Genomic DNA, 278,886 nt, shown 5'->3' on the forward strand with positions numbered 1-278,886 from the left:
ATATAATGTGACTTGTGTGTTTAATAAAATATAGTGCTAGTTATTCTTAGTCTGTCTCTCTTAGGGCGTTTTCTTAATTTCCTATAGGCAATTATTTAAGCCGAGGAATTATTATTTTGCTATATTGTACGTTAGCCATTCCGTCCGTCTATCCGTTCTAGTGATAAATCATACACAACTTCAAAAGTTATTCGGTCATATCCTCGAATCTACAATATTGAAATTTTGCAAAAATGCATAAAATAATTTGGCCATTATTTTCGATAACAGCTCTTAAGCTTTATTTTCGATAAAAGCTCATTGAAATTGTATGACTTTATATGATAACTGTCATACACTTTCAAAAAATATTTAATCATATTAGGGAAATATTCGAGTTACAGTGCAAAAGTTAAGTTCTAAATATGTGAAGAACAAAACCACTGCCATAATAAACTTTAGAAAATGTTTAAGAAAATAAGTGATTTTTAAGCTTGTTATAATATTAATTCCTACACTGATTTGAATTGAGAATGCTAATTATTAAAATTTGAAATTTATTATAGCTTTTTTCTATTGATAGCAAGCTTTTATAATGATATTATGTACTGGCATTATCTTTCTGTTACGGTTTCTATTACTGTATATATTTAATTTACCGTGCTATAAAAGTTGAATAATATTGCAATTAATTTATACAAGTAATCTACACAACATTATCTAAATTAAAGTTTCCAGTTCAGGTGCATACATTCAAATCGTAATGTATGCACGTGTGTTAAATTTTTATATTGCATCTAATCTATTTGAACTTTAACTTACACAATGCCTTCATTCTGCAACATTTAAAAAAAAAATTAATTATATAAAATCTTATCTAAGTTTTAAATTTAAAAAAAAAAATAATTTTCTTTAATTTGTATTGAAAAATTTTGATGAATAGTGTGTGTATATAGTTTTGTTCCAATTTAAAATTGAGGTCAATTAATTAAATTAAAATCCTTTAAAATAACAATAATTTATTGCAAATTCCATATATACCTATATATTTAAATATATTTCTTGTGCATTGTTTTTGTAACTGTATATAACGGTATCCAATGGTATAAAAAATGTATTAAGTATATTTTTGATCGATTGAACCGACCGTTAAACTGATATTTTAATGATTTATCTAAAGGAAATTGTAGTTTATTTCTCGCCTTGATGCGAGTAATTGATGGAATAGCAATTCCAAATAGAAACTAGTATAAAGTAGGGATGCCAACTCTGCCACCTGCTATTCAATGTGGTTCTGAAGGAACTTATTGCGTAAAATAATATCTACTCAAAGGAATACAATAGAGCCTAATGAACCGTCTTGAAACTTTGAAATATGCGGATAACATTGCCCTGTTAGACCACAAATATTCAAATATGCAAACAAAACTAAAGAATAGCAGAGGTAGGGCTCAAAATAAATCTCAATAAAACGAAATGGCTCCGGATAGACAAAATAAATTTATTCCCGTTCAACATCAATTGAACTTTTGATTATCTTGGAAGTGTAATAACCACATCAGTACGGGCATCATCAGTAGATATAACATATTAAAAAAAAAAAAACTAGCAATATTCGATGCTATATAAAATAGACCCTCTTATATGTTTCAGACAAACAGGCTGGAACAGAAAGACATAAAAAATAAATTGTAGGCTCCTGTAAATAGGAGTTTAAGTGTCATCTGCAAAATATACTGGCGCCAATGTATAATCAAATCAAAACTATTGTCCCTAACTAAAGAAGAAAAAATAGCAATAGCTATAAAAAGAAGAAAATGGGGTTGGATTAGGCGTATGTTGAAACGTCCACCTGAAACTATTGCCAGGTTGGCAATTGAGGTGTTGAAAGTCCCAAAATATATATTTTCCTACATGTGGGCCGCAAAAAAAGTCACCTATATGTGGGCAGAAGTCACAAATATGATCCAAATTAAGTGCGATGTCGGAGCTTTGTAGATATCTTAGGCTCCCAGGATTGTAGTAAAGAAAGAAGAAAAATAAGAACGACAAAAATTTTTAACAAAACCCACATATGTAATATTTATTTTATTTCATTTAAACACCATATAAACCTTTTATAGAGTAAGCACTTTGGCTTATTTAGAAGAAAAATTCTTCAACAGTGTACTTTTTTTTTTTTTTTTTTTTTTTTTTAAATATACTTGTTGGTACCAATTTCAACATTGAACGAAATGTGACCAAGAAAAAATAAAAAATGTAGTGAAAAATTTACAACTTTTATTTTATTATTAAAGGTTTTTTTTTTTTTAATTATATTGTAAAAATATTTAAAGATTATCCATAAATTTTCTTTATTTAAAATTTTCTTTTTTTACTTTTAGAAGGATTTCCTATTTATTTATTTAATTTTTTTTTCAACATACACACGTGTTACACAAAAAGTACCAGGATTATTGCTATTTCGAGTAAAAGTGAATTTGCGAACTCTATAAATTTCTTCAGTTTTTTTTTCTTTTATTATATTATTAAAGACATGCAAACATTAAACTTGGAACTTCCTTATTAAACTTATAATGTATTATTATGTATGTTGTATGTTGTGTGTTGTGTGTTTAAATATATTAGAGCTTTAAGAATTTCAAGAAAAAAAACAAAAAATACCACAAATTCCTTTAGAAAAAAGTGAGAAGTTTTTTTGTTTTTTTTTTTTTTTTTTAATTTATTATAAGGTATTGGAATTGTCCTTCAAAAATATGTTATTTGTGTTAAATTTTTTTTTTTTTTTGATTTTTTTAATTATAAATAAAAAATATATGTACAAGTTATTCTTAAAAATATTCATGTACAATGCATATACATACATACGTATTTAAGTATATTTTATTTTTGCAATTTCATTATTTTGAAAAGTAGGTTAAATTGAGGGAAATAAGAAATTATAAAAATTAAAAGGAAATAAGAAAAGACAAAAAATATTTAAGAATATTAAAATATAGAACCTAAAACATGCACCACTGTGTATACTTAAAAAAATTAAAAAGATTCTTTCAACTTTATAATTTAAAATATTTTAAAGAAAAACTATATAATTAACTAATTATGGTAAATTTTAAATTTAATTAATAAAAATTTTTGAAATTTTTTAAAAATAAAATTATTTCGAAATTCTTTTAATTTCGAATAATTTTTTTCTTTATAATTTAGGTACATAAATTATTTTTTTTGAAATTTTGTGCCAGATTCCCTGTTATTAAAACATAAATAAATTGCTTGAATTAATTTCTCTCCAAAGTATAATTTCCCTAATTCGAAAGATAAATTAAATTTGCTTTGATTTAATCATCGTATTGAACACTTGCCCCAGGAGCATATTCTGAGAATCTAATAACTCTTAGTTCTAATATAAATTAAAAGAAATAAAATAAATAATCGTGAAAACTTTAAAAAATGTATAATTGTAGACACAAACATTTTATATGAATTAGTTTGTGTTTACAACTAGTAATATCGAAATTTATACGATAAATATCACTATTACTTAATGATGTGATTCTTGGAATAAGCCGCACTGAATTAAAGAATTGTTACGCTCCACTATTTGATTCTGTAATTGTTTAAAATGAAATTTCGATTTTTAAAATTCTATTTTATTTATATAGTATTATGAAAATTAACAAGAATAAATTTAATTGTATTACAAATATAATTTATTTATCATAATTTTCTTTTTATCACAATTTAAAAAGATACTTTATAAGAAACAATATTATTCCACAACATAAAAAGTTCATCGATTCCTCCTTAAAATTGTACATATAGAATTTATATAAAAAAATCAAGTTTTTCGCACGAATAAAAAAAATGATTTTAAAAAATAAAATATATATGTATGTATATAGAAACAGAGAAAATTTCATTAAAAGAATATAACTTAAATAATATAATAAAAATATGTAAATAAAATTATATCCATCATGATCAAATTTCACATAAAGCAATTCATTTTATTCTTTAATGCTCATTACAATATACACTAACTCCTATATAATGTACATAATATATAAAATAGATTCACGTATATATCTTCTTCTTTTGTATATAACGGTAATAATAAAATTTTGAACAGTTAATATTATGTACAGTTGAACTTGGATTAGAATTATTCGAATTATAGATGGTGAACTTAATCCGAAATTATTTTCCGGATCTCTTAAATTTTTTAAGAGAAAAATTTTTTTAGTAGGTACTCTTTAAATGTGATAACTATAATTTTTTGATCACTATAATTCACTGTTTTAGGCTGAATATTTTAATCAGTGACTTAATCATAAGAGTTATGTCAGAAAATATTAATTCTTTTTTTAATTTTTTAGGTTGAACTTGATGATCTTCTGTGTGTTGAATCGGAAACCAAAACAAATTAAAAGAGAAACTCGAAAAATTCGATAATTTTTACTGGCATAGAAGCACAACAAAAATAAGACTAGAAAATTCGGAGCGACAAGCGGTCACTAATCCAGAACTTCTATAATTGTTTAAATAAATACATTGAGAGCATTGTTCGAACATCAGTGATTCCATGTTAAAGTAACAAATCAAATTGATTTTATTTAATATTGGCAGCTATAATGAAGCACATTCGAAATATAAACACGAAATAAAGGAAATAAAACGTCAAACCAAAAATAATATAAATATTATCCTTTACAAGTGTGTTTTAGTTCCATGTATGTGCAACTGCAAAAATTATTGCGTTGCAAAAGGAAGATTGATGTAAGGAAAGAATTAAAATTACATGTTGGAAGTAAAAAAAACGAGGTACTATGGCCTATATGAGCGGAACAAAAATTGTATTTCCTTTGATACTTCTCTTATTTCCAGGTTCAACTGTATTTTGTTAGTTTCCTATGTAAAGCAATGAAACGTTAGCATATTTTTTAAAACATAGTATCTATGTATGTACATATGTTTTATTTTTCAAAATCAAATAAGAATAAATTGTGCAAAAAAACTATTTTTTTAACAAAAAGGATAAAAGAAGACAATGAAAACAACAACTACAAAATATATTCGTAGATGCCATGTATAATGCCTTCACAATATATAAACCTACATACATGGATACATGCTTTTGACTTGATTTTAATTTTATTCTTTAAATGTAGGTTATAAAAGTAAATTAAATATATATATATACATGTTGGTATAAAGACAGGTGAGCGATTTTATGCATAAACAAAAATTGTACATACCAATTCATAATACAGCTGTACAAAACTATCTATCACCTTATACAATACGCCTCAATGCCTAGTGAACTCTTTTTTATTGATTTATATTTATTTATTTTTTATTTACTTACATTTTTTTTATATAAATGATGAGTTTTGAATTTATATTCAACGATTTTTTATATGTACATCGGTATATGCATTGAATACTGTTATAATGCTTAGTATACAGTTAAGTTTGCAATATAATTTATATTCTTGTTCATACAATCATACCTATTATATTGTATAATATCATGAAAGAGAATAAGTATAAGGAAATATTAAAATAAAATTGTAAATTGGGAACTATTTATTTTAGTTTTTGCTCAACAATCACGCAGATAACTCGTCTTCACGGAAAATTCAAAAGTTTTTTTTGTATTAAGAGCGTGTGATTTTTATTTCTTTAAATTATTTTATTTCTCTTCATTAATTTTCTTATAGAATTTGTGTGTGTGTTTTTGTTTTTTTATGATATTCTCTTTTTTTTTTGTTTTGTTTATTCTCTTCAATATATTTAATGTTGGGGTAGGACATCATTCAAGTAAATTAAAAGACATGAAATTCTTCCATCTAAAATATTAAAAAAACATCAGTCATTAATTTTATTACAATTTTCTGATTTATTGAGAAAGGTTAAATAAATATAAAATTGAGAGCAAAAGAGAATATAGAAAAAAATGAAGTGAAAAAATAATTAATATAAATTTGTAAAAAAAAAAAAAATAATTAATAAATTTTTCATTTTTAAATTAATTTATTTCAAAAACCTTCTAAAGGTTTATTAAAGAAGTTATGGTTGATAAATTGGATCAAACTAAAAAGCCAGCATCACGTAATGGTTCAGCAAGTAATAAAATAAATAAAACAAAAGATGAAATAAATAAAACGTCAACAAATTCAACAACTTCCGCTTCAACTGTAACAATAACGGATAAAACAAATCAAATTGACAATCAATCGATTAGAAATAACAATACTTTAACACCATCACCAAGTCCAATACCATCGCCAAAAGTTCGTAAAACATCAAAATTAAGTTTAAGAACACCAACACCATCTCCAAGTCCACGTTATTGTTTTCATCGTAGATTACCAAAATCAAATGTACAAATTATTGTTGATTCAGATTGTTCAGATGATGATGATGATGAAAGTGAAGAGAATACAGAAAATAAAGAAAATTTTGATAATGATGATGATGATGATAACAACAGCAACAATATAAAAAAGCTATATCCATATAATTTTTTAAAGCCAGATCAAAATAATAATCATAATAATGAAAATAATGATGATAATAATGATATTAATACAATAAAATCAAGAATACCAGAAGTATTACGTTCTCAAGGTTCCGATACATATTGTTCATCAAATCCAGAAAGTAATTGTCCATGTAATACATCTGAAGGTATTGGACAAATATCAAAACAAATACAATATACAAATCGTAAAACATGGATATCAGTTGAACGTATGAATGAATTAAGAAAAAGAGCCCAAGAAGCATTAAAACATCATAAAACATTTACAATACGTGGCTGTTTCTTTTCAATACGTAATGCATTAACATCACGTGGTTGGGTTGAAAAATTAGATGCACATCGTAAACATGTACCAAATGGTATATGTCAAATAACATATGAAGATTTAGCACAAACATTACCAAAACGTAAACCAGGTGAAACACGTCGTCAATATTTAATTAAATGTGAAAGAAATATAATGTCAAGATTTTTAGAACATATGCCAATTGATTTTTTATGGACAGCACGTAAAGAGAAATGTGATTATATTGATCAAGCAAAAAATCCATCAATGATTATTAATAAATTTCAAAGGATACCATTTACATCAAAAGAAGGTTTATGTACATCATTAAAAGATTTTCATTGGTTTTATGAGGAAGGTGTTTCAGAATTATATTTTCCAAGATGTTTTAATGTATGGAGTCCAGAAGAATTATCAGAATTTATTGATAATTTTCGTTTATCAGCATGTATTGCATTTATACGTTGGATTGTTGATAAATATCGTATAAATGGTTTTGATGCAATATTCTCATCAATTGGTAAAATCCCATTTACAGCTATAGATTTTGCAATAAAACGTTGTAGTGAATATTTAGATATATCAAATCATAATGATATTGATAATGATGAAACAGTACGTATATGGGAACATGATTTTGATGCATTTTTAACACAACATTATTTAATAACACAAGAGAATGGCCGTATATTATCAGATCCAAATCGTACTGTTGATATAACAATGAAAACACTTGAAACAATAGTAGGTGGTTTAGAAGAATATTGGCCACAATATAATCTTGATGGTTATTTAAATTTATGGATTGTTAAACCAGCAAATAAATGCCGTGGCCGTGGTATACATATATTTGATAATTTGAAGAAAGTTTTAAATATGGTTAATCCAAATATAGCATCAAAAAGTCGTTATGTTGTACAAAAATATATTGGTAAGGATTTTTGTTTTTTCTTTCTATTCGGTTTTTTGTATACAGATAGGTTCTTACTATCTTTTTTCTTTACATAATTTTCATTTCTGTTAACTTGTATTGAATTTCATTTTACATATATGTATGAAATCTATTTTTGGTATCATTATATACGTATGTAAAAAAAGAATATCTGGATCAAGGTTTCTGTAAATAACAATTTTATTTTATTATTTTTATTTTCTTTCAAGCAAATGGAAGTTTTGTTAAAAGTTTTTGAAAGAAAAATAAAATAGAAAAACCAAATTCAATAAATTTTTATCATAAAATTGTAATGATAGTAAATCACTATGAGCAGGTGTTAAAATAATATTTCTTTAGTTTTTTTTTATTTTTTTTTTAGGTTAGTGTTTTACCTACACTATAGACAAAATGGGTTTTTTAGCAGAAATATCTAATTTACATATATTTGCAATTTATTTGTAAAATAAAATTGGTCAATAACTACCCATAAAATATACACATACAATATGTACTTTAATAAACCTTTAAAAGATTAACAAATTTATCGGAAGAAGGTTATAAAAAGGAAGAATATTTATGAAGTATCAAATATAATAGTTTTATTTAACACGGAAATACATGAAATTTTGGAATATTTATATTTGAAATATTGATTTTATAATCGATTGTTAATAATTTTTTAAGTAGTTTAGCTATGTAAGATTTTAATAATAGAAATATAAGAATTTTAAGAAACGTCTGAAAGCAAGCAAAAATTATATGTTCAGACTTATATAAGATTTGGTTATATGTAGATATTTTTTGATAAGTAAATTAAAATAACATTAAATTGCTAGTAAAGAATATCAAGAATATTTTAAATGAAGGTTTTTTATGTTCCAAATATGATTTACATATATAAAAGAGTTGTATTATATACATATTAAAAATTTAACAGTAGCTGTTTTTTAATTATAAAATTTGTATAAAGTTAAATAATACTGTATTTCTAAATGAGTAAATAATTAACTAATCCAAGTAAATAATTACTATCCAAAGATAGACGAAGACCCTACTAATGATACAGTATCCTTTTAACAAAATTATTTATTTTTAATAATTTTTATCGGGAAACTTGTTAGGTAAAATGTATTAGTTACATAAAAATTAACAAATATTGTTGTAAAATCAAATTGATTAATTCCAATTTGCCTGGTTACTTGTTAGGCAGGGTTATTCTTTAGGTACAAAGTATATTTTATTTAAACCATAATTTTCCCAATCGAATGGTTATTGCCTATTTCTAGAAATCAAATTAAAATTTTAAATTATTAATTTTTTCAAAAATTCTTGCTACTTATATTTTTATTTGCAAATCTTGAAATTCAAGCAAGAATAATTTGATAAAATTTGGCAATGTAAAATTGAAAAGAGAAGAAATTAAATATTTGAATTAAATTAATCAAAAATAACCAAACTAATCTTATAGCAAATTAATTCTAGAATCTAGAATACCATTTTAATGTATAATTATAGAACAAATTAGGGACCTTAAGTAAATGTTGAAACTTCATAATACCTATAAATTAAATTATAGAGAATTTGAATAAGGAATAAACTTGAAAAAAAGGCGAACAAAATTTAAAGAATTTTTATTTGCAATTATTATTAACTAAAATAACATGTGTACATTTAATTGTATTAACACAATAAATTCAAAATTATAATTTTTGCGTGTAATTCCTCTTATTTGTCTATTAAAACCAAAAAATATGTAGATTTTTTTTTAAAGTACATACCATATTATACAAAACTTTTAATATTCAAGTGGTTACCTATGTGCTATTATAAGTTTTTTAGTGTAAGTAAACATATAGATGGTATACTATATGCATGCAAACATGTGTACATTAAATTTTTAACTTCCGTATTTTCTAAAAATAACATTCTTGAAAAGTAAAGTTTTCTTTAATGAAATATGTAAAATTGCAATAAAAAAGCAATAAAACACAATAGAAGAATGAAAATAAAGAAAAAAAAAATAGTACTATAGTTGTAAGAAAAATAAAAGTAAAAAACGATTTGTAAAATTAGAAATCACATGACTTCCTTTAATAAAACGGATAATAGTAAAATAGACTAAATAACAAAAATAAAAATATACATAGTTGACTTTGATAACCGTAAGGTAAAAATGAATGTTTTTCAATTTTGAATGTCCTTTTTTGCGCGTTACAGTTTTTTTTTATATTGTGTGTATTTCATTGCCTTTAATATTCATATATCAATGCCAATTTATAATATTATATCTGCAAGGAAAGGTCAAAAATTTTTCAAATTATTATAATAATAATAAAATTTTGAATAAAAACTGTATTTATGTAGTTAATTTGAAGGCCCAAGAAATTATAATATCAAGGAAAATATATTTAATATTACAAAAATGTATAAAAATAAATTATTTTAGAATAAATTTTTTGAAAAATTCATTATTTAAAGTTCAACTTTAATATGTATAGGTTTAAATTGTTTGAAAAACTAAATAATTAAATTAATATTTAAAAATTTAACGCAATAGAACTTGAATCTGAAATCAGTTCCTGTCGAACTTAACTTTCAAAATAAGTACAATTCTTACTGCGAGGCCGTACTAATTATACCACTTGTTATGCTTGCATAAAATATGAATTTACTATAATTTTACTATTAACTTTACTATACATATAAATCCGAAAATCTAAAATAATTCAAGACTGTTATATTTGTATTTAAATCCGATTTTTATTTAAAGTAAATTTTAGGTCGCTACAATGTAATATTAGAATTTATAACACATAAAGCCTTAAATTATTCACATTGATATTGAAAAATATTAAAATTTAAAATGCCAGAATTTGTTGGTACTTTCACAAAACCCTACTCCTAAAAGACTAGCGAATTTTGGTGCAGTTGTCACCACTTCTAGAAATACTCGCACTTTTAAGTGCATACTCGCCAGTTGTAACTATATACATATTATATATAATTTAACGCTCTTTTCTCTGTATTAAAGTTTCTTTTAATTTAAAGTCACTTTATGAACAAAACGTCACAAATAGTATAACAGTTAAAAAAACTGTTAAATATTATATATTTCAATCTAAATATAAGAATGAAAAAAAAAATAAATGTATAAATAAAATGATGTTAATGTATTGATTTTATTATAATTCGCCAAAAAAAAAACAGATGTAATAAAAATAGAATTATGTTTTTTAATTCAAAAATACCTACACTATATTTTATATATATATATATATATAAGTAGTTAGTTTATGTATTACAAGCAATCATTACAACTAATAAACAACGTGTTTTGTAACTTTAATAATATGTGAAGAGTTAAAATGTACCTATATTTTTATATTTGTATAGGCAATATACATCTGTAGATATTATGACATAGGTATATACAATGTATAAACATATATACATTCAAGTATAACCAATTTAATATTGAAAACGTGCTTTCAATTGTTTGTTTTCATTAATTTTATTCATTTTAAATAATTTTTTGTAAGAACTAGTAAAACCAGGAATAATTTTTTATTTACAAAATTTGTTTTGAATATAGACGAAACTCATTGAAAATTTCCAATGTCGAAATACGCAGAGTGTTATTGAACTTACTGCATAATTTAGCTCTTATAACTAGCTCACAATGGTTGAATTGTATAATGCAGATATAATATATCATCACTAATGTCAAGGCGACTATGTACATATTTTAATTCTTTAGGTATGTTCGGATGCAACTGAATGACCTAACAATAATTTGACTCATTCAGCAATACATATATATGATTCAAATAAGCTTAATTGGCAATGAATCTAGATTTAAATATTTTGATTACATTAGGAATAAAGTAAGAAAACTTAAAACATTAAAATTAAACTAATTAGATATAAGTACTGAGATATAAGATCTTTATATTACTTTACAAATAACTTATTGAACAGAATTATGATTTTAATTTATTACATTTATTTGGTATTATTTTAAATTTAAAATAAAATAATATAGATTCAATAGATTAATTTGTGAACAGTTGATTTCAAATATATATGTATGTATAATCATCTTTGTATTTATTATTTGCAGAAAAACCTCTTATAATACATAATACAAAATTTGATATAAGGCAATGGTTTTTAGTAACTAGTACTCAACCAATGGTTATATGGATGTATAAAGAATGTTATTTACGTTTTAGTTCTCAAGAATATAATTTAACAAATCATCATGAATCAGTTCATTTAACAAATCATGCCATTCAAAAGAAATATAAAAACGGAAAACGTGATAAAAGTAAGTTAATTACAACTACATAAGTATAATATTTAAAACTTTTTAAATGCAATCATTTAAATATTTAATTTTATTTCTCTTTTCTTCATTTAAATTAAGGACTTCCATCGGAAAATATGTGGGATTGTTATTCATTTCAAGCGTACCTTAGACAGGTTCTTAATAATAATATTAAATTTTATAAAAGCAAAAAATACATTAATTTCTTATATCTTATATTCGATAGATTGGAAAACATTTAATGTGGTCTGAACGAATATATCCTGGTATGAAAAAAGCTATTATTGGTACTATGTTGGCGTCACAAGAGAGTATGGATCGTAGAACAAATACATTTGAATTATTTGGTGCTGATTTTATGATATCAGAAGATTTTAATCCATGGTTAATAGAAATTAATTCTAGTCCAGATTTAGGTGCAACAACAAGTGTTACAGCAAGAATGTGTCCAGCATGCTTAGAAGATGTAATCAAAGGTAATATTATTGAATTGGTTTTTAAATTTAGATATCAATATCAATTTTGTTTTTTACAAATTTTAGTTGTAATCGATAGACGTTATGATATTAAAGCTGATACAGGAAATTTTGAATGCATTTATAGGCAAATAATACCACCGACACCAGCATATATGGGTTTAAATTTATCATTAAAAGGAAAACAAATTATTCAGAAAAATTCATATTTAACACGTACTAATCGTGATCGTCCAACAGCTATTTCAACATTATATTCAGCTAGAAAATCAATGCCAAGTATACAAATACTTAGTAGTTTAAATGGAAATAATGAACAGAATAAAAATGAAAAGTCTTCCAATAGTAATTTATTAAATGATATAGACAATAATAGTATTCGTAATAATGATAATGAAAATGATGAAACACTTATTAAAAAAGCCGGTGATATAATATCAAATTCTGTATTGAAAAAATCAAATTTTAATTTTATACGAACTTCAGCAATAAATACATTAACTATGCTTGATTTAAATTCATTTGGAAATGTTGCATATCATACACGTTTATTAACACCATTAACAACACCACAGTCTTCCAGAAGATCATCAACACAACTTTTAATATCACCAAGATGTTCAAATTCTAGTGAAATAAAAAAACGTTCTAATGATTTAAAACAAAATTTATTTGAACCGACACTTAGTAATAAATCAAGAGCTCAAAATCAAAATATATCAAAAGGTAAATTACAATATAAAGCTCCAAAAAGACATTTAAGTTGTGGTCCAAAAATAATACCACATGTACAAAAAAATGATAATGATAATTTATCTGGTTATCAACGTCAAAATAATAATCAAATTGAAAATAATAAAGAAAATTTAAATATAATAAATTCGAATAATGCAGCTATTGATAGTAGTATTGAATGTATTGGTAGTAAATGTAGTATGGAAAATTTAAATTTACCAGAATCAGAAGGAAATTCAGTTGTTACACCATCACCGAGACCAATAACACCAAATAAAAGAAAACAAATATTTGATGTACTATGTAAACCACGTACATCTAGAATAAGAAAAGTTGTTAAATCAAGTATTAAAACTAAATCATCTCCGGTTATTGGTAGTAGTGCTGTAATTTCATATCGTAAAAGTGGAATTTCTAATAGAAAATCTAGTGCAAATAATGATAAATCTTCACCTTCAATAAGAAATAATAAGGGTAAGATTCCTTGAAAAGATATAAATTATAGCTACTTTTTACTACATTCACATTTCATTTACGTTCAAATAATCCATCGCAAACCTATATAATCTTAATATTAATATTAATAAATACATATTAATATTCTTTATTTTTAGGGCTCAACATTAGAACATGGCGAACTAAACAACAATTTAAAGATGAAAATATGATTAAGGGCAAAAGTGCAAGCCCATCTAAATATGTACCACCAATAAGCCCGGTTCGAAAAAAAAATGAAGAAAATTTATACCGAAGGTGTTCAACTTGTAAAAAACCTACTTTATATAAGAATATATCTGCTAAAGTATCATCAGATATAAGTGATAGAATTAACACAAGATGTTAAAATTTTCCAACTTTTTTTCTTCCTTTTTTAATTACCTAAATTATTAATTTTATTTGCCATTAATAGCAATAATTGTATTTAAATTAAATTGTTAAATTTGTTGCGAATTATATAATTAATTCTGTTATATAAAATATTTAATATGTATACATATGTACATGTATTTATAAATATATGTATATATATTGATAAAGAAATTTTTTTATTATTTATTTTCTAAATATTTGAAAACTATTGATATTAGAGTAAAAAATATTCTACAAGAAAAATTTTATTAAAAATGAGTAAATTTTTAATTAATTGTGCATGAAAAATATTAGTGTTTGCTAATGTTAGTTTACTTTTAGTTCGTGTTAATTAATGTTAGTTTAAGTAATTTATTTTTATAACTGGAAAGCACTCTGAACGACAACAAAGCATTAATTTGTTAGGGTAGCAATAAAATTTCGAATTTTATAAACATCGAATTTTAACACATAACTTCACCTTAAATACATTTATCACAGCTTCTTAGCTTCTTGAAATTAATAATGCTGGTCCTTAACGTCACTTTTTCTGAAGTTTCACATTAATTAATTAACTTTTACATTAATTTTTCTTTAACAAATTCATATGGATATGATGAACCTAGTGTAAGAGCAATTTTTTCACTAGAATCCAATATTTTCTTACGAAAATTTGAATTTAATGATTTACTTTCTATTTCATGATCGAAATTCCGAATTTTAAAATTTTTAAATGTTTTATCAACTTTTTTCATATTCATTTCTGGAAATTCAAATACATTTTTAATTTGAGATTTCTTGGTTAAATAATGGTTTATTTCATTTTTATTATTAAATTGTTTTGAATAAATTTCTTTATTTTCATTTTTAATGTTATTCTTCATTTTTTGGATTCTATTATATTTATTTCTTTTTGATTTTTGTAAATTTTGAATTGGTATTTTTCTTGTTTTATTTAAATAGTTTACTATTGTTGAATTTTTATTTGAAATGTTATTATCGTTTGAAATTTTGGAAAAATTTTTATCCAAATAATTCAAATCATTATCATATGATCTAATTTTTAAAATTGATTTCTTTTCTCCAATTACTGATAAATTAATTGGTAAAGGTACTTTTGGTACTTTTATTCTGAAAATTATTTCAAATTCTCCAGTATTTGATTCAGATAAATTTTGATAATCAATTACTACTTTTATTAAATCATCTAATACTTGAGGACATAATTTAGCAGTAACTTTTGTTGATGCTGACATATCTGGATTTGCATTGATTTCAAGTAAAATTGGTATTAAATTTTTATCGAGAATAAAATCACAACCATAAATTTCAAATGAATTTGGTATTAATTCAGTTTCATCTAATGATCCTGATACAATTGAAATTATATTTTTTTTCATAGTTGGATAAATATTTTTATACCATATATCTTCATCAATATTATTTTCATCTTTTAAATATAAAAGAAATTCTTTTAAATGCCACATATTTTGTTTTGGTAGTTTTTGATTACGTGTAGATGAATTTTGGTATTTTTTCTGTACAGAATTATTTGTTATATGAATGGATTCTTTAAAATCATGAATATCATATTCTTGTGAACTAAATTTTAAATAACAATCTTTATACATCCAAATTGATATAAATTGATCAGTAATTGTCATTAGAAAATATTGTCTAATATCAAATTTGGTGTTATAAATGAGTAAAGGTCGTTCTAAGAAAGAAATATAATTGTTACAATTTTAATAAAATAATATAAAATAAAATAAAATTTCTATTTTACCAATGTATTTTTGAACAATAAATTTTCTATTTGGATTCTTATTTACAAATTCAATAATTTCGTTATATGATTTTTCAATTAAAATACCATTTCCTCTACAACTATTAGCTGGTTTCAATATCCATATATTATTATAACCATCAACTTCTAAAGTTGGCCAAAATAATTTTGCTTGATCAATACAATCTTTGCAATCATCCAGTAATTGTTTGTAATCATTTCCATTAGATATATTAAATTTCATTATATTTGCTTGTATTAAATCACAATCTAGAAAAAATCTTTGCCAATTTTTTTCTGGAGGTTGCAAAATTTGATTTGAATTATTTTCATTTTCATCAATATCATAACTTATTTTATGATCAATTTCAGATTTAATTCTTTTTATTGCAAATTTCAGAATATTTGTTGGTATTGTACCATATTCACTAAAGCAAGTCTCAGATGCAAATTCTGTTACAAATAATAACAAAGCTATACAATATGTAGTTTTATAATCATTGAAAAATTCTAGAAAAGAAAACATAAGAGATTCCAATTAAAATTGACTTTAAAATTTCGACCATAATTTTTTCTAAAACAAAAAAGCTATCTTACCATCTTGTTCTTCTTTAGTATTTAAAAGAAAATAACGTGGTACCATTATTTCATCACACATATCAGATGATATATTCCAATATGATAATTGTATGCATCCTATAAGACCAGTTTTTGTTGTAAAATCTAATTCTTTAGATCTGTATATACGATTTCGTATGGGATTAAGAAATGATTTATTTTTTAAATTAATTCTAGGATATTTTGGTTGCCATATAAATTGTGGTGCATGAGAATTTAATAATTTTGAAAGAATAATTTTTTCATATTCATTTCCATTTTCAGCAAGACGTAATATTTGTTCAAATGGTAACATTTGAATTTTTTGCATATAATTTGTTGGGCATTTTTCAATCCAACCACGTTCTTTTAATGATTTTCTTATTCCTGGCATATACGAAAATAATGTAAATATTTTTCTTTGTTGACAAGCATTAATTGCTATATTTTTATATTTTTTATATTTTGGAGAATATTTAAATGCCCCACTTTCGTTTTTAATTAATTTTGTATGAGAAGTAAAGAAATTTGAATTTAATTTATTATTTTCAAGTATTTCTTGGTTATCTTCTATTTTATCATTACAATCCGCTGGTAGTTTTCTATCGTCTAATGTTAATTGCAGATTTCTCAGTTGATTATTGAGATTTTCTAACATATTATCAATTGGACTAAATACTTTTGCTTTAGTAATTTGGTCTTTAACTATATTACTAGATGGAATTGATGAATAATGAAATTTTTTTCCAATTCTCATTTTTTTTTCTTTGATTAAAAATTTGGGCCCCTTAATTTAATTTTAATTTGCACGTATGTATTTAAAATTATTTGAAATTGCCGAAAAATATTAACATTTTATACAGCTACGTAAAATTTTCTAATAATAAAAATTTAAATTTAATTTTTAATTTTTTTCATAAAATTCTGATTTTTAAATTTCTATTATTTTTTTGATTGTCAAATTGTCTGGGATTATTTATGAAAGTTTAAAAAATTAATTTAGAAATTTGTCAAAATTTTATGTTTAGAAACTAAAATTTCAATAAAAATATTGAAGTTTTATAAATTACGAGAAAAATCTGTGGATTACGAACGAAATTTATGGAATTTCAAATGTTTCTTATATTCAGATTTACCAGTATTTTAAAACTTCAATCACCTGAAGTACCAATTTGCATGCTAATCTATAATACCGTATAGGATCTTTAAAAAACGTCCTAGAAACATGGGAACGTATGTCCATTTTTAACTTAAAACTAAAAAAAAACTTTTCGTTTGTTCAGTAGTATATAGCAAAAGATCTTTCGCTAAGTCATTTTCGAAAATGCTTTTCTAGTAATAAATTGAAATTGTCATTATTCTATTTGTTTTTCGTATGAAAATTAAAAAATTTCTTAAAAGTTAAAACATTTTATATTCTTATGTTTTAAACTATTGCAGCTATACAGAATTGAAAATGCATAATTGCTTGAAATTTCTAAAATGTTTTACTTGCAGTTGTAGTTTTCAAAAACGCTGCTGTTCTACGTTTTTAAAAGCAATTACAGTTTAAGCAGTTTATTAAATTTCATTTTAAACAGTTCTTATTAAATATGAACACTGTACTCTAAGCTAGTGTTTTCAGAGGAATCTTGTATCTAACTAATGTGCAATATTTAACAATTCTCAAAGCATTTACTATGTTTGGTAAGTATTTTTTTTTTAATTTAGTTTATAGTTTATTTATTTCAACAATTATTCTAATATGGTTATTACAAATAAAACACAATTTATTTTATTATTTTAATTTTTGAATATTTTAACTTTTTTTTTTTTGTATTTTATTAAGACGTCTATATTTTAACCTATAAAATTATTTAATTATAAATTATATAGTTTCAAAAAGAACCTACTTATTTTTTCAAAAATTTTTAAAACTAATTAATATAATATATATTATTTTTTTGTTTTTAATTAGTTTTGTTAAATTAACTGAAAAAAAAATCAAATATTATTTATTATTAAACATATTTTGTATATATATATATACAAATATAGAACATATTTATATTAAAATTTAATATAAAAAGAAAATATTTATGCATCACAATTATATTATTAAATATATATTTATTATATATATATATATATATATATATATATAGATAAATTAAAAATATAATAAAATTTTCTTATTGTAGAATTAGAATCAATAGTAAAATTGGTGTTTAATTAAAAAAAAAATATTATTGAAAGATTTAAAAAGGAAAATTTTAAATAAAATTTTATAAAATTATTGTTAAATTAAAAATAAAAATTTCGGTATTTAAGAAAGGAAACAAAAAACAAGCACTGGAAGCACTTCTCTACTGATCGTTTAATTAATTAATTTTTCTAGATAGTTTCAATGTTAAAAATATTATCGCTGTAGATTTAAATTTAAAATAAAAAAAAAAAATAGAGAACGATTATAGTTAAAAAATTAATTTTCATTATTTGATTTTTAAAAATTTCTTTTTCTTGTTTTGTGTCTTATAACTTTTTAACTATTTTTAAAATACGATTTAAATAAATATTTTAAAGTTAATATAGATTTTGTAATATTGTTCAATTTAAATCTAGAAAAAAATTGCTTTATCTATTTTACTTTTGCTTTAATTATTTTTGTTTAATTTTTTTTCATTTTTTACTCAATTTATGAAAAATTGTTTTTTATTTTTATTTAATATAAATTTTCTTCGATAGAAGAAAATAAAACACTCATTATTACTATTACTGGTTTTTTTTTTCTGTTTTTTAATTATTTTTTTCATTTTTTTTTTTTTGCATGTTTAATAACTTTGATATCCTGTTAATTTGCAACCACTAAATGAATAAGAGTATTTTAAAGTTTATACTACAATTATTTAAATTGTAAATGAAAATATAATTATTTTTTGAGGTTTAGAGAACTAAATATAGAAGAAAAAATTTATTAAAATTTCATATCAAAATCATTTTCAATTTTAATAGATTTAATTAAATTTCCTAGTTTCTGATATATATGGAATAAATAAGCCAATATACTTATATTAATACCGCATTTTAAAATTTTTTGCTTTACTTATTTTTTACCACAATATTCTCACTTTTAATCATAATCAATTTTTAAAATTAATAGAAATAATGAAATTTTTAATCTTTAGCTATACAGGCATGAGATTATTTAATTAAAAAAATTAATTTTTATTACGATCAAAAATTAAAAGAATATAGAATAAATTTAAAAGTCATAAATCATTTATTAAATAAAATGATTAAAGGTGTTAATCGATAATGTCAAATATCAGTCGACAATAATTGCATCCGACGGTCAACAACCGGCAATCAACAATGTATATCAACTTACGTATATCAACATTCATGAATACAAATTTTGATTTGAATATTTTTAGAAATAGTATTCATTAAATAAAATTAACCTATCCTCCTCAAAATATTCCATTTTGCACAAAAAAAACAAAATCAACAGTTAAAATTTTTTTAAAACAAAGGTGCCAAAAAAAATTAACAATATTACTGACAATAATTGACATTATTAATTACGTAACATTTGTTTTTTTTTTTTTTTGTATTATCGGTCACAATGCAAATATTGCATATATGCTTTTGTTGACTGCAATATCGATTGAGATGCAAAAGAATTTAATGCGTATTTTACATTATCGCTTACACTTTATTTATTTAAATAGTATTTTATGGAGATACGAACGTTAAAAAAGGCATCAAGCGTTACTCTTATTAATTTTATTATTATTATTTTTTTTTTGATTACTTCCTATTCTTTAATATTAGAATAGCATTTTTTATCTTTATATTTTTCATATTTTCCGAATATTGATGTGTGTGTATTGCAGAGAATAGAACAAAAAAAAAAAACACACTCTTCTTCTTAATTATCATACTTAAGTCATCAAAATTATCTCGTATCGATTGAAAAAAATGTTATTTTTAAAATGATTGCAAAATAATTATGAAACCCCAGGCTTTAAAGAAAATGATAATTTCGGTCTGGAATTATTTTTTCCTAATATCATTTTTTGTTCTTCTTTAACACGTTTTTCTTGTTCCTTACGCATTCTTTGTCTTTCTTCATCCATTTTTCTTTGTTCTTCAATAATTGCCAAACGTTCTTCGGCCTAAAAATTAAGAATTGTTTTTTTAAACAAAAAAAAAAAAAAAAAAAAAAAAAAATTTTTTATTAATTTTAGTTTTTTAATATTTTTTAAAAATATAATATGAATATATAAAAAATATATTAAATTTTTGTACTGTTATTAGAATTGTACAGAAAATATGCAAATAGGAAAAAAATTAATTTTCTGTATTTGCAAATTTTTTATATCAATTTTAATAATGATGAGCTTAATTTAATTATTATAACTCGAGTTCATTTTGCAAATTAATTTGCTCTGCTAAGATTGTTTTTAGTAAAAAAAAAAAAAAAATTAAAAATAAGGTAAAAAAAATCACAAAAACAAAAATTTAAAATACCACTAAGAAGTTTTATTTTACGCCATGAAGTAACCAAATTCTAGCACATTTTGGTTTTTTGCCCCCATTCCATCGATAAAATTTTATAAAATTAATTTGATTTTTATTTGTTAATTAACAATAAATTAACATTAATTTTCTTTTTAATGATTTAGTCAAATATTAATAGTATACAGCACTATAAAATTTATATAATGATTAATCACTTCTCTATTTTTATGAATTCTTAAAAACAAAATCCAATAAAAAAATTAAAATATCAACAGCAAATTTTTAGCTTAGTCGTTTTTGTTTTTCTTTTTTGTTTTATTTCTATCCCAAAATACTAAAAAACACACTCTGACATCCAAAATGCAGAAGTGATACTTCATATTCACTACACAAATCAATTTTCATAAGTGTTATACAACTTTTATAAGTGTTATACAACTTTTATAAGAGTTGAATTATGTAGTATAATAGGAACTTGTTGCACTTTTGATATCAGAGACATTCAGCACTATCATGAATTCCACTCGTAAAATACCTACGAATTGCGAGTTTTGATTGAATACAAATTTCACTCGAAGAGATTATTAATCAGTAATGGCACGACAATTTTTCGGAGTGTCTAGTCTATATTATTTCAATAGTCAAATGTTTATTTTCAAACAACCAATATTTATGTCAAACAACTTTTGTACAATAAAGATTTTTTATGTTTTTAGTTTTTGAATATTTTTGAAAAGTAAAAAGGTTTTTAGCAAATATGAAATCTCTCGATTTAGACGACAGTTGACAAAAATGCCAAAATGTATTTTGAATAATTCTTGTGTATTAGTCCTCAAGTTCAATCCATTAATTTTCGCTTAAAGATTTCGTTCAAGTTTTTTGATTTGAATCCGATTTTCAAACAGGTTTGCCGTAGTTCTTACGTTTTTTGTAAGACGAAGCACTCAGCAAAATCCATTTTTTTTTTTTTGATTTGCTGAATGAGTGATTGCTTGAAAATTTTTCAAAGAAAAATACGTCCATCATATGTCCAATTTCGATTTACATCTTCTTGGTAAATAAAGGGATTTTCTTACAGCAATTCTACTAATATTTCGTACTGAACATGACTCGTTCTGCTTTTTGACCTTTCAAATATATTACATGTAAAATGAATACTATAAATCAAAATAAATACTTACAATTTTCTCCTTATATAAAAAATTATGAAAAACTCAAAAACTTAAAAGTTTAAATTGACCATTCTCTTTAAACTGCTTATCACGTGTTATTCTTTCGTATTATTTCTTTTGTAAACTTTTAACATTACGAATATTCGAAGTAGAATTTCAGTAATTCACAATAGATTATATAAAATTCGTATAAATTTCCGAATTTCAGGAATTACGAACGGAATTCATGATAAAGCTAATTATAATAATATATGTTAAAATAAATAATAATAATATTTTATGATAATAAATAATTATTATCAATAAATTACGTCGTTGCAACATTTCAAGTATACGTAGTTACAATATTAAAAAAATGCTTCCAAAAAAAAAGTAATCCACTGGACAAAATTATTGATTTCAACTTACCAGTTTCCTTTGAGCTTCTTCTATTTTTTTATTATTTTCTGCTAATATTGTTTCCAATTCTTCACGTTTTTTCTTTTCCTCTTCCTATAAAAATGGTCCGTGAAATGAAAAAAGGGAAAAAATTGTTAACAAAAATATTATCAAATTGAAAAAATATTAAAAAAGATTTTAAATATCCTAATAGAACAAAAAAAAAAAAAAGTAAATGAATGTATTTTTTCGCAAACTAAAAAAAAAATTTTTTTTTTTTTTAATTTTAGAAAATAATAAATAAAAAATTTTTACATATTTTAATATGTTTTTTTTTTTTTTAAATTATTTTTGACACTACCATAATTTTGCAATTTAAATACACAATATTTTTTTTTAAAATTAAAAGGAAGAAAAAACAATATTAAAACTACAGCAATATTAAAAGTAGAGGGTAACACTTTTTTTTTTATATAAGCCCAAATATACAATTTTTAATATTTTACTGCATTTTATGATATTATGTGTAAGAATGTTTTCTAAATTCAAATTTATAGGTTTATTATGTGTAACGAATTTGCCAAAAACAATTGCCAGCGTTTGTAAATGGTTTGGTATTAATTACGCTTTACGAATTTGTTCAAATACCCAAAAAAAATATTAAATTGTTACAATCTGTTTGCAAATTCGAAAAAAAATACAATCAGGTGAATATACGAATTTATTAAAAGTAGGAAGAATTTTAGTGTTACAATTTAATGTAAAATATATTGCATAAATACTGCCATTGAATAAAAAACATTGTCGAATAAATTCATTCGCCATACGTAACATCAATTGTTCCTAATTTGGCAATTCACAAGAATTCAACAAGTTGGTAATTCCGTCATACATGATAAGACTATTTCAATTTATTATAAATACTGCCATTGAGTGAAAAACATTGTCGAATAAATTCGTTCGCCATACATATCGAGTGCTATGAATTTGACAAGTTGGCAATTACGTCATACATGATAAAACTATTTGAATTTATTTGAATATTTGTGTAAAAAAATTCGAAAAATTAATTTTGTTTCCACTTCCTTTTAGTATTTTTCTTTTTATTAACTTGGTTTTTTTTTTTAAAAAAAGACATACACACACAGAATATTGGTAAAATTCACAATATTTTTTTTTTTTTGCTAAAAAATATGGAAAATAGAATTAAAGAAAAAAAATTATAATAAATATATAAAAAAAAACGAATAAAATATGTATATATAAAAATAAAAATTAAAAGAAAAAATTAAAATATGTAAATTTTTTTATTTAAAAATACAAGAGATAAACGAAAAATTATTTTTTGGTTTTTGCGATTTCAGTCATTTTATAATAACAATAATTTTATTATAATTATTGTATATTGTGCGATTTTAATTTAATTTTTTTAATTAAGATTATTTTTAATTAAAATTTTAATAATACCTCAGAATTAATTTTAAATTTTACATTATTTCTTTAAAATTTAATAATTTTAGTTTGTTTTCGGTGAAAAAATGGTGAATTATAGGAATTAAATAGAATATTTATTTGATTTTACTTTATTTCCTAGTTATATAATTTAATTTCTAAATTAAATTAAAATTATAAAAATTCAATATTGGATTGGTTCTTTTTTTCGATTTTATTTAAAAATTACATAATTTAATTTAATAATATAGGAATTGCAAAATTTTATAGAATTGAAAATAGAGAGAGAAAAAAAAAAACAGATTAAATATTAAAATTATTTTTAATTAGATTTTTTTTTTTTGTAAATTAATTTTTTTACATATAGGAGAGGGAAATTTATTTAATGGATATAAAATAAAGAATAGGCTGAAAATAAATTTTATAAATTATTATTTTGCGAATGCTATATTTTTCTATATGATAATATTTAAAGTTATTATTAAATTAATTATTATTAAATATTAAAAACAAAATTATTTATTTATTTCGGTGTGTGTATGATTATTGTTAATAAATAATATTAATAATTTGCATAATATATTTGTACATATTTATTTATTTTTTTTTAAATGTATTATTGTTTTAATAATAATAATTCATTGTGAATTTTCGCAAATTCACAATTAATTTATTGAAAATATTTAAAGAAAAAAAAATAACAATAAAATAACAATGTTTAATATTATATAATTCAAATACACAATACATAATACATATAAAAATAAATAATAATAAAAAAATAATAAATAATAATAAATATTTAATAAAATATAAAAATATAAAATAAGCTTTAAAATATTATTTTAATTTTGTTTATTCAATTTTTATTTTATCATTATAAAAATTCTTAATTCTAATTTTGCAATCCCTAATTTTTTATGTTTTTATTGCCTTATTTTTATTTTATTAATATTACTAAAGAAAATGGTTAATTTAAAAAAAAAATAAAAATTTAAAAAAATTATTTTATAAAATATTTCTATAATAATAAAAATATATATGAAGCTTCTTTTATTAATAAAATATGAAAATTTTAAATATTTTAATTTAAATAAAAATTTATAACTATATTCTATATTAAAAGCTTATTATTAATTATATTAATATAGCTCAAATATATAATTTTATAGAAAACAAAGAAAAAAAAATAAAAACTCAATTAAATCTTAATATTTTATTTTGATTGTTTTCAAAATTGTGATAATCACTTTTTTAGCTTTTTTTTAAATATTTTACCTATTTTAATGAAAAATAAAAATTAATGAGCCAAAAAAGACAGTTTTGGAATAAAAGCAATTTATTATCTACTATATTAAATAAAATTATTTAATTTTTGATTATAATTTACAAAATATGTGTGTGAGAGCTTATAAAGACTAAAATTGCGTTGTGTCTATTTTGAAATAATAAACGAAATAAAGAATAAAAAAAAAATAATTAATTCTGTTTTCTAATATTATTAAGTGACTATCAAAATTTCAAATTTAATGAACCTTATTAAAATTGTCACCTGTCACTTATTTGACATTTGTCGTTCTCATTGTCACATCGTAACAAAATTTATAGTATTTCAAGTTGCCGAATGACGTGGGTGCAATAAATAATCGAAATACATTTCAAGTGAAATTTAATTGTAACAGAACGACAACTTGAATATAACTGAAACACATTTTTTCACTATTTCACGACAAATGTCACTGCTAAAGAAATCCGGTGTCATCATTAAAAAAAACAAAAACAAATGAATAACGCATAACTGTTTATCATTCTCTTTTAATTTTTATTCACTTTTTTTGTGATAACAATGACAGAGACCACAGACTTCTGATAAGAATGATATTTTATTTTAAAATTAAAATAATCAAAAAAAAAAAAAAATTAATGCTGAGGAAAAACAGAATATAAAAACTATGAAATTATTTAAAAAAAAAAAAAACTATAAATTTTTTTTTTTTTTTTCCAAAAATTTTCCGATAATAATTTTACGTTCATCTCCAGCACTATTTTTATATAATAATATATATATTTATCTTATATAATAAGTAAATATGTTTTTAAAACAAAATATATATATATAATATTATTTTTTTTTTATTTGAATCAAAAAACTATGATAAAGAAAAAAAAAAAATTTAATTTTTTAATTTTATTTAAATTTTTTTTATTTTTTTTTTTTTTTAATTTTCTAAACAAAAGAAAATGAATAATTGAATAATACCTGTAAATCGCCGTTATATATCATGTTTTAATTATATAATAATAATAATTATTATAAATAGATATAAAATATTTATTTTAAATTATTTTTTTGTTTTTGCTTAAATAACTTAAAAATTGTCTGTTTTTCATGTAATAAAATCACGAGATTTCGTTCAAATTTTGCGTTTATATTTTAATCGCCCCAAATATTTCAAATCATTCAATTTTCGATAATTAAAGTATATGAGTTTTATTTTTTTTTATTTATTGAATCCACAACCTCTATCGATTTAATTTTAAATAATGTAATAATGTAAGTGTATTAATAGAAGGCAAGTATTATAGTTGTAGAAGATTTCATGTTTTTCCCAACAATTTCATATTACATACAGAAAAAAAAAACAATTTCCTATTTTGCTTATGTCATTTACAATATATAAAAATATCGGTCAATATTACGAAAAAAAAAATCCATTCCAAAAAAAAAATGGAGTAAAGAATGAAAATTAATAATAAAAATATTTATTTTTTTTGGATTATAAATAAAATTTATGTAAAAACAATTTTAATTTAATTATATTATACCCTAAACTATAATATTTGTATAATACAAGTCTCTCAAATAAATAAACAAAAATTTCAAATTTTAAAAAAATTATTCATTTCGTCATTCTATTCTCTCGGGATTCTCTCATTCTCAAAATTTCAAAGAGAAAACTAAAATTCACAATTGAAATACATTAATGATTAAGAATTAAAAGAAAAAATAAAGTCCAACATCTTTTCAACAATTAATTTGAGAGTAACAATAATTAAAAATTAAAAAATTATATATAATAATAAAAACTTATAAATGATATATCAATTTTTTTTTTTATCATCCAATATTATAAGAAAGACCTAGAAATTTAATATATTATTCATTCCATTTAACACATATTATTATTTTCAAAATGAAGGTATTCATCTATAAAATTAAAAATCTCATCTTATTTAATTCATAAAATTTTTTTTGTTAATTATATTTTGTTTATTTAATTTTAATAAGATTTTTTTTTATTAATTTTAAATAGAGAATACCTTCATATTAATTTAAAGACAAAAAAAAAATAAAAAAATCGCATATTGGAAAACAAAATACCACACAAAAAAAAAAAATAAATGTAAGAAAATACTTTCATTAAAAAGAAAATATTTTAAAATATTAAAATATTTAACAAAAAAAAAATTTTAAAATTTGTTAATTGAATTTTTCAATATATTTTTTATTTAATTTTTTTTTTTTTTGTATTTATATAATTTGCATTCGTGTATAACTTCGAAAAATAAAAAAATATTTCAGTGGACCTCTTCTAGACGCAAGGCAAATAATTTTAAGTTTCACTATCTAATTAATTAAATTTAATCTGTTCTAAATGGAGTTCGGTTATTTTCGGCTATTTGAAATCATTTTGAATTTCACTTTAATTTCGGTAAAAAGTCATTGTTACAAATTGTAGATATTGAAATTATAAAATGTTTATAATAAATATTATAAAAAATTTTTCAATGTCTTTAAAAATATATTTTTTAAAATGTTCTTAATATTTTATCAATAATAAGCAAATATACATACAATATAAATTTTGTTATTTTTTTTTTTTTTAATTAAATAATTAATTTTAAAGCGAGCACAAGCATTACTTTTTTCTTTTTGTTTGTTTATTTAATTACAATCAATAAAATTTCATTAAATAAAATATTCATTTAAATTGTATATTTGTTATATTAAAATATTAAATATAATATTATAAATATCTATATATGTGTAGAAAACAAAAAAAAACTTTTATTAACAATATTATATACAATAAAAAAATTAAAATAAATAAAATATTATTTCTAATATAATAGATTTAGGTGAAAAATTTTATAATATTTGAGGGGGGGGGAGCGGGGGTTCAATAGTTTATTCTTTTCTTAAATAAGCTTGTTTTCTTTAACTAAAATGACTAAATAAATAAATTTGTGAAACGTGTATTTTCAAAATTTTCAAATCTTAATGAATATGAAAAAAATATATTGTATTTAATGATTTTATAAAACTAGAATTTTGAATTATATTTTAAATATTTTTGAGATTTATTAACTAATTTAGGTCCTATAAAAATTTAATTTATTACTTTTTTATTACATAGAAAATAGAAAAGTCTAGCTAAAATATTAAAATTTATTAATTTTTATTTAATTTATGTAAAAAAAAAAAATTAATTAAAGTGATACAAAAAAAAATATGAGAGAAGGGAGTAGGGGAGGGGAACAGGGGGCAATAACAACAAATTTATTTATTTTTTGTTTTTTAAATTAACAAAGCTCCGCCACATTAAATTTTTTTGTTTCTTTTTTATGTTAATATTAAAAATTGAATTAAATTCAATATTAAATTCAATATTCTATAAATTTTGATTTGTTTGTTCACCTTTCATTATTTTCATGATAAATTAATTAATTAAATTATTAATTAAATTATTTTTTACAAATGAGAGCTTCTCGGTACATTAGTGGCCCACTTGCCACATATGACATTTCGAATAAATTGCAATTTATAATGAAATACGAACTTATGTCAAAAATAGAATGAAAATAGGAGTAAATTAAATATTTTGAAAATATAGAACAATTCTTTAAGGCCATTACAGCTCTATCAAAACATAATAACTCATTTTTGTAAAAAAAAAAAATATTGAATAGGCCACTAATATACTGAGCGTCTCAAATATAAGACAGAAAAAAAAAATATTATAATATTATTTATATTTAATAGTTATTATAAATATTCCCCAAAAATACCAAGGAATAAAACAAAAAAAAAAAAAAAATGTAAACCTATCAATAAAAATATTTTTTTATTATTTCAAATTTGAAAACAACCTAACATTAAGGTTTCTTACTTGAAGTCATCAGTTAATTTGAAATTTTAATTGCACCATTTTTGTATATGTATACGCTTCCAACTGGAAACCTAAGGAGTTTTGTTTTATAATCCTTTTTAAAAGCATATTTTGAGTCTGTTTTTTTCTGTTTTTATTTTTTTTAATTATCAGTCTTTTTGTATTCATTTAATATGTTTTTTTTTTACTTTTTCTTTTTTGGATTTTGGAATTTGTGTTTGCTAAATTTATTAATTTTAATTTAAATTTTTTTGTTATTAATTTATTCATTAAATATTATTAATAATTATTATTAAAGTAAGGAAATTTCTAAACAAAAAAAAATTTTTTTTTTTTTTTTGAATATGGCTTGCGATATTTTGCATGCAAAAGATTATATAATATAAATATTTATAATAAAGTATGTATGGCTATTAAATAATAAATTTTAAAGAGAAAAGTAAAATTAAATATTAATATATTTATATATAATTTATATGTATATATCCGAGAATATATATGTATTTAATGTATATAAGTACTCGTATACTATGTAATATAAAAATTAATAATAAAAAATTAAAAAAGAGAAAATAAAAGCATATATATATAGTTATTTACTATAATTATAATAAAAATTAATAAATACATAATAAGGAAAAGAAAATAAATAATATATTGTATAATATATATATTTGTATATAAATAAATAATTATGTATTAATATTATAATTTATATACTTTTAATATGGTTAATAAATACATGAAAATATTTAAAATAATTAATTAATTAATTAATTTAAAAAAAAAAAGGAAAAACTATAAAATTATACATTTACACAATTTATCAGTATGATATCCATATTTATGATATATATATATATATAATGCAATATATATATAATGTACGTATATATAATGTACGTATATATATATATGCATATATATATATATATATACAATGCGACATAATTATTGTTTTTATAATTATATTATAAATAATGTGGGCACATTGTCTTTACATTTCTGGTTTCTATATATTTTTTAATGTCTCTATATTTGGTATATAAAAAAGTGCTTTGAAAAATTTAAGGATAATTTTTTTTTGTTATTTTAAAGGTAAAGAAAAAAAGGTTTACTTTTGGTTTTTATTTTTTACTTTCGCCTTTTTTTTTTCGTTTCTTGCTAAATTTTAAATTTTTTTTAATATTAAAAGCTTTAATATAAATTGTATTGTTCTTTTTTTTTTGTTTTTTTGGAAAACTTTTATTTAAATAAAAAATAAATTAAAAAAATAACAATTAAAAAATTTTTTTTTTACTTTTACTTAAAAAAAAGAATTATTAAAACTATAACAATATCCGTTATTGAGAAAAATATTGTATCTCTGTACAAAAATAAATAAATTAAAAATAAATTATAAAAAAAATTTTCAATAAAAAAAAAAAAGACGGATTTTAAAATATGAATTAATAATAAATTCGGTTAGCAGTACAGTTTTCGTTTGATTTTTTTTTTTTTTTTCATTTGATAAAATAAATATTACAAAACTGCTAAGGAATACAGACATAATTTGGTGGGTGTGTGGGGGGAGGACGTAGGGAGGGATAGGGGACGCAAACATATAAAAAGAAAACCTACCTCACGTCGTCTTTCCTCTTCTCTTATTTGTTCACGTCTTATTTCTAATTCACGCATCATTTCTTGTTCCATTTGTTTTTTAGCTGTTTCAACACGCCTTGTAACTTCTTGTTCAATTTCATCACGTCTTTTTTCTAATTCTTCTTCTACACGTTTTTTAACTAGAAATTCAATTCGTCGTGCTGCTTCTTCTTCAATTATCTAAAAAGAAAATTATTTAATTAATTTTAATTATAAATAATTAATTAATTTTTTTCACTGCAAAATTATTAACTAGTGTACAATCCTATATTATTTATATATCAAGATATTAAAATTAAATTTAAAAAAAATTAATATTAGACTTGTACTCAGATGAATTAAACACCAATCAAATAAAGTCAGATTGATGAATAAACTTGAAATGAAATTTTAATTGTATTTTAAAACTAAGAAAGATATTTGTAAAAGAGACGAAAATTTTATAAAAATAGTGGAATAAATGCTGTAATGGTTCTTCCTTACGGAATTCGAGTTCATTTCAAAGTGTTTCAGATTTTGTATTTTAAATGTCGAAAAATGAAGACGTAGATGAAAATTGTTGATTGATTACAAATTGTAAGCCTTAACAAAGCCGTTGAAATTCAATACTAAATTCTTATAATTTTCATAAAAAACAATATTTTGATAATTTATATTTGTTCTTCTTAATGAATAAGATCATTAATTCTAACTAAAAAGATTATAGATTTTTTATAATTAATATATATTATATTGTCCTTTAATAATTATGGTAAAATATTCAACCACCATAATTTTGTAGTATGGAAAAATTAGGCACGTGTTCAATAACTTCATCTTTGATTATAAATCTAATAATATATGAAATAAATTTATTATGTTAAGGTTTAATATATTTGTTGTGATCCTTCAATTCATTAACAAATTGTTTATAAACCGGCTATTGAAAAGTTCACATCTGGAATTTATCTTTATTGCAACATCGGTGAATTTATGGATAAAATATTTTTAATTGCAAATAAATATACGAATACCAGCAATGAGCATAAGGGAGGCGAAAACATGTTTATCCTTTGGGTTTTATTGTTACACACTAACATAAGATTTGTACATCATGTTTGCTCTTCTGAAATTATCCTATTTTAATTTGTTGCATTATTACCTTTTGTTCAGCTTCCTTCTGTCTCCTCTGACGTTCCATTTCAGCCAATCTTTCAACTTCATCTAATTTTTTACTTCTATGTTTTTTTCTATGCCTGCTATCTATATCACTATTATACAATGAACTATTTGAGGAAGATTCAGACACCGACCTCTTTCTAAAAACATTCAAAATTAAAAACAATCATAAAAATATTTTTTTTTTTTAAGTGTTTTCATAAAAATTTAAATTAAGAAAATACTATTTACCTGGATTTCGAATCACGACTAGCTCTATTATGTGATCTACGTGAGTGTGAATGTTCTCTGTATATAAAAGAAAAAAAAATAAAAATAAAAAGAATAAAAAATCAATAATCAATATTTACGAAGCCTACTTTGGACACTTTTTTTTTTTTTTTTTAGGGGAGAGGTTTCAAGTTTTCAATAAAAATTCCCATTTTAATAATCTACTCTTATATTTTATGTATTTACCGACCTAGTTTTTAAATTTAAATATACTAGAAAAACACATTTTTCAATATTTATTTACCTTGAAATTGAATCTCTTTCTATATCATCGTGCCGCCTGTGCTTTTTATGGTGACGCCTTTTAGAATGCGAACGGCTTCTTGAACGTGATTTACCCATTTCTTTTTTACAATTTTTTCAAATCTTTATTATATAATTTTATATTTTTTTAATAATTCATAAATTTTTAACAACTATAAACATTTAAATAACTATTTAAAATTGCAGCAAATAAAATATGGATTCTTTATCAAGAAAAATTAAAAATTTGTTATAAGTTAGCGTAGCTTTGTTAGCAATAGATGTAAATAAAAAGGTAATAAACAATTGTTGAGCAACATTTATAAACATTTTTAAAATATTAACTAGTGGACACTAGATGTCGCTCACTTTGTAGATCGTTTGTAAGAATTGCGGATTTTTTATGAATTAATAGTTTTATTTCAATTATGTCGGATTGTTTATGAAAAGGAAAACTTTCTTTCCATATTAAAAACTTTTTTTAATATGGTTTTCTCTGCGCTCTGCTCTCCTTATTTGATTTATTTTATACTTCCACTTAACTTATCATTTATTAACGTTAACTAAATTAAATTAAGTCGGAATTTAAATATATATAGGTACAATTTCGTTGACAAAATTTTATTAGTTTTTTAGATATTTCTCAATAGAGGGCCAGTAATAATATTATGTCCGACAGAATTAATTTATTATTCAATAGTTTACAATTACTATAAATAGATGTCACCTGTGTCAAATTTGAATAAAAAAATTTTTAAAATAATATCAAAAATTCAATAGATGTCGCTGTGAACAATTCAAAATATGTAAATTAGATCTATATAATAAAATAGCTTTATATTTTCGCTGTTAATTTATTTTTCGATTTATGAAAAAATTTAATAATTTTAATAATAACTGTTGTTATAATTTATCATATAAAATTTTAAATAAGACGCTTTCCCGAACGTGAACCCGATTTCCAATATTTGTGCTAAATCGAAATTTAATTTTTCATTTAAATTGTCACATTTTCGTTAACACATTATGTACATACATACACACCCATATATAAATGGGTTTAGAAAATAGTCTACTGCATAGTTAGATAGCACGAGTCTATAAAATTTCACAGTTCTCTTAATTAAAATATTGAACGTATTTATACAAAATAAAATCAAAAACACATAAGATCAGGGATAACAACATTTTATTCACTTTTCATTTTTAATGACTTCTTAAGTACAACCCATGTTTTTATTCTAAAATCTCAAAATCGGCGTGTTCTGCTACAGGTATTTTAAAATAAGTAGTATTTCAAGAACAAGTAGTTATAAAATCAACAATGGTTCCACAAAGAAAAGGAAATTATATCCTTTGAAATTTCTCTGCCTACTAATATTGAATAAACGAGTTAGGCTCTGGGATGTGTTTTCATTTTATTTTAGATTCTAACAGACCACCCATTCAAATGTTTTTAATTCTTATAATCTTAATAAATATTGAAAAACTATTACGAGTAGAATAACATAAGAATCGGAGCAATAAAAAATTTATAGCTTTCAGGTATAAATAATATTTGTGTGTGTAAAATTACAAATGATTAGACACCAACGATATTCTAAAAAATTAGATTTTTTTTTTGTTATAAATGTTTTCGAATGATATTCAAATGAGATTTTATTTCTCTTCTGTAAAAGATCATAAAATTTTAAATTTAGAGGATTAAATTGAAGGCAATATACTTACACTTTCTTCTCCTAATAATCAGCTCTATATACTTACTCACATATAGATTTAAATATTCTTATTATTGTGTTTCAGATTTAAGGGTCACGCACGTACTTATACTTAATTATTAATGGATTTGAATAAGAGTAAAATTCATTATCAAAACGTTGTACGTCGATTTTCTCATTACATTTGATTAAAATAAAAGATCCAAGTATACTGCAATATTTTCTCTGAAAACAGAATTTTATCTTGGAAATCTTGAAATTTGAGATTATTCTAATCTATTCTTCTAATCTATACTTCTAATTTATTCGAATTATTAAATGCTCTTTCAAATTCTTGAAAGTGTATTTTTCAAAATTCGGCACTGTACGTTTCGATTTCAGCTGGAAAATTCAAAATATAAATTTCTTCAAAATTTCAATTTTCATAATATTTTTGAAAAACATTACCTTCTTCTTCTTTATTTGTTTTCTTTTGTTTTTTTCGAAATTTGTCACTTATTCGCTTGCCTCTTAATTAAAATGAGAGCTGTATTGGATGCGCGTTCGGAATTTTTTAAACTAAATCAAAACTTTCATTTCCTAATTAAATTCAAAATTAAATTTGGTCATATAAATCAAAAATAATTACTCAATTAAAATAAATTATTAAATTCGGTAGCAATTAAACAACTGAAAATCTTCTAATTCATCTTCATCCATTTATAATTCTTAAATTAAAAAATATTATTAAGAAAAACGAAATAAAAAAAAAAAATTAGAAAAATTAAAATCGAAAACATGCTTGCAATGCTTAAAAATCCAATTACTCTTTTTTTTTTTAACAGTTTGTGTTATAAGAGAATTAAGCCGTAAAGAAAATGTTTAAATTGCGTATTTATACGAGCCGCGTAATCATTGCTGCATCAACGTCGCATGACTGATAGGTTTTATTTATTTTATTTTTTCTCTTTTTTTTTTTCTATATTCTTGTAGTAATCGTCTTTGATGATAAAGTCATAATTACGACACCTGAACATTTTTAAATAGTTGTAATAGTTATGTCTTACTTAAATAAAAATGATCACCTTTTTATGATTACACGTTTATTACAAAATAAAAAGGAGAAAATGAAAGAAAATTAAATAAAATTTTTTAAAGATTGAAATCTTAAAAATAAATAAAAAAAAATAAAAATACTCTCCCCATTTTCATTTCTCCTTTTCCAAACTATAAATATTCTCATAGTCTCACCGCTTACTCACCTCTTTACCTCTTAAATTCTCGTAAAATATATACGACTCACGAGTATAAATTTGAACACATGGTAGAATACGGTTGAAATTGTAATTATGTGTTTCTATTGTTGTTGTTGTCGTTGTGTTGTCATATAACGCAGTTTCAGTGTTGCCAACTCTTTCTTGATCAATTTACTAGGCTTCGTTCAAAAATTCCCATTTTTTTCTATGTAATTTCCCTTTTATTAAATTACTACTTTTATTAAATTGTATAACTTAATTGATAATGATTAATCAAATAGATACTTTCAAATTGTCTTTATCAGTTTAAAGATTTTCTAAATAAATAATAGAGCTTTTTATTTTTGACTCAGTGTCAAAAAAGCATTTTGCCACGAATAAAATTAAAAAAAGAAATTAAATTTAGAGAAAATAAAATTTTAATGGAATTTCCCACGATTTTTGGCCTTTTTCTCTTCAAAACTTCAAAATTCTCTTAAAATGGGAAATTTCCCATGACTTGGCAATACTGCGCAGTTTACTTTTACTATTACTATATACATATATTTTTACTATATACATATATTTACTCATACAATATTATTGTTTTTTTCTCCAATTTTACTCTCCTTATAATTTTCCTCCCATTAATGTAAGTATAACTAAACTGCAACTTTCTCTCTTCTCCCTTAATGTCTTCTTCTTCTTATACATGAAATTTTCATTTTCCTGCCCATTCATTTATTTTTTTGTTTCTATAACCACCTTTTTAGAATTTTAGACGCGCTTTTTTTTTTTTTTAAATGAAAAACTCAAAAAATAATAAAAAAACAAAACTGTCTATCATCATCGTATCGGAGTCAGTCATCATGCTATCAAAAAAAAAAATTTTTTATGCTAGTCATTCTTCGTAACGAGTTCAAAAAAAAAAATATAATTTTGCTGCCAATTTTATATTTCAAAAAAAAAAATTATAATAATATTAAAAATATATAGTGGAAGAAATAAAACATGGAAATTAAAAAAAAAAAAAACAGAGAATTGTGCGGTTTTAAGGTTAAGGGAGTTGATAGTGTTATAAGTAAAAATGTGTGTGAGAGAAGCGTTCATGTTCAATTTGATTCCGTGTAGCATTAAAAATCAAAAATCAAAAATACATATATAAAATTTATAGTTAAACAATAAAAAATCATAGGATTGGGGTTGGAAAAATGAATTTCGAAATGGAGTGCTTCTGATCTTCATTTACCAGTGCGAGAATTTTGCTTACGTCAAATCAAGTTTTGACTACCTATACAACTTTCAAAGAGTTTTGCAAAAACTAATATTTATGGTATATATATAAATTATGCCTCTATATGTTATATTGCATACATATAGGCGCAATGCTCTTATAAAATTTGAAATATTTGACAGCTTAATGTCAAAGGAATTGCCTGCATTTAAGCACAAATAATAGGCTTTTGTAAACGTTCCTTGTAGAATAAAATTCTCATATAGTTTTCAATACAATTTCAGTTCAGATGACATTCCGAATATTGTCAAACTTTCATGACGTCTGTCATATATTGTCTTGTCATACGTCAAAATTTTTGTGATGCAAATATTCATTAATATATTTAAGTAGGAATAAAATGAAATTAAAAACTTCTAAACGATTGAACAAATTAATAACAACAAATGGAAATAAATTGAAAATTTTTTTTAATATTAAAAAAAAAAAATTATTTTTTTTTGTTCGGCTTACTAATTTATGGCACGCTTTTTTTTTTCTTTTTTACGGGTTTTTAACGAAATAACATAGTTTTTTATTTTCTTCCTGAAATAATTAAGGATTTTATCATTTTGGAAATGAATGACTAAGTAGAAGCAAATGAATCAAAAGGGATCCGTGGTGGTTGTATGGGGAATTTAGAAAAGCATGGGGAATATCACAATGTTTTTATGCCGGCCTATTTCTAAACTCACCAATAAACGGTACGATTTGCAGAAAGCTCTATAAACAGTTTAAGTCGAATTTCAGAAAGGATTGCAAGCTCAGCTATTTAAAAACGAATTTTAAAACCAATAGTATTCTCAATATGACAAAGCGCCATAAGACACAGAAAATTTTTGAATGCTCATTTCAAGTGAGCAAATAGTTAACTGACGTTCTATTACATATATTTTTAATAATTATGTATAATATTCCAACAAATTCTCATTAAATCACATTTGTTATACGTTTACGCACCAGGTCCTTCTAATTAGTGATTAATGAAGATGCAAGTAATATTTGGAATAATTTCGTACCCGCATATTTATTATTAAAACTGGCAACTAATAACTGAAAATATAACAATTAATATAAGATTATCAAAATATCTGATTACTATTGTAGAAAATAATATTGGTGATAATTTGATTTTATTGAAAAAAAGGGTTGATTACTAAATTAAATTATCGACCAAATAATTTGGGTTTATTTTTGAAATTATTGTTTTTTTTTTTGTATATTTACGATAAGAATATGCTGACTCGAATCCCTATATAACATAATGAATTGTGCGGCGATGGTGGGAACAATGAAATTAATGTGAGAACTAAAAATCATTAAAATTGGACATTTCTTCTCGCCTCTTTTTTTTAATCCTGTATAATTTTTAATAATATTTATAGGATTGGGGGAAAGATATTATTAAGGTCTACGAAGGTCTACGAAGATATTAAATATTAAGGTCATTTATTTATAATTTGAATTTCGTTAAACTGTTATACATAATATAACAGTTATAATAATTATATTTAATATAACAGTTATAATAATTATATTTAATATAACAGTTATAATAATTATATGTAATATAACAGTTATATATATAATAATTATCATAATATCCAGTGATCTAAAACCAAGTAAGATATGTTGTAGATTTGAGCACTTCAAACACCAATTACTACAAGTAAACTCATATTTTTCATATTTGTATATAATTCACCTAATTCATAATTCTTTTTCTGTTATATTTAATGTGGTTTGCTAAATAATTATTTATATACATTCAATTTATCATATAATGACAAATCAAGGTCATTTATAATACCTTTTTTTTATTTAAATTTCAATCTCATTAATAAAAAAAAGAACAACAATAAAAAAAATTAAGTTGTTATATAATAAATTACCTTATTATTATTGTATAACGGTTTTCAACTCCTTAAAAAGGTAGCAAAAAAATATATGAGTATACATATACAGAATTGAAATATATAAAATACCTACAAATATTTTTTTTTATTAAATAGTTTGTTTAAATTTATAATCTTTATTGTCAAACTAAACAATAGAATTTTTACTCCAATTCAATTATTCACTTTTATACTTTTTGTCATTCATCACAATTGTCACATAATATTCGTATAATATGTTGTATGTATTATATTTTCTATAGATACTGTTGTGATTCATGTTTGTATTTGACAATTATTATTATAATTTGAATAAGTGTTGCCATAATATAACAATTTTTAAAGAAAACTTCAAATTTGAAATGCAGAAACTGTTGGACATTATTGATTGTGAATTCACCAATTCAAACAACTACATTTGCATCAATGGCTCATGTCACATACTTTTCATTTCCCTTTCCAATAAAGCTTGTTAGCCAATAAAGCTTGTTTGACAGCCATAATTATATCAGTTTCGTTTCTATAATTATGTAGGAAGTGTTGCCATTGAGTAAGTTGTTGTTTTACAGTTACAATTTTGTATTTCAATTTTATTAATATTTCAGAAATTTTTTCATATAAACGTGTGAGATATTTTTCTAAATGGCAAATAAAATTTGTGAGAGTTGCAAATATTCTTTAGTTTTTAAAGTTAATTTTTCCGAAAACCAATTTTTTGACATTTCTGTTTTCAATCAATTTTAATACTTTTTCAAATGAAAATTGAACAATGATTTTTATTGATCGCATCCGAAATTTCCAAAAATACCGATATTTATAAATTAAAAATGAATTATAAAGTTGAAAAATTTTTAAATTTTGTGTTGAAATTAAAATTAAAATATTTCAATCACTTCAAAACCTTTATATCAATTTAATATTGTAACAAAAGCAATACAATAAAAAAGAACACACAATTTTTTGTAATACCATTTTTGCACATCAAAAAAAAACAAAAAATTTAAAATTGACAATAATCGCTTTTAGTATTAAAAATTATTATTGTCACCTGTTGTAGGAGCTTCTGATCACCATATTTAGTTGAAGAAAATTGAATTTAAACAAAATAAAAATAATATTAAACAAGAAAAAAACAAAATGAAAATCAAAAATCAATAAAAAATTCAATAAAAATAATAAAACGTAAACAAAAGACATTTTTGTTTTCAATTCTTAGAGGTGGTGGTGTTGTGTTTTTTTTATTGTTTTTCATTTTTCTAAAAAAAATTGAAAAAAATTTTTTTTTTTGATTATTTACACCCTGTCCGTCCGCCCGTGTGTCTGTTTACAAAACTTCTATACCCCTTAAGACTGAAAAGCTACAGTCGTTCAAAATCCTAAAAATGACATTTTTAATCACTAATTGTAACGGTACCACAAACATTTTTATAATTCTCTACAAACGTAGAAAAGTAGTAGCTTGTTTCTTCTAATGCCGTGTAGTATAATTAAATATTATAAAATGATAAAATGGATGCTAAAATTTACCGTTATCTAAATTAGTTCTTTTCAAAATTTTTATATAGTTTTTCTTCTACAACTTTTAGGAGTCTGAAATTTTAGTACTTCCTCTCAAGTTATCATCTCTCAAAATTTGTAGAATTTGAATTTTCGGCACCACATATTGTCGAAACTGCAAGGTTTTCCGAATTTCTATTAATGCAGAAAAATAACGGTAAATGCAATGCCATCCAAAAATATTATTAATCCTTGAATTCGACTATTATCTTAACGGCTCTTAAAATTTTTTGTTGGCATCAGAAAAGTATGTAATCACTTGAAATATTTTGATACATGTATGAACGTAATTTAAACAATTCGTAATTTTATCAATGCAAGGAAAAAGTGCTACTTTACAAACCATTAGTTGTGACCCAACTTCACTTATATTTTTTAACGATTTTTTTTCTTATATTTTATTGTTTTTTTTTTTAGGTGATCAAAATATTTATTATTAGTCTGAGGAAGGCGCACGACCCATTGTTATTAATATGTATTCTTATGGATGGATTGGAGATGAGAAATAAAAGAAGCGATTTTTATTGATAATTTGAGACTGATGATTGTGTTGCAGCAACAAAAAACAACAAAAAAGCAAAACAAAACAGCGTTAGCGTTAAAGTTTAAAAGTGTTTTGTTTGTTGTTTTGTTTGTGTTCATGTAGTTTTTAAAACACAACATTATAAATAAATTCTATATAAAAAAAAATACCATAACCTTATATAATAAAATAATATTTATTTAAAGAAAATAAATTAACAAAAAAAAAATTGATTTAATTGAAAATTCAAAATTTTTCATAAAATATTTGAAATAATCCGCGAACGAATATAAACAACCAGAACAATAAAAAAACATAAACTGATGACAAAAAGCTATAAAAAAATAAAGAAATTTCCTTTGTTATATCATTTTGGGAATTGTTGTTAAGGCACCCCATTAATTTTAAAATCGTAATAAAATTACTAAATTAATTTTTAAATACCCATAGATAAATTTTTTTCTTTCTTTTATTTAATTTTTAATTTGTGATTTTTAGTGGAAATATTTTTAATTTTATTATTTTATGTATATTAATTTTTTTATATTAAATTAAAAAAATAATATATTTTAGGTACACCTACACCTTATAGAAGACAGTGTTATTTATGTAGAGTGTCCCGAATATTGTGTGTGAGGGTGGATATTGTAGGGCGTTGTTATAGGTATTGGCTGTAATAATTTAGAGGCATGAAAGGCAGTTATAGGTTAATTTTAACTCCAGTTCTTTTCACCATAAATAAAATTCAAAATTAACAAAACTTTTATAGGACAGCAAGCTTATATAAGAAGCCAAATTCAATTGCTTTGTGGAAGCGATTTTCAGACAATATTATTAAAATTACAGATTTTTATAAATTTGTATAAAGAAACCTATTAACTAAAGCCCTTGATTTGAATAACATGAATTTGACATTAATTTAATTAATAAATATGAATGTATATGAAAATTTCAGGTGACATATTATGTAAAAATGGGCGAAAGGCGCAAATTTACGTAAGTTGATTTACAATTCGGAAGTGGTTTGATATACTGCGTAACAAAATCACATCGCGAAAATATTTAAGCTGGCAACATTTTCTAAAATTTTTTTTTTTGGTTTTTGAAGTTTCTGACAGTTTTTTCAAAGTAAACATTTGAATAATTACATAAATTCAAATTTAAAATAATCATGCAATTGAATGTATACATTAAAGAGACACTTATTATTTTTTGTAAAAAAATATGGATTGCAGAAAATTTTTAACAGAAAGTGGCTACCAGCATGGCGTTAATTAAGATTTATATATTGGTCTTACAGAAAACCATTTTACTTGTTAAAACAGAAGATTGTAAGGCTATGGAAAAAACCATTACCTCCCATCATAATAAAACTGAAAAGGAACCATACTAAGAGCAGAGAAGCAAAACAAGAAGGAATTTTGAACAATGCGTGAATACCATTATTGTGTATTGAGATAGTGGGCTATCAGAATATTACTGCGTCTTGTCAGTCACTCTCATAAAGAGGCTGAATTATAGTAAAACAGCGCACCGCAAATGTGGTTAAGAGCAAAAGTTTGTAACATTAATTGTGTTTTAATCAATTAATGAACGAAAATATGAACAGATCTTATTCGAAAATTTCAAAATAATTTTTAAATTAAAATTTCATATAATTATATACACATAGGTATGGGACATTATTAATGTGAAATATAAAGATAATTTTTTTTTAGCTCCGATTCGATTTGAAGTTCATAAAAAAAGAAAAGTATTTTTCCCTTATTTACTACCTCTTTTTCCCAATTTTTTTCTCTGATTTTTATTTTTTAATCATTTCAATTACAACATTAAAATAACATTTTTTTTGTCTTCTTACTCAAAAAAATTTTTAATGAACAAAAACAACACACAAAGATGGCATCTATTGGAAAATATAGAGGTGCACACACACATATATTATATATGTATACATGAAGTGAGAAAAACTTTTTCAAATGGAAATGTAATGGAAAAACGATAATAAAAAATTATACAAAAAAAAAAAAACAAGAAACAAGTAAGTAAATAAATGAAAATCAGCTTTTAAATGCTGATAAAGCATAGTGTTGATGAATTTCTATTAGAATCTTCTATTAGAATCAGCCTTATATATTTTTTTGTAGTCCATCATCGCCAGGTATGCAATAATACACAACATTGCTGATGAATTGACAAATAGCAAATGAGGATCCTTTGTTTCTAATCATTACAGCGTGTCATAGTGAAAAAAAAAATAAGAAAAACAAATGTTTTATATTATTTTTTTTGCCTTCTTTGAACTGCGAAAGTGTACAAGGAAAATTACAAAATAAAAGTAGAAAAAATAGCAAGTAAAAATAACAAGAAAAAGAGTAAGATCAAACGGAAAATAACGTTGATGAAATAATAAATAACATGAAAAAAAAGGATAAAACAACTAAGATTGCTTCAAAATGATTGTTTTATTGTAAAATGTAAGCGTTTTTCAATCAGTTCTTTTTTTTCTTATTGTAGCAAACACGTAAACTGGAGTCGCTGGACCATAATTATGAGAGCAGAAAAATTAATTCATACAATGAGTTTGACATTAAATTTTTAATAGAGCGAAATACAATAGCCATCTATCGGGGAGAATTTTCGAAATTATATTTTAACCATACTGATGCAGTTCGAAGTAGATGAGATGTAACTCTTCCAATTAAACGAGCTGATATACAGATTTTCAGACTACAGAGAAACAATTGAGAAATAAGTGGTTGAGAGGAGCATTTATTCCGATATATGAACATTTTTTCCGGTAGGTAAGAGTTTTACGTACAAACGGTTGTCAACTCAAACGGTTTGTTTCACTCAACTCTTAACAAATTTTTATAAATATTAATTAGTATACTTTAAAATTTGTTTTTCTTAAAAGTACAAATTTTGGGTTATACTAGTGTTACAGTAAACAACCGATATCACGATTTACTTTCCGGAATTCATTTACTATCAATGAGTAACAGTTGAAAAACACTGTGTGTACCATACGAAATAGGGGCAAATGACATAAGAATAACATTTTTTTTCTTACTTTCTTTTTTAATAATTTTATAGATTGAACACGGGTGTTAAAACTGTAAATGACGCAAAGTATGATGAAATTTTCCAGTTTTCAATTTCTTATCATTATTTATTTGAAATTTTTTTATTTTACTCTCAAAGGAAAATTTTTTTTTTGTTTTTCATCAAAGATTACATAGAAAAAATAGTGAAAAATTGCAAATGAAAAAAAGCAAAAAAAGTGAAGGAAAAGGATTACAAAAATCAAGGAATTAATTTCAGAATCGAAACAGACAACAAAAATATAAAGAGCAGAAAATTACCGTTAAATGAAGTTTTATGAGAAAATTAAAATTTTTGATTGGAATGGAGTTTATGTAACTAAAAAAAAAATTCATTTCTGTTATCTTGTTGTATAACAGCGCTGTCAAATTAATGAGTAAAAATTGCATTTAATGAAACATTAAATTGGAATACAATTAATAATTCGAACTTCAAAAGAGCGATAACTGCGTTAGTCTTTTTTCTCATTTTTATTTTTTATCATTTTATCATAAATTAAAGGATGAAAGCATATTTTTTTTCTTTATATTTTAGGTGTGGAGAATGAAGAAAATGCAGCTTTCAAATTCATATTTAGGACTTTTAAATTAATTGAGAAAGCGCAAGATGAAGAGTTGGAGATTTTAGAAAGTGGAAACAAAATCATATTGTGGATGTTTTTTATATTGAATATGTTCAGAGGAAATTTGTGCGTTTTGAGCAATATTGGCTGGTTTGATTCTTTAAGCTTGCTATCTTATGTGGATGTTGATCGTAAGGTTGTCGCTGACATAGTGTTTATTCATCAACTTGTGTTCGCTATTATTCTACAGATTATAGACGAAATATGTATGCCGGTCCATGTTGAGTTGTGTTAATTTCAATTCTTTGGTATTTGATCCCGCTTGTTAGCAGGGATACTTTTATTTGCAACTATACGATGCTTTTTGTGTCTTTTGGAAATATGCTTAATGTTTGATTTTAGAAACAGTTGTCTGATATTTTAAATACTGAAAATATTGATGATTGGGCAAGCATTTCACAAAACATTTTGGAACTAAAAATTGGTTGGCTGAATCTTGCAAATTAATACCTTTACATCAAGCATTTAAAATGAACTGCATCGCTAAAAACAATATTGAACGTGTATTTTTGTAATATTCAGGCCGGTATTGACAAAAGATGACTCAAAAAATTTGGATATCCTGAACAGATCAACTAAAATGTAAGTGTTATTTGTAATTTACATGATATTGTGTTTAAAATATAAATGGCAACGATTTATTTAATAACTTTTCATGAAAGTTACATGAAATTTTTAATAAATTCTAAAATTTAAAAAACCATCAACCACGTAAATAAATATAATAAAAATTCTTATTTAATAAATATTTTCCACACAATTAATTTCATATACAAGATTTTTCTAATATATTAAATGTTTTCCATTATATTAAATATTTTTTAAGGGGGATGAAAACTTGTTACATGTTCAAAATATTTTTAAAATTGAAAGTTCTGCTCTATAATATTAGAGTTTTTTAAGATTTTTCTGAAGTTTTGATTGTATTTCTAACATATAGGGTGAATGATTTACATGGAAAAGTAATGACATGTTGATACGGTAAAAAAAAAAAATCCAAAAGACCATTATTAATAAAATGTTTGAAGCGAACCAGGTGGCTTGTATTTTATTTATGTATTTGAAGTTTTTTGAATTTGCTTGTAGCATTTTTGCTTACAATTCTTTATGATTTTTTAAACTACATAGCTTATACGTCTGTACTTATCATATTTAATTTTGACTCCTCAATAAACAGAAGAACATCTTTATTGATTCTAGAATGAATTCCATGAAAATGCATAAAAATTTCTGCTCAGTAATGAATTCTGATTTACTCATTCACAAGATTTGAAATTTAAAAGGAAAATTTAAAATGCATAACCGTTTCAAATGCTTTTTAAAATAAAAATTTTATAATTTTTAAGTTTCCTTGGAAAACGTTTAATATTTTGTTACGTTTAAAATCGAAAAAACGTAATATTTTTAGTTAATGCGGCTCAAAAAGTTGATCTAAAACAGAAAATCTGACTTAAATAACACTTAATATATTCATGGTATGGCACACTCGTACAAATACACAATAATATTCAAAACAATTATAAGACAGAATGGAGGAAACATCCTTAAAAGAGACTGAGGATAAAATCCATTAAGAGAGAATTTCTTAAAAAGGTAATAAGCACGTGCGTGAAATCAAGGTTATGTTTTTTTTTCAATTTATTCCTTAATTTTCATTTTGTGAGTTTTTTTTATTGTAGATTCTTTTGGTTGAATGTTAAATTTTTTGTAACTACCGACATCTTTTTTCTGAAATTGAAAGGCAATTAAGAATTCAAAAATTTTTCATTTTTCGTTCTGTTTTTTTTTTTTTTCAAAAGAAAAATATTCAAACATACCGAGATTTAAATTATATGGACTATAGATTATGAGTATATGATGTCCATTTTAGTGCCCACACATTTTAAATTAAACCGTGTTATAATTTACTTGTATAATATGACGTTTGTATATAGCACACGTCCATAAACAAACATTCATAAGGGTATACGTCGTAGTTTTGCGTATGTTTGTAAATGTTCCGTCCCAAAACATAAATGTAAGTTTTTTGATCTACTAATATGATGTTTAAATGATTATAAAATTTCTTGTAACTGATCGTATATTACACGTATAAATGATCAGCTTCTTCCGTGATTTGACAACTCATAAATGTCAGAAGTACGTTTGGATAATTTCAAATCATCATTTTACGTGTAATTTATTTATTCATTTTTATTTTTTATATTTTTTTTTTTATATTCATTCATAATTTCTTATCTTTAATTTGTGTTCTGTCCCAATATGCATGTATAGATAGAATAAAGTGTGCCCAATCATCTGATTTGATTTTCTTTGGTAAGATTCTATTTTACACTCGTATTGTTGTTTAAAGAGAATTTAAGCCATCTACCAAAGAATAATAAAACTATCGAAAAGTTTTAACTGATTTAATTATAATGTTTTAATATTAATCACCAGTATCGTCTGTATATCATGCTGTCAAACATGTCAACGTTAAAGAAAACTTGAAACAAAAGAAATCAAATTGGTTTTGCGGGGTACAAATTGTTACACAGCTTAGAACCAAGGTCTGAAATTTCTTATTCAACAGCCGAATTTCAACAGCCCACTACATACTTTTTGTCTACTGTACACTCTGTGTTACTTGGTGTTCTAAATAATGCGTCCATATTCATTTTCATATTTGATTTTGTAAACTATATAAAGTAGAGGAAAAGGTATTCATTCGTTTTTCTGAAACCAAGAAGTAATAAATTCTGACATTTAAAATTGATTGACAGTAAAATGTTATTGCGTAGTTTTTTTTATTGTTAATTTTCTTTTCGTTTTTAAAATTTTAATTTTGAGTGAATTTATAATAAAAGGCAAACAAAATAATAAAAAAAAAAACATTATAATTTTAATGAGCGGGTTTCATTTAAAAAATTTCGTGATAATTTATAATTTTTGGCTATCCTTTTTATCATTAATGAACAAATTAAATTTTGAAATAAGTGTAATTGTTATCAAGTTTAAGTTAAAAATAATGTGAATAAGATTATGCGGAATTAAGCTAGAGGTTTATAATTTTATTGGAACTAGGGTACCAGAACGGAATTATGTTAAATTTAAATGGAAGCAGAATGTACTTTTGAACTTATTTCAAGAGCGCACAAGAAATTCAATTAGTTCTATAGAGAACTTATGATTTAATATCGGTTTTCCAATTAAGAAATTGAAGGGACACGAAGTGGAGTTGTCATTACGAAGGTATTTCTTTTATTACGCTTAGGATAGTTAACCGCAGACCTGTTGGTAATGAATAAAAATTCAATAGGTTCGTGTTATTGTGAATTGCCTCACTGAACTGAAAACCCCTTGTAGCCATATTGCGGTAGGAGTGGCTAAAGTTCATGGCGCTTCGTAATTGCTGTGCCTTAAAAATTCGACTTTTCAAAATACATGAAAATTCCTATAGTTCTTGTGAATTAAAATGATTAATATTTTTTCCGAAATAATTTTAAAGAATCTATGTGTAGATATATGTGTAGATATATACATATATGTATGTATGTAAATAAAAATTACTTGAACAAGGATTGAGTAAAATCCTTTTCTATTATAAAAGCTTATTGGATCTTTTAACGGTTTACTGATGCTAATATGCATGCCGTCGATGCATCCAATTGTATTCGGGAATGGTCGGCAACGGATTTTTTCAAATTCCTCAATTAGTTTCCTTTGTGAAGTAGCAGTTCGAGGAAATCTAATTACTTTGCTTTTTAAATTTGCTATCAATGTGACACATTTTATAAAAATTCGATAAGCAGAGCCCTGCGCTACTCCAAATCGGTCACTAATTTCGCGAAATGAATTTCTGTTAGCTAATTTCCAAATTGTCATATATAAACCATATTTTAAGCTGTATTTTTTCGATCGCCCAAGGTAGCAATTTTTAAATGTTGGTTTCAACTTGTTATATAATATCTAAAAAACAATGAGTACAAAAAAAACAATCGCACTTATTTTGGATTATAATTACTCATATGTACTTACTTCAAAAGTGTTTCTAGTCATTCGAAAATGATTATAAAACACATCGTCTGGATATTTATCAATGATAGTTTCAAAATTAATTATTTTTGGAATTTTCCTTTTTGATTCTGTCTTAACTTTTTTATTAATAAAAAGGCAGTATCTCTTTTGCTTTCTTAATGTTATAATTTGTTTAATTTTATTAAAATTGCTGCAACTAATTAAACTGCTGCTACTATTTAAATCAATTGAATTATTTACAACAATATTTGCGAACACATTCATTTTTTTAAAATTAACATTTGCACAGAACTTTAAATTGAAATTTTTAAACAAATGTCAAAGTTGTATTGATATGGTAAAAATTGTATTCCAAAATGTATCAAAAGCTTTAGTAGTTTTTTTTACAATGTAAAGGTATTGAAAGCTCTGAGACGGTACTAATACCGTATTAATACCGTACTTAAATCTTTTTTAAAGCATTATTGAAGTCACGGAACATGTACAACCAAGGCTGTAAGTATATTTTTGTATTATATTTGTAAATACATACATATGTGTGTATCTGAATCTGAGTTGGTATAAAAGTATATTTTATAGATACGGTTTTTTGATTGCCATTCGTACGGATGTCATTATGTTTATGGTTTGATGATCAAAAAGAATGATTTGACATAATTTCCTTAATTAAATTAAGAGTTCACAATTTAATTATATTTATGATGTATTTATACATGTAAGCATATACGCATATGTGTATCAAATAATTGATAATGGATTTTTGGTATAATTTTATGGATATTTATGTGAGTATAGTATGTAGATAGATATATATATATACATATACATATATGTTTTTTTATAGGACACTTGATTTTTGAAAGTTTTTAGAAATTTTATTTATTTAACAATTTCGATTTTAGGTATACCCGTTATTTGAACTGCGTATGGATATGATTGAGAGGTGGATAGCCTTATGAATATGCAGCGCTATTAGTAAATATAATTTGCAAGTAGTTACAAATAAGACCTGTAAATCTAAAGAGAAACGACTACATTAACTTTAACTGCTAAATATTTTTTTTAATTCATGATTTACATTCATTTTTACCTGATAGCTTTCAAAAATGATATTTCCAGTATACCATTTAAGCTTTCGTTGTAAATATGGTACAGTTGCTTATCGCACTAATTCGGCGACCAAGATTTATTTAATTTAAAAACTAATAAAGATTTTGAACAAGAATTTATAGAAAATTTTGATGGTCCAGCGATATTTCAAAAGTAGTTTGTTTAGCCGTACACAGATTTAATGAAAAACCAATGATTATTATTCGATTCATGAGTGCAATTACCCTTTCAATTTAATTTAATTTATACGAAAGAAAACAGTGTAAAATGAAGAAAATTAAGACAATTTTTTTCTTCACAACCATATCTGAATACCGTGCGTTACGAATCAACAGCAAAGAACCTCAAGTATACACATTCATATAACGTAATATGGATGTATAAAACAGATATAATCAATAAATTCTTATAAGATTGAGATATATCAAAATAATTATGCTGTTAAAATTTAACGCTTGTGGGACCCACTTATTTTATTTTTCAGTGTTTTTTTGCTCCTGCATTTCATTTTATCATTGATGGTGTTTATTTAATTTTTTTTTATTTATTATTGTGAATTATTAAAACGCTTTCAATATTTTCATTTTATTTTTCTGTTATCTTCTGTTTTTTTTTTCTGTATTAAATTAAATTTGATTTATATCGATAAATAATCAAATATCTACATTAATACATACAATAATATTTTTAATTCTTATATTTTAGATGGTTAAATTCTAATCATAGTGGACGATTGGTGGTTTTTTTATATAAGATTTATAATATTTTCTATAGTGGCCTAGTAAATGAATAGTATAGTATAAGAAGGTATAGGAGTAAGGTTGCAGGTATACTTACATAACTAGAAAGGTATTTGTGATCATTTATTTTCGCCCGCATATTACACTACACCAAACTCGACTAATATTTTAGAATGTGAACGATAGAAGTTTGTTATATGCGTAGCTTAAACCACACATAATGTAGGTAGGAAAAGTTGATATATGTATGTATATATATATTTGAAAAGGGGGATTTTCTAAATTAATAATATAAAAAAAATATCTTTCAATATCTTTCTTGCTATCTCCTTTGTATATATAATTTAAATAATAATTTAAATTTTATTGCAATTTATAATTTGAGGTGACATTTTAATTAATTGAAATTGCTTAAGAGAGACAGAGTGAGAGGGAGAGTGAAAAAAACTGTTATATTAAGAGAAAATATTGAATGAAATATTTTTGTGCGGAGGTTTTTATAATTCAAATATTTTATATTTGAATTATAAAAAAACCTCTGTGGTTTTAAGAAAATTTATTACTAATTTTTAATAATTTGATCAATAATATTGCTGTTGTGTTTGTATATTGCATCTACATAATGTATTTTTTTACTTATAAATCGTTAAAATTGTGAAATTGGTGTAACATGATTATTAAAGTGTAAAAATTTAGTTTATACAAAACAACCAATAACAGTAAAGAATATTTGTTATTAAAGACAACGAAATGTTCCGGGTAGCATTTAATATCACCGGATTCTATACAACCCCCGCCGTTCTTATGTTAATCGAATTCGCTATTTCATAAAAGAAGCATGATCCCAACAAACTTCGACTCAGTGCAAAAAACAAAAGAATGGATGACTTCCTTCTCCTCTTTCTTCTAATGATAGTCTCTACAGAAATCGCTAGCAATCTTCGCATGATGACTAACTAGATAATGATACTGCACCAATGCCGCTCTGTTGAATCATCATAATTGCGCTAAGTAAATTAAATTTTGCTGTTGCTGGAACACAACGGTTCCTTACCCACCTGTAAAAATATAAAACAAATTAAATTTTTCTTACAGCTTCCTCAAAACGTACCATGTTCTGGAATTCAGACGCAAAGTTGAACTACTTCACTAATATATGTCGATATATTCGAGTGGTGTTACCCAGTGCAGTATATATTTCCGTGCCGATATCTAGTACAGAACATTATTTATTGTGGTTCGTTATACTTGACCCCAGTGGTTTGTTAAACCGGAGGGATTTTAAAGGTGAATTACACGTACGTAGTAGACTTCTCCTTCGTCACTGCCAACCAGATAAAATCAATCAGTTTAAAAGTGAATGCGTTCGACTGAAGGCTTCCTCCAACTACAAGGAAAGTAAGATTTTTTTATATAAAAATATTGTTTTTACATTCTCCATTATAGGTTTTCCATTTTAAATTGTAAGAATGAAATATTGAAATAAGTAATTGATTAAAATAAAAATTTTAATATTTCTACTCAATTGTAATAATAACTCTGTAATTTTGAATAATTTCTAGCAATTTTCAAAATATTTCAAATTTAATCAGTCAAATCGACTCAATGTACCGGAGTATTGCTAAATGTAATAAATTACTAATATATTTTTTTTCTTTAATCTGATAAATAATAAATTATAATTTTGTTTTTTCTTATTTTTCCCCCATTTAATATTGATAGAGTTGACAAATTTCTATTATACAAAAATTTATATATTACATTTTGTTTTTATGTGGATAATATTTTCATATTCATATTGCACATAATATTCGTATATAATACTCGTATACAATATTATAACATACATAATATATAGGAGGTGTGTAAATTTTAATAATATTTTTAATAAAAATATTCATTTTACAATTTATTGATTATAATGTCACGATAGATTATGATGCCAGTTCATAATAATTTCCAATAAATATGTTTAAAAAAAATATAAATGTACTCTAGAGCAGCACCCGGCAAACTATGACCCGCGGGTCACGGAGTGACCCGAAGCATGATTTTACGTTACCCGCTTCGAGTTTTTAAAGTAACTTTCCAAATCTATGTAAGAAAAATAACAAAAAATTGAACGAAATTAAAGAATTTTTTATTTTCCAAACCATTTATTGACAAATTATGATTTTTGAATTTTTAAATTCGTAGTAGCCGTGATAACTTTTATGTTGCTATGCTCAAAACAAAAAAAGAAGAAAATTAAAATACATTGAGTGCTAAGTTTCAATTGCTTTTTTCACATTTCTTTAGTTTGAAAATTTGTGTGATTCAAAAACAAATTATTTTTTTTATTTGTCTGCCTTGAGTAAGTATATAAAACAAATACATAATAGCAAAAATCTTTAACAAATATTAAAATTTTTATTGCAAGTTAATTCTCAGTAAATCATCTTGATATAATATCCACATGCTGGGCATCTCTTCCAACAAAGTTTACATGCCTAAAAAAAGTTGCATTTGCTCTTTTATCTGCATTTGGATCAAGTTATAATTGTGAACAAACATTTTCACAAATGAATAAAAACAGGAGTAATTAAATAAAAACAGGAGTAGTTTGACTACGGAGCATTCTGATGAATGTGTCCGACTTAAGGTATCAACATATGAACCAAACTTGTCCAAATTAACTGCAACAGCACAGCATCATGGAAGTCACTGATTTTGAACTTATAATATTAAATATTGGTTTTGTTATTTTTTGATTTATTTTTATTATATGTGTATTGAATTTATTTCTGTTATGTTTCTATTTATTTTAATATATAATAAATGAATTAACTTTTCGTTTAACTATTCTTTTTAATTGCTTTTTTATAAAATTGCCGCTGACCCGCTATGAGTTTAAAAAAATCTGATTTTTGACCAATTTTACCCACGACCAAAAAAGTTTGCCGACCACTGCTCTAGAGTGTGGATATACGAATGTAAATCTCAAAAATTAAAAAAAAAAATTATGTTGTTTTTCTTATCTTTTCTTCTCTAATTCTTAAGCATAAATCTTTTATTAAAGAAAAAAAATTTTTTTTTTATCCCAAGATTAGCATATCCTATCGGTTTATGGCCGACCATACGTCTAAGTAAAATCGACAAAACTGAGTACCTACACTATTGTTCATTGGCATAACGGTTGGCTTGTGTTTGTAGAAAGTGTGAAATAAAAGTAAATAAAGTGGTAAATTTTTAATAAATATTTTGAATATTTTTTTATTTTCAATTTTGTCTTAAATATTGATTTCCTTATAACAGGTTGTCTATGTGTTGATCGCACAACTAAATATGATTAACCATGTTGATGGATTGCGAATGTCTTCTGATGGCTTTGGTGAAATGATTTCGTAAGTATAGTTGCATTTTTAATCAGAAGTAAAAAAGCTTTAATTAAATTTATTTTTAATTTTAATGTAATTTGTATCAGTTTAAATTTAAACTGCTCTCTCCACTGTGGGGCGCCAGTTAATAAAATTTGTACTGTCTATGAAGATTTTTGAATAATTTACTGTTCTTCTTGAATAAGAAGAACTGCTAACTTTTTATTATAGCTGCCCGACCCACTGTCGGGCGCCAGTTAAAAAATTTATATCAAAACAGTAAAGTTTTCAATACTTTGCGGTCATTTTTTGTCTTGAATAAGTAGAATTACTAATTTTTTATTACAGCTTATTCACAATTACATGAAAAATTAATTAAATTGCGTTTAATAGGATTTTCAATCCTCGAACGGTTTTTAAAGACTTTCATTTCTGTTTTGAACTGACAATGGAAGAATACACTCTGTACATGCACGTTATATTTAGACATATAGGTGTATGATAATAATATGTAACTTATACTCATAACATCTTCTTCTACTACTGAGGTCTAAGTATTATAGTTTGTGAGTTACGATTTATTAATGAATTTGCCTTTTTATTGTTGTGTATTTATTATTGTTTGTTTTTTATTTTTTAACGCATTTCTTTTTCTTCCTCTATATCTGCGTCTATAATCGACTATTTTGGAGGTGGTAAAACATCTCTTTACGTTTTTTTTTTCTTCTATCTACAAGCATGTATGTACCTATGTAGATTTTGGATTGGAATAAAGGTCAATATCTCACCTTTTAAAGATTTATTAGGGGATCATTAGCAGTTATAACTTTAGTGTTATTTTCCTTGTACAATTTCTATTTTAGTTTCTCTATAATATTTTCTGTCTAAAAAAAAAAATTTATTAGATTAACTATATTATTATGCTTATATAGTTAAGAATTTAGTTATTCTTATTATTGAAACCAGGGAAATTGAATGTTTTATAGGAAATAGTAACGAAAAACATATTTTAGAAGATGTCTTTTTAAAGTAAATATATAAAATTAAAAAAAAAAAACTAACAAATAGATAAAACATTTAAAGAAGTTGAAGAGCAAAAGGAGGATGGTATAGAATGAGGAGGTTTTGGTGAATTCGAACATAATAATAAATTGGTAGAGAAAAATTAAGTTGTAGTCAGATTCAGTTATAACACAGGTGTAAAATTACGTGAATTAAAAAAATATTAATTTCTTTTCATATTGTATTTTTTTTTGTCTTGCCTCTTCTTGTTTATATAAAAATGCTTGTGCGGCATATGAACATATCCACGAAAAAATTCGATGATTAAAATTTACGTTTTTTTTTTTTATTTTCTGGTTCAATGTTATTTATTGGATTTTGTTAATTTGAAAGAGAAATTAAATATTTATATTATGCGTCCGAGCATATTTTCGAATGAAATAAAAACAAAATTCGCTGGACTGGTTAGTTATTCAACTATAAATTAGAATATGTGTCATATACACTCTTCAGAACCAAAATATATTACATATAATATGGATGCATGTAAATCTACTATAGTTAAATATTAGTATTGTGAAGCTACACATGGAAGATATCTATAGTTGTTTTCTATACAAATACATATGTATGTAAATTATTTTTATTAATATTATGAAGTTTTGTTTATAAATGATGACCTATAACCATAGGTCAACAATTCAACACAGAAGTGTAGTAATAATGCAAAAAGTTTGATGATAACATAAATGATGGGAAAAAGTTTACTGAAACATAGAGTATACAGACATAGTTTTCACAGAAAACGTATTTCACGTCTTCCATCGCCACAATGTACTTACAAAAAGATAATGTGACACTTACTAACAATCTGTCGACCTATTCAAGAAGCCACGCTTCGTCAACAAGATCGCTGATGTACTAAGATCCGTTCTATTATTAATTAATAGTGTTAATAATACTTGCGCCCTTGTAACCCTTCACATGCGAGTCTTCGTCCAGGATACTTCTGCTAAATTTTTAATGTTCTTATTTATTATTTTGCAAAATTGCCTTAGCGGTAGGCGAATCATTTATTACGTGTTTAACTTCGGCTGATAGTGTTTTGTTGTGTGATTCTTTTTTTGTAATTTTTACGAAAACCATTCTAAATTTTTTTTGTGAAAATTGCGAACAAGCATTTAATTTTGTTTACTTGTAAATTTGGATTAGTGTTGCTTTTAAACTTTTTATGTTTATTTTAATTTTGACATTCAAAATATTGAAAACAAATTAATTTAATTTGATTTATAATTAAATTTAAGTATGACAATTAATTTGTCAAATTTTCATAATATTATGCTTTTTCTTCTCACACATGTTCACTCTCTAAAACATGTTTTCAATAATGTTTTCTCTTTTACCACTACTTTAATGAAATCAATACAAACGCCTAATTATATGTTAAGTCCATAAATTATTACTTTTACAAGGTATATGCATTAATTAATTTTTAATCGTTCTTCAATTCAAAATGTAATAAAAATATTTTTAAATTTAGTTTCAATAGCAACGTTATAGGAATTTTGGAAAACTATCTTTGATTAGTAGTTAGTAATTATTATGAAAATCACTTTGCTATTTAAAAGTTGAAATGGTAATTTTGAAGTAAGTGCCTATGGTTTTGGTAATGTGTTCGTATAGTTCATATACGGGTGTTGCAATCTTTTTACACGATAGCATTAATTTCTGAATGGATAGATTTATTGCAGCCTGTACTCCAAAAATATTTTTGTGTACTTTTTAAAATATTATTTTAGAAAAGATATAGGAATTTATTTTTAAATTCATTTGCACCTTCTTTTAAACACAGAAAAATGCACTCTCATTGGCAATACAAAAATAATCAGCTATTGATTGCACCAATTGAGTACTATGCGGCTACAATGTTAAAAAAATTTTAAAATTTATATTAAAAAATTTTTTAACAATAAAATTGAAAGTAATCCAACACCTAAGCTGTTATATGTAGCCTCAGAATTTACAATATCTTTAAATTAAATTTTTAAACCATCGGGAATTTTTTTTCATCTTAATCATTCCTATATATTAATTAAGCGCAACGAACAACTTAATATATAATTTATATACGCTAACTATAGTTAACTGCAAATAGATTTACTTGTTAAATAATGATTTAATTATAAATCTGTTAAAATGTAGTCAAAATGATATGTAATCAGTGTTGTTTATCCAATAAAAATATCATTATCAGCATCACCATCATCGTTATAAAATCGTCAAGGTCCGCATAATATTCATCATGGCTAAAGTATTACACGTTTTTATATAGGTAGAAAAAGAGGGCTTAACAAATTAACTTTCTTAATTGGGTTTTCAAGTTTCCACCTTGTACATTTCTTGATGCGTAAGTATGTGTTTTTAAAAAATAAATAAATATGTTTTTATTTACAATTTTATATGCTTGTTACGTTGTACTTTATATCGTTAGTAAATATATTTTGTATACATATGTATATATTTTATTTATTTAAAATTATTTATGTACTTGTATATGCATTTGCTAATTGTCATTAAGAAGGTATATTGAATTTGAGAAGACGTTTTGAAGTTGAGAAATGAGATGGTTGTATGGCAGCCGTTGAAAAGTAACTTTGAACTTGTTCTTGGAAGTAAATTTGCAAAATATAATGGCTATGCCGCAGAAGTCACCAGTATTTATCGAGAATATATGGGTAAAATATTTGTTAAATTAAGAAAAATTCGATTCAGGAAATCTTTACAGTTAAATATGCCCTTTCCTTGGATGCTTTTCAGAATATGACGTATAAAACAAATTCAGCCACAACATGTTTTTTAAAATAACAATCACAGTTTCGATCTTACCTAAGCTTTATGAGAGGATAATATTAAAATTCAAATTCTGTACTTGTAAGTAATGGTGAATTTACCTTGCAATATATCTCGATTCACTTTCATCTGGAGTGTGGAGATCTGGTTAGAAAAAGAGAATTTTTGAGTGACTTTGAGTGGGACGAGCTAACCGGAATTGACTCTCACAAGGTGTTTGGATTTATTGGAAAAATAGGTCTCGGGCTTGTACTAATAATGGTTCGAGGTGCATTGCCCTCCCGTTCTTGAAATCTAAAATCTACAATTCTCGAATATCTTAATGTTTGCAAAAAGAACTACACATTTTATTTAGTTAATTTTTTTTTCGTGTTTTTTTTGTCCATAGCAAGTGATGGTGATGTTGATGAACGTGATGATGATGGAAATTTTATGTTATTGATTTTGTGTACCTAAATTTTTGTTTTTTTTACTTATTCTTTTCGTCCATGGGTGTTTTCTCAATAATTTAACAAAATAAATGAAGTTAAGATTTAACGCAGTTCAAAGCAATGATCAATCAAAAATTTATGTATTAGCAGAGCTATATGAGAGAAAAAAATAAAATATCTAATCAAAAATTTTTCAAGTAAAACTAATGCAGTTCAACCTTTATTTTTAAGATTATGTTTTATTTTTTACAAATTTATGATTTAAAACAATTGGAGTTTTCATTTGGTTTATTAGTTTTTCATAAAAAGTAATTAAAAAAAAAAACCAAAAAATTTTTCAACGAAAAATACATTTTTTTTGCTCTGGATAGAATGAAAACTAATTTTAATTTTTTTTAAATTTAATTAGGTATGAGGTTCCTAAAGAATATCGAAGATAATTCAAGTAGCAGATCCTTTAAATAATATTGAAAATTACCGCTTACTACGTACGCAGTTTAAATATTTGTGACCCTTGTTGGTATTTGGAAAGGATTTTCAGAAATAAGTTGAAATTTAAGAATTAATGAAGTTTAAAGTAATTTAATATTTTTTTAAGATCCTCTAATAGTTTGTTTATTTCTAGGTGTTGTTATCCCGAACTACTTGAATTCGTGCACTAAGAACTATTGTTGTTAAGCCATATTACCGTGTTATACATAAAAGTTCAAACTTTCTAACTGTATTAAATAAATACTGCCTTAACTAGGTAAGCGTATAGGATCATCTCAAGGGAAATGAACTAGCGCAAGGCGGAGAGAACGCTTTATAATTGACTCAGTATAATACAAGTGAATCTGTCTAAATGAGATCATATACTTGACTGGCATATTCAATAAATGTATAAATGCTACAATAGAGTTAACGTTAAGGTTTGTCTTAAATGTTAGAAGTAAATATTGTATGCGGATTATTTAACTATTGTGTATTCTGAAAATGATTATAAAATTATTTAATGTTTACTTTAATGGAATATGGATTGAATTTAAAATATATATTAACAAAAGGACCAGATCAAATAAACCTAAGTCTGAAATCTAATTGATATTAAAACAGAAAAGGTTAATAGGTACAAGTAAATAGCCATAATACTAGATAAAGACCTCAGTTTGCATAAAGATACTGCCGCCAAAAAATGTAGAAAAAAAATGAGGTATATAAACAAGGTTCTAATGAGTTGCCAACCGCAGTAAAACGATCTAATTTACTTTAGCATCATAAACAACAACAAACATATAATTAGCAACTCCACTCTATTCCAAGGAACTCAAGTGAATAATTACAATACTAGACAAGCAGATGATTTTAGAACAAGAAGCAGTAATCTCAACATATATAGCGAGTACGTTAAAGAATTTAATAAAATACCATCTTCAGTTAAGTCACAACAAAAATATTGAATCATGAAATTATGAAATACAACTATGTACACACACTTTGCAAACTAACATTCTTTTTGAAAAATAATGAGAATAAATATAACAAAGCTACTATATAACGGTTTAGATAAATGTGAATCACTTACATTGTCTTATAAAGCAGAGAGTAGAATGGTGTGCATAAAATTTTCGTTGTGGGTAATCGTCAGATCTGAAATTGCGACCATTTTTCGCCCAAAAACAAAAAGCAAGCAAATCAAGATTACATTGAAAAAATATTCAATCCGAGCTATAAGTAATAGATAATTCAAATAGTGTACTTTTGATTTAAAATTGATATTAATAATTTTAACGAGTATGAGTACTGGAAATTGTCCTGCAGTTAACTACTATTCCTTAAGAATGAATTTTTTAAATTTTTAATCAGATCAAAAACTAAGTTTTCAAGTATCTAGCTAAAAATATAAGGTAAATAATAATAAATCTATTTAAGATCCTTTCCTAATTCATATTTTTAACAGTTAAAAAAAAATAAACAAATAAATATTTTGGTATATTTCTCAATGGGATCATCTTATAATTACAAAGAAACTGTATGGGGTTATTAATGAGTTCAAAAAATATTCAACATAATTTATATAGAAAAAATTTATTACATTTTAATGTAAATCTTATATGTGCATACATGTACAATATTCGACTTCAGAAAATTTCAAAAATATAGAACAAAATAACAGGTTACCAATGTATAACAAAATATATGCAGTATACTTATTAATGCATAACATAAATAGAATTTCGAAATTCTGATATCTTTATAGCTATTAGGTTGCACTAAAACCTAAAATTCCCCATATAACGCATTAATTTTTATTATAGATGCATATGGGTTTATATTTGTATAGATGTGTATGACATTGGTACATCTTCAAACTATACTGAAAAATTAAAAATTTGGTCATCTTTAATATACACTCGTTAACTTTATCCAAAAAAAAGAATTTTTGTGCTGTTTATGTTTTTTTTGTGGAGAAAACAAGAAAATTATAATAAAATAAATGTTAAGTTAGAAAGTTTCAAAAGGGGCAACAAAATAACATTAAAGATGCCCGATTTTTTTTTTTTTACATTTCATTCACCAATTAACTGCATGTTGAGAGCATAATTTACAACCGTTTGAAATCACATATACTTTTTTCATCTATACATTTTGTTATTTTGGGATTAAAACTTGAAAACAACAAGATTTTTAGAAAAATCTTTTTAAGTTGTATCATATTTAAAACCTATATCTAAATGTTAGTGTTTGTATGCAGTGTTAAATATGAATGTAGTGCGTATGTTTTAGGTACATAAGAGTGTTGTATTTAAAATAAGTTTTAACTAACTTTGTTATCGTAAAATTTTCTCGTGTTATTTTTTTTATTTTTTCACTTTCCATATACTTCTTACATATTTTTATTTTGGGATCTTATAAGCGCTGTGATGGCTTAAGTGGTGCGATCAATGATGATCATCACACTGTGCATCTTGACGATATAACATGTATTTAAAAACAATATTTTAAAAAAAAAATGTTTTTTTTTTGGTTATACTTTTTTAGGGCATCTTTATTGCATTTCTAATGGGCCACAAAATGAGCCTCTGAATAAGCCGCTGTTTGTATGTGCTTATATGTATATATTTGTATGCATATAAATGTAAATATAACACGCGTTCATTATATGCATATATAGATGGGATGCTGTTAAAATTACGATCACACCTTAAATTATCGTACTATGTTTTTCTTTTTAATTTAATAGTTATTAAGTATTATAGATGACAATGACGGTTGTAGAGGAGTGATGTAAAATGATTAATAAAAGTTTTGTAGAAAATTTTGATTAGAATATTAATGCCACTTTGTTAGGGCATTACCGTTGGAGTATATTCATTGGGGCATTGGCATTGGGGTATTGGCATTTGGGTATTGCCACTGGGATATTGCCATTGGGGCAGGCGTTCTGAGGACACTAAATTTTGCGTGTACAATTTTTGGAAACCGTCAAGATTTTGACAGATGTCAAAAATTTTGAGATATGTTGAAATTTTGACATAAATTCAGAGAAATATGTGCACATGCATATACTATTTACAATACAACTCGTTTCTTTCTCATCCGCATTTCCTTTGATACAATATATGTAGTATACTAGCTATATGAACTAGTATGTAAAATGTTTGAGATTTAAAAAGTATAGAACATCAAACGCCGGCACGTATATATTACGGTGTTATGTTTTGTATCTATAAATTTTGTTCTTATGTTTTTGTTTTTGGTATAGTAGAAGAAAATTGTTTTCGGCACGCGAGATATGACACCAAATACTTGTAATATTAAAAAAAATGAAGAACCGAATTTCTTAAAGTTTCTTAAAGATCTCTCTCTCTCTCTCCTTATTTCTTATAATCAGTTCTTAATTTTTTATATGGTTTTGGGATTCACATGCAAACAATTTTTACGTGTTGCCTAAAAGTAAGAATGGGGACAAAACATGTTTTTTTTTTTGGATTGTTTTTATTTTTTTTAAACACCTTTTTTTCTTATGTCGCTCATTTAAATGAATAATAATTTATAAACGGTGATGATAAATGTTCGACATTAAATAATTTTTGAAAAAAAAGTGAGAAACAAATTCAAGGATTTCTCATATACGGTTAATTTTTTTTCTTATAAATGTTTTCCTGTTCTTATTTTTTAATACTTCCTTCCCTGCTGATTGTTTCTTTGGAATTATATTATGTATATACAAGTTATGAAGGCTGTGTTTGTGTATAAGGGAGCGGAACGGAAATCCTAATGATTCTGATTTAAAATAGAATTTTAGGTAAATTTTGATTAATAATTTGTAATATTCTGTTGCTAGTCTTCTTTGTTATAAATGTATAAAATAATAAAGAAATTTTGGAAAGATGAAATAAGGATATAAAATTAGTATAAGACAAGTACTTTATGTATAATACTCATAAAAATTGTACTTAAAAAGTAATTTGCAAAAAAAAAAAAAAAAAAAATGTATTTTTCATCTTCATATTGTAAGCGTGCAAGTGTTTATGGTAGTTTTATCGAGAAAATTTATGCCAATTTTTTAGTATGATTGTGTAGTCGCTTCATTTTTTAATTGAGCATTTTTTGAAACTCTAATGAAACAACAACTTCCTTCGTCTTAAGCTTTCCATCGAGTCTCATACCTCTAATAAATTCGAATATCTTGCGAAAATCAAATGTGTATAGCTCCTGTTCCATAAGGGGGTATGGTACGACAGCTTATTTCTATTGTGGGTCAAGGCTTCAATTTCTACGAAAATGTGAATCTAAATTTTCTTGCAACTTTCACAAAACCTTCAGGCGCAATTCGGCAATGACCCCTATAAAGATGCCCTGACAATTTTCACGTGATTCTTCTCAACCGTAATATGTAATTTCTTGACCCACTTCTAATGTAAATCCCAACACAACCCCCATTTGCCTCTATAGGATTCTCAGCCATTATTATAATTTACTGGTGTCACCGTCCATATTATTACCAACGTTACTATAGTAGGCGCACTATTATTAGTGTTTATATCGAATAGAGTGTGTTAATAGGAGGAGACATAATATCCAAAACATGTAGCTGCACTTTGATCATAATACGCTCGCAATAGCACGTTTGTTTACTAGCCTCATTATCATATAGGAGTAACTGAGAAGAGCAAGCATGCTGATGACCGGTAGATGGCTTAACTTTTTTATTATCTGATAACAGCAATCCCTTTATGAATTCCTCTCATCTTCTCTTACGGAGTAATTTGGAGTAATAATAATTATTACATTTTTGCAATCCCATAATTCGCCTAAAAAAAATAAAATGGCGTATAGAAATAGTTTAGCTGTATAATTTCAAATCAATATTAAAAATATTAAATAATATTTTAAATGTATTAAATTACAATCGTGTATTCATTTTAATATCCTAAAATTATATATAAAATAGTTGTAAATAAATTAAAAGCAAAAACAAATTTATAATGATTGCTCTCATTAATTATAAGAATTGTCAATGAAATCTCTCTCTATTCTATGACATTATGTGATTGTATATTTAATGTCATTACATTATGTAAGTAAATGAATAAATTAAGAAAAGGGCCATTTTGTTCGATTATTATATAATATGTTAGTTGTCTTATAAAAATATTGATATGTCAAAATGGTTGTTTATTTATTTATTTTCTTTTATCTTTCAAATTTAATCATAGATCATCAGTGTTTTTTCATATTAATTTTTCTACTCCTTTTTTATTATACTTAAGGTACTTACATTATAATTTTCCTATGTAATTTTTTTTATGTGTACTGTAGTACAATACGCGCGTAGGTTGTATTTCATTAAAAGATGAATAATAAGAAAAAAAATATAAAAAAAAACAAATTAAATTTATAAATTGTACTTTATTTACCTTTTATTTAAAATAATTTACAATATTTATTATTCATAATATATTGTATATTTTATTACCCAGTAGCTATTTGCAACTGAATTTCATTTGAATCGTCCTTTTTTTTTAAATGCCTATTGAAATTTTCTTGTAAATATTACACATACGAGTACGATATAAAAAAAAACCAAAAAAAAAATAAATAAAATTTTTAAAAGATCAACGTAAAATGCATTTAAGATTTAAAACCATAGTTGAACTGATATTATTTATAAAACATAAAATGGGTCTCATATTTTTTCCTCGATTTTCCTTGTTTTCTTATTTTTCAAATTTAGATGTGAGATTGGAGTAAAATTATTGTATCCATTTATGTTATACAATTAATTTAGGAAATTTTACATTAATAATTTTTGCAAATTACATTTTAGTCAGTCCGGTTATACTAAAATTGTATTGGAGGTTATGATTGCCTGGGGCATATAATAAGGAAGTAACGTTCATTTTCTGAGATTGTTTACGTTTATTCATTCAGTGACAGTAATATTCTGAATGAACAAATAGACGCATTTTGACATATTCAGAAGATTTTGAGAATTCGAAATCAATAATAATTCACATTCCTAAGACGCAACTTTCAGAGAATAACATAGCGTAACGAAAACAGAGTAAACCGAAGATGGTTTGGTTGACACCAGATGAGAGTTGCATTTGCTATGTATGTACTGCACCTTATTTCTCTCGAAATTACATATAACAGGGATGGCAAATAAAACAGGAATGCGTAGAATGCGTAAATTCTCCAAAGGAATGAAAGAGAGAAAACGAAAATCATTTTAATATTTATAGTTCGTTCAATTAATTTTATTTAATATTATTTAAAATACGCTCCGCAATTCAACTACAGAACTGTTTTACGTAATTAATACAACGCACTTTTACCTTTAAATTTTATAACTTTTATGGTAGCATCTTTAATTTTCAAAAAAAAAATTTGCGCTTTCGATTTATAATATTTTTTCTCTCATTTTCTTTTCTATATAATATGCAAGATCTTATAAGGAACACACTATAATATGCATTATATACAATTATGTAGGTGTCTTTCTTGCCACATTTATTTAAAAAAAAAAAGAACGAGTGCAAAGGGCAGCTACTGAGAACAAAATATTTGCAAAATATCGTCGCATGTGGTGTTACTATCGTTCACTATATTACGAGTATATACATTTAAAATACATACGGTATACATGTTATGTTTTTATCATAAAAATTGCCGTAGATTACATCGGTTACCCAATGTTTGATTCAATGTTTTTCAACTTTCGATTATTATTATTGTAACTTTTTTTATATTTTTTATTTTTTGGAAATCTCTGAATGAAATTAAATGATATTTGTATATATGTATGCGAATATGTGTATATTAAGAAAACACATTGTTGTTTTTTTTCATAAAAATTTGCTTCTTTTAACTTAATTTCCCTTCTTCGTCGCTTTTTTCTCTCTTGCACCTTTATATTAGGTTTATGGTACTTTTATAAGGGTGTTATGACCATTGCTTACCGTTAGTAATCAGTTGAAATTAAAAGTATTGAGTAAAAAAAGTAGAGCAAAATCTTTTGAACTTGCCAAATATTATGACTAATTTGACAAAACGCCATTAATGGATAATTCATGGGTAAATCGTGGGTAAATTTTCAACTGCACTTATTACGTGTATCAATCATGTACATTCCGTACAATAAATCAAATGTTAGCACAATATCCTATAATTAACAGAGTAAACTTTTTATATTTTCATAAAACATAAAGGAAACGAAAAAAAGAATAAGAGTAAATAAAAAATTAAAAAAAAAAATCATACTAAAATTAATGTGTTTCATACCGCGAACACTTTGTTGTTGTCATGTAGTTAGCACTTAAAGATTTATTCTAGAAAATTGATCACCTTCGTATAATTTTGCAATAATATCTTTTTACTTGTAAACTTCGATAAATATATATGTATTTATAGGTAGAACATGTTTACTACTTAAAAATCTACCTATATTAGAACCAACAACTAAACAATTAAGAAACCAAATTCAGCAATCATGCTATAAATAAACATACTGGGTGATTTTATTACAGTCATTTGATGTGTGATTTTTCATAGTTTTCCAAATCCCAAATCGGTTCAGTTTGATGCTGGCACCCGAACAGAATCTTCAATTTATTATAACATACTTAATAAACATTATTGTAAAATGAACTGCTCGTCTGAGTATGGAAAATAAATTCGTGGTTTTGACCTACCAATTAGCTGCCGGGGCCACGCAATTTGACGTTTTCACATTATTTTCCTGTGTACAAGAAATCTGGAACGTTTTCTACTGATTTCGGTTTTGAAAAGAAATATTAAATGTGTAATTTTTATTATACTGCACGACTTGTACGCAGCAGTGGCCCGATTTGTAGATTTGCAATTTTTCTGTTTTTTTCCCTTAAATTTAAAAAGGAGAAGTTTACAAAATCACCCGTTTAAATTTAGATCCACATTAAACACAAGTATATAAGTATGAAAATTATTTTTAATGCGTTTAATTGAAAAGGTATCATAAAATTTAAATTCACAAATTGAGATTGTGTAGATTTATGTATGCGTTCGTACTTTAGTGTAAGTACCCATTGCATATATGTAGGCAACTTTTGTTTTTTTTTTATTTTGTGTAACTCAGAGTCGAATAAGAGAAATATTCTTTTATATTATGAATACTTATTAACTGTTATATTCCAAGTGTGTAATATTGTAGTTTACATTGATCATGGCTACCGGACAACAGAATTATTTTTGCAATACTATAAAGAGAGCAGTGTACATGGTATTATTACCAATGATTGGGGTCCCGTTTTTGCTGTTCTTATTTTATTTTTTCGTTTTGAATGTGATTGTTAAAATAATGTTCTTATTTTACAAGAAATCTGACTACCGCAAATAAAATGAAATCAAATTGAAAAAATCTTGATTTCAGTGTTTTTTTTTAAATTTCTTGTAAATATCACAGTTAATGTATGTATGTATATTTTAAAATAAATGATACATATAATTTTGTATAACAGTATTGTATATATTATATAACATTATGATTATATGAAGTGTATATAGAGAGAAGAGATTGTTAATCAAGAGAGATATAGTGATTCCTTTGAAAAGAAAAGACGAAAAAAATTATTAAAAAAAAAAAAAAAATTGTGTAGCTACTAAAGATAAATATTGGCCGTGGGTCAGTCAGTTAATCAAGATAAAAATTATGAAGTATATTTCGATGATAAAGTATGAAAAATGTTTCCATAATTATGTTTGTATCTCCTCTGATTCATGAAATGTTTCTCGTTTTCATTTAAATATTAGTTACGCTGTTGGTTACTTAATATTGAATTGAGGAGCGTATAGTCTTGGTTTATTTTTTTTCACTTTTTGCATAAATGACTCTCATAAATGCGTAGTATAGAGTGCTGTTTCCATCTTTATTCCATTCATTTTTTATATAATTTTTAAGTGCATTAATCAGGTGTTATTTGATGCCATTTTTATTAGTTTATCTGGATGAAGGATAAAAAAAAAATTATAATAAAAAATAAAATTTAACAAGCCCTTGTGATTCAGAAAATGTTGAAAACAGAATTTCTAAGAATTGAAAGTATTCAATTGTTTTTTAAAATCTCCAGTTTTTTTTTTCATATTTAATATTTTTTTTTTGTTATATTAAAATTATTACTTATTTATTACTTCTCATCTTCTTAATTAATTTTATTTTTATTAAAAAATTCATGTTTGATTATAATCTGCATTTACAACTCTACCATAAAAATATGGAAACTATAAAATGATGAGAAATAAGTAACTTTTTTTTCGGGAGTATAAAATTGTTATGTTAAATTACATAATGACTTCAATTAATTATAGATATTTGTAGGGGACGGGTATATGTTTAAGAAATTATTTCGGATGCTTTACCAATTAATTATTTTTCCAACCGATTATTTAAAATTGGTAATAAGATCATTTTGATTGGACGTTACATTTTGCCATCAATTGCCATGGATTCTGAAATTATCAAAATAATTGGAATTTATTTTGATAATTTATGCTCACAACATTCGAAAGATTTTGGATTCGAACCTTAACTGCTAATTAGAAAGAGGAATGTTAAAAAATTTGTGAGCTAATTGCACACGTTCTTTTTGATCATTACTCCTGCATCAGTGATCAGCCATAAGGGGAAAACGCAAATAAGTATTTGGAATGTTATAAGAAATGAAAGTAATTTAAATGTAGTTGCAATAAAAGAAGGGTCGCCGTTCCTACCATCGGGAAGCAACCTATAGACTAATGAGAAGACGTGAAATGATTTTGATATAATAGTATTCTCATTATAATACAATGTCCTTATTTGATGTACTTAATTGATCCTAGCATTTTCCCTATATGCGAGTTCATAGTAAGAAAATCGTGTTCCACCCACATAGAGCCTATAAATGACGGAAGATGACATACAATCTCCTGACTATTTTAAGTAATAAGCAGTTTTCCATCAAAGTACTGAACGGAATATAAAAGTTATTTTCTGAAAAGTCATTTTCACTATTATATTTATTTAAAATGATCTTAGACACAGATTCGGTCTATCTTTTCACGTAAGAAATTATCAAAATTCGAATTCGAATGGAAAGAGAGAACACCAAACAATTCAATCAAATTCATATTAAAATTCGAGCTAAATAAGATGCAAAACATGTACACATACATATGTTTGTATAACTAATAATTATCTGAGTGATTATAAATTGTGGGCAACCTGTTTGATTAAAATTTAACGATAGCAAAACCATGTTGTGGTAGTGGTATTGTGAGTTAGTTTATATTGCTCCAATATTAATTGAACTGTTAGTGTACATGGAAAATGCTTCAACATTTTTATTATGAGTTTTTATTGCTCATGTATGCTTTTCTCATAATTATTTTTTTTTTATCTTATACGCTTCGTATATTATTCTCTTTCTTTTAATTGCGTTTCCTTATGCATATATACTCGCACTTACAATTACGCATACATTTTTTTTTAATTTATAGCACTTTTATTCTTTATTAATTCCAATAAAATCATGCCAATGTAGAAAATGCTATTGACTTTATATATGAGCTAAGTATGCGCTATAAATGAATACAACCATGGCTATAACCAACGATGGTTTTCTTATTTCTCTGTATATAAAAAATTAGAGTGGTTTTTGGATAAAATAATAAGGGGGGTCATGATATTTTTTTTTCCTTCATTTCACATAAAATTACTTATAAACTTCTTTGGATCTCTATATTTCTTCTCAGAGTATACCTACTAAAGTAAATTCTAGTATATATTGTTTAAGTGTTTGTGGATTTATTGGATTTTTTAATATCGCGTTAATATATGTATGTTTGCATGTATGTAGATTTGAATTAATGCGAAAAATATTAAACGTAGTGGAAAAGTGTGTTGCTTTGCTTTGCTTTCTATAATAATTTTGAATTTGAGTGATTTTTTTTCTTTCTACTTGTGTTGGCCAATGCGTCTATCATATGATGATGGTATGAATATGTTTGTTATATGTTGTAGGTATATATTTTTTGTATGTTTATTTGTATATTCAATTGAATGAATTGCTTATAACGCATTCTTGTTTCTGTTTTTTTTTTTCGTTTTCTTATATTTTGGGGCGTATTCAATAGCTTTCATTTTGTTTTTATTTTTAATTTTTTTTTTATTATAAGGCGAGCTATATGTATGTATGATGTTTAGCTATATGTGTATTGAATATCTCGTTGAAAATAATTTTTTGGGGTTTTTTGTTTTCAATTTCTGGCTTTCATTTTCATATTTTCTGTGGGAAAATATATTTAATGCAAAAAGTAGATAATAATAATAATTAAAGGCAAATATTTACTTAGAGAAAATTTAGTATTTCGGTTTGGTTTTTTTTTAAGAAGATGTTATCATATAATTATAACCATTTTACATTTACTCTCAACTCAATCGAATAAGTTCTTGTATTCAGCTTACAATTTTACAAATTTATAAATGTGGAACGGTCATCCTTGGGCTTAGTTAAAAGAAAGCCTTAAATTGAGAATTTTTCAAAATTTTACGTGATTTACTAGTGAACAACAATACTAATTTGTGTTGGCACCAATAAATTATTTTCAACCGAAATGCTAAAGAATAGGTACTATTTCCAATAATAATTCAAGAAACTAATTATTTTCTCTTCCTCTTCTTTTTTAAAGTCTAAGTGTGTTAATGAGTTTAATAAGAGCTGAAGAATATTTCATTACTAGAACATCCGTCAGTGAACCAAATACAACTTTTCAATCAACTTTTCTCTTAAACTACAATTCGGGTAAACAAGCCGATTATGCAGTTTTGTGGAGAATTAAAATCTCTATATCTTAGATTGTAGTTTCGTAATCCTGTTCCAACGCTTAGCGGAAGCACTTTTGTAACGAGAGCATAGAGATTCATTAACTTAATTCAACTAAAAACTTTAGACAATAAGACGACAGCGTACATTCAATTATTGTGAAAGAGAGGGCTAATATGATTATTGCTTTTATGTTGTAAAACAAATATTCAAACTACCTTAAAGTACACAATTTTTAATAAAAATTAAAATCAAAAAAGCTTGTTGAAAAATTAATACAATTTAATCATTTTAATCTAGAATTTTCATCCGTGGAGAATTAACGAATGATTATAACTAAAAAAAGATCAGAAATAAACCCATATGGGACAGAAAAGCAATTATTCTGTGGTGTATAAAGAATAAACATAGCATTATGGAACATTATAATTGTAATAATAATTTTCTTAAAATTAATATTAAAATTAATCTTTTATTATTGTTGTTTTGTTGGTTTTTTTTCTCTTATATTTTTTGTTTCGTAATTAACCACAATCGTAATTTGTTCTTTCTAACATCAATATTTTATTATATCATATAATAAATGAGCATGTATGTACGAATGTGTGTAGAAAATAATTAACTTACAGTTTACAATACTGTTGAATAAGCATTTATAGAATTAAAAGTAATCAAATACAATTTTATTACATCATTTAATAGCTTTTGCATTTTAATTTCCACAAAAAAAAATTGAAAGAAGTATTGTAATACTGTCAAATATAACTGTTATAGTAGATTCCACGCTTCAGTTTCGTGTGTGATTTTGAGTTTTTTTTATATGGACGTATAACTATTCATCTTACTGAATTATACATATTCTCATTGTCTTTCGTCAACCGTAGCTGGTCGTATTTTACCGTAGTCCATTCATATCCCACTTATACTACCGCGGTCCCAAGAAAATATCAGGAAGTTGAACGTGAGCTCATCAACGCTGAGAAAGCTTCATCGAAATTATCTTTATCTCCTAACGGCCAGAGCAGGACAGTCACAAAGAATATGTATGGCAGTCTCTCATCGTCCCGGAAGAATTTATAAAAAAGGGAGTCCGATTTTCCCAGTTTATGCAAGTGATATTTCACCCGACAATACCCAGTGAAGAAACCAGTAGTAGCACAAATCCAATTTCGACCCACATTTGAAGCTAGCCCACATTCCTAGCACATTTGAAGGGAACTTACTCCCCATCCCTCAGTAGCCTTCCATCAAAAATTCAAGTCTACCTCAAGCGCAATGGCAGACATAGACAACTCACAGAAGGGGATGGGCCGAACAAAAATGACCTCAAATGCACATCCGCGCCAACTCATAAGTCTCGTTGCCACTAAGCTCAGTTTGTTTTGATTCCCTAATGAGCTTTACTCTGTTTGGTGATGCCAGTTGCAACATTGCGACCTGATTTGTTTGGAGCACCGACAACGCCGGCTTGCTGTCTGAGAGCTCGTAGATGTATCTCTATTGCATGTATTTCAGCGTAAAACAGCGTTCACAAAGTGAAATAACTCTCTACATATTTTACCATCTATATATACCATTTATAATTCTACATTATTAATTTGTTTCTATCTCGGTCTATCTACATAATTTTGATAAATTTATATAAAATTTTCTTGATGAAGTAATCAACTTTGTTTATAATAATTAATATGATGATGTCTTAATCAAAGATACAAAAAAAAAATGTGCGGGAATGAAAAGTAAAATAAAAAAAAATAATTTATATGATTGAAGTAGATTAAGAAATTCTAAAATAACATGTTATAAGCTCTTTCGCTAACATATTAAATGAGTTCAATATTTGAGGTAAACCAAATTTTGAGGTTTTTTAAAGATATTTCTTAATACAAATACGTTTACCAATAATATGCGAGTACACGTAAATATATAAAATATGTGATAAGTTATAGTGTATATGTATGTACGAGTATATACAGCATTTGACAATCTCTTCATTCTTCTTCCTCGACCATGTCTTATTAAACCATACGAGTATAAAGATTTTGTTATACACAAATATACCACATTAAAATTATTAATGACGATTTGAACGTCATTGGGTCTCTCTCGTGTTTTATAATATTTTTAAAAGCAAATTGTTAAAACAAAAAAAAATTGTTAAAACAAAAAACAAAAAACTTAAATTAACAACCGTATGATAACAATTTTCGACCCAATGTCGGTTACAAATTGAAGCAATTAATTAAAACAAAGAATAAATATTAAAAAAAAAGTATTTAAAGGTGCATATCAAGACGTTTGTGTTTTTTTTCTTCTCTTGTATCTCTTCAAAACCACAAAAATTCAAAAATTTGAATAATTTTGATTTGAAAAATTTTTTTTTTGGTTGACTTGTACCAACCCAGTTGGTTTCTTAGCCAAAAAAAAAACCTATAATATTAATTATATTTCAACATAAAAATCTTGTTAACTGATTGAAATAAATTCTCATTTTTTTTTCTCTTATTTTTTTTTTTTGAAATATTTCACTTAGGCACGGTTTTTCGTAATTTTTAAATCTAATTTCATGTCAATTAATCTCTTCGACGGGCGCATAATATTCAAAAAATTAAGTTATCATCATTATTATTGCATATCTTTTGCTATGTGTTTGATTTTGTAGTTTTTGTAAGTATGTGAATACCTTTAGATATTTTCAAATTTGAATAAGTGAGTGAAAAGAAAGATATTATTAAAATTTGCATAAAATTGCATACTTTTAGGAAATAATTTCATGATTTCCTAAAATTTTTTTTGTTTTGTAAAGTTTGACCTTCCAAGTATTTCCTGATTTTCTTTAACTTTATTGATTCTACCCTAAACTCATTCTGGCTATGCTGTTGGCGGGTCCATGTTTTCCCACAGTTCGGTCCATCCGTTTCGGTCCATCGGATTGGTTTACCTTTGCCTGTTATTATCCAAAGTTCCTCAATGCTTATAGTTTGTGTATGATATGAATATTTTGCATATTATTCTGAGGAATTCATTGAAGAAAACTTTCAGCTACTGTAGGATTTTGTTGCTAGCTAAGTTCCACTGTAGCTCATCAAAATAAATTTTACACAGGACGGGAATATTCTTAGTTTGCTTACCCTGGATAACTGGGTGTTCTTTAATACCGGTTTGTAACCTACTAAATACTTTTCTTGCCTTCTTAAACCTTATCTTCTTCGGCTCTGTCTTCAGGTGCTATTATACTACCATTACAAAGGAAACTGCCGACGTACATTATTTTCTGATAATTGAAATCTGGGCTCGCTGTGTTGTTTATTCTCATTGTAATCTGATCTTGTGGGAGGAGAAAGCAGATTTTATCCGACTAGCAAATGGTAGATGGTTGGTTTGAGTGCAGTTTGATGCAATTCTAATCTGTTTTACGGTTATATGAAAAACTGCAATGGCACTTGCAAACAAATGAATGGCACTTGAAACCACATGAATGGCATTCCCAAAATGTTTGTATGAATGTTATACTAAACTATATGGCTACTTGTCTACTCATAACTGTAGGCATAAATTATTCGCACTCAGTTATATTCGAATTTGCGCATTTTAATAAACTGATTTGCTTAATCTTCTCTTAATCGCAAATTTACATATTAAAAATTTTCAAAAATACTTGAAGATGGGGCCATCGATTTTAAATTATCCGCTTATAATTTTAATTTGAAAAATATTACATAATTTAACACTTAAAACACCTTCTTAATTTTTATTGTTATATGTTCTCTATCCGATTATATTTAAAAACACATTAAATAATATAATCCAATGAAATTATACATAAGGAATTTTAATTTAAAAATTACCAATCTTATAATGTGGTTTATAGTCTTAAAATATAACACTTAAGAGAAAAAATATATCAAATACATTAAAAATAATATTTATAATTTTTGTAACACCACAAGAATCTCATCCATATATAATTTTAATCAATAACTTCAGCAATATTACTCCTAAAAATTGGGTACTTATATACTATAGTAAGAATGTAGAATTTCTTAGAAATGAAGTGGGACATATACAAAATGTTGCACATATCTTTAAAGATAATCCTTAAGTGACATCTATACCAAAATATTCAAACATACATGCATTAAATTAGAATAGATTAACATTTAAAAGAAAAAAAAAAATTATAATGGAAATTCAAGCACCTTTACGGAAGGTAAATTTACATTAAAAAAAATATCATTAATTCTGAATATACAGAGGGGGGGAAAAAAAACTAGAAAAATTTAAAATTTTAATATTTTTATAAAAAAAAACACAAAATTCAATCTCAATCTCAATAGATTTCTTAAAATTTTTTTGTTTTGTTTTTAAAGATCCAATTTATGTAAATTTATACTACAGTCACTATATAGGTACATGCTCGGGTGCCATCAATTCATATACAATATATAGTTATACCTATATAAGTGTTATATTATGTAAATTCTTAATATTAATTCTATATTATATCAAATGCGATCGTCAATAGTTCAAATTCAAGTTTAAAGTTATATACAAGCCATAATTAAGAAGCAGGGACAGAAACAGAAACCAGAACAAGAAAAAATTTAAACTAAAATTGTCGGATAGATGACATTTTTCATATCATTTTGTTTAATCAAAATAATACTTTGGTCTAACAAATTTTTTCTTAATCTTAAGTATAACAACATTTTGAAAAGTCCAGAAAAAAAAAAACAATGTTGACTGGTTTGTAACACTTTGTTGTTGTCTTTGTTTTTTTTTGTAAATTTTTTGTCAAATTTTCAAGATTTTTTTCTTAAATTTTTTAATTTTTTTTTGTAATCAAATCTCATGCGGCGCAATCCATGACACATGGGTTAAAAAGGAGTGCCTGTTGAGGAAACTGAACAACTACATTAAGTTTCGTGTTTTTTTTTTTCTTTAATGGTTGCAATGGGTTTTTTATTCAAATTTCTAATTTTTTTTTCTTTTTAATTTTTAATTTTAATTTAAAACTATATTTCTAACACCCATTTATTTTTTAAGTAGAAATATGTATATTATGTATATCATCTACATATTATTAAAAAAAAAATTTTTTTTTAAGAGTTGATAAATTGCTATTATAATTAAGGTTACCAATATTACTCGCTTTTAATAATGTACGTAATTGTAATTTTGGCTTAAATATGATGTTGCTACAGTATTTTTACTGATATTTTTAAAATATTACCGAAGAGTACAGTGTCCCTTTTTATATAACAGCCAGAAAACGCACTTAAAGATTATCGCAAATTTTCATATCAAGCTTGCAATAGATCTTTAAAACCTAATCGTGTATCTCACTCTTTATTCACTTTCATGTCAGAGTTCTTCTTTTTCTTAATAAATATTTCATTTTTCCAATCTTATAACTAATTTCTCCAATTGAATTTTTGCATTTTTTCTCAAATTATCAATTAGACTTGTCGCCTTTACAAACAAAGTGAGTAAATAATAATTAAATTTGAAATACGGTAAAAATTATTCTCACTCAAACATTATAAATACATATATTGCAGCCACTCATCTTATTCTCACTTGTCGAGTAAAATAACGCGATACATGATTACACCCTCAAATAAAATTTTGCAAAATTCGCTTAAAAACTTTCTCTTTCTCATACAGTTTAGCAATAATTGGCAATCCCAAAATATAATCGTGTTGGATATTATTATTATTATTGTTGTCAATGAAAATGTTATGAATTCCGACAGTAGTGTATTAAGGAAGGATTTGTAACTTGTTAGCTATGTTTTTTTTTTAATTTTTTTTTTTTTACTTTCATAATAAAATTAAATAAATTTTTTGATATCGAAAAAAAGAAATTCAAAATAAAAAAAAAAATCAGGTTAAAAAATCAATTCATAGATCATTTCCAAAATATTTGAAGAGCATATAACAAGAGAAAAAATAAATGAATAATTTTAATATTTTGATAAATTAATAAGAGTTTGTAAAAATTTTTTTGAAGATTTCATTGTGATACAAACTTATTCCTCGCCACTAATGAAGATTTTAATTTAAAACATTGGCAGTTTCATGGGCTTGAAAAGAACCACACTAATCTGGTGAGACTTATCAATAGACCGTAATGAGATAATAATATCAACAAGAATGTGGAGATAGAGTACTTTGAAAGGAACTTGATTACTTGACTGGCGTGCATCTGCATTACTTGGATAATCGAGGATTTGGCCGAAGAAAATTTTTTTTTGGTACTGGGATATACAATACGATATTTGGTAGTTTGAGCCTGTCTTTGGAAAGTATAGGAGACGAATTATGTTAATCATATCGGACAGTCACATTGTTATTGAGACGTTCATGATCGGTTACTTCCGAATTATTGTAGAATCAAAGAAAATCATAATGGAAGTTTACTAAATTAAAAATATTGAATAGTTGCTTTTCGGCAATTTTTGAAAAACCAAATCGAATTTCCGACTATATTGTCGCCATTTTTTTTTTATGGCAATCGTAGTTCCGTTTTATTTCATTTTTCTCAAAATGAAATTTTCAATTAAAAAATTACTCCCATATATCATCAACAAATTAAAATAAAAAATGGAAAATTTAGTTGAGAAACGCAAAAGAAAAAAATCACATAAACTAAGAATTTTTATGAATTGGAAAATTTAAATTTCTACAAAAAATGTAGATTAGCCGATAAATCATTTATTTGATCATTTAATTTTGAAATTATGCACAAATTTTTTTTTTCTTTTTTTTTTAATTTTTTCTAGTACAAAATTAAAAAATTTATAATTTATAATCAAAAAAAAAAACTGAATCTTTTTGTTATTTAAAAAAAATAAATTCGAAAAGTTTCTTATAAAACTGAAATTTATGAGATATTTGAAATTTTTCTATAATACTTTTGTCTCTATTAAACAAGTCAAAAGCCAAAATTCAACGAGAAAAGATAAAATTAATCATGTCAACTCTGTGATACCCGTACGAACTTGTCATCCCATTGGCGAATTTATAATGCCCTTCGAACATACCTTCGCACGAGAATAATAGTTGCCTTGCTACAATTTTAATTAGTGAAAAATTTTTAGTACTTAAATAGTTTCTAAGATGTGGCGAAATAACTATTAAAGATCTATGGCAGTTTCAATGACTTTTATCATGCATAACAGCCTTAATAAAATTTGTGTTTTGTGGATGATTTCAACATTATAGCTTTCATAGTTTCTGTGATATAGCCAAATAATTTTTGAAGTTATAGTGCAGTTAGGCCTAACTATTGCTTCGACCACATAAAATTTCGTTAGAGTAATAACGGAGTTCAGATATTTGCTATTCTAAATCATTTATAAAAATTTGTTCAGTTTAGCTCAATTAGTTTTTGAGTTATCATTAGAACGAAAGAACGGGCGGACAAACGGAGAGTCAAGGTCCAATCGATTTAGAATTCGACGCTGATGAACACCATATACACTTGTGTCTATATTTTTCATGCCATTATTTCTTAGCCTTACAAACAGTAAGGCAAATTTAGTATACCCTTCGAACATACGTTCGTACGGGCATAAAAAAAAATTAATAAATATAAATTAAATATAATTTATATATTGATTTAAAAAAATTATTTAAAAATGAATTATTGAATACTGCGGTGATATCTTGTTTCTTATTTAATGCGAAATGGTTGGTTATAAAATCCAATATTTTATTAATAATATTTCTAATCGTTTAAATTTTTTTTTCGTCCATTGTTTTCAGTGTAGCTTCCAATTTGTCTGTTTTTAAAAAGAGTTAAAATATTTTATTTACACACATTGTCCATTGTTCTTAAGTCTTTTTTTTTTTGTATTTATTCAAAACTGAATTTGTTAATTTTTTTTTCTCTTTTTTTTTTTAAATGAATTATTATAGTATTTTAAATTCTTTTTCTTTTTTTAACTATCATAGTGTAACTTGATACTATTAATATTCGAAAACTTGATTATTAATCTCATTTAAAAAGTGAGGTGAGAAAAATGAAAACAAAAAAAAATATTTGACAATTTTTTATTATTAAAATTCAATAGAATTATGCGATTGGTAAAAAAAAACGACACCAAAAAAATCAATAACCCTCCGCCCACTTAAAAATACGATATTAACTTAGAAAAAAAAAATTTTTATAATTTTAATATTGAACAATTAAAATTATAATAAGTTGCCGTAAAAGAGTGCGTGAGAAATAGAGATTAAGATACCAAATTTGAAGAGAATGAGAAAATATTGTGGGGAGCATGATAGGAAGAGTACATTTTTCTTTTAAGAGAGTGGATGGCAGGAAATATGCATTGCGGTTAATAAGAATGCAATAGTATGGACGTTGGGTACAATATTTTATTTTTTGAAATGGAGTTTTATCCAATTGTGTTATATAAAATAATATTCAACATATACTACGTTCATCTTTTATCTTCTAATCTTTGCAAATGAAATTATTTCAATGGAAATCCAGGTATTGCAAAAAAAAAATAAACGTGTTCAAATGTTAAATGTACTATTTACTGCTACACAATTTAAAATTCAAATACTGAGCATTTACTCTTTCGAACATTGCTGCCACACATGGTTTACTTACTGAGGATCTCCTACAAGCTATATTCTACCCTATAGAGATAACCCATATCTCTATTAACAGATAACTCTCAAGGAATTGCATGTGGGTTCCTCAACACTGAGAAGTTCTTATCCAAACAGTTTGTATGTTTTAGCAGCCAGAATCGAACAGTAACACAAAATGTGTATGGCAGTCCTCTCACTGTCCCGGACTCAACAGAATATATATACGGACAATGTCCATTGAAGAAGTTAGTATGATAGCAAGAACCTGATTTCAATCCATTTCTCTCTCAATGCGGAAAATTACATTTCAATCACATTTATAATCAATGATTTTTGTGAAAAAATTCTCTTATTCAAATAGAAATTGCTTTCTGTACTTACTGTAAAAACGCAAAGAAAAAAAGACAAAAAACAAAAATCGAAAAAAAGAGCAAAAATTTTTCTTCGTCAGTTATAAAATTTTGACGACCTCTTAAACACTCATTTTATGTTAATCTAGACTATCTAATTATATGTTTATCGGAAATTTGATCAGCTATTTGTACGTGAAAGATTTATAATTATATGTGCATTTTAAAATAAAAACCAATTTTTTGTTAACTTGTTGGTTTGTTGTGATTAAGGTTTCGACAAATTTTTTCCAGCTCCGCCTTTTTTTTTTTTGTGAAAAAATCCATCAGTTTTAAATATTTTAAAATTCGTCAACCAAATAAATATTTTTATTGATGATCATCATTAGAGTCTCTCTAAAATATTATTCAATTTTTTTTTTTTGTTTTTTTCTTCTACATTTAAATTACAAACTGACAAACACAGCATACACGATATTTGAAACAAGAATGACAAGCTTTAAGTAATATTAATGGTGACATGTTTATTAGCGTTAACTGATTAAATATTTTAAAACATTTTAAAGCAAAAAGAGTAACGAGAGTGAGAATGGGGGAAAAAATTGTTGAAAAAAAAAATTTAAATATTTTAATAATTTTTTTTTTTTTGAACTCCTGGTAGTAGAAATTTTGTCATCAATTTAAAGTTAATTTAAAAAAAAAATATATTCGAAAAAAAAAATTGTTTTTTTTTTTTTTCATCTCACCAACAAATCTACAACACAATTAATTATTTTTTTGAATGTTGAAAAAAAAAAAACACAGAAAAAAAAATTAATGAAGAAGATGTTGAAATGATCGATGAAATCAAATTTAAAAACAATTATACAAGTTTTGAAATTTCAAATTGTTTTAGTACCAGAGAGAGTATATAACAATTAAATTTTTCGGTTTTCGAATATTGTTAATTGCACAATTCGTAAAACATATTATTGGAACTCTTATGTGCATTTAACAAATTCTTAAAAACATTAATTTTAAAATTTATATGGCAGAAACGCAACATCAAGGTTAAAATTTCGGACACAAAATTCAATGCTTTCTTTGTCAGTAGTGTTTAGACAAGACTGCATATATCAACAAGAAATGCTTATTGAAATATTAGCATTGACACCTATAATTGACTTGATGACTTTAAATATTACCTCAATCTAATACTTATCCAGTGACTGTGTTATAAAATTACAAATTTTAGTAACCGGATAATAACCAATTGTAATAATACCGAAAAATATCGAACGAGTATAAAGTTTTGCAGAAATCTTTGGAGAACGCACGTGAACTAACAATATAACAGTATAACATCTGTTCAAAAAATGGCTTTTACGTGGCTAAGTATAATTTATGTGTGAGCTTAAGTAATTGGGAAAATATTTTATATCTTGTTGCGGCTCTAACACAAAGACGAGCAATAATTCTTTACTCTCTTCCCTATACTCTTTTCATCATGTGCAATTATATTCGATCTTTTTAAAAAATATTCCAAAAAAAATAAAATACCATTCGAATGAATAACTTTCATAATCTAAAATATCTCACTGTTTCTCACATACTCCTATAAGTATGCAATGAAATTCAATTATTATTTAATTACTTTGTGTTTATTGTTACAATTAACAATTATTTTTATTTAATTGCTTTATTTCTAAATAACTAATTATTTCAAAAATATTTATACTTCATACATAAATATTTCACTCTCGCCTTAAACTAAAAGAAAAAAAATCAAAAACAAAACAGTAAAAAAATTTTTAAAAAATTAAACTGTTATTTTATCTTTAAAAATTAATCGTACATATAAAAAAAAAATTCTCTTAAAAGCTATTTTTAAAAAAATATTAAAAATGATTTATGAATTAAAGATGTTAATTAAGTAGAGCCACCGGTATAATATTGAAATTTTTGAATAAATGCAAAAAATACAGAGAAAAACAAAACGTAACAAAAAAAGCAAAAAACAAAAAACTAAACGCTTAAAAAATTAAATGTGACAAAAAAAGCAAAAAATATTGAGGAAAACAAAAAACAAATTAACTGGTGTCATTAATGATTTTTTTTTGTAAGCTAAAAAAGTTATGATGAATCAAAAACGATTTATTAATAAAAAAAAAATAAAGAAAATATAAAAAAATAAAATGTTTTTTTTTTTTTTCAAAAAATAAACAACAATAACAACAACAGCAATAAAAAGAGAAGAAAAGAATAATTGGATGTTAAAAAATCGCTCGCTTCTCTTCTCTTATTTTTTTTGTTTAAATTTTTAATTTTATTTTTTTATTCAATTTCAACACTTAATCAAACATAAAATGTCTTCAAACATAAATAATTTAAATATTATGGCTTTTTTGTTTGTGTTTTTGCTGCTTGTATTATGCATGCGAGAGAAGAAGAGCTTTTGTAAGCTCTCTTGCATGTTATTATCGTTTTATATTATAATTTTAATGTTTCGCTGAGGATTATAGCTATTTATAGGCATGTATGCAGATATGTGTGTGTACATAAATGTTTTCAAGTGATTAAAATTAAAATTTCTTTTTGTTTTCTTTTTTTGTTGCTGCAAATATATAGGGTGAGAAAATTTTCTTTAATATGGTATAAGAATGTTATACTTTTATTATACATTATCTCTTATACCATAAAGACTATTGCACACATAATATAAAACATACTATTAAACACATAATTATTAAAATATTAAAATAACAAAACTGTTAAGTTTCTTTTAAAAAAATATTTTTAAATTTTTTTTTTAATTTTTGTCAACATTTCTTTTTTACAGCTTCTTATATATTAACAATGATTTTATTTGATGTGCTGCTGACAGAAATTTGATTATTATATTATGGATAATGAATTTTTTTGTTGTATGGATTAAAGAAAGCAAAAAAAAAACAAATAAAATACGGACGGCTGGCTACCTGTCTCTATAAATATTTTTATATACACACAATTATAATCAAATTTGATTGTTAAATGTTGAATAATTTAGATCGTTTGCGGAAAAAATAAGAACTATAAAAATTTTTTGTATGCGGTTTTTTTTTTTTAATGATTTTAAAGAAAATTTTAGAATTGAATAGAATTTTTAACACTATAAATTTGTTTTATTATAAAGAAAAATAACATTTTTAATTTAATAATTTAGTTCAAGTATAACAGTTTATTTTATGTTTTAAACTAAATTTGAAATATTCATGATATATGGATTTAAAAGAGTAGAATATATTGTGTACAGTGAATACAGAATTTTAAATAACTGTTAAAGTAAAATAATTTAACAAAATAATAGTATACTATTTAACATATTGCAGAAATACAATATCGTAATGCCTGTTACCATTTACTTGTTGAATAGTATTGCAATAGTCGGCAACACATACAAATGGTTAAAATAATCACTTAAAAGACAGAATGCAATGTTCTGAAATAGAAAAAATTGGGAGTAACGCAAAATCAATTAAATACGGCATGGTACGAGGCAGCTCCCTACGATCAATATTATTTTTAATTTATGTAAACGAAATAACGAATATTAATATAAATGGACAAATATGCTAATGACTCAATTTATAGTGACATAAATTATAGTAATATATAAAATAAGATTAATGCAGACAATTCAGAAATACTTAAGAAAATTGAGGAATATAAACAGGCTATTAATATTTCGAAAACTAAATATCGTCGGCTGAGAAATAAAACAGTGTATAAAAAAAGGTATAGTTTTGAGTAAATCGCGTTTGAAGTTTTTTGCAAAATGAAAATGAAGTTTCGAATCTAAAATCTTCCGGTTGTCATCTTTGACTATCCTGAAAAGTTATGTTAAACATTTTTGGGGAAATAAATAGTTTATTTGCATAAATTTGATTAAATAAATTTTTGTAGATCTTAGAAAATTAGAGGTTTGAAATTTCTTGGTACTTCTTACACTATTTTATTTTTGGTAGAAATTGTATGAAGAAAGTTATACACTGTTTCATTTTAATTTTTTTGTATGGTATACACCATTTCATTTTTATTTATACGTTATTTTATTTTGTAAAAAATTAATATAATTTGAGAAACAAAATTCTAACTCAACGTATAAAAATATAAACAGGTATTTTTATCGATATTAATGTAACATGAAAAGTCGTAAACAAAAATAAGTAATATTAACATAAAAGATAATTCAAATGTACATTATTTCTACTTGAAATTTTGAAACTTAGTTTTAAAAATTAATTATAGCTCTTCAATCTCGTCTTCTGAATAGCTTGGTTCGTTTAATTTAGATAAATTATTTTTAGATTAGACTTTTTCTGCCAAGTTTTGATAAAATGCTACTGAATGTTTCTAACTAAGATTGATTGATCATGTTTTCATATTGCGCACATGAAACGAGTAATTAAATTTTGTATTAAAGATTCTTTTATAAGTATGCTAGCCAACTTTTATGTGTATTTTATAATGCTTAAGTTAATGTGTTGGCAGTTGCAAACTCCGTTGTAACTTTCTTTTGCTTTGAATTCTTTCTTTTTTAATTTTTTTTATTGCTTTTTTACATTTTCACTTGGATTAGTACTTTATAAAATTTTTTCGAGTAGTGTTTCCGCTGATGTAGATGTAATGGTTTCATTATCAAACGTTTAGTCTATAAAACATTCTGTAAGTTTTTCTGGTTCCGCTTCACCCGTTTCAGATGCTGAACTCTTGCTAGGTTCATAATTGTCATCAGAACCAGAAGAAAAGTCTGTAATAGAATTTTCTGGTGACTTCTCGAAAAATGTTACCACTTCTTCATCATTAAAATTTTTATTCCTTTTCTTTTTACGTAACACAACAAAATTATTTTAATTGTTGTGAGTATAAAATTTTGCCTTAAATTAATAATTATTTGCTTCACTTATTAAAAAAGTTATAACTTTAAGTTCTGTACTGATCAACAAAATCCAACAGAATACTTATTTCTTAAAAATATTTGTCTTATACATGAAGATGCATATAGAATTAAACACAATTAAACAAGTACAATGTACATATGTACGTTTGTTTTGTACGCTGTTTTATTGCACTGTTTGCCAGGGAAGACGATTCAAAATTCAAAATTAAAGTAGTGTATAAGACAATATGAAACAGTGTATCAAATTCTTACACCGTTTTACTTCTCAGTTTATTGCAAAAATTTTTTTTATTAAAATTTAAAAAGCGTGTAAAAGTAACATACACTTTTTTATTTGGTATTGAAATTAACAACTGAATGATAAATTTTCTACCAAAATAGTGTAAGAATTCATTACGTTATTTTAAATTTTGTAAAAAATTACGGTTTGGCAATAAAACAAAGTAAACGCATTTTACGCTATTTTGTTATTAATTAGTTTCTAAAAATGCTTTATACAATATTTTCGTTTTTATTTAAAAAGTATGTTAGAATGAAAAGATAGAGAAATATAAAGTAACTCAACTTATAGAATCGACTATGGAGAATCCAATGGTGATAAAATCGGATAACGACGTATAAATGTTATACGCTGTTTTCTTTCTCAGCCGACGATATCTACTATTGAGAACACAACATAAAGAAAATTGCAAATATTTGGATCCTTCTAACTGACAAAGATCTAAGTTGGAACCATCATGTAAATGTAGTTGCTGTAAAGTATAGAAAAGTAACAGGTGTATTTAGAAGGTTATCAAGTCTCTTCCCAAATAAGATAAAAAGATCTATATATTATTACAGTTTATTTCAATCGAATATAACATATAGATTATTGATCTGGGTGTAAGTTCACTGTAAAACTTAAGAAAACTTTAGGCTTTGCATGCCATTGCGTTGTTTTATTGTAATAACAATTTTATATGATCTAGAAGAAAAGACGAACTCTAGTTATCCTTTACAGAGAATATACAGCATAAACACAATTCAACGATATCTTAAAATAGCGCAAGATGATCATATATATAAAGTTCGAAATATTTTGCTAACGACGATTGAAACAGGGCCAAGTAATACTTATATGTGAGTTCAACCAATCACTATCCTGGCTTGCAAGCCCTTCGTTTTAAAAAAAACAATGTGTCAAAATTTTGCTATAATACTCGCCCAAATTTCCTCAAAATACGTGAAAAACAATACGAGAAACTTTTTTAAATAATAATAAGGTATATATAAGAATAAACTGTATTAAAATTGTTAAGGTGACTCCCGACTAATTAATCTACTCTTCTGAGAGAAAAATTCTTACGATTTATTAAACAATTACTGTCTAGAATTATTTTCAATTTAATCCAATATTTCTTTAATACTATGATATAATTCCCTCAGTTTTAACACATACGAGCTATATACAAGTATTTTATTAATAAAATTTATTTAATTTTAACGTAATATTCTTATTTCCAATTTTTATAAATATTGAACAACAAATATTTACATGAATAATTTTTAAATATATCCCCAATAATATATTATAATATTTATTAAATATATATTATAAATCATGTGAAAAAATTCCAATAATTTTTAAGCTTAACATTGATAAAGAATTAAACTTAAAAATCTAGTTAATGAAAGCATCCATAAATTTTGCATAAATTGTTATAATAATTTCATTTTCAATATTCTTGTTAATTTTTCATAAATATATAAAGGAACTTGTTACAGAATTAAAATAACTTTTTAATATTCAAGGTATTCTAGAATAAAATAATATTATTTTTTAAGCTACTTATTTCTAATCATTTATTACCATATTGCTTTTAAATATTTGTAATGTTTTGAATATGGCATCACATATAGCCTATGTCTATAGGGTTAAAACGCAAAATTTTGCCATAACTTACACGTTATTAGATATGTATATTGGAGCAAATAGGTTTTATTTTTTTTATGCTAATAAACTCATACTTGTTCTTAATTAAAATTTATATAATAATTCGCAATATAAATAATATAAAAAATATTATTTTTTAATCTACATATTTTTAAAAAATTTACAAATATAGTAAACTTAACTACCTATTTAACTCATTTATTTTGTTTTTATTATTATTAATTTAAAATGATAATGTTAACAAAACACTTTTCTCCTAATTAATAAAAGAAAACCACAAAGTAAAAAAACTTACCCATAACCATAATTTTATTTTAATTATTTTATAAATATTGATAATTAATTGTATATTTAAAAAATCAAAAAAACATTTCATATATAATATTTATTAAAACAAATCAAATAAGAATTTATTTCAATATCATATTTTTATTTATAATGAGTCTGTTAGTAGGGAATGTTAAGTTTAGTAGGTAAATAGGGAATGCTGGCTATGATTGGTTGTCCAGATTTAATGCTATTGGTGGGTGTTCTCACTGAACACTGCCTCTCGATGGTCCATCTAAAAAGGATGGTTCCTGTGGATGTGTAAAAAGGATGGCAAATTCCTTCCCCTGCTCTGCTCGCAGGGGAAGGAATTTGCCGTTTGTGTTTGAAAGAGGACGAAACGATGGAACACTTATTGTGTGCATGCGAGGCGGTTGCTCGGGGGGGGTGGGGGTGGGGGCTTTGTAACCCCGGAGATTATCTCGCGGCTTATGAAGAAGTACGAATTATAAAATGTGTAAGAATAACTATAAGACTAAATAATATCTATAAAAGATTCAAAAGAGGCAGCGTTAACAAAAAATCTGAGAGAAGTAGAAATAACGAAGTAATTTACGTCTCGTGTCGTATACATATTACGATCAGAAGTAATGCGAATAACGTTTTCAGCTTGATTTCACTTTTTGTTTTTCAACTTTGTGATTTGACGAATAAACTTCTAGGTATCAAAATTGTCACAGAGAATTCTGTTGCGATTAAATGCACTAAATACAATAACGGAGCACATGATCAAAATTGAATTTTTTTGACTGAGTCAAAAATTGACACACCCAATCTCTATAAATTCTATTACTTTAATATTTTATTATTTAATCGTCTCACTCTAAAATTTAAAACGACACTTCTAATTTTGTTATTTTTTATAAACTCTTTTATTATTTCATATATTATTATTAATATTATTATGATCTTATATCCTAGTCTAAAATTTATGGTTTTAATGACTTTTATAATTAATAAATTAAAACATATTTAAATAATATGATGATAGACAGTTTTGAAATTAAAACAATATGGAAAAAAATATTTATATATTTTATTAACAAATTTTTCTTTTTTTGGAATAGCATGTGTTTGCATGTACAAACACTATATACATTAACGTTATACTCGTACCCATATATCATACATAGTTTCCAAATATACACGTCATATATATTTTAGCTAATTTAAAATTAATATTATATATAGGTAAAACATGTTAAGTGAGAAAAATATTCATTATTTATTTATTTATTAATATGTTATCATAATTATTTATCGTATATATTAATCTGAATTCCTAATATTACAAGTTTCTAATTTTGAAAAAAAAAATCGAAAATATAGCAACAACTTAAATAACATCACTTTAATAATAATAAGAGAAAATAAAAAAACAGAAAATATATTAAATTAATTTATGCATATATAATTAATAAAAACATAGATTTAAAATAAATAAAATAAAAAACACAAAAAAAATTGAAAGAAATTCACCTTATTTTTATGAAAAAACCACAAAAAAAAAAAACAAAAAAATATTTTCTCTAAAATAAATTTTCAATGTCATTTCGTTTTAATATCGATCGCATATCAATCGATATTATCGAATGCTGATATCGATGACTCACAAAATGTTTTTTTCTTTTTTTTCGAATATTCATGTTTTAATTTATTTTTGTATCAACATTGAGTATCAAAAATATAATGACACACGAATCGATAAATTTATTATAAGAATCGATATTTGTTAGAGTTAAGAGTTTATAGCAAAAAATGTGGTCGCAAATTTACGTTTGTCATAAATGAAATTCCATCAAACATTGTTGGTCTATCTACAAAAGTTTGACAGTGCGATAAAGAAATTTCAAAAAATAATTTTTTGCATAATATTTAAAAGTTATATCCCCCAATTTTTTGATGCTGTATGAATATAAAATAGTAAATGGCAAGTTAAAAATTTGTTTTTCGAATTCTTATTTACCGTTATACAGCAATTGAGATCACAACAACTTTTTGTCCCTACTAAAATGTTGTTTTTCGGAAATTAGCAAACATTTTTACAGTGATTATAATTACTTAATAATCATAAGAACTAAATAAGAATGTATGAATAATAATGTAAATAAGAATTAAAATAAGTGGCCAACTAATTATATTCCGTACTTTAAGAAAATTTGCATATTTATAGGCGAGCAAAAAAAAAATTATTTTTACAAATTTGAAATGCTGATGAAAAGTGATTTGAAATAATGATGATAATTTTTGTTACTTGCTGTACACACATATTTTTATTTTTAATTATAACGTATTGGTTTGATTATATAAAAATATTTACTCAGGAATTTCGTAGGTTTTGCGTTTAAATCTTTCGTGTTTTTTGTTTTTGTTTTTGAATGATCTAGTATATACATTACGATTTTTCTTAATTTTTAATTTCTAATACTCTCATATAGAATTAGTTAATGTATATGATTTTTTTTTTCCTTATACATCTACTTTAAAATAGAAACGATTTGGGAACCACATGCTGTGCGACAAGAGTGACATTTGCATATTAATTTATATATAAAGAAAAAAAATATTTTTTTTATTTCCTATTTTATAATTAGCCGTAAAATTAAAAACAAAAAAAAAAAGATAATATTTTATATCGTATAGGTATATGAAGAAAAATTATATTAAGACAATATACCACATAAAAATATTACAATGAATTGATGAAGATGCGCGATGAAGTGAAGATATGAGAGCGATAAAAAAACAAAACATACATCGTACAAAAAAAAATACAAGAAAAAATTCAACAAATTATATCCAAAGCCTGGGAATAATCTAATTTAGTAAATTCCATGCCATAAATTTAAATAAAATTCTTGTTGTCATAATTTTCTTCATCGCCACCAAAACTGTCATAATCATATAATCGCGTCTATTTAAAAAAAAAAATGGTGTCTTTTTAAAACTAATAATGTAATTTTTCTAAAAAAAAATTTTTTATATTATTATTATTTTATTTATTTATAATAAAAATTTGTGTTATTTTTCTACAAAAAAAAAATATAAAAAATATTTTCTAATATTTTAATCTGATAATGTGTTGATAATGGTTGTGAATAAAATTAACATATCTTTGACACCAATAACAAAAGAAATTAAGTGTTACCACAAAAATTAGTTCTTCTACTTCTTGTTTTTTTTTGTTTTTAATGTCAACTCTTACATATAGATAATAGGTATACATTACATATTATATTGGTATGCGTATTGCCATTTACTATTATTATAAAAATTATACGGTAGATATACCGAATTTCTTTTCTTTTATTTAAAATTGGGAAAATCTCTTTTAAACAAAAACAGATTACTAAAAAATATATTTAAAATATGAGAATTTATATATAATATATGAGTATAAAATTACAATATGATTCACAGTTAATAAAATATAATAATAATTTACACATTAAATTAGAGAAGAAAAAAAAAAATGCAGACACCTAACTACTTTTATGTGAGATTTTGATACTACATACGTCAAAGAGTAACTTAAATTGGAGTAGATATATTGACGAAATAACGAAAACATACTGCAGAGTGACCGGAGTATTTCGGAAGGCATTATTTTTTCTATCTAAGAGAATTGAACGGTCCGTATAATCCAGTTTATTTCACCCAAATGTAACGTATATTCTTCTATTCTGGGACCAACTTGACATAAGAACACTAACGAAAGTACTCGTATATATTATAACACACATAGAGTAAAAAACGTTAAGCAAAATTGTTAAAATTAACACAAATCGGGCTCATACAATTGATTACGCATGGGCTTTTGCACTAAAACACGGAAGGTAATAGGGAACATAGTACACTAACACATGGTACAAGAAATGCGAATGTGTTTAGAAACTTGATGCCAGGGAGGTACAATATTAATTCAATAAAGCGGTCTTGCTTCTACTAGAAAAAAAAAATTGAAGTAGTGTTTACTAAACACGTATGTGGACACAGTTTTGGAGACTGGTTCTGGTTTTTGGTAAACTGGCGGAGGATACGGATGTCGGACGGGAGAAATTCCTTTGCCCATATCTCTGTTTAGCAATCTACCACCAACAATCTACAACAAAAATTAGAAGAATAATTAGATTGAGCACATTTGAATAACAGAATAGATTCTTTTTGACAATTTAGAAATAAAAATTTTATAATATTTCTAAATTTGTTTACACGTGTTATAAATACAAAGTTTAGCTCTGGCTTAATTCGATTAAGATTAATTACTACTCGTATAGTAAAATCAAAATTGTGTAACAAATTTTGTAGTTGATCAAAACATTATTAATTCATATACAAAAAAAATCTAATATCAAAATCACAACCTGATGCGCTGTATATAAGAATTGTTGAAAATGTTTGAATCACGATTTCGTGTATAACATTTACATAACATTTCTATTTTAATGCGCTCGTTATACGTTCTGTTTTATCAAATCCTTTGTTATTTATTTTATTTTTTTTTTTCCTTAAATATTTTCTTCATCGTTATCTCAACTTACAACTCATCTCGTCATCGATATATAGAAATCGATTTGTATATCCACATACATATACAAAATATATTTAAATCAGATAGAATTTTCTACAATAATTTCTATATAACTGTGATAATCTTTCTTGTGATTTAGAACTTGAACCGCTCATTAATTTTTGGTTATTCCTATAAATGAATTTATACACAATATGCTATGCTCGTGCAGTGAAAAAAAGATTGTAATAATTTATTCCAGTTTGATTTTATTATTTTGAAACATTTTGGTTGACCTGTGAGCTAGCTGGTGCTAAAGATTTTATCTATCATCTATCTATCTGTCTATCTATGTATCTCTATTTAATAATAACCAAAGATTTTTCTTTAAATTTTTATTTTTTAACTATATAGGTTCTCTCATTTTAGTATTCTTTAAAATCATCGCCTTCAATTATGAAACCAGAAAATGAAGAAGAAAAAAAAGGGTTAACAAAAAAAATGTAAAGTTTTTTTCTTCTTTTACAGTTTATGCGATTCGGCTATGTTATGTTCGATGTATTTATATAATGATATCAGTTGGAGGTGGTAGTGATACTGACTGACTGATGTGAAATAAAGGTGTCAGTATGTTTAACATATTTGGCCGCGGCATTTTTATGTTAATTTTTTTTTTTTTTTCAAAATGAAAAATTTACTTTAAACTCTTATTATTTTTTTTTCATATTCTGTCTATCACAGTCTATCAAGAAAATTGGAAATTCATTTATAGTTTAACTGTTATTAAAATTGCGTGCACCTACATAATTATGTATCAGCTATTAAAATGTTATAGGAAGTGTATAGGGTTTTTCAAATGAAATCTTTATAACTATAGAAATTCTGCATAATTTCGTAGTTGTCGAACAATTGCCTTAATTTACTGGAAGAGGATAAGTGTATGTTAGGAATCTGTTACAAGACTGGAGACCCACACCACTATCCTAAAGTAAAGAACTTAAGTAATTTTCAAGGTTTTACGGACGAGGCATTCGTTGAACTTTAATTAGTGAAATTTCAAAATCATACATAAGTTTAACGAAAAATACAATGCACATTCAATTTAAGAGGATATCTCTTAAGAAAATCTTAATTAGTTTTGAATACTTCGGAATAGTTTGTAAGATGAAGACTTGTGATGTATCGAAATCCTCCTATAAATGACTGAAAGCTAACCTATGAATTTAAATAATTAGAAATTGACAATTTTTTTTTTCAAATAAGAATAAAAATCCACTTACATGTACAAATTTACATAACTGTTATACGATTTTAGTTAAACTGTTATACGTTTTTACAAGTTACGTTCTAAAAACTGTTATACGTTTGGAATGTACCCTTAAATGAAACCTTAACATTTTAAATTACTGAAAAACATTTTAACTTGAATAAAGATCTTGCATCTACATTAATTTTAGCGTGTATTATGGTTAATAACAATTTCTCATTATTAAAATCGAATCAAGTGATGAGAATTACGTTATTTAAATAATATAGTACTAAATATATATACACATTATGTGTATACGCATATTTACACTTTATAAAAATAAACCGATATAAAAAAAAATAAATTGATCGGCTATATTCGAATCAATCGAATCGGATCGTTTGGATATTTTATAAGCCGCAGTCGTTTCAATTATATTTAATGTATGTGTACGAATGTATGTATATACAACATAAATGTAGTTAGATAAATTAATGCTAAAGGATAAAAGTGACGTTGTATATTTGTGATTTCTTATACGTAGATTGAGTCAGTCAGTCAATTACATACGAAAAAAACAAAAATTTTTTTTTTTTTTCGAAAAATAATTGAAACGAAGCGGTACTTTGTATTATGATCAAAAAGGTGTTAAGGAATATGTATGTGTATGTGTGTGTTTAAGACTTTATGAGAGTTTTGCGAACTAAAGTTAGCTGTCTACAATCTACATCATGATGAAGCATTTTCTTTTTTGTTGGTTAGCTTTTCTCTTTATGATTCGTTTCAGCGATCCGATTGGATGGTTCAGCACATTTTTTTTTTGTAAATCTTAAGGTGTTTGAAAATACCTTTAATCGTTGTGTTTTTTTGTTGTTGTTAAATTTTTGATTGCGCTATAATGTTTGAATATAGTTAAGGTTTGTTAGAATATTTTTGTATTTTTTTTTTTTGGCCAAATCATGCTGGGAATGGTAATTTTAACGCATTTTGATGTAATATGAAATTTTTTTATTTTTTTTTCTTTTGCTTGTAGTGGGTGCTTTAATTTTATGTAAACATTTTAGAAGAATTTCATTTGATCTTGATTATAAAAGTGTTGTGTTTTCGGTACTTTTTTTTTCTTGCCTTGTATGTATATAAAATAAATGGTTATGAAGGTATGTAAACTTTTTTATAATATTTTATGAGATACCAAGATTTGTTTTTGTAAAGATTTTTAAAAATAGCTTTAAAAATCATTTGCATTAATATTGAAAGTTGAAAAAAAAAAAAACAAAAAAAATGAAAACTCTAAATGAATGACGCATCAAAAAATCGATTAAAGTTGATTAGGCCTTTGATCTTTTAATATTAATGATGACGTATACGATTATAATTATTGAGAAAGCAATTAAAAATTTTTTTTGCAAAATATTTTCTTTTTTTTTTGGTTTTGGTTATAAATATTTAAGATTATAATTTGGAAAAAAATTAGGTGTATGAACTTTCGGAGACAAGGTATTTAAAGTTTTTGGTGTATAGTGACCCGATGAGATCCAGTGTTTTTTAACCTCACTGTGTACCGTACCGGTTAAAATCCTTGAAATTTACGTTATCAAACCCATTAATACTCATGATATTTGCATTCAGTAAGTCCGTAGTCTTGAATCTTTACTCCTTTTTCGTGGTAGCATCCATCCTCCTGACATGCTCGCCAATTAAACAATACTATGTTAAAACTGTTACCACAACTTTGAAATCCCCAAATTAAGAGATATAGAGCTACTCGATCAATGCACATCTGATATTGTTCACAGTTCTCTGATTTCCATGTTTGTTATTTTGTTGCCCACTTGCGGTTGATTTATCTCTATTGCCACATTACGTAAAAAGAGATTTTGTGAAGTCAGAGAAATTTTGAATTCTCCTTTATGCATAATGGAAAGTTCACCCATGTTCCCTGTAATTTTTTGGATTCTCTTATGTCATCAAATTACCCCGCCAATTCTGAACTGTTTGGAAAGCAAACAAACATTTCTGATTTGAATGCCGTTGCTGTAGTCCTGCTGTATATAAAGATTATTACAGAATACTTCCACCGCAGACATGATACTTACCACATTGACTAACATAGTAAGCGATTATCAAGACCACCTCAAGAGGGACATAGTCGACTTTTTCCGCTCTTTGTATTAAAAACTTAACGCATGGCTACATTCGTCGGAACACTGCCAAATCATTGAAATGCAGATCACAAACGCACGACCTGTGGGGTCGATCGGGGAATTTTGAGAACTGCGACATGAGTTAACGGAACATTATTTAATTGCCGAGCATGCCAGGGGGATAAGCGTCACTCCGAAACACGATCCTATGGCCATCTGTGCGCCCTAATAATAATTTTCGTTAGATCAATGTTAGCTAATACATTGCTACTAATTTGACCATATGTTCTTTTTACACTATTTGTAATACGGCTGGGAGCTTCGATGTCATAATAAAGAAACTCCACATAATTTACGTTTTACACATTTATTGAACTTATTTATGGTTCAAACTAAATTTTTAATTTAGAATACTTTAAAAAAAAAAATTTTAAATAAATATGAAAAATTATTTAATTTTTGTCAAGGTAATCTGCAATATCTTTAAAAAAATTATTTATTCATTTATGTTGATGGCATGCGATCTGAAATATTTTTTTTTATTTAAAACAAGCTTTCATGTCTCTATAGACTTTGTCTGTATACAATTTCGTAAACATATTAATGCTCTACTAATTTAACACGTTGTTACACATCTGTATCCCATACTTTTTATTTTATCAAGATGGCCCTGGTCACTTAATTATTTGTGTATTAATTATGATGATCTGCTTAACTTTTTATTTGATTTTCTGTTTTTTTTTTAATTTCTGCTGTTTTGAATTTAAATTTTTATCAAAATGTTTTGACACGGTTGAACTTATTTTTTAGTGTTTTTTAGCATATTTTTTTTCATTTCCCTTCTCAATTTTAATATATTTGTGTGGTATTTGTGTGTATGTACAAATAGTTGATTTTTAAGCTATAATATGAGCGCGGTATCAGTGATAACAACACGATATCATAACAAATCAGTACAAAATTGGCTCCATATAATTTATTTTTTAATGGCTATTAAAAACTGTGATTTCCGTCATCAAAACAAAAAGAAAAATTAAAAAATAAAATAAAAAGAACACGTCGTTTTTTTTTTCTCGTTTTTTTGTTATTTTGCGTGTCAATAAACATTTATGGGGATGCTAAGATGATTTTTATGTTGAAAAATTTTTTACATTGTTTGGTTGCTTATTGCTTATTTTCTTTAATTTTAATTACTTTATATGTAAATTGTGTATTTTGTTTCTTGTTTTATTGTTTTTGTTAGTTTTTCACAACCATTTAATATTGCGTAAACTGCTTACATTATTCGTGTTAAAAATAGTGTTATTTTAATTGTGTGTGATGTGAAAATAAATTTAAATGTTAAATAAATTAACAAAAGCAGAATGTTATAAAACAAATTTAATTATATTTTAAAACCCTTAAGAGTTATACTACTATTTATAAGTGTTATATAACATTAAAATTTATATCACTATTTTAAATGTTAAGAATATAAGGCTTTGACTTAATTTAATACAAGTTTTAAGAAGTTCCTTTGAATGTTTTCAATTTGTCATAACATTCTAAAATGTAAAAACATGTTGAGCCGAAGTTGAGATACACAACTGCACACACACAGGCAAACCAACAGATCTGAAAATCGACAATACGACAGACAAGCATTTTTCTAAAAAATAATTTATTTACGCTTCCCTATCTAATGGAGAAATAGATTTTCGCCGGAAACTCGATGTGCGAAATTTGGTACCTCCATAATATCTCCCTTATTGTATGCGATACGATCTATAACAACAATGTGATTGAAAATTTAATATAAAATAAATCAAATGAACTGTAATTCTTGGCGGTCGGCTACGATTTCTTGTATTTAATCGGAATGTCAGTTTGATATTTGCTATTAATATACAAAATAATATTTACAATCCACAGTCTACAACTTTGATTATTCGTAAGTAAATTAAAGGAATTCGATAAAAATGAATGAGGAACAAAATTTAGAAAATATCAATACCTTAGACGTGCTAAGTCCCTGGTACTGTACTGAAATGTGATATACTGAAAACCACAACAGTAGCTTAGATGAGGACTTACACGGGGTAATGTGACCGGATCGGTCAAACACGATTTTAGAACCACGAAAAGTAATTAATTTACAATATTATCAAATTTATTTCAATAAAAAGCTCTTGCAATTTTATCAGTATTAAAAAAATAATTAGAGGTCTAACAAATAAAAATTTATTTATTTTTTTAAATTAATAACAATAATTAATAATCGTAATAAAAAAACAATTGTAATTTTCAAGTACACGCACTCAATTACAAATTATCAATCGTTTACTTTTTGTTATTATTATGATCGATCAAAAAAATTCAAATCAAATCTATTTAACACAATGTTGAGGCAAAAAAAAAAAAAAAATTAAAAGAAAGGTTATAAAATAAAGCCGTCATGAGAATGCACATAAACTTTATTTTTTAATATACAAGCGGGTATATAGAATGCGTCGATTGACGTGACGATGTTATTGAGATTTAATCAATTTTCGTGAATTATAAAACCTTTAAAATTTCGGCATTTTTCTTTTTGATCCAAGTACACAAAAATATACCAAAAAAACAAAAAAAAATCTTATAATTTCAAGTGAACTACAAAAAATAATCATGCATTTTTAAATGATTGTTTTTTTTTTTTTTTTTTGTATTACTTGCTTTTCAAATACAAAATTCCGATCTTATTAAATTGAAATTTAGATCGAAAAATTTCTGTATGTACAAGAGAAGGTATTTGAAGTTAAACGTTACCATTGCCTGTATTATAAAACTCACTTAACCAACCTACATACGGTGTATATGGCTTACTTGCATCCCATAATGTAAATGTAAATGTATCACAAGTACACAAAAGCCTTTAAATACTTAAATATTCATAAATCTACAGTTGATTAGTGCGGAAAAACAAATTTTTTTTCTTCTTTCTTGATGTCACAATTTTTCTTTTGTTATTTCAATTTTAAAGGTATATATACACGGAAGATAGACAAGAAGAGATGGAGAAGGACAATATAAGAAAAGAAAGAAATTGAAAAAAGAAAAAAAGAAACGATTGAAATATTTCAATTACATTTTGGGTAATTGAAGTTGATCGATTGCTTTAGAAAAAAAAATAATATGAGCCGATAAACTCTCCTAAATTGGTGAGTAATATAAGAGATATGTCTTAATTATTAATTTTAAGATAATTTTAAGATAAAAAATTATTGAAATGCGGAATAAATTCCAATTATATTTTGCCAAATTTAAAATCTTAGTGAAAATGTTGATCGTGTCCGTCTGTAAATATACTTTAAATTTATACTAACATTTTCAGTTTTGCACCCTCAGCATTGTTTTGTTGGATGTTTGTCATGATTAGGAGAGCAAAAGACATTCTTTACTCTAATGCAGAGAAAGAAAAACTTTTTTGACGCGTCAGTGGAAGATTTTATTAATTTTTATCTGATCGATAGTTTTAATATTTTCTTCCTTTAATAAGACTATTCAGCAGTAATTAGTTTGTCAATTGAATGTCGTTTTATGATATCGAAAAGCTTCGTATGTGTTCAATGTCGGGCACCAGTGTTGGTATAATCGAGCAGTAATCTAGAACATTCCTTATGATCGGAGAAGTAATAATAGGAATATTTTATGCATGGACAGAGCAAGCCTGAAGAGGCTGGACGACATATTGAAGGTTGGTATAGGAGATTCCTTGACAGAACCGGATGGCTTAGATAGGCAGCCTGTAATCGTACTCTCAATGACAACCTGGTCATCACGAGGTGGTGGTGGCAAAACGGTACATTGGTACTAGTTGGGACAACCAAGTAGCTAACTAAGGATTTAACTAAGGAAAACGTGCGTTAATATTAATTTTTATATATTCATAAACTATAATTAAAAAGTTTTTATTCTAATTTTCGAAGTTATTGTTCTTTCAAAATGTTTTTATTTCTAAAAAATATTATTGTTTTTTTTTTTTCATAATTTAAAATATACTTCCAGTTTCTTTTATATACTTTTTAGTATAACAAGTAGTACGCAACAAGGTAGCCTATTTTGCAATAATTTTGAATAAGAGTTGAGAAAAAAAAACAAATACACAAAAGCAAAAAAAAGCGGAACATTCGACTTCATTAAACTGCAGGAGGTTAAAAAAAACTGTGCTGTAAAAAAAAAAGAAAAAAACAAAATAAATGAATAATAACCACAACAACAAAATCTGAAACCGAATAAAAAAAAAAATTAAACAAAACTTGAAAAATTAAATGAAAAGTCGAAAATAAAAAATTCGTTCCATGTAATTTACCTGTACTCCAGATGGTATGATTATCTATAGTATTTTTCTTTTTAGTATACAGAAGCATAAGGATTAATTGAGAAATATTTATTAAGATACATCTGTAAATCTGTTATACGCGAATGCTCTGCTATATATATTATGCAGTATGAGTGAGTATATGTGGGTATACAAGTTATTTTTTTAATATTATGTATTGTTATTATTATGAAAAACGTATATTTATAAAGAATAAACCAGTAGTTAATGAGATCATGCTGCGTTGAGCATCTGGACTTGACGATTAAGAATTGCGGAAATATGGTACGTATAAATCTATTTTTTGAAAATTTAAATTCTTAATAATCATATAGAAAATTTTGTGTTTATTTTTTTTTGTTTTAATATTTAAATATTTTAAAATTTTATTACTGTCATGACATAATTTTAATATCTATAATTAAATATTTAATAGTTTTTTGGAAAGATTTCCGGAAATATAACTGAAATAATTTCTATTTTTAGCATCCAAAATTCGACACAAACTTTTAGAAACAAAACTCTTCTATTTTATCAACATAAATTTTACCTAATAAAATTTTAATATAGCAGGTGCTGAATTATTCATAAATCAAGAAAAAGTAACACTACTTATCCCGATTATTACTGAATATCAATACACAATTCAGGAACGGAGTGAGAACAAAGAAAATAATAACGAGGAACAAAACATAGAATTTTCTATACATTACGTCTGAATTCAGGGTAATATAGTTTGCATGGAAAGCCACGAGTACGAGTGTCCAGTCGGAGAGAGAATTTTTTGATGAATAGAAAATAACTTTCAAGGGGAAAAATAACCGAACCGGCCGAAAAAGAGTATACATAGAAGAGTTGGAGAGGATAATGTGATGTGGAGCGTTCGCTCTGACAACATATGTATACGAAAGACAAACTACATTCTCTATAATGACATAATTTAGTACCTCTTTTGGATGGCAGTGTTTCAGTCTAATTCACAGAATAAAGTCATATTGATAATTTTTGCAGTTGAAAATTCTGGTTAGTTGAAATTCTTATTAAAATTTTATGTACAAGAGTTTTGGTACTGAATTTAAAGCAAAATAAAGTAAAATATAATATTTTGTACCTATAATTGACGGGACATTATTATCTTCTCAATTATCTAAAAATTATAGTAAGTATTATACGGATAATAATAAAAAACTATCATTGAAAATAAAAAAAGAAAACCCAAAATATTATGCATATAAAAAATATAAATTATGCTAAAAAGGATTATAGGGCTAAAATGTCATTTGACATACAACAAAAAAAAATTATTCAACAGTTTAATTTTATTATGAGGTTTCTGTTCTACATATAACTATATAATGTTATACAATATGTTATACAAATTTTGTTTTTATAATAATTCGATAGCACAAAAAAAAAAAAGAAAAAATGAATAGAAAAGGTTTTTGTTACTCAAATTTTTTTTTAAATGTCAGCTCTAGTGCATGTCCCTAACAATAATAATATTTAAAAATATTATGATAATAATCATAATCATGATAATAATAATGACGACAGTAAAAACAATATAATTATTATCACAATTTTATATGGATTTAGTAATAATAATATAATAAATCGAATATATTTAGTTAGGGGATATTAAATGTAGAGGGAGAAAAAAAAACCACATAATAACAAATGACCCAAAACTAATAATTTAATAATTTTCATTGTATAAATGGTTTTTAATTTTTTATTTTTGTGTGTTCTCTCTCATGTGAATTTGTGTTGAAAGATTTTGAATTTTAAGGTATAATTATATTATATATTATACATAATATACATACTTAAATGCATATGCATGATTAGAACTTGTAGTTCAACATTAGTTCAACATTCAATTAAGAATTCCAAAACATTTGGTCGTTAATAAAGTATGTCATTTAAATAGAGTTATACATTACTTTGTAAGAATTCATTATAAATATAATTCTCAAATTTTAAAGATAAGATCAATAACAATATATGTAGATTAATTCAGATACTGTTTCTTAATTTTTTAATATTGTGAAACAATTTTAGGAAAATTCAGTTAGCAAAAAATTTCTGTATCGAATTTTTTTCCTCAAATCGAAGCCTACAGTCTCATATTTTGCAAGCAACACTTTAAAGAATTGTGACATCGTGAATATCAAACCATTTCATTTGTTTAATTTCTTGTAGTCTAAATGGTGATCCGGTACTACAAATTTCATATTCCACATTTTGAAATACAACATCTTTCGGGTTTTTATTTCAGAATTTTATAAAATTCTATTGGCATAGCACAAGCTCTTTAGTATTGTTTTACTTTCAAAATTAACGCCCAATTATATGCAATTTTTTAAATTAATTAATGCAGTATTTTATTGTTGCTAAAGTCTGTTTTTGAGAATGATAACAGTATTCGTGTCATGTTTCTTTTGTGTATAGAATTGGCCACTTAAATAATACGCAAAATAGAGCGATCAACAAACTTATTCGATAATTAGTTAAAAGATTACAAAAGAAATTGGAAAATAACTGGGATTTATTAAAAAATCTTTCTCGCAAATCGAAAATTACAAATTCCCGCGATATGCCAAAAACAAAAGACACAAAAAAAGAATCCAAAATTATTATCATTACAGTTATTTTTATCTATAAAATACCATAATTTACTCTAATGAATAAAATTTCTAATTTTTTTAAAGTTCATAATTTTTAAGGATTAATTCAGATTTTTTGTTTTTTTTTTATTAAAAATCTTATTAACAACACTAATATCTTACGTTCATAAGTTACGATATTAAACTATAAAAAAGAAAGGAAAAAAAAATACTGCTCTAGAAAAAAACAACAAAATAGTTAACAAAATTTTTATTTCCCGACAAATATACCGGTTCTATTTTGTTTCATCTATCGAAATCTGTTATAATTATAAAAAAAAAAACAATAATAAGAAAATAAAAATTAAATTAGATTTTAATTTAGATTTTGTTCATGTCTATAATGTTAATCAAAAGTAAAAGAAATGAATTTCGAATCCGTATATTGATCTCATGAAATATCATCATGCGCGGTTCGTATGTTATAAATCTTTAGCACAAAAATTTTATAAAATCAATTTGAATATTTAATCTGTAAAAGTCATAAAAAATTAAATTATATGGATATTCACCACTATCGCACTTATATTATAGCTCTTGAATATAAATTACATTGAAAACGATAAATGGTAGGCTAGATTTGTAGATCAGTGCAACCGGACTAGCAGTATCTCTCTACCTTGAGTGCCAAATATTTCGTTATATTACCTAATACTACACCATCCTAATGAGCTCGGACACTCCAATAGGCGTCGAAGATCGCAACTCGGCCGTTGTGCCATTTCTTTCTCAAATTAGCACAAATGTACCGTTTGCCTACCTTCACCACGCGATCATCAGCCCATCATTGAGCGTACGATTAGAGGTTGCCTTTCTAAACCACACGGTTCTCTTAAAGACTAAGAAGAGCCCTGAGTCTGCAGTGCCCTGATAAGATCCCGGTGGAAATTCTCACCTGATTCTTTCCCAACCCCATAATCTTAAATCGTTTCTCGTCATAATCTCCCAGGAGTCTTTTCCGACTTTCCCATTGTTCCGATTGTCTTCTATCTGATTCTTTCTTTTGTTGCCAACGAGTAATATGTAGTCAAACTTTCCAAAAGGACTTCGGTCGAGTAAAATCGTATTAACAGTTTAACAAATGCCTTGTTGAACTTGATCTACCACAGTTGAGTTGAAATTTGGCACTCTTCCTGGCAAATTCCTCATTTTATGTAAATTATTTAAAATAAATCACATGTGAGTTGAAAACAATTTTAAACTAAATGTTTTAAACGTTATAGTAAACGAGAGTCTCCATTTTAATTAAAGTGTTGTGGTTATATCAAACACAGAAAAAAAACCCAAAATAGTTAAATTTCGTGGTGATACCCCGCTAAGCTAGATAGAGCAAATATTTTCATATTAAAAACAAAAAAAAAGAAATTAAACTAATGTTATACTTATTTATTATTTTTACGAATTAAGTTTAAAGGGTCAGATGCGAAATTTCGAAAAATTATTGATTGAATGGTATTCGCCGTAAAACTCACTTTTGCTGTGCGATTTTACTGAATTTAGAGAGTTGATTTGTGACAGTTACCTGTTATCGTAAGGTTTTATGTATGGAGTTCAGTAATAATTGAGTTGATATTGCAAGTGTTTTCAAAAATAATCTAACTGCACAAGCGTTTTTAAATTGGCTATTTAAGTTGTTGTCGCCCAAAATAAAAAGCAAATATGAATAAGGTTTGGGATATATCAAAAGTAATCTCAAAGAATTCTGCATATAGTTCAGAAGACATTTTGTATAATTCATGATTACAATTTTCGATATTAAGGCTTTAACTTATAAAATTTTGTTAACTTAAATGCTTAAGATGATAGCATTTTAGAAAAATATTCCATTTTAACATTGTATGCGCAAAGGGAAAAATATGATCGTACGAATATTACAAGTGAAACACAAAAATTAATATAAAAAGGTGATTTCTAACACGGTAATAAATTAACGTTTTAAAAGTAAACTTTAATAATATCTAAAATGACAACGACACGCTTTATTTGAGGATTAATTAGCACATTGCAATAAAAGAAGATGAAAGAAGAAAACAAAAATATTTCAATAATATCAACACATCAACTAGCATTGACTTAATGACTTTGATGCTGTTAATGTTACTATAGATTGATTAAGTATAGTGGGGACATGTGAATTAGATGGACATTTGAGAGATGGATGGGACAGTGATTAAATGACGTTTTTGTGTTTGATAGTGAAAATTTTTGTTTTTCTAATAAAATTTTTTTTTTTTTTCGTGATAATTTTATAGTTTTTAATTTTGTTTTTTAATTTTCGCTCTATGCTTTTTTAAATACCATTATTGATTATGAATTTATACGATATAAATGTATGTTATAACTGTTTCAGGTCAATCACATATTATATTATTAGATACTCGTATTTGTAATAATTTTAATTTTTGCCTTTTTATTTTATCTCCCATATGCATGTTAAATAATTATCTAAAATTAGGATTGCTTAATGGTGGAAAGTATTTTAAATAAATAAAAGGACTACTAATTTTGAAAACGCGAATAAAGAATAAATACTGGCTTGACCAACGCTTTAGTAAATAGAGAGCTACAACTTCCAATTTAATTAATAGTATATATGGCGCCCGACGTGGGGGCAATAAATAGTAAATCAAAAACAATACTGTTACCGGAGATGTCCTGGACAATATCGGAAACACAAACTCGGATGAAATATGTGAAGATGATGACTGGTTACTGTTGCGTCCAAAAATTTGGTTCACTAGTGAAGTTTGGTGAAAATTGCATATTCTGATATGACCAAAGCCAAAGCTAACTGTGAGCAGCAACGTCTATGTTAATTCAATATGATCATAAATAATATCATATACAAAAAATAAGCAAAATAAGTGGTGACTGATCACTGCCACGTCCGAAAACTTGGTGTCTTAAAAAATTCCGTAAGGTAGGCGACAATTGAAAACCTCTTTTCAAAAAACAAACATCGATATTTCTGCATAATTTTATTGTAATTGCCTTTTAGAGGATAAAACTTTGGAACAGGCATGCAGATCCACTATTGTAGAATGACGGATATCTGTTATAGTTTTTCGTAACTTTATTTGTAATTTAAAAACATCAAATACGTTTTGGAAAGTGTGGCAACTTTCCTGTTTAACAAATATAATATTAAAAAATAGTTTTTTCACTAAATTGACCACAAAATTTTCAAAATTAATATTTATATGAAATATCTATATATATTTATATAAAAACGTATATAATAAATAATCGAACGAAAATTTAGAGCTATTAATTTTACAGAGGTATTAATTCGAAATTATATTTAGCCGAAATTGTGATTTATTAGATCTTGCCTGCTGTGCCATATTATGTTTTAATAAAATTTTAACAAAATGAAAGGAAAAAAAGAAATTAAATGGTTTTTTTATTTGATAATTAAACTGTAACAGTTAAAAACAAGCTTTATATATATATATACATGTGTATTTTATTTTACATAATCAACGAAATGTACAGAAATGTTGTATATAAAATTTATACATTTTGGGATTTGTGAAAAAGAGGCGGACAGGTTTTTTTTAGTTTTTTTCTGATTTTACTTTAAAAAATCTATGGTTTTTATATTATTTAATTAATACAAAATTATACGGATATAAAAATAAAAATTAAAAATTATTTGAATTTATAGAAAATTATGGTTAGATGTGTAAACAATGTCATAAATGTGAAAATTTCAAATTCTAAATGAAATTACTTTTAATATAATCATAAAATTAATATTTAGTTATAAAATTTATTTGATAATAAACATTATGTGTATATAAATCAAATCAATATAAATTTCATAAATTTTCTAAAGAACTTAATTTTAAAATCATAAATGCTTCATATTCCAAAAATTTTATTGTACCGCATAAGAACACTTTGATATTTACCTAAGCCATTTATTTTATTAATTATATTTTGCTGTTGATGAAAATCAATATAATTTTATAATAATTATTATTTTTCTAATCAAAAAGCAGCCTTATAACAAATAAATCCGAGGAAAATTTATAAAGATAGGCTTGGTTGGAAGTTGGAAAGTATGAGAACTTCTATTAAACTTTGCATGGCTACCCTGAGATCAGGGTTAAATTGGCGAACTTTTTGGTGCTTTCTTCTATCTTAAATTGTGACATTGTGCTTTTTTTATAGGTACTACAAAACTGATAAAATTAAAACCAGTTATCAATGACTTTCCTAGGATTACAGCTGGAAGGGGGAAGTTCGACAGCTTTGCTGATAAGAGCAATTTTCTACTGGGCTATTCTTTTGACGAGTAACTATCGCTGTATCAGATTCTTTAACAGAATTATAGTATTTCTTTTTCTCAATATTAATTATAAACTAAAATTTACCTGTTTTATGTCTTAAAACTAGTTAAATAATTAATTTAAAGAGTCAAATAGCCGCGTTACCTTCGTCCGTGGTCAGTAGACAGTCTTTGTTTGATTTGTGTATCTGCATGATTTCATGAACTTCTCTCGTGTGTTTTCCTCTGACCTCTTTTATTTATCTTCCTACTCTTGTTGTAACAGGTATTCGATTTTGTATACACCGTGTCGTTCATGTTTCTTCAATTTACTCGTATCCTTAGCTGAATTTAACAAGTTCTCAAGTTGGTATTTACTATTGGTTTCAGATGTCCGAATATTGTGTTTCTTTAGTTGTTTACTTATCAAATTCGTAGAGTTATTATCAAAACTTACAAAAGATACTCATGTCGTTTTTTGTTCTTCCAATAACCTGTTCTGTTTTCAACTTACTCATATTCTTTCAATATTCATTTCCTGCCCAATTTTTCGTTTTTTCCTTTTAATGAGTTTGTTAATAGATTAAACAGAATAACCGTTCTTCACAGCCGTATCCAAAACAAAGTTTATTTCTATTCTAAAGTCCTATTTATCCATTCAGGGTGAAGTTGATGATCGCCGTCGTGACAGAATATGCAAACAATACTTTTTTGAGAGGAATTGACAGTTTGTTGTGTTTTTCTCTTTTTGTTTTTGTAAATATTAAATTGTTATTTTCATTTCTATTGATTATTTTTGATTAATTTTAAAAATTTATAATATATGCTCATGTAATAATTATCATTAACTATTGATTTAATGAGTATGTTGCAAAACATAAAATATATAAAATCAAAAAAAAATTTAATCAAAAATTCATTCAACGAATTTAAATTAGTTAAAAAATAAATCTATTAATTATTATTGTACTAATTAGTAATTACAAAAGTCAATGTGATGCTATTAATTTTAATAAGAGCAAAAGGGGTTTCATTTCTATTTAAATTATTTATTCGTGTATCGTAAAATATGATGGTTCTCATGAAATTTTTGGAAATTTAATCATATACAATAATATTTTATAAGTCAAGCATATCGTAGAAAATAACAGGAAAAATATTAATAATAATAATAATAATGGTAATAATGATAATAAAATGAAAAATTAAATTAATTAAAAATTTATTTTGAAAGAAAAATGAATTGAAATTCATTGGCAAAAATTTCAACTTTTATTTGACATTTGAAAAAAAAAACAAATGATTTTAAAATGAAAATAGGAAGAGTTCATCGTAACAGTTTTGTGGTACCCGTACCAATGAATGATTTTTGGAGTTGTATTGTAATTGACACACTGTATGAAGCTACTTTATATATATATGGAAGTTACCATATAAAAACCACATACGTTTTACTTAAGATAATGGCCATATTACATATATGACCATATTCAGCCAAATTACTTTCAAAGTTGTATGGCACCTACTACCATCAACCAAGGTATAACTATTTTTATCAAATATAACGGTTTTAATAATGAATTTGCTTGCGCCAAATTTCTGATATAACTTTTGAAATTGTATGACAGGTACCCGAACCACCGACTCGATCACATCTAATTTAAATGGGGTTCTGCCATTTTTTATCCTTAATTATTTGTGAAAATTCGGTTAGCTTAGCTCAATTAGTTTGCGAATTATTGTTTGGACGAACGAAAAGGCGTACAGACAACGTTAAATCGACACAGAATTCGACGCTCATCAAAAACATACACTTATCTATATCTCCGACTATTATTTCCTATATCTCCTAGCGTTACAAAACGGTAAGGTATGTTTAGTATACCCTTCGAACATACATTTGTACGGGTATAATAAAATATTATTGAATATTAAATACTTATACGTATATAATAATAATGATAATAATGATAATAATTATAACAACAATAATGGTACTTTAAAAATTGTAAATATATCGAATTTTCAATAAAACTTAATTACTATAGTCCAATTACTTTAATAATTGAACAAAAAATAATTAAATTTGAAAATATTTTTTTTTTGCTATTTCAAAAGTAATTATTTTTATTTTTTTTTTAATTTGAAATTCAAATGAATAATTTAATATTATAACAATACTGTAGCTAATAACATATTTTTAAAGTAATAGATTTTCAATATTGTTATACAAGCACTAAGTTGCATATATGTGTATATATACCGATATACGAATATAATATAATATGTGATTGTATATATTTTCGAATTTTAAGTATTTGATCCAAAAAATCTACAGTTCTTTGGAGTACTTATATGCATACTGTGCATGTATGGTTAATAAATTTTATTTCAATTCATTTAATTTCTGTTATATACATATGTATATATCTGTTATATGTATACAAGTATTAAAAATAAGTTAAAATACAAAAAAAAATACCACTTTTTGGTATTTTGTCGCTGTCGTCGTTTTTGTCATTTTCTGATTTTATATAGGAGATATGGATTGTGATTTTTGAAATTAATACTTATATAGTTACTTTTTATCTCTATATATATATTTGTACTCATAATATATGGATGCATATGCATGTAATCATAAAAACCGACCCAGCATAGCTACATATTCTAGATATATATACAGAAACTAAAGCATAAATTGATGTGTTTGTAAATGTAAAGTGATTTTTACCTCTATAATTTGCAAAATACCTGTATATGTATATAATATATTTTGGAATTTAGTTCAAAAAATTAAGTATATGGTATATTTAGATATAACTATATGGAAGCAACTATTTAAAACAACCAGCAATTGAATGATGTATGTATGTATGTAGGTCTATGAAAAAAAAAAAATTATTTTTATGAGGTCACGCAACAAATTAGCATATCCCAAGTATACTTGTATATTTTATTCAAGTAATATAAATGTGGTATAATACGAGGATAAAATTAAAATATGATATGGTATATACAGTGAAGAATATTTATATATAGTTAATATTGTGAATGATGATATTAAATAGGTTTTATATTAAAAAAATTTTTAGGGGATTAAAATATTAAGGACTAAAATATTGATTAGAATATTGAAAAACCTAAGATTTTAGAATGATGGCACTACAGCAGTACAGATGACTTCCTCTTGTATACGTCTATCGAGTACAATATTAGAGAAGTCTAACGGGAAGATTTGGAGGTCGTAGTTGAGTGATTTCCAAAATGCAAAAATAAAATTAGGGAACAAGGACAAATAAAATTTGGTATCAGAAAGAGGATAAGTGGATTGCGATTACAAACCACTTAAAGACACTGTTATATATAAGGAAGAGATTTAAATATTTAAACGATCCCGAAGACGTAGAAAAAAATATGAAATAAAAGAAACCCTGTCGAATGAAAGAAGAGAATAAATTTTATGATGGTATGGAACAGACTTTCTACCTTAAGTAAAATGGACCGCCGTCTAAGGGTTGATACTTTTAAAATATTAAAGTCTACACTCCATATATATATCTCCAATTCTCCATTGACGATTAAACCGCCAACCCGCCTAAAACAATAATTTGATTTTTTCAGGTTATGTGATAACAGTAATTGCACGTTTTTGTGATAACAGTAATTGAATAAAATTTTGCTCAATTTTTTCCAAAATAAGAATCTACAAAATAAAAATCTACAAAATCTAAACAACTCTCCGCTGTCATAATCGTAATATTATGTTTTTACTGTGTATATTTTATAGGTTGAAATTTAATATGAAACTTTACTTGCTTATAATAGTTTGATGATATCATATTGTGTGGTTGGTTTAGGATATGAGTGTCAAGTATTTGCAACTCTATAAAAAAAAAATTATAAAATTGTTTTTTTTTTTTTTTTTCTCTATTTGATTCATGTCATGTGGAAATTAAATCTACATGTGTAATTAATATATAATATTATGGTTTGTTGACTTTGTAAAATTGTGATATTATTAAGATTATCCAAGAGAATTTTATAAAATTAACTTTAAATCTATTCTAGAGTAAAAAAAAATTGAGGAAATAAAAAAAAAAGCAAAAAATATGCTTTTTTTGTTCATTAATTAAAAATTTTCAATTTTAATTCAGTTTGGGCGATAAGATTAATATTACTTGGTATCAATTTCATATCTAGGTTGTGATGTTGGTGAAAATGGCTATGAGTGAATAGATTTATGGTCACAGTTAGGGATAAATGTTTATTGATTCAATTGGATTGTAAAGATCTTGATGGGGATTTTGTTTTATAAATTGAGGGTTTTCAATTTAATTTCCCATTTACAATTTGACCTAATTTTCACGACTAGTTAGTTAAAATTGGATGAAAATTTTATCAAACCAAATTTGGAAAAGATTTATTTCAAAACTTATCCAAGTTTGCAGTACATTTAATTACCAATACCCTTTTAAATACTGCGTATAAGAATTGCGGATAAGATGGTAGACAACTCTTCAATTTCTTTGCGAATTTCTATCTCTGACTAGGCTCAGTTTTCGGGTAGTAGATTAGAAGTGTTAATCTTATTCTTCGATTGAGCGGGTTGGACCCAGATAGCAGTTAGGCGTTTATCACTTTTTGTTGTGCTACTTCTGTCCTACTCTACTCTGAGAGTGCCACGAGAAAGAATGGCTATGTTGAGACCAAATAACTTTGCACGGATCAAAAACATCAAATCCTAGAGCATCCCACTAAAACTGAGTATATATTTGAATATTACATGTTGCATTCAATTAATTGCACCAGGTAATTTCTAAATAACTTTATTCGAACAAATATTTTAATATCTTTTTAATATTTGTAGTGGTTTCCTTTTTGGATTTAGTAAGAAATTCATTCACATATATACCGGTTTATCTTCTACATTTATAATCTCCCTTGGTATTAGCAGGTAGTTTAATAATACGCTAAATAAACAGAAGATTATGGTGCAGTATCAAATTAAGAATAAATAAACTACTTGTTATTATTGTTTTGTTTAAATAGAATTTATAGTTTTTATTCAATGTTTTGTAAAATAATTTTTAACCTGCAGTTAAAATAACAAATTATTTTTTAAAAGACACAAGACCATAATCCTTGTTGTTAGATCTCTAAAGAAAAAAAAACAAAGCTTCAAATGAATTTGGTATAGATTAAATGAAGATATTTTTATATGGAAATTGTTAAGAAGCTTAAATGCTAAACACAAAATTTCGGATAATATTGTTGAATTTATCTTATGTACTTATGTAAATTTAATTAAGAAAATGAAACAATATGAGGATCATAATATCCTTTTTACAACAAATTGTATTTAATTTTATTAGTAGACAAAATGGAATCATGTTTTTTTAAGAAATTTTTGGACAAATTAAAATTTGTGAACGAAAAATATTATAAAATTTTACTGTAATATCATTAGAGCTGCAATCAACGAAAATAGAAAAGGCGGCACAAAAGAGTTGTTGTATTAAATTAAATTGATTTCGACGGTGATTCAGTCATATACACCTTTGATAAGCAGTCTCAACGTAATAAATCAGTTAACTATTGAGGATGAAAGTGTAAGTACCTAATTTTTTATTATGCTTTTATAAGATTTTTAATTAATTTTCAATTTTAGAAAATAAAAAACGATAATTTCTTCGTGCAATTGTAGCACACATGGATGGCGTTCCTCTTAACCAAAACTTCGAATAAAAACTTACCGCTTACTAAGCGGGTTCTCGAATTTTTTATGCTATTGAATGGAAAAATTTTCGGAAAATGATTGCATTGCTGCGGTGAACACAATAGTTATAACCAATATTTTATTGTATTTTTGGTATGGAAACTCTCGACATGAAAACAAACACGCCATCATGGATTTATACAACTCTTTGGCCTTATAAAAAGCATTTAATTATTTTGAGAAATCGGATTAGCTAAATTTTAAATTATCAGCATCAAAAATTCTAGATATCGCCCGGTAATGTAGAAATTCATTACTTGATCTATTTATAAGAGTCGAGAAATTTTTATATTAGCAATAAAAATATATTTGTAAAATTTTTAACAACTCAATTTAAATTAAGATTATAATGAAAATAGTAAAACTTGCGCTCCATAAACTAAAATTACGTTATCATACATTCTTTTTAAACTTTTCCAAGTGTACTACATCCATGTCATAAAATTGTAACAACAATTCACAACCTCATAAAAATCACCTTCATAAATATAGACTAAGACTTACAAGAGACCAACTTATATTATGTGTGCAGACGAAATGTCTGCAATAATTTCGTTATTCTTAAAACTCAATTTTTTACGATTAAAAAACTTTAAGGTATTAAAAAAATGCAGCGTAATGTTTCACACATTAAAATTTTGATGATTTTAGATGCATTTTTGTTTTGTTCTTTTTTAAGTTTCTTTATTAATTCATTCTTTAGAGTTGCACATTCCTTCACATAATGCACATGCACATATATTCAATTGAAAGTCGTATTGCTTATGTATATATGTGTACTAAATATATAAAATTTTTGATCGTAAATTCCTTATAACTATCATAAATTATCTTAAATGCTGTAAAAATCAATGAGAGATGAGATTGAGGGAAGGTCCTGTCTGCCACAAGAAAATAAAATCAAATGTAAAAAAAAAAGAAACTCATCATACCATTATTTTTGTGTTAAAAAAAAAATAAACAATAAAAAAAAGTAAATAAAAATGTAAAACCATTAGGAATCAATGATATTGAAAGCACAGTAAAGTTATTATTTATTTGACTAGGACAAGAATAATAAAAAAAAAATTTTAGTACCTTTAGATTGATAGAACAAAATTGAGTGTTTCCCAACTGCAATAATAATTCAACCTTTTTGATTGATAATTCAAGAAAATGTAGCAAAAAATAGTAGTGAAAAAATATTTTTGCAGACCGAAGACAAAAACCTTATTTTTGCAGACCGAAGACAAAAACCTCTTGTCAGAAGACAAAGAAGTTGCATAGACCATTCAAGCACGCTAAGATTAATAGTAGAACAATCAGTAGAGTGGAGGTACGCACTATTCATAACATTCGTTGACTTCACTTCGTGAAAGTATATGGAAAACGCTAGCTAGAAGAGGAGTACCAAAAACATCATGCGGGCTGTATATAGCGATCCAGAAATCAGGGTATAACATAATAATGAGCTGAGTGAGCAACTAACAAATAAGAGTTGGTGTGAAGCAAGGATGCCCCTTCTTCCCCCTGCTATTCAATTTGGTTCTACACGAGGTAATGCGCAACGTAACATCCACTGAAAACGATATACAATGGACCATAATGAGCCCTCTAGAAGATTTGGAATATGCAGACGACATAGCCTACTGGCCCGTACACTTGCAGATATACAAAATAAGCCTAACAACTTACAATCAAAAGCACAAAATCAATACAAGTCAAATGGCTCCGCATAAATTTAACAAATTTAGTACTGTTCGACGTCAATGCTGTGCCAGTAGAAGACGTCATCATATCCATCTGGAGGCGCTGAGAAAGACATAAACAACAAGTTGCAAATGGTTAGAATGGCATTTGGTAGACTATTGGAGATTTAAAGGCCCTCGCACATAACAAGAAAATCGAAGTTGTTTATATTCAACGCGTGTGTTAAGTCTCTGCTGCTATGCGGCTTCTAGAAAAGGTATTAAAAAAATGAACAGAACTGCAAACCTGTTTGAATTTTCAAAGATTTTACTGTAAATTAACTTGGAAATAAGCACCTATGTGTATGCATTGTAAGCATTTTTCGTAAGTAAAGGCATCAATTATAATGGATATTGGATAAGATAAAACAAAAATAAGAAAAATAACAAAAATAAATTGAAGACTCCGTAGGCAGGTAACACCAAAAGGTAAATATCTTTACACCCCGCGGTTTGGAAATAAAAAACTACGAAAAAAAGAGAAAAAAAAATTTAAAATTAATTTACACTAAAGTCAAAAATTAAACAAAAAAAAAATTTTTTTTTATTTTTTTACTTGTACTTTTCCTTTCCCTTTTTTTTTTGCTCCGATAATTTTTTGATTTTGGTTTAGGGACGACGATAACGACGATTGCAAGTTGGAAAAAAAATGTGCCAACTTTTTTTTTATTCTTGTTTTTCCTTTTGATATGTGTTTTTTTTTTGTATAACACCTGAATGCGGTGCGTGCATTTTTACCTGGACGTAATTTTAAGATAATTTATAGAATTAAGGAAGAAAAATGAATTTAAAAATTTTCTCGTTTTTTTTTTTTTGTATGTTAATCCCTTTGATTTTTATTAAAACGGTGTGCAGACTAATTGGCGCTCATATATGAAATTCGCTAGACATTTTGGAATTATTTTCAATATTCTTGGTTTTTTTTTTATAATACAAAAATTCTTTGATAAATTCTTTGATTTTGTTTTTTGATCTGGGAATCGATTCTTTCTTTTTTTTTTGGAGACCATTTGTCTGCTACTACATTAACGTTTTGGAATTAAAATGTACGTAAACAAACGTGTTTTTAAATATATTGAAGATAAAAATATGGCGCAAATTAACATGGATTTTGTGAATGAATAACGCTGTAAGTGGATTCCGGAAAAATTGAAGAAATGTAATATAACATTACAATGTCGTGTTAAAATTATTTAAAACTTTCAACTATTTGCTTACAAGAATAGGAGTATTATTCAGGTCATTGTGGTCATGTTGCTTATTCATGTGGAAAAGAATCAAAATTTTACGTGACTAGAAGGTTGTTGATTTGATTATGAGGAAAGCGAAAATTTCTATCCAAGGTAAAGCATATGGCTTCCATAAGTTGTACAGAGAATCAAATGCAAAAAACAAAGTATTGATTGCAAAGTATTGGTATATAAAAGTAGTGTTGTTTGAAAATCCGAGGGAGTGCTGTTCATTATTCCTGTCCTTCTATATAGAAAAATGTTTGTGTTGTGGCGAGCTCTTAAAAAAATATTTGTTTTTTAATAAAAAAAATTAAATTGAATTTTTTTTAGGGAATAATGAAATAGGCTCAATAATTTTCGAAATAAAATTTTAAATACCTGCAATAAGACAAAACTGTGATTCTTTCGCTCGTGTATAGACAATCGGTAGAGAGCCGAAACTTTCCCTTGGTTCAGGTTTTTTCATTGAAGTTAAAATTTGACTTATAATATTATTAGGATCATATTCAGAATCCCTTTAATGATATTAAAGCAAAATTTTGTAATATTTGCCATTCATCAATTTTCATTTGTTAAAAATTGATCCATTTTGAATTTTTTATTAAATAATTTTTGTTCTGCTTTGAATTTAATTAAAACGAAAATTCCTAAATTCAGTTTTTGTTTTCTTCTTGTACTAATTGTGAATTCTTTTAAATATTCTAAAAGTTTCTGCCAATAGAGCCTCCTTATAATGTTTTATTCTTGCAATCCTTCCGTATAATTAAAGTTGGGCTAACAACAATCATGTTTTAGCTATTATTCAAAAATAGCATAATTTTTCGTGAAAAGAAAATTTTATAAAATAATTTCAGTTTTTCCTAACATCAATAAAAAATTATTGCCTACTATTTTAAGAAATTATTTAAAATATTTTATTTTTACAAAAATTAATAATAAAAATTCTATTTAAAATTCAGAAAGAAATAAAAAAATTAATTAATATTAATCTCTTAAGAATCTCTTAATATTTTCTCATAAAACAACAAGAAAGAGAAGAATAAAAAAATTTAAAATCTTTGAAAGCAGCCATTTGTTTCTTTTTTCTCAAATTTTATCGTCTATATTTCTAAGAAGATCTATAAGAGGACGAAAAATTTCTTATTAAATATATTTTTTTTCTTTCTTCTTTTTTTTTCATATTAACTATGAAAATTGCAATCCTCTTTTTGCGAAAAATTTAAAATTTTTTTTCTTTCTCTTGCAAATAATCATGTATATCTGGCCGTATTAACATTCCTACAAATATACAATATTATAGATCCTGACTTAATAAGGTAAATGCACATTGCACATATCTACAAATTTCCATAAATTATTTTTTTTTTTGCATTTCTAATCCATTGTGGTTTATTGTTATGAATGTTATAATTTTTAGCATCCAAAATGGCAGAATGAAGCTAAACTGAAAATTTTTTTTTTTATAATCATATAAAAATAAAAATAAAAATCTCATCTTAAATTTTATTTAAAAATTCCTAGAAAACTGCACAGGAAAACTATAAAAATTTAGAAGATTTTTAACAAAATCATAACTATACACACACACAAACCTACTTACATTTTTATTTAAAAAATATTCCAGCAACACGAAATGCAACGCAAAAAATTTTATAACAAAAAAAAAAAAAGAAACGAAAATGTTATTTTAAATGTCATTTCAGCCGCAACATCAAGGACTTCTTTCAATATCATACCGAGAGATTTATTATCCTTGTAGGATTTCTTTGGAATCTTATTTCTCCTAAATACATACATGTGTATATACATAAATATAAATGCCATAACTATATTATTATTGAATGTGTGTGTGCATGTGTTGTTAAAATATTTATGTATAATGTATATTTACATATATTTAAGCTATGCATGCAGTTTGCTGTATTGTGATTTCTGGAATGCATAGACTACACTATATACTACACACCTTTGCACAGTGATAAACACAAAATTTTCATTTCGTGCTCTTGTATAATTGTGTATATATATATAAATGAATATACCGCAATAACTTGTAGGTAAACTAGATTATATCCTGCTGAACAAGAAGAAGAACAAAAAAAAAACAACCAACAAAAATGCACTCTGAATCAATTCATCCGAATATATGAATTATCATGATATTCAGGTAAAAATGCAAAAAAAAAAAAAAATTAAAATAAATTTTTATGAATGTGAAATTAAAATTCACAGTACTTCTACACTAGTAAAAATGCAAGGATATTTTAAGGATCTAATGTAAAAGTGAGTGAGAGAGAGAGAGAGAGAGAGAGAAATAAAAAATTTTTTTATAATTTTTAAAATTTATTTTAAGAATTTAAAAAAAAAAAAAAATTTGTTGTTTTTTTTTTTTTGCATTTTTCAAATTATATGGAAATGAACAGGTTATTAGGGCAGGTAACGATTTTTTTTTTGTATATTTTGAGAAGAAAAAAAATAAATACAAAATTAATTGGGATTATAATTGTGAAATAATTAAAATTCTTAATTATAATTTCAAATATAATTGAATTTTTTCTATTATTTTTCTTAATTAATTTAATTTTAAATTTTAAATAAAAATAAATAAGATTTCATTTACTCTGAATGGGTCCTGTTGTAAAAGCAGCACATTTCCTTGCGAACTAATATTTTCTAAATATTTTTTTAAATTTGGAATAAAATTTTCATTACGAAATTTATTTTATATTCTATGCATTATTAGACTCGTATTCAATTTCGTCAGTAAGACGCTTTAACAAAACAAACGAAATTATTGACAGATTTGTCAAACGAACTGTCACTTTTGAGAGGAGAGGAAGGAGTTTGCCGGTAGAGGGAGAGGAGGGGTAGTAATTTATGATAGTATTATTTATTAAAATTTTTGATGCAATTCAATTTATTTACTAATTTTTTAAAACTTCAACTCACCTTCAGCCGAAATCTTTTCAGTGTGCATTAAAATTGTAACCGCAGTGATCTGTAAATATTAATTAATATTTAATAAATTTTTATTATGAAAATTTAATTATTTAATTGCAATTTTTTTTAACAAAATATTAACAAAAATTATTTTACATGAAGTAGCAAAATTTTCTTTATATATAATTAATCTAAAAAATTAAATATAATTTTTGTGTTATTATTTTAATAATCTACAATATCTAGATTATTTTTCAATATTTTATTCCGATGATCTTTGCAAAATTAATTTGCATTTGAATTGAATCATTTACTACAATCTATATTTATATATGTGAGTATAGTATTCCTGTAGCAACTATGTATGAATTTTATGAATTTTCTTATAGCATAGAATCTATAAAATTTTCATTGTTATATAAAATTATATGAAATAAAATTAAAAAAAAAAAATGACTAACTTTGTACCGTGTAATTACAGTGCTAATGAATATTCTGCGAATTTAAATATTTCCGGTCTCAATTGACCGGAAGAAATCATAGGTATATAAATTTTATAAGAACATTGGCAAATAAATTCATACTTATTATAATACATGTGTATATGTATGTAGATATTAAATATTAGGAGCAAATTAAAAAATTGTATTAATTTTAATAAATTATTGTAACGATTTGAAAAAGTTCTCTTTTCTCTTTAAAATTCTCTAATATTAAAAACGTCAGAATTTTGCGATTTTATGTTATGCTTATTGTTATTATGCCAACGTTTTAGAAATGTTACTGTCATGTAATTACATATTTGCATTTTTTATTTAATTTATTTTCCTTATTGTAATTATGACAGTAAAATTGTAGAGTTTCATCAATTCTGATGCATAATTTTTGCAAAACAAAAAAAAATTTAAAAATATTTTGTTTCCACTTTAAGAAATTCGAAATTTTGTTCTAAAAATTTTTTTGGAGTTGGTCTTGCCATTAAAACTTTTAAAATATTTGTGTTAATCGTTTATAACGTAAATGGTAAAGTGTACCCAGTGAATATATTTTTATAATGGTACTTGTTCTTAAGTAACGTATAAACATAATTAGATCACAGTTATTTACAAATTAAACGTGATATGATCAAGAGTTCTATATTTTAAGTGCAAAAAACTCTGTGAAATCAAAAGTTTGTTTCAATACAAACAGTATACACTAAAATCCTTTCTAGATGTTGAGGTAGCCTTCAATAATGTTGGCTCGAGAGCAATTCAAGGCTCTCTAGCCAAGTTTGGTGTAGAGATGCAGGTGGTTTGGTGGCTGGTGTCGGTATTGCAATCTAAAATTTTTTTTCCGGAACTTGCTGGCAATATGGTGATTAGTCGCACCAGTAAAGAAACGTCCCAGGGCGGGGTTCGATGCACTAACAATGACACTGCTCTTTTAGAATCTTAGACCAAGGAATGTTAATTAGGAATGAACTCGGAGAAAGCGGAGCTAGTACTTTTTACGACTAAAACCAAAATTTAAATTATAAATACTTGGATATTGTGTTCGACTCAAAGCTTAGTTGGAAGATTAACGTTGATGAAAGGGTGGGGAAGGTACAGTTTTTACAATATTACAGCTGCAATTATAACGTAAATTAACATTATTGTTAAAGTATTACATAAGATCTTCTTGCGATTTTCTTAACTCATTCAAAAACAAAACCGAATTGAGTAATTCGATTTGGTTTGATATTGAACTAATTTATTTCATTCATTCCATAATTCTTGTTTAGCATCATTCTTTTAACCGCAATTAATTGAACGACTTTCATTTTTAAAGTGCTTCACAATAAAAAATGTTAAATTTTACCAGTGCTGCTACCACTCGCAGAAAAAATAAAATAATAAAATCAAAATTTTAATAAGCACCTTTTCGTAAAAATTATGCGTAGAAACGATTTTTTTTTTTTCAATTATTATTGTAAATATGACTTGTAATTTTAGTTAAATGATTTTTTGCAGCCTACGAGAGCGCGAAACAGCCGTTCTATGTATGTCAGCATAATTTTTCAGAAAAAAAAAACTGAAAAATTAAATGAACCGCCCGTGACCATTTTAAAAGTACCAATTTGTAAGTTCAAACTGGAGGTTTATGAGGATGTGTATATGAAGTATTTACATACAATTTAAATTTTTTTTTCTTTCTCTTATTATTGTAAATTGCTGGTAAATTGGGGTTGTTTGAAATTTTTTTCTTTTATTTTGTTCCTCTTCCTCTTTTATTATGACGAATTAATTGCAAATGGCACAATAATAAAATGAAAAATGCAAAAAGGACGAAATTATAAAACATTTATTAAATTTTAAATACGTCGCCGCATTCCTTGAAAAATACAAAAAAAAAAAGAAATTGGAAATTTTTTTTCTTTTTTTTTTTTGCAAAATCATCATAATTAAATTGGTATTTTTGATGTTAAATAAATATATGGGTGTTACCATCACTTTAAATTGAACTCTATTTATGTATAATTAAATTAAAATTGCAATTTTATTTTGTATATGTGACTGTGACAGTAAATATTGTAGATCTTCTTGAATTGAAAACCAAAATTTCAAATATTTTAGTGCAGAAGAATTTTAGTTATCAAAACTGTGAGTATAAAGGGGCACAATTTTTGACTTAAAATTTGGATTTTGTAAAAAATAATTTTTATAAATAAAAATAGAGAGTAATTGAAATTTTTCCTAAAATACTATATTTTGACAATATTACAATTTGCTGTACAAACTTATTACAAATATTAAAAGCAGAATCATAAAAAAATTGCATAAAATAAGAGTAACTCTATAAACCAAAGAGAGTAATTATAAAAACAAAGAGAGCATAAAATAAGAGTAACTCTATAAAAAGAGAGGCTTAACTCATTAAAATTTATGACACGCCTGACGCCGGCTAAAATCTGCAAAATTGATATGAAATATAAGCATTTTTAAGCTCCCGATATTTTAAAATAAATATTTTTGTAACCAAATCAACCTTCAACCTATGGAGCATAGTATTAATATTGACATCCGAATTTCTCCGTAACGATTCTCCGCACTAAGAGAGCATAAAACAGTATAAAGGTACACAAATATGAAAATGTAAGAGGGTAGTAAAGGAGTAATTACAAAAGAAACAACGGAAAGTGTAAAATCTTTTTAGATACTTCAGCGCTCATGAGACGGCTCACTTCTTTTTATTTCGAATTTCTCTTTAATTGGCTTTAAAGATTTCGAAAATTTTTGGGAATGCAAAAAAGAAATTAAAAATAGATTCTTTGCCTGGGTTTTTTTACCTCAATTATTTTTCAATCACTTTCAGATATTAAAATTGCCGAATCATTCAAACAAACTGCATGTGATTGTTTGTTTTACACGTAAATTAAAAATTTTATGTAAAAAATTTTGAATAAAATTTTAGTATTCGCCTATTTTCAATGTTTATTTTAATAAAATTTTCTGTTAAATCAATGAAATTTGATTAAATTAATGAGTATAAAATTAGACATTACCTTAGTATACCTTGTAGGTACACACATTTCCTATGTAATAAACCAAAAATGATAGTGAAAATTTTGTGTTTTTTTGGTTTTGGTCACACTTCTTGCACGCATATCATTAAAATATTGAAAAAAAGAATATTACTATAAATTCAAAAAAATATATTCTCCTGTGGAATATATCGTTATATTCAATTAAAGATAACACGTGACAGTCAATCACCTGAATATATGGAAAAACAATAGCGCTAGTGAAAAAAATAAAAAAATTATTATTCATTGTAATTTTACATGTGCTCGAAAATGTTACTGAAGTAGGAATATGAACGGATTCAGACTATGAAGTAAAAAATGAACAAAACAAAAATATTTATTGAATGATTTGGCAAAAAAAAAAATTATCCTTAAATAAATTATTAAAAAAAGAATTTTTTTTATAAGAATAGTACTCGTGTCGTGTCATCCACAATGTCATGATGATTTTTTTTTGTATTATTTGTCAGTTTTGATTACTCATATGTAAAACTTGCACATGTAAGAGTGTTTATGTAATTTGTTTACAAATATTATTAATAATTTTAGTATAAGAAAATAAATGTGAGTAGAAAAGTGTAAACAAAATTAGGAAGTAAAAGTTTTTTAATAATATCCTGTTTGATTTATAATTTATTCCCACACATAAGATTATAGAAAAACGATCAAAAATAATTGTGAAACGGAAGTGTAAATTTCATAATTGTAATTATACAGAAATGTGACCGTAAAGTTCATTGATTGTCGAACAAAAAACTTTATAAATTCAAATTACGACTCCCACGTTTTTATTGAGTTGATTACTCTCATAATTAGTGTTACTCTCATATTTCAGTATAAGAAATTCTAACTAAAATAAACGAATTCGCATATATGTACACAAAAATAAATATACATTTAGTGAGAAGCAAATTATTAATGCGTGAGTAATTTTTGGTTTTCTATTTGATATGTGCGTATAAAACAGTTCATTGCATACGTAATTAGTTATTTATGTAATTCTTATAGCCCTACCATTTTTCCGAATACGAAAATCGAATTACATAATAAAACCTTAGGTAAGAAAAAAGTGAGTGAATGTGTTGTGTATCTAGATCATGCATTAATGGAGTATGAGCGAAATGTTTTCTATGAATTCTATATTTCGGACAAAGTCATCTGCTTCAAACAAGAACACAATAACTGGCAGCGATGTACAGAATAACGAGAAACTTGAATAACCAAACCAAAATTAAATGTAGTTGAAATTTCTTAAGGAAGGTATTTCACGCGTGATATTTCTTCTTATAAAATTAGCAATAAATTTTCTATTACATATAAATGAAAAAATTCCATTAAACTTATAAATTAACTAGGTATATAAATAAAATTTTATTGTAGTCTAGACTCTAGGCTCTAAATCACTTTAATATTAAAAATAATTTCTAAAATTAATGAAAATGTAAATAAAAACAGAAATCATAACAAGAAAAAAATTAATCATGTGTAACAGGATTAACTTTACATCCTAAAATTTGCATATCTAATTGGATTACATCATGTTTTCTACCAAAAAAAAAAAAAAAATATATTGTGTGTGTAAATATTTTCAGTTTTAAATCCTCACTCAAAAATTATCACAATAATAAATTCTGTTTTTTTTTTTTTCTTTTATTGTTATCATTCTTGTTGCTGTTACATAAATACGGGAAAAGGTGCCTATAGTACAATATTGAAAACAGAATAACAACAACAAAATCAGAGAAATTGTTAATTTCAATATGTTTTTCATAATCAAACGCACACAATTCAGAAACGCATCAAGGAATAAATTAATATTTTAACTGCTATTCTCATAATATGCTCAAATTTAATATCCTTTCTTTCAATATCCCTTTAATACAGTGCGCAACATGATCTTACATTGAATTATATCTCGATAAAAATAAAATTATATACTAATAATTCCCACGTACCTACATAAGGTCCTTACATATGTATACATGTTGATTTTATAATAATTGATAAAAAACGATAACAAAAAAAAAATAAAATTTAGAGAAGAATTTCATTTATAAATGTGCCAGCCTTGTTTACCATCCTCTTATAACTTAAAAATTTAATTTATTCGACCACAAAGTTAATTTACCCTTCCTTCACATCAGCTATATGCATATTACCAACTAAGAATGTACAGATTATTCAGAATAAATGAATATTTTAGATTTTTTCAAAAATTTAATTTACAACCCATCGATTTATTTTCTATCAAAACAAAAAAAAATGAATTACAGTGAGACATATAACCTCACTTTTGTAAATGAAAAAACCTCAAGTGGGTGTCGACTTTCCCTCATATTATTTAAAATCAAGTATAACGTTTATTACAAGGTATACGTTTCCTCAAAAAATACTGTTAAAAAATTGAGGGCACTTTAAAAACAAAAAAAAAAACGAGAATTTACTTTATTGTAAATCCGTGACGTCATTAATGTCAAAAATGAAAATATTTTATGCTGTCATGATTTTAACATTTGCAATGAGTTTTTATGACATTTTCCTTGACATGATTTGTTTGTTGTTTTTGTTGTTGTTGTTTTAACTACTTATTTTTTTGACATTTTCTCAATGTTTTATTTTACTTGTTTGTGTAATATATATAATATAATTTAATATATGGCTGAATATAAATTAAAATATGAAGATGAAATATCTCAGTTCTATATACAGAGTGATTTAAATTTTTGTTTCCATGCTAGGTATATAAAATTCTTAACTTTTTAATCTGATTATGTGTATATAATATTCATTTATTTAATAACATATAGTAATTGTACTATATGGGTTCCAAATAGTAAAAGACTATGATTTCTCATAAAATACCCTGTATTATTACGTTTGACAAACATTTTGTATCCCTGTTGTTTTCTTTTGAAATGTATTGTTATTTGCAGCTGCAAAATTTCCCCTTACAAAGAAAATTTACAATAAAATAATTGTTGAATTTCGATAAATAAAATAAAATTTTTTGAAAATTTTTAATTTTTCGTTATTCAGTTCAGTTGATTGTCTGTCCGTCCGTTGAGTGTTGAAGAAAATACTTTACTTTGATTGGTTTTTTAATAATTCTTGGAGCAATATGTCACAACGACTATTTATTGTGCAGTTAGGCAAGATGAACCATCTTGCTCTACTCTTACAATACTGTATAAAATGATTTGTCAGATTACTTCAGTTTTTGTGACGTAAGCCGAATTTTTTAGTTGATTAGTGAAAGAAAGTCATAAGTCTAAATTTATTTTAATTAATTTTAATTTACCTGAAATTTGACAGCCTTTGTGACAATTAAACTGACATAAGAAATGCCAAATTTCATTCTTCATCTGTCTAGTTTTATTCATTTACTGTATTTTATTATGTGTTTGCTGTTTGAAATACTTAAGTGAATTTTTACATTTTTGTTGTAAATCAGTGTAACGTGTAATATCGTAAATGATGTGATTTTTAACTAATATTATTTATACAGTGAAAAAAAAGTAGTCATTCTTCCTACTATAAAAAATTTATGATATTTGATTTTATTTTCAATTTTCTCTTCTGCTTTTTTGCTTGTTTTACAATTTGAAGTGCAAACTATAAACCTACTATTAAAGGGTATTTTAATATTTTTTTTGGCTAACTATCAACTTATATTTAAGGAGGGTGAAAATTTGATTTTTTTTTCAAACATATAAACCCTACATAAGTTTTATAAATTTGAAATAGTTGTATAAATTATTTCGAAACTATTAGTACTACATATAAATCGTTTTTAACTTTCATTTATAACTGTACAGAAGTAGAGTGTAGTAGTAGTATGGTAGTAGATAATATTCTCGCCCCTCTATTTTAATCGGAATGCAACTTTTTATAATGAATTAAAGAGTGAAGTACTTACTTATATTTATAGTTGATTTTTATGGTGTTAAAAATTCTTATCCCATATATTTTGTACAATTCGTGTTCGGCTATGTCAGTTATAATTTTATCAGATTTGAAAAAAATTATTGAATTTATGCACGACATAAATTTTTACAGCAGTTACCTATAAGGGTAACAATTATCATTGGAGTGAAATTTTCGACCTGAATCTACAGTTAACTTTGCATTTTCTTATTTTCTGCGCCAGTTCAACCAAAAATACTGAAATTCCTATAAAATTTTTAGAAAACTTTGTTTTTTTTTTTTAAAGATCGGGGCCTCGTGGCCTTTTCTCATCTCGACCCATAGGATCTTTTACGATTCGCGATTCAGTTAAATGAGCACCGTTTCTAGGTCCCTGACGAATCTCAGTATTACGTCCACTTGGAATAGTTTTAGAGAACTGGAACAAGTATATTACGATTCCTTGCTTTTGGAGAAGTCCTACAGGAATTTGCTCCCTAACAGATCGCATTTTGTAAATTATATGGGATACCAAATAGATATATAATCAAACAAATATAATATATTAGATAATATGACAAATTTATCGCTGACTGCTTGTGGTCAATTGTTTCAAAATTACAAAAATTACTCTCAAAAACTTTTATAATAATGTAAGAATATCAAAGGTAAGGCTGAAAGTGATTACCGTATATCTTCTTTTCATAATTTTACATATGTACATACATATTATAATTATATGTCCTTAAAGTAAGAAGAGGTTTCCCTTTCTACGGATTGTGTGCTTATATTCATATTACACATAAGGTAAATGTGATTATTTTATTTATTTTATTGAATTTGTAATGGTCCTCTAATAACTTGAGACCAGTTATTATGTGTATATATGTATGATATATAGGTAAATGTAAACATTTCCTTAATGTTATATTTAAACATAATATTATTATTGAACAAATTATGACCACAAACTTAAATATTATATTGTACAATAAATAAATTTATATTAATATATATTATATAAAAATAGAAGAATGTATAGAATATACAATAGGTTATTTAATTTACATACGTATATATATTTGTATGTATGTATATGAAATTTATATATTTTATGGGTTTAAATAGTTTTCATTATTATTTTTACCAGCCGCACTTCATACAACAAGGGAAGTAAAGTTTACACACCTGAAATGTCACACGCTGAGTTTTCAACAGAAGTCTACTTTTCCTTGTCGAGGCATCAATATTGAAAAGCCGTTTTTAACAAAATATATGTATATTTTTGCATTCCTTCATCTTATATGAGTCCAATCGAATTTTTGATAGAAATTTGTATTATCAGAAACTCAAATTATTTTAAAAGTATGATGTCCAATTCGTAAGCTTGTGCTACATAAAGAAAATTATCATAAAAATCTTTCGTATAACGAGTGTCTTGCCGAAAGTAGTCACAAACAACTTAATTTTTCCTAGAGGCCAAATTCGCACTTTTTCCAACTTTTATGAAAAAAAAAAATCAATAGACTTCTTTGATTCATACTTCAACTCTGAAATTTTATACTTCAACTGCGGTTTCCAAAATAAAGAACCTAAGGATTTTGTAGAGATATCAGCACATCTCCATAAGAACTCTATTTAATATGCTTGACCATATCTCAGGATTTACTTATCGGAATTTTCCTAAATTTAATTATGAAGTCTGACAAAGTGCGTTCGGTTATGTGCTGACTATATTAGATTTCTCTCTTTTCGAATAACTTCTTCTGTATTATTTTAAAATAAGTAAATGTTTTTCTTAAAATTATTGTTGCTTTATTATCCCTGTCTCTTTTCAAGTATTCTTATAAATTTCTTGATAAAATTCATAAATTTTTTTTCTATCATAGAAAATTTGATTTTTATTTTTAATATTTTCTTGTTTTTGAGATTTTAAAAATATTTTAAATTAAATTGTGTGAATGTCAAAACGATTCGGTCAGTAAAATGTCCAGTGGTCTGTGGACATTTTTCTAACTGAATCTTTTTGTCATTCATACAAAGATATCATAACACATTTATACTTTAATTTTATACAAAAAAAAAAAAATTAAAAATATTATTGTTAACGTGTATGTGATGTTTTCATGTTAGTGATGTGCTGAATAGTGGGAAATTTTTTATATGAAGGTCAGTTGCCTAAAGCAGATGTCCTTGATAGTTAAAACTTATATATGAAATTTTCTATTTATGTACATATGTACGTGTATGTTAATTCAAAATAAAATAAAATTTATTTATTTATTTCATTTTTTTTATTCAAAAATAATTATAATTTTTGCTCTCTATTTGCTTTATTTATATCTTAGTAATTTGTTTTCTACTGTGACTCTGTTATTATATGAAAATTGCATTTGGCCTCTTATACTCTTATATGGTATATTTATATAAATAATTGCTTATTGTACATATATAGATAATATTTTCAATAAAAATGACATGTTGCCGCTATTTCAAGCATATACATATATTTTATGCCAAAACAGTTCTTAATCATTTATAAACAAATGGTTATAGATAGTTGAAAATAAACAAGGATAATAGATAGATTTTTGATAAATTTTTTTCCTATTCTTTGGATGCATTTAGTAACTAAATGAAAATTGTTATCATTTCCTTATAGCAATATATACCATTAAATAAATAAAATATATTTATAAACTAATCATATGCATACATGTAAAATGAACATTTTATATTTCAAGGGTTTGTGCTCTGTATATTTATTGGCTATGACTTTTTGCTTCTCTTTACATGTATTTGCAAAATCAACCAACCAACTATTTTAATGGGTGATCTCTGTATTTATTATATAGAATTAGAAAAAACAAACAATAACAGAAATATGATTTTCTTTTTCTATTGTTTGCACATTCACAATAAGGATTAATATCAAAGGACCAAAAATAATTTGCGGTAGGTCTAAATATAATTTCGTTATTTTTATAATAAATTAAACGATTTTTAACATTTCCTTAATAATAATCTTCATTAATTGATTAATATTATTTTTCGTAAATGCCATTACAAATAATAAACATCCTTTAAACTGTTGAATCATTAAAGTATAAAAAATAAATTTTAAGGATATTTAGGACTTTTCGAATCGAATTTATTAATTTATTGATATTTTTATTGAAATTATTTAAAGAATATATAAAATGAATTGAATAAAAGGATTTAAACATAATAATATGGAATTGATCCGTATATGTTATGTTTGTCATATATTCATTCACATATGGCGATTTGTATATGAATCTACTTATATATAGAATGCATTAATTTATAGATCAAATTCTAATAATATTATTTTGACAAGATAAGTTCATTTATAATTAATTGCAATTTTTCATCACGATATATATTCACCACATACTGCAATTGGTTGTTTGTACGAGTATAGCTTTATTAAATTTTATATTAAAACTTTTTTTTAAACTATAACAGTATGGGTTTGTTAATATTTTAAAATTTTATGTAAACGTATTGAAAATGTTTAAATAATATGATTTCACTAGGTAATGTTGTGCTGTTGCTGACCAAACGAGGTCTAAACAAAAGTTGAGAAGAGCTTACGCAAAATTTTGAAGCATGCTATTTATGATATCCACATTCTGCTCAGAAAGGTATAAAGGAAGATAACTGAATAGAATCAGACTGGCTTGAGCAGCATTTGAAAGAATGTGGGCTGCAAGGAAGTCAGAGCAGCCCACATTCTTTCAAACTAACTGTATAAAACCAATACTGTTGTATAAAAGTGAAACGTGGCAAGTAAATCAGTTCAACATTAACAGTGTTCAGGTATTCATAAATTAATGCCCCAGAAGAATATGCATAATCTTCTCGCAAAGAAGAATCTTGAATGTGGAACTGTGACCGCTTTGCGGTGAAGGACAAAATGTCATGAACTGAGGTATACGGTAAGGAGGAACACAGGTTGCAATATCACACCTGTTATTATAATGGAACCCACAAGGAAAACGTAAAGTAGGGAAGTCGAAAATGCCACAAGACATGGACACAGATAATACATCTAGCAAACTTATTTCTTAAGGGAGTGAACAAGAGAAAAAAGAAAATTTGTGATAGGCAAAATTTCGGATAGACTGACTTAACTACGATAGAAAGTAAATATTTAGGCAATGCTTATTGCAATATTATAGCACCAATGTTGTACAAGTGATTATTCTAGTAAGAATGATTAGTTTTTAGAGTAATTAATAGCCGATAAACACAAATATAAAAAATTATTAATGTTCCCAAATCAACAACTCTACAATCTTCAATCGATTATTAAGAACCCATTGCAAAATATTAAAAAATTTTCTTAATAATAACTATATTTGATTTTGTTCTATTCTATTATAAAATCATCAAATAATTTATGATCTATATATAATTTTAAGTAAATTTTGCGATACATTAATTTTTACAATTTCCTATTTCCTATGCAATTAACTTGGTCTTTTTCTGCTATTTTTTCTGTAATTTATATATAGACACAATAAAATTTTTTGATCAATTTTCAAAGATTTAGTGAACCCATTCATATACAGTATATCAGAAGTACAAACTTCCAATAGTATACTTGTAGTTACATTAATTTATAGCAAAAATTTGTTATTGTATAAAATACTTGAGAAAATTATATATGGAAGCAATTACATAGTCAATAGTTATTTGGTTTTTTTTCTTCTCCATAAATTTTATAATTATAATAAATTATCCTGTTCCTTTTTCTTATTGATATATTTTCTTGATTTATAATATATAATAATATATTGTTCTATATATAAAAAGTACTTGTATTAATAAAAACATTCTTAAATATCTAAATCAAAATGATAATAGAATAATGATAAAGGCAACAAAATAGGAAGAAATCGAAATAAAAATAAAATTTTTCAATAAAATCATCACTTCAATAATATTGTATAACAGTTATTGTAAATTTTATTATTATTTTTCGCCCTTTTTCTTTTCAAATATGAATAAATTTTCCCGCAATCATCATTACAACAAATTAAAGAAAAACTTTTTATTTGTTATCGTTAAATTCATGTTTTAGCATTAATTTGTGTTATACACAAGGAGCAACAACAATTGCAATAGCGAGAAAACAACATACACATTTTTTGGAAATTCTGCAGGCGACGATAAAAAAAGGCACAAACCATACATAAAAATGTCCTTTAAAAATTATTCTCATGTTACAATACAATTCATTTATTAAAACATGAAAATACAACAATACTTTTTTTGGCCTATGGTATACGACGATCTTATATGAGAAATTGTTATAGAAGAGAGTGTGAGAGAGAAGCGTTTAAATATTAGTTTCCATTTACAATAATTATTTTCCTGTTCAATATTATTTGATAACAATCATCGTATTGGATGTCATTCGTTGTTGTAATCATGAATCGTAGTGAAAGGAAAAAACCAATTGAATTTTGTTTTTGTTCTTTCCTTTATCGCGTTTTGTCCTTTTTTCCCCAATTTAATAATAATAAAAGTTTTTTTTTTTTGTTATTATATTTCTGGGTTCACTGTAATTTTAAGTTGAAGCAACTGTTTTATTTGTTGCTTGTTTTTTTAATAAACTAAAATAAACCAACGAATTTTGTTTTTTTTTTTTTAAATAATCGCAGAAATTCACTATTTTCCGCTTTTTCATTATTTGGTAGCTATTCCCAATTTTCTATTAAAAGTTTTAGATGTAATATCGAAAAAGATTTTTACAAAAAATAAATGTTGTCAATGGAAGAAACAATATGATAGAAAGTAAATTTATTGTAATTATAATTAAAATTTAAATTTTAAAATGCAAAATTACAATGTTAAATGAAAATACAAGGAAAAGAACAATAATAAAAAATTTTGCAGAAAAATCGGAAAAGAAGGAAGCTTGCAATGATTTCAACAGGTAGCAAAAAATCTGTTCACTTATATACGGACAAATTGAAGCGGAAAAGAAACGGATGAGCTTTTATATAGCACAGAAGAAGGAGAATGTTTGGATAACTGAGAATAACAGGTAGCACTTATCGTAGTGAAGGTATTTTCATTTAAACAAAGAGTTCTTACATGTTTAATGGATCTGATACCGCAATATTTTCTAAGCAACTGGGATTGAATGTACTTGTTTCTGGCAGCCGATCAAAGTAGTATTTTCCAGATTGAGGTGCTCACATTGACCATGGCTGTGAAATTCACGATATAATGAACTTAGTTTGCCAAAAGAATGGTTGGCGAAACATCAAGAGTATGTCGGAATTCACAATCTTGGGAGGAAACAGTGAAGGTCGTGCATCATGTACTTAAAAAGTGTCGCGAGTAAATTTTCAAGAAAATCTTTTGTGAAATTTTAGTTTAGAAATTTAAAAAAGTTTTCATACATTTCTTTTTGGGATTGAAGAATGAATTCGAATAATGTTGTGGAGAACTAGTGATAATTCCTTTGATGGCGTAGTTTTTAAAGTTTAGGTCGGCACCTCTTCTCTTACTACTGTTGCTGCTAATTCCAAATAAATTGGTAAAGTGATTGCGAAGACAAAGTTCCTTCATTGGCCAAGCAATGAACAGAGATTCAGTACTCTTCAGCGATTTTGGGATATCCTTTCAAAGCGTCGAGTCGTGTCGACTAGTAACGTTTAGATAGCCTAACCTGAAACTAATTCAGACATATAATTCGAACGAAACATTTTCCTTTCCAATATCAAGTACAACAAGAACCAAAAAACTTGATTTTGTTCGATAATAACAATTTTGTTCTTCTTTTTATTCTCAAATGAAGACAGCAGTGCGTACATACTATTATAAAAATTAATATAGAATACACGAAATTCAATATTGTCAAGAAATATATTCCTTATATTATAGGTTTTTAATATTCCATTAGTTGATTTTATGTTATTTTTATAAAAATATGGAAATGGATATTTCACAAAACTGTTTCGATTCATATCATCCACCGCATATGATATAATAATAATGCTATATACATAATTCAAGTTTGTTGGGGTCTAAAATGTTAGATATTTTTGATGATATTCCTCTGCATGTTCTTTTACATATTATGGAAAATAATAGAAAATTCATTTTACTCAGATAATGATATTGATATTTATGGTGTTAAAAGAACAATAACTAAAAATATTTTTAACCATTTATATGGTATTTTTAAGCGTGTTTGTTGGAATAATTTTTATAAAATTTATATACCATTTATTAGAGATTCTATATTTATTTATAATTTTCATAATAAATGCATTTAAAAAATTACTTCGGAAACAAATTACTAGAATGATATCCTGCAGTGTTGGGTTGGTTTGATTATTCATAAATATATTTTATAGTTGCTGTGGTTTGTGTTGTTAAATTTTTTTTGGTAAAAAAAAAAACACATTTAGAGGGAATAAATGTACATTAATTTTGTTTTTTTTTTATTAGTTCTGGAAGAAACACCAATAATTATATAATAGTTTTAATATTATGAATGTTTATTAGTTCATAAATAACAATATTTAATATGCAATTTACGTTAATTAAAATTATATAAATGCACATTTTAAATTAAAGTAGGAAAGGAAAAATATGTTTTTATGTTAAATATGGCGTTTAAAAATGTATGGGTTTGATATTAAATTCGTTTTTCATATTAATAATAATTTTAATTGCGTAGGTGGTGAATGTTTAAATTGCGCTCGAATTTATAATTTTATAGTTTCTATTGGCGGGAACAGACTTACACCATTGGGTTCGAATCATGAAATCAATAAAGATTTCAATTATTAACTGTGTATTGAGTATGTCAGTGATTTGGTTAAATAAGGATTATGTCGGTGGCAATTAAAGCTGAATTGTAAGGAGAATTCGCATAGGTTTCCTAACGCGATACCGTAGGCTTAAGAAACATTACAGAAAACTGAGCTTAAGGGCAGACGCATCTTGCAGGAAGGGAGATTCTGGCACATCTTCTCAATGAATATTGAACGTTGATCCATAAGGGAAGGGACAATTTGAGTGTACAGTGATCGTCATATCTGTGAATATTTCCGCGGAAAAGTTGCTCGAATTTAGCAGAAATTTCGTTCTGGTGTTCGGAGGGCACAATACATCTTTTAGTTCGCGATGCATTATCACACCCAATTTAAAATCAGCAAGGCTTCTGTGTATTTCACTAGATCTTAGTTGTGAACAAATGTTTCATTTACAATGAGAAGTTACAATGACACCAACTTTGAATTACTTATTCAATTTATACATTTAATACTATAGGATGAGAATATTTTCTTGAAGGTACTTATATATCTTCAAAAACTCTTTAATCATCATCATAAATTGGTAAAATCATCTTTAAAGAACAAATTTCAAATTTCTTCCGTTTTATGATAATAAAAATTCTACTTTTGTATAATTATCACCTCTCTTAACATAATTATTCTTATCTTAAATGAGTAATATATATATATTTTTTTTAAATTATATCGTAAATCATATGCATAAATGATTCGATGGCAATTAACATAAAATGAACACAATTATACATATACGTTATACTCACTTATATCTACAATTCATTGTATATTTGGTAATAAAAATCTGTATTTGAAAATAAAGTGAAACCAATTCAAAATAAAAGCGATTTACAAACATACAATATATTTAAAATCTTTTTACATTGAATTATGCACTCATTCACTTTAAATTTCCCCAATTTTTTTTTTTCTTGTTCTTCTTTTAAGGGTTCTAATAATTTGCAATTTAAGGAAATACAAAATCACATTAATTACTATTGTTTTTCTCTATCATTATATCATATAATATAATGTATATTCTGTGTATATTTGGTATATATGTGGGTATATATGCGGCTTATTCATCAAGGAAATAATGTAAAACTTCATCATTTATTTGTATGCAAGTATATGCAAAACGAATAATTTATTTGTATCGTAAGTATATTACGAGAATTCTCTCTATCTCTGCAGTTAATGACGTATTACATTTATACATATACATTTGTAAATGTAATTGTCTACAGGGTATTTCATAATAAATGAGGTCGAGCAATTTATAAGGTTTAGTGGATCGAAGCTCAATTGCAATGGTTGTATATTTATCTGCGTGCGTATTCAACGAATTAGAATCGTTGCCAGATTCTGCAATCGTTGTTGTTTACTATGCCTTTTATTCGGCCGTGTTTTGCACGATAGCGCAATGGGAAACTTAATTTTCTTGTAATTATCGTTTTTGCAGTCAATTTCCGATATACAGTAAACTCTTCTTCCATCAAACATAATTTTCTTCTATGTCAAAATACAGTGTAAGTGACGGGATATAACGTAGTGGTTCTCGGTAAAATATACTTTTTGAACTTGTTTAATCACTCCAAAACCAGTTTCATACTATAGTAGTCGACAATTGCATAGAGTTCTCGCATTCCATAAAATTAGAGTTCCTAAATAGAGACCTTCCTTAAAATTAGAATTCATAGGTAACCGAACTTTTGAATCAGTCTTTGTAATAACAATTCACTACATCCTCTATATTTCATAAACAGTTTACTTAGGTTTCATGAAGACACCCAATAATAAAAAAATGAAACACTTTTTACTCTGATATAACCTCAAAATAAAATCATTAAAAAAAATACATACATATACAAATATACTTGTATAAAAAAAAAAATAGGAAAACAAAATAATAAAAAAGAAAAAAAACAAATAGAAAATATGAAGGAAAAGACTTGAAGTTATTAATGATACTAAAATGGGCATAACCGGAACCGGATGCATTATCTGCGCTAACTGAGCAGCAGTAATGATATTCCATAAATTTTATATACCTACCTACCTATATTTTATATATATATATATGCATAAATATTCCAGTGTGACGTATTAGAGAGAAAAAAATGACTAAAATATAATTTAAATATTTTAGATTTACGAGTACAGATACAAAAGTAGAAAAGTGAGATATTATAGAAAAGGTACTCTACTCTATTCCATTCTACGTACCCCTATAATACGTATACGCATAGGTATATATATGCGTTTATATACAGTTATATTTAAAAATGCAATATTAAATTGCATCATTATGAAAGTATAAAACTTTACTTGCTTTGTACTATTTATGCTTTACTCTCATTTCAAATATTTTTTTCTTGTTTTTTTTTTTTAATGTGATGACAATATTATTTTACTTATATTTTGTTATTTTTCCTTTTAATTTCTAAAGTAAATTATGATGATTGCCTTTTATATAAATGCAATATATTTGAAATAAGATAATATGATATTATATAACACAAATAATATATGCAAAGAATATATGAAAGAGTGACAAAGATAGAACCAAATGGAAAGAGTGAGGCCAATATAGGGAAGTAGAAAAACGATTTATCATTTAAATGTTTTTTTTTTTGTAATATTTGGAAAATTTAGAACATAAAAAATTTTGCAAATATTGATTTGGCCTACATTGTTTAATAGTGAAATTTTAATATGATAAATGAATTTGCATTGAAAAATAAATTAAAAGAAAGAAAACTTCAATATGTAATTTTTAAACGAGAGCGGCCAAAACGAAATTCAATAAAAATTTCGATAAATATGGTAGAAAACATAAAAAAATTTACAATTTCAATTGGATTTGCTAAAGATAAACATATTTTCAATTCCCGAACTTAATTGGTTTATGTTCATGTCACTATCACTAAGAAAAGCCGATCTTCGCTGTATGAACATCAATCATTTGAAAGAGAATTCGCCATATCTCTTTGGGAGATTTATATCCTGAAGCCAGTATGACATGGCATAATCCGTGTAGGATACGAAAATAAAATGACACAAGTTTAGTCATAAAAATTTATTATACAAATACTCTTATATGCCAAATAATTAGGTATAACAGATTTATTATAAATACTAACACATGTAACCAAATATACTAACACATCGAACTCTATCTAATTCTCCATATCCAATTTGAAAAGTAACACATTATTCAAAGATTAAAATTAGTATAATTAAATAAATTAAAATAAATTGATTAATTAATTTTTTATATTAATAATGCTCATATTAATTTACAGTTATTTTTTTTTTTAAATTTGATCGCTAAAATTACCTAAAACCCGGAGCAAAAATTAAACAATAATTAGCAATTACGCAAATCGGGAAAACTCTCAGTTTAAATTTATTAGACATCCATATACATATGTACATAAAATATTAGGGTATACACAACATCACACACAAAATGTACTAAAATGTTAAGAGAATAACAAAAAAAAATACAAACGTCTATGCTAAATCAAGTGATCAACTGAAATGAACTGAAATGGTCATTCACTTTATCGGGTGTTGAACTTTTTAACAACTCAACCGTATTCAATAAAAAAACGTCAGTAATATAATTTGTATGAATTTAGGTGAACAAATCTTGTTAAATTTTTTACATTCTGTATATTATTGTGCATAATTATGTAGTTTAGTATGGTATAATAATTTTGTTAATACATTTGAAAGTAACCAGTAAATGGAGTAGATATTGACGCAGAGTTCTAAATGAAATTTGAATACAAGGGATGCTACCTTGGGATATGGTCTATAAATGAACAGCAATGATTGGAAATTCGAAACTGAAGGAGAGTTAAAAAAACATATCAAAACTTGAAACACTTGTATTCCAAAATTTTTTGAACATCACCACCCGTTGTTTATCACGAAACCTTGAAAAATTTGGAAAATATCTTAATTCGAAATTCAATTTCAGATTGTGTACTTGAATTTATCGAGATAGCACAGATATTGCTCACAACAATTTCTTTAGGATTTTAAAATATTTTAATTTTGTTATTCCATGCTCCTAACGGTATAACGTGTCGAATTTTTCTTGATTTGTCATTCACAAACAACACAACCTCCCATACGCGTGGCATAAATGCTTATTTTTTTGTTCAATTTATGCAATTGTTTACAACTATAGCGCGATCCCAGAGTTAGTCTGATATCCAAATGTTTACCGTTACAACTTTTTTTCTGTTATTTGATTCTATAATCATAACATTAACTTTTTTGTTTTTGTCCTACAACATGTTAATAACAGCAATTCTAAATCATTAAATTACTTGAATATTCACGTTTTGTACTTGGGATTTTTAAAAGCCAGCTATTTGCAATAAAAATTATTAAATTAATGATTCATTTAAAATATTTTCAAAACAAAAAAGAAAACAAAATATGAACAATTTTTTATATATTTTTTTTTTTGAAATGTGATTTACTTGTTGACTAGGTAAGAGTGAAATTGTTAGAAATTACTTGATTAGAATCAGAATGAAAACAGAAAAACAATAAAAACAGATTTATGAATTTTGAATTATGAAAAACCATCATTATAGAGCTAATTTGAAAATTAGATAAAAGTGAAATTAAATAGACCACATCGCATATAATTATAAAATTAATTGATAAATCTCGGTAAATTTATAACCCTTGTATACTAAAAATAGTAGTTATGGGTAATTTCAGCCGGATTCAAGCCAGTGTTCCTATTTCAAATTTTTATTGAATCGTGCATAAAATTAAGCAAAGCGATATTCTGCAAATCTTAAATTGAGATTGCCTTTCAGAGTTTTATGATTGATGCGACCATCACACCAAGACCACACACATGATAGTCACAGAAGTACCTCGTGACACTATGGTGAACGTACTTGTTTCTAAAATTATCCAGGCACTAGAGATAAACACGTAGAGAGAGAAAGTATTTACAAAATGCTGAATGAAGTGGTGGGAACCCGTCAAACAGTATGGTGAATTTATTTCTCTTGAATTTAAAGAGATCCACGTTTTAATTCAATAAGTGTGCAATATAGAGCGTACTGAGTTATGGAATGAATAACAAACGTTATTTCGGCAAGTTATATGTTAAAATCCCTTCCAAACGGAAAGATGTGATGGAACACCGTATTCCTCCAATTCCTTCCTAAACTTTTACTTAAAGATTTACTCAAACAATTCCAATTTTATATATTTTTTTTTTTTGTAATTATTTTTGAAAATGAAATAATTTTATTTTACTTACACCAACATAACAGAAATCTACACAACTCTACATAAAAATCAAGGTAAGTTTTTTTACCGGTTTTAATTAAATTTTTTGGTTTCAATTAAAATTTAATAACAATTGACAAAGTTAAAACAATAAAGGAAACATAAACAAAATGAGAAAAAAAAGGAATAAGAGAAATGGGAAAACTAGTTAAATATTTATTGACCACGGAAAGTCAAAATGTGGTAAAACTTCCGGACACGCAATAATGTTAGCAACAAATGTTAAGTCATTAGTTTCCCCTCTTTGTATAATTTTGCATAACTATCTTTATATAATGTTTACGGTAAATTATGATATTTTTTGGAATAAAATGTAGTTTTGAGAGTAATGTTTAAATTTAGGGGGAAAAAAAAATTTGTATTTATAATGTTCAGATTTAGAGTTTAGAGTTATGAGCGTATGTACATAGTTAGATTTCCCATTTGATAATCAACTTTCGGAAAAGGTCATGAAATATAAACAAAAAAATAAAAATTTTCAAAAATACAAAATCGTGGGAAAATTATCAGCATGTTTGATAATCTCTTAAAAATATAATTGTAAATATTAGTGTAGTCTAATAGCGATTAATTGAGAACATTCGAATTTATTTTAATAGCTATGCAAATTGCTCAAATATTTATTAAGCAAACTTTTATATACATATGATCTGGTGTATTTGTAAACAAAAAAATCAGTTAATGGTCAAGAAACACATGACAATATTACCGGGTCTCTTGGTAAGGTATCCATTGAGACAGCTTGAGAACATATAAGTTTGCAGGTGAAGACACTTACACATCATGTTGACAAGCGAGAGAGACTTTCCTACACTTTCTCGCGAAGCTATGAGCTGGAGTCATAAGAGAAAGCATTCTCTGCGTAGCTGTGTTTTGTTGGAAAATAAGAAAGAGAGAGAGAGAGAGAGAGAGTGAAAGAGAGTAGTAAAGCAGGGAGGTAGGAATATATTGCGCTGCGGCAGTTTTAGAAAGTTTATGGCAGTTCCCCTGCTAGGGCGCCAGTATTAATACAGTGCTCGAAATAGGGTGCCAGTTAATAACTCTTTTGCAACGAATTATTAAAACACAATTTGTTCTAAAATTTTCGCAGAAGCAACAATAGAACGTCTATCATAAAAGCCCCAAAAGATGTTGCTATAAGAAAGAAAATCCTGTATATGTGCATGAAGTATTCATTTCAATTTCTCTCATTATTCTTAAAATATACCATTTGGTTTGCATTTCGTATCGTTAAAACAAGTCATACAATGCCCATTTACATGAATATTATTATAAGTTTCGAATTTAAAATTTTATACAGCATCCTTTTATGAGTCTGCGTTTATTACAATTTTATTACACAAATAAAATTTCATATTATAAATATATGGTTTAAAATTTCACTCATTTACATTTTTATTTTAATTTTCCCACGACTTCAATTTCGTTTTTTTTTTTCATTCGAAATTACAAAGTCGTGTAATACCCAACCAAATATAGTGAACGAAATGTTCGCATAAACACTATTCAGATGTGTTCGTTCATACATCCATACACCTCTAAAATATTTCTTTAATTTCTACCCTTACTTTTTTTATTGCATTTAAATTATATTTCTTGTTGGGGTTACCTAGTAGCATAACCACCTTTACTATAACTATTATGTATAAAAGTATGATAAATAAAATGTGAAGGTAAAAAAAAAAGAATTTATTCGCGCCTTACAATATTACAAAAATAATAATATGCATAATATACCGACTTATGTATATAAAATGAGTGTGTAAGAAAGTAAGTGGACGCGATTTCTAAAACATCCGCGACCAATGGTTATTTACATACTCGTATTATAAATATAATGTATGTGTATAGTGACTGGTTTTCTATTTTCAAAATAACTATGCACCCCGATTTAAAGAATTTTTGTAACACATGTAAAAATTTTTATAGTGCGATTACGATGATTCTCGCAGGAAATTCTTAATTATTATTATTAGTATTTTGGAATAGATTGCAAGAAAATATATATATAAAAGGGATTTTCTTACACATAATTTAAGACAAAAAATCCGGCAGAGAAATAAAGGGGTGAGTTTTCAAAAATAGAAAAAATCTCATAGTTTTATACGGAAAATTCTGTTGCATTTCTGCGTTCACAACAAAAACAAATGTCCTTCCCGTTGGTCTTTACGATTTCTTTAATCGTTATGTTTGAAAGGACTGTGTGCGTACAGTTTTTCGCGTTCATATAAATTAAATTCTTGTTTTTAATTTTCATTTTGCTGTTGTTTTATAACCGATATTTTAATATAAAAATTATTATCTTAAAGTAAATAAAAATCTGGACAGGATTTTTAATTTTTATCTAGTTTTCATTTTTTTTTTTTGTGTATTTTGCTTTCTTGTGAGATTACTCGTAATAAGGGTTTGGCTATAGCAAATGAATTTAATAACAAAAATTGTTGTTTATTGCATTTTACATTCCTGTGCTGTCATATCATATGTGTGAGAAAATAAAATTGTTTTATGTGTGATGAAAGAATAAAACTAAATATAGAGGGTGAGATTTCATTAAAAATTTATAATGCATTTATAAAATATTTATGTATAGGTAAGTAATTTTTCCCGATACTTTTTTGTAATATTTACAACAGAAAATTTATTTTAAATTTCTAAGAAACTAGGAACCTTTTCCTCCGGCAATTTCTTAACGGAAGTTGTAACGTTTTCCCTGAGCAATGAAATTAAAAATTTCAAACTTTTAAAACAAAATTCAAAGGTGTAGTATTGTAGAAAATTTTTTCATTGTTGAATTATAGAGCTTCTGATACATACGCCAATAATTACCAGACTTAAAGTCTGGTTTAAAAACATGCTGAGATAATTAGATTAAAAGTCATATTTATAAGCAGAAAATTATTCAGAAAATTAATGATATTATTAAAATTTTGCCACCACATTATGCAACTCTTAATGGCTTGATACGGTAGGTGAAATAAATATTCGTAAAAAAGTCTAAAACTTCTCCGGAATACCGGGAAAAAAAAAAAAACTTTAAGGAACAAAACACACTTTATTTAATAAAAACTCAAAAATTTATTAAAAACTGAAATTTTTCGTAGTAAATTATTGATGATATTAAGAAATTATGAATATTATATAAGCGTGCTTTAACATCAATTATTTAAAATGGAAGGGGGGATTGTAATCAATCAATTTCAACACCAATTCAATAGCATTTCATTAATAAATTATTTTTATTATACTGCGATTAATTGTATATTTGTATAATAATTTGTGTATTTAAATATTAAAATGTAATATTATAATAAATAATAATTTTAATTGTTTTATTAAATCGAAACGCTTTATAATAAATTATTTATGTATAATTGAATTTTTCGATGAATATTTAAAAATTTGTTATGCATTTTTCATAATTTTATTTATTTTAATGCATACTTTGTTTCGCTTTAAATTATTAATCGATTAGTAATGATGAATTATTTAAGAATGGTTATTATTTGTAATTGACAACTGCTGTTAACATATTTTTTTCATTTAATACGATATGGGAATAATACTTGAAGCAGAAGAAACATGGAACAGTTGCAGAGATTTGCGTGCAAATGGAAGTAATTTTCGAACTACTTACGCTACATTTTTGAAATTGTTGAAATGGCACACGATAGTACAGAATGGTCCTCCAGTAAAATTGAAATTTTCTAACCACTGAGATTCCTAACGCAAACTTTTCCGTGGAATCATATGGTTAGGAGATACACCTTTGAGAGAAAAACTTTGAGACACAGAAGCCACCGAGGAGGTGACCTAAATCCCAAGAAAACAATCTTGGTGTAAAAAATTTTTCTATGGTTGAGAAATTTTGATGCACTTTACTTGGAGAGGGAAACTAGAACATTTGTCAGACTTACCCTGTTTGGTCATACATCATATATAACCAAACTGAGCGACTCTGTATACGTACAAGTCAAAAATAAATGCGAGAGAAGGGCAACGGTTTTTGCGCCGAGAACCAATTTCTTCGAACTTATCGGAATACATCACAGCATATTTCAGGTGGAATTAAACACGCCATTAATGTCTACATGAGGCTTAATCTTCAAAAAGATTATTGAGTACAAAAGATTTTTATTCTATAAAACAGCTAGGCGCAACCGGATGAGTACCGGTGCATGTGGGTGTGAAAAGAAATGAGACGGCCGACGCCATGGCAGGCAAATGATTGATAAAATTGAAATTAACTTTTATATTTATATTGTTTCCATTTACTCAAAATATATACTAATTTCATTCAACTCATACATCAAAAAACTATATGCATATGTAGAATGCATACATATAGATTTTATTTATTTTCCTCGATAAATTAAACGCATTCAATAATAAAAATTGTTGTAATCTGATATGACTGGGAAGAAGTGGCCTTAGGGCAAAAAATGTCACATTTACCCTATACCAAAAGCAATGTGAAAAAAATAAATTGTAAAATAAACTATACTATACCTTGATTTATGTGTAAATATGAATGTATTAGTGTTCAGACAAGCATTCTGCAATGTTCGGAATTACGTATGATTTTATATATGAAGAGGATGAATATATTTGGAAAATATCAATAGTGTGTTGATGAAATATTACTACCAGAATGGTAGAGCACACTGCTAAATTAACTACTGAATAAAATCAGTTCACCTAAATATTATGTTAGGTTCTTGTTTTATAGTCTGTTTCTTTGTACATTTTAACTCTAGTTACTTTTATAATTCAATATGAAAATAAACTGAAGGTAAATAAAAACAAAAGCATGAAGAAGGAAAAAGAAGAACTGCAAATTAAAAAAAAAAAACAATTTGCAATTTTTTATTTTTTTTTCTGTTTTGTGCTAATTTTTATTATTCTCTTAGTTTTAAGGGTTTCGGAAGCTGTGGTTTTTGGGATTTATTTTTTATCGTGTACACATAAAATGTATGTACACTTAGTTTTATATTTATGTTTGTTATACATGTACAACAAAACCTGAAAACAAAATTGTATGTGAGATACTAGTATTTTAAAATTATTTTCTTCTCGCCTCCTTTTATTCAATATTATTTTGCAATTGGTACCCATATTCATTTCATTTAATGATATATAGACGATAGTATTGAGAAGACGAGAGCAGAAGAAGAATGGCTAGAAGAGGATATGAAACAAGAGAAAAACCTTTGAAGGTTTTTTAAAAAGAAGAAAAAGAAAGACGGAAAAGCAAAAATGAACTTGTACCTGTGCGGATTTTACTTTTCCAATTTTACAATTTCCAATTGTAAATGATATTCGGTTAACAGTTATATTACAGTGTTTCTTTGAAAGCAAGCTAATTTGATAAGTATATACAGTGCGAATTAACTACATACTTGTTTATCAATGTATTTTTACTTAGCGAACAACAGTTGAGTGCAAACAAAGTATTTTCTCACAAATATCGCAAAGCATTGTGGAAGTGCAATATTTTTCCGTATACTATGGAATTCAATTAGTTTTTAATTATGATCCTTAAAATTCACTCAGAAATGTTCCATCTATTTTGGATTCCGAATATTTTCCATTTCGGATATATCTCCGAAATTCGGAGTACTTGTTGAATCTCGGAACAATGAGAAAAATTTGTCAAACACGTTTTTTTCGACTGAGAATAACATGCTGCTCTTGTATATAGATGTACATGTGCAAAATTTGTAAGTAAATTTCAACACCAAATTACTTACTATTATTGCAAGCCACGGTGTATATTCCTATTTATGAAGTATTTGAGAGAATCTGTTTACACAAGCTTAAACTAAACCAAGTTTAAAATAAATATTTTAAATTGTATACATATTTATTTTAAATTAAAAAAATTTTCATGGGAGCTGATTATTTCTTTAGATTTAGGTACAAAACGTTAAAAATTGTCGTTTTAATTTCAAGATTTCATTGGCAGTTTGCATGGTTGAACCCTTAAATTTTCTACATTTAACAGTTTAGATTTAGGTATACATAATACAATTACGTGAGAGTTATTTTTTTTTTTTAATTTAATAAGCATAGGTAGCCAAGTACCAAGCAAATGAAATAAAATTTTATAGGCATTTATTTTTCCTGTTTCCTTTTATTTTTTTTTTAAATATTTTTAATTCATTTATCATGTCACCGTCGAATTCGATACACGTACTTTTTTGCAATTCTGGTTAAGGTTATATTGAGGTTTTTTCGGTATTTTTTCTCCTTTTCCTTATTTTGTTAAGGTTCTCAATTTTTTACTTGCATTTAATCCTATGTTATTACTAATTGTGATAAAGTTTACCCTGAAGTATGTTTATATTTAGTTGTCTACAAGAATAAGTTTTAAGTTAAAAAATATTGATGAGAAAACAATAAAGAGTGAATTTGAAACTGTTACAACTTTTCTTCTTCTCTTGGTTTTTTCCTTATACTAAACGTTTTTACCAACTTTTGCATCCGTATATAGATTTTATTATTATTAAATTTCAGACGATATTAAATTGAGTACCACAAAAATATATAAAAATAATGCGTATTTATCCATTCAATTTGTAATTGGAAATTAATTTTAGAAAAAGAAAAATACTTAATGAAAAATAAAGGAAAAAAAAAGGATATACGAAAGGAAATACAATTTATAAGAAGAAGACTTGGCAAAGAAGTTAAAATTTGAGTGTAATTCCTTGTACATTTAAAGGAGAACAAAAATGTTTTATACAAAGAAATACAATCAAATAATAATTAATTGTGGTTTTATGCTATTCTTTTTTTTTGCATCATTCAATTATTCTTTTATACCCTGAATATAGGTTTAAAATTAGTTGGGAACAATGATGGCAAGTTGGGTTCTTTTGTTTATTATTGTTATTAAAGAAACATTTATTATTTTAAAATTTGGCATTACTAATATTATGTTATGGTTAGTTGATTTTATTGTCATATATGGAGTTGTTTGGGTTACGTTATAACGCAATTATCAGAGAATACACTTAGGCCTAGTAGGCCCGCTGTGATGACATCGGATCATCCCAACTCATGTTTAGTGCGTTAAATTTATAGGAGGATATAACTCCAACCGAACCAAAATCAACCGAATAGTTCTATTCAACCCTATTTGTAGCGTCCGTTTTGTACGTCAATTCTATTATACGGAAGTAAAAATCAACCTATAAATTGAAGTATTCAAGATGTTTGACATTTATTTGTCATATGAAAATATTAGGCCATCTACCGGAATAAATACTCGTAATCACACTTATTAGATTATTAAAAATTTCTTAAATTTATTAAATTTTTCAAGCATAAAAAACAACAACAATAGCAAATATCAAGTCTTTCATTTTTAAATGTTTCCTAATAAAGAAACCACCAAAATTTTCATAATATTTTATGACATTTTTGCTCAAAAAAAAACAAAGAAAACAAAAAAATTATAATGCAAAGTCTCACAGTGGAAAAACAAATTTAATAGATTTTTACTATGATCTTTTATTACTTATACCAAAACATCTTCTTACTTCTGACAATATTTGAATGTTTGATTGACATTCTCTATAGGTATAAGCTTAAAAGTCCCTTAAAAAATTTCATACTGTTAGTTGAATAGGAAATATACGGTATATAATCAATAGAGTATGTTATTAACATTAAATATACCAACATTTAAATCTGTTTTTATTAAAAAATCCGCGGGATACTTTCGCTATTAATAACAAAAAATAAAACAAAACAAAAAGAAAGAAAAAAGAAAAAGATTTTGTGCAGATGGAAATTTATAGTTGATCGGAACAATTTTAAGAAGGAATCAAAACAAAATTTTTTCTACTAATAAAAAAAGGGATTGTTGCATGGAAAAGATTTGTACACGATGATCGATTCGACGGGGTATGGGATATCCGCTATAGTCAAAAAATTTGCCATATTTTGCACAAGAAGATGCAAAAGATGCAATAATAACAATCACGGAATTTTGATTTCTTATGACTGAAGCTTATACTAACTGAAGCTTCTGCTGCGTACGGTTGTGTACACGAAATTAATATTAATACGAGCAGAAAAGTAGCCGAAAATACAGAATATACAATTGATTCTCTGTAGTCCTAAACGTTGTAAATTGTAGATTGTAAGTTTATGAAGCGAGATATTGGCAAGGAACTCCTCCCCTCCAATCACCGCAGTCAGCTAAAGCTTATTGTAGCCCACCCATACCCTGGTCCTAAGTCCGAATATATCCCTCAGAGAGTTGAACGCGAGTTCCCCAACACTAAAACATCTCCGCTCAAGCCATCTGCGCTTTCTGACGGACAAAACAAGGCAGGTACACAGAACATGTATGGCCATCTCCTCATCACTTTCAAATGGGAGTCTCATATACTCAATTTGTGCAAGTGATATTTCACCGGACGGCGAAGAAGCCAGTAATAACCCGAACTCGGTTAGGCTTGGTGGAAAGCACAATTTCACATGGTTGCATTCCTCAGTAGCCTATCGACAAAGATTAGACTACCCCTAAAGGACAACACCAAGTCTGCCTCTGATAGGGTATTGACAGTCCAAAGAATTGTCCTAAACTAAAAAGCAAGCTATAAAATTTTATCCCAATTCATTAATATTTGACATAATAATATTACAGTTTGCTTAGTCTTACAAATGGATCAACAAATTTACCATGACTATCTAAGTTAGAAATAATTGTTTTATTTCAAACGTTATCCTTATATTTTGAGCATCTACTGAGATTTTAAAAAAAATATTTTGATTATTTAAAATTTTAGAGAACAGTTTTAATGTTAACAATAAAATTAAATTTTTTTTTTTTTTAAAAAAACAAATATTATGCTGATGTCATGTGTGTCTGTGCATATGTGTATAATATATTATGATTCCTAACAATACGGTGTTGTCAAATAAAATTAGTAACGATCCGATAAAGCTTTTAATATTCACTGAAACGCGTTGCATATAGGACGAATGAGAATATGTAATATAAATATATGTATATACATTTTGTTTAAGGATAATATCATGAGATCTATAAAATCATAACAAAATGAAGAAGAGAGGGTTAATTCCTTCCAAAGAAAAAAAATTAAAAATATGAAAAAGAATTTTCAGAGAAAGAATAATTTCGAATACATCCGTCTTTGTTATTTTAATTCATTTGGACTGCCGATTTATATCGGAATGTTCGGAAAGGATTCTAATTATGATGCTTTCATAATTGAAGAATTTATAATTTTATTCAAAATTTTCTAGTCTTGTCTTTGGATGGGTAATAACCTATTGGGTTCTATACTAGCAACATACTGTCAAACTTCGTTCTCTACCATAGCAATATCGTGGCATCTTACACTATTTGGGTAACACTTTATGCCACATAATGTAGTAAAATTGTTACTTTCGATTATTTTGTACAATTGATAACCTTATTATATAATATTTTACTTAATAAAAATTTCAAAACCCGAAAAAGATCCTTATGTAATGCCGCCGTTTACATAATCATTGAACCAAGATAATGAAATATGTTGTTGCGTTTTATCTCAAATTTTAATAGCAAATTATTTAAAGATCACCGTCTGATACTGCATTTGACGTTCGCTTATATTTAGTAAATAATAATAGTGCATATACTTGTGCACAGATTTATTTTGAACTGCGTATTTATTACATATACCAACATTATTTTCTTAGGTTTTGGTTTTATATGAAATTATTAAGCAGTAGCAGTGTGTAATCAGTGGTTTTTAAATTTAATTTTACCATAATATAATATAAATGATTTTTATTTTATGCCCAGACCCATACAATGTAATCTTTACTATCATAAAAAAATATTATATACAGACATACGTAAATACAAGTAACTGGCATATTCTCTTAAGAGATAAAATTATATTTTTTGTGGTGTGGACGGAAAAGCTAAACGTTTCTGCTTTCATTGTAAACATATACGAACCAATGTAATTGAAAACTGCTTTAACACGCAACAAATTGACGTTGCTGTATGCAAAAAGTTAAAATGTTGAAATTTTTTATATTCCTCAATTTATTTTGTGGTAAATTAATATTAATATTTTAACCGTCTTTAGTTATAGTTATTTTCATTTACGACGCAAATTACTTACAGGAATTTTATTAGTTTACATTTTAATAAATTCTCTGCATTCAAGGAGTTTAAAGGAGCCGATCAGTATGTTCTTTTATGGAAAGAAAAGGTGAAAGACAGTAGCTGGATTTCATAATGTTTTAGTTAATATAACTATTGGTTTCGTATTAAATAAGTAATTGTTATTGCTAAAGAAAGAGAAGAAAATGTAGATGCAATTATGCGAATACGAATAAAGATGTGATTTTCAAGGACATTTTCAACAATATTAAAGCAAATTTATGAAAATTAGTTTATGAAATTTAATTGCCTTAAACATATAGAACGTGGTTTTTAGAGGCAAGTAAGATATTTACAATACAAGGGTCGTCACCTACCTAGTAAACCCAATGACGTCAACTGCTTCATGGTAATATACAATAAAAACAAAAAGGTATTTACAATAATTATTTTTCAATTTCGTAAAACTACTACATGATGTGCAAAAAATAGGTCCATAATCCTTGTAAATTAAACTACTGCTAAATTTTGAACATAATAGGTTTTGTTTATACTTTCATATTATTTCTCTTGAAATCCATGCTCAGGCGGCAGCATTTTTTCGCAATATATTAGTAAGGAATTAGGAAATTTCTTTGTGGCTTTCATTATTTTACAACATGTGTTTTTTTCATACAATTAAATGAAAAACTATATTCTGCCCCCAAATTAATTTTGCTATTTAGAATACGAGTTACTTAGCATTTTTCCATATTTAATTTATATTTAAAGAACAAATAATATTTTCAAAAATTTTGTTGAAATTTAATGGAAATTTAAAAGCCTAAAAATAATAATAAAAAAATCTACGGAAGTACAAAACTTACCTTGTTGATAAAACAAGGTATAATATAAAATAGAGAAGAGTTTAACATTTAAAACTCTAGACGACAACGCTGTGAAATAAATAATGTTTCCAGTTTAATTTCAATAATGTCCCAATAAATATGCCATATTAGTTATATAAGTTTATTTATTTTAATTTTTCGTTTTAATTTTTTTTTAAAAAACATGAAGTTTGATATCGATATCGACATTGATAAACTCGTATATATATTTATACTATGAATTCGGAAGCGAATATATGAGCTTAAGAAAAATTAATTTAATATATTCAAGCATAATTCATTTTTGCAAAATTCATTTTTGATTTTTAAATTTATTTTATTTGAATTTTCGGTACGTACCTACCATAAATCGTTTTTGGAGGCGCTCTACATAAATTTCTCATATAATAATTTTCAAGTTTATATGATTTTAGAAATGAATAAATGGAGAAAAAAATTGTTCAAAATTATTTTGAAAATTATAAAATTTTTGTTACCATGTTCAAAATTTTTTCCATTGTTGAAATTTGGTTTCATTATAATTTTAGGGTAAAAACTTCAGATGGAGTAATAATTGAACAGAAAGTGAAAGTATGCCCACCTCATTCAGTTGTTAATTTTCAAAATTGGCATAATGTGTGTGATTTCCAAATTGTTAACCCGGGTCCAATTCAATCTAATATATTATTTGGCATTAATTGGGCGACATGTAATATTTCTTTGAAATGGGGTTAGTTCAGAAAAAGTTTCAAATCATGCATGGAATCACTTTTGGTTTATTGTAAGAGAGCACTAACCGGTAAACTATTCGAAACTGTAGCCTCTTCACATAAATTTCGAATATGTTGTGAGTTTTAAGAGAAATCAAATTAATTTATTAAATCTTTTAATAATCGCCTACATTTCATTAACATATTATTAAAATATTTATTATTCATTATCACTTAAAAAGAAATAATATTAAGTATAAGTTTTTTTTTTTAATTCTTTGAGACCAGTTCCTTATATTTTATTTCTTAAAATTTGTCAACTAGTTAAATTATAATTTTTATTTGAGAAAATTATGTATAATAATCACTTTGATATAAAATTTAAAGTTATAAAATTAAATTCTGATTTAATAAATAAAAATATTATTGCATTTTTTCTTTTTAAATTCTTTCAAAAATTTTTATTATATTTATTAATACAATAAATTGTATAATTATAATAAAATATAATTTGAATAATTTAAAAAAAAAAGATTTGACTTATGTACATACTTATGTAATATTCATACATAAATATTTTTCAATTTTTTTTTTTTTGGTGCGAAATTTAAGATGTTTATATAAGGTAAAATGTCGAATGGTAGCTAAAACGTAAAATTTAATAGCCTTAAATATTATTATGTCGTGTTAAGAGAACTTACGGGTGTAACCTTCATTAAAATAAAAAAAAAATAAGAGAATATTTTTCGTTGACTTAATAATTTTAACCATATAGTGGATTTGTCGATTTGTATAACCGAGGTAATAGTGTACCGCGATCGCGTATAAGGTGGCCTCTTTCTGAGAGAAGAGCATGACTTACAATACCTGCTCGAGACATACTCTTCTAATAAACTCGAGCAACCTTTAAAAAATGCGGCAAGTTTCACGATTTTACGTGTCATCTTTGCTCATTTTAACCCTATACAGCCATTATTAATTTAAATTTGTGTCAAATATATTTTATTGTACGGTATCATTCTGGTTTAAACGGCAACTAACATCACAACGCCACTTTACTAGCACCACCACGTGAAACCTGAGTGCCAATTTGTATCAAATTAGCTGTCAAACTACCCTGTATTTTGAAGGAAATTGTTTATATGCTAATTCAATCCAATCTTTAATTCACTTTGCCGAATGAGTCTTTTTTGACTACTTTTTCTCAGTCTTCCAAAAGAATTAAAGGACAATTTCAATTCAACGGTAGCATGATAAGTGCAGGATGTCCATTTTATTAATATTTTATCAATACTAATGAAAACATTAAAATAGTACTACCTCAAAGAAATTCATGACTGATCTATTTTTTCTGGCTCATTCATTACCTCATTTATTTCATATTGTGTTCTTATGATATAAGACCCTTGGCAGCGTTATATTGTAATGTATAAACAACTTTTTTAACCTGTCATAGAACTGTTTCACTATATAACAATATGGTCTCTTACCAATAAAGGGTTAATAGATGCAAGAAATGTTTTTCGACCAAAGCTAAACAAGATTATTTTGTATTTTGTTGTATGTATACAATAACTCATGAATTCAAGTTAAAATTTAGGAAATAAAAAGAAAAGCAATATATAGTCAAATTTTTTTCTGAACTTGTTTAAATTATGCAAGTTATATGCTATCTAGGTAATATTATACATATTTGAAATTTTATAATTTTTAGGCCAAAACAAATTATTTTTGATTATGTTGTTTTTTTCAGCCTATAATTTTTCTATATCTACATACGTGATTTTACAATAAACTTAAACAAAAGAAAATTAATTAAAAACCAACAGAAACCGCCCTAAAATTCACACTTCTTTAACTTTATTTTTTCAATATTATTTAACCTAAATATTATTCAATATTCCACCTGAAATCTCAATTTTTATAAAATTTAACAAAAGTAAAAAATAATATCTAGCGAATCATTTGTTTTGTTTGTTGTCGTTTTGGTTTTTCGTGTATCATTAAATTTTGTGGAAATTTGGAGGTCTCTACAAGAATAATGTTGTGAAGTTTTTTCTTGAGCAATTTGTGAAAAATCTGAACTTATTAAGGTGAAATTTATGAATTCTAAGGGAAGCAACATTTATGTTTGTTTCGAGTTGACAATTTAATTAATGAACTATTTCATCAACTGCTATTGAAGTGTTGAAAGTAGTCTTGAAGTCAAAGAAGTCTACAAGCTACCTTTTCTGTGTTATCCTTTCAAATTGTTCGTTAAATTTCTCTAGCAAGGCGTTATTCGAGGAAAATCTCTTTGAATAACTTTATCACTTATTTTAACTTATTAAAATTCGTAGAAATCTTTAACTAGAGAATTCAGCTTTCTCTTCCTGCACTATCCAATAATGCACTAATTTAATTTCGGCAATGCATAAATTTCATCTTATACACAGACTTTGATGAAGATAGTTTTATTTCTTTATTATGAATTGAAATTCTCGATAAATTTTTGCAATTTTTTTAAGTCAAAAATAATCTGAATGGCTAAGTAGTAGAAGAAGAAGAAGAGTTTCTATTGAGATCAAAAAGTAAAGAAAGGTTAAAAAAAGATTAAAGAAAAGAGTTTAAAAATTGAAAAAAATACAACGAAAAAAGAAAAGAACAAATTTTGTACAAAAAGAAAAATGAGAAGAAAACAAAAGACTCATCCAATCATGACAAAAAAACAAAAACAACAAAAGGAGTGTAGTCGATTTGTCTACTAAAAATTAAATAATGAAATAAAGGGATATAAAAACCAGGTCGATTCGGTTCTGAATTTAAAAAAAAAATTGAAAAAACTTTTAACTGAATCCTGATCCGATGAGTATGACATACCTTTCGATATACACACATTTCCATCATTCTTAGGTTAAGTTTTTTTTTTTTCAACAATAAACGTTACAAAAAATGAAATGCAAGTGATCATGATGATGAGGAGCCTTCTTTATATTATTATATAGCGGCATCCATCAATAGTTCCAAATTCTTTTATTGCATATTGTGTGTAAGTAGATACTTGAAGACAAGAAAAAAAAAACACACAAGAAAACGATAGTCATAAAAAACAGCAAGCGAAGAGGAGGAAGAAGAAGAGTTGATCTTAAAAAGGATGACGAAGATGATGAATTTACCACTTTCATTTTAAGCGAAAATCAATCGCAAGGCTTATATCTATAAAGCAAATATACAGCGTTGCAATTTTTTTTATTTTCTGATTTTCAACTTCATTGTTATCCGTTCTGCTTTTATTATTTTTTTCTTTTTAATTTCATGAAAAGAAAATACCTTCTTTGTAAGAATCGAAAGTAGGACCATACGAACCATCTGAAAATAAAATTTTGAAGTTTTTTTTTTTTTTGTAAATAAGAGGAACAGATGAAAAAAATTCAGTAAAAATAAAGGGGTTAACTGGAAATTTGATATGATTACGTATTTTGCAGAATTTGTACAAGATGCCCCAAATTCCACATTGTTCTGAAAGAGAGGCGATTGGAAAATCAGTATGGGTGATATTAAAATTGATCTAAGTTAGAATTGTTGTCTTTAATTGAATCAAAAATCTTAGCTTCTTAGAATTGGGCTTCGTTGAACTGTACAGGTACCTTTCAGCATCCAATTTCGGATAAGATGAGCATCAAACTAATTGACTTTTCCAACTCAAAATATAACTCTGATTGAATAGATTTTTCTGCATCAGGCAAAAATAATTCGCTCAATTTCCCTGCGTCGTCCAATTACCAAAGACTACGGGGTAGACACACCTTGTGTAAACGAGAATTATGTAGTTTCAAACCAAACCATTGTTTTTTCTTCAAAAATTAAGTTTTATTGAAGATTTCGTACTCGTAAATGGAAATATCAAACTCATACGACATGAATATTTAAGGAATTTTTAAAATAAATAATGACAATTATGTAGTGAATGAATAATTATGATGGTATTAATAGTATTCCTTTCTTGGTTTTTTTTTTTTTTTGAATATTTTTAAGTGGAATTTTTGAGATTTATTATTGCAACGCAATTATATAAAAATAGTACAATAATGTGTTTTTACAAAAAATATTTGAGAATTTAAACAATAATTTCAATTGACTGCTAATTGAGTAATTTTATGTAGAATCGAATTTTTCTCATTATACAATTCCGATATTCACACACCAAATTACGATTATCCATTAAATTCTCTCGCACATTCCAGTATGGATTAGTTTAAAACACTGTTAAGAATAAATAACAAGAAAATGCCGACCCATCTGGATATTGGGAGCTTTTTCGGTCACATATTGGTATTTGAAGCCATCCGGACGCCAAGATGCTATACAAGACTCCTTCAACCTCATGTTAGGCGTCATTTTCGCTTGTTCATAAAAACTTAAAAGTAGTTTTACAAAATTATCAAAGAAGCTTACTATAAGCAAAGATTATACTTGCAGATGGCTTAACTGACGGAAACTATTAACACTGAAAAACTGAACAAAGATCCTTTCAACGCGTATTTAATTAAAACTCCTAAAATTTTCTTAAATAAGTTTTGGTAATTAAATTACATACTTGTACACGCAATAATACAGGACATTTAAAACCAAAAAAAAAGAAAATTTTTTCTTTCTCTAACAAATAATTGTAATCGGATTATTTTTCCTGCTAATTAAAAGGTAAAAATATTTTCTAGATGATTGAATCTTCACCCAACTACTTTATAATTCGTATCTATTAAAGAATTATGCATTGACTTGTGTATGTCTTTTGAACGTTCAATTTTACATAAAGCTCATTCTGCCATTTTATTGCATTGGAAATTATATGGATAAGGTGAGAGACACTTGAATAATTGAAGCATTAATTTTTCTTTCTTTTTATTTCGCTTTGCTTTTCATGGTAACAGCCCATTTAAATGAAAATCTCATTAAAATAAAAAAAAAATCTAAGAATTTATAATGTGTATTTCGAAAATTTCGCTTTAATTCTATCGTATATTGTGATGAAGAATGATTAATTACTTATAATTAGCTACTTGCTATATATAAAATTTTTAGTTCACACACGTCATACTCGTATGTATATACATTAAAGCTCCAATGCTTATATTCTTTAGATCTACTTTGAGCAGACTAATATTAAAATTATTGAATTAAATTTAAAAGGATCTTATGGCATATAAAAATTTGATAAAAGGTAAATGTTAGGTTAATTAATGAAATTTAACTAATTAGGATTTTTAATTAGATTCCAAGCATATTTTAATTTTCTTTCTTTTTGGTTGCTATGTTATTTTAATAATTTGAATTTTAGCATTTATTCGAGTTATGCTTTATTAGTTAACCGAAAATTTTTGTACCCTACAGCTTTCCTTTTGCAATTGAACATGGATGAATTATGAAGTTTAAATATTACTTCTAGGACCAGGTTGAAGTTATTTATCTAATATGGCTTTCCCTGCTATGCCTGCCTGCTATTGAAGTGCATCGAACAAGTTGCATAGCAGAGCGAATACTCAGAGTAAGAAAGTCGTGAACATTTCCATATGTAAGTAATACCTTGATTTTTGAATTGGAATAAAGTACTAAATATGAAGAGCAGACTGTAGTGATATCAGATAAGGCTTATTGTTATATTATTTATTGCAAGGTGGAATTTTAACTAAAATACTTTACATTACTTTATAGAAGTGGAATACCGCGAGCTCCTCCTCGCATTGTTTAAAATATTAGTTAAGACTTCATATTATTTATTCGATATTTTCTTTGAGAACGCAAGTATACGCAAACGAATACTTAAATATAACCTATCAAAACAATGAGTTTGAACTTTCTTTCAACATTGGAACTAATGAAAAAATTCGGCGCGTTGCGAGTAGGTTGTATTCAACAACATTCCAACCTATCGTTCAAATATTTTAAGTATTTATTGATTTTTCCAGGAACAGTATTCTTATATATTTTTCAATTCTTAAATTAGTAAAATACAAAATTTAATTCATAATAATTTTGAAACCTTTGGCAATATTGAAATAAAATAGGATTAGGTATAAAATAATTTAAGATTTTTTATTCATTTCAATGAAAATGAAGAGAGAGAGGCACTTAGTAATTAATTATTTAAGATTAATATTGTATGTGCGTATATATAAAAATTAATTAATACACACCTCTTTGAAATGTTCAAGAAATATAATAAAATTTTCGAAAAATAAAATAAAAACATAAGAAAATCAGAAATTTAATTTGAAAATAAGACTTCATCAAATATGTATGAAGAAAAAAATAAAAGCAAAACAAAAAAAAAAGAGAAAAAATAAAAAAGGATTTCTTATATTTTTGCTTTCATTTTGTTTTTCACCTCTTATCCTTTAAATATTATTGAAAAAAAATTTTTTTTGTAAAGATTTAAATGTTCTTTTCTCTTTTATGCCTTTTTAAATCTAGAGTAACGCAAATTTTTACCTTACTTTCGTATATTCAAAAAAATAAATGGTATTTTTAATTTGTAAACCTGTGTACAAGTAACACAGGTGTGAGTTAACAGTTGCGAAAATTGAAAATTGTGAGAAAAGGATTTCTTTTTATTTTATTTAGAAAAAAAATAACTCCTTTTTTTTTGCTCTTTGTTTTTTTTTTTGTTAATATTGTAAAATTATTTTTTCTTTATTTTCGCAGAATATGAAAATCCATTTCTCTTGCATTTTAAATATCTCCTTATTAAATACTAATCTAATATAGATGTTTCAAAATGGTGCATATTAGTATAAGTTAGATGTGTGAAAATTTATGATTATTTAGAAATGAAAGCGAGGACGAACTTGCAAAGAAAGAAACGAAAACATTTCGATTGACGAATGGTGGTGTGCTTCCGTTATTTCAGAACAAAAGAAGAAGCAGTGGACGTTTTTTTCGATTTCGAAAAGTAGATGAACAAGCCTGTCAATCTGCAGAGTGGCAAAAACCCTGTCTTTCTCTAATCTGACTTTATATGAAATTGAGTACACTAATACTATATACACTATTACTTCTATCGCTCACACGAGGTTTTATGGTTGTGGTTATAGTGTCATATAATTACCTTATCGACGGGTCTGCGGCTAGATAACTATTTTTGCAGAAATTGCAACGCGCTGGAAAATCGAGAAACCATAAAACACCTGTTGTTGCTGTTCAAAATTATGAAGGAGGAGAAAAATGTTTAGCGATTTCTCATTTACTACATTAATCGACGTTGCTAGAGTAGATAAACTCTTTTGCGACTGTTTGAATTCTACAAATGAAATGCAACATCCGCCTTTAAATAAATCGAGGCATCATGCTACTTATAGAGCTTTCAGAGAATTGTCTTAAGAAGTTGTGTTGCTATCTTTATCTAACATAAAAAATTCAACCGCAACTAAATCTCGCATAAACGCTCTAATATTTTTCTCTAATACAATTTCTTCAAACCCTGAATATATACGATTGCTTTTTGTATAATTTTTTTAAATCATTTTGAATACAATTACCGGCATATATGTTTATTGATTTAAATTCTAATTCCATATAAGGTCTACATAATATTATGAGAAAGTAAAATGAGAATATAGAATAAAAACGCGTTACACCTTCTAAAGTCTATAAGGCATAGGTAAGGAAAAAAGAACCTAAATTAAAATATTGAATTATAAGATTCTTTGTATAATATGCCAAATAAATATAAAAAAATAAAATCAAGTATGTAAGGATATATATACCCCCGGTATATACCCGAAGACTTTGATATACACTCGTACAATATACATTATATTCCTTTATTTGAAGTCATCATAAAATTATGTCTATATATATAAACATATTATATACATTAAGGATCTTATATGACAGCCATCAGAATAAATTAATACATTCGTTTAAAATGAATGCGAAAAAAGTAAAAGAAAAAAAAAGGAGAAATATTAAGCCTAATCTGTCTTTTCATATGCGAATTTCATGGAATATGATTTTAGTTTACGCCGTTAAGCTCTGAGTAGCTTTATCTTATTATTTTCACTTTTTTATACCTAATCTTTTTCTCATATTTTTCTTATATTAACTGATTATACCTGATTATATATGTAGATATATGTGCAGGAGCATATTATAAAAAGTTGACTCTTTTTCATTACATTTTGTATTGAGACTGTAGTATAGGCCGAAGTGAACATATTAAAATTATAATTTCGCATCGCATCTCGTTATCCTTCGATAAATATTGGCACAAAAAAACCTAAATTTTTTCTGTTTTTTATTTTTCTTTTTTGCATGTGTTGTTTAGAATTGGAAGTGAGTAAATGTTTACTTTTTCAAAAGGACCTTAAAATGTAACTGAACTTATGATCATAGTTTTGCTTTTCTCTTTGATAATATCTGCTTGTGTTTAATTTATACGAATGAGAACAGTGCAGGATTTGTCTTGTATAAATAATACAAAAAAAACGCTACACTTGGCATACAATTGCTCTTATTTATAGTTTTCAATAAATTATTAATAAAATTGCATATTTTTAGGCGCAATGTATAACTAGATTTTGTGCTATCAATTATTGTGAGCCGTCTCAATCTGTATCTCACTAGTTCTTTTTCTAGGTATACCCAAAATTGCTACTTTCAGCTCTGGTAACAAATTTAGGAGACTTTCGCTTCTGAAGGAGTGGTATGAAGAGGAAGAGTATGAAATGAATGGTGTGGTCTATTCGTTAAGAATTAAGCTGCACAAGTATACGAGTATTATGGTAACTAATTTCCTGTTCCTGTTCAGCCGCGGAAATAATGTTCTATGAATTTAACAAAAATTGTTAGTAAGTTTCAAGGTATAACTGAGTTTTCCTCAAACATTTTAAACTATTGAATCATTTTTATATTTTCCTATCACTACCCAAATTGCAAATTCTAAAATGTGTTGAATTTCAAAGAAAAATGCAAAAACCACACTATAAAACTTATCGGGAAATCATAAATACAAATGTCTAATTTTCAAATTAAAATATTAATAACCGCGTACGTAATACAAACGTACACACACGCAAATATCAATAGATAAAAACTTTTATATTTCAAATATTATGAAAGTGTGAATTATATTTTAACTCTTTGATCCTTTCTTTTATTATACACCATATTATAAATTTGTTATTCTGTATGTGTTTTAATAATATCAAAGAGAAAAAGCGAAAATACACACCATAAGGACTCTATTTAAAGAAGTATTCACTTAAGTTTATATCTGATTTTGAAAAAATAGTTTAAAAAAAGAACTAAAAGAGTAGAACTAAAAGAGTACAAATATATGTTATTATATAAGAGAACAACAGGTGCAACCACTTTCTCAAAAAGAAAAAAAGAGGAAAAATATTTTTATAACACTATAAATAGAGAGAAAGGATTTCAATTGCAATTCATATGGCATTAAGAATTCATTTGTTTCCAAATAACTACTAGATGGTTTTATTGTATAATTTATTGATGTATTATATAATATACATATGGTAGGAAAAGTAGATGTATGTAGTAAGAGAATTTTCAATAAAAAAAAGAAAAAAATATAGACGATTTTCAAATGTCCTTTATTTAAGTATTTGTTGAATTCAATGAGAAAATGAGAACAAAATTATAATATTTTCTTTTAAATTAAAAAACTCATAATGAGTAGGTATGTGTTATAATTTATTAAAGAGATCTGATACGAGTATAAACTGATTTTTAAGTGCTTAAAATCAGAAAACAGCTATAGAATTCTGGAATTTTTTAATTGGAGCTTTGGAAAACAAAACAAAAATACAAAATTAAAATAAAAAAATTAAAATACTTAAATTAAATTTACTCTTAATTAAATGCTGTGACTTGAAATAATTTTGTTAACATCAATTTTGGCGGTCACAAATCAGAACCGTCTAAGTCAAAATTTTAATTTTTCTAGTTTATTATAAATTCAGTTTCTTTATAGTCTAATATATATTCTGACATAATTTCGTTCATGTATCTCAATTAGTTTCGAAATTATAAAGAAAAAAAGTAAAAAGTTGAATTCGAAAAAAACTAAACTGAATTCGGAAAATTTTATGAAAATCGAATAATATCTGAATTTATTTATTGTTTTGTCTATATCTTTCCAAAATTTCGTCAATATTTTTTTAGTTAATTCCGAAATTATATAAGACATATGAAAAATTTGAACTTTTTTTTATTAAAATTAAATATAAAATTTGATGTCAATTTTCTAGAAGCTTGTTTTTTTTTTATTAATAGCACATGATTAGTTTTAATCATAGAATTCCAAATCTTTTCCTAAAAATTATTTTATTGAACTGCAATTTGCATTTTAGACCATTGATTCTCCTACTTTCTTATCCAAATTTTTGATGTACTGATTGTAAATCAAAATAATATGTAATTAAATCATATTAAACTGAAAATTAATTTAATAATAAAGTTTCAATTGCTAAAATGTAACTAATTTTTGAAAACAAAAACCTGATTCTTACTTTAACTAAGAAACAAAAGGCAAAATTACTTTACTAAAGCATTTTCTAACGCCAGTGCGTCTGTTCAACTCTGTCATTCTCATTTTGCTTGAATTGAGAGTGTACAACAAAGAAAACAATAATAAGTAAAAAGAGATTTTTATTCATTGACAATACAAAATAAATTCCTATAATTGCATTATTAAACCGAAAAAAAAAACTTAAAAATTATAGAAATTCTTGCAAAAAAAATAAAAACAAAAAGAATTTCAAAACCGAAAAGGGTACAACGTTTCAGATTTTTTTTTTAAGATCTCAAATATAATTGGTAAGAAAATTTATTTTAACATCTGGGTACCTGAGTACATAATCCATAAAATTAATTTAAACAAAAAATTAATAGCAATTTTTAAAAACTTCTTGTGATTGAAGTTGAAAATTCTTTAAGAAAAAATTTTTTTTATCACAATATTAAGATTAATAGATTATTTATACGTTGTATTTTGCACAAAAATCCTTCTCGTTTCTTAAAAGGATTTCTCAATTTTACTCTTGTTTTAATCACAATGGGTGTTCTTTTCTTAAAAATATACTCAAAATTGATTATTATAGCATTTTTCCAGAAATTTTAGAGCAAATATTACAAGGTTTTCCTTTTTTTTTTTGCATGATATACTTGGTTATCCTGTGCTTAATCAAAATTACCCTCAAACAAAAGGATACATTTTTTGTATTTCATTTGACTAATTACCTGTTGTGATGAATAAGCTAGTTTAAAAAAAATCAAAACGCCAAATGAAAAAACGAAATCTAAAATCTAAAAATGCAATTTCACTTGGCCTATCAAAAAAGACCTTTGAAAAGAATTCCCTATTTCTTTTTTTTTTCTTTTCTTGTTTTGATTCTTTCTTAAATACAATATGACTATAGAGAGATTACTATAAGTTACAATGCGTACCACCACTAGTGAAACTAAAATTTCCCTACATTACGATAAAAGCAAAAAAAAAACCTTTATATTACCTTTAGATTTTTAAATATTGTACGTATTGTATGTGTGTGTGTTTATAAAAATGCAATTTTAATGATATCCTGTAGAGTTTTAGGATTAAAAGTCATTTAATTAAATAAAAAAAATTTAAGAATTTTTCACATTATATTTATTATACGGTTAAACATACTTTTAGATTTTAAAATATTTAAATGTTTGTTAAAATGTATGTAATTAGAAATTTTGGAACAGGTTTTAAGAAAAATTAATGCTCACCTAGTCTATAGTTAACCTCCTGATGTTTGAATTATTTTGTTGCAAAAAAAAAGATTAATTTAAAAACGAGAAAAAAATAGAGTTGACCTTGTCAACTCTGAGATACCCGTACGAATTTGTTATCCTATGTGCGAATAACTAATGTGCCATAACTAACTATGGGGCAGACTATGACTTTAAGTTGCCGTATTACCATATTAATTTATGCAAAATTTCAGTACTATGTGTTATTCAAAATACTGGTTGTGCCAAACTACTATTGATGTTGTTTGGCAGTTACCAGAAAGAGCCAAGAAATTTTAGCGAATTTTATCAAGCACATCGGCCCTACTAATATACTTACTTGTGTGAAATCTCAATATCACAGCTTTTATAGTTTCTGAGATATAGTCAAATAACTTTTGAAGTTGTATGGCAGGTACCAGAAGAAGCCAAGTAATTTCAACGACTTTTATGAGACACATTGGCCCTACTAATATATTCGTTTGTGTGAAATTTCAATACCATAGCTTTAATAGTTTCTGAAATATAGTCAAACAACTTTTGAAGCTGTATGGCAGGTACCAGAAGGAGCCAAGTAATTTCAACGACTTTTACCAGACACATCGGCCCTGCTAATATATTTACTTGTGTGAAATCTCAACATCACAGCTTTTATAGTTTCTGAGATATAGCCAAATAACTTTTGAAGTTGTATGGCAGGTACCAGAAGGAGCCAAGTAATTTCAACGACTTTTATGGGGCATATTGGCCCTACTAATATATTCGTTTGTGTAAAATTTCAATACCATAACTTTTATAGTTTCTGAGATATAGCCAAATAAATTTTGAAGTTGTATGGCAGCTACCCGAACCGGTACCCCGATCATGTCCAATTTAAATAGGGTTCTGGCACTTACTACAATAAATCATTTGTGAAAATTTGGTGAACTTAGCTCAATTAGTTTTTGAGTTATCGTTCGGACGGACGGACGGACGGACGGACGGACGGACGGACGGACGGACGGACGGACGGACGGACGGACGGACGGACGGACGGACAGACGGACGGACGGACAGACAAAGCTAAATCAACTCAGAATTTGACGCTGATCAAAAACATACACTTGAGTCTATATCTAACACCGTTATTTCTTAGCGTTACAAACGGTAAGGCAAATTTAGTATACCCTTCGAACATACGTTCGTACGGGTATAAAAAGGACATTAAATAATTTTCAATAAACCTCATATATTAATATTCCTTGAACAGGTAAGGCGAGATATTAGGATTTGAAAAGCAAAACTATGTTCTTACAGTGACTATTGAGATTCTTCGATATTTTCAAGTTGCTTCAGACTGTTTGTCTAATTTATAAATAAAAACTTTTGTCTACCAAATTCTAGTCTATTCGACTACAAATATTAAAAAGAAAAGAAAACCCCCGTGTATTTGACATTTGTGAAATTTAACAATTTTACCTTTTTTTGTTTTCTAAATTCTAAATAAAAAAAAAATTGAAATTCAGCATGAAATTGCTTTTTGAATTTTATAAAATGGTTTATTAATGAAATTTTAAATTTCAAACAAAATCGAATTTCACAAATTTGGTTAAGATTTTTTTTTTTTTTAAGTAGATAAGAAATTAATTGAGTGAAATTTAAAACACCTTGAATCATGAAAATATTGTCAGTTGAGGAGAAGTATATAGTGTAGAAATTAAGTTCTATGCATCTAGCTCTACGGACTGTTCATAAGGGATCTACTATAAGATTAAGGAGAACGTTAAGATGCTTTTAGTATTTGAGGTATTATAAAGAATTCTATAGGCTTAGAGTTGAGAATTCACGCCAGGTCGTGTTGTTACTTCACGCTACAACTAGGATTAATCAGAACTAACTTTATTTCCGTCTATACATTTATAATGCGATTCTTCAATTTTTCAACTTGAATTTCATTCGTTCAACATTTTGTTAAATATCTTCCAAACAACTTTATTCCAACTACATGCACATAAACAACCAGAACTGTATATGAATATTTTCCTACAATACACAATCAGAAGATTTCTTCCTATATAAATTAATCATTAAAAGAAAATGAACTTAATTTACTTGAAATAAAAATGTTAAAAATTGATTTTGTCTCTAAGTTGCAAAATATATAAAATAACAATTATCATCACATTTTTTTTACAATTACAATTCTAATTTTCTATTTATATAATAAAAACAAAACACTCTAAAGACTCAAGTTTAATGTAAATATAAAGCTTATAAGGTGCTAATGATTTACAATTTAATACCCAAAAGGCGTACACAATTAAAAAGCAAAATACTCGGCATAAATACGTTAAAACATAAAAGAGTAAAGTAACAAAGATTTTACAAATCAACGATTATAAAAGATACAAAAAAAAAAACAAGAACAAAAAAAGGAATTCATCAGTTTTGACTCCATTATTCATTATTTTATGTAACTGTTTCAAAAAGCTTTGAATATTCTCAAAAAATTTTTATTCTTTTAATATACAAGAAGTTATACACACTTTTTTTTTTCTTTATAAGTTGTAAATTGTAATGTACCTATAATAATAATAATAATAATGTGATATCGTCCCTAATATAAAATCCACAAACACACATATGTACAACACTTTGTGAGTATTTTTGATGGAATCAAAAAACAAGCGAATCAATAAAATATATATATATATGTATAAACATACTATATACGATTATGTGCAATAATAAAATCGAAAAGAATTTTCAAATGACGAAAAACCAGAAGCTAAGCGAGTACTCTACCATCATATGTGTAAAAAGACTCAGTATGAAAAGTATAAAAAATCTACACAACAGAGGAAAATATTCCTGAATCCGGCCATAAGGATCCCTAGAGGCTATTTAACATCAGTTTGCAATAACCTCAAGGGATTTTATGAATGTTTCCTTTTAAACATTTTTTTTTCTTCTCTCTTTTCTTTTTTCGTGTTTTAATCGTTATGTACCTCGTGTATGTATTTTGTACAAGCATTACCATTTTAACAGTGTCATTATCATTAGAAAAAAAAAAGAAAGAAACATAGGAAAAAAGAAGGGTACAAAATAAAAAAAAATGCAACAAAAATTTTATTCAAACATTTTTACTGTCATCATGTATACACAGTGTTCAGGTTTATTAATTTGAAATTATTGTAGACATTTAAAATTAATATGGATTTGTTCAATTCTAAGTAGTGTATTTTTCATCAAACAATTTGAAAACATTTTTTTCAGAAAACAATGTGACATTTGTAGTTTTCTCTTATTATTTTAAAATTTTGTAAAATTGCATGCTTTTAGGTGCAGAAAGAAAACCTTAAAAACATAAACTTAAGAATGGAACCCATTGGGTTACTTCGAAAATGATCAATCAAAATATATTTAACGTATTTTGGTGATAACAAAACATTTACGGTTACCATTACACCTTATTGATATAGTAAACATTTCGTTGAAGCTACAAAGAAATGAATTGCCCAATATTGGCAAAAATTTCAGAAAACGAAACATTAAATTGTTTATTTAAAATCTTAGACAACTTCAAAACACAACTAGGAAAATTAACCTATGACATTGAGTATACCTTGAATGAAACACTTTAATTCCTACTCTTTTTGCTTTTTTTTTTTATATAAAATTCTGATCTTGATATTAATTCACTATATTATATGATTGTACATTATAACCCGTGTATAAGTTTAGGTCTTGTATACTTATCAACATTTTTTTTAAATGTTTCATGTACTTTCATTTTTATTTCATGGGTTTTTTTTCGTTTTGGGTAAGAAGAAGGGTGAATTTCTTACATTAATTTCATATAATATATTTATTTGTTCATCCAATTTATAAATGTGCATATGCATGTTCTCTATCCTTAGGTATGTACATACAACCATCATAACATTAAAATTTTTCACTTAAATATTTTGGCTTCCTTCTATATATTTTTCTGGTACAAAATCTTAACAATTTTTCTTGTGACAATAAAGCACAACAAGGATTATATCACTTTTAATAGTGTGATAACGAATATTGAAAATCATATGTTTTATTTTGTATATGTGTCGCTCTATTAAAAAAAAAGCAACTTTTTTTAAAAAATTTTAAAATAAATGTGCTGTACAAAATTGTTTGATTTTTTAGGCAAGGTGTGTGTATCAAGGGAATTATTACTTTACCATGATACGTGCGAGATCAAAATTATGATACGTGTGAAATGAAAATTATGTATGACCAAGTTGTAGAGAATCATACAAACCAATCACATCGAAAAAATAACCCAATTTTCTAATGCAAAATTTCATGCTTCAGCCACTGTTGGTCGAAAACGATAAGTGGGACATCAGCTATCTTTATCATAATGTAGGTTTATTTACTTAAAAGAAAAGATACGAGTAACTAGAAAGAATTTTTTAATGTAACTCTCTTTAACAATTTAAATTTACGTTAAGACGTATGAGCGGCCCCCCCCACCCCCCCCCCCCCCCCTTGCTCTCTCAAAACAATAATTATTTTCCTATAAAAAGTCGAAAACGTCATCAAGCGAGACCTTTAACTCAATAATATCAATGTGTATTAGAAATAAAACTAACAATACTACTACCTTAATGATGCTCTGAAATAATTTATGATATTTGCAATAGATAAAAACCTAAGGTTACGTCCCTGTTTTTATGTGAAATAATTTTACTCTTAAAAGATTTTATTTTTTTTGTTATAAATAGATTTGATTTGGCTATTTTCAATGATTATTTTTATTATCGCGCTTAATACATAATGTGAACCCTTTTTGATTATTTATAGTAATGGCATATTAAGAAAAAAATTTAAATATTGATAAAGTTAGAATTCACAAAATTCATATACATATGTGAATATGTATGTAGCTAACGTATTAAATTAATATAGGATAGCGTAAAGAATGTATATTATGACATTTATTCAAATAAAAAGTAGAATTTTAAATTTACACGCACACACACACACACCTGTAGAATAAGTTACGCTTTTCATTTCTGTTGCAAATACTTTTCACCCTTTTATAATAGATAAAAATTTCGACGAGAACAAAATTTTATGATTTTTCAATTTTTGAATTTATGATTTTCATATATCCAATATATGCAATGTAAATCACGTACTTATACACACACATACATATATTTTGCATTGAAAATACATTAGTAATTTTTCTTACAGTTGGTTACGCTCCGTATCACAATTACTTTTATTATTATTGTATAATCATTAAGAATGGCATCATCATTACCATCATCACATATCATCACTTAAATTATCATTGCCTATATAGTTTAATAGAACTGTTGTTACCAACTCATATCGCTATATATGTATAGTACACACACTCACAATCTGATTATAACACTATTATATAAAATTAAACTAAATGTATAACATTATAACTGAGCTATATGAGAATTTAGTTGGAAAATATTGGTTGGTTGATTCGAATATACTTTGAAAAAGTAATTCTCAATCTAAATAAAATATGTTAGCCAAAAAGGAGAGATAAAAAATCGGGAGCGGTGTGCATAATATAAATGTACATACATAATATAGTATTAAATTCATTCTCTTTTTAGATGAGTGGAACTAAAATGAGAGCTTTAGATTCTCATCTATTCCAAAGGGTTTACATACATATATGTTATGAAAATAGAATAAAGGTGCCATACCATTATATGTACTTATATGTGATGGACTTCCCGTTTCCGGTTTCCGACAGTCAACCAGGTCTCTTAACGTATGTTATTAAATTAAATGAGAAAGTTAAACATAAAGTACACATTTGTGTACTTTATGTTTAAATGAATGTTGATTTGAAAAACATTAAAGAAAACAAAAAGTTTAACATAAAATTGTCATCATCAAAAATGAATCAATTCTGAAAATTTTTTTGCTATTTTTGTTTATCTTTTTTTTATGGGAAATGGGAAATGTGGAAATTGAGTTTATCATTAACGGAAAAAGTTTTTGACATTTAATGTTTGAATGCGTATATATGCATATGCAAAGGCATGTAATAAAACAATCAGAGACTTGCATTTAAAACAAAAATTTGAAATGGTATAATAAAAACATTTTAGCATACTTCATTGCACACTTATGTTAATTACTTGGATTCCTTGCATTTCAACATACCCTACACACTTGAATAAATTTATTATTTTGATATTGTTTAATTAAAAGTCGTCAATATTATTATTATTGAAAAATTGAGAGAAGTGCAGGTTAAATATGTAGGTATTCTAAACATTAAACTTTAACATTATTTTGAATTATCAAAGCTGGTAATGAAATAATATTTATTCCAAAACATTCATATTTATTAAGTGTTACAGATTTATTTTGTTTTACCTGCAGACAGGCAACAATTGAAGCGTTGAGGTGACCTTTTTATGCTCATATAAAAATACAATATATGCAGTAGTTTTTGAGCTGATGTGTTGTTTCGAATGGATTAATAAATTTGACAATTAAGTCACACTGTTATGACACTCGAACGTCAAAGGCAAAAAGATGTCGGATTATTCCTTTTCAATAGAGCTGGGCACGTTTCAAAGAGAATAAAGAAAAAAATTAGAGGGTATGCGGCCAGGCCGGTCGGGATGTATATCATACCTCCATGAGACCAAAGATCTCGTAGTAACCGGAACCCTTCCTAAAACAAATGGAAAGACAATGCGGGAGTAACTCTGGAAGATGAGAATAAAGATCGATAATGATTGAAGATCCTGTGGGGAAGACGACAAGATCTTGAGGGTTAATACTTCAAGATATTTGTTCTTAGTCCACTCTATATTAACAGTTCTTGATTTTTGCTGCTAGTAAAATATAATTTTTTTGTTCTCTTTACACTCATAAACTTTTAAAACAAACTTTATATTGTATGCACTAAATTATAGCGATAATATTACTCATTCGTAATAATTAAGCAAAAAACGCATATACATATGTATGTATGTACATTTATCACTTATGAGTGATATGAAACGAATAAATAATAATTATTACGAGTGAAATTTGCACAATTGAATCTGTACAATTAACATACAAACTAACACCATATTATAAACAAATATGCCAATATAACAGTATTTAAAAGAAAATGAGAAAAACACAGCAAAAAAAAAGCAAAATGTTATGCAAATAAATTAGAGTTTTTTTTGTCGGCATCGTTAAACTTTTTTCAGTTTTTTAATATTATTTTTTTATAAAGAAAAAAACTTTCAATAACGATATTTGTTCAGGTCGTAATTTTTTAAGTATTTAAAAATTACTTGATAATTGTATAGGTACATAATATGCATGTATATATGTATATATGTATATAAGTACGTATATACGGGTACATTTGATTATATACCCTCTACACACAATCATCTACATACCTTAATGTAAATAAGCAAATACTGAAAATATTTTCTTTGATTGATTAATGATTTTGAAAATTAATAAATAAAAAAAAACTCAACAGGTGAAATTTTAGTAAAAAAAATATAGATTTTTTTTTCTTATTTATTTTTTATTGTCGGCAAAAAATTCATATACATACTCGTGTATGTATATATGTTTACGTATGAATTTTTTGTATAAATATGCACATATGGCGAACGGGTTCAATTTTTGATTATTTCTTATAAGTGTAGGTACCTAGTGTAAGAAAATTCAACTTTATGACAATTACGGAAATATTGGCATTTCGGTAAAATATCACAAGATTTTATATTTAAGTATATTTGAGTCTACCTAAATAAATTCCACAATTTTTTAATTATTGTTTTGGAATTTTCAAAAAATAAGAAAAAAATTGTCGGCAAAATTATTAATCAAATTTACATACAAAGTACATACACATGTTTTTTTTACGAGTTTTCAAATTTGAAAAAAAAAACAACTGAATTAAATAACAAGGAAGGTAAATAATATACAGAAAATTTTATACATGGGAAAATTGAAATCGCAAAACAAAAAAGGTGTAATGATCTTTTAGAAGGGTAAACACCAACTCAATTTAATTTTAATTTTATATACTCAATAACTAATGTACGTATGTTTGTACATTTGCACATATGTTGAGTGGAAATAAAAATTAAATAGCATTAGTAACAAATTTACAATTAAAATTTTATTTAATTAATTATCAATTATTTTTTATTATAAACCGAATGATTAGCGAAGCGACTTTATTAATTAAAACCTTAAATTAAGTGCCTTCCACTTTAAATTAGTGTATTCCTGCCTTTCAGACAGGCACGAATTCGTTTTCAAACAGATTGGTTACCTTCTTGAAATCTTATTCAGGGCCCCGCTTTAAAATAAATTACTTCTCTTATGGGCGAACAGATTGGTCCCTCTGTTAAAATCTTGTGCGGAACCCCACTTTAAAACAAAAATAAGTAATTTCTCTTATGGATAAACAGATGGGTTTCTTGTTGAAATCATAAGCAAGGTCTTGCTTTGAAATCTCAAGCATGGGACCGCATTTCGATCGCACTTCTTAAACCATTTTTTAATTAAAGAATTTTAAATTTAGAATTTTTTGTTCTTAAATAAATGAACATAAGAAAATAAAATAACCACGTGTAATGACCATGTACATATGTACATGGGTATATTTTGCGGAGTGGCCTTTTTTTTTGGTCATACTTCTGGATATCAAAACAATTTAAAAATAATGTTTGATTTTGAAAGGTCAAAATTGTAACATAATTTTTTTTTGATAAAACTAATAAACAAAATGTCAAAAATGTCAGAAAAAATCAACAAAAATTAAAACAAAAAAAATAAAAACAAATTCGACATCACCCGCACGTGTCATATTTTGGTTTAACTTAAAACCGTTGACCGTCTTCTTTATTATACCCGTACGAACGTATGTTCGAAGGGTATACTAAATTTGCCTTACCGTTTGTAACGCTAAGAAATAACGGTGTTAGATATAGACTCAAGTGTATGTTTTTGATCAGCGTCAAATTCTGAGTTGATTTAGCTTTGTCTGTCCGTCCGTCCGTCCGTCCGTCCGTCCGTCCGTCCGTCCGTCCGTCCGTCCGTCCGTCCGTCCGTCCGTCCGTCCGAACGATAACTCAAAAACTAATTGAGCTAAGTTCACCAAATTTTCACAAATGATTTATTGTAGTAAGTGCCAGAACCCTATTTAAATTGGACATGATCGGGGTACCGGTTCGGGTAGCTGCCATACAACTTCAAAATTTATTTGGCTATATCTCAGAAACTATAAAAGTTATGGTATTGAAATTTTACACAAACGAATATATTAGTAGGGCCAATATGCCCCATAAAAGTCGTTGAAATTACTTGGCTCCTTCTGGTACCTGCCATACAACTTCAAAAGTTATTTGGCTATATCTCAGAAACTATAAAAGCTGTGATGTTGAGATTTCACACAAGTAAATATATTAGCAGGGCCGATGTGTCTGGTAAAAGTCGTTGAAATTACTTGGCTCCTTCTGGTACCTGCCATACAGCTTCAAAAGTTGTTTGACTATATTTCAGAAACTATTAAAGCTATGGTATTGAAATTTCACACAAACGAATATATTAGTAGGGCCAATGTGTCTCATAAAAGTCGTTGAAATTACTTGGCTTCTTCTGGTACCTGCCATACAACTTCAAAAGTTATTTGACTATATCTCAGAAACTATAAAAGCTGTGATATTGAGATTTCACACAAGTAAGTATATTAGTAGGGCCGATGTGCTTGATAAAATTCGCTAAAATTTCTTGGCTCTTTCTGGTAACTGCCAAACAACATCAATAGTAGTTTGGCACAACCAGTATTTTGAATAACACATAGTACTGAAATTTTGCATAAATTAATATGGTAATACGGCAACTTAAAGTCATAGTCTGCCCCATAGTTAGTTATGGCACATTAGTTATTCGCACATAGGATAACAAATTCGTACGGGTATCTCAGAGTTGACAAGGTCAACTCTATTTTTTTCTCGTTTTTATTTGTTTTTTTTTTTTGCTTCTCATTTTTCAACATTTTGATGTAGCGGCAAAATCAACATTGTCAACATGAAAATAAACAAAACTCTTAAGATATTTTCGGGGTGTTCATTACAGTCAAAACAAATTAATAACGTTTCAAGTTTATTTTTGATACAATTTTGTTTGAAATTTTTTCGGTTGTTTGGACGAATATTTTTTTAAGCACAAATATTTCAGCCCAAGTTTTTTGTTGTTAACTACAATGGAAAAATATCGTACATACTTTCTAATATTTTATTGTTTTGATCTTTAAACACACGCTATACAGTACTTTCAAAATTGACTGTGGTACATTTAAGGATATCATTTTGACATTTCCATATACTTATATACACAGGCAACACACTCAACTACGCACTTATATAAATTAATACAATTTAGTTATGGAACAGAATGTAAGATCAACATGTGCTCATTAATAGTTTTACATACAATAATACGTACATATAAGGTTTATGTGGTATTCGAATATTTTGTATCGCATATTAAGGGTGCTTAAGTTATTATTATTTACACAACAACAACTTACAAACATGTTCTTTTATTATTATTATTATATATGAGATTTTTTCATATTTTATAATACTTTGTTTCCAAATTCAATTATAAGCGTATATATAAAATATGAGATTAGAACCGCCCATTTGGTATATTCTATTAATTTTTAATGACTGGCGCTTAAACAAAACCAAACCAAAAAAAAAATATATATGTAAATAGTACTTCAACTCTTAGCTGGGGGTAAATGTACTTATTGAACTCAAGTAATTTTATATGTGCGTATTAAAATAAATAGTGTACTAATGTGTGTATGTTTATAGGTATCAAATATTTACTAAATCAAAACAACATTAAAAACAAGTAAAAATAAATGAAATGTTGTTGTTGACAAATAAGTTGTCAGCAATTTATTTTAAGATCATTATTTTTGACACCCAATTATAAAATTATTTTTCTTTTTTTATTATTTTTATTTGAGTTTGACCAAAAAAAAATTCGGTGGATATAGGCTTTTTGAATAAACACATGTATGTAATTTTCAGAAATTTAGTTCTAATATTCTTGTAGTTTCTAATTAAATAATATTGATACATGAGATATAAGTGTTTCAAATATGTGTGCTTAAATACAGTCATTAATTGACATTTTAATATACGCCTATCAGACATTTATAAAAGTATAATATTAAGTAATAAGTATTTTAATTGACAGGTTACCACAAAAGAAAAATATCAAATGTTTGAAATGGGTTGAAATTGTAATAGGAAATTCGAATTAAAAAAAGAATAATAATAATTTCGTAAAATACTTAATTAATATTAATGTAATTTTATTAATATTTTTATTATCAAATATTAAAATCTTATTAAAATTGAGGCTTTAGCATGAAAATATAATAATAATATTATACACACTTATAATAAAAATTTTTCTTGTATAGATTGTAGTTAAAGGATATTTTAAGGAGGAAGAATTCTGAAAACTTACGAACAGTATAAAACGTAATTCAAATATCTACCTCATATAATTATATTATCATTTTACATACAATTGAATATCCTTATATAATTTTATTATCATGTATATAGAATTGATTATAAAACGAATTTTATGCCAGAATACCATTAATACCGTTACATTTAGTGCACTATTTAATATACAATAATTCTAATTTTTATACTCATACATTACACAATGATATCAAAATTTATTATTTTTCTATACATTTTTTATTATCAATTTTTAATATGAATTATTGTAGCTAACAATATTGACCAACTATTGTAGTTCAATTTAAAATTTCATAGATATAATAATTTCCCTATATTATATTTTTATTGCATACATACTTTAATAACGATTCTGAAAATCCAAGAGAGTGCGCTCAACGACTTTTAAAAAATCGGAAAAATCGCATTAAATATTTATGCTTAATTAACACAGTACAATAAACTTAATGAAACCCATATTTAAACAAATTGCATTTTTCTGAAATCAATGAAATCGGCTAACTTCCTAAGATTGACCTCGAAAACTTATTAATTTGAAATCGCTTATATATAAAAACAATAGAAAATCTAGTGAAGAAACAGATAATGTTTTATATGCACTGGTAAAAAAATGTATGGCAAAAAAAGAGGCGTAAATGATGAATTTGATATATAACACGAACCTATGCGTATGTTGTAGATTGTAAGGGTAACCGCGCACAGTGAGCAGAAAATATAGATCTATTGTGACCTCCAACAATACCTAAAAATATCTCAGTAACTTAACCATCTGGCCTCCTCAGAAATGCCGGGATTACAGCGTTGTCCTTTACCAACGGGCGTGTAACCTATAGGTGATCAATTTGTCCCTATACCTAACCTAGGTCCTTTGTCGTTTAGCTTTATTAAAAAGCACGCTAACCTCGCCCCTGAGGTTCTCTAACCTTCCCAGCCTGCTCAGAGGACAGTTGGACTCAAATGACTCGACCATGGCTCTCCCAACCTCTTGCACAGCTCTTTCTACTACCAGGAGATGTCTTGTCATCCCCAAGACCGAAGTCCATGCAAGCCCGGCGCTCAGGTCCTCTCTGCATATCTCCCAATTAGTTTTTCTAGGGTTTCTGCAGGATGACCTTTACTCCATTAGACCCCCTCCCCGAACTAAATCGAATGATTCCATGGTCCGACATAGAAACGTCTTCCGATACCCTCCAGTCTTGTACGGAATATCCTACACTCGGGTTGCCGAATGTTTGATCGAATACCTCCTCTCTAATTCTAGTAATAAAAATTGGGAATTCCCTACATTGAATACCTTAAGATTTTTTTTAATTATATATTCTAGCAACGACTCACCTCTATTGTTGGTATCTCTGCTGCCCCATGCCTCGTGATGTGTGTTTGAGTCACATCCGATGATTAGTGGGCAGTACTTTTTGTTGCAGTGATCCTCCAGCTTTTGCATTTCCGATTGTAGGGCAAATGCCCGTCCAGGCCTTAACAGGTGTGAGATCCCTTATCATGTACTTTGAAAGTAAAATATAGTTAATATTTTTTCTGATTTTCGTCCAGGCCTTAACAGGTGTGAGATCCCTTATCATGTACTTTGAAAGTAAAATATAGTTAATATTTTTTCTGATTAGAATGCAGGCTTTGGGTAGCTTCCGCCCATAATCCCATGCTACCTGAACATCTGTAATTGATAATCCTTTGATTTGTCCTCTATATACCCATATGCGTATGTTTGTTGCCTTTATATGTTTTCAATTTTGATGATTGACCCTGATAAGATGAAACGGAATATTATAATAATTTATTGTGACATAAAGTAAATATGTTTTTTAGAAATCTTAATTTTTAATAGAAAGCATATTTTTATAAAAATTATTGGATTAATCATGCAAAAATTCAATTAGTCAAAAATTATCAATTGCAAGTTATTCATAAAATTTTATTATACTTTCAAAATGCCCCCTAAAGTGCTATTAAGCGAAAGATTTACTCATTATTCTTTTTTTGTATCGAATTTTTTGCAGCCTTATTCAAACAATATAGCAAATATTTTGGTATTTCAAAAATGTGTTAATTTATTTCTAAAATGGAAAATTCATAATGTTTCTAATATATCAATAATAATAAATTTTCACCATTAAAAATGTTCAATTTAACTGCAGTTAAAATGATGTATTTAAATTGATTTTTTTATTATTAATAATTTCCTTAAAAAATACTTTCATGTTCGATTTTGTACAATACGGTTTTGTGGTACTATAATACCAATATGGATTTAAACTATAAACTTTTCTATAATGTATTACCATAGTCATTAATTTATAGCTATAATATGCGTACATACATACACGTATATACAATGTATATTAAATAAGTATATTTATAAGGAATTTTGCTATAATAACATATTAAATTTATTGTGTATTAGAATAATGTTGACATTTTCATAATTAGCATAAATTAAAGAAAAATTAAAATAATTTTCCAAAAAAAAAAAAAAAAATATACAGACTTTTTTAATCAGATACAAAATTGTATTATTGACGTAGGTATCATATTCCAGTATAACAATACCAGAGCCGACTTCAATATAAACTGTCAGAATGTGATGTCAATGCTGTAATATATAGAACTACACTTCTATAAAACTAAAGATCAATTTTAGGAATAAAGAGCAGTTCAAATCACTGCAATCTCAAAAAATATAGACTGCTATTAAAATATTTTAAAAAAACGGACAGCTACGAAATTTTGGCGTCGCATGACCGAATCCCATAATTCCGAAATTTTAATCGTACTAACTTACAAATGTAAATCATGCTCAAAACCAAGAGCAGAGAGCCACACAGGAATGTTCGTAATTATAGGATTTTCCTTTCTTATGACAGAAATTGCATTAGTTATCCATGGTACATTGTAAATTATGGCCCCTTCACGAATCAACTACTCTAATGCTAATCAGCAATATCTAATTGACTGACACAAAGAAATAAGAAGCAGAGGCACTCTGCTTAACTACCAAGCGGATTTATAGTTCGTTTTGAATATTTTCATTAAAGCCTGCCCTGTATAAATGTCTTGTGGACAGAATATTATAAATATTCAATCATTATCACCACATTAAAGATATGTATATGTAAATATGCATGTATACAGTAGGTAACAGTAGGTATGTATATGTAAATTTGAATAGCATGTAACAAATACGGTTAGAAATATACTTTTTTTTCATTATAAAATCAATAAAAAACACTGATTTAACACTGATACCAAAATATTTATCCGCGTTAATTTTATTGATTTCATCAGAACATAAGAAAACAAAAATATAAAACAAAAAGACAAAAAATTTTAGGAACGGAAAATTTCAACACTAAAATTAAAATTTGTATAATGTAAAGTTTTTTTTTTCCGCCAAACTTATCCAAAATTTTCTTTAAAAATTTCTTGGTTATTAGTTTAAATTTATTTTCCCCTTATACTTCTTTTCAGCTAGTTTGTCATCTAGTTTATTATAACATGTTGTTTACACACACATGTGTTTGCTGCAAGAACAATACTTAAATATGGGAAATACTAGCATTTGAACTATTATTAATTAAAATTTTACTTCTAGTTTTCAAAACGAAATTCGATTCTACATCAAATTATTTAATTTTGGAATGTGAAATGTACTGGTTTCGAGTTGCATTATATATGCAAAATAAATGTTCAAATGGAATATAAGGAAAATTAGAGTAAGTACAGATACGAGTACATAGTTTGAAACAAATAGTTAATATAGTTTAAACTTTAATTAAAATTTATACGAAAAATTATTATATAGAAAATCATTAATTAAAATTAAATTTTAGGTCTCGGACTAAAATTATTGTAAAAGTATAAAAATACTGAAATGTATCAAAAACTATGGAATTACACTCTAGATGTAAGCTTTGAAATAAATTTAAATTAAATAAATGAAAGTGTTTCAGTATTAAGTTAATTGATGAGTTCCTTAAGCCTAATATTTTATTGTTGAAAAACTTAAAAAAAAGTACAAAAATTCAAATAAAATATGAAACTTACAATTTACCCCGTACGTAACGCCTATCTCTTAAGACGGTTAACTAAATCATCAATAACCACTCAGAAATGGTTTCAAATGTTACCATTTCTCTACCAATTTCAGTTTGTTTACCCTCTTTTTTTTTACGGATATTTCGATTCTATTCGTTATTCATTTTCAATTTTATTTTTATTAGTTAACAAATCAATGCATCGATTTAAAAAATTTTGTTACTCATTAGACTCGTAAAATATGTATCTTAGTGTGTAAAAAAAATCATCTTGTCATTTTGAACACAGAAAAACAAAAAAAAAAACCATTCAGTGTGTGTTTGTTTGTCTGTTTGTGCAGAAGAGTTAAATTTTTACGATATTTTTATGACTTTCGATATTACGGTCTTTAAAAGAACATTTACATAAATTAAAAAACTTTTAAAAATAGTTTTTTAACTATTTTTTAATAATTTTTATTTTCTACTCCCCATTAATAGTTGCGTGTTGCCGTCCCTTTCTCCTCGCTAAAACAAATTTTTAGAATATTTAGTTTTGATATTTTGCTTTTTGATGAAGCTCATTTATAGTACTATAGGCAATATTTAAGTTTTTAAAATATTAAAAAATTTCTCTACGTAATAAAAAATACAAAAAAAAAAAAATTCCTACTTAAAAAATCATCTTTTTGATTTTGAATCTTTTTTTCATTAAAATCGTAAAATCGTCAAAGTTCCAAAAAAATCATGTTGTTGATTTTTGTTAATTTGTAAATTAATGAACATGATTTTCTTGTCACCTTTCCCAAATATATAAAATTTAATGTACATTATTAGGTAAATAATTTTTTTAATATAAATATTCATGATATGTTTTTGTAGATTTAGGGTTACCATAATATAAAATAAAAATCTAAGAATCTCGAATAACATGTCACAGAAATCACTGTATAAGCAGGAACTTCACGTATGTGTTTACATTATACACATTGAATGATTATCATTAATACACATTGAATGAGCCAACGTTGCTGACCCGCAATTAAGTAATAAATTAATAGGTAACACAACTTGTTGCTAATATGAATTTCCCGTGTGATCGTTTTGGCTTTATATCCAAATTAGTTCTTAATTGTACTAGCATACGTTCCTCACAATTATTTTATGTATGTTACAATGGGTGAAATATATGAAAGTATAGAGGTAAGTGAAACTTGCGTGGTTAACTAAATCTTTTACCAACTTAAAATCTTCGGCAACTCTTTTAATTTAAAAAAATTAATTGTGAATTGATTTGTTGTTTCATGTTTTCATCAATTATAACGCCCAAATATCTACGTGTGGATAACATTTCCAAATCAGAGACATCAAACTTAAATCTTGAAATATCATTTACACTACACTTTAACAGAATATATTTTGTTTTAATTATATTAAGAGTGAGCTTATGATGAATAATTGATTTTTGTATCAAAATTAAATCGCAATTAATACTATCTTCTATTTCTCGGCATGTATTTGCAACATAGACTATAGCTAGATTATCTGCATGTAGCTCGCCATTTAGATCTAAATCCAGCAAACTACTTATATACAAGGAAAACAATGTGGACCAACGCAAACTTCTTGTACTCGTATCACATCAAATTAATTTTTCTGGCAATATTTCTTCAGCTCGTCACATTCTGCCTTATGGTTTTTTTGTTACTGAAATAGTTTCGGAACCATTCGTATTCATTGTATAATAATGCTTATTGTTGCCCGTGAGATTTTAACACTTTCCTAGAATGTACTTTGCAGCATGAATTCCAGTTTTTTTTTTCGCTAATGCAAGACACTGTAATTTATAAATGAAAGTGACTGACGTATTTAACATGGTTGTTAGATTGGTGTTTTTCTGGGAAAGTACTTTTGTCATGTCTAATATATGCAATACAGAACATTTAGGAGACGGGATTGAAAATAACGAAAATTTTCCTAGTTTATCCGGAAACCCCAATATAATTAAAAATATTTAAAAACCCCAAATAAGCGTTGTGTCGTGTTTGAAAATTTTTATTACTTTAGTCCTACTTATATCACTAAAGTAATTATGCATAATAGTTTGTTATAAATTTATTTGTATACTAACTAATGAACGTAAAATTTCGTCTGCTTGTTTTTTTTTATATTTTAAAAATAGCTAAGCTACTAATGAAAATCTTATTTGATTTTAAAATTAAAATGGTGTAAACGAAAACATATAATGTGTATTTATGTAAGTATGTACTCATTTTATGTTTTATCAATCAATATTTTTGGAAATAAAATATATGGTTAAAAAATTCATAAATTATTTTTGTTAAAAATATTAGATAAAGGAATTTTTAGTTCTTTTAAATTAAATAAGATTTAGATTTTAAAAGAAACGAGCTTTGAAAATTTCTCTATATTAATTTAATAATTTAAAGTCCATCAAAAATATAATCTATCTATATCTTATTTTACACAAAAGATTTAAATAAATTGACGCTCTTTATTATCTATAGAATTACTTAATAACACATTGAATAAAAAAACGAAGCATTTAAATTATATGGGCATAATATTTTAAGTAAGTTAAAAAATTGAATTAGTGCCATCAAATAAGAACAGAGATACCTAAATGGAAACTCTAACAATAATTTTATGCACAACTTTTTAATTAAATTGAATAATGTCAGCAAGTTTTAGCAACGGCTTTGAAATATTTTAGAAACTACATAATTGAATAAATTTTAGATTTAAAATTTTATCTGAAAGTAGTCATTACTTTATTACTGTAGTTGTAATTTTGTAAATCCTAGGACTTATAATTCGTACATTTATCGTGTAAATTCACCACAACGATTAACATCAGCATAAGAATATAGATCACACTCAATCGTCTTATAGAAAATAAATGAATTAACAGTTCTTCGGATGAAACTTATAAAATATCCAAATATGTTCCTTTCTTGAAAAATTCTTTTAAATATTTCAGGAATTGGCTATTATAATCTTTGCGGTCAGTCATTTGAACTGTTAATTATTAGAGACAACTATCTTAATTAAACTTTGTCTCAGATAATTTTGAAGAGTAAATTTTACAGATGATCAGATTGCAGATTTCGTCCTCTTTTTAAGCAGTCCCCCTAAAAGTAATTTTAAATTTTAATATTTATTTGGAGTGCAATAGGTACAATTTTTCTTTTCACCCTTGTTAATTCCCAGTGGGAATATAGGGCTACAACAAATCCTCCGAATCGAATTCTGTTTTGGGCTAGCCCCTTTACTTCTAACTGTATTTTCCATTTAATTCAACCTTATTAAGTCGCCATATGTTACAAGGCAACTTCCTTTCTCCCTGTGGGTTCTAATTTAATACCACTCTGGCTAACGTATTATTCAAATTCCGTAACGTGTGTACCAGCCACCTCAATTTTTTTCTTTTATAGCCACGTTTATAGATTTCTGATCAGTAGCCGCCCATAGTTCATTGTTCGTTATTGTCCTGTGCCTTATTGGTATACGCTGTGTCCGCAAACCATCTTTCACAGCTATACAAAAGTACCGATTTTTACAAAGGGATTGAATGTTCTGATCTTGGTGCTGTTTACGGCCATGGTAAGCCAAAGGCTATTCTTGTTTCGACCATTCTTTGATCCCTACATGGATAGTAGTATGCAATAATACAATAGTAGTGTGCAATTCAAAATTTTAAATTTTAGCACAATTATTACAATCTATTTAATTTTTTATATAGAACTAACTACACTTTTGTATGTGTTTTATTTAAACATGTAACTTAATAATTATAAAAATATAAACACATATATGTATATATACATGTATTTAAATAATTTATTATATTAAATCGTTTTAGTTGAAACTTTCGCTCAGAAACACAAAAATGTAGAATTATTTTCAAAAAAAAAAAACAAATTAATGTTTTAGTAAAATTTCACCCATATAATCCAAATTTTAATAATAATTATTTAAAAATAAAAATTCTAAAATGTCATTATATTTTTTAAAATTAAAAATTCATATTAGTTCTATTTTAAATTTAAAATATAAATATAAGTACCTATAATTTGTTTTCTGATTCCTAGTATTCCACATTGTAGAGTATGATAAATCCCCTTCATCATTTTTGAAATGCATTCCGTATGTATCAATATAATATACAAATAGTCTTATACATATATAGTAAAACTGGCAGGTTGTTATTCAGAAAGCATTGAATTTGTGCAATCTGGCATATTTGACATTAATTTCTCGCTTTGTTGAGCGTATCCAATTATATATGTACACATATGTATTTCTATGCATATAATATAGGTATATACATAAGCCTCACTCGTGCATTATTTAATATATATACAATTTTCCTACATTTGCAATTGCATTGGAACTATTCACTTTAATTTTTTTTTTACAAAATAGGTGGCATTATTGGTTTGTTGATTAGGGTGATTTAAATCTGAAAATAATTAAAAAAAAAGGTTATAGGTCAAAAATTTAATTTCTACATTATTTAAAAAAAGTAAAATGAAAAATTTAAAACAATAGAAATTTATTAAAATTTTGTAGACAGATTGAAGGTGCAAAAATATTTGAATTAACCTAAAATTAAAAATTTTTACAAATAAGTAATTAGTTCGGAAAAAATTATTAAAGACATACATGAAATTATAAGCATTATTAGGTGATGTCGATTATATTCAAATAAATTTCAATATTCTTCGAAAATGAATTATCAAATATGTACGGTTGTATAAAAATTTATATTTTAATAATATTTAATAAGCGGACAATGACGTCCTAACACAAAGAATAAACACAATTTTGCTAAGATCTAAAATCTTAGCTTTCGTGTATGCGAAAAACTAAGACACTTCAACGTAAATATTATGTAGATGACTACAACCAGAAGTGGTACGAGAAAATTATTGAGCAATGAGAAAAATTAGATGAAAAATTTCACTGTTCTCTTAACCAGATGTTGTACACTGGACGAACTTTTAAAGCAGTTTAACCGAGGGCACTTGCACTCGAATTTATTAAGGTAAAAATTCATTGCAAAATTTTAAATTTTTCAAAAACAAAATTTTTAATGAATTTTAAAATATACTTTGGAATCTGTTTTATATAATTACATAATATTAAAGCAATACTTGTGTACATAATAACACTAAAACGAAAAAAAAAATATTAAAAATGATGAGCAGCATAATCTTAACATTTTAGTAAGTATATTTTTTTTATAATCCTTCTTATAATCCTTTATCGCATTTTATATACATTTATACATGCATTCGTACCATATTACTGCGCAAAAATTTTTAAATTTAGCGTGGAAAAAAAAAAACAAAAATTTAAATATAAAATTTACACAATATCTTTCATACTGGATACTTTAAGTAATAAGAGAGAAAGAGATAGTATGTAAAGAGAAAAATTATGATTTTTTTAATGAAAATATATATATATATATATTGTTGGTACTTTATATATTTTTATATGCATACTTTTTTTTTACCCTTCATTTCATAATTTCGAGTCCAATAATGCATTAAAAAATTCTTTACGCTATGAGCAAAAAAATAAAAAAAAATATTCTCCAGAATAATATGAAAACATTTTAAGATAATGAGTTCTGGTGTTGTGACCTCGTTAAAAATTCATATAAATTATGATGTAAATGGTATTATGATTAAGATTTTTCATTGATTATATTGCATAATTGGGATTGATGATGTAAGACTATAGACCAGTAAAAAACAAATTGTGTCATTGCAGTACTATAGATTTGCACTATCAAAACATGCTTCTGTTTACTGATTTTGGAAATCATTGTGATTAAATCATATTGTCACTCTTCTAGTTCTTATAGGAACTTTATTAAACACTCGGTACAACGTTGTTAAAATTTAAAGTGACCCAAAAGTTAAAATTTTCCACTGACAACTCAATTGAATATTTTCATCCATTTTTAGGTCTGGTAAATATGGCGGTCATGATAAAAGTTCTATATCCTGACTTTGAATGTATAATTTTACGATCTTAACAAAACTGTATAGGAACACCTTTTTGGAATATCCAAGATATACCTGGAATATTTCTTTAGTTTTAGGAATATGCTTTAATCAATAGATATTAATTTTTATTAATTTCAATAGAAATTTTAATTTTTCCCGTTCTCCTTAGATTATTCATTGAAATATTTAATTTCATTAAATCCGGATGATTTTCTGCTTACATTTTTATTATAAAATTTCTAAAACAGGTTGAAATTAATTTCAGATATTCTCAAAACCACCTCACTTTTCACCACTTCCCAAATACAATTGGTTTATACTTCTATTAAACTTCTGATAATTGGTTAAACTTCCCTTTTTACTTCAATAATTCTGGTATTGTATCAAGAAGTTAAAGCTCTTGTTTCCTGGATAAAAATTTTTACAATATATGTATACGTCCGAAGTATCCTACAACCTAGAGTGTAACTTTGGCTGAAAATAATTTTTCTTCAATTATTGTTGGTTTTTTTCTTTGTCATTTTTGCTTTTTTTTTGTTTTTATTATTACTATTGGTATTAATATTTATTTTATGTACATATTTAAATAATATTCAAAAAAAAAAAATCTGATATAATATTTTTATATTTTAAATTCTTATTTCCTTAACGCTATTGAAGTTATTATTCATTTTTTTTTTTCTCATTTTCACCCGATGACCTCATACTTCCAGTATACGCATTCGAAATAATATGAATTAAAAAAAACCAAAAAAAGAAAAATATTCATATACATATACTGTTATACATACATACAAAATGGTAAAAAATAAAATTGTATAAAATTATAAAATATTAAAAAATAAAATGAAAACAGAAATCATAAGAAAAAAATCAATTTAAATTTATGAAATTTCCGAAAGGTTAAAAATATTTCCATTTCAATTTTTTCTCTTTCTCTTTCTTTTTATTTTTTTTTTTGTTATTTTCAATAATTTGTAATTTAATATTTTAATTTAATTTATTACAAATTTGTAACAATTGAAGAGCATATTGAAAAATGATTTAAAAAATAATTTTATGAAATTAAAATTAAATATTTTTATAATTTATTTTTTTTTTTCTGTTTGCTTTTTTATTTATTTATTTTTTGCCTATAAATGATATTTTTCTTTTCTTGTTTTACTGTAGGAAAACATAATTTACAAAATTGAAACCTCACAGAAAAAAACAACCCTCCAATTAATTTGGAAGCAAGAGATTTTTTTATATATTTTTGAATCGGTTTTCGCACCACCCAATTTTTCAATAATATATATAGAATTCGTAATTTGCAAAGTTGTTAGATAAACCATTTTAAAGACGTTTAAAGTTTTGTATAAGCCACTCTTCAGGCGGCATCATTACACTAAAATTTTAGTTTGTTCTGACGAAAAACGGTAATTAAGATTTTCATCAATATCATACAGATACTCGTAACTCGTAATTTAACTATATTGATAGTAAGCCGATTTTAAAGACGTTTAAAGTTTTGTATAAGCCCCTCTTCAGGCGGCATCATTACACTAAAATTTTACTTTGTTCTGACGAAAAACGGTAATTAAGATTTTCATCAGTAAATAACTCATAATTTGACTATATTGTTAGTAAGGCGATTTTAAAGCCGCTTAAAGTTATATATAAGCCCCTCTTCAGGCGGCATTATAGCAATAAAATTTTTTAAGGCGAGATGTGTTATATTATGCATTCATGTAATTTATATTTAGAAGTAATATAATTTAAATTTTTACAGGAATATGAGACTATTGAGTTGGATATTTGGACCGATGGCCATTCGATTGAGTCCAGTGAGGATCAAAAAATTCCGAAATCAGAAAATTTCTACTCTCAAATAGTTTCCGTTTTTTTTAAAAGGCAGTTGAAAATTGCTAATTCAGTGATGTATGTTACTGGGAAAGGACATGAAGCGGTCATTCACGAATTATTTTGTATTACGGAAGTGTTCTTTTTAGTGTGCAACTTATGATAGCACGTATGTTTTTGTATAATTGTGAATAAAATATTTGACACTGATTTTAAACGTTTTTCACAGCTAAGTTATACATACATACGAGTATAAATATTTATTTGTATACATTATATCGATGAACATACATATTATGTGTAAATTCTATAGGGATAAATTGATATTTATAATTTAAAATTAATTAAAATTTTAATAAATGATTGGTGCATGAAAAATAAAATTCATTTTACATAAAATGTAATATGGCGTCACTCTCAATGTGGGTGGCGCGGTGTCTTAGCTATAAATATTTGCGTAATGTTCCTATCATTGAATAAGGATTATAATTATGATTTTTTTATATCACTAAATAAAAAGGTAGCTGTAGAATTATATTTTTTATTTAAAATTTAAAAAATTAAACAAAATTTCAACTATAACTTTAAATTACAGACGCTTGGAACAGAAAACAATTAATGTTAAAACTTACTTTCCCAATCAGAGAGAAGGTTTATCTTGTTTACTCTAAAATCTAAATTAATGAGTGCTAAAATTTAAATGAAAATTAATCAATTAACAAGTCAACGATCATCAAAGCCAATTATTTGTTTATTGGGGTTACCGTAAAAGTTTCGCTACATTTTTATAGTTTAGTTAGTCTTATATGAATAAGTTTAGTTAGTCTGATATACCATATATACCTAAGCATACATTCTTAATATAAAAAATATTTAAAAAATTTCCTTATCAGTTAAAAAGAGAAAACTAAAATCTACAAAAAAAAAAAACTCAAAAAACTAACAAAAATATGCGATTGAATCTCTAAAACAAAATAAAATATTTTCATCTTGTTCATAATATTGTAAGAATGTTACCGCCAACAAGAAATTATCTTACATAGCAATTAATTTTCAAAGTGATTAAGTGGTCAACTCTAGGTAAATTTAATTCTTGAGAAGGAAGATGTAAGTTGCGTATACGAGTACGTATGTAAGAATATCTTTACATAAGTAATAGTGTTTGTGAGTATTTATAGAGTAGAAATATTAGTTGAAATTTTCTTTCATTGATAAAAAAATAATATATACGAATCGTGTAAAAAACATAGCGACCTTCTCATAATACAACGCTACATACAAATTGTAAATAAATCTTTGGAAAAATTAAGAGTTTTAAAGGTTTAAAATTTGTCCGTTGTTTTTCTGTTTCTTTTTTTAGTTTTTGTTTTAAAAATTCTTTTACTTAAATTACTAGTAATTTTTTAAAAAGGAAGAAGTCAGATAATAATACTCGTAAAATATGCTAATATTCATTACGTTATACTAGAGAAACATCTTCACTATAATATTATTGGCGGTCATGGTGATCGGTTCTAAAACCAAAGAAAATATGCTTAAAACAATTTAATAGAAATTTAATTTTTGATATTCCAGAAAACATTTGCAGTAAAGCAACGTTGACTTTAATTGCAAACGCAGATCATACTAAAACAAAGTGACAATATTAGGAAAATTAGGAATAAAGTACTAAAAACTGGAGGTGATATAATTGATGTGAATATTGAAAATTAAAATTGTTTCCTAAACGTTTAATGAATAAGTACGTCTTAAAATAATCTCAATTCCAATTTTATTAATAAATTAACCGGTACCGGTACTTGACGGTTCTACAAAATAATAGAGTCAAAAAAACTTCCTTAAATGCACAGTGAATTATATGTTTCATATACAGATTACAAATAACTTATACGGTATTATGCATTTAGAAAATTCTTTTCCAAAATTACGTAACTCATTCCGAATAACATAGATATATGCATATAGTAAATAATCTTAGACATAGTGTACATGTTATTAGAGGATCATCTATTATCAAAAATAAACATATTAATATTAAAAAATAAATTTATATTTTACATGATATTTCTCGTATACAATACATATGTGATCACCTTATACTCGTACGCTATACAATTATACAATGTATTGCACAAATAGCATACATCATCAATATTGTACATACTTAGTCAACATATTTTTTGTAAAAAATTCCCTAAAAAATATATGAAGAAAATCTCAAAGAAAAAATCTTATAAGACAAATATCATGTGATATGCGGAGGTGTTAAAACCAGTGATAAAGTATCTAATAGAATTTTTATGTAAATTAAGATATTTGTTTTAAGCTACGCCATGGAAATTATAAGAATAATAATAATAATAAAAAAAGCAAAAAGTTAATTTTTAACATAAAATCTAAATATTGTAAGAATAAATTATTTGAAGTCATTATATTGACCTTTTCTACCATTTTTTTTCTACTTTTAGCTTTCCTTAACATTTTTTTTTTAATTTTTGTTTTTCTCTTTTAAATGGATAGATGAATTACTTACGATCATATGTTAATGTTATACCATATGATATTACAATTTATGAGTATACTTTAATAACCTATATCTATACCATAGGTAGTAAGTATCTACTCGTACATAATTATGTAAATTTTTAGTTGAAATAAATTTTATTCATAGACCGAAAATTTTAATTTGTAATTAACTTGAAAAATGTGGAATTCATGTTAAAAATTGGGTTAAAATTTTTGATTTATTAAAAATATAAAAATATATTTTTTCTTTTTTTAATGATATTGAACTACTTTTGCAATTAATTCTTATTGTTGCGGTTTGGTATATGGTTCATTATTAATTTACTTAAATTTATATATTAAAAAAAATATATTAGGTTAGTTTTGAACATAGCATTATAAAATATTTAATTTTCATGTCTATATATAGCTCAAAAATAATAGTCAAAAACAAAATAAATTGAGAAAGGTGAGCTGGCATAACAATTGTGTTCGAGAAATATTAAAAAAGCAGAACTGATTCCGACAGGATAATGATTTGATGTGATTAGAGCCAACAATTAAAATAAATTTTTGCTGAAACACATCTTAGGAGATTACAAACATGACATTATTGAAATCCTAAATGCAAGTCCTGCAATATTTTAAGTACATTATGATTGAAGAAAATATATTTTAACTGTTAATTCAAGATAATTAAAACCAGAATCTTAAAATTAATTTATTAATTATAAATTTCATGCTAATTTCATAATGATTTTTAGATTTGATTTCGTAGATCATGGAAACTATTGGATGAAATATTCTTGCCGGAGTACCAGATATACTGCAAAAAATTATGATTTAAATTAAAATATTTAGAAAAATATATAAGTTTTATTAGAAGTTCATTAGAAAATATCTGGAACACACCTTGGATTTTTTGGATGGAAAATTAGTTACTACGTTAGTGCTGGTTCAAAAAAATTCAAACCAAAATCAATTACGTTTTGATAAAATATATTAGTCATAATAAATTAAATTAGTCATCATAAACCGAAGAACAAAAAATATACTAACAACTTCAAAAGACTACAGTGAACTGGAGTAGAATTTTTAATTTCAATAATATCGTAAAAGTATTTTTTCAGCTTCTTTCATCTAGCTTTATTATTTTATGTGGTCATCACTTATATACCGAATGTGTTATTAATTAGCATACATATATAAAAATAATATATTTTACAAATTTTGTAAATAACTCTTTTAATATACCTATATACATTTCAAATGTTTTAGGTCTAATTAAATAAAAAAAATAAAAAAACAAAAAATTCAGGTTGCGTTTACTAAAATATTCATGTTAATTATCCTTTTTTGCTTATTTTAACATAATTAATGTCAATTATTTATACATCAATATACAAATTTTAGCTGTAGTTCTCATTATTATTATTTCTTTTTTTGTTTTTAACCACAACCTAATATATCAGATTTACTTTTCCACACTGTCGCCATTTACACACCCTCTTAAAATATTTTCATTTAATATATACTTGCATTTTATTCAATGTATACGTGCTAATATTTTGTATATTATGTTAAAATATTGATTTCTGGTACATATGTACGAGTATACATATATTATACCCACAAAATAAATACTATCAGGGTTTTTTACATAATATTCATAAGATATAGAATAACATATAGCCTAGCTTACATACAACATAAAACATAATATACCTAAACAAATTATGCTCTAGAAAGTAAGTTGCTTTCTTTCTGAAGCAAATTACTAAATATTATACATAATATATACATAAATATTGCGCCTTCACATAAAAGTACGTAATTTATATTATTTGTAATAATGAGGAATCAAAAATTTTAAATAAGGTAAAATATTAAATACACAGGTACACATATTTTAATTATATAAGTATGTAAGCATATATGACGTAGACTATACAGAGTGTTTTAAAATAAAATTTTCTATTTAAGAAATATAACAAAAAAAATCATATGAAATTACGAAAATTTTCTGTTTCAAGTGAAATCTTTAATATTCTCTTATTTAAGATTTTAAATAATGATTTTCAGGTTTGAGGAAAATGATAAAAACTTACTATGTTACAATGCAGTCTTAGAAAATATCTTAGAATTTTCGGAAATCCCAAGAAATTTACTAGAAATTTTGAAAGAAAATTATTTAGTTCACTTTGAAACCGAGCTAAATTATTTCGTACATCTTTGGTAAACTATTTCAAATAGTTTTTATTTATAATCGAACCACCAACATTTCCAGACACTGTTAATATAATTTCTTCAATATGAATTATTTCAATATTTCTATTTCAATATTTCTTCTTAATATACATATGTAAATACACTCTGTACTAAGTACATATACATAGTATTCTTACAAGGTAAAATATTATTATAATCTTATAATTATTTTAAGCCTAATTAAGAAAAAAAAATATATATAAAAATTTTTTATACTCTTTTGAAACTTTGAAAAATAATACTTTCGAATACAAAAAAAAAAAATAAGAAAAACAAAACACAAAAAAAACCAAAATAAAATTTTAAAAAGTGTGACAGATTATTGCCCTTGGATGTAATATGAAATAAAATTTAACAAGGTACGTTCCTCTATATAGAACTTTACATCGTTTAAGGTGAAAATGTTACATAGATGATTTCTGCGTTCTGCACAATTTAAAAAATATTTATTAACTACAAATAATAATAAAAACTTAAGAAAATACATGCATAATTGCATGTACATATAGACTTATTACTAATTAATGAAATTTACCCTCAAATCCTATTATTTTTAGGATTTAAGGGTAATATTATTTACTCATAACATTTAAGTATATGCTCTCCCTTACCTCTTTAAATATTCGTTATTTATTTTGCCTATTGAACGTCCCACAATATTTCATTATTGTAATGTATCTATTGCTATTTGACGATGACGTCTCCTTTACGTATAATTTTATTTTTCAAATTTTTTCTTGTAAGTAACACCTTCATTAAACCTTATATGCTATGTTAATATGTATATGCAGCTATACAGTTTTCTTTCCTGCTTAAGGACTCAATTTCATTAAAAACCAATTTTTTCATCAACATTTTTTTTTTTAAATAATTGTAATAAAATCCGATTGTGGGTGATAATGACTGTCTACGTATAATAAAAAACCTTTTTTTTTTCAACTTAGGGTAAAATTTCTTCTTTAAAATGCTAAAAATAGAAATAATTTTTTAATGAATTTAATTTACTTGTAAAATGGTGGTTAATTAAATTTCATATAGAATGGTTGTTTAGTATTATATAAATTTACAGGGTTTTGTGGTTTAAGAATTTTTTTTTAATAAAGATTTCATGGTTTTTTCTAAAAAACATTTATTAATAAATTCTTGAATACCAAAGTGTAACCAACATGAATCAATAAATTGTACGTTTTAAGCCAATTTTCTTCTGTATAATAGAACAAGTATTCTCGGCATTTTTATTGAATTGTTACAGTTTGAGTTTGTAAAATTTTCCTAAATGTTACCCCCTGTTACACCTATACATTTGTTTGCACACTCAAAATTCGAATTCAAATTTAATTCATTAAAAACTTACGATAATAATTTCAAAATAATTTCCAGTTGACATAAGCCGAAATAATTTTATTGGAATACTGTACAAGTAATTCAAAATCTTTTCTAAATTATATACATTCCATTTACTTATATTAATTGCAATTTAATAAAATTGTGCGTTAAACCCCGTATTTATTTTCAATAGTGAAACAAAAGTTTTGGAATTTTCATTTGACCTAAATATTCAATCACTTAACATTCCACAATTTTACATATAAAATATATATACTTATATACAACACTCTCACTTTGTCTCTCTTGAATTCAACGTTTTTAATCTTCATCTTATTTAAAAATTTAAAAAAAAAATATACATATAAGTACTTATACAAAGATTGTACGTCACTTAAGTAAATATTCATAAATTATTCAAATTAGAATTTAATTGCCTAACTAATGAACTTAAATTAAAGCTCTTCATATGACATTAAGAAAGAAAGAAAAAATCCCTGAAAATCATATTATTTGGTTTTAAAAATATTTTTCAATGGGTACAAAATGTAATCGTATATAACATCTTCAGTCTGTCACTGAACTAATACTTAACTAACGCATTCTATAATAATGTTATCTCAATGCTTAAATTAACGCTTTTAACACAAAATCACATGTACCTTTACATAAGTATTAGGATTGGACGAGTATCGCAATACTTCATTGTGTTGTCTGTCTTTTATATTTGTTATACATACTAGAAAAATGGATTTTTTAAAAGTTGATTTCTCTTCAACTCATAAGTATATTTGTGATAGGGGGCAGAAGTAAATATCTTGTACGAGAAGATGGTATTCCTAAACATACTCTTTCACTTTTCTTTCACAATAAGCTCTCATTCCAATAACTATGTACAATATAAAGAATCTAGAACTACCGATCTATGAAAATCAAAAATCAAAATGAGAAAAAAAACAAAAAATTTTGAATCATTCTAAGTTCAAATCAAACCATCCAAATAGGTGTAAGATACTTATCACATTGCTGAGGAGTTTCTATCATAATCCAGCTTGAAAAAAAAAAAAACAAAAATAAAACAGAGAAGAACTTTTTTGTAGTGAAAGGCTTTATGAGTACTTTAAAATTCATTCAGTTCAGAAGTTTTTAACTCTCTTTTTTTTTTACTGTTATATTATTATACTTGCGCTCTTCAAATAATAAAAAAAGAAAATTACAAAATAACAAGTAGAAAAAAATATGAAAAATAACAACAAAAAAAATGTTTATAACAAGAAAAATGTTAAAAAAATCGTCTAACCGAGAAACTTGTCGAACTCATAATAATTAAACACACTTTTATATTTACATACATGGCTAAATACATACAAACAAACAAATTACAATCACTTGTCACCAAGAAGACTCTAAAATGCTGAAATAATGAATATTTTTTTTTTTTACTTTTAGATTATGAAAAATTCTAATTTTCATTAAAAGAAAAATCCAATTTTTATGTTGTTTAAACCAAGTTTCTCCGCAAAATATTCCAGTTATATATTGGAATGTGATAGAATGTGTGCATTAGAATTTTCGAATTTTTTATTTTTATAACAGGACGAAGTTGAAATAATGCTACAACTTCTATTAAAAACATGTATTTGCTAAATATTTTCTAAAATTGCTTGTTAACGACCTCCTAATGTAATACCAATAGTTATACAAGTGATGGGATTAAGAATGATTCCATTTGATAAAAGTAAAATAGGCAAATTACATTCTTCCAGCGAATTTTATTAAAATCGTACCCCTTGCGTCCTGCTCTACACCATCGCATTTTTCGATTTTTAGTTCAACTACAATTTCGGGTCCCGGGAATTTTAAGCTTTCAAAACATTTCATTAGATTTCTGTTAAACTTTTCTGGGTATGACTAACTTCTACGCTATAAAAAAAATCTAAACATTATTTTATGCACATGTATCAATGCAATATTTAATAAATTTTTCAACATTGATGAAGGAAATTTCAATGGCTTATCCACATTATGAATTTGTTTTGAGCCATCTTAAAATTGTAAATTTCCATATATACGTATACATACAAAAACATACATAAATAAACTTAACTATATAAAAATGAAATCTATTTATCTGCACATACATACATATTTTATGATAAAATAATAAAATAATTTCTTCATTTCTAACATATGCTTATGACTTTGTTGACAGATTTGAATATTATAAGTTGTATAAAGTATTTTTAACGTAAAATTTTTCATTTTTTTTTCTCCTAAATTTTACTTATAATATGCATTGCGCTTGAAAATGAAAAATTCAATTTTTCTCTCCCCATCTACCCCATATATTTCAATCTTCATGAGCTACTTTAAAAAAAAAGAACTCATCTAAAATATGGATACTTTTCTTCTTTAGAATACTTTAATAAATGTATTATATTGCAAAAATATTTTACTATTGCATCAACACAAAAATGAAACGGTGTTGACTTGATGTTTATAATGTCCACTTTGGAAAACTTACAGTATAATAGTTTACACGGAAATACTGGAAACACATAATAAGTTATTTAGCTTATTTAACTTTTAAATTTTTTGAAATTTCGAAAAAACTAATTGTTTTCTTGACATAATCCAACTAAACACTTGCTTTCATAAATTAAAAAAAAAAAAGAAATAGAATCTTATTGTATAACACAAATTGCTACATTATTCTCTTTGTGGCATTAGAATTCATTTTCAATAGATTGAGCTTTCATTGCCGTAAAGAAATATGAAATAATTAGAGGACAACATTTAACCTGAAAAAAAAGTTATGGACAAAAGTGATTCAAAGAACACTCTGCTCTGCATTTACTCTACTCTTGTCATTAGAGTCAGTCAGTATATTGTAATATTATTGTCTGTCAGTATATTATGTGCAGTAACCTGGCATTTCTTGCTTATATCACCACCTTACGCCATACAGTTTTGTCAAAATATTTAATATTTAATGAAGTTACCCTATAATAGGGTAATACAAATATGATTCTTTTTTGTATTGTTCAAAAATGTTTTCTTTACTCTTTTAAGCCATTGTTGTTATTTTTACCGTTTTTTCTTGTTTTTTTTCGCATATATTTTTTTCTGAAACGGAAAGATAAATATATATGTAGCTATGTATAAACACTTATCCATAAAATTTTATAAGTATATGTATATATACATGTCCACAGATATGATGTGCAAATATAAATATACACGAGATTATAAAATAAAGTATACATATTTATAAACCATAGTAGTGCACAAAATTTGTATTCCTATATATAATGTTAACGTTGAATATAACTAAATGCACATAAGTACAAAATAAAGCACATATTTTTCTCAGTAAATTCAATGTACTCTGATACATACATGTTTTTGTAGGAATGATGAAAATAAGCTGAAAAAGGAAAAATGGTATTCGGTTCGGTTTTACAACCCACTTTGATTGGAAAATTTAAATTTTCTCAAGTACCCTACTAAATTATAACAATATGTGCATTGGAATTTTTTCTTCTCATATTCTGATGCTTCTTACTATGATATTTTTTTTTGCATTCTTATGCACATTGGATTCTCTTATAAGTTTAACCGTAATAGAAAAAAAAAAAACAAAATAATAAGAGTAACAAAAAAAATGATAAAAGTGTATAAGAGAAGAACAAACTGAATGAGAAGAAAAAAAAATTGTGCATCCGGTGCAATTTGGGAAATTTAAAAAAAAAAAAAAAAAATCAGCTTTGTTAATAAAAATTAAAGCTATAAAATAATTTAAAAGAATTTATTATGGAAATTTTTTTCTATAAATAATAAAAATATTTAAATTTAATTGATTTCAATTTAAAATATTTTAGTAATTAAATTATAATTAATAAAATTATGTTGAGTAATTATTTAATTAAAAATTGAGTAATTATTTAATGTAGGTATATATTATATGAGGAACGGGGTCACTCATATTTAAATGAAAATTGAATTTCTATTTGCCTTTTTATTTTTATGACAAGGTGTCCCTATGTGCTTAAGAATTAGCAGTAAAAGAAGAATAAGGTTCAATATTTTCAGAACAATATTTTTAATCGGACCGTATATATTTTTTTAATTAAATATTATCATTATAAATGTGATAAAGCTTGTAACTGTAACATAAGAGAAAGGCAAGTATATATTATTCGGTTTCAAAAATTTTTAAAGAAGTACGACCGGAATCGATTTAAGAAAATAATGAGGATAAGCGAGAATCGCTTGCAACTTCTCATAGCCAACTTATCAAGGAATTTCAGACAGAATGAAAGTGATAGCGCTTGTAAAATCTGTAGGGATAGTAGGCAGATTGCAGTATAGGTACGTTTGGAAAGAATACCAGGTTCTCTTTCGTAAGTGAGTGGATATTGAAAAATCACGTAGCCAGGGCGGAGCTGTTATGATTGCGACAAATGCAATTTAGCTTATACTTTGGTTCGTAAAACGTAAATATTTTTCCTTTGGAACTATTATTATTTTTTAGACTAACATTGATGGTTTTCTACAAATTTTACTCTAATAAGAATTTCGTTCTTGAAAATTCGCATAGAATATCAATTGTTTAAATAGTGGAAACATTATATTACAAAGATCTGCATAAAAAAATCAGTGATTTTTTGCTTTCCTTCTCGCATAAAATTAGCAAAAATGTTAAAATTAAAATAAAATTTTCTTAAAATATAATAAGAGCTTGCATTCCTAAACGTTCTCTTTGTATACAACATAAATAATTATAATTTTCACACACAAATTTTTGATCTTAAATATTCTTACATTGCATTGTAAAAAAAATGTTATGCAAATGCAACAGATTTTTTCAAATATTCAAGTATATATGTATATAAAAATATTAAATAAATAAAATTATTTAAATTAGAATTTTTTTTATACATACATTTTATGTATAGGTAACTATACCTAAATAAATATAGAATATAAAATCGGTTTATTTCAAAGTTCATTATATAAACATTTAGAAATGCAATTCATTAACAGAATTACAATTTTATTCTATTGCTATTATGCTACTACACTCTTGCATAACTGCTCATACAAATTATATAGAAATCTATTTTAAAGTCAATATTTATATGTGTTCACCTAAGTATTCATCTACACAATAATTATGCAAATTAGATACAAGATTTACTTGACTTTGAAGGGTCCTTTTCTATATAATGTTCTCTTAAATACAAAAAAAATATGCATATTGTATGTATTTGCATAAATTTGCATCATTACAAAAATTACAAATGTACAAATGAAGGATAATAAACCTACTCAAGAAAAACAAAAACAACAAAAAAAAAGGAAACTAAGGGAAATACATATTGAGGAGTTTGTCGGGTTTGAAAAACAGTTTAAGAATTCAAATTAAAATTTAATAAAAAAAAATGTAACATAAATATGTCGAAACAGTAATATTATATATGAGCACCGAGTGCGTCTATAATTAATAAGGAATGTCCAAGGAACGAATGTCAATAACAAGAAGAAATTATATACAAGTATAGTGAAGTACTTGTGTAAATTAGTCTTGAGAGTTATGTTGTATTTAGAGTTTTTTATGCTTTAACTAAAATTTAAAGTAAATCCCTAATCAAATTGAATGTGAATAAATTTCCGAGAAGAGTGATGATAGTTCACTTAAATTCATTTTGCAATAAAAAAAAATGTTATTTGCTTTGAGCATCAACTTTGCTTTTGAACGTCAACTGCTGAAAATTAAGTTTTAGACATTATAATCTTGTCGAATTTGTTACTCATACCACTGAAATAGTTTCGAATTACGTAGGTACCTACCTAACTACAATTTTTAAAAAATATTTTGTAAAAATTTTCTCTTTATATTCTATTGCTCATTATTAGTTATAAACGTGAAGGTTATGATCAATTTGCAATATGATCTTACCTAAGGAGTACCAAACAATTTTTACAATAGTTTCCTTCAGATATTTCAAAGCCAGTTTCCTTCAGATATTTCAGAGAGTTTCCTTCAGAAATTCCTGGTTCCGAGCAATTACATTTAACAAATTCTGGTCAATTTTCACTTGACTTTTTCAACACAGCTCTTATAAAATTGGCACAATGACAACTTCAATATACATATGTATATAATATTGTGCTCCACTCCAATATATTTTCATTTGTGAATACACCAATGTACCATGATGTACAATAAGGCAAGTGGAAAATTATCCACGGCATCCAATGGTCAATTTGGTTAATATTAAGTATACTCCACCATTTTTCCAAAACAAAATCGTAAACAGCGTTCTTAAAGCGTTCAAATGTGTTATAAATATATGTACTTGTAATTCCAAGAATTTCCAATGACATTTAAGCAATTGTAAAAAAAACTATTAAATTTTAAATAATCATTTAATCTGCAAGAACTTGGTAGTGTAGAGAAAGGAACTGGCAAAAAAAAAAATTATATACATACATACGTTTGTATCCCCATATTGCACTCCAATAAATTTTAATGTTTTTTTCTCTTGAACATGGAGAACCTCTGAACTTTTTCTGCTTTTTCTTACTGAATACGCAAAAAAAAAAATGAAGGTAGCGGTAATTTATCTATGCATACATGCATACACACGTCTAAAATATAAGCATCATTTTGTACTTATATCAACTTTTTCTTTAATTTTTTAAAAATCCAAGTGCTTAAATTCACATTATTTTCCATTTTCTATATTTCTTTTATCAGTTAAATTTTTTTTCTTTGGAAGAAACCATGAAATTCACAAACATAGCGCCAAGTCACGATACTCATTTATCTCCACTTTAAATTCCTTGTCATGGTAATTTTTTCCCCCTTTATTACTTTTTTTTTGTCATTATTATATTTAATTTTAGTTTTATATTATTTTTTTTAAAAAAATTATTTTTGGTTCGATTTCCAAAAAAATTATGAAATATAAAATTTTTCAAAATTATTTTAAAAGCCAATAACTGAAACAAACCAAGCTGAGCAACCTAACCAAACAGAAATATGAGTGACCATTGAGAAAGAGAATAGAGACACGAAAAAGAGCTCTTAATAAAAGAGCCAAATTTTTCATATAATGAGAAAATAAAATCAAATGACTCTTTTTTTTATAATTGTATTCACATTGAAAAAAGACATTGTTGCTCATAAGAAATATTGAAATTTTTTAATTTAGTAAGATCATATAATGAACACAACTCTGACTTATCTTCACTAATTCGAATGCAACACTCAAATACCTACAAAATATTTTCTGAGTACATACACATATGTGAATTTAATATGACATATAACGTATACATAATGTTAGCGTGATGTTATAAAGGTGATAATTGCATAAACTCTAATCTATAATTATTATTATAGTGTGATCAGGAGGAAGGAACGGTCATTTATATACACTTAATATATAAAATAAAGTTTTGGTGTGTATACATATATTTTGTAACTGGTGTCTAATTTCATTTCTAGCCTAAGGGGAGCTACCATACATTTTATTCTCCTTTTATTATGTAAAATTATTACTTTCTTTTAAAAATTAATACTTGCATTCACTACTGTTCTTGACACGAGAAAAAAAAATGTTTTTTAACACGAAACCCTTATTAGAAGGGAAATTTGTTAATTTTTGGACACATTATTTTTAAAGAAATGCAATCTTTTTTTTTACCTTCAATATTATTATATATCCATGTATCTATAGTTATATTAAGGATTATATTATAAGATGGTATATTTTGCATGGAAGCGATTAAATGTCGTAAGTATTTAATATAATTAAAGTCAAAGGGAACTCAATATATTATAAATTAATTTAACTTGAGTGTGTTTGAATTTTGTATATTTGAAATTAGTTTACAATATTGTTTAAATTTTTTATGTCGGTTATTAGGTAGTTTATTCCATTCATTTGTATATTACCAAAGAGAAGAGGAAAATCTCAGTAAATTTCAATTTCATTCATTAATTTTTGTTCATTTTTTGGTGTTGGGCGGTAAGAACACTTTGTTCAATTTTAAAATTCGGTTCTCATACAAAAAAAAGAACAAATTCCCATAATGTTAGAATATTGTAAAAATTTAAATTGCATGCAGATTTTTAAGTGTTTTTGTTTGTTTTCTCTTAAATTGATGGTATTATAAATGCTTTATTTTATATCTAGACTAATTTTGTTAATAACTTAATTTATCTGCAATATATAATATCATTAAGTCGTATGTATTGCGACAAAGCCATATGATGTTACTATAACATATTTATTTTGCATCATTCAAATTGCATGGAAGTACCTGCGAACTGATAAAAATATGCATATGCATATATATTATATTATATGTAAAGAAATTATTCACATACTTATTTATTATTATTGGTTTAATTTTTACATGTACATATATATATGTTTTATGAGAAATTAAATTTTTTTGGCCAACTAAATTAAATAAAATCAATTTTTTAAACAAATTAAATAATTAATACAATGTAAGAAAAAATTCGAAGAACAACCATAATTTCTTATAGGAAAAAATCACAGGAATAAATTAGGTCGAAATACTGGGACAGTAAGGTAAATTTTTTTCCCATAAAAGTTTTTAAATATAAATGATAGTAATAATTGGTAGTAATTATTATGTTAAATGAAGGCATTAGGTTAATTTTGTAAACCACTAATGTTATAAATATGCTACAAAAGTGAATTGAATAAGGTTTCGTTCAAAAAACTATAATGGGAAAAAGTTCTTTTAAAATTTTGGTGCTAACATTTAGTTTTAAATAACGGCCTACAAATAAAAAGTAATTCTTTTCGGTGTTTTTTTGATTAATATGCATTTAATAGGTAAATGTACACGAAATGCTCATTATTTACTACACAAATATTTAACAAACCTGATTGTTATACAACCTTAAAATACCCAACAAATTTTTTCCATCAATTTTGTCATACTTATATTATATTGTACACAACTTTGTGAATTGATAAATTATATAACATATTATTATTATTATTACATATACGTAAATTTTCGATCATTATATTTTGTCTATGGCATTTTTATTCAAGTCTCGCAAGCCTTAAGTCGACTGCGTTTACACTTTCTCAGATACAAAGCAGCAAAAGTGTCAATTTTTCGTATTAAATTTAATATGCCGCTTAATTTTAGGAGTTATATCCGATTGATTTTTTTATTTTCTTGTAAGATTAATAATTAAACTTAGTTTTTTTATTTAACTTTATTTTTTTATAAATGCTTTTAGTTTTACTGCATGTCTTAATGGTATCGGATTGCAGCACTTATATATAAAACGATTGTCATGCCATTGTGAATTAAAAATGAAAATGAAATTTTTGCTATTGCGCTATTACTAAAATTTTGATATTTTTCCTTTTTGTAGCAGCCCTGGTTATGGTGTGCTGCTTATTTTATGATGTGATTTAGCATTTTTTATTACATATATATGTATATAAATATGTATGTATATAGTAAGGCGTTGTTTTTTTTTCCAGTTTTGTATATTAAAATTTCTAATTATAAAAAGAAAATATTATAACAATTATTGAAATATAGGATGGATTCTCGTGGAATGATTTACTTTAAATTATGAATAATTAAGACCTTAAAAATTGAATAAGGAACCTGAGAACCTGTATCAGGAATGTGGATAATATGTAAATTTATTACCGTTGGATTTTGGCCGTAATGGAACACTTCCAGAATGCGTGTTTAACTTTAGTCTACACACATATGTATATACATATGTATATAGGTAAGTGCATAATGTTTCTGAAAAAAAAATCAAATTATCAAATGAAAGACATTGAGGTACTTAGCTATTGAAATTGCAAAAAATTTAAAAAATTAATATAAAATTATGAAAATTTAATCTTTAAAATTTTTATATTATATTCACTCAATCCCGTCCCGAATTTAAGTATGTTTTGATATGCATTTATATACACATACTTATGTACATACATATTTTTCTAGACAGATTAAGAACTTATATGTAAATTAATTTTTGTTATAAATAAATCATGAATGCGTAAATGTGTATGTTTTATATCCAGTGATTCCCTTGTATGTTCTTATACTTGCATAATTATGCATATACAATACTTCAGTCTGCAGTTTTTGAAAGTTGTATCATTCATAACTTTCAAAAACTGCATATACAGGAATATATGTACGTACGTAATACCCAAAATTGCAATAACTTTTATGTACATTCGTTGTAAGCAAACTAAATATGTACGTACGTATAACAGATTAATATATTTTAACCACTACATATATTATGAATTTTTCATTTTCATTTATAATAATTATTTTTGAAACTCGCATATCACAGTAACTTCTACATGTAGTACATAATAAATTTTTACAGAGCTACAATATGGAAAAGAGCATAAATTATAAGATTATCATTAAGTTGAACATCAGAATGGAAAAGAAGTAACATCGTCTTAGTCCCCAAAAATTTATAAGAAAACGGTAGTAAATATAAAAACATTATAAAAATAAAATAATTTACCATAAGATAAATTATATTTTATAATATAGTAAGTTGTTCAGAAAATTTAACTGAGCGCGAAATGTTAGCTTACTTTACATGAAAGAATAATTTTAAAACAGAAGCAAGCAAAAAATTTAGCAAATCACAAAATAAAATAAAATAAAAATTGAATCAACTTGTGGGTGCTAAATCCACAGAAAAAAGGAGTGATAATTGCTTAAATATGTTAATACATTTTGGGAACCGATATACATTTTGTGGCTTACTTACATATGACTTTAATAACAAAGTTAAGAAGAAGTAAAATCCACATATAAATTATGAATCTGATGAATCTGAACAAGAAGAAAAAGAAGAAGATGTTATACAAAACTACTGTAATTTCTTTATACACTCGTATTATAATAGGTACGTATATGATTGGAGATAGGTTAAGAATAAAAAAAAGGAGCTCAATTTTAAATTGCTTGTAAAGAATATAAAAAAAAGAAAGGAAAATGAAAAAGAAAAAGGGTATTATTATAAAATAAATGAAAAGAAAGAAAACTAAAAATACAAAAATTCACAGTTAAAATGTTTTTTCCTCTTTTAAGAAAAAATTTTCATTCAAGGATTATTAATCCAACAAAACAAGAGATTAAAAAGTATAAAAAAAAACTAAGTCTAAATTGAATTTGAATGAAAAATATTTCTAAAAGATAATTAGTAAATCGGAAGGAAAAATATGTTAGGAAGTTTATCGAAAGTTTTCCAGTTGATTGAGTTAAAATTTAATATTGAAAAAGTAAAATTTATTAATACATTGCCAATAAGATTTCAAGCTGACTTAAGACTAAGAATTCGAGATTAAATTTTAGCATTATTAAATTTTAAGAGCATTATTAAATTAATAAAAACAATGACAACAATTTTAATTTTTATAAAAAATTTAATCTTTAACTAAAAATTTTAATATACCATATTTCATATTTTAGATCTAGAATTGTGCTCTAGAATTAGTTTATAAGAGTAGCTTAATGTTATTATGTAAATAAGAGTATTAAGTAAATGTTACTAAATAAAAAATGTTATTAATAAATAAACTAATAAAAGTATAATACAAAAGCTCTTAAATTTGAATAAAAATAAATTAATTCATAGGTAAAGCTAATTAAATTTTATGTAGAATTTAATTTGGAAAAACAATTAATGGTGTCTAGTAACAATATTTAAAATAATTCTACTTAATAACTATATAACAAAATAATTAAGTTTTTGTTTTTAAATAATATTCATTAGTATAAATACTATATTTTTTATACCTACTACAAAATATATATAATTCATTTCTAATTCATTATTATATTAAATTTAATAAGTCGATTTAAGTTAATTTAATATAAATAGATTAAGAATGGTAAGAATAAAAAATATATAAAATGCATAGAAAATTTAACTAAATTCAAAAAATTCAAGAAATTCAGCAACAAGTTAGACAATAATTTGCTGAAAGACTTCACTATGCAATAAAAATTTTATAATACAATTTTTTAAAATAATGCAACATATTTTGTTCCTAATTTCAAATGGTAAATTTATTAAAGAGCTGAAAAATTTTGTAAAACATATTGTTCTGCGTGCTATTTATTCTGTAAATAAAGGCATTCGAAGCATACTGGATGGATGAGCTTAAAGTGCATTCCGTTATTTCTCTAATATATAAATTCAGACATCTCGTTTTGATACTGTGACAATAAATCATTTTTCATTTTGAAGACAAAAAACAATTACATTAAAATTTGATCCTGGAGGCTTAGTATAACTTAATTTTGAAATATAATTAAAATTAAATTTTAATTTTGTAATTAAAAGTAAAATTTTAACTAGATTTTATTTCTATATTACAACTATATTAAATTGTTTTATTATAAAATTACTTTGTATTGCTTTAAAAATAAAATTTTTTTCCTTATAATTAGAGTTTTTAATTCATGGTCTCTGAATAATTCAAATAATTTTTTATGATTAAAAATCACTTACTTTGTCCGAATATATTAAATATACTAAAAAAAAAGTATAATTATTTGAAAAATTCAAATAAAATTTAAATTTAAATTAAAAATAAAACACTGTTATTTTTTTTCCAATAAAAATACTTTGTTTTTATTTACAAAAAAGATCATTTTGTTTTTTTTTTTTTTATTTTTTTTTTTAATTTTTTTAATATATATTTTGTGTATTGTTTTTTTTTTGTTTTATTTTCATTTCATTATGTTTTTCTTCTAAATATTTTAATAATTAAATACTTGTAATTTTGTAAAATTATAATTTGAAAAAAAAAAAATCTCTTTAATATTTTTGTTTTATTTATATATTATTTTATATATTTAAGTATTATATTTATTACTTATAACAAAAAATGTGTAGAATATTACAATTAATCGTTAAAAATTAATTAATAGAAAAAAAAGATGCAATAATAATTAAAAAATAAAAAGAATTTTTTATTTGTTTTATAATTATTTAAAATATTTTTAATTAATAATAAAATTATTATTACTTTAACAATTTTATATAATAATTATATTTTAATATATTAAAATTATATTATTAATAATATAATATTAATATAATTAATTTATATTTATTATATATATGTATATTATATACATATATTATATATATATATATTATAATAAAACAAAATGTTTACATATATAAAATTTGTTGAAATTTGTATTTATTCTTTTAAGAAATATTCAATTTTTCCAATATGTATTTTAAATATGCAAAATAATAATTATTATTATTTAATATAATCTCAATAAATTAAATATTAATAATTAATAATGCTACGTTTACACTGGAAAAAATTTGCCTATATACATTGTATTAAATAAAATTTGCAAAACTAGAAAGTTTAAATTGAAATATTAAATTTTGTGAATTTTATAGTGTATTTTATTGATTTTTAAATTAGTTAAAAAAAATTCATATGCAAAGGTAAGTAACTATATTTCTTTAAATAATTCAGATTTTAAAGATAGAAGAGTAAAGATAAAAGTGTAAAGAAAAATATGTATAGTTGCATTATTTATAGTGAACATAGAATTGTAGAATAAATTGTTCTACAATTAAAACAATAAAATCTGATACTTTCGTTTTCAAGTTATCTAAAATTTGAGTGAGTGTTAAAAATAAATCTACATATAAATCTAAATTTGTGCAGTGTAAACAAAATTGAATCAGTGAAACATAACCATTAAAAACATTACAAAAGTTGATTTTGAAAATAAAGGTGCCTGTCATTATTGTCACAAAAAAAAAAAGTGAATGAAAGGAAAATTTAAGTAAAAGATAGAAACTACCTTTCACCAAATTAGTGAAAAATGAACACAGCTGTATCATAAATTTTTTTAGTGATAAATCTTAAAATGAATGTATAACTTCACAAAAATGTCAGTGATAAAAATAATAGTGACAAAAATTTTAGTTAAATATTTGTAAGTATCGGAATTTATTCACGTAAGTATATAGAAATTTGTAAAAAGTTACTTATATTTCAATCTGCCAATTTGTGGCACATTTCATTTTGAAAAGTATTTTTTAAAAGTTATTGTGAATTCGAATCAATTACAATATCAGTGAATATTACATTTATATAGTGTAGATTAAAAACGTGATGGTAACATGTAAACGAAGCATTTAAGAAAAGTGACTCTTTTTTTTCGAAAATAAAATTTTCAGAAATTTAATTTTTAAAAATAAATTAAATAAAATGGTAAGTAAGTTTATAAGCAAAGAATATTATTATTAAATATTATGAATTTATACATAGTGGAAAATTTTTAAAAACAATATTGTATAATAATATATAATATACATATACATAATATATAATATAGTAAGGTAAGTGTCCCTATTACTGACATATTTCGCAACAAATTCAACTTTGGCGTGAGATATTTTATATGTGGGACACAATAAATGATCGTTTTTCCGATTTTTTGAATAATTTGGATAATTGAGAATAATGTTGTTTATAAAATTATTTAATCAAAATATTTTTTAATTCATAATTTTTCGATTAAAGATGAAAAGAAAAAATGTTCGTAATATTGACATAACCGCAAATGTTTGTGTCTATTACTGACAGTTTGTGTTCCTAATACTGACAATGTAATTTCATATGCTGTAATCTATATTCTATATATGAATAATGGTTAAAATGGGTAAAATGATAATATTAAATAGAAATGGAATAATAATTTAGATTTCTACGGATATTTCATCTTATTTAAAAAAAAATTAAAAATGGATAAAAATATAATTCAAACAAAAATAAAAAACATATTTTTTATTGAATTAAAGGTAAAAATATGTGAAATTCAGCTGATTTGAATTTATTATTACTGTAGAATGTACTTTTACTAGTAGTCTAACGTACAACAATGAATAAATCCAAATTTTTAAAAGCTATTTATGAAAATCTAATTCGAAATTATATAATTTTTTATAAAGTATTATAAGTAATATTTGCTACAGATGTATTCTTATAAATAATACCTAAAATATGATGTACCATATCACACGAAATTATAAGAAATCATATCATTCTTATAATTCTTATCATTCTAAAGCTGCTAATAAGCCTATTCTAAAGCTGCTTTTTGCTTTAACAAAGACTATTTATGTATTAAGTACGTAACGAGAGCAACCCATTCTTAATTTTTGGAACAACATTTCGGGTTATTAAAAATGACTCCTTTTCTTATTTAAAGAGAACCATTTCCGTTGTGATATTTCTTATGACGTTAACGTTTACAGTAATTTCAAAGCATTTTTTTAGAAAGCGAATTGTACTGTTTTATTGACAGTATTGTATACAATATTGACACACAATTTGTTAGACGAATATCACTATTAAAAAGGTAAAAAGGTCGTAGTCAGATATAGGTTTTCACAAATGTAATCGATTTTCATTCGACAGAAATAGTTTAAACAATTTTAAAGTATAAAGAAATTATTTTAATTAATTAAAATGAATATCAAAATTAAAACTTTATACTGACATAATTTTGTACATAATATTGACCCTCTTTAGACCGTATTACTGACACCAGTTTTTAAAGGAAAAATACTCCGAACCGGTAGTAAATTCTTAGTGTCAGAATTCGGACATTAGAAAGAAAATTCAAATTCGATTTTAATTAAATAAATACGAAAATAAAAATTTAAATATTTTAAAAATGACGTAATTTATAAAAATACGGATTTTTGACGTATTACTGACACATATGTCAGTAATAGAAGCATGGTCGAATTTTAGATGTTTCTAATACTGACAGAAATTATTTGTTAAAATTCTTATTTATTTAATGTTTTTACTCCGAATTTCTTATAAAATAAGATAAAAAATAATCAAAATATTTAATTTAATATAAATACACATATTTTTAACCCTCAAATAAGTCAAAAAGCAATAAAAACAAAATCGGAAAAATTAAGCAAAAAGTATAAGAAATTCTCCAATTCAACCCACCATTGCTATGTGTATGGAAACAAAACTGATTTATGTTCAATATTTTGGAGTTATTTCAAAACTAAGTAAAAGGAAGTATTGCGATAATTTGAATTAATCTAGAAATAAAAAAATATATATATGTTGTATAGAGAAAATCTCTTAATAATTATAAAAAACCTCATATATGTCAGTATTACCGCCACTGTCAGTATTAGCTACACTTACCTTATATAAATATATAAAGAATAATATTTACAAAAAAAAGGAGTTCAAAATTAAATTACAGTATATAATAGTTTTTTTTCTGTTTTGTTTGTTTTTTTTTTAAATATTAATTTTATATAATATATTTGTTTTTTTTTTTTATAATTATTTAATTAATTAATATATTATATACTATATAATTTCTTTTAAACTTAATTCCAAATTTTGTCTTTTTTTTTCTGCTTTTGTTTTGCAATTTTTTTTTCTGTTTTTTTTTTTATTTATTTATTATATAATTTAACCCTATTATTTTTTTTTACTAATTTAAATTTTCTTAGCTTTTATATTTCTAAATTATTTAATTATTTTTATTATTTTTATATTTATAATTTTATTTATTTGCTAAATTTTATATATAAATTATATATATGTATATATGTATATATATATATATATATTTATTCTGTTTTTTTTTTTTAAATAATTACGATTTTTTTTTTGTTTTTATAATTATATATAAGAATGCATGCTATTTTTACTGTATTGTGGGTTTTTTTTTATTTATATATAAATTAATTTCATTTTTCATTTTAAAATTAAATATAAGACTTTTTATACAAATATAATCACTATATAAAAATGATTTTATGATTTATTGATATTATATATAAGCATGCATATATATATAATATGTATATGAATGTATGTGTATTAATTATATATACAAATAGAATAATATTTATTATTATTTTTAATAAATATTCTATTTAATTTCACGTGTTGTGCATTTAAAAAAAAAATTTAATTTCAATAATTAATTTTAATTATAAAAAATCATAATAATTATATAGTGATTGAAAAGTGACTCACTGTTTTTAGAAGAGAAATGTTTTTAACATTGATATAACATACGTCATAAAAGTGTCATTTAAATTTAAATAAGTGGTAATTTTATAAAATTAATAATTTTTTGTATCAAAACATGAATTTTGTGTTTTTGATAATAGTATTTAGTAAATAGTATTTCAAAGTATTTAAAAAAAGTGATAAGAAAAACGGAATTGCTCCAAATATGAATTTGAAGTTTCTCTTTTCAACAAAATCAATAGGTTCACTGAAATTCAATTTTTGAACATTTTTTAAATTATTCGATTTAAATTTTTAAAATGTTGAAATTGTTTTTTCTGAAATGTTTCTGTTTTTGAAGTGTAATGTCAAAAAATCAATGAAAATTATATGGGATTATTATAATTCAAATATACAAGCTCAAAATAGTTTTAAATTTAAATAATATTTTTACTAAAAATGTAAGTATATGAATTTTATTATTTTCAATTGATATTAATAATTAAGATATGAATTATTATTCATTTAGAATTTAGAATTTTCAAATGTATTTCGAAATTTTTAAAATCTATGAATTTTTTTTTTTTGAAAATTTGAATTATTTTAAATTAAAATTTTAGAGATAACAATTCAAGATTGTATGTATATATTCGGTTTCTAGATGTATATTTAGTAAACTAGTTAATTGCAATGTAATTTTTTAAATTTCGAAAAATTCAATCTGTAATAATGATAGGAAAATGATACTTGTGTACCAATTATATTTTTAATAATTGTAAAATGGAAATCAAATGGAATTTTGAAAAAGTTAACTAAATCGAATAATAACTATAATATTTTGCAACACTACAATTCTAAAATATTTTTGACTAAATAATCAATGTTGTCAAAAACTACACTTAAAAAAACCGAATTACATGGAAAATGTTGTTGGAAAACCACAAAAAAGAGTGCGATTTGAAGGTTTTGTTGAATTACCACGTTCCCACTGGGAATAAACAAAGAAGAAAACTCGATCTCACATTAACATCGACTCGAATATGCATGTGAGATCTATAAAAATATAAAAAGTAAGCGAGAGCAGATTTAAAATATTCATTTGGTTTTATGTATATTGCAGCGTAATGCTTCCATTTACCAAATACATAATATATATACATATACATGCATGTATATTCAAAAAAGAATTAATTTTATTTTTGAATTAAAGTGAAATTTATTTTATTTAACTTATTTAATTAATTAACTTATAATAATTATATTATTATATTTTTTATACTTAAACAATTTTCCACAAAAAAAAAATATTGAATTCAGTTTTTTTTTTTGGAAACTGTTTATTTTCTTTTTTTTGCATATATATCACTTATTTACTTATAAATAAATAATTGAGAATTATTTTTAGTTATAATTTATTTTTTTTTTATTTATTTAATTTAATTTATTTGAGTTTTATTTTATAATTAATTAATTGTGTGAAACTATCTTTCCTTGTGCTTCTTTTTATATAATTTATTATATATCATTTTTTTTTTTATTTAGAATACCTATTTTCATTATTACTTCCATTTAATAATAGTATGTTTTGATTTACAAAAAATATTAAATTAAAAAATAAATAAATTTTAAAATTTTATTTTATTATTAACTAATTCTTTATAATCTGAGTATAAATTAGAGTTCTATAATAATAAAATTATAATTTACTTTTCTCTCATATTTTTTTGTGGAATTAATTAAAATTTTTAAAAAAATTTTGAAGAAATTTTTAATAATGAGCAAATAATGGGTGAATAATGATGAGTGAAAAAATAAATTTTGATTATTTATCGATTAAGGAAAATTTGCACTGGAATTTGTTTGTCTAGAAAATGAATTATGAAAAAAAAATTTTTATCTTTCCTTACATTTTTGGGAAAAAAGTTTATAATGGTTGAAAGAAAACTTGTTGAAAAATTTTAGTTAAAATTAATTTGTAGCACATTATGAGTGAAATATAGTCGAAATAGCAAAAATTAATGTGAGTGAAAATCAAAAAAAAACTGTTGATTTAATGTGAAATTTAATGATTTTTTAAAAATTTCAAAATTTATTAAACTTGACCGGGCACTACTCCATCTAAAACAATTTAAATCTATAAAATTTAAGAAATAGTCCGTTTAGGTTTTCGCCATTGGTGGAATGCAATTTTTTAATGTTGCGCCAAAGCTTCAAATTGGATTTTTTTATTACAGTTTGAGCTTAATTGCAAATATACAATTACTATATGATTTCTAAATTAAACCAAATTAACTATTATTTTCCATATCACTTTCAATATAAATGTATTTCTCCTGCGAATAAACAACCGATCGTCTACGCAAACTTAACATAGTAAAATAAAATGGAAAATTATGGATCATGAAAGGTAATCATTTATATACGACCAAAATTCTCTTTTAATTGCTAACTCAAGATTCTGAATCAAAATTTTTATCTAAAATATTTATGATATATAAAGATTCGGACCAGCCGATCTTGTATTATTTTAAATAATAATTAATTTTCAAAACCTGAATGAAATTTTATCGAACTACTAGAGTGACAAGTAGCTTATTAAAAACTTCGACGACATGATATTTTGTATGTGCCAGAAAAAATTTTTGTAAGATTAATAAATCTGAAAATTACAAAGACCCGCGTAATGCCGTCGGTTTTTTTTTTGTATTTTTGTATAACTCGAACGGTTGAGCAAACATAGTCTTGTGCATGTAATTTACACATAAATTTTGATATTAATTTCCATTTTTATATTCAAAAATATTTTTAATGAAATTCTGTACTTCAATGTAATTTGTAGTTAATAATTGATCATACATATAAATACATCAGATTTTGATTACTATTCCGCTATATACTCGTATATGTAGCTATAACGCTTTTGATTGGTCGAAATCCGACGGCAATATAGTTTATTCGATTATCAAGTGTTAGTTACTTCGATATTTTCTTTCAACAATATTCATCAACTTTCTCCAATTATTTAAAAGTAAAAAATTTATTTTTGCGTATGTGTTTTTTTAGTTATAATTTTAATGCATATTAATTTTTTGCAAAACAAAAGCATTTATTCATTTTTTTCAATTTAATTTCATTTGGGTAAAATATTAAATTCTGAAATTTAAATTAAATTTGATTATCGGAATATTTTTCTTTTAATAATATAATTTTCAACATTTTTTTTTAACACTAATTAATAAAATAATAATTAAAATACCTTACTATGTTCAGTATATACGCTTTCTATTCTAGTCTTAAATATTTTATCTATACATTAGAGTGTTGCAATATCCATAAGTCCACCAGTTGAGGACGATATATTGCTACTATTTCCAACATCATGTAAACCAACTAAACCAATTGTTGTTAAAGTACTGGAAGGTATTTGAATACCAGCATTTGCACCAGAAATATAACTGTGTTGCTGTTGATGATGTGGATGTTGCTGCTGTTGTTGCGATTGTTGTTGATGAGAATGATGTAAATGATGAATTGAATGAGGATGATGGTGCATTGATGGTGTAGGCGCTGGTGAAACTGGAGAATCTGTATGTCGAGTTATATAATGACTCGATATTAAATGATTATTCCCAGAATTAGTATTGCTATCATTGCTTCCGCTTGTCGCACTACCAGTATTTATATTTAAATTACTAAGAGTATGTGATGTGATCGATGGAGATACTGATGATGATGTTGTCGATTGCAAATTTGATTGTTGTGGAGGTGGAAGCACTTGATTTGATGGCGTTGATGATACTGAATTATGATGAATTGAGGGTTGTGTTGATGATGGACTACCATGATGAACTAAACCATATGTAGGTATTTCTCACATATGAGCTAATGGCGCCATTGCGCGCATCGATTGCGGATGCTGTTGTTGAATATCCGGCGAGACACTACTTTGATAATGCATTTGTAAACTTCTTTGATGTTCAGCAACTGCTGCAGCTTGCATACCATCCGGTATATGATACATATTTATCAAGTGATTTAAATCTGATGATCCACTTGTCTGTTGTACATATTCGCGTTTCATAATTAAATTATTATTTGTAATATTAGCTTGCTGCTGTGCAGCTGCTGAGGCATTATGTAATGGTCCTGGTGAAACAGGTTCTGATTTAACACTAGAATCACTTGGACTATGACTTTGGCAGGATAATTGTGAACCTGGTTGACCAGCGGAACCTCCACCGGATATACCGTAAGGAGAACTAGGTTGTTGTTGTATACTACTGTATGGTGAGCCAGGTTGTTGCAAACTGCCATACGGTGAAGTTTGACCACCAGACACACCTCCATACATACCATAACCAGCAGCACTAGCTGCGGCTGCGTTCATATATGAGTTAAGCGAACTTGGTTGATGCATTTGCCCCATATCGTAGCGATGATAATTTCCGGCCATATAGGCACTGTGTTGATTTTGATAGGCAGCGGCTGATGGATCGTGCATCATATAACCATTTGGCATATAACCATTTGGTGTCATTTGGTACATATCACGGTTAACAGCGGCTGCTTGTTGTGCTGCAGATAAGGACGATGATGAATTACGAATATTATTTGATTCAGGTGGTGGATTGCCTGATGGTAACATTGGACCAACACCTAATGGATATTTTTCCTTATTTTTAGTTAAAGTTTTCGTTTTACGTCTTGGTCTATATTTATAATCTGGATGCTCTTTCATATGTACAGCACGTAATCTTTTTGCTTCATCAATAAATGGTCGTTTTTCTGATTCAGATAAGTCTTTCCATTGTGCACCTAAACGTTTTGATATTTCAGAATTATGCATTTTTGGATTATCGGATGCCATTTTACGACGTTGACCACGTGACCACACCATAAATGCATTCATCGGACGTTTTACACGATCAATATTTTGATTTTTACTTGTTGAATTATTATTATTATTATTAACATTACCAACATTATTATTCATACTTGGATGATGATGATGATGATGTCCCGTCGGTGATGTCATATGATGATGAGCATTTGGATCACCACCATTATTACGTTGTGGTTGATTTGGGCTAAGTGAACTGTGATGATGTAAAGGTGATCCATGTGAATTATGTTGTTGATGTTGTTGTTGTTGCTGTTGTTGCTGTTGTTGTTGTTGCATACTATTTGATGATGGTCCATTACTAATTGTTGTTCCACCATTTGTTAATGAATTTCCTAATTGTGTTTGACCACCACCATTTTGACTTGATGTTATATGTGGTGACATATGATGATGATGTGATAATTGTGATTGTGATAATTGTGATTGACCTAAATTCATCATACCAAGTGGACCTAATGCACTATATGGTGATGTTGCATGGCCATGTAAAGCTGCCGAAGCATGATGTGGTGGCATTGTGGCATGCAGTATGCCACCTTTCATATCAGCTTCCATAGTCAACATTTCGCTTACCGTTGAAGTTGTATGATGTGGATGATGATGATGATGTATTGGATGATGATCCCTGTACCCAAACAGTTTGGTATAGTTTTTTTTTTATTAGTTTTACAATACAATGTTATTTTTATTAAGTTTTATTGAAAAATTTTTTTTTTGTTTGAAAAACAAGGATTATAAAGAGAAAGTGAAAATTTTGAATTTCCTTTTTTTTTTGTTTTTTTTTTTTTTGGCACTTACAAACTTTGAAACATTTTTTTATTTTTCATTTTGAAATTACTTTTATCATATAAATTTTTTTTTGTTTTTTTTTTTTTTCTCTTTAATTCAATATATTCGATAATTAATTCGATTTTATTTTACTAATTTTTTATTATAATCATTTGGAAAAATTTTTACTCTTCATTATTGCATATTCCTGGATTAGCTATACACAATTTTAAAATTTATTTTATTTTATTGCTTTTAATATTATCCAATTCCAAAAAGTATTGTTATTCTTTGTTTTTGTATCAATCCTTTTGTTATTTATTGAAATTTTTATTATGACAAATGTGATATTTAAGTTAAAATTGAATTTTTATTGAATATTCACTAATTTTATTGTGATTTTTAAAATCATTTGAGCATTTAAAATAATTATTATTATAATTATTAATATAATAATATTGTGTCACTTATAAAACACTACTGTATTTTTGATTATATTTATATGTGCATATTTTGTGATCTTTTATGTATATTTCATTAATTTATATTGTGTACCATAAATTTTGCATATTTAATTTTTATTTTTCACTTGGTATTTTTAATAATTAATTATATGCATATATAACTATGTATATTTATATTTTGTTTACATATATGTAATATATGCAAATATGTATGTATATAGAAACACTTAATTTAAAACATTTGGTTGTAATAATATTTGTATTTATTTTTTAATTTAATAAAAATCACTTTGTTATTTATTGTAATTCATTAAAAAATATAAATTTTTATATTGAATCTTTTGTTAATTTTAATTTTTTGTTTCACTCTTTAAAAAAAAAACTTACAAGACAATGGCAAATATTTTTTGTTTTCATACTAAATCCTTTAAGGAAAAAAAAACGAAAAACACAAATATGACGATTACAAACAATGTTGCGATTATTAAAGTTATATATAAAAAAAATTACAATAGTAGTAATAAAAATAATATTAATTTAGGTAGCAATAATTTATAAGATTATAGCAAATAACAAATATTATAAATTAGAAAAAAAAAATTCCCGAAATATAGTATTTCTTTATTTATTTTAGATTCTATTATTATTTTATTTTTATCTATTTAAAATTTCCTTCCTTAATATTTTTTATCTATATTTATTTAAGCCACAGGAAAATAAATAGAAATAAAATGAAACAATTATATACGTGTATATTTTATGTATATTAATACTTTTTTTTTTTATTTTTGTAAACTGAAATCTTTTATTTATTTATTTATTATTTTTTTATATTATTTATTTTATTGTGCTATTGAAACGGAGCGAACATTTAAAATACCTCCACACTGTACTGAATTAAGCACCTTTCTGTTTTCAATAAACGTTTTTGAAACCTGTTCGAGGTGCCTGAAAAAAATCACATATAAAAAATAAGCAAAATAATAATAACAAAAAAGTCGAAAAAAAGCAAACGAAAAAAAAAAAACAAGAAAAATAAAATAAGCGATTTTTTTTTTTTATATTTCAGAAATTTTTCTCTAAATTCTCTCTCTTCTTTTCTTTTCGTTTTGTTTTTATTTTTTTTTTTCATATTATACCTTTTTCATTTTCTTTACCTATTAGAAATGAACAGAAATAAGAATTAATATATAACCTTCTCTTTTTATCTTACGTCTATAAAATTTGATTTCAAAAAATTTTTTATATAAACATTGTATATACAAAGTATATTTGTATATGTATACTATGTATATATAGCAAATTTCTCAACAAAATCTCTAATGAATAACTGAAATGGAAGTATATATGTATATTTTACACATTTACAAATACATACTTTATATATATTTTCTCCAAAATGTTAAATAATATGATGATGCTTCCGAGACTACAAGAAATGAAAATCATTAAATATATTCACTCTATATAGTTTATAGCATACATTCACATATTCATGTGTAAAAATATTTTCTAAATTAATATGCAAAAGTATGTAAAAATGTAAATATGTATATGTACAATTGAACTAACGCACACTATTACCTTAACTGTAAACAGTTATATACTAGTCTATATATACGGCTACAGTATTAATATTAAAAAGTAAATACATACATACATATGCACGTATATAATTTTGATTTCTTGATTAATAGAATTGAGCACGTTTTCATAAATATAAATTTGACATACCTGTGTATTCATTAAATTACATACAACTATACATATTGGCATTCTTATACACATATACATATTAAAAAATTTTTTATACAAATGCAATTATAGTTTTGCTATAAGAAAACAAAAATTACAAAATATTTTGTCTCTCTCATTTGTTAACATTTTCAAATTAATTTCAATTTAATGAATAATAGAGTTTGATCGTTTTAACATACTTTTAAAGTTACCACACATAAACATTTGAATGGTATGATTATCTCAAAAATAATAACAACATTAAATATTATTAATATATCTAGAGACGTTTATATTTTGCATCATATATTAGAGTTACCATTTTGCAATCCATGTTAAAAGTGTACACGTATCGCTATAGTAATAATATGTTTCTTTGATTTGCTCTCATCTTAGAAAAAAAATAATAATTAAAAATCAAAATACGAAAACTCCGTATAAATTCGGTTATTTTCGGATAATGAGAACACATTTATATCAATGTGTGGGATATATGTGTATATTGCAATTTGTATTTAGCTGTATGTATATGTGTATGCGTATTTTAAAAAATATGTTTTGCAAATACATAAACGAATCCATTCCTTTCTCCAAACCATAATATTATTACTGTTGTAAGAAAGAGAAAATATGTGGTTTATTTAATTTTTCTGTTTTATTTGTGTTGTTTTTCTTTTAAATAAATAAACAAAATATCCACATGTATTTATACATATAGAGTAAAGTAACATTAATATAGTTTAATGACAGTCGCAATAAATGTTAAAACGAAGTAATAAAGAAAGAGTAAGATAGATATTGTACTTTTGTAGTAAGAGTATAAAATAGAGTATATTTTCAAAAATAATATTAAAAAATTACTGTAGTTAAAAAAGGACAAATATAATATTATATTTTTGCTAAAATTTTCAATTTATTGTTACTTGTTTTTCGTTTTTTTTTTTTTTTGTTACTAATAATTTTTTTTCCAGCCAATAATATTAAAAAGTAAGAGCAAAAAATTGTATTTTATGTTTTCTCTTTTTCTTGTTTTATGAGTTTTGTATGTAGTTGTATGTTATGTATGGAGTATGTTTTAAGCAAAATCTTATGAGTTTTATTGCTTATGTTTTTATTTTTGTTATTTCTTATCATCTTATCACTTTATACACAAAAAATGGGTGGAGTTAACGGAATTTTGTTAATTGATTTTGTTATATTTTTATACTCTTTTATATTGGACTTTGTTTTATCTTTTTTTTTTTTTCTTTTGGAGATTATTTATTAAATTCGAATTTCATCAAATTTTTTTTTTTTGGCAAGTACAGCAATAATGATTTTTGCTCCAAATAAATTCCAATATGAAGTTCAAGTAATAATGTATTCGTTGTATATCAGAAATATTACCAGAAATAACAAATGCAATGTTGCCAAATTTCAATTTCGAAAAATGAGTTTGCAGTAAGAATTAAGGGGTATTTAATAAATAAATATTATAAATATATGAACATTTATATTAAAAATTTTTTATTATTATATATAAGTAAAGTATAACAGTTTGCCTTAGCGTTTTTTGAAATAAATATGTATGTATATTTTATAGCAAATATATCCAGCTGATGGGAACAAAAATTTAAAAAGGAAACATAAAGGGGAGTTAAAATTAATAATTATATTTGTTATACACACACGCATATTATATACATGCTTATGTACGTACTATGTATTTTTAGTTTTTCTTTTTTTATTTATTTTTTCAACTTTTGTTTTATGGTTACTACTACCAGACGAGTGGTTGGTAAGTACTTAGTTACTTTCGAGTTTCGGAATTTTATGATTGTTTTTATTTTCTTGTTTTTTTTTTCCTTCTTTTTTGCACTTTGTTTGTTGTTTTGTCTGTGTACTCCGTTACATTACATTACGTACGTCGTATATGTTTTTCATTTCAGGTTTTTTTTGTTGTTTTTCTGTATTTATTTCGTATATTACATGGAAAAGATTCGTCTACATCAGTTTTGTTATTGTATTGCTGTAATACTGATTTTTAAAAATGAATATGTTATTTATATATAATATGAAATATATTCATGTACAAGCCTATATTATGTGTTATACGAATAGTGTATGCGTATACAAAAAAATAATATAGCGAATTGAATTTTTGAACTGTAAATTATGTATAAATATAAATATAGTATAACAGTATGTAGTTATATATATCAACAGATTTAATTTAAAATTCTTATTATTATATATGTTATATTGTATAAAATATTATTGAGTAATGTTATTTTAAAGGAATTGTAAATATTAAATCAATGAAAAATTTTCATTGTATATTTTCATGCATAGTTTAATTATTAATATTTAGTATTAATGTTACTGTAAACAAAAAATTTAGTTTTTTCTTTTCTTTTATACTTCAACTACAAATTCTTATATGTAGAACAATTATCCTTTTTAAATTTTTATGAATTTAAAGTAAAGAATTTTGAAAATTTTTGAATCACTCATTTCCTATTTTACATACATATAATATGAGCATATTATTTTAGGTATAGTTTACCTATATTTTGGAATTTCCTTAGACTACATGTGTCGGTATTATTTACATTTAATTTGAAAAGAATTATTTAACATACATAAATACCGTTACTATATACATATTTTTCTGATATTATATATAAATTTAAATAAAAGTTTTATAGCCTCAAGAAAAAGTTTAGAAAATTTGTTATAAAAAGATTTTTGAACCCTTGCTTGAGTATTTGCACTTAAATTTAAATTGCAAAGTGATGATTTTATTGGTATCAATAGGATCTTCTAACAGATCTAATTATTATTCCCCTGAAAGTATGCAATAACGGATATTTGTTCATAATTATGTCAACCAGAATTGTAAATTATTACCGGGTGTGTATTATTTTTTCCCACAAATTGATTAGGCTCGAATTTACTTATTGTACAACATTGTGCAAGCAATTCATTTTGGCAGAATTGTTCGTTGTTTTCTTGTTTAACTGTTAGCCTTAATATCTTATAACAGCTGCTTTCCTATTTTAAAACTCTTACTTATCAATTACTTTCAACTTAGAATGCATATTTTTTAATAATCGATTATATTTTTTGAATGATAAATAATCGAGTTAAAATTAAAATTGCAAAAAAATCATTATTCTTAGTGCATAATGTTAAATTGTGAACAGAATTCGACTGGGTGTATATCAATTTTAACACTGCGTATAGGAGTTTTTTTTTTAATTAAAGGCTTTTATATAAAATACAAATAGAAGTTAGAATTAAAAAATATTTTTAGTTTACGTAATATTTAAGGTTTTTGATAGTTGTATATGAGATGGCTTTGAACTTCTAATTTTTTATTGTCATAATTTGATTATTAATTTAGTTTAAGCTTCGTTTTTTGTTCTGGAGGATTTAGAATCTGTTTGTGACCGTGTAGGCTAGCATAATATAAAATAATAAATCAAATTATGTTATTTAGAATTGTGTACGTAAATTATTTGCATATATTCGTACATACGAATATAATCGTGCACACAAGAAAAAACAAAACAAAAACAAAGTTTATACATGCCATATTTGCGTATATGCTCATATGCTGTTATACAAACTTTTCTACATATTTTCTGCTACTTTATTTTTGTTGTAAAATGGATGAAAATAAAAAAAAAATTTTTTTTTTTTTTTGTAAAAAATGAAAAGTTGTGGAATTTTCTTTTTTTTTTAAATGTGTTATACTTTTTGAATTAAAAAAAAATTTTATATATAAAAATTTTTTTTTTCGGAAAAGTACAGAGAGCAAAGGAATGGTAATGCTATTTACTTTTTTTTTTTTATTTTCTTCATTTTTGTTCTTCTGCTATTCATTTCATTATTATTGTTTTGTTATTGTCGGAATTTGTTGTTTTTTAATGTTTTTTTGATAAAAATTAAAAAAAAAAATGTAATAAAAAATGAAAATCATTGACATTGGGAGTTTAAAGACATTGTAAATATTTTTTTTTGTTTTTACTTTTGCTATATTTTTTTTTGTTTTTGGTACGTATTTTTTTTTTATATAACATACTTAATTTTATCATCTACATTTTTTTTTGTATTTTATTCTGAGTGGCTTTCACATTTTATTTTATTATTTAAAATACATATATATGTATATAGAAATGCATGCATGCTCATGTAGAATTTATAAATTTTATTCGACTTCATATGCCTATTTATATGCGTCGGATGTTGGGAGAGAATTGCTTGCCAACTTAAAAAAATGGTGAAATTACCAGTCGGTTGAAAAGTGGTAAAAACAGGATTAGTTAAAATAATAATTTTAGTCAAATAACAATTAATGACGGGATAAAATCAAATTTATAATAAATCAAAAAGAGATTCTCTGTATAACACTTAAAAAAAAAAGTTGTATAACAGTTTTTTTTTGTATAACAGTTTTTTTTTTTAAGTTAGATTTTTCAACTTTAATGGTAAAATTAAGTATAATGGTTATTTGTTTCTGGTGCTTAGGTTTTTCAAGACGAAACAATTCTGAAATGTAAAAGGTGTGTTTCATGGATTTATTAACTCGGATTTATTTATTTTCTGCAAGTTTTCTGGTTAAGATAATTTTCTTCTCTTCCGGTACTTTGTACCGAAATATAAATAAGAAAAATAAAGCTTCGGAATACACCTAGTGACGGCCACCCTTTTTTTTTAAAAGCAAACACTGAAGAACTTTATTTATGTATAGAAATAAGATGGAAGACGAAGATGAAGCATTGATGCTTTAATTTTTTATCATCCCCTCTAGACGATTTTATTTTTTTGTTGATTTTCTTCATTGTTTTTTTTATTGTATCTGTTGTTTTTGTAAATTTTTCCTATACTCTTTTTTCTCCTCCATTGTGAATTTTTTATAATTTTTTTTTATAAAAGTTTTGTTTTTTTTTTTGAATTTTTTTTATTTTATAATTTCATTTCAGAAGATTTTTTATTTATTTCTCCTTTTCTTTTTTGTATTTTAGAATTTTTTTTCTTTATGTACATTTTATTGTTATACATTACAAATATACTGACATATTATGTATATCTGTTTTCGGAACTATGTAGGTATAAAAATGGCATTTTGTATTTAGGTCGAGAGTCATGAACCTATTTTTCATGTTTATTTTTTATTTAATTTGTTAGTGTAACTGTATTTTTTTTAAAATATTTTATTATTAGTTTTTATAACAGTTTATGTATTTTGTAACCTGTAACAAGAATTAGCAAGAATAAGTAAAAAAGGAAGAAAATTTCTTGAAAAAATATTTTAAGGAAAAGTAAACACAAGGTTTTTTTCTATTTTTTTTTTTGCTTTTATATTTTAATTCTAAAAATGTAAGTGATTTTTTGTCTTTTAAAGAAGGAAAAAAAATTGAAATCGTCATCTTTTCAATAGTTTACAGTTACAATTTTAAATGTTTATAAATTTTATAAAAACAAAAAATTAATTTTATATAAAAAATTTTTTATATATTTTAAAAAAAACTCAAAACGATATCTTTCAAGTTTTGTGTAAGGACTATTTAATTATTCTTAAGTTCTTATATATTAATTTACGTCAAAGTAATTAAAATTTAAGTATATTTTTCATATAATAAAAAATTGGTGCATTAATTTTTTTTAAGGATCGACTTCTGTACAATCCTATCGATGTTATAAAGATTAGTTCAAACAATTACTTATTTTCAAACACAAAACATTAGTTAGAATAGAAAAGTAGAAAATTTTCATTTTGATCCGTACTACAACTGCATACTTTTAAGAACACGTGCAGAAAGTTCAGTGAAATCAAATTATAGGTCAATTACAACCCAATCAATCCCGCTCCTTATTGACGGCAGTCAATATGGGACATTGGTCGTTAAGGGAGCATGCGGCTAGACTAGGATTGTCTTTCAGTGCGACGTGTCACAGCTTCTGCGAGATGGACAAGAACGAGATTTCTTTCACTTAACCTGGTCGGGATATGCTGGTCAATTGAGGCAGTTAGTCTGACGGAGCTGGACCAGATATCGAAGATTATCATCTGGGATTTAGATAGATTTCTCAAGAGAAACGGGTGGCTTAGATAGACTACCTGTAATCGTAGGCTCAATGATGGCCTGGTGCTTGCGGGATAGTGGCAACAAAACGGTAAATTAACGGGGTGCAGTAGACCAACTAACCAATAAATTTCTTGGAAAATGCATTTTATTTCATGGGATGTTGGTTCATATGTGGGATGGTGGCAACAAAACGGTAAATTAACGGGGTGCAGTAGATCAACTAGCCAATAAATTTCTTGGGAAATGCATTTTATTTCATAAATTTAATATTTCTATTCCAATATTCTAAATGCACACTATGAGTCAATTTCTCCTAAAAACAATTAATTATGTACTAAAAAAATAAAATAATAATTAAATTAAATATTGTTAAATTAAACAATTAATAATAATAGTCATGTTGTTAAACAAAATTTAGAGCGGTCAACAACCACTCAATATAAAGAATTCACACTTCAAAAAAAAAACAAATTAATTTTTTTAAAGCTCTCATTTCTAGCTTCCTAAAATTATTATTATTTTTTAATGTAATCACATAAAAAATTAACAATTATAATAATTAAATTTTAAATTCACGTGCTTTCAATTTTTTGACACATTTTAAATATTTATTTTAACATTTTTTACACTTTTAAAACAAATAACAACTACAATTTAAATAAATTAAACTGACCTAGATTATGAAATAAGCTAAAAAAAAACAAAATGAGGGTGAAAAAAAACAGTAAACTGTTGAATTTTAACAAAACGGTTATTTTTTTTATGAACTTTTTTATGAATTTTTTGTAATTGCAATTAACAATCATAAAGCATATGTTTTTTTTTCATGTCATAAAAAATTATATAAAATTAATTTATTCTGTCATTATTGTGCGACAATAACTAAAGTTTAAATTAAAAAAAAACAATGTAGTGAGCGAAAAACACAATTAACGGTATTTGTTGTACAGTAATTGGTTTTTATTTTAAGTGATTATTAAAAAGTGATTAAAGAAGTGTGAAAATAAAAAAAAATTTTCTCATTTAATAAATTGTTTTCTGTGTTGAATTAGAATAGAAAATGTAGGTGTTTTGTGGTCAACTAACTTCTAATTTTAATTAATGTAAGTGTTTTGAATTAAATAAAAATTTTATTAAAATGAAAATGAAAGTGTAATTGATAGCATACAAGTTTTATTTAATTCAACTAAAAATATTTCGAATAAAACAGCTTGAAGAGTACTCTACGCTTAGAGAAATTAGAGCGGGTGTGCATCAAGGCAGTATTCTTAGTACCTGCTATATACAAGTGATTTGCTGACGATACAACAATGGACAAGTAAATGAAAAATGAAAGTAAATCTGTACATGTAAATTTCACAAACAAAAATTTGATAAATCCACCACAATTAAATTTGAATGGTGAGCAGTATCAATCCAAAAAAAGAGCAGCAAAATACCTAGGTATGACTTAAGTTATCACGCTCAGATGAAAAGAACATGCTTAAGATGAAAGAATTGAAAAATTTTGTTAATAAAACCTATATGAGCATATTCTGCATCCAGCTATGGGAGTTGTGCCAAACAAATTCATACCAAGCCAATACAAATTTCGCAAAACATTGTTCTTCGGTAGGTGTTCACTATTATATATACCTAATAGTGACATCCCTGGAGATTAAGATCTTCAGTGACGCGGGTGAACGCTTTAAAGGTTTACACCATGATATTTTATTAAGAAAATCATAATTTCTAATTATGTAGATCTTTTTATTCATCACGTTAAAGTTACTGTTATAATCAGCAGTAATATTTAGATGAAAAATCTGCAAAAATACACACACTTTATATTGTGCATAAAAATTTAATTTTTGAAAGGTATTTATACGATTATTTATGTATCCGTGATACAAAAAGAAAAAAAAAACTCACTTGTTTATTATTGTTGAATAACTAAAATATAAATAACCTTTTTTTTTTCGTGTGTGAATAGAACATAGATATATATTGTGTAATAATCAAGTGTATTGTTCGGAAATCACAAAACAAAAAATAATAAGAGTACAATCATATAACAGTTATGTCAGATGGTACTCTCGTATATTCATACATAAAAAGAGGGCAGGTAATACAATGGCCACCAATTCATAATAAAAAAAAAGAAATCTTTGCATTTATGACGTCATTGTTGTTATTTTATGCGCTCACACTTTTGTTTTTTTTTTATTTTTATTTATTTTTAATGTCGTCATTGATTTTTTTTTTGCATTCTCTTCCTTTCTTTATCTAACGCACATAGTTTTTTTTTTTTTGTAAACATTCTATTGTGAATTTAAATACTTTGTTTTTTGTAATTTATATTTGTTCGTCATATTGTGTTACTTTTTTTTTTGCATTTTTTTGTTTTCTTATATTGTATATTTTTTTTTGGAATGTTTATTGTTATTATTCTGTTGTTGTTGTACTTGTCGACCGGCACTTTTTTTGTTATTTTCTCTTTCATTATTATTATTACTATTATTATTTTAATATTTTTGTTTGTTATTATTTAAATAATAATTATTTGCCGGTTAGACTATTTCAATAATATTCTTTTTTTTTTTCTTTTCATTATTTATTATTATTATTGTTGTACATTTTATTTTATTGTTATATTATGATTCATTTTTTATTTGTTATTTAATATTTTTTTTTTTGTTCTTTATTGTAGTACATATGGAATAGGTACTCGGTAGACAGGTTCATTGGTAAAGAGGCATAAGTATAACAGTTTATGCAGACTGTTAATACTATATATATATAATATAATGGGAATGATAATAATAATAACGGTAATAATAGAATGAGTGGACCACTAATAAATAGCAAAAGAATTACTTTTTTTATATATTTAAATAATAAGAATAGATTGTATGTGCGTATGTATGTCAAAATTTTACCCAATTTTTATATATTATTATAGTTAATTCTACTGTTTAAAGTAGAAGTACTGTTTGTCCGTCTTCCCTATGCATATTAGGACAAAAGAGTTTTGTTTTGATTTTTTTTGGTATTGTTTGGATGAATTTTATTATTCTTTTGGTGTTTTATTGTTGCTTTTGTTTAATATAAAAACTTTGTTTTTTGTAATTGTTGTTGTTTGTTTTTTTGTTTTTTTTTGTTGAGATTTGTTTTTTTTTTTTATTTATTGTTATTACATAGCATTTTCTGGCTGATATTTATCTACTTTTTTTGTTTTGCTTTCACTCATTCAATTCAACTCAATTCAATTCATTCATTCATTTATTCATTCATTTTAACATTCATTCATTTCCAAATAATAATAATAAAAAGAAAACAAAAATGGAAAACGGAGTATTCTGATATTTTTCATCATCGTATAACAATAAACCGCATTATTTTTTTTTGCCTTTCTTCAGTTTTTTATTAGAAAGAGAAAGGAATAGTAAATATATATGTATGTTGATGTGTGTGTATATGGAATATAAAATGAGATCCTATTTTCCATTCAATTCCTCTTCTATATAAAAAAAAAAATATTATGTATTAAAAAAAAATGTTTTTCAATTGAACACAAAAACTCTAAAAAAAAACAAAAAAAACAACAACAAAAAAATGGCATAATAATAACAACAACAATAGAAATTACAACAACAAAAATTGTGTGTAAAAATAACAATAACAAACAAAAAAAAAAATAATGAAAAGAAAGTCAAGGTCGTCGTTTCAGTGTATCAATTGTTTCTTATTGTTCCGGAATTATGAATTAACAAAAAAAAAATAAAAGTAAAATAAACAAATGAAAAAAAAAGAAAAATAGAAAAACAGCAGCAGCAGCAACACACACCAGATTAGAATAGAAGAAAAATTACAACACAACAAAAAGAGAAAAACATCCAAAACAACAACAATAACACCAAATACAAAAAAAAAGGTTCATTGAATCCAAACATTTTTTTACAAACATTCAAAAAACAAATATAAAATAAATAAATAAAATTGTTATAAAATTTATTTTTTATATAAAAGAAATGAAATATAAAAAAAAAAAAACAATAAAAAATCAAAATAATAAAAACAATAACAACAAAATTACAGAATAGACCCTGAAGGGTAAAAGGAACAAATGAGAAAAAAGAAAACAAGAAAGAAATTTAAATAAAAAAATCAAAATAAAAAACTAGTGGTGGCGGTGTGTTCTTCGTGGTCGTGGTGGTGGTGGTGGTGGTGGTGGAATTCAACAAATATTTAACAAATAATAATATAAAAAAGAAAACATCAAATAAATTTACACAATAATAGCACAATCCTCGCCATGAAAGGAATCCTCATTTCAAATAAAAAAATATTTACATAATATTTTACTCCTAAGAATGTGTGTAACTAATGTATACATGCTTAAGATCATGTGTGTAGAACTATGTCTCAAATTTAATTTTGAATTATCATTAAATTCCTTTATATTGGTAATAAATTCATAAGAATAAATTCTTAAAGGCTGATGACCTATATTGTATGCAAGGAAACTTGTATTTATTTAACTATCACAAGTCCGTGAATGTTTTGAATGTATTGCAATTTAGAAGAGAATTAACAAGAAGTGTATTAAATGTAGAAAACGGGTTACATTTAACTATCAAAAGCTCGTTTATGTGTATCGTTTATGTGCACGACCCCGAAGTTATAAGCATTTATTTATATGAAGAAAAAATTTGGCACAGATTTTTTTCAACAGGCTGTAGCTCGAAAAACAAGCATATATCCCCCTCCCCGAAGTCTGTACGATATTTTGCTGGAATTTGTCAAAGAATCTTCCTGGAAATTATTTGGAACTTTGATAAGGTTGGATGAAAAATAAACTGTATGCGATGTGAAAAACCTATGCATTTACGCTTTTTTAATTTATTTAGTTAATTATACAATTACGTCATAAGAAGTACTAGTTCTAAGATCATAAACGTTTTTTAAGATTTTAATAGTTAAAATGGAAATCTAAATTAACAGTAACGCCTATTTACCTAATGGAGTCATAATACCAAATAGACTGAAGATCATACAGAAGGGTGAATATTATACGGAAGGGCTTGGCGACCGGTATATAAGGATCTATTGGTCGTCAAACTAGGTGTGAGACAAGCTCTTACAACGGCCCCTCGATACCCACCGGTCTGATAAATTCGAGTGACTTGAAAAGTCTGGCAGACCCCAGCTCCGCAGGAATGAATAAGTAGTTCCTCAGTAAACATTTCCCTTCTCCCGCTGGTAACGATATCACAATTTCCCAGAATGTGCACTGAGGCCCGCAAAATCTCCAAATACCTTACCTTTCTTAGGAATATCATAAGGTTGGATAGGAAGCAGTTGAAAATTTTCACCGATATCTTGACGGGACATTTCAGACTTGCGGCCTTATATAAAGTACGTTGTAAAATATATGCATTACAGATTGTAAAATTTCCTCTTACGTGAATTCAAATACTTATCACTATCCAAATAAGTAGCTCAATATTAACTATTACAAATAATTTATAGCATTAATTGCAAAAAAGAAACTTACTATAAAAACTATTCAAATATCAATTGCATTTTACTCAAAAATAACTTGAATAAACCACAATACCCTGCAATATTTTAATTAAAATATTTTATGAGTAAATTTATTTATTACAAAAATAAAAATAATTTCTTAATACAATAAGTAACTTGCAAAAAAACTGATTTCCAATTGAAATTTCTATTGTAACCCAACAATTTGTTCAAAATGAATAGGAGGAAGTTCAATTCATAAATAATTAGAAAAAATCATTTTTATTTTATAAAAAGTAAAAAAAAAGAGACTGAAAAAATGCAATTTATCCTTTTCTTTTTTAAGAAAAAAAATTGACATCCTTAATTAGTGAACAGAACACTTTGTGTTTTCTGAGTTTTTTTTTCTTGCTTTATCCTTTTAATAATTAAATTTTTATATTGAATTTTGTTGCCTTCATCTTCCTTTCATTTTTTCACGTAATATAAAATATCTATATTGATCCTGTCTTTGAGCCAGCCAATGACTTAAAAGAATGGAAAATGAAAAAATTAATAATGGACTTTGTGGTTCCTTTTATTATCCTTTCTCATTTTTTTATCACAAATTTTATTTACAATTTATTTTATTGTTTTATCACACATTTTTGAAATGAAATATAAAAACAAAATTGAAACCAAAAGTCAATAATCGCAAATTTTTAATTTAACAGTAAATTTGGTAAAAGAAGTAATTGGTAACCCATTATTATTTATAAGGATGAGAACTTGAAAGAAAATAAGAAAGGACCGAAAACAAGCTGCCAATTTTTTTAATAAATGATAGAATTCCAGGTATACTTGGATGATATCTTGAGAGAAGCAATAATTTGTTAAAAAAAAAGATTTAAATTTTGACAAGGATATTGTCGTAAAATTCATTAAGTTGTGGGAAATTATTTGTTTCCAGCAACTTCGGAACTATTTAATTTAGTAATTTCATTTTGATTAAATTTATTCTTGGAAATTGGCCTTTAAGCACAAATGTTGAGAAATTTTTTCGTTAAAATAATTTTTTTTTTAATTTTTTCTTTACAGATTTGGAGCAGTTTGTGTTAGGAGAAACGGTTCGGAAACCTAATTCAATGAAATCATAATCATATTCAAGAAAAAACTTTGTTAGGACTATGTTCATAATCAATCTGTCACTATTTTGAAGCCTGATATAAACAAGAAGAATTTACTTTATTTATGTATTATGTCGCCATGTTGTAAGCTATTGCAAATCATTTCCAACAATAATTAATACTGTGCCGTTTTCTCATTTTAATCCGATTAGTAGTCCAGTACAATGTGAAGTTGAAAAGAGTTTTCAAGCAGTAGCATTTAATTATCTTAAATCAACTTAACAACTCTGATATAAATGACTTTAATTGGATTGTTTTTGATGAAATTTATGATGAAATTAACACTGGTATGTTGAAATATCCAAAATGAATCAGAAAATATGACAATTTTTAAGGGACCCATTGCACGATTGTTCTTTGTAACTATGATTTTCCATAAACATATTCCTGGACGCATTATAATCAGTTAATTTTAATTTGGAAAACAATAAGAGGTAAGAAAATTTGAGATAAAATACTAAAATCACTTTTTTGTAACTCGAAACTGCTCTTACTTTTATATAAAATTTTTAGGAACATGCAATTTGAAATTTGGCTCTGCAAATTTATTCTTCCTAGTGTCAGTGTAATGGATTTACTTTATTTTCCAATTCAAAATTATTTATAATTTCATAATTATTGTTAATAATCCTGTATGACAACTGAATTTTTGTTATAACAGTGTCTTGTAAAAAATAATAACTGGAATTAAATTAACAAGTAGCCATTACAATTAAATTTAATATTGGAAAAATGAAAAATCAACAACAGCTGAGATAATTTTGATGTTGAACTTAAAATTGAAAATGATAACAAAAGAGATTGGACAGTTTTTAACTCACAACAAACAAAAACGAAAAAGAGACACAACTGATCTATGTATATTGACAAAGGTCTTTGAATAATCTTTTGTATTCTGCAAATAAAAAAAATATTGAATTAAAAATACAAGAATGAATGCGGTATATAAATTTATGTACATACACAATATTACACAATGTGTGCCGGGTTTTGGGTGTAAACGCCAAAAATTTTCACATTTTTAACCAAAAATTGTGTGTTTGAACGACTATAACCTGAAAATGGTAAGTATGACATTAAACATTGGTATATCGTCATGTAGGTCTTTCAATTAAGAAGAAAGCTTCTAAACAGCTCATTATTGTAGCTGCGACAGTATTGAAGCTGGAATGGATATTCGTAAAACAGAATTTTTCTATCCGATTTTAATTGTTCAAAACTACCCCTAGATGTCCCACACCCCGAACGATTTTCATGAAAAACTTCAAGAAATCACACTGACAGGTGCGTTTATATCAAAATTGGATCCCTCGGTAAAAGCACAATTAAATATAGAAAATTTTTAAAAATATACGACTTTAAAGTAAACGGAATGTTGAAATACACCTACATTTACACATATGACATACACACACATATTTGTATTACATGTATATAAGTTTCGCGTTTATAAAGGCATGTTGTCTTCTAAAAAGGAAATCGTGTTTCATTCAAAAAATATAAAAAATATGCAAAAAACGAAAAATATCCTTTTGTTATGCAAGGAATAAAAAAAAATAAACAAAAGAGAAAAAAGAAAAGAGGCAATTTTTTTTTTCTCTTTCATATTTTTCACTTTTTTTCAATTTTTGTTTGTTTTTTCTTTTTCTTTATTTTAGACAAAAGTTATATACACTTTTTATTCATTTCTTCTTTTCTTTTTCTCTTTTTAGTAATTGAATTCAGTTTGGTTGATAACTTGTTGCATGTTTCTTGTGTGGTATGAACAACAACATAAACTAAATTACAAAAAATAATACAAAAGGCGAGATTTGAAAAGAACATCAGAAGAAAAAAACAACAAAAAAAAAACTGTCAGGATAATAAAGAAAAAAAAAAAAACAATTTTATTGAAATGAAATCTACAATTTTCATAAAAAAAAAAAAAATTCAAAAACTCATAGTTTGTAGGTAACCATACACATATGAGGTGAAAGAAGTAGAAATTCTGAATAAAAATCTCTACATACATGTATGAATTAATTGTATGACAACAAGATGTTAGTAAAATACGACAACCAGGTTGTCTACAATACGGCAAATCGAAAAAATGAATAAAAAAATTATTTGTAAAACAAAATTTTTAAGAATTACAAACACTTTTCTGCTTTTTTTTTCATAATTTATGGAAAGACACGAGTGCTAATATGCAATTTTCATGCATAGCTATAAAATTATTGAAATTTAAATAAAAAAAAAGAAACAAATAATTTTGACAGATTTGTGTGTTTAATGTTCTGTTGTTCTTGCAAATATTGAAAGAATTTCAAAAAAAAAGAAAAAATTAAATATGACTTTCACTCCATTTAAGTATGCGTGTTATGTATAGGAAGTTGTGATTTTTTTTTAAAAGAGAAAGTTAATTATAATAGCTTTCATATTAAATATTGAAATATTGAAGAGAATCTTATCAATGGTGCTGTTATAAAGCGGTGTGACCAGACCTGAACTGAGAAAATTGTGCCCTGAACTAGATTTGTGTTGCACAGCAGATGTGATGTCTCTCTCTCTTTCGGGAAAATATCGGAGCTATGGTAGGAGTTATAGCTGGGAGTTGTCTGGAATTATAACCTATTATGTAGCTTAATATTCAATACTAAAAAAAAATATACAATTTGTATTTAATATTGGAGTATAAAATTAATATAAAAACAATTACCATATATCCATAATATTCAATTATATATGAAATTGCGGCATTACCGAATATCGTAACATACCTATAGATTTATTCGGAATAAGAACTGCAATCAAGTAATACCTGAAATGCTGAAGTGGTTTACGGCCAAGCATTGGGTTTACCTGGAGAATTTTTAACATTTGGTGATACGAACTTAATTTTAATTGCTAATTAGTACGTTAATTAAAAACATAGGCAATCTGTACAAAATTTAATACTGGCGGCAATCCGAAAAAAGTGAACGTTCTTGTATATTGGTACCAAATGAATTAGATACGTGCAAATATATATTAGTTTGGAAAGACAAGATAAAACATAATTTAACCCCAGCTTATGATGACCCATTAGCGGTAATACGTCATTTTCGAAAATATTTCACGGTTAAAATCAAAGATATAGATATTCTCATAGATTTCTATATTGACAGGCTCAAAACTACCTTTTGTTCAAAATAGTATATTGTTTTGTTTCCGAATGGGTTATTTTGTAAAAAATAATATTTTTAATTATTCACATAATTTGAAATTTTAAAATTCTAATCAAAAACGATTAGTATAGGAAAAACACCTTAATTTTGAGTATAAAACAAGTTAAATTCGATAATTTTAAATTCATAATCTTTAACTCTTCTACTCTTTTTCAAGTATTTTAAATAATTATTTTCAATTTTACATAATACAATTATACCAATTGGTGTACAATAATCATTAGTTCATTACAAAATATTTAGTAAATGTACTTTCCTACTCGTTTATATAGAAAATCTTCATTCAAATTATGAGTTCCATTATTCCCACTTAAAACACTTTTAAGTTTACTAATTGAATACCATAGTCCTTAAGTCCTTCTATATATACTAGCTCTTAAAAAAATACTTAACAAAAATATGCAATTTAAATAATTTTATTCCTTTTATTTCATATTATACTATAGATCATGATAACCGGCATTATAAAATCATATTATAGATGTAGTGAAAGTAAGTTATGGGTATGAGAAGGAATAGACTAGGTTTGTAATAAATGATGCGGTTTTTTTCTTGTATAACACGAAACATTGATATTTTCACCAAAAAAATCTAAATTTTTTTTTTTGATTTCAGAAAAAAAAAACCAAAATAAAGCCGAAACAAAAGAACTGAAGCATGCTAAAGTTATCCTTATTACATCAATCAAAGAAACAATAGAATTTTTGATTTAATATCCTGTGAAATTCTCCTTCTTCATCTTATCCAAAAATATTCAAAAATGAAAAGCAGAACAAAATAAAGGAAAAAGTAATCAAACATTTATGAACATGATGATTTAAATGAAGAGAAAGATCTTTTTTAGTATAACAAGACCAGCCAGCCGTATTTCTTGATTACAGCATAAATTTAACTAAAAATCAGGAAAAAAAAATTTACAAAATACGAGTAGAAGGTAAAGAAAAAAATGAAATTACTAAAATTAATATGGTTGTAGCTACCGTTTTTAGCCGCTCTTATATTACTTTATACGGAATACCTTTACGTATACCTTATGTTCGTATAAGAATTTCAAGTATAATAATTTATCAAGTAATTATCCAGTCCAGCCCAGAAAATTTAATACCTTTTTATTTTTCTAAAAAAAAAAAAAATTTTTTTTCTTACATTTCATTTCATTTAATTTTAACTTACATTTTATCGACATAAGTAAGTATTTTATTATATATTATTATGAATGATTATATGTATGTATGTTAGCACACTTAGTTTTATAGGGTAAATATAAAATTATACAGATATATAGAGAATATCAGTTATCCAATACTTAAGTTATTAACCCGATTATTCTCAGAATTTCAAAAAAAACTTTTTAAGACCCAACCTCTTCATTAACTCCGTACAACCGTGGAACTCTCATTTATTCTCGTAAATCAGAGCCTTACGCTCTTTCGGAAGGTGTACCAAAGACTTCACATTCTCCTCACAAAATTTGCAAGTGCTTTTATTATTATAAGCCAGCTGTCTCAGTCTGAACTACCCCTACAGAATGCTGGCGTGAATTTGCACCTAATTTTTGCTCAATTTTATAATTTTCTTAAAAAATATTTTGAAATAGTTTCTCTCAGAAGCTTCTTAGTCTATTGGAACCGAAACCTAAAAATGTCCATTGTTCTGACTGCCTCCACTCTAATTCTTTTCGTAGTTCTATACGAACAAAATGTGGTTGAATTCCAACGGCCGACTCCGGGTTGAAAAAATGATGTGCTACCCTCCGGCTATTTTCGATATTTTGTTAAAACATTTACTACAGTAATTCTAGTGACGCAACTTCTGCATCTATTTCCTTAAATGCCTTTGGAAAAAATAGGAATTTTTAACACTTTGATAAATCACAAGAGAGAGAGTAATCGAAATTATTTCATGATAGCCCAGATTTGTGCACTCTGTCACTATTTTTAGCTTTTATTCAATACGAAATGGAGTTTAGGAATACTTGACTCATACACTGGTTTACTTATCCGTAAGGCTTGCGACGAGGAAATGTAAATTTGCACTTAAAGCCGAAATGGGTTAATTTATAAAAATTATTATTGCTCCTTCCAATTCCTTTTCTTTGAAATTTAATTTTCCTTTTTTTTAATTTGGAGAATTTAAAATTTTTTTCTGTTTCTTATTTCTTGAAATTTGTACAAGAATATTTTATTTTTTTTTTTAATTTCAATACTTATTACACGGAGGATCCTCTTTCATTTATTTTGTAGATTTCATGAAATGATGGTTGTTGAAATGATGCTGTATAGTTGTAGCTTGATATTAATGATTGGCATCAGCTTCAAAATATTGTAAAAAAAATTTTTTATATTCTTGTGATTTTTATTTTATGCACTGAACAACATTGGCACAAAAATAAAAAATATAGCAAGCATTTTTGTTTCTCTAAATTTAAAAAAAAAAAAAAAACAAAAATTGCGATTTATTTCTTTGATTGTATGATAGAAACTTGAGAAGCATTTTCCTGTTTCGTGCGGTCGAACATTTAAAAATAAAAATAAAAAAAAATAAAATATGGCTGATGATGAATTTTAATATGAAATTTCTAGACATCTACCCATACATACAATATTTTGTACATAATATTTAATTTTTCAATGAGTGAACTAAAAAAAAAAAAAAATTTTCTATAGGCATGTCGGTATTATGCATAAAATCATGCTACCTATTAATTTAACAACAAATTTGTAACAACAACAGCAATAACAGAATTTTAAACGAGAACGATAATGATTATAACGATGGTATAAAATATAGTGATGATAATGATGCAAATGATGAATGCTGATGATGAATAATGATGAAGATATGATGACGACAACAACGACAAATAACGATTTATAAGATTTCATCTCCTATTGGTATATAAAGAGGGTTGATTTAGTTAGTCGACGTTCTGGAAAACATGCAAATGTAAAATAAAAAAAATTAGAAGATCATTTTCAATTTATATATTAATAAAAAATTTAAAGTGTTATCTACTTGTTGCACAAAAATAGAGTAGATTTTTTTTCCCTCCGAAGAGACCAAAATCTTTACAGACCCTCTCCCTTCAAACGTTAGAATTCTTTTGGTACTCATTACCATCTACATGAGTGTTATACATTCTCTGGAATGTGTTTGATTTAATTGAAATGCCTTATCTTTTAGTATCTTGCAATATTAGTTGTCTGGCTCTACCAATATGGCTTTCACTATCTTATTTTAACATTCACTTCACAGCAACATTTCGTTTTCTTAACCTTTAAAGTACGTGATCGAATTTTCAAAAAAATCGTCGACTCATTATTAATTATTATAACTCTCTCCCAACTTTTCCGAAAATGTTTTACGGACGATAACAAAATTAACATTGGGTAGGAGATCATAAAAGAGTATGCAGGTACAGAGAATATGAAAGGGAGTAATTAAAAAGAAAAAGCGGGAGGCGTAAAATTTATTACCACCTAATCGATGAAGGTTAAAAGTGTTGTTCATTAAGAAAATCGATAGTTTGAATTATCAAGTGACAACGCTTGCTACTTCTCAAATCTCTAAATTTGACGTAGTTTTTTATGTATGGCCGAACAAGAATAAAATGAGATGTTTTCTTGTTCATTCTTCAGTTCACCAAAAAATTTAAGGCGAAAATCCAAAACCTGATCCAAAACTGAATAGGGGAAAATGATTATGAATATGTTTTATGAGCGGCAATAATAATCACGACAGCAACACTCGTAACGACAATTTTTAAACGGTTTATCATTAATTTTTTTTTTTTTTTTAATATAATTATATTTGTTGGTAGGTTCATTTCATATTACTGCGCTCAAATTGAAAAAAAAAAAAATAAGAAGAAAAACAGCAAAAATTACGACGGAGACGATGAAATATTAAAGATGTATGGCAGTAGATGAACGAAGAAAAAAAAAAGCAAATGGCGCATAATTTTTTTTTCATGTTTATTAATTTTTTATATTTTATTTTTTGTTTTTTTTTTTAAAATCTAGATCAAATTTATATTTTTAAGATTTAAGGTTTTTTTTTTCAATTTTTTCATTTCGCTTCTCATTTATTTTGAAGAAAACAAAAATTAAAATAAAAATGATGAATTGAAAACGTGGGAACAGCTTGTTAAAAAGGTTTAAAGTGGTTCATCATGAATTAATTCCAGTAGTGTTCTCTAGTATTTTCAAATTTTTCATCTTCTTCTTCATCTACTTAATTTTTTTTGTTGTTGTTGTTTTCGTTGCCTTTTTCTTCTGGTAATTTATGCAACTTGATGATTATAGAAATAGATCTTTCCTGCATAAACTAATATTCATGTGATATAAGTACTTGCAAACATACCTATATATAATTTATATAAAGATGTTGAAGGTTTTATAATATGAACCCTATATGGATGTGGGTGTATGTATAAGTTACTTAAAGTACATTTGATATTTATTTTTTTTTTATAGATTTTATATAGATTAAAAATGAAAAGAAAAAATAAATCAGTTAAGAACTATGAGAACTTTCAGGAAACTGAATATCATTTTAACCTTTTTTCTTCTTGCTTATGATAAATGCAATATGAGCACATACGAACTAAGAAAATTTGAAATTTTTTTTTTTGTTTTTGTACAAAATTCAAAATTTAATAAGCAAAATTTTTTACTTCCTCTCATTGAATTGTTGATTTTTCTTAATAATTTTAATGTTGAAAGGTAAATTATATTGTGCACCTAGATATACCAAGTATATCCGCAGTCATATACAGTAATATTGTGAATGAATAATAGATTACAATAGATTTACTTTGTTACTCCAATTTCATTTTTGTTGTATTTGATTAATTTGATTTTTTAAATTAATAATGTTCAAAGTTGTGATACAAATTTTTTAATTTATTGCAATTAATCAATTTCTATTTTTTTTAATTTTGTTCAATTTTTTAATTTAAATTTTCTTTTCTTAAGAAACACTTAAATTTAATATTCTTCTTAAATTACTTCATATTTTATCAAGATTAAAAGTTTATCTGACAATTACCTTTTATATTGTCACAAAATTAACAGGATTTTTGTCACTTAAAGTATGATTGTTAGAAGAGTATAGTGTATAATTTTGGAGATGTTAACTGTAAAAGTATTTACATATAATATTTAGCATATGAATTGTATAAAATGTTCGATACGTGCAATAATACTTTTCATTCTAACCCCTTCAAGCAAGGGGTTAGAATAGACTCGGATGAGCAGAAAGCATATTTCCCGTTCTTGGATCTCCTTTTTCGACTAACTGACCTTTGACTGTAAGTTATGATGCATCGCGACCTAAAAGATCTATTGTGTTCCTCCATGAGCGCAAAGTATCTTGTCCAGGATACTCCCTCAAGATCTTGGTTAATTCGAATAACTTTTCCGGGCAAATATTCCAAAACGACAAGCGTCCACCACCAACTCTCTATTCAAGTTGTCTTTCCTCTTATGAATCAATGCTTTGCATTCATTGAAGAATTGGATCGAGGTCTCCTCTTATTCCCCATTGTACCTACAAAACCTGTAAGTCTCTAAACCCAGTTTACTTAGGTGTTTCTTTAATGTGCAGTGTCCCGCCAGGAAACCTACGATAATTTTCACATGATTCCTCGGCATTCTTATGATCGTCCCAAAGTTCTCCCAATTACAATTTTCCCAAAAGTCTGTTATGATACAGTGTGCTTTCTGCTCCACTCCAACCCATTGGTCTTTTTTTTTTCCATAAACTTTTAGTCAAAATCAACCAATGAGTGAATAATTTCTAATGCCAAATAGTCCTCAGTCCTACATTGCCGTATAATGGTCGGTGCGGTATAATTGATTTTAAGATTTGGAAAAATCCAAAAATAGTGATAAGAAACAATTTCTGGTATCAACGGTAAATATTGGGACCTTCTCCTCATTAAGAATTAGGAATAGAAATATAAAATTTAATTTCAACCAAAATAAAAAATTTATAAATGTTCTAAATATAGTGTTAATCCTTGAAATATAATTTATATTAATTAAATTATTTAGAAAAAAAAATGTCTGAATATCAATCATTTTAAATGCAATTTATGCGTAGGTATTCCTTTTAAATAATATTATAAATCTTCGCACATACACACACATTGAACTCAAATACACCATATTTCTAAATCAACCATTAAATTTAACTGCGGAAATGTGTCATCATCACCATCATAATAAGTTTTAGTTTTGTTTTTTTCAATTTTATTTAAAATTTTAATATATTTATTTATTTTTTCAACTTAATTCCAACTATTTATATACACAAACATATGGGTGTGCTATCCATAAATGTACCAGCAATTTCAGTAACTTGATTAGGTACTAGATTGTGTCACATTCCCGATAACTTTCTGCAATTACCAGCCATTAAAAACCCAGTGATGTTCTTGATATATGTAAGTCGAGCAAATGTTTTATGATTTGTTCAAAGTTTTTATTACGAAATGCGGCTCACAATTCATTTTAAAAGGAGGGTTGATGATGATAAAGTGGAAATAGTTGCTGCTCATCCAAAGCTAACTGGCGTACAAATTGTTGCGCGTAGTCAGAAAATCACAGTAGAAGCGTGCTACCGTAGTTCTACTGTAGCAGTCGGACAATTTCTTGAAAATTTAAAAAAAACACAAACTCCTACAAAAAAGACCCTTTCAGATTTTCCGCTGTTGTCAATAAATTCATACATTGTCAATCCCAGCTTCCCTGTAATAATTGCCTTAAGTTAAAGAATATTGGTTCAGGGATATAAGACAAATTTGTGTTTGAAGTGAAGGCAACGAGTCATTTCGGTGTTCAAGAATATATTAATACTATTTTCGTCCAAAGCACATTTAAGACTCTTAAGTAATTGTGAAGTCCAACACTTAATAACGAATATTTTAATTTTGAACTTGGATTCTAGATCTATACATTCCTGTTCCTATCGAGAAATTAATACGTGTATAACGAAAAAAAAAAAATCACTCACGTTAAAACGATCCATCATATTTGCTTGTTTTTCTCCATATTTATTTGTTGTTGCTTTTAGATAAATATAAGAAGAATATGACAAACGACACAAAATAATAATAAATAAAAAATGATACAAAAAAATTGGACAACAAACGACAAGTACAAATTATCCAAAGAGACGATACGTCGTCATAAAATATAATATTATTTTAATGTATAAAAAATTCCCAGTAAATTAAAGGGCCCCATCATCGCGCCATTGTTTGTAATCTTTTAAACCATATATTGTATATCGTATACATACATACATATATATCCATTAATATTTTTATGTAATATAGTTCCATAATATTCATAAATATTCATCATAAAAATTCAACACATACTAATATATACAATATTTTAAGTATATTACAACAAAAATGAAGCAGCAAAAGCTACACAGACAAAAATTTTACAAAAAAAAACATTGTAACTGCGAAACTTATCGCATGGACTCGTTAATATGTAAGTATACAAATTTACACAAACATACATACACGTATCACATTTTCCATCGTGCACTTTTAGGCAGACATCACGTATGTATGTAAATATTTATGTAGATATTATGTACATATATTAATTTAATGTATATTTCCTGTGAACGAACGCGTATATTTTTTTTTAGAGAGTTTTTAAAGAACACAGCATATTATTTTTACAATTTGATAAAAACAAAAATATGTAGTAAGTAATGGAATGTGATATGTGCCTGGCCAAAATTAAAACAAAAATATAAAAACAATATCAATACAAAAAATGGTGCTTAGTTCGATTAATATAGCCGCCATTTCGTTGGAATACAAAAGCAATGATGTGTATGTAGGTACATACTACGAATATTTTAAAGAATATGAAACTATTCGCGTTTTCATCTCATTTTACATAAGAGATATGCCATCTATATATACCTGTAAATAATGTGCAAATTTTACATTTGTAAAAAATAATCGAAAATCGTAGTTATATGTGATTAAATCGTAGTTATGTTTTCGTATCCCAATATTTTGTAAAATTTTGAATACAACGCACTTTTGCATTCGTGTTATACCCATATCTCTTCCAAATAAACCGAATTTTTTTTAGAATTTCACAACTATATTTTATACATTATTTTTATATGTTGTCGGGAAGATCTTCGAAGATTTGACGGACTTCGATTATTGCATGTTCTCCCATCATTGATTATCAATAACTTAAAGATTTTGAGAGCAGTGAACACTTATAAACATGGTCGATTATGCATAAAATCGATCCGGACTGTGTAACGGTATCTTTATCTGACGTTAGTCGTTTAAACTTCTTTTATTTTGCCAATCAGTCATTCTATCAACAACAACTTTTTCATTGAATCAGAAAGAGGTTTTATAGTATTACGACTATTTCTATCCATAAATTACGAGTTATGTTCAGCCGGTATTTGCAACAATATTTTCCGTACCATTCACACTGTATTATACAAATTGTATTAAATTTATTTTCATTTGTTTCTTTTGTTTCCAATTAATTCTGATCGAGGATATCTAAAACTCTCTGTGTATAAGACAACAACAGAACCAATATATAAAAGGAAGAATGCAATGTGTCGGGAAATAAAAGAAATTAAAACAATAATATTTTCTTGTTTATTAAAAATCATTTCTAATCTGGCAGCCTCATAGGTTCTAGTATTTTCAAAAAAACTAATTTTAAAATTTCAACATCTCATATTATATTATTTCATCTTATTGATTGCCATTGCGCTTTTTTCAATGAAATGAACAGCGGACATGAGTGAGATTAAATTAAAATCATATTATTGTATATTTAACAAGAAAATAAGGCATCGAATTTAAAAAAAAAAAAAGAAGAAACAGTTAAAAAAACAACAAAATATAAAATAATAAGTAAATTGTATGTATAGACCGCGACTTATCATTTAAATGGACCATCCAACCATTCTGCGTCAATGATACATTCATATCAGATATACATACATACATACATTCTGGCATATTATATATTGAGAAAGGAAAAATGTAATAAAAGGAGGAGAATACTATGTTATAAGAGAACTTCAAAACATTAACTTAAATTGCAAACCACATGTGTTTATATGTCTATATACACACACATTCTACTCATATTGGATATATAACTTATATTATGGTATTTATTAAGAATTTCTTTTTTTTTCCAGAGTAATATAACAGTAATCGGCAACCTAACTTTTAGAAACATCACGATGCTATGTTTAAATAGTTTTCCTGTACAATTCCAATAGTAACTTTTACAAACAGGTTATTCTGCCTTCGCTTATCTGGGACTTAGTGATTGATGATTATAAGAGTTCTTTGAGGACATATTCAACGACCTTGATGAAGGCTTTCTTGGGCATGGTTCCGCTTCATGTTCACCTTAAATAGTAGGAGTCTCCTTAGCATTGTTAGGAAGATCAGCCGAATTTAGAATATGGAGTTGTCCTTGGGCTTTGGTCCGAAGGTGAAAAGCGTAGTGACGCCTTACGTCGTGGATTTGCCTCTAAAGCAAATCTAATACAAGAGGGTTTTGAAATTCGGTCTTGGAGCTGTGATGTTCTATGCAGATGGGCCCAAAAATAATAAAACGGTAGGCGTAAACTCAAACACTATCGATCATTACTTCAGGCTGAATTGTGTGCTTTGGGGTGTATCAGAAAAAATCTCAGGAAGAGCTGCGTCATCTTACCTAATGTAGCGGAGTCTTATCTAATAAAGTAGTGCGTTGAAGTAGTTGGTGTCCTAACTGCTATAAATATAACAAACTAACTTTGATATGGGTACCGGGACGTAACGGCATGGAAGGAAATGAGAAGACTGATTGTACTGCTCGGAGGGGAGCAGCAGTTCCTTTCGCTGGGTCTGAATTAATCTTGCTTTGGGGTGCCGACGACAACAGTTTTGTGCGACCGGAATGGTTGGAAGGAATGGGTAAGGGTAGATCATTAGAATAATCTCCCAAGCCTATCTGACTTCAGAAAATTTTTCTGTCTGCCTTGGGATTACGTTAACATGTATAGTGAGTGACGTTAATACATGTAGTGAGAATTTCCGACTACATTTTGCAGTTGAGACCTTTCCTAGAACAGAAGAAGAGTAGTTTTTGTTTTACCAATGTTCTATTCGGAATTACCATCACAAAGATTTATGTACATCAATGAGTTAGTAAACATAGTTATTTAATAGCTGTTGTAAATTATTAAGGGCAGTAAGGATTTTTATTTGGAAAAGCAATTGAATTTATACATAAAGAGCTATGAAACAAATCTTACCCTACTGTACAGAACATAACAAAACAAATGAGCTTCAAAGAAAAGGTTGTCCATCACTGTTCTAGACTATATCAATATTAGAAGCATAATAAGTGAACATGATAAGAGATAGTTGAATGACCAATTAAGGCAAAAACCAATCGAATTCATTCGGCTGGATACAAAATATGTATAAGTACACATATTACATTTATATGTACATACTTTAAAATATAAGCATACATAAGAATATATGCGTATATAGAAATGAGGGTATAAACTGGAAATGGAATTGAATTAGTTTTCTTTTGTTATTATTGTAGAAGTTTTACTTATTTTGCCTCTTTATTATTTTTCAAAATGGTTTCAATCCTTTTTTTCCATTTGGATATTGAATTATATAAGAAAGAGAAAAAATGCAAAAAAAAAAAAATAATGTGTTTTCCAATTCCCATTTTTCTCTTTTTGTTTTTTTTTACTTTTCAACATTATCTCTGTGCTCGGTATGACTTCAGGTTGTCCTTTTCTTTTATTTCAAGGTTCATTTTGTCTTTTTGTGCTTTTTTTTTGCGTCTAATATGCAATTTATGTAGAAAAAAAAATTTAATGAATGATTTGAAGTAGTGATGTAGGTATTCAATTCTACATCAGATTTTTTTTTCATAATCGTTTCAATTGATTGAAATAATTAATTTCTTTTTGTTCATTGATTCTTTACTCCTTTACTTATAAAAATAAAAAATAACATAATAATTTGTTAATAACGTAAAAATCGATGATATTTCAAGTACATATTAATTGATATTATCAAATATTAAACTTAATATTGTAGTTTATAATTGGTTATGAAAAATATATTTGGGACGGAAGAAGAAAATATTGACTCTCATATTTCATTAGAAAACATGGGGCCATTAAGAAGTTTTTGAACGGATAGCTTGAATGACTCAGACTTCGAATATGTGTCCTAAACTATTATTTCTCAGCGTTTATGTTCTATAATTAGGTCCAACAGATTATGCTACGGAGATGTTCCAGTAAAATTATGAACAACGGATTGCGCTACCAACGAATTCAAAGTTATTCAGCTGAACTCTAATGAGAACTAAGAAAACGGAATGCAGAATTGGCATTATTCAGCTGAACTCTAATGAGAACTAAGAAAACGGAATGCAGAATTGGCAATAGCATATTTTTTGAGATCTTGACCTTAGGAAGAGTAAATTTAATCGAAATCATAAGTCTATTGAGATATTAATTCCGATGATATGTTAGATATGCTGCAGATTATAAGACTAAAACCTGACAACCTATTATAATTGCATTGAATGCAGTAAACGATGACGATATCAAAAAATAATTTACCTATAATAATGTAAATAAATGCAAAAAACCTCAAAACATTTCTAAATTAAGGATAGAAATTGTAAAAATACAAAATTTTCCAGATTACCACAAATTTTTTTTTAAATGAATCCTGAAAAATTAACAAAAAATTTCATTTATATGAGATTTAATAGCTTCTAATTTAAAATCAATACAAAAATTTTATAGCTAACTATTTAATTACTCTGATATCCACGTACAAATCTGAACATCCACACATACAGCTACGATACATTATGACATACTAATGTCATGTATGTGCAGTACAATTATATTTAAACCTACAAATTATAAACACCAGTAAAAAAAATAAATAAATTAATTTTAATTAAATATAAAAAAAGAGAAGAGAAAAACAAAATATAATTTTCTGTCAAATTCACCATTCTCTTTAAATTCCTATTTAAACATGATTATCACATCCGTTATTTATTATGCTCAATGGTTAGTTAATGTCAGCATTTTTATTTTATTTGATTACTCAAAATAAATGAGATAATAAAAATAAAATAAATAAACGGCATACCAAAACATAAAAACATCAAATGAAAATAAAAAAAAGATTGAAACAAATTGGTGTAAATGACAAAATTACAGTTACAGTTTCAAGCACATCCTTACTAATAGATTATCCAATGAAATATTTTTATGTATAGCTCGGATTATATAGGGTGACTTTTTCATCAGGGACATGAAATCGCATTAACATGGCTGCCAATTAATACGTAGGCCTAAAGTGGGAAATATTTATTTCATAATCAAAATTTAAAACCCATGCTCGGGCGCCAGTCTGATCACAGAAAATGTAAACCAAACGAAATCGAATTTACGTTGAAAACTATAACGAATCACGGATGCAGTGCTCAAAAAACAAAAGTTCAATAATTATTATTAACAAATACGATTATTATCTTCCATAATGTATATGAAAGAACATTGTTGGGCGCCATTTTATTGCATTACGATCTATAAATTTCAATAGAATGTTACAAAGGCTACAATTTGAACCAAAAATTATTTTGAAACAAATTTAAATGATTTTTAAAATAAAAGTTTATTAGTATGAGAGAGCACCTATTGTCTCGCAATAGGTGATAGCGGGATTGTATAAAAACAAATCAATAATTTGAAACAATATTATAAGCCTTAAGAAATGGCTCCACTTTATGCTGCTGTAATACAGAAATTTAATAGAGTCTAATATACAAGAAGATCACAAAATATTCTATTTGTCGTAATATATTTGGATTTTCTTTCAATATTAACTTCAAAATGTCAGGTTGTTTTCCGAATACATTCAAGAAAATTAATATTTACAACGTTTACCTAGATAACGTACCTGCAAATTTTTTGTTGAACACGACAAAAAGAGGTGTTTTATATATTCAATTACTAGTTCTTTATTTTTCATATCATCCATTTGGATCTTCTTTAAGTTTATGAATGAATTCCGGCTTAAAAAAAATCGTTTTTAATCAGAAAATTGGCGTCTACATTATTATATCGACTTGGATTCAATTACCCCAAATAGCTTTAAGTACCAATAAAAATAACAATAATCAAGAGAGGGAAAATTTAATTCATATAAGAATGTACATACAGCATTTAATATTGTGTATGTTTAATATGTTTCACATTATGTTCTGGTCATTTATTAGAAAGTAACAAAAAAAAAAAAAATAAGAGCAAGTAAAAATATGGAGGCTACTGAAAACCAAACTGCTCCGCTCTCTTGTGAATACTTGTAAGGCTATTTGTATATACTATTATACTCTTAGTATACTCTTAGTATACACCAGTACAATATGTGTATTTTTAGTCTATACGTAAAAGTAATTTGCGAATTCAATTCTACTCAAACAAAATCTATTGGATAAAATTGTTTTGTCGTCTTCATTCTTATTTTTTTTTTTTTTGCCTTATTTTTGTTTTTGGAATTTCTTAATATTCTTTAATTCTACAATTTTTTTTTATTGTGTACTGTTCTCCAATTTTTCAATTGAAAAAGAAAAGATAAGATGCTGACCAAGTGATAAGGAAATTGCAAAAAATAAAAAAAAAAAATAAAAAAAACAAATAGAAATGATACAAAATTGATGTAAGAGACTTTTTTTTTTAAAAAAAAAGTAGCTACTATAAATGATAAAAGAAGAAACAATCAGTGAAATATGAGAGTATTGTCCTTGTCACTTCTAGGATATTGTATAACAAAGTTCATTAACTTTAGAAATATTATTCAGTTATTGTTCTTCAGTTATTCTGTGCTTTCTGAGACGGGAAAATTGTTTAACATTAATTAGACACAATGTTTGATTTACACCTCATACATCATTCATAATCTATGTTTGATTTAATGAAAGTTTGATATATAATGTTTGACATTATTAATCTTCGGTTTCTTTTCGCATAAATTTCTGTTAATATTTTTCCTAAATAAACGGTAGTGCTAAAGCAGACATACAATTTTTAATTGCAAATGTTTGGTTGGTTACATGTTCAAAGGTGTATGATCGCAACTGTATGATCGCATGCGATTGAGCCATCAAACAGTTTGATTTTATGTCAACGTAATCGAAGCAGATTTTTAGTTAACGTAATCGATTTGAATTGACGTAATAATTTAGCTGCTTAGATGTGGCGCGTAACGACTCTATAATGAAACAGTAGTTGTAAAACTAAAAATTTTTCGTCCGTCTGAGCCCATATTTCAATGTTATATTATTAGTACACTTAAATATCTTTTGATTATTATGTATTTTGAATTAAAACAGAGGTTATTGTGTTATTATTTATTTTAAAGAGTGTTTGTTGATTTTACATTTGCGTATCAAACAAAATGTATGATTAATGTTTGATTTCCAAGATTTATTCCAACAATAAATACTAAACTGAAAATATAACAATTTTAAACGAAATTTTAAATTTATTATAATAAATTTTGTATAAGTTATCCCAATATTAACGTATAAAAAAGAAATTCCTAACGCAGCACCATTGGTTTGATTTGGATTAAAATCGGATCATTTTGAAGTCATAAAAGTTACTAAAGACCGACTGACTTGGACATTTATTTGATATAATCATTGGATTTTCTTGTTTTACTATTTTTTAATTCTGCTGTTCTTCTTATTGTCATTATTGGTTGTATTTTTTATACACATATGTTTATATGTACATATTTTACATTCAATAATGTGTTCGTACGTATATGTAGGTGTACTCGTATATATAAATTCAATTATGTTGATAACAGTAATAAAATGAGAAGAAAAGAAAACGTTTTATTCGCTTTTAGTAGAGAATTTAATAGAATAGAATTAGCTATTTCTTTCTCTCTCTTTTTTTTATTTTATTTTATTATTTCGAAAAGATTTGTAGCTACAAAATTTGAACAAATTAAAATTGATATTGAGATCTATTGGTATGTTCAAAAAAGGTCATTGTTTTAATTGAACATTTGAATTTGCAATGTGAAAGCAAAAAAAAAAAAAAATTCTAAAGAAATTTTTTTTTATAAAAAATATTTGCAAAACAAGAAAAGTTGCTATTTTAATTAAAAAAAAAACGGAATTCCTGTATAGGTGAAGCATGGAAACTTGGGTTGTGGCAGTTTTCATATGAGAAAAAATATTACAAGAGATCAAAAATTTTCACTTGTTCTTATAAAGGTTTGTTGTCTTTTCAATTCCTGCCGGTTCAATTAAGTTGAATTATTAAATTCCGGGTAGAAAGTGGATTATTAATTATTAATTAAAATATGCGGTCTTTTGGAGATGTTCACATATTACAATGAAAACAAAAATTTTATGTTTTAATTTTTAAAATCTTTACAAGAGAACGGCGACTGTATTTGTTGGACCTGAGCCTTACTTTTAGGCGACGTTTCCCCAAAACCTTGATAGTTGGATTAGCGAGGCTAAAAAAGACTGGTAAAGTCGGTGAACAAGAATTTATTAGAACCTCCGAGGAGTTACAGAGAAAGCTGTACCTGTTGAGTCGTTTGAACCCTAGGCTGGTGATGGGAGTTCATCTGAAAAAGATGATCGATCAAGATAGAGAGCCAACTCTGTCGTTTCCGTTTGGAAGAGGATAAGACGGCAGAGCATCTGTCGTGCGAGTTTGAGGCTGTAACCCGCTTAAGGCTCAATTGTTCGTTGAGGACTTTATGACCCCTTTGGAGGTCTCATGACTCCAAGTGAACATAATACTGTCGTGCGAGTTTGAGGCTGTAACCCGCTTAAGGCTCAATTGTTCGTTGAGGACTTTATGACCCCTTTGGAGGTCTCACGACTCCAAGTGAACATAATACTGAGATTTGTCAAAGATCTAGAAATAGTGCTCATATAGCTGGATTGCGAATCATAAGAGAAACTATTAGTCGAAGTGAGTCGATCCTATCAATCGGACCGCGGGGCTCCGGTTCCTATTCCTATTAAAATAAATGTAGTGAGTCAATGATCAAATGTTTCAGTAAGGGAAGAAGTTATTGTGAGGACTTCCTTAATGGCATCCCCGCTTTGTAAATTTACAAGAACGGTAAGTATTGTACAAAATAATTTTCTAAAAGCATTTTATTTTGGGAGCCGATTGCTTGCATTTAAACCTTAATTTCTACTAATAATTCAATACAATTTGTAATAATATTAACAATAATATTTGAATTAGAACCGAACCTTATTAAAGATAAACGGGACCTTCTGGGTGGTAAAACAAAAAACAAACAAAATAACAAAATATTTATTTTACTTCAGTTTTTTTTTTTAATTTTTTCTCGTATCTACTTCTTTTTTTGATCTTATATTATGCATTGTTCTGCGACGCAGTCAAAATAACTACTGAATTGCTTTGATATTTCTAGATAGAAAATATTTCATGAATATAAAAATGAAAAAAAAAAATTATTATATATTTTATTTTTCATTAATAAAAAATTTTTCCTGAAAATTAGGCCATAAAAATTATTTAATATTAAAATAAAATAAATTAAATAAAAATTAAGGCGAACCAACAAGCGCAATGGTAGCTTTTTTTTGACTACAGTCCCTTCTAAAATATCGTTTAGCTAGGAATTGGAAAATTGTGATTTTCTCAAGGTAAAAAAATTTTTTTTTAATTTAATGAATTTTTTCTAATTTATTTTTTTTTTTTTTAGGGAAAATATTAAAAAGAGCTATAAATTTAATATTTAATATGAAATAAAAAATATTCACAATAACATACATGAAATCTTTGTATTTCATAAGTTTCACCCAAAAAATTAAGAAAAAAAAAATTTTTTTTTTTGAAGAACAAATAACAAACCTATAAAACATAGCAGGATATCTATAATATATTTGAAGATCCGTGCACAATTAAAATTAAAGTAGAAACTATACATATACGTAAAATTAAAAAGGGGATATAATTATACTTTGTGATATAATATTGTGTATAACGTATATTATTGTAATATAATATAAAGTATTTAATAAAGTACCATTATTATTCGACATAACCATAAAAAATTGAATGGAAACACCAAAGGGCCAATATTTAAACATATTATATATGAAAGTATATAATGTTTAACGAGACATAAATTATCGCACCTAGTAGAATCATAAATCTTTTAAAAGTAAACTATTATTATTATATATTTGTATGTATGTGTGTATATTAATGAAATAGGTATAATGAAAAACACGCATATCGTATACCCAATATTTATGTACTTATAAAACATTTAGTTCCATATACTTTTAATATTGTATTTATGCACAATTCTAGGTCTATATTATTACGTAGTTAGAAGATAATGATTTATACTATTTATATATACTTATACATACATATATATACATATACAAATTTATGATAGTTTCAAAACTGATGTTACATAAGCGTTACAAAACAATATTGCTTTTATAAAAGATAGTGTGAAAATTCTTATTATTTTGCTATAAAAGTATATATATAAGGAGTCTAGTTAAGAAATAAGCAAATATATGACCTTACGTAATTTTATATAAATATACATATTATACCATAGTGCACATAATTGTACCTACACATGCATAGGTAAAAAATTTTTCTTAAAAAAGGTGTGAAGTACAATTTTTTAAAAAAAATTTTATTACAAAAATTATAATGGACAAAAAATTAAGGAGTCCATATTATAATTATAATTTCTAATAATTTGAAAGTTCCAAAATCTAAAATATATCCAATGACAGAAGATGCAAGAGAATCTCAAGAGCCTGAATAGGGTTGCAGCACAGAGTCTCACCAACACATATCGTTGCTATTCTTTGAACCCTTCTGATTAATCTCAAATTTAAGGAAGTACGGAGCGCCGGCCACCACACCAGAACTCCGTACATCAGGACCGATCTTACCACCGCGATGTACAACCAATAATGCTTGGTTTCAGGCCCCACCTCTTTCCGACAGCCCTTTTGCACGAGTAAAGTGCAATAGTTGCTTTCCTTGCCCTCTCCATTATGTTAAACTTCCAGTTCAGCTTTAAATTCAGAACCAGCCCCAGGAATCCAACATCTCTGCTAAAGGATAGGCCAAGTTTCGGAGCAGTTACGTCTGGAATCTTATATCTCCTATTGAAAATGACTAACTCCATCTTTTGAGGATTTATAGATAGCCCACAGCTAGCCATCCAGCCCGGAATGAGGTTAAGAGCCTTCTGTATCAGCCCATTTAGGGCGACGGGGTGTTTCCCAGATACGACCACTGCCAAGTTATCTGCGCAGGCGATCATCTTATAGCCCTCCCCCTCCGGGAGTACCAGTAACCGATTGATTACCAGGTTCCAGAGAAGAGGAGAAAGCACAGTCCCCTGTGGGGTGCCTCTTCCAACAGAGCGCTCAATGCATGACCCGCCAAAGCTGGCTTATTATAATACGCATTTTTTTTTTCTTTTTTAAATTTCAGTACAAAATATAAAGGATGCTTAAAAATCACGGATAAAATATCCGTGAGTCACGGATATTTTAACGTAGTACATAGGAACAAGTATATAATGTATCATTATCTATATGTGATACGATTATTCTGGAAATATTTAAGCTAAATCCTATAAGAGAAAAAGATAAAAATAAAAAAATAAAATTTTTAAATAAATTTTATGATTTTTAATTTTTTAAACACATAAAATTGTAAAAATCATAGGTAATTTACAAAGAACGAGGATTTACAGGGCAAATTAGAATAGGGTGTGAAAAAATTATTGTCAATTTTACATATTTCAACTGAAAACCAACAAATTTATAAATATGCATAAAGTAAAAATATACACAGTGCTAGGTGTCACCTTTTACTAATATAGATGTCGCTACCGCTTTTCAACTTGTTCACATTAGTTTTATTACGAAACACACTGTACAAGCAATCTCATATAAAATACGAATTATATAAAATAAATCATAAATCATAGTAAATGAAATTAAAGCAAAAAAAAAAAAAAAGGAAATAAAATTAAAATAGTTATAAAAACGCGATTTACGCTCCAGGAACATCACAAAATATTACCGTGTAAAATAACTATATCGTGATGATACAGTTTAATTTTTGTTGTTTTATTTTGTTATATTTCTCTCTCGGTTATAAAGTCGTAAAAATCTTAACAAAATTTAACAAATTTAAGAATCATATAAAATTTCTATATCATAAATTTATTTTAAAAATATTATAAGTATTAGTAAGTGTATATCGTAAATGGTATATAACGTACCGTATATGAGTTTATGTACATATTTATGACACGTAATAAAACTAAAAGTAATTTTTCGGCAAAAAGTTAAATACTTTTTTTTTTTTTTATATTTTTATTATAGCCATTTATTATTGAATTGGAAATATTAAAATACAAAGATTACAGTGAATTTCAGTTCTCAAAGCTTTGACATTTTTAAATATTGAAGTGAGCTGGTATTAGATGACGTAACTAAGTGAACGTAAAATAGTTTAAATTATTAATAAAGGAAAAAACTGACTGGCGCCCAAACAGATTCAATAAATTTAAGAAATATTAAATCGAAAAATTTATTCGGGTTGGCAATTAATATTAGTATTGCTGCATCGATCGCCGAAATCGCATACTATATGGTAGCTCTAGATTATTTTCTGTGAGTGAAACCGTGAGATCGATCGTCCTGTTAGAACATCGGTTCTTACCTTAAAATAAACGTGCAATTTGTGATATTCCCAACTTCACTTCGGCAAAACTTGTATATTGAATCATTTTAATAAATTTTATTGGGATTCTACTGTTTATACAGTACTAATATTTATTTTATTATATATTGTATACCTTTAAACAAAATTATTAAAGTGATAAATTGAGAAAAAATAGTTTCCTTTTCTTTTCTTGCTCTTTTTTTTAAATCTTTAAACTTTAACCTTCTTAAATCATAACTTGAAACTATAAATTTTTTTTTTGTTTATGACATTTTTAAAATAATTTTATTTTATTTATTTTTTACGCTTCCATACTTATATAATGTAAATAATTTATTATTATTTAAAATAAGAGCAGAAAAAATTTTGTTATCTATTTAGGTATATAGCATGGAGATGACAATAATTGCAAAATATAGGTTCTTTTAGGCCATGCTCTAGCTAGGCCCTAAAATGTCCTGGTGGAACAAGATTTTTTTCTTCTTCATTTGTAGCCATTTCTTGGCGATTTCGATCTTCAAACGCTCCAGTAACACTATATAGTAGTCGGCTATGTCGATCAACCATATTTTGCGGTCTGCCAAAATTATTTTGTGGATTTTTTTCACGTTTTCGTCCGTAACTGCCTCTTTTGGTCGTCCACTGCGTGCGTCGTCTTCGGTTGACATATGACCGGTACGAAATTTAGCAAACCACTTGCGAATGGTTGCTTCGCCCAGGGCAGAGTCCGGATAACACTCATCAAGCCATTTCTTGCATTCAACGGCACTTTTTTTCATCAAAAAATAATGTTTCATTAACACACGAAACTCTTGACTTTTCATGATTTTCAAAAATAACAAAAGTAGCGTCACTCTCGATACGATAACTCACAAACAAATGATCCGACAGCTGTCAAATATTGACAGGCATCTCTTGAAGGTTGGTTTTACCTAAGAAGGGTATGAATTTTATTCTGGTCTCTTGATTAAAATATTTAAATTAAAGAAATTAAAGAAAATTTTGGATATTTTTGACACTGGTATGTTTTAGTGCTACATTCGCTGCTTAAGAATTTAATTTTTAGATTTATCAGAATTAAATTTTTAGATTTAGAATTTCTTATCCTCTATCATTCTTCTCTTAATGTCTTGGAGGCCAGCCATCCCAGAGCTATGATATTTTCATAGAATCTGCTCTTCATAATTAGTTTTTAAAATCTACAACACAGTCCCATTTTTCCCACTATGCCGAGTGTTGCCATATGTTTGATAAATATTATATGTTATCCCAAAATATGCTATCGCCCTTTAACTTCCAGTATAAGCAAATGCTATTAACAATTTTATGTAATTAAAATGTAACATGCTATTTCTTACTCTAGGCTCTGTATTCATTAATATTTGGAAAATTATTCCGTAAGACATACCAATCATTTATAACAAAAAAAAAAAATTTTAATGAATTTTCAAAAATACAAAAAAAATTTTCATCACAACTATTTTTATAATATAATTTAAAATATTTTTTCGAAGGTGGTATAAAGGTGTTAATGTAAAAAGGAAACAGAATTTTTAACATTTATCATAATTTTTATTCCTATACTTATATAAAATTAATTTATTATCCTTTCATTTGTTCTGATATATTGAGAAAAATTTTTTTTCCTTATACACATCCTTACGAAATACAAAAACAGCTGGATGCAAAATAAAACAAAAACATCAAATTCTAACTATTAATTTTTTTTTTCAGATTGCATCCATCCAAAACGACGAAAATTATATACCAAACAATTTAGCAGAAAGAAGAGTAAGAAAAAAAATCATGTTATTACCAGCTAGACAAAGTGGCGCGGATTAAAAAAAAACCATTAATGGATGGATGATGATGCTCATATCATTTTAGTTTCGGTTTCAATTTTATATCATTAATCATATGAAACCTATGTATAAAATATTGTTGTCTACTTTCTACTTCGCTATGAACTTTTATATATTTTTAGTGAATTTATTTAGATGGCATACAATTTACTTGTCATAGTATGGAATCAAATGCAATATAAAGAGGAAGAAGAAAGAAAAGATGATATTATATAGAGAGGTAGGCAGAGATAGACAATAAATTCTAAATTATCGAATTATTTATTTATTTATTTTTCTTTTTCATTTTAATTAATGATGTTTACGCTTGATTTCATTTATTTTGACAATTCAACATTAAAAAATGTTTAATTATAGAAGACCGAATTAAAAACGAAACATAAAAATTATATAATCTATGGGAATTGAAGGAGTGAATTTGACTCTCTTGTCATGTTCTTATAGTTTTCTTATATTGTATAGCAATATTCTCTTTAATATAACTCATGTTTGTAGGCAATTAAATAAATGGACAACTGTTAGAAAGAATGCACTAGTCTTTGCACGAAATTAAAACACGAGAAGGAAGAGAAGTAGGAATTCACCTGAATTATTATATAAATTAATGACAGAAATTAGACCTTAAGTTTGTAAACATTTCGTGCACTTAATCTTATTCTAAAATTTGTCAATATTTGATTATAGAATATTCAATATTTGATTTGATTGAATTCCTTTTTTTTAACTTGTCTTGAAGACTGTACGGAATAATGTACTATTTAAAAAAATTCAGCAAATCCTGGACGAAGTAAATTACATTTTCCCTTAAACGATTTAGAATTTGCTAATTATGCTATTACCAATTGAACTAAGTTAAAAATTTAAATGTACTCAAAATTAAAAGAATTCTCTGCGTTTGTAATTTGACAAGAACATGGCCGAAAATCAGATATTGTTGAATGAAAAATGAATCGAGAGAAGATGCAATCCTCCATGCGCACAGACTTGCTCACGCAGTTAAATGACATCTATTCTTTTTAGCTGACTTCTAAAATTACGCAGTTTTCCAGTCCACATGTAACGTTTTATCTGCAACGTGTTGGTTTACGCATTTAAGATGTGTTGCAAAACGTATCGTCTGAACCCGACTTAAGCGGCCTGAGCACCAAGACATGACTGTGGATGCTAGGAATACGAGCCAATCAAGTACACACTTGCATTCGCCTTGCCTAAGCGAACGTGTACTGTCGACATTAAATAACCTACTATGTACATTTTAAGTTCTCTGTTCAATAATTGTTTACTTGTTCTAGTTTCATGGAAGCTGCATTTTGGGGGCTCTTTCTATATAAAAACTCATTTTAATTGAAAGGAACTCGTTAATTTCATCTTAACTTCATATCTTATAAATTATTTTAAATGTAAAAATAAATGTGGTAAATAAAACCTATTTCATTTCACACTATCAAAAAATTTATTAGAAAACAAGAATAACCGGTCATCTATAGAGACAAACCAAGTTACTATATATTGTGTCACTACGTCTTCTGCTTTCTATAATACTTATACAACATTCATATATATACATATTTAACGTTATTCGGTAATATAAATTTAAAATAAAAATTTTTATGGTTTATTAAGTAGATCGAAATGAAATTATAATATTTATAATAATAATAACAAGGATTCACAATATAAAAGGATATTTATGAGAAATAAACTGCAAAATAGGGAATAATTTTTAATATTCTCCCTATATTTCTTCCAATTTCATAAATACACTCGCTATTCTTATTTTATTGTTGAAATATGGAAAAAAACATAAGATTTTTAATTCTTAAAAAGCAATGAATTCGAAGGAACTTTGAATATACACGCTTTTGACATTTTATTTGTTCCTTGTTTATTGTTACGAAAAAAAATTTTTATTGTGGATACCACCTCACGTCAAAGAACTTTACTTTTAAATAAGAAATTTTATAATAAATGACACCCGGTTCTTTTGTTTTCGTATAAGAGAAAATTTCCTTAAAAAATTAAATTTTACAATTATGCAAAATAGTTAAAATTTTTTGTGTTTGTTAAATTTTTTTTTTTTTGCGAAATAGCGCACACTATAAAATTGAAAACTTGTTTACTAACACTATAAAAGGAGATTCTCCTTTAGAAAAAAAATTACAATTGAACTTTTAGACTTTAGGCATTCGGTAATCTTATTTTCCCGTTTAAAAAGTGATGGGGTTGAAAACAGTACCATATTGGTCGGTATCCCCCTTCCATTTTTTGATAAAATATCATATTTCTCTATAAGAAAAATTCGAATTTTGTAAATTTCGAGAGAGGGAAAGGAAATTTTGGAGTTTGTATGTTGCTCTGAACAGCTCATTGTGAAAAAGTCCGGTCGCCGATTGATTAAATTTTTTCCAATACATACTCTACTCCTAAAAAAGGCGAGAGGAAGGTTTCCCTAACTATAGTATATTGAAAGTAAACAATCCGTTATAACGAAAATTGAATGACGACTCGCCAAATTTCCCTTATATTCTTCCATTAAAAGACGAAAACAATGATTTCCTAAAATTAATAAATTACAAGTGAAAAACTCGTTGTGAAGAAAATCGAATCCTGATTAGTCAAATTTTTCCTCCTATAATACTAGAAAAATTTCTTAGTAACACGCTCAGATATAAAAAGAAGGTCGCCTCTATAAATTTTTTTACAATTATGTGAGGAAAACAAGCATCCTTGATAAATTAAAATTTGCCGATTTCTTATCTGAAAAACCTGTCGGGAGTATTACGTAATTCTAAATATTTTTTGCCCTCTGATTTCAAATTCATATGAAAATTAATTTAATGCGCAAAAAAATACAAATTTCATTTTTATACTACAAACATAAATGCGTCTTATTAAATTTGAAACACATGAATGATCCTTAAAAGAAAGTTAACCATTAAATTTATAGACCGCGCTTTTAAAAAAGGATAAATGTATAAGAAAACCATTATTAGTTTATGTGTACCTATAGGTATACCTAATATCGTAAAAAAATATATTTGATTTTACTTGGTTTTTTACTGTCTTCCTTGTTAAAAAATTAAAAAAAAAATTTAATTTATTTGAGCCTACAGTCTTATTGTTATTATAAAAATATTTTTGTCTTTCGCTTCATATTTTCCAACATAAATTTAATATGGTTAACAAAATATTTGGTAAAAATACAAATACATTGGGTTGAGTACACAAAATAATCAAAAAAAAAATTGTCGCGAATTTACTTTGGTTTCGTAATGTTCATGGGTTCGTCGCTATACTACGAATATGTTATCCTTAGGGGAAATTATTTTAAGATTTATGTAGAGCAAGTATTTTTAAGGCTACACAAAAAAATACCTTTACCATTGAAAAAACAAATGTACTTCTTGTTTTTCTGACTTTTTTTTTTCTTTATAACTTTTCTATTATAATGGTGAAAAAATTTATGTAGTTGAAATAATAAGAATATTTACCCACTTGCAAAAATAATCAAAATGAAATCGAGAATAAAACTAAACCAGATTATGATCTAAGATGAATAAAAACAAAAATAATTATTTTATAAAAATTCGATAGTTTCTTAAAAATCTCTGTCTCTTAAAAGTGGAATAGATTCTCATAATAACCGTATGTGTGTATATGCTTCGATATACCCATAAATGATAGGATTCTAACCCTTGTAGTTAGACAAACTGTTCGTGTTATTGTAAATATCTTCACATATTTTTCGATTCAATGTACGCATAAAAGAATCTACCAACTCCAATTATATTCGCATCGGAATTATACTTAAATTGCTGTACTTTTAATATAATATCTGGTATATACAAAATATGGAATGATTTCAAAATCTCATTGTACAAACTTACATATTTTTAAGTATAAAATTTCTTGAACACTACCATACTTATATTAAATTACTGGAGAGCGAACGAAAAAAAAAAAAAATTATTTTGTACTTCTTTTGAAAAATTTGCTATCGGATTTTTTTTTTTCGGAATAATTCCATATTTTAATGTTTTATAATTAATTTGGAGATACCAGATGTTTATAATAACATGGAAACCTTTCAAAATTTATAGAAGTTATACGGCTGTATCTATAAAAAATTTATAGAAGCTCACTTCCCCGCCTCGTTTCCTTCCACACCACACGTCCAGGCATCTAGCACAGTATGACCCAGTTACATTTACCCAATTTATTGAGTTTCTCAAGGTAACCGAACTCTGCCACTAAGGATATTGAAAATGAATTCAACATGTTCAAGATTTCTTATCAATGCTGTGCATCTCGGTTTGAAAGACATTGGGACACGTTCGCATGAATTCGAAAAATTTGGTTCTTGACTCAAATACCCCCGCACAGATTCTTGATCCATCCATGTACCACACGATGCCGTGTAATCCAACCAGGTAATAAGCGAAATCACCTCCCCAGTTCGTTCTCTTACTTTCCAATTATTTCATTCAATCGAGAAGTTCAATAAATACTCTTAACACCAAATAATGGCAGCGAGCGTTTGTAGAAACTTGCTTCCTATTTCTTGTCTAATAAAAGAGTACAAACATCACATTGTTGCTTTATTTTGTTACGATGGTAACCCAAAATTTATTCATTCAAAAAAAAATTCATAGAAAACAGATTTTTTTTCTAATTTTATTTTTTTTTATTCTTTTCCAGCTTTTATTTTTTTTTTTTTTGTATTTTTGCTGATCTCATTTTTGATCCTCCTATACACTTTCAGGTTTAATGCTACTCAGGTAGGATTTAGTGCGTATAATATGCCCAGGTGTTCAAATAACTCAAGGTGATGCCTGCGCATTTATTAAAATATTATACACATTCATACATATTTATTCGTTAAAAGTATTATACGTACATACAAAATAAGATTTGATTTTCGAAATAAATGTAAACTGAGACGGTATATGCATGTATACAAATGTATATAAGTAAGTATGTAATGTAATATAAAAATAAATTAAATTAATTGTGATTTTAGCCAGAATTTTAATTTGTAGGGGTGGTTGTTATTATATTGCACACACACACACACATCCACACATTTTATGTTAAATTTTTCTGTAGAATGCACAGGAGATCAAATGAAGATGAGAAGCGGATTAGAAATATTAGTTTTCGAATTTTTTTTTAATTTAATTTCAAGTAATACTTTAGAGATTTTTAAAGAAAAAGTTGTTTATTTTGTTTTGCGTTATCCTGATTTTTAATCTGAATTTTATGCATATTGATTCGGATACATTTAAATAAGTATACGCAGGATTCAAATGAAGTTTTATGTTTAGCGTTTAAAATTAATTTTGTATAGGTATATAGGAGAATTTTTCGTACATAAAATGAGAATGCGTAAATGATTATATTTCTGAAATATATGCATTTCTATAATATGTGATTTATCAATATATGCAATGAAAAGGAGAGGATATAAAATTGAGTATTTTAAAAGTATCAAATATAATAAAGTGGAAAAGTAATTGATTTAATGAGATTAAAACAGATATTTGTGAATGAATATATGTGAATTCTAACGATTTATTCGGAAATAATTATTAAATTACAAGGTGTGTTATGTTGATCTCTTGGATCATCGAGCTTGGATTCGATGAAACGGACCGATGCAGTCGAAATTATTTCTGTATAACAACTATACAAAAAAGTGAAATTTTTGTTGTGGTTAAGATCACTAAGCACTGCTTCTCTCCGCTTCCTCACTCTGCACTCACCAAGTATCTTCATTCAAAGAGTACTAACATGTAAACCTTATTACACTTTTAAACCTAAATCTAAAGATCTACTTCTTTTGATATTTTGGTGATAAAATTTCTTTCTTCCTTTCTTGTAAAGTATAATTTTTATTCTTATTTTAAAATATTAAGCTTCTCTAAACTTTTTCGGTACACGTTTAATGCAGTTAAACCTCGATGAGGTAGACTCCCTCCCAACGCACTGTATTTCATTTTATCGTCGTGGTATACCGTCTACTTTTCGAATCACTTATTTTCCAATCAAAAATAGAGCCTGGAAAATATTTTCCCTTACAGGAGAAGCGTTTGAAATACAAATTGTTTGTTCCAAAATTTAAAAAAAAAAAATCTAATTTAAAATCCAAAAGTTGCTATGTTGTACACTTAAAATGAAAACTGTTACTATCGTTTCTAATCTATAATTTGATTTATTAAATAAAGCAATAAAATCTGATTAAGCGAAATTAAAAAATAGAATTCCCATTTTAAGAACTTTATGTATAACAGTTTTAATGTGTATGCAATGCTCTTATATGTTCATAATTAAAAAAAATTAAATTAATGTTTAAAATTAAAGCATCAATCAGGATTAAAAAACAAGTCAATTTTTTTATAACGTCATTTAATTTTTGTTATAAATTTTCTTTTTTAACTCTAAATTGTATAATAAAATCAAATATTTTTGTTATTTTTTTGCTCTTCTGAGTTCTTCTTTTCTAAAAAATCGATCAAATATAAAAAAAAGGATCATAATATTAACTTTTAAAACCCGTCTATTAAAGTTATACGAAAATCATTCACGTTTCGATAATAAAAAAAAAGAAGTAACAACCAAATATAACTATAAATAGAGAGAAGAGAAGAGAATTTCGATCATTAAAAAAATTTTTTGATCGTAAATTCAACCAATAAATCACCAAGTTGACATAAAAATTAAATATCAACCTTTTTTTTACGTATTCCTTTAAGAATGTTTTTTCTGTACATACACATGCATTTTTAACCCGTTCACAAATCTGAGTTGAAGTTTTAATATTAAGACAAAATTGAATACCGAAAATTTTATATGAATCCCAACGTAACGTACCAATAAATTTTCATTCAGAATTTTCGAGGAATCTTTTATATGAAAAGATACGTCGGAGAATATGAATATCATGTTATTTTCATTTGAAATTTCGCTTGTTAATTAAGAAAATGAAGAAAATTAGGAAAATTAAGAAAAAACAATTACGATTTTATAAAGAAAATTTCGTACGGGTATAAAAATACCATGGTTCACTAAATCTAAGTCATCCACATGCTTGCTGACTGAAAATTTGCGATCATTTTTCAGTTAGCTACCTACTATGGTTTTACTTGAATTACGAGAACTCAAAAACTATAAAAAATTGCATCCTTTTCCAACAGGGTTAATTAAGACCATATTATATATAGATCTTTTACTCATAATTGAGTGAATTTTTTATGCAATTCTTATTGTAAGAAATAAGACTTCACATTAGGCAAATTTGAGAATATTTGTTTCACATTTTGATTTACAACTTAAAGTGTTAAAATATTTTACAATTTCATTTTTAATTATATTGAAATAATAAAATGATCGTAATTTTACACATATTTAAGAAAATCAGATTTTATTTTTATATTTCAGGACTTGATTGCTGTACGGTAATAATGTAACAAAGTTTTTTTTATTTGATAATTTTATATGTTTATAATAATAGGATTTTTTGATTTAATAACGATGGTTTACTTTATAGATTGTAGATTATAGATATTTCAAGGGAACCAAGTGGGGCATGTGTATCCTCCGGGCCACCGCAGCCATTCGCGACTTATTGTCCCCACGTCCCTCCTACAATATCTCCGTTCCAAGTATGAAACCGGAGATGTCACTAAGAGAGTTAGGCCGCAGTTCCCTAACACTTAAGAAACCCTATCTAAACCCGGCTCCTGCTCATACCCAATAGCTCTGCAGCGAACTTTCCCGAGCATGTTGGAAGAAACATTTTCGCCAGTGGCCGGGCACCCAAATAAGTATCACTCTATTTACCGATGCCAATTCCACAAATGCAGTAAGGCAGCTCCAGATCAGCCTGGATGTAACCTGGGTTGACTTAAGCGTCAGAAATGCCTCAATGCTGTCTGGGAACACATAAATGGTACGGTTCTTATATCATCTTTCCAAACTGACTCTCAGACAGATCTCTACTGCATGTATTTCGGCCTGAAACACTGTGCAGTACGGGTCAAGGGTTGCATATACACGCGTGTCCGGGCGGACACCGTATACGTCCGAACGCACACCCGAATCCGTTTTGGACCCATCCGCATACCACACGCTCGAACCCGACCCCCGGAGGACTTCACCTTCACCAACGCAGCTACCTGATCCTCAGAACAGTAATCTGGAATGGGAAAATACGTTAACCTTTTACTAAACAAAATTCAAGCCCTTAACCTGATCCTTCACTATGTAAGGCTCTTGGATAAGGCCGATATCGAGGTGATCCTTCATAAATCTATGAGCTAGAACATCAGTAGATGCTCTAGCATGCTGTAGATTTATTTGAATGCACCTCACAGCCATATCATTTCCTCCGGCTCTTGTCTATGGGCTTTGGCCCTTTAGACAAAGGCTTTACATGAGCCTTGCTTCCCATTGCCACCTTTTTACGCATCTTGGTGGGTGCCTGCCCTGCCACAGCCTCTTTTGCCGTCCCAGGTGCCACGCTAGCCCCTCCAACAGCAAATACCGAAGCAGTACCGGGCTTCCCAATGGGCTTGGGTCCTTTTGGTTTACCCGGGACGCTTGTATCCGGCGCGCTGGTTGATGGTCCTTCCGTTTCCGCCGTTTTCGGAGTGACTTCAGACTTTCTAATGAGTTTTGGCTCTTTTGGTTGGCCTGAAGTGCTCGTCGTTGTCGCGGTGGTCGGAACTCCGTTTCCGTAGGTCTTCCAGTCCGGAATCATCCACGGAAAAGGTGATGGAGCAGCACCCATCCTTTTCCTTATCCATCCTCAGCACCTTGCAGGAACTTATCTTGAGGCTGGGATTTTGCTTCCCTATCCTACTTAGAAATTTGTCCCTGGAGAGACTGACGGTTGTCTCGTGCTTTGGCACGTAGGTGACGCAGACATGCTGTTTGGGCATGTCGTCGCCATCCAGTACCACGACGTTGCAACCGTCCCAAGGCTTTATCTTCCTGCAGACACTGGTTATCCACTCCCTGGTGTTTTGATTGTTGAATGTTACGGATATCCATCCGTCCCTTTGCAACGCTGCAGTGAATTGTGGATGAGAGTCCACAACTTTATCCATTTCATCCATGATGGCTACTTTGATTTTTCCCATCTGAACTTCGGATAGCCTTTCCTCTGGATGCAGTCTATGAATGATGGCCACCTTGACCTGTGCTACTGCATCCCGATAAGAAGTCATTTTCGGGTTTTGTTGAGGAATGTTCCCAGGGACCTTTCCCTCAACATTACCCTTCATCGACCTCTTTTTTGAAGGACCTGCATCAGGGGTGTTGCTTTCCGCCCTTTCCCTCTTCTGGGGATGATCGGCCACAACACCCGATCCGCAAGCCTTAAGCTTTTCTAGCCTTTCCTTCTCATATCTGCGAGCTTCCTCTGGGGACATGCCATCCCTGATATAAGCCGCGATACGCCGCTTGGATGCACCAGAGAAATATTGTTTTCTTCCCCTGATGTCCAACCTTTTCAGGTCTTCCTCAGTTTGTTGGATAATAGGTCCGAGGGGATCCTGATTATCCGTCTCCATCGGAGGCGCCGCCTTTTCCTCTACTGGCGTGAGAAGGAGTTCCTCCTCAGCGTCAGTCGAGAGAAACTCTGGTTCCGAATATAATAATTTCCCAATTGATCAATTACTACTTTTTCAAAATATTCATTATAGTTCTTTGATTCACATTTAACCATTGTAAAGTATCTAACATAAAAACAATTGAAGTATATCTATTTAACTTTAAATTTATTCGCATAGCCCTGTTCTGCAATCTTTGAAGCCTTTGCTTATCTGAACTAGTAGCCATAAATAATAATGAAGAACAGTATTCAAAATGAGATTTTATAATTGAGTTTTACAATGTAATTGCACATGATAACGATAACTGTTTCCTAATTTTTGAAAAGAAAAATAATTTCTTTGATATTTTTTTACAAACTTAATTTATATGACTTTTTAATAATAATTTATTATCTATTATAACTCCTAAGTATTTAATTTCGTTAATTTTTTCAATATTTTGATTATTTATTATTACATTTTCAGTTGAACAATTTATTATCATATATTTAAATTTATTAACATTTAAACTAAACTTATTCATTACAAACCACGAATTTAATATTTCTAAATTACAATTAACTTTTCGTATACATTCAGTCACATTATCACCAACAACATACAGCAACGTATCATCAGCAAAAAGCATCATTTTTGAATTAACCAACGCCACTTCTATTTTTTTAATATAGATCAAAAATAACATAACACCAAGTACAGAACCTTGCGGCACACCAATTGAAACATTGACTTCATCTGACATAACAGAGTTAAATTTTGTTCTTTGTTTCCTTCCTTTCAAGTAAGATTCAAACCAAGAATATTCAACACCACTATTACCATAACAACTTAACTTTTGTAATAATATACTCCTGTCTATCGTTTCAAATGCACGTTTTAAATCAAGAAATACGGCAACTATTGATTGTCTATCATGCACTGCCATTTTCCAATTAGTAACAATTAAATTTATTGCAGATTCGCAGCTATGATTTTTTCGGAACCCAGATTGGAATTCTGTTATTAAATTTTTTGACTCAAAATAATTTCCCAATTGATCAATTACTACTTTTTCTAATATTTTAGCTTCGACATTAATAGTATTGATTGATTTAAACTCACTTGCTTTATTCGCTCCCTTAATTTTCTGAATTGGCATAACCACACTATCCTTCCACTTACTGGGAAAAATCCCATTTTCTAATGACTGATTAATTATTGACAGCAAATTCTCACCTATGACATCTACATTGTCACTCAACATTTTTGTACTCACAAAATTACTATCTTTTTTATTATTCATATTTTTAAGAATTATTTTCAATTTATTGATATCTATTGTTTGAAATTTGAACATATTATTTTGATTATTCTGAATTAAGTTAAGAAAATTACCTGTTGATGTGCTATTATTAATTTCTTTTGTAGTGTCTATGAAATAATTATTAAATTTATTAGCTATTATTTTATTATAATTTATTTTTTCATTATTAAATATAATTTCATTTATTTCATTCTTACTATTTTTAAGCACAAATCTCTTAATATTTTTCCACATATCCTTTTGATATGACGCTGATTTTATTTTCGTAGTTATGTACATTTTTTTGGCTTTATCTAATTCATTTTTGTACATATTTCTTAAGTTTTTATATATGTACCTGCCAATCGTTACCATTATTAGTTAATTTTGCTGTTTAATACTGATTTACTTTTTGAGTTTTTAATAAATTTAATTCACTATTAAACCAATTATTATTGTTATTTCTTATACTAGTTTCAACTACAAAATCATTAACTATATTGTGTAAGTTATGACTAAAAATATTCGCCTTACTGTCATTATCCAAATAATATATTGTAGAAATATCACTACAATACAGTTTATTTCATAATTTATTTTTATCATACTTAAGAATTTTGATTATCTTTTTGGAATTTATTACACTTTTTTCTATTTCTATTATTATTTTTAAGGTTTCGTGATCAAATATTTTGTTATCATAATCAAACGTGACATAAATATGTTCAATTATATTAGTAACTACCCAATCAATAAGAGTTTTGGAGTTTTTATTTACTCTTTTATAACCACTTACAATTTGTTTAAAAGCACTATCGGAAATAATTTCATACATTATTTTCTTAATATTATTATCTACACACCAGTCAATATTAAAATCACCCATAATAACAACTTTATTTTCTTCTATTAAACTATCTACTACACCATTGAAGTAGTGAAAAAAGTTCGATTCCAAGCTTAAATGCTTACTAGGCGATCTATATATACCTACTAGGAAGATCTTAATATTATTACAACACACTTTTAATGATAAGCTCCATAGTTAAGCTTCAATTGCAATATTTTTAATTATCTCAACATTCCAATAATTTAAAAAAAAAACGCTACTCCATTAGTATGTCTTGAATTACTATTAACTCTTACAATTTTATAATTATTTATTTGAACTAAATAGCTCACATCACTATCCAATAAATGAGTTTCAGTTACACATATAAATTCAAAGTTATTATTATTCACTATTATTTCCAGTTCATTAAAATTGTTTAATAAACCTTGAACATTTAAATATAGGCACTGTAACTTATTTGGTTGCTAATAATTTGGTTTGGTTAACGTAAATAAACCTGACATTTATTGCTAAAGGAGTGATGATTAACATCACAATCTTCTGAAGCTAACTGTCTTTCTTTAACTTTAACGCAATTTATACACTGTATTTCATCTTCTTGTTTTTTACAAGATTTTTTGTTATGACCACATTCTCCACCATCTGACACCGGACAGATATTACATGCAATTCTTATTTTCTTTAAATCTAAAATTTTCTTTTATGTTTCAATACCCACCTCAATTATTGCATTAAATGCTTCTTTGTTTTTGAAAGATGGATAAACTTTTAGACACTGGATTTTTTCGGATTGAATATTATTTTGATTTTTTATTGAACTTATTTTTTTTTTCATTACTAAATTTTTCGTCCATATTTGTTATTAATATTTTAGGTTTATTAAATTTAGGCACAAAGACAGTATAATTATCACTCAATTTTGTTTTGATCTCATTTTCGATTTTTTTTACTGAATCAGCATTAGCACAATATATTGATACTGAGCCATTCTTTTTCTCACTCACACTACTTATTTCTAATGATAAATCACATACATCAATATTATTTTTTAAATCCAATTTTGTTTCAATGGGCTTAACAAGCAGCAGTAATTTTAAAACAACTGCATATGATGTATTTTATTACTTTATTTATTAATTTTTTTAATTTCAATATTTTTAGCTTAATCTTTTCAGATAGGTTATCATAATTATTTTTTATTTCTTTAAAACCATCTAGGCAAGATTCACATATTATATTAATAAATACATTTTCTTTTTTTTTTTTTTATTTTAATTTATTTATTAGTATTAAATACTATTAATATTACAATTCCATATTACATAAATACAAAATTTTCTTGGAAAATATTTTATGCCAGTTAAGGAAAATAGTTAATAGTATTTAAACAATAAATTTAAAAAACAATAAAAAATTTAACATAGAGAAAAAAAAAATTATTTAAAAATGAAAAATTTCAAAATGAAGAATTTAAAAATGGACTCCATTGAAATTCGTTATGTATTCAATACTTTATCAGTATATTTTTAAAAGTGTTAATATTGCTTTCAGCACATATTACATTTGGTAAAGAGTTGAATAGCTGCATTCCCTTATGAAACAAGTTATTCTACGTACTATGTCTTCTAAAAAGTGGTAGCCTGAATAGATTTGCAGATCTCAGAGTATATGGTGTTGATTCACCCACATAATTTATTATTCTACTTAGGTACTCTGGCAACATGCTGTGTTTTACTTTAAATATGAATAATAATGTATTGTATTGAAATCTTTGTCTTACCGACATCCATTTCAACTGACCAAGCATGAATCTAATATTTGCCCTTCTACCACATTTTAAAATGATTCGCATTGCTTTGTTTTGCAAAATTTGCAATCTATCTTTTTTTGTTTCACTACATAAGAATAATAATGATGCACAATAATCCAGATATGGCAATATCATAGTATTGTATACCGTTAATGCACATTTCAATGTAATTTTATTTCTGATCCGGCCTAAGTATCCAATTTTTTGTGATATTTTATTGCTGATGTAATCTGCATGCATATCTAGATTAAGTTTATCATCTATTTGAACTCCCAAATATTTAATTACAGAAACCTGTTCAATGATTGTATTATCTATACGCACATCAATCGTATCATTAGTTCGGTTGTTTAATACAATACATTTAGCTTTATCTAAATTTAACTTAAGCTTATTCATGCAAAGCCAATTAAATAAGTTCCGTAGGTCTTCGTTGATTTTACTGCAACACTCCTGTACGCTTCGAGCAGCTATATATACAAGCGCATCGTCAGCAAATAACATAATTTTACAAAATTTGATGCAAGATTTTATATCATTGATGTACAATAAAAAATTTAGAACACCCAATCTTGTATTCTTTTAATATCCAATCTCTGTCAAATTCATACGCTTTTTAGCATGAAAACATTTTTTTACAGAATCCGCTACACTGAATCTTAGAAATTTCATTTCTTAGGCTTTTTTCACATTTTCCACACTTGGAAGTCAGTTTAATTTAAATTGCACATTTAAATACATAAACATGTATTCAAAATAGTAAACATGAATAGCTGAACACTGTTAATGCTATTGGATTTGCGTGTCAGATTTCACTACCGTACAACCGTATTTTATGAAGGCAACGAAGAATTTCCTCTTTCCGCCTGATTCGCTGAATGTCTTCCTCCGTAAGCCGCTGTGCAGTAATTATGTATACTACCGAAATAATTGAATTTTGTTACATCCTCTATAATAGTATCACTTATATTGAATTGGCTTGTGTTTCGGCTACTCTAAGGGATTTAGTTTTGTTTTTGTTTATTCGTAGTCAAGCTGCTCTTACATTAGATGTAGGTGGTCGAGTTTCTCTTGTATTTCTTCACATTTGCGAGAAAGCAAGGTAATATTCTTTCATTATTTAATCTGTAACTGTATTGAAGAGCATCGGGGAGAGAGGACAACCTTGTTTTACTCTGAAGCCTATGCTAATTGACTCACTTAGCGCACCATCATATAGTATTTTTGTTTCATTTTCTTTGTATAGTACCTTTATTCTACTGATTATTTTTGGTAATTTGAGATTGGCTTATATGGCTGCATTCAAAAAGAATTATGAACCTAGATTAGACAAAATTCCGTTTTAACATGATTACACGTCCCCAATATTCACAGAAAATCAGCTCCTCAACCCGAGGAATCTTAGATGTCATTTTAATAACATTTTTAAACAAACCAATTTCCATTACATATGAGATTGTAAGTATCTAAAATAAAAGAAAAAAAGGATTTCTAATCTTTAATAAACAATAATAATTTCTTTCAATAAAAATAAAGCAATAATTATTCCTCTTACAATGAGAATTTTCAATTGAAAGGAGTTTCTAGGGCGACAATCCAATATTATACGATTTATTAATTTTTAACAAAAAATAATTGCTCTTAATAAAAATATTATGAAAACCTTATAATATTTGATATTTATATTCAAAATATAATTGATTTTGTTTTGCAAAAACTATAATATTTTCACACAGGAAAGGACACCCAAAACAATTTCGTTTTTTTTTTTAACTTTTGTCCTCATTGTTTTGTAACATTTTTGTTCTACACATACATGTGTATATAATGGCGTTCTCCTTGTTTTTTTTCTTCATTCTTTTGTTCAAAATTTCTTCTAATTTTTCTTAAAATCTCTTTTATACACACAATTATATTATTTAATATTAAATATTTGTTTCTTGATGCGTGTGGCTATCCATATCATTAAATAAAGAGCCATTGTTATGCTTACACCTATGTATAAGATTTTGATTATATTATCCATAATAATTCATATATTTACGTTTATTATATGTAAGTAAATCAGCAGTATCCTTGAGAATATTTTCAAGTAAATAATTTTACCTCGCCTTCTTATTTAAAAATAGAAAAATTTAATAGAAAATTTTGACATAATTTAACATGAATTAAAAAATATTTAATAAAGGAGATTAAGTTCACAAGAGAATATCATTAGTATACACATATTACACACATATTATGTACATAGGTAAATAAATAGAAGAGTGATAGGCCAGAATAAAAATATTAACAACAATCAAATTGTATAATGAACTTTTATTCTCATCTTTCATTTTAAATATTTCAATAAAAAAGAGAAATAAAAAGCAAAAAAAGGATCAAATTTTTATAGCTTTTGTTATGCAATAATATTCAAGCTGTGTTTGATTCAAAATATTTCCTCTGCGAATAATTCCTTTTTAATTTTTATTTTTTACAAAATTTTTTTTAAATTTCACATACATGAACGCGTTATAGTTAAATTTTTCATTTATAATGTACAGTATTTATTTATGTATAATCAAAAATTTTGTGTACATAGTTAGATGAACAACATATTATGCACATTATGACGTATTTTATAAGTTCAGTGAAAGGATCAAAAATCAACCATCAAAAAAGGAAAATGAAAAAAAAAAAAATAAGTTCATTTCTTAATGTAAAATGAAAAAAAAAAATTACAGTAAACGTACAGAAGAAAAAAAAAATACAAATACTAAAATAAGGTTAAAAATTGGGTCGCTTATCGAATAACCGGTAGTTTTAGACGGGAGTGAGAGTAAATAACGAAAAAAAAAAATTAAAAAAAAAATTCTTCAACTCATTACAGCTAAACTCAAAATTATTAAATATCTTGGACACAAACCGTTTACAATAAAATTTTGTCATATTGTATGCCCCTTTGAGTGCGGGCCATGCCAGAATCACAGAATGTGTAGTAACCCCTACCAATCCTTCTCACAGAATTTTCCCGTATTCTCACTTTCCAGTCCCAGCTTACTGGGGTGCATCCTAAGTTTGCGGTGCACTAATAAGACGGTAAGAATTCTCACCTGATTCTTACCCAACCTTATAATCTCCTTAAATCGCTTCCGATCATAATCTCCGATAAATTCCTTGGCTTACCCCAGCTCCGCAAGATTTATCCAGGACAACCCCATTTCTAATTTCTGTCTTAGTTCCAAACGAACAATATGTAGTTCGATTCCGCTGACGGCGTTCGGGCCTCTTTATATCTTAACTCAGCGACCTTAAATATTTTGGACTCGAACCGGTAATCAAATATTTTCTTCATATTATACAACTGCCATATACCTGTTTTATTAAATTCTCAGAACTACAGTTGTGAGACTCAGAACTCTAAAATATTGTGAATTCTAATCTAGTTGAGTATTTTCTTTAAAACATGTTCTTATAAAAATGTAACCGAACTGCTTGAACTGCCGTATAATTAACAGTTTAAACGAAAACGTTCTACTCCTAATGTGCTACTCGAATTAAAACGCACTAAGAAAACTACTTGTATTTTGCATTGTACACAGATATAACAGTTAAATTACCGGTGAATTCATGTAAAAAAAATTAAAACTAAAAAAAAAAAAATCACCAAGCAGTCTTCAAAATGAATTCATGTTTAATTTTAAAAAAAAAAAATTAAAACAAAAACAAAAGAAAACAGAAATTCATTTTTTATGCCTAACCTATAACTGAAAATAAATAATCAGAAAGCACAAAAAAATAAAACGGGAGCTGTCACTCATTCCGGAGACCTCCTGTTGATTAAAACCGCTTTTATTGTTCACTATATAAAAAAAAAAAACAAAATACAAGCAGAAAGACGACGAATTGGAAATGAGAATTAAAAAAAAAATGCAGTTTTGATGGTCGCCGCATACAAGGATTTTCCAATTTTAATTTTAACATTTTTTATTATCGTCGAATTTTGTTTTTGCTAAGTTTTGTCGTTTTGTTTCTGGGAACGACCAACATCCGTAAATTAATTTCAGTTTTTATGAAACGTTTAACAAAAAAAAAATGGAATTTCATTCGTGTTTTTTTGTTTTTATGCTTTTTTTTTTGGATTCTACAGTTGCAAGGATCACTATGCAGTTTGTTTGTTAGTTGTCATTTTAGTTTATTAAAGGTGATAAACCTTTTGGTGCAAAAAATAATTGTTTTTTTTTTTTTGTTTTATTTTTTTTTTTTTTAATAAAATGGAATGAACAATTTTTTTTCTTTTTTATTAATTATGAATATTAAGGGGAATAAAATTTTCTGAAAAATTAACAAGAAAGTATTCAACTGGCTGCCCAATTTTTTTTTGATTTTTTATGAAATTAAAAATTTAATACCATATTGGTAAACTAAAGAATTAGCATTCAAAAATTCATTAAACTATCTAAAGTTAAATTGGATGACCGACGCTACTCTCAGCATTCATTCTCTTTTAATAAAAAAAAATTGGAAATCTTAATAGAATACTGCCAAAAGAGAGAATTGAGATCAGCTTGATATAGAAAAAGACTAAACAAAGGAGAATCTTTTTTATGAATATGAAGTAATGGCCCGGCTTGGACAAAGAATTATTAATAATCAGCTTCTAACACCCGTAGGCGTGTTTTTTACTCAGGATAAGTACAATTTTAAAGTTAATTCGGAAGAGATTTTATGATTGAAATGAAAATCTCAAAAGATCACGATCCATCGACATAAGAAGGACTTATCCAGATATTCTCCCCCTCCCCCTGTGTATCTCGCTTTTTTACTCAATTTTTATTCACTTTCAGATCAGAATTCTCAGTATTTTCTAATGGATGTTTCACTTTTCCAATAAGATTATTTTTCTCACTTAAAAATTATAACGTACGAGTATTATACAAGTATATGATAGTCACTAATTTTCTTCTCACTTTCCGTGTAAAATAGCGAGATAGACGATCAGGCCCTTAATAAATTTTTATTAAATTTTATAATATTAATTAAATTGTAATATTCTTGATTTTTGAATTATTTAATAATTTTATAATCACGTTCACAAAAACAGTGCTTATATAAACAAAATTAGTTTCTACTGAAAATACAAAATTAATTACTAGCATTTTTTCATTATTTTCCAAAAAGATTATGGACATTTTTTCCTTCATATATGAGTTTATTAAAATTACACTCATTACACATGCTTTTTATACATTAATACATTTAATATATTGTACATTGTCCACTAAAATTTTTCATTTAAAAATATCCTTTAAATCCTATTATTTTTTTAATATGTAGTGGAGAAGATTAAAAGCCTACATAATTTTATAGAATTTTTTTTTTTCACATTCACGTACTTATTAAATGTTCTTATTTATAAAAAGAAAAAAAGAATGACAAACAAATATCAAAATCTCTTTAAGATGCCTTGCTTTTACAGCCATTAAAGGATAGAAATAAAAAAGGATTTTCTATATATGCTAAAATATTATCACTTAAAAGTTGTAATTTCAAGCGTCTATTCGTTGTTTTTTTTTCCTCTTTTTTTTTTTTTTTGTCCTTTTTCTCTTTTTATCATTATTATTATAATTTTTATTACTATGATTACTATTTGAGAAAATCGTTTTTTTATTTTCTATCAATATTAAGAGGACAAAGGCAAAAACAGAAAATAATATCAGTAAAATTTTTTAGTAAAAGAAAGTCCTTGCAAAAGGATATATGAGTACAATATCAACAGCAATAATAACAATAAGAGAGAAAAGAAACACTTAAATATCCTGTGTTAAATTAAAAGTATCATAAAACTTTTTCTTTTTTGCAGTGTATTTTGTTTTTTTTTTTTAAAATATCTAATATTAATATAAAGTTTATCTTATCCATCATAAAACAGAGTGTTTCTTATAAAAAAAAAAGTAATTATTACCTTATTCAGATTTAGACATCTAGCGGACAATTTTTAAAAATTTGTCATAACTCTTCGTGTAGCAGCTTAATTTGTGATTCAAGATATTTTGCAGTTGGTAGGGTTGTTTCTTTTAAATACCTTGGTTTGCTCTTAGACTCCAAGTTTAATTAGTTAGCTCATATCTTTTACCTTAAGCATCATCTTCAAGCAGTTTTACGACATTCACATCATATTAGTTTAAATAGTTCAAGCGATATTACATTAATGGAACATTATGCACATTTTCATTCTATGCTTCAGTATGGTATAATATGTTCGGGTGAGGCATGCTACAACAAAATTGAGTTATTACTTGTTAGTCGGAAGTATGCTATTAGATTAATTTCCAAGATGAAAGCACGATTCCTATTTTTGCTTATCCAAATCAGGAAAAATATTGCCATTACGTAATCTTTATACATTTTTAAAACACTTAGATCCTTTCTTAATGGATCTGGAGATGTTACAGTTCGGCATTCTCATATTTATAATTTAAGAATTAAAGCTAGGTTGCAAGTTGTTGTTCCTAGTCATATTAAACGTAATTTTTCCAGATATAGTTACACCAAAAGTTTTTAACGATTGCTGGTTGCAAAATGTAGATTTCGTTTAAACTGAAGATATGCTAAAGATGGCCATCTCATTAATAATGTATTGTAGTAATTTGCTATGCATGTATTTTATATTTTTAAGATATTTGTGCTTTATTTTTGATGCATTTGAAGTACCTTTTTTTTTCCTTCTTCACTCCTAGGAGTAGCATAAGACTAGTGCATGACATCATAGAGTTTCATTGCGTCATAGAGTTTTAACTAGGGTGGTAATTTAAAGTAGGGATATTGCTCCGTATCGTTCCGGAACATTGCCTCATAATAGATTTCGGCAAGATATTAGTGGCATAGGGATGCACACCACACAGAAGATCCATCAGTTTCTTTAATATACTTACAAGTACCCTGTAATTAATATTAAACTTGCATATATGTACATTTAATTTATAAGTAATATAGATAAAAAAAAAACAAAAAAAAAACACTAAAAATCCTTTCTGTTTAGTTGAGACAAAATTTTCTTTTTATTTTTTGTGTTAACAGTTATTTTTCTCTCATTTTTTTTTTTATTTTCTACTTAATACATACATTTTTTTTTAATTTATTTCCTGACCAAAGCAGTAAAAACATTAGAGATATGAAAAAAAAAATATATAAAAGTAATTTAAAAGCAATCTAAGAAGAATCCATTTTGTTGATATCGCATGCGACTAAAACTAGCAACAAAAAAAAACACAACAAAAACAATAATAAAAACAACAACTTAAGCACACAAATTAAGAATAACGGTATAGAGGAAACCTTAACTTTAGTCAATTCTCATATCTTCTTCGTCTACATATATTTTTTCCGTTATTCATTCTCGTATATGAGTTAGAAAAGGAAAATGGGCGCAAAAAAAAAATCCAAAAGTAGAAAGAGAAAGAGAGCGAAGAAAATATCATCATTAGAGTATGATGTCATATGAACAAGCATATATATGTTTATATGTATAAACATTAGCTAAGGAGGTAGGTTTATTTTAAATAAAATATTGTGCAAAAACAACTGTTATACGTACGTTGTGATAATGTTTATGAAAAAAAGCCATTTTTATTTTGCGTTACATTAACTTTTTCCATTATTTTTGTTCCTTTTATTTTTTTTTATACTCCATCAGGCTTTCGTACCCTACACATACATTATTTAATGGAAATTAAGCATAGGAATAAAAGTAAAAAATTTATAAGCGTATAAGTATAAATTAAAAAAGTGTTCATATACCAGTTTCTAAATAGAGCTTCAATGAAATAGGAGATTTTATGAAAAATCCATCTGATCTGAAATTGATCTACCAATTTTTTGTAAATATGAGTAAAAGGGTGAAAAACGGTGAAAAGTGAAAAGCGGCTCCGCTTTACAATGTCAGGAATACCGACGATCCGTTGACTAAAGTAGACTTTGGACCGCGACAAACCGGCACGGATGCGCCACAACTCCGAAGCACGCCTCGCCACAGAAAGCCACGACCTTGTCAAGACACCCCACAAAATGGTCCATGATCGGACCAGGTCCAATTGAGGAGGCATTTGCTCCCAACTTCGCCAGATTATCGGCCTCTTCATTGTCAGCTATTCCTGTATCTCCAGGACCCACATCGGAAACGAATACATTAAATAAATTCAATTTAGATAGAATGTTGAAAAATGGGTAAAATAAAGAATTCAAGTTCTGAAGTTTGAAAAATAAGAGGGGGAGTGAACAATGCGTGAAACAAACAAATATTTATAGTCCAATAGTAACGGAGCTTTATGTTCAATCATCAATAAACTTCAACCGGCAAAAATTAGAAGGTATATAAATTGTAATAAAGTAAACAATAACAATAGTTGAAGGGGTGAGTACGTCCTTTCACTTTTTTAATATTGTCAACACTGCCAAATACGCTATATAAAAGTTAATTTCCATGTTTTATTCTTATATTATATTCTCGAAGCAGTTATCTAATGCATGGCTGTTCAATTTTATTAATTATGCAAAAAGTAGTAAACTGGAAGCTAAGATCTTTTATACACTTTTTATCCAACCGAAATTTATGAAAATAAAAAACAACAACGAAAAGTATATGCAAAAAAAATAATTTTTTGAAAAAAAACTGAAACGTATACTGAAAGTTGCATATCTATAGTTGTATATTTATGTATACAATATAAAATTATATACAAATAGGAACACCAAGCTTTCATGTCCAGAAAGATTAAAATGAAAAAAAAGTAGCTATAAAATGTACGCAAAAAATTTTTCTATAAAGTTTCAACATTTTTATTTTAGTTGAATTTACTACAGATAAATATATAAGTACATACTCTGTGTATATGTTGTATATAACACCAGTTTTATACATTGTGCTATAGAAAATGTTTGGTACTGTAACACATGACTACAAATGTATTTATACGGGTATATCTACACCTACTATAGAGTTTAAGCTAGATGTAAGAGAAACCATTATGGAATTCTTGTTAATTTATGTATGTACATACAATATTATACTTAAGCATATGTATATGACGTTGTTGCATGAAATAACTTGTAAAAATATTTTACGTTTACACATAAACATATTACACGCTCATATATGTACCGAAACAAGGTGTTCAAAAAGTCAATAAAGTTCATATTATAGTTACAATTTTGTGCGGTTATAATAGTGTTATACTGCAAAAAGTTCTGGGTCCAAGGGATATGTTAGAAAAGAAACAGGGAGATTAACTGAATGAAAATCATCAGCTGTAAGAAGCTTATGTGTTCCCATTAATACATTATCGGGTGTTGATATTATTTTGAGAGCTTCGGATACATGTATAACAATTACAAATGCAGTCAAAAATTGGACAAGGAGCCGATAATAGCGCTCGTTACGATATTTTATAGGAACTAACTTATATGTAACAGTTAATGCAGTTGTGAACTGATTTACCTTTGATCGATAAGAGTCCATCAACTAGGACTTTTTCTGAACTTTTCTCGTTACCGAAAAAAGAATTCATCTTCCACTATCTAAAAATAACCGTTTCTGTAGAGAAACATTATTTTTCTTGCCTGAGGTGTGTAAAGACGAAATTATTACATTTATGTTAGCAGCGTCTGATTAAACCTACAATTACAATCGAAATTTGCAAAATGATGGCAGCAACATTGCATGTACTTGGAGTTTCGATCGCATTCTTTTGTAATTTCAATCCACTCTGTAAATATTCAAAAAAAAAAAAATGTCTGAACTTAAATTTTCACTATATTACCAATGTATATATATACATTTATGTGCATGTAATTATGTACATCAAAATATTTATGAGAGTCCTTAATGCAGCATTAGTGCTTTCGTCCACTTGTTTTTTTCTTTTTTTTTTTTTGCTTTTTCATTGAACAACTTTCCAATATTCATTCGGTACGTTGATATATACATACAGGACTCATATAATATTTATATATATATATATATATATATATATATTATTCATTTATACATATATGTATGTACACATATTTGTATTCCCAATATACATTATACACCTTAAATTTTAAATGTATGAATAAAAACAAATTAACTAAAAAGTTATCGTATGTGTTTAAACAAGGACGACATGATTCTTTCTCTATATTTTTATATATATATATATATATATATATATATATTAATTTTTAAGAGTTTTTTAATATGTTAGCCAGAAAGAAATTACATATACATATATATACTCAGATATATAGATCTATACATTCATATACCTACATGTTTCGTTTTTTGGTTGGCATAAATATAGAGCCCTTGGGGCTGATATATACATAAATTTTTCTATATAAAACTTTATTTCAGTGTTCTGCATAAATGTTATTTAACTATGCCTCTACATATAGGCATATAGAAAATATATGAACTATGAGTAATAATATATACCTTTCATAATATGCCTGTACATGTACTTCATATATATATATATCATCAATTCAAGAACAGTCGGTTGTTGATAAATGATATAGGAACATTCATATGAACTCAATTATCACTTCTGCTCTGAATGACCGAATTTGCAAATGTTAGATCGGATATAAATATGTTTTAAATTTCTATGAAATAAATAGGTTATGCTATTAATACTGCACACTCCTGTGCTAGTTTGAATTTTATGAAACTTATTTAAGAATATCGAAATTTTAAAATATTTCCAAAATTTCAAATTCAATTTTTTCTATTTAACAAATTATAATTTGCAGTGCCCGAATATTGCACGAGTATAAGGAATTTACATTTATTACAATTATCATATTATCAGAGCCGGCTCCAGTCAAGACATAGAAAACTATTGATTTACGATTTAACTATTGAAAGGAGGAGTATGGAAGACCCAATTTATTGTGTGAACATAAAATACTCAAAAAATTTCTATTTATTTTTAAATTAGATTAAAGTTAGATTAATCTAGGGAGTAATTCAAATTTTACTCGACTGTGGACAAAAATTATACAACACAGAGAGCATAAATAATATATTAAATATAAGTACATATATAAACACTATACATATATATAAAGCTACTACATGATTGCATCACATAAGATAAACTTGCTTTAACTGGGAAGTTTATGGAAACTTTGTTAAAAATGGAGATTTTTTTTTTTGTACACAATTTTTAATATTTTTTTTTTCTGTGTCTGATTTTATAAGGGTTTTATTACTTTTTATTTAAAAAAAAAAAACAAAAAAATATGGCAAAAAATAAAAACCAACAAAGTTCCTACAGAACATTTTAAAACTCACACTGACTTCTTGTTATGTTACAAGTTTTATACAATAAACAAAAAAAAAAAAATATGAAGTATGTTTGTCCAGGTTTTCAGGATATTTATGGTAATAATGTAGGTACAATAAATTTTACAAAAAATAGAAACAAAGAGTTAAAAAAAAAATTAAAAAAAAAAAAAAACATAAACAACTTTTTGTTCTTGATTTTTGATTTATTTATTTTGTGTGTATGTGTTTTTTTTTTCATATTTTTTAAGGATATTAACGTATACAAGGATGATAAGGGATGAATGAGAAATTTTTGTTTTTTTTTTTATTTTTTGTCGTATCAAAGTTTAATTTCAGACCACAAACTTAAAGGAAGTTAAAAAAAATAAAGTATTTCATTTTTTTTTTTCAAAATATTTAAATTAAAAACTTTTGGTAAGGTCATTTGCTATTTGATATCTTTTTAAAGTC

The 278,886-nt window shown here is 25.8% G+C and overlaps 5 protein-coding genes across 15 annotated transcripts; 1 reads left to right on the forward strand and 4 right to left on the reverse strand.

Annotated features, from left to right (window-relative positions):
* Nucleotides 1–5,655: 5,655 nt before the first annotated feature.
* Nucleotides 5,656–14,178, forward strand: LOC129615259 (tubulin glycylase 3A). 2 transcript variants are annotated; one of them, XM_055530390.1, is made up of 7 exons: nt 5,656–6,939; nt 7,000–7,740; nt 11,864–12,070; nt 12,170–12,225; nt 12,297–12,546; nt 12,613–13,755; nt 13,896–14,178. In XM_055530390.1, the coding sequence occupies exons 1-7, from the start codon at nt 6,051–6,053 to the stop codon at nt 14,123–14,125; spliced, it is 3,516 nt and encodes a 1,171-aa protein (XP_055386365.1). In that variant the 5' UTR covers nt 5,656–6,050; the 3' UTR covers nt 14,126–14,178. The 2 variants fall into 2 exon arrangements, with proteins under 2 accessions (XP_055386365.1, XP_055386357.1); XM_055530382.1 differs by having other exon boundaries at nt 5,656–7,740.
* Nucleotides 14,179–14,708: 530 nt separating this feature from the next.
* On the reverse strand, nt 14,709–17,756 carry LOC129616552 (tubulin glycylase 3B). Its single transcript, XM_055532197.1, has 6 exons — nt 17,650–17,756; nt 17,099–17,226; nt 16,514–16,954; nt 15,917–16,426; nt 15,222–15,847; nt 14,709–14,792 (listed from the first exon to the last, which is right to left on the reverse strand). The coding sequence occupies exons 1-6, from the start codon at nt 17,754–17,756 to the stop codon at nt 14,709–14,711; spliced, it is 1,896 nt and encodes a 631-aa protein (XP_055388172.1).
* A 642-nt stretch (nt 17,757–18,398) lies between these two features.
* Nucleotides 18,399–32,734, reverse strand: LOC129615172 (UPF0430 protein CG31712). Its single transcript, XM_055530274.1, has 6 exons — nt 32,503–32,734; nt 32,220–32,276; nt 31,972–32,128; nt 30,810–31,010; nt 22,597–22,680; nt 18,399–20,670 (listed from the first exon to the last, which is right to left on the reverse strand). The coding sequence occupies exons 1-6, from the start codon at nt 32,598–32,600 to the stop codon at nt 20,503–20,505; spliced, it is 765 nt and encodes a 254-aa protein (XP_055386249.1). The 5' UTR covers nt 32,601–32,734; the 3' UTR covers nt 18,399–20,502.
* Nucleotides 32,735–37,675: 4,941 nt separating this feature from the next.
* On the reverse strand, nt 37,676–48,529 carry LOC129616568 (putative nuclease HARBI1). Its single transcript, XM_055532198.1, has 3 exons — nt 48,426–48,529; nt 47,958–48,356; nt 37,676–37,759 (listed from the first exon to the last, which is right to left on the reverse strand). Exons 1-3 carry the CDS (start codon nt 48,444–48,446, stop codon nt 37,676–37,678), a joined length of 504 nt encoding a protein of 167 aa, XP_055388173.1. The 5' UTR covers nt 48,447–48,529.
* A 2,336-nt stretch (nt 48,530–50,865) lies between these two features.
* LOC129615582 (transcription factor Sox-2) lies at nt 50,866–213,891 on the reverse strand. Of its 10 annotated transcripts, none has more exons than XM_055530874.1 (9): nt 211,272–213,891; nt 181,010–181,405; nt 174,230–174,655; nt 117,247–117,295; nt 106,074–106,303; nt 105,726–106,011; nt 62,567–63,211; nt 51,387–51,662; nt 50,866–51,333 (listed from the first exon to the last, which is right to left on the reverse strand). In XM_055530874.1, exon 1 carries the CDS (start codon nt 213,480–213,482, stop codon nt 211,887–211,889), a length of 1,596 nt encoding a protein of 531 aa, XP_055386849.1. In that variant the 5' UTR covers nt 213,483–213,891; the 3' UTR covers nt 50,866–51,333; nt 51,387–51,662; nt 62,567–63,211; nt 105,726–106,011; nt 106,074–106,303; nt 117,247–117,295; nt 174,230–174,655; nt 181,010–181,405; nt 211,272–211,886. The 10 variants fall into 10 exon arrangements, with proteins under 10 accessions (XP_055386849.1, XP_055386873.1, XP_055386857.1 ...); XM_055530898.1 differs by having other exon boundaries at nt 105,726–105,936; nt 106,017–106,303; XM_055530882.1 differs by lacking the exons at nt 105,726–106,011; nt 106,074–106,303 and adding an exon at nt 190,190–190,485 and having other exon boundaries at nt 211,277–213,891.
* Nucleotides 213,892–278,886: the final 64,995 nt, after the last annotated feature.

This window comes from Condylostylus longicornis, unplaced genomic scaffold, assembly GCF_029603195.1.
Source record: "Condylostylus longicornis isolate FDR11 unplaced genomic scaffold, ASM2960319v2 ptg000005l, whole genome shotgun sequence".
NCBI lineage: Eukaryota > Metazoa > Arthropoda > Insecta > Diptera > Dolichopodidae > Condylostylus > Condylostylus longicornis.

What these genes read in the sequence shown, in the direction of transcription:
- LOC129615259 (XM_055530382.1), top strand. Translation starts at nt 6,051, where the DNA reads ATGGTTGATAAATTGGATCAAACTAAAAAGCCAGCATCACGTAATGGT. An exon ending in CTTAGAAGATGTAATCAAAG is followed by an intron (nt 12,547 to 12,612) that starts GTAATATTATTG and finishes TACAAATTTTAG; the next exon opens with TTGTAATCGATAGACGTTAT. An exon ending in TTCAATAAGAAATAATAAGG is followed by an intron (nt 13,756 to 13,895) that starts GTAAGATTCCTT and finishes CTTTATTTTTAG; the next exon opens with GGCTCAACATTAGAACATGG.
- LOC129616552 (XM_055532197.1), bottom strand. Translation starts at nt 17,756, where the DNA reads ATGGACATACGTTCCCATGTTTCTAGGACGTTTTTTAAAGATCCTATA. An exon ending in ATTGAAGTTTTAAAATACTG is followed by an intron (nt 17,227 to 17,649) that starts GTAAATCTGAAT and finishes AATTCCATCTAG; the next exon opens with TAATATAGTTAAAGACCAAA. An exon ending in TAGAAAACTACCAGCGGATT is followed by an intron (nt 16,955 to 17,098) that starts GTAATGATAAAA and finishes ATAAAAATATAG; the next exon opens with CAATTAATGCTTGTCAACAA.
- LOC129615172 (XM_055530274.1), bottom strand. Translation starts at nt 32,600, where the DNA reads ATGGGTAAATCACGTTCAAGAAGCCGTTCGCATTCTAAAAGGCGTCAC. An exon ending in GAAAGAGATTCAATTTCAAG is followed by an intron (nt 32,277 to 32,502) that starts GTAAATAAATAT and finishes TTTTATATACAG; the next exon opens with AGAACATTCACACTCACGTA. An exon ending in AGAAGGAAGCTGAACAAAAG is followed by an intron (nt 31,011 to 31,971) that starts GTAATAATGCAA and finishes TTTTCTTTTTAG; the next exon opens with ATAATTGAAGAAGAAGCAGC.
- LOC129616568 (XM_055532198.1), bottom strand. Translation starts at nt 48,446, where the DNA reads ATGACTAGAAACACTTTTGAA. An exon ending in TGACTAGAAACACTTTTGAA is followed by an intron (nt 48,357 to 48,425) that starts GTAAGTACATAT and finishes ATTGTTTTTTAG; the next exon opens with ATATTATATAACAAGTTGAA. An exon ending in TTTACTCAATCCTTGTTCAA is followed by an intron (nt 37,760 to 47,957) that starts GTAATTTTTATT and finishes TTATATTTTCAG; the next exon opens with TTATTAGTTGCCAGTTTTAA.
- LOC129615582 (XM_055530882.1), bottom strand. Translation starts at nt 213,482, where the DNA reads ATGTTGACTATGGAAGCTGATATGAAAGGTGGCATACTGCATGCCACA.